The 288,358-nt window shown below is 44.1% G+C and overlaps 3 protein-coding genes across 9 annotated transcripts; 1 reads left to right on the top strand and 2 right to left on the bottom strand.

Moving 5' to 3' along the window:
• Positions 1–125,637: 125,637 nt before the first annotated feature.
• On the bottom strand, positions 125,638–229,549 carry sec23a (Sec23 homolog A, coat complex II component). Of its 7 annotated transcripts, XM_078233759.1 has the most exons (22): positions 229,413–229,528; positions 222,017–222,094; positions 213,193–213,329; positions 202,981–203,222; positions 201,820–201,877; positions 199,925–200,011; positions 193,315–193,551; positions 189,718–189,797; positions 183,010–183,154; positions 171,901–172,059; positions 162,775–162,890; positions 158,524–158,647; positions 157,440–157,520; positions 154,705–154,794; positions 141,784–141,890; positions 131,165–131,318; positions 130,967–131,044; positions 130,610–130,771; positions 128,172–128,258; positions 127,680–127,835; positions 126,410–126,475; positions 125,638–125,841 (listed from the first exon to the last, which is right to left on the bottom strand). In XM_078233759.1, the coding sequence occupies exons 4-22, from the start codon at positions 203,199–203,201 to the stop codon at positions 125,752–125,754; spliced, it is 2,298 nt and encodes a 765-aa protein (XP_078089885.1). In that variant the 5' UTR covers positions 203,202–203,222; positions 213,193–213,329; positions 222,017–222,094; positions 229,413–229,528; the 3' UTR covers positions 125,638–125,751. The 7 variants fall into 7 exon arrangements, with proteins under 7 accessions (XP_078089885.1, XP_078089884.1, XP_078089883.1 ...); XM_078233758.1 differs by lacking the exon at positions 222,017–222,094; XM_078233757.1 differs by lacking the exon at positions 213,193–213,329 and having other exon boundaries at positions 229,413–229,526.
• Positions 145,282–149,014, top strand: LOC144506875 (histamine H2 receptor). Its single transcript, XM_078233233.1, has 2 exons — positions 145,282–145,975; positions 148,845–149,014. The coding sequence occupies exons 1-2, from the start codon at positions 145,282–145,284 to the stop codon at positions 149,012–149,014; spliced, it is 864 nt and encodes a 287-aa protein (XP_078089359.1).
• An 11,691-nt stretch (positions 229,550–241,240) lies between the features above and the next one.
• On the bottom strand, positions 241,241–261,094 carry srp54 (signal recognition particle 54). The gene is made up of 17 exons (XM_078233755.1): positions 261,012–261,094; positions 260,756–260,916; positions 260,549–260,653; positions 258,666–258,757; positions 257,833–257,917; positions 257,645–257,749; positions 256,832–256,898; positions 255,012–255,069; positions 252,691–252,841; positions 252,450–252,598; positions 251,018–251,118; positions 250,853–250,939; positions 250,699–250,772; positions 250,280–250,388; positions 248,004–248,174; positions 246,606–246,701; positions 241,241–241,815 (listed from the first exon to the last, which is right to left on the bottom strand). The coding sequence occupies exons 3-17, from the start codon at positions 260,624–260,626 to the stop codon at positions 241,724–241,726; spliced, it is 1,515 nt and encodes a 504-aa protein (XP_078089881.1). The 5' UTR covers positions 260,627–260,653; positions 260,756–260,916; positions 261,012–261,094; the 3' UTR covers positions 241,241–241,723.
• Positions 261,095–288,358: the final 27,264 nt, after the last annotated feature.

The raw sequence follows: 288,358 nt of genomic DNA, 5'->3' as shown, positions 1-288,358 counted from the left end.
TGGGTCCATTGTTGTTTGTCATCTATATCAATGATCTGGATGATAATGTGGTAAATTGGATCAGCAAGTTTGCTGATGATACAAAGATTGGAGGTGTCGTGGACAGTGAGGAAGGTTTTCAAAGCTTGCAGAGGGATTTGGACCAACTAGAAAAATGGGCTCAAAAATGGCAAATGGAATTTAACGCAGACAAGTGTGAGATATTGCACTTTGGAAGGACAAACCAAAGTAGAACGTACAGGGTAAATGGTAGGACTCTGAAGAGTGCAATTGAACAGAGGGATCTGGGAATACAGGTACAGAATTCCCTAAAAGTGGCGCCACAGGTGGATAGGGTCGTAAAGAGTGCCTTTGGTACATTGGCCTTTATAAATCGGAGTATCGAGTATAAAAGTTGGAGTGTTATGGTAAGGTTATATAAGGCATTGGTGAGGCCAAATTTGGAGTATTGTGTACAGTTTTGGTCACCTAGTTACAGGAAGAATGTAAATAAGGTTGAAAGAGTGCAGAGAAGGTTCACAAGGATGTTGCCGGGACTTGAGAAGCTGAGTTACAGAGAGAGATTGAATAGGTTGGGACTTTATTCCCTGGAGCGTAGAAGATTGAGGGGAGATTTGATAGAGGTGTATAAGATTTTGATGGGTATAGATAGAGTGAATGCAAGCAGGCTTTTTCCGCTGAGGCTAGGGGAGAAAAAAACCAGAGGGCATGGGTTAAGGGTGAAAGGAGAAAAGTTTAAAGGGAATATTAGGGGGGGTTTCTTCACGCAGAGAGTGGTGGGAGTGTGGAATGAGCTGCCGGATAAAGTGGTAAAGTGGTAAATCCACTTTTAACATTTAAGAAAAACTTGGACGGGTTCATGGATGAGAGGGGTGTGGAGGGATATGGTCCAAGTGCAGGTCAGTGGGACTAGGCAAAAAATGGTTCGGCACAGACAAGAAGGGCCAAAAGGCCTGTTTCTGAGCTGTAATTTTCTATGGTTCTATGGAAGAATTTAGCATGGCCAATGCACCTAGCCAGCACATCTTTCGGATTGTGTGAGGAAACCGGAGCACCTGGAGGAAACCCATACAGGCACGGAGAGAACGTGCAGACTCCGCACAGACAGTGACCCAAGCTGGGAATCGAACCCAGGTCCCTGGCACTGGTAGGCAGTGGCGCTAACCACTGTGCCACCATGCTACTGGTCCCGAACCAGATCTCACCAACAACCTGGGATCTGGCTAAAGATCAGAACAATACGGGGAGAGCATTTTTGCTTTGAATGAAAAAGCTTCAAGGTTTGTGTTTTGTGATTTGACTCCCCAGGGTCCGAGAAATAGTGGATGCATTGGTGGTCACCTTCCAAGATTCTGTAGACAGTTCCTACAGATTGGAAGATAGCTAATTTAACCCCACTAGTTAAAAAGGGAATTAGAGAGAAAATGGAATTATAGACCAGTCAGCCTGATGCTGGTAGTAGGGAAAATTCTGGATCCATATTGAAGAAATAGCAGAGCACTTGGTAAACAATGGCAGGATTGGACAGAGTCAGGATGGAATTATGAAAGGGAAACCATGCTTAAGAAATCTACTGGAATTCTTCGGGGATGTAACTCATCGAGTTGATGAGGGGGAGCCAGTGGATGTGATTTATTTGGACTTTCAGAAGGCTTTTGACGAAGTCCCACGTAAGAGATTAGAGTGTAAACTTAAAGCACATGGAATTTGAGCAAGTGTATTGAGATGGATAGAAAATTGGTTGGCAGACAGGAAACAAAGAGTAGGAATAAATTATCTTTTTGTGAATGGCAGGCAGTGACTAGTGGGATACTGCAGGGATCGGTGCTCGGACCCCAGTTATTCACAATATAAATGATTTAGATGAGAGAACTAAATGTAATATCTCCAAATTTGCAAATGACACATAGCTGGGTGGGAGGGTGAGCTGGGAGGAGGATGCAGAGATGCCTCAGTGTGATTTGGACAAGCTGAGTAAGTGGGCAAATACATGGCAAATGCAATATAATTTGGATAAATGTGAGGTTATCCACTTTGGAGCAAAAATAGGAAGGCAGATTATCATCTGAATGGATATAAATTCAGAGAGGGAAATGGGTAACAATACCTGGGTGTCCTTGTGCACCAGTCACTGAAGGTGAGCACGCAGGTGCAGCAGACGGTAAAGAAGGTAAATGGTATGTTGGCCTTCACAGCAAGAGGATTTGAATACAGGAGTAGGGAAGTCTTGCTGCACATCTGGAATATTATGTGCAGGTTTGGTCTGCTTATCCAAGGAAGGATGTTCTTGTTATAGAGGGAATGCCATTCTGATCCCTGGGATGGCAGGACAGACATGAGATTGAGTCGGTTAGCATTATATTCGCTGGAGTTTAGAAGAATGAGGGGGATCTCATGGAAACCTATAAAATTCTAACAGGACTAGACAGGGTAGAAGCAGGAAGGAAGAGGTGGGTGGTGGAACTGGGTAAGATGCTCTTTTGGAGAGTCAGTGCAGAGTCAATGGGCTGAATGGCCTCCTTCTACACTGCAGGGATTCAGTGGATTCTATAGTAGAAAGGGAAAAGCTGTTCCCATTGATAGAAGGGTCAAAATCAAGAAGACATCAAATTAAGGTGAATAGCAAAAGAACCAAAGACAACATTAGAAAAAACTTCTTTTGACTGAAAATGGTGAGAATCGGGAATGCATTGCCTGAGAGTGTAGTGGAGGCAGATTAAACTTTTAAACTTTTTAAAGGAAATTGATTAATTAACTGAATAGAATAAAATTGCACGATTACAGGGAAAAGCAACTGAGCTGCTCCAGCAGAAATCTAGCAGTGACATGATGGGCCTAATGGCCTTCTTCATTGATGTAACCATTCTATAAGTTTCAACCAACAAAATAATAGTAAAGGGCAATACAAACACTTAGTAGAGACGTTAAGGACTCTTTGAAAGCAGGTCAGTGAAAATACATGACCCTTTCCCAGTTTTTTTTATTCGTTCATGGGACAGGATGTCGCATGCTAGCCACCATTTATTCCCCATCCCTAGTTGCCCTTGGAGGGCAGTTGAGAGCAACCACATTGCTGTGGCTCTGGAGTCACAAGTAGGCCAGACCAGTTAAGGATGGCAGATTTCCTTCCCTAAATTACATTAATGAACCAGATGGATTTTTCTGACAATCGTTTCATGGTCATCAGTAGATGCTTAATTCCAAATATTTTTTCATTGAATTCAAATTCCACCATCTGCCATTGGAATTGAACCCAGATCCCCAGAACATTGGCTGAGTTTCTGGATTAATAGTGCAGCGATAATACCACTAGGCCATCGCCTCGCCCTGAACAGATATTCAAAGGAAAGTTCCAGGTATTTGATTTCATCTAATTTACTTAATCTCAGAGTTTCAGTACAGTTGTCGATGTTGGCTGCAATATCTCCTTGAACTAGCATCAAGGATAATTTTAACTTGATTCCAGTTCATTATCCAGTATCGGTGCTGGAATGAGCATGTGTGTAGTCATCAGGCAGAAAGAGGACTGGGGTCAGCTGTGATTTATCGGCAGTCAATAACCTGCTGACATTGGTTGAGTTGGTTATGCATGAATAATATCTCACGAGAGAGAAAGCTGAATAGAAAACACAATTCAAACAATGACAAGATCATCTCGTAAAAGAACAGTAATAAATAAATCATTACTTCGTGAGGTAGTAGTGTAATACCTCACAGAAATGATAAGTTAAAACTCCAGCAAAACTTCATTAGATTTTTCTATACAAAATAAACAATATTGGAGTTTCACAGGTTACTCACGTTGTTGAATCATGGGTGTGGCCAAACTCTTTATCCTCATGGGCTACTTGGGTCTTTGAATCCTTGCTAGTCACATAAAGAATATAAGTTAATTCTGCGATAACTGCCAGCTGATAGCAATATCTTTTGGTGTGAAAATTAGGATTCATCCAAAGGGTATTCCAATGGGCTTGAAGATATATCAAACCAAAAAATGATCTGCAGAATTGTGCTTCTGTGCCCATAAGTCAGCACACAGATCACCTTGAGACAAATACAGGCCTCAACAATCCATCTGCACCCAAATGTTAATTGTGAACTAGGCATTTCAGTCTGTTAGCTAAAGATCAAGCATCAGATCAAGCCCAAGATCAGGTGCAATGTCTTTTCCTCTCAGTTTGGATTTTGTTTGTCTCTTGTGTGGGGACCATCAATTGGATTCAATTTGGTTTTTAGAGCGAGCAAAGAGATGGATTAAGGGCTTAGGGGCGTGGGAAAGTTACTCGGAGCCATGTACCCAGGGGCGTGGGAAAGTTACTCGGAGCCATGTACCCAGGGGCATGGGAAAGTTACTCGGAGCGTGTACCCAGGGGCATGGGAAAGTTACTCGGAGTGTGTACCCAGGGGCATGGGAAAGTTACACGGGGCCCTGTACTAAGGGGTGTAGGAAAGTTACTTGGAGCTGGAACCCAGGGGCATGGGAAAGTTACTCGGAGTGTGTACAGAGGGCCGTGGGAAGGTTACTCGGAGCCGTGTACACAGAGGCGTGGGAAAGTTACTTGGAGCCGTGTATACAGGGACAAGGGAAGGTTACTCAGGAGGCATATACCCAGGGGCGTGGGAAAGTTACTCAAAGAGTGTATGCAGGGGCATGGGAAAGTGACACAAGGCCCTATACCCAGGGGCATGGGAAAGTTACTCGGAGCCGTGTACCCAGGGGCGTGGGAAAGTTACATGGGGCCCTGTACTAAGGGGCGTGGGAAGGTTACTTGGAGCTGGAACCTAGGGGCATGGGAAAGTTACTCGGAGTGTGTACAGAGGGCCGTGGGAAAGTTACTCGGAGCTGTGTACATAGAGGCGTGGGAAAGTTACTCGGAGTATGTACAGAGGGCCGTGGGAAAGTTACTCGGAGCTGTGTACATAGAGGCGTGGGAAAGTTACTCGGAGTGTGTACAGAGGGCCGTGGGAAAGTTACTCGGAGTATGTACAGAGGGCCGTGGGAAAGTTACTCGGAGCTGTGTACATAGAGGCGTGGGAAAGTTACTCGGAGTGTGTACAGAGGGCCGTGGGAAAGTTACTCGGAGCTGTGTACACAGAGGCATGGGAAAGTTACTCGGAGCCGTGCATACAGGGACCTGGGAAGGTTACTCGGGAGCCATATACCCACGGGCGTGGGAAGGTTACTCAACGCGTGTACGCAGGGGCATGGGAAAGTGACACAGGACCCTATACCCAGGGGCGTGGGAAAGTTACTTGGAACCATGTACACAGGGGCATGGGAAAGTTACCCGGAGCCGTGTACCCACCTCTCTATGTTTCAGAAGCAGATGCCTGTTAAGTCACAACATATCACCCTATTTGTGGGTCGGCCCAAATCAACTGAATGAGGGAATCACACATTCTGCCATGTTTTCTGCATCTCCCGAGTTACAATGCTGGTGTGAAACATAGAAAGGGCTTTGTGTACACACTGTCAACAGGCCCCTGTCAATTAAAGGACCATTCTTCAGATAATTCTTAAAATATAAATAATGAAATAGCATGACAGCCACTCCTTATTTTTAGACTCTAACGGGTCCCAAAAGACCTGCAAACTTTTTGTTTCCATATCGGCATGTAACCAGGAAGCTTGCTTACCACATACAAATGACACGGGGTTGGATATACTGTCAAGGTCATCCGAGAACCTGTAGGATAAGTTCTGGTCCCAGCACACCAACCACATCTGTCAATCAAACTGACAGAAAATCCTGGAGCCCCTTGATGTTTAATTCAAATAGAATATCTAATACCTACTCAAACTTCTGGGAGAAAAATATCACAAAATGAAATGATTGACAAACGGGAACAAAAACTTTAGAAATAGAGATAGTTGCAAATTTCTTTCAGAGCTACAAGTAATTTTGGATTTCCTATAGCGTACTTAATGGCTATATTCTAATTTTCAGATTTTTGATGTGTGTTCCAGTGTTGTAATACTTTTCCATCTTTTATTTTGTGCATCTTATACTGTCCCATCAAGTTTGATGAAATTAGAAAGGCCATTCAGAATATTTCTAAAATACAATTGGAATGATAGCCGTGAGCCCTGACTGCCACTGGAACTTTGGTGAAACTGTGCTTAGGCATGTAATCACCCTTCAATTTATTGATTTGGCTGAAAACAAACACATTTAGAATAAAACTGTTACAGATCTCATTGTGGGCATTATGTACTTGCAAGCTAATTGGTCCTTTGAGATTGTAGAATTGATGATTGTCCTTGGTGCAAACTCCTATACACATAACACTATTATTTCAATATTTACTCTACTTATTTCAGGCTTAACTTACAGTATTTATACAACTTTCTCCTGATCTAGCTGTGCCAGTATCATTTGCCTGTGAATACTGTTCTTATAAAAAATATCTTGCCCTGTAAATTCTTATGAAGTCGATTGTCAAACTGTACGAAAATACTTTTTCTTTTCCAATTTAATGTACATTATAGTGTACATTATAGTGTGGCTGCAGATACTTCTACAATTTATAGCTTAGCAATTCCAATTAATAGCTGAATAGATATTAAAGCAGATGTTTTAAATCCTGGTAGGAAAGAGACTGCTGGTAAAATTAAGCTTTTATCACATTTTTAAAAAATATTTTGTCATTTAAACCTTTAGCAAGTCATTCTCCTTCAGTAACTTTCTCCATTCTCGCTATCTCTGTGTAACTGATTTCTAGAACAGACTCAGTAAAATCTGTGGGATTGGAAGTGAAAGTATTGTTTTTAATGGGCTAAGCTACTTTTGATGCTATCAAGCCCACATCAAACTCCTTTCTGGTGCTCCCAGTATTCTCCAGTTCTTAGGCCTGCTCTGAACCTCCCAGAGTTCTTATCTTCTCCTAGTCAATGGGCCCTGCCCTGTGTTCTCATAACTCAGCACACCTCTCCAAATACTGAGGCCCTGACAACCAAAAAGTCAGTAAGAGTTTTAACAACACCCGGTTAAAGTCCAACAGGTTTATTTGGTAGCAAATGCCATTAGCTTTCGGAGCGCTGCTCCTTCATCAGATGGAGTGGATATCTGCTCACAAACAAGGCACACATGAGGACGGCCTAAACCGGGATCTTGGGTTCATGTCACACTATCGGTAACCCCCACAGCTTGCCTCCTGGACTTGCAGAATCTCACTGGCTGTCTGGAGACAATACACATTTCTTTAACCTGTGCTCCCTCCACTCACATTGTCTGTATCTTTAAGACTTGATTGGTTGTAACGATTCGCATTCTAATCAGTATTCTGTAACTTGATTTTGTGTCTCTGTGCCCTATTTGAGAGCACATTTCCACTCCATCTGACGAAGGAGCAGGGCTCCGAAAGCTAATGGCATTTGCTACCAAATAAACCTGTTGGACTTTAACCTGGTGTTGTTAAAACTCTTACTGTATTTACCCCAGTCCAACACTGGCATCTCCACATCATAACCAAAAAGTCGTCAGAGACTACTTAAACTTGGCTGTTGCCATGAGCTGTGTGTAACAACAGTAACTTTCAGAACAAGCCATGCCACAAGGTGTCCTGGAGACATCCAAGATCAGGGCATTGGCCCCAGCCTGACTCTCTGCATTCTCAATGCATGCAGCAACCATAGCACTGACTGTGATACAGATCACTCTCTGGTGTGGATGAGGGTGAGGATGCAATTCTTGAAGGTTTTTCATTTGAAGCAGTAATGTCATCCTCTTACTGAAATCAGTCATACCGTCTATCCGAAAATAAACCAACAGTTCCTCGACTCGAATGAACATTTGCTCTCCAACATGGCTCTCAGCAGTGTTCACCAAATTCCCCCTAGGTATGTCCCAGAACTGCATTTCCCCAGACGCCCCAACTGAAAATGTAAAACTATTCCCCTGAGGCCTGTTAATGAACTTGTTAAAGAGATCAACAAGCACTAACTTGGAGGTGTGAGGGTTTCCAGGCCCCCCAATCCCACCCTCTGTTTGAAATTTCTGTTTTCAAAGTACATCGAAGGTTTACCAGGCTGATTCCTGGGATGGCAGGTCTGTCATATGAGGAGAGACTAAGTCAGTTAGGATTATATTCACTGGAGTTTAGAAGAGGGATCTCATAGAAACTTATAAAATTCTAACAGGGTTAGACAGGGTAGATTCAGAAAGAATGTTCCCAATGGTGAGGGAGTCCAGAGCTAGAGGTCATAGTTTAAGGATAAGGGGTAAATCTTTCAGAACTGAGGTGAGGAGAAATTTCTTCACCCAGAGAGTGGTGAATGTGTGGAATTCACTACCACAGAATGTAGTTGAGGCCAAAATGTTGTCTGATTTCAAGAAGAAATCAGATATAGCACTTGGGGCAAAAGGGATCAAGGGATATCGGGGGAAAGGGGAATCAGGATATTGAATTTGATGATCAGCCATGATCAAGATGAATGGCAGAGCAGACTCGAAGGGTCAAATGGCCTTCTCCTGCTTCTAGTTTCTATGTTTCTATGTGTTGTGTTTCGAAGGCATTAGAATCCAGTAATGCAATTCGGGAATATGATTTTCAAAATATACCCACACCAGTTCCTATCCCGGCCAGCATTTGAAAATCCAGCCTTTAGTGTCAGTTCATTAATTCCCTGATCGTACTACTCGGCATAAGTGTGCTGCTCTTATGGGATTGGAAGTGAGCAGCACAGTGGGACATGATCAATCAAATAATGCATATAGCCCACGTTCAGTGAACATCAGGTGATACATCAAAAATGTTCTGTTTTTTTCTAGTCTTGCTGGCTCCTCACAAAGATCAAAGTCAGAATATAGAAGCAATTGTCAATCTCCAAAGAATTCTCTCAGTAATTATCCTCCAATTGACCTCAAAAGATGGCTATTTATAACATTTTGTGTACTTCAGCTAAGGCCTTAAAGGGACAGACAGGAAACTGCAGCTACATTAAAGTGCCCGAGACGACTCATCAGCAACTTGGAAATACCAACTATAACAACCTTCGAGATCAGCAGATCCATTTCTTCTGTAATTTCATGCAGTGTAACTCATTCAAGATGCTCACAATAAACCACAGCATCTCTCTTCCCCCAAAATAAATAACAATTGTTGCCACCCAGAGATAAAAATCTGAGGTTTCAGAGCCTTGAGTTGAATGAGGCACGAGAAGCAAGAGAGACAAAGAGTTCTGTGACAATAGCTGTATTTATCCTGATAGCTGGAGTCCTATTTTTGTGAATATTGTCAGTATAAATGCAAATCTACCAAGAATGTGATTGGGAGACAAGAGCGCTGAGAAAGAGCAGAGATAAATCAAAAAACAAGACAATGGATGGGTGGCACAGTGGCTCGCACTGCTGCCTCACAGCAAGAAGTCTAACAACACCAGGTTAAAGTCCAACAGGTTTATTTGGTAGCTAACGCCACTAGCTTTTGGAGCGCTGCCCCTTCGTCAGGTGGAGTGGGAGATGTGCTCACAAACAGGGCATACAGAGACACAAACTCAATTTACAGAATAATGATTGGAATGCTAATCAAACTAATCAATGCTAATACAGCTAATCAAGTCTTAAAGTTACAAACAATGTGAGTGGAGAGAGGGTTAAGCACAGGTTAAAGAGATGTGTATTGTCTCCAGACAGGACAGCCAGTGAGATTTTGCAAGTCCAGGCAAGTTGTGGGGGTTCCAGATAGTGTGACATGAACCCAAGATCCCGGTTGAGGCCGTCCTCATGTGTGCGGAACTTGGCTATCAGTTTCTGCTCAGCGACTCTGCGTTGTCGTGTGTCGTGAAGGCCGCCTTGGAGAATGCTTGCCCGAAGATCAGAGGCCGAATGCCCGTGACCGCTGAAGTGTTCCCCAACAGGAAGAGAACAGTCTTGCCTGGTGATTGTCGAGCGGTGGTCATTCATCCATTGTCGCAGCGTCTGCATAGTTTCCCCAATGTACCATGCCTCGGGACATCCTTTCCTGCAGCGTATCAGGTAGGCAACGTTGGCCGAGTTGCAAGAGTATGTACCGTGTACCTGGTGGATGGTGTTCTCATGTGAGATGGTGGCATCCGTGTCGATGATCCGGCACGTCTTGTAGAGGTTGCTGTGGCAGGGTTGTGTGGTGTCGTGGTCATTGTTCTCCTGAAGGCTGGGTAGTTTGCTGCGGACAATGGTCTGTTTGAGGTTGTGCGGTTGTTTGAAGGCAAGAAGTGGGGGTGTGGGGATGGCCTTGGTGAGATGTTCGTCTTCATCAATGACATGTTGAAGGCTCCAGAGGGGATGTCGTAGCTTCTCTGCTCCAGGGAAGTACTGGACAACGAAGGGTACTCTGTCCACCGTGTCCCGTGTTTGTCTTCTGAGGAGGTGCACCAGAGACCTGGGTTCGATTCCCGACTTGGGTTACTGTCTGCGGAGTCTGCACGTTCTCCCTGTGTCTGCATGGGTTTCCTCCGGGTGCTCCGGTTTCCTCCCACAGTCCAAAAGACATGCTGGTTAGGTGCATTGGCCATGCTAAATTCTCCCTCAGTGTACCCGAACAGGCAGCGGAGTGTGGCGACTAGGGGATTGTCACAGTAACTTCATTGCAGTGTTGATGTAAGCCTGCTTGTGACACTCATAAATAAACTTTAAAATAAATAGCATAAAGCAAGGAGTATGAAGGAGGGAATGAGCTGAAGTGGTTGATAGCAATTAATTAAATTCTACTTTTAAATAATAAACAAGACAGTGTTTCTGTCCAAAATAAGTGTACTCCCAGAAACTATACTTCACAAAGAGTCCCTTTTCTTCATTCTCAACAGCAAAGTATTATTTGTGGAGAAAATCAAACCTTCTCCTGATATGTTTAAATGAAACTGCAAACCCCTGGAGATAGATAAAGACACACAATAATATTTATGATGGGAAGACCAATTATGGAGCATTTGCCTAGTGAATTCTCAATTTGAGTGATCGTTTGAGGAATAATTCAGTAACAAGCCCAACAAGAGAAGACGGATCTGGACTTAGTTTCAGTTATCAATTGGAGAGTACTTTAGTGGATATGATCGTAATTCAGTTAGAACTGGGGCAGTTGGGAAAAGGTCAAAGTGTTCTGACTCCCAGAGTCACAGAGTCATAGAGGTTTACAGCATGGAAACAGGCCCTTCAGCCCAACTTGTCTAGGCTGCCCTTTTTTTTAAAACCCCGAAGCTAGTCCCAATTGCCCGCATTTGGCTCATATCCCTCTATACCCATCTTACCCATGTAACTGTCTAAATGCTTTTTAAAAGACAAAATTGTACCCGCCTCTACTACTATCTCTGGCAGCTTGTTCCAGACACTCACCACCCTCTATGTGAAAAAATTGCCCCTCTGGACACTTTTGTATCTCTCCCCTCTCACGTTAAACCTATGCCCTCTAGTTTTAGATTCCCTTTTCCACAGCTGCTTGCTTATCCCCATTCTTTGAAAAGCATTTATTTCAATTCTCTGAGCTTTCATAGAAAGTTGAAAACTTTCAATTCAATTTCAGTCCATTCCTTTTAACTCACCTTTGATTGATAGTCTAATAATTTTTAGACAGCATGCAGTCAGCTTTGTTTGTTGATCTTTCCCTTCTTTGTTTAATGCATCTGAATGACCAGCCCCGCACCCCCCCCCCCCCCCCCACCCCTCTACATTGTTCCAAATCATAATATTAGGAGAGTGGAGGGCTGGAGAGTGCTTTGCTGCTTCGAAGTTGCCTGCAGCTGCTTGTAGTCACAGTCCTGAGGGGGGTTCTGAGGGGATTCTGAGGGGGGCTCATAAGGAGGATCCCAAGGATGGCTCATAAGGGGGGGGACCTGAGGGGTATCCATCTGTGAGTGTCCCTCTTGTGGGGGGGGGGGCGGGGGTGCACTTGAACATGGGCACTGCACTTACCTCCTTGCCTCCCTCGGGGTCCACCACACTGGGTGCATGATATTCATGACCCGCACCAAAGCCCCCCCGGTGCTGATCCCACTGGGGAGATGAATGAACGCAGGAGGGTTTTGAATCAGACATCAAGCCCACTAATTCCATTCAGACTAGCAGTTTTGCATCACCCTGGGCAGGCCCCTGAGCAGTGCCAGCGGAGCCGGCCGGGTGAATGGTGACGGCTTTGACACTGATCGGGGCAGGTGAAATTCCCACTCCCCTATATTCTATAAAGGGGTGAAATAAAATTCTACATTTCCTGTCCATTTAAAAGATAAATTTGCTGATCATTTATTTCTTTCATACAACACAATATTACATTTATTCCTCAGAATGGAATCTGACTTTATTCTTGTAATGACTTCAATCAGGCCATTGAGGTCGGCCTATTGGAATATGAACTCCCTCATTAAGGAGTCAATTGATGGGCCAATCAGGGAATCTTTTCCTTGTATTTAACCAGGAGTGTCAGTTCCTCTGGCACCCCCGAAGGTAGACAGCTGACTGATAGCACTCTGTGTACTGCTGCTGGAATTGTTAATAAAGGGATTTTGATGAAGAGACTTCTGCCTCCAAATACTTTTTACAATTCTGTAAATATGTAGAATATTACTGGGACATGAATTAAGGTCAGTCAATCAGGACTTTTCAGAATGGTTAGCTAGCCAATGTGAAATAAATACAGATTGTCAGAGTTTTAACTGGCTGGTAATATATGTCAGTGGTTTTACAATCAAATGTCACCAGCTAATTAAAACAATGACAATCCACTAACCAATCATAGATTATTCCCCACCTGCCACAGCTTCCTTTTGAAAGGACTTACAGGAGTGTGACGGAATACTCCACACTTGCCTGGATGGGTGCAGCTCCAACTACACTCAAGAAGCTTGACACAATCCAGGACAAAGCAGCCCGCTTGATTGGCAGCACATCTACAAATATCCACCACCGATGCTCAGTAGCAGCAGTGTACAATCTACAAGATGCATTGCAGCAATTCACCAAAGATCCTTGGACAGCACCTTCCAAACCACAACCACTTCCATCTAGAAGGACAACTGCAGCAGATATGTGGGAACACCACCACCTGCAAGTTCCCCGCCAAGCCTCACACATGGAATATATCACCATTCCTTCACATTTGATCGGTCAAAATCCTGGAATTCCTTTCTTAACGGCATTGTGGGTCAACCCACAGCACATGGACTGCAGCGATTCAAGAAGGCAGCTCATCGCCACTTTCTCAAGGGCAACTAGGGATGGGTAATAAATGCTGGCCAGCCAGCGATGCCCATGTCCCATGAATGAAAAAATAAGCTGTACTCAAGCTGTTAACATCAACGAAACACAGCACTATCAAACCATAGAATCCCTACAGTGCAGAAGGAGGCCATTCAGCCCATCGAATCTGCACCAACTCTTCGAAAAAGTATCTTAGCCAGGTCCACCCACCCCACCTTATTCCCATATCCCCATGCATTTTCCATGGCCATTCTATCTAACTGGCACGTCTTTAAACTGTGGGAGGAAACCGGAACACCCGGAGGAAACCCACACAGACATGGGGAGAACGTGCAAACTCCACACAGACAATAACCCGAGGCTGGAATCAAACCCGGGTCCCTGGAGATGTGAGGCAGCAGTGCTAACCGCATTTATAAAGTACATTTATAAATCTTTGTAACAACAGGAATAAGATTTCTTTTTAAAATAAAATCTAATAGTTTGAGTCAGTGAACAACAGACACGAGCGTAATGTGGAAGATGGAGTTCAGTTCAGAGCTATGTTCCAGTCAGACAGCAGCAGTTTAAAAATAAATCAGACATTTTCACCTTCATTCTCACCATCACTGAGTGCTAACTGTAACCATGGTAACTCCCTAACACTTCCTGCCTCATGCCATTCTGGAACATCAAGATGTGCTGGTTAGGTTGATTGGCCATGCTAAAAATTGCCCCTTAGTGTCCCGGGATGTGTAGGTTAGAGGGATTAGCGGGTAAATATGTAGGGATATGGGGGTGGGGCCTGGGTGGGATTGTGGTCGGTGCAGACTCGATGGGCCGAATGGCCTCTTTCTGCACTGTAGGGTTTCTATGATTCTATGATCAGCAGTCCGCTGTCACCAATGTTGAAATTTACAATATTCAGAACAAATGTGACATAAATAACATTTCCTTACTGGGCGAAATCCAAATAATCATTCAGACGTGGGCAGACATTCCCTCACCGCATCATGTTTCATGAAAAAAATGACAACTAAAATGATTGCACCGATCCATGCCGGATTAAACACCAGGATGAAACCCAGCTTTCCTGCCTCGCAGTAATGTCGCAGAGTAGCTCATCAGCCATTAACTTTGCATTTCAGTGGAATAGAAATCGGATGAGTTCTAATGGGCGATCTGCTTCGTCATAAAACTTTCCAAAAGCCTCCTTTGCCCATCTCTGCCATGCAGACCACTATAAATGTGTGGTGAACCATCGTTGGTTCCCACTGGATAGTACTGAGCCAGGGTCTGGCCAGTACTACAAGGATGTACATATGTTACTGTTGGGTTGTGCTACTTGTTGCTGTTGGGGTTAGGGTGGGGTTGTTACACCTTTGTATTGTAGTGTTGTGGTACATCCCAGTCGGGCTCCGCCTCCTGGGAGAGGTATAAAAGTCCCTGCTCTGGCTGGGACCCCTTCAGTCTGGGATCGTGTATATAATTATTGGCTGCTTCATTACAGTAAATAAAAGCCTTTATTTCCCGAGCATCTAGCCTCGTGTTTGAGAACGCGCATCAATTTTATTTACTGTTGTTAAACTCTCGTCGAAGAAAAAAAAGAGTATGGAGCAGATCCTGAAGCTGGAACGCCTTACACTAGATCCACATGCGGTGGGCGCCTCTAACACCTTCGACCACTGGCTGAAGTGCTTCGAAGACTACCTGGCAGCCTCCGCAGCGGTCACCACAGATGATGACAGACTCCGGGTCCTCCATCCGAGGGTAAGCGACACTGTCTACCTCGCGATCCGTGCGGCCATCGATTATACGAAGGCCCTCGAGCTTCTGAAGAAGCGTTATATCAAACCACCCAATGAAATACACGCTCGTTACCTCCTAGCCACTCGATGACGGCAGTCTGGCGAAACGATGGAGGAATATGCGAACGAGCTCCTACAGCTAGCCAGGGGCTGTAACTGCAAAGCTGTGTCGGCTGAGCAGAGCATGAACGACCTCGCCCGAGATGTGTTTGTGGCGGGAGTCGGATCGTCGTACATTCGACTTAAACTATTGGAGAAAGGTAACCTTGACCTTACCCAAGCAATTGAGCTAGCGGAGATGCTGGAGTCGGCCTCCTATCCGGAAGACCATGTGGAGACAACGTGGCAGGAGCAGTCGCCAATCCCTCCTCGTCCCTCGGGTTCGAAATGCTGCGTAATGGCGTGCTCACACTCGGGCCAGATGACGACAGCAGCTCCGGGTGGCCCGCGGTGTTACGTCTGTGGGGGAGCGAAGCATACTCGGCAATGGTGTCCCGCTAAGGCTGTGTTGTGCTCCGCCTGCGGTAAGAAAGGGCACTATTCGAAAGTGTGCCGATCTAAATCTAGGAACGGCAGTGCGGCCTGCGATTCTTCAGAGCTCGGCTCTTCGTCGTCAAAATCATCGAGGGGTTCGTCCACGTGCGAGGCCAGGATGACGCCATTACAGTCGACGGACTCGGAGGTGTGTGACCACCAGGGGTCGCTGAGTTTGGCGCCATCACCCACGTGCGACTTATGGGAGCGGCGATGTTGGTCGGCACCGACCGCGAACGACCAGCAGGGGTCCTCCTCGTCGATTTCAGCTGCCTGCAGTGGCGCTCATGAACCAACGGTGGCGTCGATCATCCTGGACCAGGCCAAGCCTCATAGACTTGACAAATCTATGATGAACATCCAAGTAAATGACCACGTGATTTATTGTCTGTTTGACAGCGGGAGCACTGAGAGCTTTATCCACCCAGACACTGTGAAGCGGTGTGAACTCCGGATTCAACCTGCCAAACAGACAATCTCTATGGCATCGAGGTCCCGGTCTGTCACCGTGCTAGGGAGTTGCGTGGTAACTTTGACGGTGCAAGGCACAGTTTACGAGCGTTTCAAGCTCCTAGTGTTGCCGTACCTTTGCGCTCCAATACTTCTCGGACTAAACTTCATGGTCCACTTGAGGAGTGTAACCCTACAGTACGGTGGGCCACTCCCTTCACTGGCAGTGGGAAAACAGCAGCAGCCCCCAAATTGCCCAACGCGCCCCGCCTGTAGCCTCCCGACGCTGAAGATCACCACACCCTCCCTGTTCCAGAATCTTGTGCCAGGCTGCAAGCCCATCGCGACTAAAATTAGGCGTTACAGCGCTGAGGATCGGAGCTTCATTAGATCTGAGGTTCAGCGGCTCCTCAAAGAAAGGATCATACAACCTAGTGCTAGTCCGTGGAGAGCGCAGGTCGTGGTGGTCAAGAGCGGGAACAAACCCCGGATGGTCATTGACTATAGTCGGACCATTAATCGATATACGCAGCTGGATGCGTATCCTCTCCTGCGCATATCTGATATGGTCAATCAGATTGCGCAGTACCGGGTGTTCTCCACCATAGACCTCAAGTCTGCCTACCACCAACTCCCCATTCGCCCAGAGGACCGACAATACACGGCTTTTGAGGCGGATGGTCGCTTGTATCACTTTCTCAGGGTTCCCTTTGGTTTCACCAATGGGGTCTCGGTCTTGCAGCGTGCTATGGACCGAATGGTGGACCAGAACGGGCTGCGGGCTACCTTCCCGTACCTGGATAATGTCACCATCTGCGGCCATGACCAGCAGGACCACGACACGAATCTCCTGAATTTCCTACGCACTGCATCTCGCCTGAACTTGACCTACAACAGGGAGAAGTGTGTGTTTCGTACGCGCCGTTTAGCCATCCTAGATTACGTGGTGGAAAACGGGGTCATTGGCCCTGATCCAGACCGTATGCGCCCCCTTTCTGAACTTCCCTTGCCTGCTAGTGCAAAATCACTGAGAAGATGCTTAGGCTTCTTCTCTTATTATGCGCAGTGGGTTCCCAATTACGCGGACAAAGCCCGTCCGCTCATTAAGTCCACGACTTTTCCCCTAACGCCAGAGGCCCGATTGGCCTTCGATAAATTAAAAGCCGACATCGCGAAAGCTACGATGCACGCTGTTGACGAGTCCATCCCCTTTCAGGTGGAGAGCGATGCATCTGATTTCGCCCTGGCCGCCACACTTAACCAGGCGCGCAGGCCCCTCGCATTTTTTTCCCGCACCCTCCAAGGCCCCAAAATCCGGCATTCAGCGGTGGAAAAGGAGGCCCAGGCCATTGTGGAGGCCGTCAGGCACTGGCGCCATTACTTGGCGGGAAAACGGTTCACCCTGATCACGGACCAGCGGTCCGTGGCGTTCATGTTTAATAACACGCAGAGGGGCAAGATCAAGAATGACAAGATCTTGCGGTGGAGAATTGAACTCTCCACCTATAACTACGACATCATGTACCGTCCAGGGAAACTCAATGAGCCCTCGGATGCCCTCTCGCGTGGAACATGCGCCAGTATACAGGAGGACTGTTTGCAGGCTCTCCATAATGACCTATGCCATCCTGGGGTCACTCGGCTCTACCACTTTATAAAAGCCCGCAACCTGCCCTACTCGGTAGAGGACGTCAGGTCCGTAACAAGAAGCTGTCGGGTTTGCGCGGAATGCAAACCGCACTTTTACCGACCTGACCGGGCACAATTAGTCAAGGCCACTCGTTCCTTCGAGAGACTGAGTGTCGATTTTAAGGGCCCCCTTCCCTCAACAGATCGGAATGTGTACTTCCTCAATATCATTGACGAGTACTCTAGGTTCCCTTTTGTTGTTCCCTGCTCTGATACATCCGCTGCCACGGTTATCAAGGCATTCCGTGATCTCTTTACCCTGTTCGGGTACCCTGGCTACATCCATAGCGACAGGGGCTCGTCGTTCATGAGCGATGACTTGAGGCAATTCCTGCTCTCATACGGGATTGCCTCTAGTAGGACCACGAGCTACAACCCTAGGGGTAACGGACAGGTGGAACGTGAGAATGCTACAGTCTGGAAGGCTGTCTTACTGGCGTTGAAGTCAAAAAGTCTTCCAGTCTCCCGTTGGCAAGAGGTGCTCCCTGATGCGCTCCATTCTATTCGCTCCCTCCTGTGTACGGCAACCAATGCTACTCCCCATGAGAGGATGTTTTCATTCCCTCGGAAGTCTTCCTCGGGGACCTCATTACCGTCTTGGTTGACGTACTCAGGACCCGTCCTCCTGCGGCGACATGTAAGGGCCCGCAAGTCTGACCCGTTGGTCGAACAGGTCCATCTCCTCCACGCCAACCCTCAGTATGCCTATGTGGCATACCCTGACGGGCGAGAGGACACGGTCTCAATCCGAGACCTGGCGCCAGCAGGGGACGTAGCAACCCCTGTCACCCCCATACTCCCTGTTACAAACCCCTTAACTCTTGTTTCTCCCCCAGATATGGCGCGGGCAGCATCGGGACCATTGCTTAACCCTTTTACTCCCGTGTACAGCTTGCCAGAGTCCAGAGGATGGTCGCCACTGCAGGGCGTGTCAGGACCCCATGGACTACCGTCACCTCAGGGTCAACCGGCCTGTGAGTCCGTGGAAGAACAGCTGGACGCCGCCTTGGGGAGAACGCCACCGCAAGTGCCTACTCCGGTGTCACCGCCGGTATTGAGGAGGTCACAATGACAGTGCGGTCCCCCTGACCGTCTGAACTTATAGACTGATGACACTTTATTCTGTTTTTGTACCCCGCCGGCCTTTGTTCTCAAAGGAGGGGTGAATGTGGTGAACCATCGTTGGTTCCCACTGGATAGTACTGAGCCAGGGTCTGGCCAGTACTACAAGGATGTACATATGTTACTGTTGGGTTGTGCTACTTGTTGCTGTTGGGGTTTGGGTGGGGTTGTTACACCTTTGTACTGTAGTGTTGTGGTACATCCCAGTTGGGCTCCGCCTCCTGGGAGAGGTATAAAAGTCCCTGCTCTGGCTGGGACCCCTTCAGTCTGGGATTGTGTATATAATTATTGGCTGCTTCATTACAGTAAATAAAAGCCTTTATTTCCCGAGCATCTAGCCTCGTGTTTGATAACGTGCATCAAAAAGCAGAAGAGAATCTCACTCAGAACATACGTATTGATATGAATATGTCAACTGAGGTTACTGATGTCCAAATTATTCTACTCGTGAAGAAGATGTTTATCTTGTATATAACTAACTTGAATGAATAGCATGATATTCTTTACTGTTGGAAACCAATGTATTCAATGGCCGGGATTTTCCAGCCTCGCTCGCCTCAAAACCAGAAAATCCCACCCAAGGTCAAACGGACCTTTCCATGGTCTGCCCCTCACCCGCTCCGATTCCCGTGGCGGGCGGGACAGTAAAATTGCAGCCAATGACTGAATATGTAAAACTCTGGTTATCATTTCTCCCATTACTTCTATCCAATTCACAGAACTCATGCTCTCAGTCCACAGAAATCCGCATCCATGGAAAATCAATAAACTTAGAAAGAAAATTAAACATCAAGAATATGCACACAACAGATTTGTATTACTGAGCAGTTGTAGTGCCGAGACTATTGCTGTTGGCAGTGTTTATAAATTAGTCAGAGATGCAGGCAACTGCAAAGCTGCCAGGTTTGTAGATGACACCATTCCGTAGTGGGATAGAGGGTTTGAACAATAAAAGATGGACAAAGCAAAAGCAAAGGGATCTGGATAGCACAGGAAAGTGGGCCAAATGGCTCTTAGTGCAGCCAAATGTAAGGACCTGCGACTAAGGAAGTGAAATAAACAACTGAAACACAAAAGAAATGATTCTAAATGACAGGACATAACACAACAAAGCACTTGGGACTGCTAATGAATAGTTCGCTGACACCATTACCATGGCAGGGAACAGCAGTAAGAGTTGCCTCAACTATTTATGATATATATAAATATCTATCTAAATATATATATATATATATATATAAAGAACTCAGATGAAGGAATCTAATGGATTGTTGCTAAGTTTGCTGATGATACAAAGATAGGTAGGAAAGTAAATCATGAGGAGGACATAGCTCAGTTAAGTGAGTGAGCAGAAAATTGGCAGACGGAGTATAATGTGGGGAAATATGAACTTGGTGGGAAGAATAAAAAAGCATATTATTTAAATGGAGAAAGACTGCAAAACTTGGTTGTACAGAGGGATCTGGGTGTTCTCGTACAAGAATGAGGAACAGCTAGTATGCAGATTCAGCAAGTGATGAGGAAGGCAAATGGAATGTTTGCGCTATTTGCAAGGGGAATGGAATATAAAAGTAGGGAACTTCTGCTACAATTTATTTTGTGTTGGTGAGACCACATCAAGAGTCCTATCTACTGTTTTGGTCTTCATACTTGGGAAAGGATATAATCTCATTAGAAGCAAAGAAGAAAAGGCTGATTCCTCGGATAAAGTGGAATATAATGTGGGAAAGTTTACATAGATTGAGCCTAAATCCATTGGAGTTAGAAGAATGAGAGATGATCTTACTGAAATAAACAGGAAACTGGAATTGACAAGATGAATGTTGAGAGATGTTTACCTTTGTGGAGGAGACTCGCACTAAAGGTCACAGTTTAAAAATAAGGGGTCACCCGTTTAAATGGAGATGAGGAGAATTTACTTTTCTCTCAGGAGGTTGTTGATCTGTGGAATTTTCTTCCCCAGAGAGCAGTGTAGGATGCGTTATTGAATATTTCTCAGGCAGAGTTAGATAATTTTTTGACAAGGGAGTCACAGGGCATAGTGGGTAGAAAGGATCGGTAAGGGAATTAAGGGTTATGGGGATCAGGCGGGTAAGTGGTACTGATCCACGTCAGATCAGCCATGATCTTATTGAATGGCGGGGCAGGCTCGAAGGGCTAGATGGCCTACTCCTGCTCCTATTTCTTATGTTCTTATGTTCTTATGTTCTTATGAAAATGAATTTAAGTCCTCAGTCAAATCAGCCATGATCTTGTCAAATGGCAGAGTGGGCTCAAGGGGCCGAATGGCCCACTTCTGGTGCTAATTAGTGTGTGAAATCTATCTACCTGAGTGCTGGATGCTGTTGGTAATTCGCTGAGGCCTTCACCAGGGATCATTGATGAATCCCTGGAAACAGGCGAGTGTGGTCAAACTGGGTGTACAGAGAGGGTGTTGCCAGTGAGGGGTCATAGGTAAAGACAAGGAGAGGCTCCCAGTCAGCAACCTCCTTCCCGATGCTGTATCCCTCAATCAGGCACCAAACTTGGAATTTTCCCATCTCATCCACCACGGGAATCATAGCGGGTGGGGGCAAAGCATGCAAAGATCTGTTGACCTCAGGCGGGATTTTCTGGCCTTCGGGTGAGCACGGCCAGAAAATCCCACCTCAAGTGTCTTTGAAAGAGGGATCACTTGGGAGGCCATTGGTAAACCTGACAGGGTTTGTTCAGCAATCTTCAGAAGGCAAAGGAGACCCGCGTGGGTTCGGGAGAATCCCTTAGCCCACTAAAGCCTAGTGGGCTCAGCGATAATTGCCTTTAAATGGCTCAATGATGGTAGCCCATTCCTGCCGCTGTCGAAATGGGGGTGGTTTTCCTGCCAGTGGGAATGGGCTGACCACCACCTAGCCCACTCTGCTGGGCTCCCTTAAATTCCAGTCATAATCAATGAGTACTAAAATGGAGATTCCCTACATTTGCAGAATTTGGACAACTCTTCACCAGAGGAGTCTACCCAACTATTAAAGTGTGATCCTGGCCCAGATCCATTTTCCAACTGTAGGGTCACCACCCTCCATCACAACTTCAGCTAAAAAGGAGTAAACATTGTTAGCAACATGTGCACTTCGAGCCAGTTCGAGTCAGCGGGAGTACCCAGGCACTGGGAGCATAGCAGAAAAGAACAACTAGATTGATGTCTAACTGTGGACTTTGGCCAGATTTTGCAGGAATCCACAAAGCGGAATGTGTTAGACATTCATTTCCACTTACACTTTTCCACAGATTTTCTATAGGGTTTTGAATTTGCTTTGATTAGAAAGTCCAAAACTTTACAGCCCTCTATATTGGTTCTGGGACTGGTGTGGACAGGGTAAGCAACTGCGTATTTCTTCAATCAACCAGAATAAACAATCATTCATGAGTAATGGAGTGTCTGATTAGGAAGTATCAGTTGAAATAATTTATACAATGTCAAATTACAGACAGAAAACCAAATAAAGGGGAAGGGGTGGGTGGGAATGACAAGGTAAAAATGAACTATAAAAAGAAAAAGAAGAAAAACTGCTTTAATATTCTTATTATTTTAAATCTCCAACAATAATTAACTTTTTAAAAAATGAGACATACTTGTAAAAGATCATTTTCAATGTCAGAGAGATTGTTGGCAGTAACTAAGACTTATTAAAAATGTAGTTACACTTGAATATACAAGCCTTAACTTTCTCAAGCATGTTTAGTAGCTATCAAGAGAGTAGAGCAACTTTGAGTAATTGCACATGTTTCAAGGATGGGTCTCTCAGTGAGGTACTCTGATGAAGGAAGTTTGTGAACGAGCAGGGGAACTCTGATAACCACTTCCTATTTAACTGTGTATGTGCAGTTGCCAGAACTTTCTGTCTGATTTATACTTTGATAACGGTGAGCATTGTCAGCCTCACCTTACAGCAAATTTTACCCAATATATCACCGTGTCTAAAACCAGGGGGCAAACATTGGTGGAAAGAAGATGCAAAAACAGTTCAGATTTAATTAATTTACACTAAGGGTACAGAGCGTGTGAATTGGACTGCCCAAAGAGGCAGAGGAATCAGATAGTCAGTTAAGGGAAAATGGGACAATTATTTCGTTATTAAACTTGGAGATCAGTTGGTCAGCTGACAGATTTGTTTCCGGCTATGTACCTTTCTCCTGCATTCCTTCACAAGATACACAAGTATTTACAAGTATAGCCTATTCCCTACAACCTTGTCATCTATATTTTTATAAATGTGGAGGGTTATGGGGATAGGGCAGTGGGGGGGTGCATCTGAGTAAGATGCTCTGCCAGGGAGTTGGTGCAGACTCGATGGGCTGAATGGCCTCCTTCTGCACTGTAGGGATCCTATGATTCTATGGTTCAATTCCATTTATTATTTTGTGAACTCAGCTATGTGTCTTGAATGGACAGGTAAATAGGAGAAAGTTATAGTCCTGTATTTGAGCCAAAGGATCATAATGGGAAAATTAATATTAATCTCGATACATTAGTGGAAATGAGATGGATGATTGAAGTCTTCTCATGGTCCACTTTGTCAAGCAGGTTCTTGAACTCGAGTCCGTAATTAATGTCATCAAAATGGAAACTGAATGCCTTACGGCCTGGTGATTTATGTGAAAGATGAAATTACTAATTATATTACAACGCCAAGCATGGAACAGCGAGGTACCTCGATAGCATTGGCCAAGATTGACAAGCTGACAGTTATCAATGTCTACAAACCCTCAAAGGAGAATGGAGTAATCTAGCTCTCCCACTCTCTCAACACCCAATTGTACACACGAGAGACTTACCAGACAGAATTGGGCAATGATTCAGACAATAACAATGGGGAAGACCTGATGGATTGGGTGTCGGCACATTAAACATGGTGTAAACTTCCAGCCAGCAAGGTGGGGAAGAACATAATCCTGACCACATCGTTGTGTCATCAGCTAGCCAAAGCGTCCCTCGGATGCCTGTCCCGAACTGTCCTCCCAACTTTCCCACACAGCAACACAGGCCAATATTCAGCCACTGGGGGTTGAGGGGTGGGGGTTCAAATCCTTGTCATGTACCAAGAACTTCCTCCTCATCTCTGTTTTAAAGGATCATCCCTTTAGTCTGAGGTTATGTCCTCTGGTTCTAATTTATCTTACTAGTGGAAACATCCTCTCCACGTCCACTATATCCAGGCCTCGCAGTATCCTCTAAGTTTCAATAAGATCCCCCCTCATCCTTCTAAACTCCAACGAGTACAGACTCAGAGTCCTCAACCGTTCCGCATATGACAGGTTCTTCATTCCAGGGGTCATTCTCGTGAACATCCTCTGGACCGTTTCCAAGGCCAGCACATTCTTCCTTAGATACGGGGCCCAAAACTGCTCACAAAAATCCAAATGGGGTCTGACCAGAGCCTTATACAGCCTCAGAAGTACATCCCTGCTCTTGTATTCTAGCCCTCTCAACATGAATGCTAACATTGCATTTGCCTTCCTAACTGCCGACTGAACCTGTACATTAACCTTAAGAGAATTTGAAACAAGGACTCCCAAGTCCCTTTGCACTTCTGACTTCCTAAGCATTTCTCATTTAGAAAATAGTATATGCCTCAATTCCTCCTTCCAATGTGCATAACCTCACACATTTCCACATTGTATTCCATCTGCCACTTCTTTGCCCACTCTCCTAACCTGTCCAAGTCCTTCTGCAGCCCCCCTGCTTCCTCAATACTACCTCTACTACATATCTTTGTATTATCTGCAAACTTAGCAACAGTGCCTTCAGTTCCTTCTTCCAAATCGTTAATGTATATTGTGAAAAGTTGTGGTCCCAGCACCGACCCCTGAGGCACACCACTAGTCACCGGGTGCCATTCTGAAAAAGACCCCTTTATCCCCACTCTCTGCCTTCTGCCAGTCAGCCAATCCCTTATCCATGCCAGGATCTTACCCTTAACACCATGGGCTCTTAACTTATTTAACAGTCTCCTATGCGGCACCTTGTCAAAGGCCTGTTGGAAATCGAAATAAATCATGTCTACTGGTTCTCCTTTATCTAATTTCCTTGTTACCTCCTCAAAGAACTCTAACAGATTTGTCAGACATGACCTCCCCTTGACGAAGCCGTGCTGACTCAGTCCTATTTTATCATGCACTTCCGAGTACTCCGTGATCTCATCTTTAAAAATGGACTCTAAAATCTTGCCAATGACCGAAGTCAGGCTAACCGGACTATAATTTCCCATCTGCTGCCTCCCTCCCTTCTTAAACAGCGGTGTTACATTAGCTACTTTCCAGTCCTCTGGTACCCTCCCTGCCTCCACTGATTCCTGAAAGATCACCACCAATGCCGCCACAATTTCCTCAGCTATCTCTTTTAGAACCCTGGGGTGCAGTTCATCCAGTCCAGGTAGTTTATCCACCTTCAGACCTTTCAACTTCCCCAGAACCTTCTCCTTAGTGATAGCCACTACACTCACCTGTGCCCCCTGATTTTCCTGGAGCTCTGGCATCCCACTGGAGTCTTCCACCATGAACACTGATGCAAAGTAACTATTCAGTTCCTCTCCCATTTCTTTGTTTCCTATTATTACTTGTCCAGCCTCATTTTCCAGTGGTCCAATGTCTATTTTTGCCTCTCTCTTACCATTTATATATTGCAAAAAAACTCTCCCTATCTTCTTTTATCTTACTAGCTAGCTTAATTCATATTTCATCTTCTCCCGCCTTATTGCTTTTTAGTTGTCCTCTGCTCGCTTATAAAGGCTTCCCAATCCTCTGGCTTCCCACTAATCCTCGCCACTTTGTATGCTTTTTCTTTTGCTTTTATGCTGTCCTTGACTTCCCTCGTCAGCCAGGGATGCCTCGAACTCCCCTTATCATGTTTCCTCCTCCTTGGGATGAATTTCTGTTGTGCCTCCCAAATAGCCCCCAAAAACTCCTGCCATTGCTGTTCCACTGTCTTCCTTGTTACCTGCTAGGTTCCCTTTCCAATCAGCTCCTCCCTCATGTCTTTGTAGTTACCTTTATTTAATTGTAATACCGTTACATCTGATTCCAGCTGCTCTCTCTCAAACTGCAGGGTAAATTCTATCATATTGTGGTCACTGCTCCCCAATGGTTCCTTCACCTTAAGTTCCCTAATCAAGTCTGTCTCGTTATACATCACCAAATCCAGAATTGTCTGTTCCGTAGAAGGCTCTGTCACAAGCTGCTCCAAAAAACCATCTCTTAGACATTCCACAAATTCCTTTTCTTGGGATCCACTACATACCTGATTTTCCCAGTCCACTCCCAGTACACTCACCCCTCCTCAATCCCCCTCTCCCTCACCCCCACCCCCTCTCCCCCACCCCCCTCCCCCACCCCCTCTCCCCCACCCCCTCTCCCCCACCCCCTCTCTGATGCGCATCAATTGAACACGAGGCACGAAGCTTCGGTAACAGAAGGCTTTTATTGTCTAACAATGGAACTAATAGAACGTAAACACACTATCCCAGACTGACGAGGTCCCGCCCGAGCAGGGGGTCTTATACCTCTCCCAGGAGGCGGAGCCCGACTGGGATGTGCCACAACAGTAACAACCACAGGTGTATTAATCCCACCCTAGCCCAACTACAACATTAGAACAATCCCACAGTGGGAACCAACGATGGTTCACCACGCTCTCCCCCACCCCCTCTCCCCTACCCCCTCTCCCCCACCAACACCTAAACAGTAAAATTGATTGACCATGCTTGCTGCTGCAGTAAAGAGGAACATCCCACAATGTTTCAGAGCAGAGTACATCCCTTGTGGGAGACCTGAGGGCAAAGCCCTCTATCAATAATACCAACAACCTGAAGATCCAGCAGCAGCCGCAGCACTACTTGAATCTTTGGACAACTACAGGCAGCAAAGCTGGCTGGATGTTACACCCCCTCCTTGTTGGGCCTGGAACCTCCTGAGGAAACTTGGGGCATCAAACCCAGCAGAGGCCATTAACTCACAAGTAAGCGCAAATACTGTTCCTGCCAAACTACCGGTCAACCCAAAGGGATTCATCAACACAAACCAGAGGTCAAGAACAAACTCAGAGGAGCAATGGCAATTTGTCCCACAGTCAGATCATTTTACTCTCCTGTGTGAGAACCCTCTGCAGTCACACACTCACAGTGCTTCCTGCTCCTCTCCTGGGAGCGGGACACTATATTGGCAGAGGCACTTACCCTGGCAATGTGCAGCAGATCATTAATCCTCCAGCAGCAGTGGAGTCAGATTCTGGTGTGGGCCCCACACCCTCTGAGCTGTGCTGCTAACTCCATCCAGACCAGGTCTGGCATGAGGGCCTCCTGCTGTCATTCCTAGGAAAGAGGACATCCCTCCTTTCCCAGGTGGCCTGGAGGGGAATCTGCTGAGAGGTGTCACTAAAACACGACACACTGTGTGGTGACAGACATCTCTCCGAGGGGTGAGAGGTAATACCATAGTGGGTGCTCAGCAATGAAGTGAGCCGCTCTTGGTCACGGACAATAAATACCTGTCTGAGTGCCTTTTAAATATGGCACCCAGACCTTCAAACCCATGAGACAACAGAGCGACCCACGGTAAAGGTGAGTGCTTCTGGGGGTGGGGGGGTTAGCAGGAAATGGGAGTTGGCAGCAAGGCAAGTGGCGTTGTCAATGGTCACCTCTCTGCCCCATGTCCATGCCCTCGATTCCTCCCAGATTAGTTCAGATTGTGGGACAAATTCCTTTTGCTGTCATACAGCCTGTAGTGTTTCACCAATCATGCAGCCTGCACAGTTGTACCAGTCATGCAGCCTACACTGTTTCATCAGTCATGGTGACGGACATGCTGGGTGCCAGGGAGAGTTGTGGAGAAGACAAGGCTGGTCTCATATCTGGTGGAGGCACAGAGCTGTCAAGTAAAGAAACATGTCGACCACTTATGCAAGTGAGTAAAGCCAGCTCCAGGAGACAAGCAAGTGGGCCCCGCATCAAGTTCATATGCAGCAGCCTCTGAATGAGAGATTTTGATGTCCATGGTGGGACCACGGCAGCCTCTGGTTTTGGTGGCTGACACAGTAAGAGTTTTAACAACACCAGGTTAAAGTCCAACAGGTTTATTTGGTAGCAAATGCCATTAGCTTTCGGAGCGCTGCTCCTTCGCCAGATGGAGTGGAAATTTGGTGGCTGAGGCAGAGGAAGGGGTCAGCAGGGGCCTCCCTCCAGAGGTGGTTAGCATGTCCGCTCCATCAGTGGATTCTGTGTCATTGGCCCCTGAAGACACCTGACAGAATTGTGGCATTCCGCAAGGGTCCCAGTGTTTCCGGACCAGCTAACGTTATGAACTATCTTTCCCTGATGTCCCTTCTGTAATATTGGTGTTTCACTGCCTATGTGTCAATTGTTTTTCTTTCTATTTTACCATAGGTGATCCAAGAAATCAGGAGGCGGGGAGTGTGGTAGCGTGGCTCCTTTAATGGGGGAGTCTTCATTGGTCACATGACCGAGCTGGAACCAATGGAGCGCAAGCACACAAACCTGAGCCAATTGGGAGCAAGGGTCCTCGGACTGGAGGCTGCAGTTGGAGTCAGGGCATTGGCTGGATTAGACCTGTACAGTTGTGCTGTTAAACCTACATAGTTCTCAGTCAATGAATCTTTTATTTTGTTACTTGCCATATCGAGTGGTTTCGAGTCACTACAATATCAATACTATTTAGACTAAATTGGTAAAAATGTTATTCGTTTGCAAAAACATTTCTTGTACATTCCAATTTAAACCAGGCCATATATACATAATAAGCTAATTCAATGCTTTGACACAGCTTCTGTTATTGGGGCTGATTGGTGTGATACAGAAAAGTAAATAAGGGACAAAAGCTGAGCTGACATCACAGGGAAACAGGAATAGGGTGTCATATTGAACTAACCCTATTCACAAGAACTCTAAACCCTCAAACAAAATAAATGTACGCAGCTAAATTGGTCCTTATTGTGTTTATTTTTCATCCTGTACCCAATCTGTGCCTCCATTAGGGCCACAGTCAAATTGGTAAAGGGGACTTTCCTTCCAGCAGCCTGAAACAAGGCCACTTGCATTTATTAATCAGGAGCCAAGCAACCGCTGAGGGCTCCAGTCAGAAATCGGTTTGCCCAGCAGAGCAGATCCTGGGCCTGCTCATCTCCAAATTATTGGTTTCTGTAGCAGTCCGTACAGAAACTGCTGAATGCGGGATCTGAATTATAGATGAGCAATCGGAAAGATCATGAGTCTCTCTGCCCAGCACTATGTCTCTATTGCAAGCCCCTGCTAGCCAGCACCAACCCAAATCTCCCCCACCAGGAGCGATATAGAGGTTTCTACCAGATAGGCACCTAAAACTGATCTGCAGTCACTGGTCAGTTGCCTCGGGGAGTGGACTAGGTGCTGACAGATCATAAAACTAATAAAATGAGATTCAAGGCTCAGTTTTGGATAAGTTTCAGACCTGCAGCTTCTGATGCGCATCAATTTCTACCACATCGTATCCAAAGGGGTGGGAAAGTGGTAGAAAATCTTCAGGAGGATGAGCCTGGCACAAAGAACAGATACAGCTCAAAGAGTAGATAGAGGGGCAGGATTTTCTGTTTGGGGTTGGGACTCCAGCATCATCAGCACTTCTGCGTCCTGAGCGGGAAGGTCAGCCCTGATTGGTTGGAGGTTGGGTTTGACAGCTAATTAGTGGTGCTGGTCGCGGGCTGGAAGCAGATCTCGTTAAACGCAGGCCTGGTGTAGAGGCGTGACAACAGCCATTACAGTGGCAGCAATCCTGCAAATGAATGGGTGGCAGAAAGCCAACAGGAGGAGAGGCGGAGGCTTGGCACTCTTGGCAGGACTGCCCCCTGTGGTGATGTTATAGGCAGTATTAAAGAGGCAGGGGTGCTGTTGTTGGAGGGTGGCATGAGAAGGTCATCCAGCCAAACTAAGCCAGCCTGCCTACATGTGGCAGAACATGTCAATGGCCTCAGTGTTATCCAGTGGACCTGGGTGCAGTGACACAAGAGGTTTAATGATCTTTGTTCCAGCAAAATCAGTGCAATGCAACATTGGGAGATGGTGGCCTAGTGTTAGTGTCATTGGATTAGCAATCCAGAAACTCAGGCTAATACCCCTGGGGACACAGGTTCAAATCCACAACAGCTCGTGGAATTTAGATTTAATTAATACATTCAGTTTATTATTTAAAAACAATCTGGAATTGAAAGCTGGTCTCATGCTGCCATGAATCTATCATAGATTGTTGTAAAAACCCATCTGGTTCACAAATATCCTTGAGGGAAGAAAATCTGCTGTCCTTACTGTGGTGAACCATCGTTGGTTCCCACTGGATAGTACTGAGCCAGGGCTGGCCAGTACTACAAGGATGTACATATGTTACTGTTGGATTGTACTACTGTTGCTGTTGGGTTAGGGTGGGGTTGTTACACCTGTGTTTGTTACTGTCGTGGCACATCCCAGTCGGGCTCCGCCTCCTGGGAGAGGTATAAGAGTCCCTGCTCTGGCCGGGACCCCTTCAGTCTGGGATAGTGTATATAAGTTCTGGTAGTTTCATTAATAGTAAATAAAAGCCTTCATTTACTGAAGCTTCGAGCCTCGTGTCTAAATTGATGTGCATCAATTTTATTTACTATTATTAAACTCTCGACGGAAGAAAAAAAAGAAAGGAGAGTATGGAGCAAATTCTCAAGCCAGAACGTCTGACGCTAGATCCACGTGCGGTGGGCGCTTCTAACACCTTCGACCACTGGCTGAAGTGTTTCGAAGATTACCTAGCAGCCTCCGCAGCGGTCACTACAGATGATGACAGACTCCGGGTCCTCCATGCGAGGGTAAGCGACACAGTCTACCTCGCGATCCGTGCGGCCACTACTTACCCTAAGGCCCTCGAGCTTCTAAAGAAGCGCTATACAAAACCACCTAACGAGATACATGCTCGTTACCTCCTCGCTACACGACGTCGGCAGTCGGGCGAAACCATGGAGGACTATGCCAATGAGCTCTTATAGCTAGCCAGGGGCTGTGACTGCAAAGCTGTGTCGGCTGAGCAGAGCATGTACGACCTCGCCCGAGATGCGTTTGTGGCCGGGGTCGGGTCATCATACATCCGTCTCAAATTGCTGGAAAAGGGTCATCTCAATCTTACCCAGGCCATCGAATTAGCTGAAATGCTCGAGTCGGCTTCAAAGAGGTTAGTCTTATATCCAGAGGACCACGTGGAGACAACGTGGCAGGAGCAGTCGCAAATCCCTCCTCACCCCTCGGGCTCGAAGTGCTGTGTTATGGCGTGCTCCCATTTGGGCCAGACGACGGCTGCAGCCCCATGCGGCCCGCGGTGCTATTTCTGCGGAGGAGCAAAACATACCCGACAAAAGTGTCCCGCTAAAGCGGTAATCTGCACCGCATGCGGTAAAAAAGGTCATTATGCAAAGGTGCGCAGATCGAAACCCAGGAACGGCAGTGCGGCCTGCGATTCTTCGGAGCTTGGATCATCACCATCATCGTCGAAGTCGTCGCGGGGTTCGTCCACGTGCGAGTCCAGGACGACGCCATTACGGTCGACGGAGTCGGAGGAGTATGACCACCAGGGGTCGCTGAGTTTGGCGCACTCACCCACGTGCGATTCATGGGGGCGGCCATGTTGGTCGACAATGACCACGAGCGACCAGCAGGGGTCCTCAGCATCGACTTCAGCTGCCTGCAGTGGCGTTCATGAACCAACGATGGCGTCGATCATCCTGGACCAGGCTAAGCCTCATAGGCTCGATCGTTCAATGATGGATATCCAGGTAAACAATCATGTGCTTTATTGTCTGTTTGACAGCGGGAGCACTGAGAGCTTTATCCACCCAGACACTGTGAAGAGGTGTGGACTCCAGATTCAACCTGCCAAACAAACAATATCTATGGCATCAAGGTCCCGGTCTGTTGCCGTGCTAGGGAGTTGCGTGGTAACCTTGAAAGTACAAGGCACAGTTTACGAGCGCTTCAAGCTCCTTGTGTTGCCGTATCTTTGCGCGCCAATACTTCTCGGACTAAACTTCATGGTCCACTTGAGGAGTGTAATCCTACAGTACGGTGGGCCACTCCCTTCGCTGGCAGTGGGAGAACAGCTGCAGTCTCCAAATTGCCCAACGCGCCCCGCCTGCAATCTCTCTACGTTAAAGATCACCACACCCTCTTTATTTCAGAATCTGGTACCAGGCTGCAAGCCCATCGCTACTAAAAGTAGACGGTACAGCACTGAGGATCGGATCTTCATCAGATCTGAGGTTCAGCGACTCCTCAAAGAAGGGATCATACAGCCCAGTGTTAGTCCGTGAAGGGCACAGGTTGTTGTGGTCAAGAGCGGGAACAAACCCCGGATGGTCATTGATTACAGTCAGACCATTAACCGATATACGCAGCTGGATGCATATCCTCTCCCACGCATATCTGATATGGTCAATCAGATTGCGCAGTACCGGGTGTTCTCCACCATAGACCTCAAGTCCGCCTACCACCAACTCCCCATTCGCCCAGAGGACCGACAATACACGGCCTTTGAGGCGGATGGTCGTCTGTATCATTTCCTTAGGGTTCCCTTTGGTGTCACCAATGGGGTCTCGGTCTTCCAGCGTGCTATGGACCGAATGGTGGACCAGAACAGGCTGCGGGCTACCTTCCCGTACCTGGATAATGTCACCATCTGCGGCCATGATCAGCAGGACCATGACACAAACCTCCAAAACTTCTTACGCACTGCATCTCGCCTGAACTTGACCTACAACAGGGAGAAGTGTGTGTTCCGTACGCGCCGTTTAGCCATCTTGGGATACGTGGTGGAAAACGGGGTCATTGGCCCTGATCCAGACCGTATGCGCCCCCTTGCTGAACTTCCCTTGCCCGCTAGCGCAAAAGCACTGAGAAGATGCCTAGGCTTCTTCTCCTATTATGTGCAGTGGGTCCCCAACTACGCGGACAAAGCCCGTCCGCTTATTAAGTCCACGACTTTTCCCCTCACGCCAGAGGCCCAATTGGCCTTCAAGAAATTGAAAGACGACATCGCGAAAGCCACGATCCACGCGGTAGACGAATCCATCCCCTTTCAGGTGGAAAGCGATGCATCTGATTTCGCCCTGGCCGCCACACTTAACCAGGCGGGCAGGCCCGTCTCATTTTTTTCCCGCACCCTCCAAGGCCCCGAAATTCGGCATTCAGCGGTGGAAAAGGAGGCCCAGGCCATTGTGGAGGCCGTCAGACACTGGCGCCATTACCTGGCGGGAAAACGGTTCACCCTGATCATGGACCAGCGGTCCGTGGCGTTCATGTTTAACAACACGCAGAGGGGCAAGATCAAGAATGACAAGATCTTGCGGTGGAGAATTGAACTCTCCACCTATAACTACGATATCATGTATCGTCCATGAAAACTCAATGAGCCCTCAGATGCCCTCTCGCGCGGAACATGCGCTAGTATTCAGGAGGATCGTTTGAACGCCCTCCATAATGATCTGTGCCATCCTGGGGTCACTCGGCTCTACCACTTTGTCAAAGCCCGCAACCTGCCTTACTCGGTGGAGGACGTCAGGTCGGTAACAAGGAGCTGTCGGATTTGCGCGGAATGCAAACCGCACTTTTACCGACCTGACCGGGCACATTTGGTCAAGGCCACTCATCCCTTCGAGAGGCTGAGTGTTGATTTTAAGGGCCCCCTTTCCTGAACAGATCGGAACGTGTACTTTCTAAACATAATCGATGAGTACTCCCGGTTCCCGTTTGTTGTCCCCTGCTTGGATACATCCGCTGCCACGGTGATCAAGGCATTCCGTGATCTTTTTATCCTGTTCGGGTACCCCAGCTATATCCATAGCGACAGGGGCTCGTCGTTCATGAGCGATGACTTGAGGCAATTCCTGCTCTCATACGGGATTGCCTCTAGTAGGACCACGAGTTACAACCCTAGGGGTAATGGACAGGTGGAACGAGAGAATGCTACAGTCTGGAAGGCTGTCCTACTGGCGTTGAAATCCAAAGGTCTTCCAGTCTCCCGTTGGCAGGAGGTCCTCCCTGATGCGCTCCACTCTATTCGCTCCCTCCTGTGTACGGCAACCAATGCTACTCCCCACGAGAGGGTGTTCTCATTCCCTCGGAAGTCTTCCTCGGGGATATCTTTACCAGCTTGGTTGATGTACCCAGGACCCGTCCTCCTGCGGCGACATGTAAGGGCCCGCAAGTCCGACCCCTTGGTCAAACAGGTCCACCTCCTCCACGCCAACCCTCAGTATGCCTATGTGGCATATCCTGATGGGCGAGAGGACACGGTCTCGATCCGATACCTGGCGCCCGCAGGGGACGTAGCAACTCCTGTCGCTCCCATACCCCCAGTAACAAATCCATTATCTCTCATTTCTTCCCCGGACACGGCGCGGGCAGCATCGGGACCATTGCTTAACAATTTTACTCCAATGCACAGCTTGCCTGAGCCCCGAAGATGGTCGCCACCGCAGAATGTGTCAGGATCCCCTGCACTACCGTCTCATCAGGGTCAACCGGCCTGTGAGTCCATGGAAGAACAGCTGGACGCCGTTTTGGGGAGAACGCCACCGCAAGTGCCTACTCCGGTGTCACCGCCGGTATTGAGGAGGTCACAACGACGGTGCGGTCCCCCTGACCGTCTGAACTTATAGACTGCTGACACCTTATTCTGTTTTTGTACTCCGCCGGCCTTTGTTCTCAAAGGAGGGGTGAATGTGGTGAACCATCGTTGGTTCCCACTGGATAGTACTGAGCCAGGGCTGGCCAGTACTACAAGGATGTACATATGTTACTGTTGGATTGTACTACTGTTGCTGTTGGGTTAGGGTGGGGTTGTTACACCTGTGTTTGTTACTGTCGTGGCACATCCCAGTCGGGCTCCGCCTCCTGGGAGAGGTATAAGAGTCCCTGCTCTGGCCGGGACCCCTTCAGTCTGGGATAGTGTATATAAGTTCTGGTAGTTTCATTAATAGTAAATAAAAGCCTTCATTTACTGAAGCTTCGAGCCTCGTGTCTAAATTGATGTGCATCAATTTTATTTACTATTATTAAACTCTCGACGGAAGAAAAAAAAGAAAGGAGAGTATGGAGCAAATTCTCAAGCCAGAACGTCTGACGCTAGATCCACGTGCGGTGGGCGCTTCTAACACCTTCGACCACTGGCTGAAGTGTTTCGAAGATTACCTAGCAGCCTCCGCAGCGGTCACTACAGATGATGACAGACTCCGGGTCCTCCATGCGAGGGTAAGCGACACAGTCTACCTCGCGATCCGTGCGGCCACTACTTACCCTAAGGCCCTCGAGCTTCTAAAGAAGCGCTATACAAAACCACCTAACGAGATACATGCTCGTTACCTCCTCGCTACACGACGTCGGCAGTCGGGCGAAACCATGGAGGACTATGCCAATGAGCTCTTATAGCTAGCCAGGGGCTGTGACTGCAAAGCTGTGTCGGCTGAGCAGAGCATGTACGACCTCGCCCGAGATGCGTTTGTGGCCGGGGTCGGGTCATCATACATCCGTCTCAAATTGCTGGAAAAGGGTCATCTCAATCTTACCCAGGCCATCGAATTAGCTGAAATGCTCGAGTCGGCTTCAAAGAGGTTAGTCTTATATCCAGAGGACCACGTGGAGACAACGTGGCAGGAGCAGTCGCAAATCCCTCCTCACCCCTCGGGCTCGAAGTGCTGTGTTATGGCGTGCTCCCATTTGGGCCAGACGACGGCTGCAGCCCCATGCGGCCCGCGGTGCTATTTCTGCGGAGGAGCAAAACATACCCGACAAAAGTGTCCCGCTAAAGCGGTAATCTGCACCGCATGCGGTAAAAAAGGTCATTATGCAAAGGTGCGCAGATCGAAACCCAGGAACGGCAGTGCGGCCTGCGATTCTTCGGAGCTTGGATCATCACCATCATCGTCGAAGTCGTCGCGGGGTTCGTCCACGTGCGAGTCCAGGACGACGCCATTACGGTCGACGGAGTCGGAGGAGTATGACCACCAGGGGTCGCTGAGTTTGGCGCACTCACCCACGTGCGATTCATGGGGGCGGCCATGTTGGTCGACAATGACCACGAGCGACCAGCAGGGGTCCTCAGCATCGACTTCAGCTGCCTGCAGTGGCGTTCATGAACCAACGATGGCGTCGATCATCCTGGACCAGGCTAAGCCTCATAGGCTCGATCGTTCAATGATGGATATCCAGGTAAACAATCATGTGCTTTATTGTCTGTTTGACAGCGGGAGCACTGAGAGCTTTATCCACCCAGACACTGTGAAGAGGTGTGGACTCCAGATTCAACTTGCCAAACAAACAATATCTATGGCATCAAGGTCCCGGTCTGTTGCCGTGCTAGGGAGTTGCGTGGTAACCTTGAAAGTACAAGGCACAGTTTACGAGCGCTTCAAGCTCCTTGTGTTGCCGTATCTTTGCGCGCCAATACTTCTCGGACTAAACTTCATGGTCCACTTGAGGAGTGTAATCCTACAGTACGGTGGGCCACTCCCTTCGCTGGCAGTGGGAGAACAGCTGCAGTCTCCAAATTGCCCAACGCGCCCCGCCTGCAATCTCTCTACGTTAAAGATCACCACACCCTCTTTATTTCAGAATCTGGTACCAGGCTGCAAGCCCATCGCTACTAAAAGTAGACGGTACAGCACTGAGGATCGGATCTTCATCAGATCTGAGGTTCAGCGACTCCTCAAAGAAGGGATCATACAGCCCAGTGTTAGTCCGTGAAGGGCACAGGTTGTTGTGGTCAAGAGCGGGAACAAACCCCGGATGGTCATTGATTACAGTCAGACCATTAACCGATATACGCAGCTGGATGCATATCCTCTCCCACGCATATCTGATATGGTCAATCAGATCGCGCAGTACCAGGTGTTCTCCACCATAGACCTCAAGTCCGCCTACCACCAACTCCCCATTCGCCCAGAGGACCGACAATACACGGCCTTTGAGGCGGATGGTCGTCTGTATCATTTCCTTAGGGTTCCCTTTGGTGTCACCAATGGGGTCTCGGTCTTCCAGCGTGCTATGGACCGAATGGTGGACCAGAACAGGCTGCGGGCTACCTTCCCGTACCTGGATAATGTCACCATCTGCGGCCATGATCAGCAGGACCATGACACAAACCTCCAAAACTTCTTACGCACTGCATCTCGCCTGAACTTGACCTACAACAGGGAGAAGTGTGTGTTCCGTACGCGCCGTTTAGCCATCTTGGGATACGTGGTGGAAAACGGGGTCATTGGCCCTGATCCAGACCGTATGCGCCCCCTTGCTGAACTTCCCTTGCCCGCTAGCGCAAAAGCACTGAGAAGATGCCTAGGCTTCTTCTCCTATTATGTGCAGTGGGTCCCCAACTACGCGGACAAAGCCCGTCCGCTTATTAAGTCCACGACTTTTCCCCTCACGCCAGAGGCCCAATTGGCCTTCAAGAAATTGAAAGACGACATCGCGAAAGCCACGATCCACGCGGTAGACGAATCCATCCCCTTTCAGGTGGAAAGCGATGCATCTGATTTCGCCCTGGCCGCCACACTTAACCAGGCGGGCAGGCCCGTCTCATTTTTTTCCCGCACCCTCCAAGGCCCCGAAATTCGGCATTCAGCGGTGGAAAAGGAGGCCCAGGCCATTGTGGAGGCCGTCAGACACTGGCGCCATTACCTGGCGGGAAAACGGTTCACCCTGATCATGGACCAGCGGTCTGTGGCGTTCATGTTTAACAACACGCAGAGGGGCAAGATCAAGAATGACAAGATCTTGCGGTGGAGAATTGAACTCTCCACCTATAACTACGATATCATGTATCGTCCATGAAAACTCAATGAGCCCTCAGATGCCCTCTCGCGCGGAACATGCGCTAGTATTCAGGAGGATCGTTTGAACGCCCTCCATAATGATCTGTGCCATCCTGGGGTCACTCGGCTCTACCACTTTGTCAAAGCCCGCAACCTGCCTTACTCGGTGGAGGACGTCAGGTCGGTAACAAGGAGCTGTCGGATTTGCGCGGAATGCAAACCGCACTTTTACCGACCTGACCGGGCACATTTGGTCAAGGCCACTCATCCCTTCGAGAGGCTGAGTGTTGATTTTAAGGGCCCCCTTTCCTGAACAGATCGGAACGTGTACTTTCTAAACATAATCGATGAGTACTCCCGGTTCCCGTTTGTTGTCCCCTGCTTGGATACATCCGCTGCCACGGTGATCAAGGCATTCCGTGATCTTTTTATCCTGTTCGGGTACCCCAGCTATATCCATAGCGACAGGGGCTCGTCGTTCATGAGCGATGACTTGAGGCAATTCCTGCTCTCATACGGGATTGCCTCTAGTAGGACCACGAGTTACAACCCTAGGGGTAATGGACAGGTGGAACGAGAGAATGCTACAGTCTGGAAGGCTGTCCTACTGGCGTTGAAATCCAAAGGTCTTCCAGTCTCCCGTTGGCAGGAGGTCCTCCCTGATGCGCTCCACTCTATTCGCTCCCTCCTGTGTACGGCAACCAATGCTACTCCCCACGAGAGGGTGTTCTCATTCCCTCGGAAGTCTTCCTCGGGGATATCTTTACCAGCTTGGTTGATGTACCCAGGACCCGTCCTCCTGCGGCGACATGTAAGGGCCCGCAAGTCCGACCCCTTGGTCAAACAGGTCCACCTCCTCCACGCCAACCCTCAGTATGCCTATGTGGCATATCCTGATGGGCGAGAGGACACGGTCTCGATCCGATACCTGGCGCCCGCAGGGGACGTAGCAACTCCTGTCGCTCCCATACCCCCAGTAACAAATCCATTATCTCTCATTTCTTCCCCGGACACGGCGCGGGCAGCATCGGGACCATTGCTTAACAATTTTACTCCAATGCACAGCTTGCCTGAGCCCCGAAGATGGTCGCCACCGCAGAATGTGTCAGGATCCCCTGCACTACCGTCTCATCAGGGTCAACCGGCCTGTGAGTCCATGGAAGAACAGCTGGACGCCGTTTTGGGGAGAACGCCACCGCAAGTGCCTACTCCGGTGTCACCGCCGGTATTGAGGAGGTCACAACGACGGTGCGGTCCCCCTGACCGTCTGAACTTATAGACTGCTGACACCTTATTCTGTTTTTGTACTCCGCCGGCCTTTGTTCTCAAAGGAGGGGTGAATGTGGTGAACCATCGTTGGTTCCCACTGGATAGTACTGAGCCAGGGCTGGCCAGTACTACAAGGATGTACATATGTTACTGTTGGATTGTACTACTGTTGCTGTTGGGTTAGGGTGGGGTTGTTACACCTGTGTTTGTTACTGTCGTGGCACATCCCAGTCGGGCTCCGCCTCCTGGGAGAGGTATAAGAGTCCCTGCTCTGGCCGGGACCCCTTCAGTCTGGGATAGTGTATATAAGTTCTGGTAGTTTCATTAATAGTAAATAAAAGCCTTCATTTACTGAAGCTTCGAGCCTCGTGTCTAAATTGATGTGCATCAATTTTATTTACTATTATTAAACTCTCGACGGAAGAAAAAAAAGAAAGGAGAGTATGGAGCAAATTCTCAAGCCAGAACGTCTGACGCTAGATCCACGTGCGGTGGGCGCTTCTAACACCTTCGACCACTGGCTGAAGTGTTTCGAAGATTACCTAGCAGCCTCCGCAGCGGTCACTACAGATGATGACAGACTCCGGGTCCTCCATGCGAGGGTAAGCGACACAGTCTACCTCGCGATCCGTGCGGCCACTACTTACCCTAAGGCCCTCGAGCTTCTAAAGAAGCGCTATACAAAACCACCTAACGAGATACATGCTCGTTACCTCCTCGCTACACGACGTCGGCAGTCGGGCGAAACCATGGAGGACTATGCCAATGAGCTCTTATAGCTAGCCAGGGGCTGTGACTGCAAAGCTGTGTCGGCTGAGCAGAGCATGTACGACCTCGCCCGAGATGCGTTTGTGGCCGGGGTCGGGTCATCATACATCCGTCTCAAATTGCTGGAAAAGGGTCATCTCAATCTTACCCAGGCCATCGAATTAGCTGAAATGCTCGAGTCGGCTTCAAAGAGGTTAGTCTTATATCCAGAGGACCACGTGGAGACAACGTGGCAGGAGCAGTCGCAAATCCCTCCTCACCCCTCGGGCTCGAAGTGCTGTGTTATGGCGTGCTCCCATTTGGGCCAGACGACGGCTGCAGCCCCATGCGGCCCGCGGTGCTATTTCTGCGGAGGAGCAAAACATACCCGACAAAAGTGTCCCGCTAAAGCGGTAATCTGCACCGCATGCGGTAAAAAAGGTCATTATGCAAAGGTGCGCAGATCGAAACCCAGGAACGGCAGTGCGGCCTGCGATTCTTCGGAGCTTGGATCATCACCATCATCGTCGAAGTCGTCGTGGGGTTCGTCCACGTGCGAGTCCAGGACGACGCCATTACGGTCGACGGAGTCGGAGGAGTATGACCACCAGGGGTCGCTGAGTTTGGCGCACTCACCCACGTGCGATTCATGGGGGCGGCCATGTTGGTCGACAATGACCACGAGCGACCAGCAGGGGTCCTCAGCATCGACTTCAGCTGCCTGCAGTGGCGTTCATGAACCAACGATGGCGTCGATCATCCTGGACCAGGCTAAGCCTCATAGGCTCGATCGTTCAATGATGGATATCCAGGTAAACAATCATGTGCTTTATTGTCTGTTTGACAGCGGGAGCACTGAGAGCTTTATCCACCCAGACACTGTGAAGAGGTGTGGACTCCAGATTCAACTTGCCAAACAAACAATATCTATGGCATCAAGGTCCCGGTCTGTTGCCGTGCTAGGGAGTTGCGTGGTAACCTTGAAAGTACAAGGCACAGTTTACGAGCGCTTCAAGCTCCTTGTGTTGCCGTATCTTTGCGCACCAATACTTCTCGGACTAAACTTCATGGTCCACTTGAGGAGTGTAATCCTACAGTACGGTGGGCCACTCCCTTCGCTGGCAGTGGGAGAACAGCTGCAGTCTCCAAATTGCCCAACGCGCCCCGCCTGCAATCTCTCTACGTTAAAGATCACCACACCCTCTTTATTTCAGAATCTGGTACCAGGCTGCAAGCCCATCGCTACTAAAAGTAGACGGTACAGCACTGAGGATCGGATCTTCATCAGATCTGAGGTTCAGCGACTCCTCAAAGAAGGGATCATACAGCCCAGTGTTAGTCCGTGAAGGGCACAGGTTGTTGTGGTCAAGAGCGGGAACAAACCCCGGATGGTCATTGATTACAGTCAGACCATTAACCGATATACGCAGCTGGATGCATATCCTCTCCCACGCATATCTGATATGGTCAATCAGATCGCGCAGTACCAGGTGTTCTCCACCATAGACCTCAAGTCCGCCTACCACCAACTCCCCATTCGCCCAGAGGACCGACAATACACGGCCTTTGAGGCGGATGGTCGTCTGTATCATTTCCTTAGGGTTCCCTTTGGTGTCACCAATGGGGTCTCGGTCTTCCAGCGTGCTATGGACCGAATGGTGGACCAGAACAGGCTGCGGGCTACCTTCCCGTACCTGGATAATGTCACCATCTGCGGCCATGATCAGCAGGACCATGACACAAACCTCCAAAACTTCTTACGCACTGCATCTCGCCTGAACTTGACCTACAACAGGGAGAAGTGTGTGTTCCGTACGCGCCGTTTAGCCATCTTGGGATACGTGGTGGAAAACGGGGTCATTGGCCCTGATCCAGACCGTATGCGCCCCCTTGCTGAACTTCCCTTGCCCGCTAGCGCAAAAGCACTGAGAAGATGCCTAGGCTTCTTCTCCTATTATGTGCAGTGGGTCCCCAACTACGCGGACAAAGCCCGTCCGCTTATTAAGTCCACGACTTTTCCCCTCACGCCAGAGGCCCAATTGGCCTTCAAGAAATTGAAAGACGACATCGCGAAAGCCACGATCCACGCGGTAGACGAATCCATCCCCTTTCAGGTGGAAAGCGATGCATCTGATTTCGCCCTGGCCGCCACACTTAACCAGGCGGGCAGGCCCGTCTCATTTTTTTCCCGCACCCTCCAAGGCCCCGAAATTCGGCATTCAGCGGTGGAAAAGGAGGCCCAGGCCATTGTGGAGGCCGTCAGACACTGGCGCCATTACCTGGCGGGAAAACGGTTCACCCTGATCATGGACCAGCGGTCCGTGGCGTTCATGTTTAACAACACGCAGAGGGGCAAGATCAAGAATGACAAGATCTTGCGGTGGAGAATTGAACTCTCCACCTATAACTACGATATCATGTATTGTCCATGAAAACTCAATGAGCCCTCAGATGCCCTCTCGCGCGGAACATGCGCTAGTATTCAGGAGGATCGTTTGAACGCCCTCCATAATGATCTGTGCCATCCTGGGGTCACTCGGCTCTACCACTTTGTCAAAGCCCGCAACCTGCCTTACTCGGTGGAGGACGTCAGGTCGGTAACAAGGAGCTGTCGGATTTGCGCGGAATGCAAACCGCACTTTTACCGACCTGACCGGGCACATTTGGTCAAGGCCACTCATCCCTTCGAGAGGCTGAGTGTTGATTTTAAGGGCCCCCTTTCCTGAACAGATCGGAACGTGTACTTTCTAAACATAATCGATGAGTACTCCCGGTTCCCGTTTGTTGTCCCCTGCTTGGATACATCCGCTGCCACGGTGATCAAGGCATTCCGTGATCTTTTTATCCTGTTCGGGTACCCCAGCTATATCCATAGCGACAGGGGCTCGTCGTTCATGAGCGATGACTTGAGGCAATTCCTGCTCTCATACGGGATTGCCTCTAGTAGGACCACGAGTTACAACCCTAGGGGTAATGGACAGGTGGAACGAGAGAATGCTACAGTCTGGAAGGCTGTCCTACTGGCGTTGAAATCCAAAGGTCTTCCAGTCTCCCGTTGGCAGGAGGTCCTCCCTGATGCGCTCCACTCTATTCGCTCCCTCCTGTGTACGGCAACCAATGCTACTCCCCACGAGAGGGTGTTCTCATTCCCTCGGAAGTCTTCCTCGGGGATATCTTTACCAGCTTGGTTGATGTACCCAGGACCCGTCCTCCTGCGGCGACATGTAAGGGCCCGCAAGTCCGACCCCTTGGTCAAACAGGTCCACCTCCTCCACGCCAACCCTCAGTATGCCTATGTGGCATATCCTGATGGGCGAGAGGACACGGTCTCGATCCGATACCTGGCGCCCGCAGGGGACGTAGCAACTCCTGTCGCTCCCATACCCCCAGTAACAAATCCATTATCTCTCATTTCTTCCCCGGACACGGCGCGGGCAGCATCGGGACCATTGCTTAACAATTTTACTCCAATGCACAGCTTGCCTGAGCCCCGAAGATGGTCGCCACCGCAGAATGTGTCAGGATCCCCTGCACTACCGTCTCATCAGGGTCAACCGGCCTGTGAGTCCATGGAAGAACAGCTGGACGCCGTTTTGGGGAGAACGCCACCGCAAGTGCCTACTCCGGTGTCACCGCCGGTATTGAGGAGGTCACAACGACGGTGCGGTCCCCCTGACCGTCTGAACTTATAGACTGCTGACACCTTATTCTGTTTTTGTACTCCGCCGGCCTTTGTTCTCAAAGGAGGGGTGAATGTGGTGAACCATCGTTGGTTCCCACTGGATAGTACTGAGCCAGGGCTGGCCAGTACTACAAGGATGTACATATGTTACTGTTGGATTGTACTACTGTTGCTGTTGGGTTAGGGTGGGGTTGTTACACCTGTGTTTGTTACTGTCGTGGCACATCCCAGTCGGGCTCCGCCTCCTGGGAGAGGTATAAGAGTCCCTGCTCTGGCCGGGACCCCTTCAGTCTGGGATAGTGTACTTAAGTTCTGATAGCTTCATTAATAGTAAATAAAAGCCTTCATTTACTGAAGCTTCGAGCCTCGTGTCTAAATTGATGTGCATCACTTACCTCCTCTGCCCTACACATGACTCCAGAGCCACAGCAATGTAGTTGACCCTTAATTGCCCTCTGAAATGGCCTAGCTAGTTACCATTGTATTAAACCACTACAGAAAAATCATTAAATGTAACCAGAAGGACCACTGGGCATCAAACATAGGCATCAGAAACAGTAATGCCATGCCCAGCCTCCTCACTAACACCTGGGGCTTTTGCCAACACCAGGAGAGTTGTCCCATAAAATAGTCAAGTAACAGTCTGATGTAGTCATATTCATTGAATCATACCTTACAGCCAGTGTCCCGGACACCACCACCATCATCCTTGGCTTTGTCCTGTCCATGAAAAGCAGGACAAATCCAACCAGTTTTTTTTAAATTCATTCGTGGGATGTCAGTGTTGCTGGCTGGCCAGCATTTATTGTCCATCCCTAGTTGCCCGAGGGCAGTTGAGAGTCAACCACATTGCTGTGGCTCTGGAGTCACATGGAGGCCAGGCCGGGTAAGGACGGCAGATTTCCTTCCCTAAAGGACATTAGTGAACCAGATGGGTTTTTCCAACAATCAACAATAGTCTCATGGTCATCAGTAGATTCTTAATTTCAGATTTTTTTTATTGAATTCAAATTCCACCAGCTGCTGTGGCAGGATTTGAACCCGGGTCCCCAGAACACTAGCTGAATTTCTGGATTAATAATCTAGCGACAATACCACTAAGCCATCGCTTCCCCTTCTACCCCATCCGGCCACTCTCAATCATCAGAATAGAGATGGAAGGATCCATCAACAGTGCCCTCAAGCTGCGGTTGCATGACTATAACCTGCTCACTGGTGCTCACTTTGAGTTCTGTTCGGGCCAATCAGCTCTTGACTTCATTTCCCAACGTGAACTAAAGAACTAAACTCAAGAGGTCAGGTAAGAGTCACTGACCTTGACGTCAAGGCAGAATTTGACTGACTGACATCTGAGATCCCTGACAAAATTGAAGTCTAAAGGAGTCGAGGGGAAAACTCTGGTTTGAGTCATACCTGGCACAAAGGAAGATGCTTGTGGTGATTGGAGGTCAATCACCTCAGTTCCAGGATATCACTGCAGGTGTTCCTCTGGATAGTGCCCTAAGCCCAACCATCTTCAGTTGCTTAATCAATGATTTTCCCTTAACCAAAAAGTCATAAATTGGGATAATTGCACAATGTCCAGGGCCATTCACAACTCCTCAGATACTAAAGCAGTTTGTGCGCATGTGCAACAAGACATGGACAATATTCAGGCCGGGACTAATAAGTAGCAAGTAACATTTGCGCCACATGAGTGCCAGGCAATGACCATCTCCAACAAGAGAGAATTCAACCATTATCCCTGAACATGCAATGGCATTACCATCGCTGAATCCCCCACTATCAACATCCCTGGGGATTATCATTGACCAGAAACTGAATTGTACCAGCCATATAAATGGCCATAAGATCAGCTCAGAGGCTAGGAATTCTGTGGTGAGTAACTCACCTCCTGACTCCCTAAAGCCTATCCACCATCTACAAGGCACAGGTCAGTACTGTGATGGAATACTTGCCTGGACAAGTGCAGTTCCAACAACACTCAAGAACCTCAACCTCATCCAGATCAAAGCTAGGATGTCCTACTAGACATTAGTAGGCCACTAGAACAGCACCTCATCCACCACCTTCAATATTCACTCCCTCTGTCACCAGTGCACAGTGACAGCAGTGTGTACCATCTACAAGATGCACTGCAATAAATCCTCTAGGGTTCTTGCAAAAGTGTGACCTCTACCACCTAGGGCATGGGCAGCAGATATATGAGAACACCACCACCTGCAAGTGCCCCTCCACTGAGCACTCTCACTGTATTTCTGATCAGTCCCTGTGAAGTTTCGAAATCAGACACAGAGATAAAGTGCCCCAATGAAAAATGTAAAGGCTCACAAGCTCCATTGGAAACTATTGCAATCAAAAACAAGGTAAGTTTTCACTTTGTGGATGGGAGTACAGATTGTTATATTGCAACCTTCTGCCACCCTGTGGTAAGATTTCATTTCAGCCTTCAGAATTTTATCCCAGTTACTCCTGAAGACAGGGGCATTTCTCTCTTAAGAAATCTAGGCATCCAGAACTCTCAAAATCTGTATTTGTATTCTCAGTTACAATTTAAAATGTATTTACCCCAGGCACAGGAATTTGTTGCTTTTGGCAATGTCATTTTGGCAAGCCGCAGAGATAATGGGTCATCATTCTTAATCTGTACACTCCATGTCCACAAGCTCCCAGACTGACTGGGTCCTTCCAGGTTCACTCCTATAGTAATGTCGAAGGTGACTCATTGTGAACGATTTATTATTAATGTAATATAAATACCAGATAAGGGTCTGACAGAACTAATACATGTCTGCTCTCTTCTTCCTGGCTCCAACTGAGGTTTCTCCCCGACCCATGACACTTGCACCCGATTGGTTCAGCTTCCCGCACAGCCCTCATCTGGCCCTCAGGGATCACCCCCTTAAAGGGGCCACACAACCACACTCGTTCCCCCCCCCTAACTCCTGAGTCCACCTACGAATGAAACAAAAAAGAACATCATTAAACATAGGCTTACATGGCACAACAACACATCAGGGACACTCAAGAGAAAAAGTTCATTCACAAAGTCAATTGGTTTGGAGACTTCCGGACTCTGGAGGAACATCTCAACTTGGTACTGGGTCGTTCGGTGAATATAGAATCCAAGCTGGCAGATGCAAAAGGGAAACCCATCAATCAGGGGTCGACATCCTCCTCAGTAGGTACTGCCTCATCGGCTTTGAATACTGTGGGTTGCCTCAACTCCACATTAACAACAGGAATCCCTGGATCAGCAACTGGCAAACAGGAGTCAACAGCAGGACACACCTGTTGATCCCCTGGATCAGCCTCAATTCTCTTCCTCAAGTAATCCACATGTTCCTTTACACAACGACCTTGTACTTCTACAAAGTAGGAAACCGGTCCCATTCTTTCCACAATTTTACCAGCCATCCGTGTGAGTCCACCTGTAAAATTCCTGTCCAGGACTAAATCATCAACCTGGAAAACTCTGTCTCTTTTTCTTGGGTCATGGGTTTTTTTCTGGGACTTGTTTACCCTCCACCCTCCCCACCAAATCTGAAAATACTAAATCTAGACAGGTCCATAGCGATGTCCCATTAGTAATTCAGCTGACGTGACCCCTGTGCTCACATTTGGTGTGGCATTGTACAACAAGAAACTTGCCAAACGTAAAGACAGTGGCCTGTGAACTTGCTTTTTCACAGATGATTTGAAAGTTTGTACAACTCATTCTGCTAAACCATTGGAAGCTGGGTGGTAAGGGGCTGACCGAACATGACAAATACCACTTGACTTAACAAATTTTCAAAGCTCCTCTGCTGTAAATGCTGTGCCATTATCTGACACTAAAACCTCTGGGATGCCATGGATGGCAAAAATCTGCCTGAACTTGTCAATGGTGACTGTGACCATTGTAGACTTCATCAATTGGACATCCAGCCATTTAGAATGAGCATTAACCAGGATGAGGAACATGTTTCCCATGAACCGTCCTGTGAAGTCTGTATGTAGTCTATGTAAAGTGGCATAGTGTCACAGTGGTTAGCACTGCTGCCTCACAACTCCAGGGACCAGGCTTCCATTTCCCGCTTGGGTCAGTGTGTGTGGAGTTTGCACGTTCTCCCCGTGTCTGCGTGGGTTTCCTCTGGGTGCTCCAGTTTCCTCTCTCAGCCCAAAGATGTGCGGGTTAGATTGATTGGCCGTGATAAATTGCCCCTTAGTGTTCCGGGATGTGTAGGTTAGAGGGATTAGTGGGATAAATATGTGGGGTTTCGAAAATAGGGCCTGGGTGGGATTGATGTCGGTGCAGACTCGATGGGCCAAATGGGTTTCTTTGATCCTATGTAATCTTGACCACAGCTGACCAGGCCACTCTCATGGTGCATATTTGTCAGTGGTGGCAATGACTGTTGGGCTTCACAACTCGGGCATTGGATGACCATTCTTTCAATTCCTTTACCGGTTCCCGGCCACCAAACGTAACTTCGGGCCAGTGCTTTCATTCTACTTTGTCTGGACTGTGTGTCATGCAATTCTTGTAATAAAAGCATTCGCCCCTGGGATGGCACTATAACACCAGCCCCCACAATAACACACCATCCTCACATGTTATCACCATCCTACACTACAGGTAAGGTCTGATTTGCCCTGACTTATCATATCGCCATCCTTGCATCACCATCCACTTAACTTCTGACAACACTCAGTCCCTTTCGGTCCCAGTTTTTATGAGCAGCTGAGACTGGCAAAGTCTCTATCAGGTGCAGCACCAACACTATTTCTTGTGGTATCAGTGGTGATGGTTCTGTCTGCGGTAGAGGAAAGAGGCTGAGTACATCCGCATTCGATATTTGCGTTCCTGGCCTATGCTGGAAAGAGTAGCTGTATGCAGTTAGCAATAAAATCCAAGTCTGTACCCTCGCAGAGGCAATTGGTGGCACTGGTTTACTCTCTCAGAATAAACCCAATATTGGCTTGTGATCTGAAATTATGGTGAAATCTCTACCATATATATATATATATATGTGTAGATTAAACTTCTTCACCACATGAATTATCGCCAGAATGTCTTTGTCTGAGAATACTTTTTCTCAGCATCTGATACTGCTCTTGACGCAGATGCAATTGGCCTTTCCACTCCGTCTGACATCTTGTGGGAAATAACTGCTCCCACTCCATAAGGTGATGCATCACAGGTAACTACCAGTGGTTTGGTTGGATCAAAGTGTACAAGCAGTGTTGACTCTGTAAGGCTTACTTTACTTTTGGAAACACCTCTTTTTGCTTTTCTCCCCATTTCCATCACGGATGTTTCTTCAAAAGCAGGTGAAGTGGAGCTAAAATGTAAACACGTTTTGTAAGAATCTGCCGTAATAATTCACCATTCCTAAGAACGATTTTAACTCCGATACATTTTTTGGCTGTGGTATTTCCTTTATGGTTTTAACTTCATCCTCCACAGGATGTAGATCTTTTGCTTCTACCCTCAAACCCAGGTATGTAACTACATCCACCTGGAAAGTGCATTTCTCTCATTTCAAACAGACGCCCGCTTTTTAAAGTCTTCTTACACCTCTTCTAAGTTGGCCCTGTACTCCTCAGGGAGCTCCCCAGTAATTAGGACGTCATCCAGGTACACCACTACTTTAGGAATGCCCTGCAATAAACTTTCCATTGTATGTTGGAAAATGGCACAGGCCTTTGAGACTCCAGAGGGAAAACGTGTGCACTGGTGTAACCCTTTGTGGGTGTTGATGGTAACTAACCGCTGGGAATCTTCATCCAACTCCAGCTGCTGATAGGTGTGACTGAGTTCTAACTAGGTGTACCTAAGGCCCCCTGTTAATTTGGCATAAAGGTCCTCAATTCTCAGAATGGGGTGTCTATCTATCTGGGCTCCTCAACTTACGGTTAATTTATGATCCCACACATTCTTACAGTGCGATCTAGCTTCAGAATAGGTACTATAGGCACAGCCCATTCAGAAAACTGTACAGGGATTTTGACACCTACGTATCCCGAAAGAAAACCTTTCGGCGTTGCCTCAGGTATAAATAAACTTTGGCTTCAGCCCCTTTTATTTATCCCAGTTCCTTTTGGAAAACCTCAGAGTATCTGCACAGCAGCTCTTGAAACCCTTCATCCCGAATATTTAATATCTCTAACCAGTCTAATTTTATCTGCTTTAACCAGTCTTGACCCACGAAACAAATTCTGTGACCCTCAATCACTAAAACTGGTAACCGTGCTGCAACAGAAACAGAAAATGCTGGAAAATCTCAGCAGGTCTGACAGCATCTCTGGAGAGAGAATAGGGCTAATGTTTCAAGTCTAGATGACCCTTCATCAGAACTTTGTTTTTCTTTCGGATTCCAGCATCCACAGTATTTTGCTTTTATCTTAGGTAACTGTGCTGTTTGGTTTCTGTAGGATACTGTAACTATAACTGACCCTACTGTCTTTGGCGTCTCTCCTATAAACATAGGAATTACTCTGAATTACTCAACCTCAAGGGTTGCGGACCTTTTTTGGAGGTATGTTTGTTCCCCCATGACTGTGGCAGCAGCTCCCGTGTTGACCTCCATTTTAAGAGATCTTCTGTTGACCATCAAGGCAATTTCTACAGGGGTACCTTACTGAGTTGGACCTGGTTTAAAGTATACGATTTAGATCCCTTGTTAGGCTCCTCAGCCAGACTCTTTAATGGTGTTAACCTGTTGTTGCTTTTTCTTGTGTGTTCTGTCCTGCCTGCTTCATTCTGCACCATCTTTGTAAATGACTTTTCCTCGTGAAATGTGAACGTAAGGAATATCTGTCAGTTTCCTGGGAGTGCTCTCCCTACACCAAAAACAAACTTCCACCCTCAGCGCTGTACTATCCCTCTCAGCCTCTGCTGCACCCTCACTCGGGCTGTTCTTTGCAGCAGCCATTTCCCATCACAAACAGTTCACCTCGCTGGGCACGCACTTCAGTCTCCTGAGCCACCCCTATGACTTTTTCCAAAGAGATTTTGGTCTCAGCCAGCAGCTTTTTCTGTATTGTCAGTCTTTTGATCCCACAGACCAAACAGTCTCTTAACATTTTCCCCAAAATCGCAGTGCCCTGCTAACCTTCTCAATCTGACCATGAACCCAGAGACAACCTCCCCCGGCTCCTTGACAGCAGAATGAAATGTATACCTCAACATGATGGTTGAAGGTTGGGGGTTAAAATTATCTTTGATCACTTCCACTCTCTGATCAAAAGGCTTTAGGCAGGATTTTACAGCCTTGCTTGAGTGAGACTGGAAAATCCCGCCTGAGGATGACAGACATTTCCATTGTCCATCCCTCACCCGCTCAAAATTCCATGGTGGGCGGGGAGGTAGAATTGCAGCGTTTGTAGCTTGAGCATCATGTGATGTTAGGCTCCTCACTAGGCTGTACGTTTGCAGGCCACAGACTGTGAATAGCTTGTTTTTCCTCCGCCATGATCTCATTAAGCAAGAAGAATTAACCCACCCCTTTTATATATTGCCCCCAACTCTCAACTCCTGGGTCAAATGGCTCAATCTTCCTGATGAAAAGGCATTTTTCAGGCATTTATACCTGTCTCTTCTTAGCTTCAGTGATTATGCTTCTCCCTCTCTAACTGCGCACTGTGATTCCCGATGACTGATGTATTTTTTCCTCGTCACCTGTGGAGTAAAGTAAAAGGTGGCTCATTGTGGCTTTAACAATAAACAATTTATTATTAATACAATATATATACAGGATAAGAGTTTAACAGAACTAATACACAAGTCTCCTCTCTTACTAATACACATCTCTTTAACCTGTGCTTAACCCTCTCTCCACTCACATTGTCTGTACCTTTGACTTGATTACCTGTAAAGACTCGCATTCCAACCATTATCTTGTAAATTGAGTTTGTGTCTGTATATGCCCTGTTTGTGAACACAGCTCCCACTCACCTGATGAAGGAACGACACTCTGAAAGCTTGTGCTACCAAATAAATCTATTGGACTTTAACCTGGTGTTGTGAGACTTCTAACTGTGCTTACCCCAGTCCAACGCCGGCATCTCCACATCATGGTTACAGCTGGCCAGAGGTTTAGCTGGGCCAACCTGTCAGAATTGTGGAGACAAGAAGAGGGCAGGAGTTAGCTACTCTGCAATGTGAGGCACTCATCTCAAAACTTCTCCAGCATTTACATGGGTTAAAGAATGTGATTGAATATTCATCACTTGTACAGATGGGTACTTCTCCAATAAGACTCTAGAACACCATTCAGAATAGTTGTCTAAATGATTTTTTTCCCTGCCACTGAAGTCAATGCCTAACCCCCTCCGCCAGCAACAACGCACTAAAGGATATTCCTCTGAAATTTACCAAGCTTATGTTGCTAGCACCTGCTTTCCCTATGACCTCAGCATGATAGAGAAGAACAGCAAGTTCATGGGAACACCATCACCTCTAAATTTCCTCATCCTGACTTGAATATATTCCAGCTCCATCATTCCTAAGTCAAAATTCTGGAGCAGGCTATTTAACAACATTGCAGAAGCACGGAAAGGGCTGCTATAGCTTCATGAGTCAGCCAGAGATAGGGAGAAGGGTGGCTGCGTCAGAATCACCCACATTCCCTGCAGAAATGAACAAGGTTTTGATTTTGAAACAAGTGCACCACGTCTAGACATGGTGCGTGTGAGGAGGTAGTCACTAACATACTGTGGTGACCCACTGTAACTGCATGTTGTATGCCTGGACACACCCCTGCTGCGCCTGACCCGAGACTCCTCCCTTTCCACCTGATCGAGGTATAAAGGTAACGGTTCCTCCCCCCTGCCTCAGTCTGGGCCAGGCCGACTACAAGGGTGCGTTCCAGTTCTTTGCGATTAAAAGCCTGTTATATTTCACTCACTCGCTGGAATCCTCGTAAATTGATAGTGCATCACATACATAACTGCATTATACAGAGCAATTACTTACAGTGCCAGATCATTCACTACCTCACCAGCTCAAACAAATTAATTCATTCAAAGCATTATTGTAATTACAAATTAAGTACAGCCAATGCAAATCTCCAGTGTGTGATGGGTGGGTGAGATGGGCAGTGGGTGGGCCTCATGAAATGTACCCTCTCAGGTTGCTGCCTATTGTTCTGCTTCACAGCACTTTGAATGCCCATGGACCAGCACTTCACAGCAATAGTTACCTCCTGCAAATGTTCTTTCATTTATTTACTTAAATCAATTTCCCTGAAAGAAATCCTTCCATGTAGCATAGCTGAATTTTCCACACTCGTGTAATCATGTAGCTGGTTAGTAACAGACCTATGTCTTTGTGACAAGTTGTCGCCTCAGCTATTCTTTAGTAGTAGACAGCAGGTAACAAGGGAGAGATCACAGATGGGGTGAGACCCCTTTCCCACCCCACTTAAGACAGCAGCTCTGATCCTATCTTAGTACAGTCTGGCACACTGATATCCAAAACCTCACACACCCCCGTCCCACCCAAGAAACATTATCCTGCTGCCACTGTTTGGAGGGATCTTAAATTAACTCAGCTTTGAACAAACAGCTGAAATACATTTCTATCATAATTAAGCTGCTCTCAATCCTCCACAGTGCTGATAGCAAATAGCCCAAAGGGAGTTACACTTCATACGAAGCAATTGCATTAATTAATGTTTACTCTTCTGCCTCAAATAAGAGGCTGATGCTTCAGTGGTAGAGGAATCTTTAGTTCTAGTGTTTAATCTCTGTCTAATTGTTGTATATTCTGTTGTCGCTTTGATGCATTTTACTTTGTTCTCCTCAGATTCTCTGCTTCCTGCAGATGATTTGTTTTTATCTTTGCAGGAAGTGACTTACAGTGTCTGTGGGGTCAAAGGCTGTTGTGAGAATAGACAGGAGAAGGAAGAGTCAGGAAAATGTAACTGTGAATAGGGAATGCCCCTCGATGGGATTGCTCATGTTCTTTCGTAAATCCTGTGTCCACAGCGGGAGAAGATTTTTTTTATAATAAAATGTCATAATCCTTGAAAGGCTTCTCAGAACTGATCTCATTACTTACTAAACTGTTTCCTGTGTACATTAATTCCCAGCACAGCATTCAGATAAGCAGCGCTGAATCAGTTTATGCAAAATATTCTACTGAAGTGCAATTTACATTTGCCATTGTTCATCAAGCCTAATTTTGGTGATGGCAAGAGAATGTGAAAACAACTCTGAACACTAATGTGCCCTCAAGGGTGTGAAATCTAACTTTGGTAGGGATGCAAAATGAGTAGAGGCGGATTGGCTATCAAGTCAACAGAAAATGCTGTAAAATCATAGAATCCCTACAGTGCAGAAAGAGACCATTCGGCCCATTGAGTCTGCACCAAATGATCCAACCCAGGCCCCATCCCCATAACCCTACGTATTTACCCTGCTAATCCCCTGACACTAAGGCAAGTTAGCAAATCCAATCCACCTAACCTGCATATCTCTGGACTGTGGGAGGAAACCCACGCAGACATGGGGAGAACTCCACACAGGCAGTCACCAGAGGCAGCAGTACCAACTACTGTGCCACCGTGCCACGCTTCGGCTGCGAGAATCTCAGCAGGTCTGACAGCATCTGTGGAGAGAGAAGAGAGCCAATGTTTCAAATCTGGGTGACCCTCCGTCAGAGTGGCAGATGCTGTGAGATCTGCTGAGATTTTCCAGCATTTTCTGTCTGTTTTTGTTGTAGGTTGCAGCATCTGCAGTATTTTGTTTTAATCAGCCACCAAATCAATGGAAAGGAAATTTAAGGGTGAGTAATGGATGACCAATTCACAATTACCCACTGCACAACCCCGCCCCCTCAATCACCCACTGTACAAACCACTCCCCTCAATCCCACACTCACCCACTGCACAAACCACCCCCCTCAATCCCTCAATCACCCACTGCACAAACCACCCCCCTCAATCCCTCAATCACCCACTGTACAAACCACCCCCCTCAATCCCACACTCACCCACTGTACAAACCCACCCCCCTCAATCCCACACTCACCCACTGTACAAACCCACCCCCCTCAATCCCACACTCACCCACTGTACAAACCCACCCCCCTCAATCCCACACTCACCCACTGCACAAACCACCCCCCTCAATCCCTCAATCACCCACTGCACAAACCACCCCCCTCAATCCCTCAATCACCCACTGTACAAACCACCCCCCTCAATCCCACACTCACCCACTGCACAAACCACTCCCCTCAATCCCTCAATCACCCACTGCACAAACCACCCCCCTCAATCCCTCACTCACCCACTGTACAAACCACTCCCCTCAATCCCACACTCACCCACTGCACAAACCACCCCCCTCAATCCCACACTCACCCACTGCACAAACCACCCCCCTCAATCCCACACTCACCCACTGCACAAACCACCCCCCTCAATCCCACACTCACCCACTGTACAAACCACCCCCCTCAATCCCACACTCACCCACTGTACAAACCACTCCCCTCAATCCCTCAATCACCCACTGCACAAACCACCCCCCTCAATCCCACATTCACCCACTGTACAAACCCACCCCCCTCAATCCCTCAATCACCCACTGCACAAACCCGTCCCCTCAATCCCTCAATCACCCACTGCACAAACCCGTCCCCTCAATCCCTCAATCACCCACTGTACAAACCACTCCCTCAATCCCACACTCACCCACTGCACAAACCACCCCCCTCAATCCCACACTCACCCACTGTACAAACCACTCCCTCAATCCCACACTCACCCACTGTACAAACCACTCCCTCAATCCCACACTCACCCACTGTACAAACCACTCCCTCAATCCCACACTCACCCACTGTACAAACCACCCCCCTCAATCCCTCAATCACCCACTGCACAAACCCACCCCTCAATCCCTCAATCACCCACTGTACAAACCACTCCCTCAATCCCACACTCACCCACTGCACAAACCACCCCCCTCAATCCCACACTCACCCACTGTACAAACCACCCCCCCCAATCCCACACTCACCCACTGTACAAACCACCCCCCTCAATCCCTCAATCACCCACTGCACAAACCCGTCCCCTCAATCCCTCAATCACCCACTGCACAAACCCGTCCCCTCAATCCCTCAATCACCCACTGCACAAACCCACCCCCCTCAATCCCACACTCACCCACTGTACAAACCACCCCCCTCAATCCCTCAATCACCCACTGCACAAACCCGTCCCCTCAATCCCTCAATCACCCACTGTACAAACCACCCCCCTCAATCCCACACTTACCCACTGTACAAACCACCCCCCTCAATCCCACACTTACCCACTGTACAAACCACCCCCCTCAATCCCACACTCACCCACTGCACAAACCACCCCCCTCAATCCCACACTCACCCACTGCACAAACCACCCCCCTCAATCCCTCAATCACCCACTGCACAAACCACCCCCCTCAATCCCTCAATCACCCACTGCACAAACCACCCCCCTCAATCGCACACTCACCCACTGCACAAACCACCCCCCTCAATCCCACACTCACCCACTGCACAAACCACCCCCCTCAATCCCACACTCACCCACTGTACAAACCCACCCCCCTCAATCCCTCAATCACCCACTGCACAAACCACCCCCCTCAATCCCACACTCACCCACTGCACAAACCACCCCCCTCAATCCCTCAATCACCCACTGCACAAACCACCCCCCTCAATCCCACACTCACCCACTGCACAAACCACCCCCCTCAATCCCTCAATCACCCACTGCACAAACCACCCCCCTCAATCCCACACTCACCCACTGTACAAACCCACCCCCCTCAATCCCACACTCACCCACTGCACAAACCACCCCCCTCAATCCCTCAATCACCCACTGCACAAACCACCCCCCTCAATCCCACACTCACCCACTGCACAAACCACCCCCCTCAATCCCTCAATCACCCACTGCACAAACCACCCCCCTCAATCCCACACTCACCCACTGTACAAACCCACCCCCCTCAATCCCACACTCACCCACTGCACAAACCACCCCCCTCAATCCCTCAATCACCCACTGCACAAACCACCCCCCTCAATCCCACACTCACCCATTGCACAAACCACCCCCCTCAATCCCTCAATCACCCACTGCACAAACCACCCCCCTCAATCCCACACTCACCCACTGCACAAACCACCCCCCTCAATCCCTCAATCACCCACTGTACAAACCACCCCCCTCAATCCCTCAATCACCCACTGCACAAACCCACCCCCCTCAATCCCACACTCACCCACTGTACAAACCACCCCCCTCAATCCCTCAATCACCCACTGCACAAATCCACCCCCCTCAATCCCACACTCACCCACTGTACAAATCACCCCCCTCAATCCCACACTCACCCACTGTACAAACCCACCCCCCTCAATCCCACACTCACCCACTGTACAAATCACCCCCCTCAATCCCACACTTACCCACTGTACAAACCACCCCCCTCAATCCCACACTCACCCACTGCACAAACCACCCCCCTCAATCCCTCAATCACCCACTGCACAAATCACCCCCCTCAATCCCTCACTCACCCACTGTACAAACCACCCCCCTCAATCCCACACTCACCCACTGTACAAAACCGTCCCCTCAATCCCACACTCACCCACTGCACAAACCCGTCCCCTCAATCCCTCACTCACCCACTGTACAAACCCGTCCCCTCAATCCCACACTCACCCACTGTACAAACCCGTCCCCTCAATCCCACACTCACCCACTGCACAAACCCGTCCCCTCAATCCCTCACTCACCCACTGTACAAACCCGTCCCCTCAATCCCACACTCACCCACTGCACAAACCCGTCCCCTCAATCCCACACTCACCCACTGCACAAACCCGTCCCCTCAATCCCACACTCACCCACTGCACAAACCCGTCCCCTCAATCCCACACTCACCCACTGCACAAACCCGTCCCCTCAATCCCACACTCACCCACTGTACAAACCCGTCCCCTCAATCCCTCACTCACCCACTGTACAAACCCGTCCCCTCAATCCCACACTCACCCACTGCACAAACCACCCCCCTCAATCCCACACTCACCCACTGCACAAATCACCCCCCTCAATCCCTCAATCACCCACTGTACAAACCACCCCCCTCAATCCCTCAATCACCCACTGTAAAAAACCCATCCCCTCAATCCAACACTCACCCACTGCACAAACCACCCCCCTCAATCCCACAATCCCCCACTGCACAAACCCGCCCCCCTCAATCCCACAATCCCCCACTGCACAAACCCGCCCCCCTCAATCCCACAATCCCCCACTGCACAAACCCGCCCCCCTCAATCCAACAATCACCCACTGCACAAACCCGCCCCCCTCAATCCCACAATCACCCACTGCACAAACCTGCCCCCCTCAATCCAACAATCACCCACTGTACAAACCAACCCCCTCAATCCAACAATCACCCACTGTACAAACCAACCTCTCTCAATCCCACAATCACCCACTGCACAAACCCGCCCCTCTCAATCCCACACTCACCCACTGTACAAACCCACCCCCCTCAATCCCTCAATCACCCACTGCACAAACCACCCCCCTCAATCCCTCAATCACCCACTGTAAAAAACCCATCCCCTCAATCCAACAATCACCCACTGTACAAACCCACCCCCCTCAATCCCACAATCCCCCACTGCACAAACCCGCCCCCCTCAATCCCACAATCACCCACTGCACAAACCTGCCCCCCTCAATCCAACAATCACCCACTGCACAAACCCGCCCCCCTCAATCCCACAATCACCCACTGCACAAACCTGCCCCCCTCAATCCCTCAATCACCCACTGTACAAACCACTCCCCTCAATCCAACAATCACCCACTGCACAAACCACTCCCCTCAATCCCACAATCACCCACTGCACAAACCTGCCCCCCTCAATCCAACAATCACCCACTGCACAAACCCGTCCCCCCTCAATCCCACAATCACCCACTGTACAAACCACCCTCTCAATCCCACAATCACCCACTGCACAAACCACCCTCTCAATCCCACAATCACCCACTGTACAAACCCATCCCCCCTCAATCCAACAATCACCCACTGCACAAACCCATCCCCCCTCAATCCAACAATCACCCACTGCACAAACCCATCCCCCTCAATCCAACAATCACCCATTGTACAAACCCACCACCCTCAATCCCACAATCACCCACTGCACAAACCCGCCCCCCTCAATCCCACAATCACCCACTGCACAAACCTGCCCCCCTCAATCCAACAATCACCCACTGTTCAAACCACCCTCTCAATCCCACACTCACCCACTGTACAAACCCGCCCCCCTCAATCCCACACTCACCCACTGTACAAACCCGCCCCCCTCAATCCAACAATCACCCACTGTACAAACCCATCCCCCCTCAATCCAACAATCACCCACTGCACAAACCACCCTCTCAATCCCACACTCACCCACTGTACAAATCACCCCACTCAATCCCACAATCACCCACTGCACAAAACTGCCCCCCTCAATCCAACAATCACCCACTGCACAAACCCATCCCCCCTCAATCCCACAATCACCCACTGCACAAACCTGCCCCCCTCAATCCAACAATCACCCACTGCACAAACCCGCCCCCCTCAATCCCACAATCACCCACTGTACAAACCCATCCCCCCTCAATCCCACAATCACACACTGTACAAACCCATCCCCCCTCAATCCAACAATCACCCACTGTACAAACCCATCCCCCCTCAATCCAACAATCACCCACTGTACAAACCACCCTCTCAATCCCACAATCACCCACTGCACAAACCTGCCCCCCTCAATCCAACAATCACCCATTGTACAAACCACCCTCTCAATCCCTCAATCACCCACTGCACAAACCTGCCCCCCTCAATCCAACAATCACCCACTGTACAAACCAACCCCCTCAATCCCAGCGAGTTGAATTTCACTCCCAATGACTCCAGATTTATAAAATACATTTTACCAAGTTTGAAATGTTTGCTTCCACTTTATATCTTAAGCCTAAACCCTGATTAAAACACAGAAATTCTTAATATCTAATATCTCAATTAATTTATTTAAAATGTAATTAAGAAAGTGTGGAGGTCTTGTGATGCACTCTCCCAAAAAGTGCTGGTGTGCCTACATCTCAGGGGTTGCAGCAGCTCAAGAAGGCAGCTCGCCACCACTTTCTGAAGGGCAACTAGAGTTGGGCAACAAATGATCGCCTCGCCATTGATGCCCACATCCCGTAAAAACTAATTAAAAAATATAAAGAATTATTTACATAGGTTTAAAAATTCCTTAATGGTAAAATGTAATTTATATTGGAGTCAATAAGCTATGACTGTACTCTAGCCATGACTATAACACTACATTCTGCACTCTCTCCTTTCCTTCTCCTCTATGTACGGTATGCTTTGTCTGTATAGCACACAAAAAACAGTACTTTTCACTGTATACTAATATATGTGACAGTAATAATAAATCAAATAAATCAAATCAAAATCAAATAATGCCTGGACCCATTGGTATTGGTTCTCTGAGGGCAATGCGTCTTCCTGTATCAGACAATTGACCTCATATTACATCAAGCCAATTCTCATTAACATATATGCATGATGACCCCGGGCAACAGGGTGAACCAGGTTTGAAAGGTAGTATACTACTGTCGCAGTTAAGGCCAAAACATCTGATTTCAAGGAGAAATTAGATATAGCTCTTGGGGCTAAAGAGATCAAGGGATCTGGGGGAAAGGGGGATCAGGATATTGAATTCAATGATCAGCCATGATCAAAATCAATGGGGGAGCAGGCCAAGGGCCGAATGGCCTGCTCCTGCTTCTAGTTTCCATGTTTCCATGTAAACCTCCCTATTACTGAATGAGGAGGAACCTGCGTAGAGCAAGAGCACAAATAGCAGTGCTCCCTTACAGTAAATCAGCTTCAGAACAATGTGGTCCATTCTTGGACTGAAGACCATCTTTCTGTGAAGGTCAGTGCTATAACAATGTGGATGGTGGTGACAGATTCGCATGCATTGAATTGGGAAGACTTTTGCTGATCTCAGAAAGGTTACCAAGGCAACTATACATAGGTAAAGCAATAACGAAAGCTGAATAAAATTTGAAGCTTTATAAATTAGGGTTGGAGTATGAACAGATACAAATGATAAATATAAATAAAATATTGGCTGGGCCCCCAGGAACAAATATATACATTCTATGCTCCCCGGTTTACAAAAGACATGAAAGTGAGAGAGTGTATTTAGTGTAGTTTCTACATATTGATGGCAGGACTGGGAGACCAGAGTTGCAAGAGACAAACATTGAGAATATTTGAAGTGGGATAGAAAGGACTAAAGAGGGAGATTTAATAGATTAATTTAAAACTGTTTCAAAATGAAATAGGGAAAGAATATTTTCTCTGGTTGGGGAGCCAACACTGTGAGCTAATCAACAAATTAGGAGAAATATCTTTACACAGAGGAGGGTTTAGCAATAAAGCTAAAATAATTGGTGTCAGAGAGCAGGAACTGTTCAGAATTAGAATTCAAAGTAAAGGAGTAATGATGCAGTGATCTGCAAGATAAATATGAAATAGCAACAAAAATATAGATTGACAGTGTTCAGACATGCTCAGGTCAATCATACTACCTAATTATATTCTAATAATGTTCAATGAATAACTTCTAAATAACCACACTCATTTATATTGAGCAATGAATTTGGGAATAATGAATTTCAGCATTTTCTGTGTTTTCTCTTTGGATATCCCAGTGTGTGCAATTGAATGTCACACTTGTAACTTTGCATTTACGATGTTAATTGATTAATTCACCAACTGAGAAAATAGAACTTCTGTGGAGTGACAATCACAGTCAGATTGCCCCCTGTTCCTTTTCACTAACCAAGTCTCCTTCCTTCTCTCGAACTGCCAACACTCTCCCTTTATGCACTGTATTCCTCATTGTTGCTTCTAGATTGCCCCCACCTACTTACCCACCTCACTCCTCACTCACCCATTCAATTTGCTCGATGGCACTGACATGTAGAGGTGCTAATCGCAAAACAGAATACATCGCAACTGAAAATATATGTGAAAAAAATGTAAATGCAGTAATCCAGCAAGGTTCGCTATAAGTGGTACTCGGAAACATGCTGGGCTGGATTCTGGTCTCAGGCCCCAGAATGAATTCCAGCTGATAGTGGGACCCTAGCAGCAATTTTGGAAGTGGTGGCCAGTTAAGTGTCAGGCCCTATGCGACCCCATGGCTATGGCAGATGCTGGAGGGGTTAGATCTTTGCACTAGCCTCTTGGTCTGCTCAGAGGAGGCTGTCTCAAACCTTCAGCAAGGGGTGCCTGAAAATCCCTAATTAGCCTGATTGACTACCCTGCAGCATGGGGACAGATAGTCATCACCCCCACCCCCCCTCCCCTTCCCTCCTCCATCCCCCCACCCCCAATCCAGCCTGCTCCAAAATGGCCTGTGAATGGGAATGTGACAGCAAACCGACACGTCAGCTAGAAGCAGGAAATTGGCAGCTCTGGCCCTGATTCTGCATGATGTGGAGATGCCGGCGTTGGACTGTGGTGAACACAGTAAGAGTTTTAACAACACCAGGTTAAAGTCCAACAGGTTTATTTGGTAGCAAATACCACATAGCAAATTTGGTAGCAAATAGCACATTTGGTATTTGCTACCAAATAAACCTGTTGGACTTTAACCTGGTGTTGTTAAAACTCTACCTGATTCTGCAGCCAATGAAAGCCCAGCCCAATGTGGCAGAGTTCAGTGGTACACTCTGTCTTCACTATAATTTTGCTAAGAAATCTTAACATGCACAAAGTATTCAGTTAATTATGAAACAAATCAAAAACATGGCCAACACTGGCATTGCACAAACAGATCAGCCATGATCTTATTAAATGGCAGAGGGAACAGACTCGAGGGGCTGAATGGCCTACTTCTGCACCTAGAATCCCCACAGTACAGAATGAGGCCATTTGGCCCATCGAGCCTGCACCAACAACAATCCCACCTGGGCCCTATCCCCGGAACTCCAAGTAGTTACCCTGCTAATCTCCTGACACTAAGGGGAAATTTACCATGGCCAATCAACCTCACCTGCACATCTTTGGGCTATGGGAAGAAACAGGAGCACCCAGGAAACCCACGCAGACATGGGGAGAATGTGCAAACTCCACACAGACAGTGACCTGAGGCTGGAATTGAACCCTGGTCCCTGATGCTGTGAGGCAGCAGGAATAACCACTGTACCATCCTAATTTGTATGTTCATCATTAAAGATTATTTTTCTCTATGATTACGGGTTTACTCAATCAGTCTTTCGTGACAATAGAATCCTCTCATTTTAATTCTGATACAGACCCAGAGGCTCATGAACCTCATGAAAAAGACAGGATTTACATCATAAACACACTTTAATTGAGATACTCTTTAATTGAGGTAATCCAGTGACCTTAAGAAGAATTGACTTTGTTTATCAAAGCATCCTAGAGATTTTCCATTCTGATTAGTCTCCATAGACACCACACAAAGACAGACTTCCACTGCGAGGACCTTCAACCTGCATTAGATTCAGACTGTTGTATGGGTGAGTCACCTTCGCTGTGGTTCCAGGAATAAAAGGCCAAATATCTTTAGAAAGTAAATTAGGAGCAGTCAACCATACACAACAAAACAACTCAGATTGCAAAACAAAAAATGTTTTAAACAAATACGTCTTGATTTGCCAAATCTGAGAAGGCTACATATTGCAGCAGAGAAAACTGTAGGGTTGATGGAAATGACTCAAAACAAGTGAAGGAAATTTTAGAGTAAGAACAGATACAGAGCACAAGATAAAACCATGTCCATTGCTGTTGCAGAAGGTACAAACATCTTGATCAGCATCCTACGAGGCAAAAATTGAATTCTTTCACACTGAGGTTCAGGGCAGATTAATTTTTTGTACTCAGTGCAATTCATCTGTCAGGCACCAAATGTCAGATCCACAGATATTTTCAGAGTTAACAAGAAAAATGTTGTTGTAGCTCTGAGAGCCTTGGGAAACTCACCGAGCTGCAATATATCAATAGAGTTCCCTCCAGTGGTACAAAACTGAGTTGCAGGATAAGTGATTTTATAACATTTGCGATTGTGCATATAATAACCAATTCATTATTCTGAATAAGTCAAATGCTACTATCATTACATGATATTCTTTCATGCATCACTTCCACAATGTTGTTGCTCTACCTTTAAGGTAGCAAGCCCAAGAATCGCCTGCAGCTCTTGGATGTCAATGCATCAACATCCTTGGTGAAACCATGCAGAATTTAGAATTTTACCAAATGACTGGATTCCCCAAAGCATTATTGATGGCATCCAAGTGTTTTATTTTCATATTTATTGCTGCGTTATGGGCGACAGTGGCAGGGCAGCATTTAGAGTCATAGAGGTTTACAGCATGGAAACAGGCCCTTTGGTCCAACTTGTTAATGCCGCCCTTTTTTTAAACCCCTAAGTTAGTCCCAATTGCCCGCATTTGGCCCATATCCCTCTATACACATCTTACCCATTTAACTGTCTAAAAACTTTTTAAAAGACAAAATTGTACAAGCCTCCACTACTACCTCTGGCAGCTTATTCCAGACACTCACCACTCTGTGTGTGAAACAATTGCCTCTCTGAACCCTTTTGTATCTCTCCCCTCTCACCTTAAACCTATGCCCCCTAGTTTTAGACTCCCCTACCTTTGGGAAAAGATATTGACTATCTAGCTGATGTATGCCCCTCATTATTTTATAGACCTCTATAAAATCACCCCTCAGCCTCCTATGCTCCAGAGAAAAAAGTCCCAGTCTATCCAGCCTCTCCTTATAACTCAAACCATCAAGTCCCAGTAGCATCCTGGTAAATCTCTTCTACATTCTTTCTAGTTTAATAATATCCTTTCTATAATAGGGTGACCAAAACTGTACACAGTATTCCAAGTGTGGCCTTACCAAAGTCTTGTATAATTTCACAAGACGTCCCAACTCCTGTATTCAATGTTCTGACCAATGAAACCAAGCATGCTGAATGCCTTCTTCACCACTCTGTCTACCCGTGACTCCACTTTCAAGGAGCTATAAACCTTTACCCGTAGATCTCTTTGTTCTATAATTCTCCCCAACGCCCTACCATTAACTGAGTAAGTCCTGCCCTGGTTCAATCTACCAAAATGCATCACCTCACATTTATCCAAATTAAACTCCATCTGCCATTCGTCAGCCACTGGCCCAATTGATCAAGATCCAATTGCAATTGGAGATAACTTTCTTCACTGTCCACAATGCCACCAATCTTAGTGTCATCTGCAAACTTACTAGCTATGCCTACTAAATTCTCATCCAAATCATTAATATAAATGACAAATAACAGTGGGCCCAGCACCAATCCCTGAGAGACACCGCTGGTCAGAGGCCTCCAGTTTGAAAAACAACCGTCTACAACCACCCCTCTGTCTTCTGTCATCAAGCCAATTTTATATCCATTTAGCAACCTCACCCTGGATCGCATGAGATTTAACCTTATGCAACAACCTACCATGGTGGCACCTTGTCAAAGGCCTTGCTAAAGTCCATGGAGACAACGTCAACTGCACTACCCTCACTTACCTTCTTGGTTACCCCTTCAAAAATCTCAATCAAATTTGTGAGACATGATTTTCCACTCACAAAGCCATGCTGACTGTCCCTAATCAGTCCTTGCGTCTCTAAATCCTATCTCTCAAAATACCTTCTAACCATTTACCCACTGCAGATGTGGGGCTCACCGGCCTGTAGTTCCCAGGTTTTTCCCTGCAACACTTCTTAAACAAAGGCATAACATTTGCCACCCTCCAATCTTCAGGTACCTCACCTGTGACCATCGATGATTCAAATATCTCTGCTAGGGGACCCGCAATTTCCTCCCTAGCCTTCCACAGTGTCCTGGGATACACTTCATCAGGTCCTGGGGATTTACCTATCTTGATGCACATGGGATTGAGGGTGATTTAGCGGTTTGGATCAGAAATTGGCTAGCTGTGAGAAGACAGAGGGTGGTGGTTGATGGGAAATGTTCATCCTGGAGTTCAGTTACTAGCGGTGTACCGCAAGGATCTGTTTTGGGGCCACTGCTGTTTGTCATTTTTATAAATGACCTGGATGAGGGCGTAGAAGGATGGGTTAGTAAATTTGCGGATGACACTAAAGTCGGTGGAGTTGTGGTCAGTGCGGAAGGATGTTGCAGGTTACAGAGGGACATAGATAACCTGCAGAGCTGGGCTGAGAGGCAGCAAATGGAGTTTAATGCGGAAAAGTGTGAGATGATTCACTTTGGAAGGAGTAACAGGAATACAGAGTACTGGGCTAATGGTAAGATACTTGATAGTGTAGATGAGCACAGAGATCTCCATGTGCATGGATCCCTGAAAGTTGGCACCCAGGTTGATAGGGTTGTTAAGAAGGCGTAGGGTGTGTTAGCTTTTATTGGTAGAGGGATTGAGTTTCGGAGCGGTACAAAACTCTGATGCGGCCGCACTTGGAGTATTGTGTCCAGTTCTGGTCGCCGCATTATAGGAAGAATGTGGAAGCATTGGAAAGGGTGCAGAGGAGATTTACCAGGATGTTGCCTGGTATGGTGGGAAGGTGTTATGAGGAAAGGCTGAGGGACTTGAGGCTGTTTTCGTTAGAGAGAAGAAGGTTGAGAGGTGAATTAATAGAGGCATACAAGATGATCAGAGGATTAGATAGGGTGGACAGTGAGAGCCTTTTTCCTCGGATGGTGATGGCTAGCACGAGGGGACATAGCTTTAAATTGAGGGGTGATAGATATAGGACAGATGTCAGAGGTAGGTTCTTTACTCAGAGAGTAGTAAGGGCGTGGAATGCCCTGCCTGCAACAGTAGTGGACTCGCCAACATTAAGGGCATTTAAATGGTCATTGGATAAACATATGGATGATATTGGAACAGTGTAGGTTAGATGGACTTTAGATTGGTTTCACAGGTCGGCGCAACATCAAGGGCCGAAGGGCCTGTACTGCGCTGTAATGTTCTATGTTCTATGTTCTATTAAGACTTCCAACACATCCTTCTCTGTTGTATGTACACTCCTCAAGACCTCATTATTTATTTCCCCAAGTTCCCTAACATCCATGCTTTTCTCAACAGTAAATACTGATGAGAAATATTCATTTAGGATCTCACCCATCTCTTGTGGATCCACACATAGATGACCTTGTTGATCCTTAAGAGGTCCTATTCTCTCCCTAGTTACTCTTTTGGCCTTTATGTATTTGTAGAAGCTCTTTGGATTCTCTTTTGCCTTATCTGCCAAAACAATCTCGTGTCCCCTTTTTGCCCTCCTAATTTCTCTCTTAACTCTACTCCTACACCCTCTATACTCTTCAAGGGATCCACTTGATCCCAGCGGCCTATGCATGTCATGTACCTTCTTCTTCTTGACCAGGGCCCCAATATCCTGAGTCATTCAGGGTTCCCTACTTCTACTCGCCTTGCCTTTCACTCTGAGGAATGTACTTACCCTGAACCTTGGTTAACACACATTTGAAAGCCTCACACTTACCAGACGTCACTTTGCCTTCCCATAGACTCCCCCAATTAACTGTTGAAAGTTCCTGCCTGATACCATCAAAATTGGCCTTGCCCCAATTTAGAATTTTAACTTTTGGGCCAGACCTATCATTCTCCATAGCTATCTTAAAACTAATGGAATTATGGTCACTAGTCCCAAAGTGATCCCTTACTAACATTTCTGTCACCTGCCCTTCCTTATTTCCCAAGAGGAGGTCAAGTTTTGCCCCTTCTCTAGTCGGGCCATCCACATACTGAATGAGAAATTCCTCCTGAATACATTCAACAAATTTCTCTCCATCCAAGCCTCTAATACTGTGGCTGTCCCAGTCGATGTTGGGAAAGTTAAAATCCCCTACTATTACCAACCTATTGTTCTTGGAGATATCTGTAACTCCTTACATATTTGCTCCTCAATTTCCTGCTATTTGGGGCCTACAGTACAACCCTATCAAAGTGATTTCCCCCTTCTTACTTCTCAGTTCAACCCATATAGACCAAGTGGCCGAACCCTCGGATATATCCCTTCTCAGTACTGCTGGGATGTTTTCCTTAATCAAAAGTGCAACTCCCACTCCTCTTTTACCTCCTGTTCTATCTTTCCTATAGCATCTGTACCCTGGAACATTGAGCTGCCAGTCCTGTCCTTTCCTTAGCCATGTTTCAGTAATTGCTATAATATCCCAGTCCCATCTACCCATCCATGCCCTGAATGCCCAACTCAAGTTTGTCTGAGGACATTAAGAATCAAACGCAGAGACGGGACTGGAGTCAGAGGGCCAGACTGCAGTGAATAAAGAAATGATCAGCTAACCAATTGTGGTGGCAATAATCAAGGGGCCAGATCAGCACAAGAACTTTCCTGCTCTTTATAATAGAACTTTTACAGGAAAAAAGAACCTTGGCTCAAGATGACACCGCTTATGTTATGTGCTCATATCCAGGAGTTTAAATGCACACAAATATCTCATTTGAGTGGCGCCAGTGAATTAACTGTGTATTCAAAGTATTGTATAGGTTATTTGGTTTTGGTGGCCAGACCTATCTACATATAAAAGGCAGATGGATCAATGGGGGTTGTGTCACTCAGTCACGTTTGTCTCCTGGGTTTATTTGCCTCTCACAGGCGATTGTGAGACTGCATAGGATGTGGTGTGATTGATAGTGTGCAGGGATCAAACCATGTCAGGATTGGACAGGCTGAGTTGACCAGCTGGTGCTTTCATCTTGGTTTTAAAGCTGGCTGGGATCTGCGCTTTGGGGAAGGGTTGGGAACAATATTGTGGTTAGTGAAGTGGGGTTGGGGTTTAGGAAGGGAAGGTGGGGTAGAAAATGTGGTGGCACAAGTAGCAACATAGCGCACATCTGTGCAGCAAAGGAGAGGCCAGAAACACCACACGGAAAGGAGGGTAAAGCCAAGAAATGGGAAGAAGGGAAGCTGGAAGTGATGGTTTAAAAGGAGGAGAGAGGGCAGAATGTCAGAACAGTTTGGGAGGGGGGAGAGAGCAGACAATAAACCCATGTCCCAAACAGAATTTTATCCTTTTTGGAAAATTCTACATTTGGGAAGAAGTTGAAAGAAAGGACAGTCCACAAGGAAACCAAAACCAGCTGTAACCAATAGGAACACGCTGTTACAATATAGCACAGTGGTTAGTACTGCTGCCACACAGCATCAGGGATCCAAGTTTGATTCCCGGCTAGGGTCACTGGCTGTGTGGAGTTTGCACATTCTCCCCGTGTCTGCGTGGGTTTCCTCCGGGTGCCCTGGTTTCCTCCCACAGTCTGAAAGGCATGTTGGTTAGGTGCATTGGCCATGCTAAATTCTCCCTCAGTGTACCCGAACAGATGCCGGAGTGTGGTGACTAGGGGATTTTCACAATAACTTCATTGCAGTGTTAATGTAAGCCTACTTGTGACACTAATAAATAAACTTAAAACAAACAAGATGTGTCAAAAAATGTCATGCCAGGAGAACACATTACCAATGTGACACTGTTGGATAGGGATAAAAGACAACTTGGCCTGCTGCTGTAAATACAGTGTTTAAATATAGAAAGAAGTTTAACAACACCAGGTTAAAGTCCAACAGGTTTATTTGGTAGCAAAAGCCACACAAGCTTTCGAGGCTCTGAGCCCCTTCTTCAGGTGAGCCATGTTTCAGTAATTGCTATAATTCTTCACTCACCTGAAGAAGGGGCTCAGAGCCTCGAAAGCTTGTGTGGCTTTTGCTACCAAATAAACCTGTTGGACTTTAACCTGGTGTTGTTAAACTTCTTACTGTGTTTACCCCAGTCCAACGCCGGCATCTCCACATCATAAATATAGAACACAGGGGTACAAATCTCAGCAAACAAGAATCAAAATCAAACCACTGAGAACACAAAATATAAAGATTTTAACATAGGATGAAGCAAATCGCACGGAAACATACTGTACAAGACCCCACAGATAATATACTGATAATATTAATATCAGGTTCCAAAAACAGTAACACACCTGTGACAGTCAACAAGAACAAGCTTCAAAAATACAATATGACATTGCTTTGGACCTGCTGTGATTGGCACAAACCACGAGGCAAAGATGATTGATTCTGATAATACTGTCATGCTTTAAATTGGGACTTTAAATTATATTCTGTGTTTATGGTATTCATGCAGTTGTCTTTGTGACATTGGGGTAACTTAGCTCATCCACTATTGTTTTATTTAAAGTAGCTCCTTCTTTCTCTGTGAACACCATGGGCAGAATTTTACACTTTCCACTGCCAGGTTTGTAGGTCCATTAAATTCCTCAGATAGTCTTCTAACCACTGTCCCCAGTTTGTGCACAGTTTTACTGTGGGATGGTTAAGGCCTGGCCAACCAGCTTGCCCTTGCCCCAGTTGAGGGTCTTTAAGTGGGAATCGAGGCTTGCAGAGGCCAGAAACTCATCATACTCAGGATTCGGTTGGGAAAGAAAAGTATGAGGGCACCTCCATTAATGATCTCCTTTCAGGATCTGGCATGCCTCCAACCCTCCCACCAAGATCTAACCACCCCCCCCCCCCACCTCGACGAGATCTGACCCCCCACCAATGTGGTCCTGGGCTCCGGGACTTGCACTGGGGGCTACTTGCAATACCAGCAATGGTCATTACTGCTCTCAGCATTACAGCTCTCTCAGAGACAGGACTTGCCCCTGAGGAGCAGAAGTCCTGCCTCCAACCAACTAACCCCATTGGAGTGTTAGAGGTGGCAGGGTGGGAAACCCCAGCAGGTGAAAAATCCAAACCCATATTTAAATACCACTGGCTCTCCCTCAATTTGAGGATGACATCTACTCAGGATCATGAGTTACTGCCACGGGTCCTCATGTGATTGAACGGGCTGATTCCCAATGCATCGATTTCTAGACACATGGAGCAGGATGTCCAATGAAGTAGTGGGATCCAGAGTGCAGGATTTGCTTCCCTTTCTTTCACTCTCTGCCGCTCCTCTGCTTCATCATTAGAGTTTTCGGACACAAAGCGTGACACACTTTAGTGGACAAGTCATCATCATTCTGAGTGATTGGTGGCATTGAGGTGAATGCCACCAAGCTTCAAGGAGAACTTCAAAGAGTCTTTGGAGCATTTGATTTGTCTACCAGCGGAACGTTGGCCATTTGAGAGTTGTGAGAACAGGACATAGGGAAGAGGACAATGAGTGTAGCGGTGACGGTTTTTAACCATCCAGATTAAGTGGCCAGTCCATGGACACTGATTTCGTTGGAGTTTTGTCTGAATGCCGTACGTGGAGCTGACTTCAAGAAATAATCTATCGTTTTTCCACAGCCCTTTCATTGAAGCTGGAGGATGTGGCAGAGGCATTATTGATGGAATTTCTCTATCTGAATGACATTATCAGGCAAGGATAAGCCTCATTATAACACTGCTGATGACAGGATTATTGAGGAATAGCTTATTGTTCACTATTTAAACAGTGGAAGGAAAGCTGGGGTTAATCTTGTAAATGGATTATATTCCTGGTGCTTTCCCCGTTCAAACAATGAAGCAGTTTTATAGAATGTACAGGCAAAAGGAACAAGGAAGATCATTTTGTGATGAACTAGAAATACAAGGTCAACAACGTTGGTGAAAACAGATTAGGGGTGATTCTGAGCCCACATCAGCCATCAGCGAGAATGACGGCAGAAAATCGTAAAATCTGAATCTTGCCAGTGGAATTGCTACTTCGACTTTCCAGCCCATCGCCAGCGATGTAACGAGAAATCTGTTTGGTAAATCTGGGAACCTGATTTTAATACATTATAGTTTTATTACCGAGTCCTTCCTCATCCATCGGGCGCCAACAAATCCTCACGTTGGTGCGATTTACAACAGCTGTATGAAAATGAGAACCTGGTGATATCGGAGCTAAGCGCTTGGGGCACTGTTACCATTCAGGGCGGGGGGCAATGGAGAGAACGCGGGGAACCCAGATACATTCAAATCAGGGGTGGGGTGGGGTGGGGGTGTGAAGGAGGAGGTTTGGTATTGGCCTCTCGGGGTGGAGTCTCTCGTATGCCTTCGCAGCCCTTGCTGGCTGTGAGCCTCCAGATTTAAAGGAGTCTGCCGACTGGTTTGCAGGCAGTGCTTCCCATGCTTCCTTGTTGAACTTGTGGTGACATCACCGCTGAGGGATTGTTTTTCCAAAGTGGCACCTGGAAAGTGGGTGTGAGAAGCTGAATTCAGAGGGTCTGCACAGGGGGTGACTGTGAGGTCCTTGAGTGGGGTCCTGTGAGATGCCAGGCTGCATGGGCAGGGTGGGGGAACTCTGACAAGCAGTGCTTTCCAGTCTTAGGAAACCTGGAGACCATCACACAGTGGGGGAGGATGACTGCAGTGAGAATGAATCCCCACACTCAGGCAGCATTGTGAGGCCAAAGGGCATGTTCAAGGCCACTGTTTATAAAGGCAAGACTAAGGGATTAGTGTCAGGGTGATTGGTTGGAATTTAATCTGCAGCCCTTGTGAGCTGGGGGAATGAGGCTGCCCTCTAAGGATGAATCTGACATGTTAATTGCAGTCTTCACATGAATCAAGTGTCCCTCAGCTGCCACACGAGGAAGCCAGCTGCCTGTTCAGCTCCCTGACCCTGCTTTAATGAGTCAATTTTGTCAAAAATTAAGCATTGCAATGCATGAGTGTGCCACTGATTGGTGCTCAATTTGTAAACCCTTGGAAAGATAGCCCCACAGGTCCAGGCAGCAGACGATCGAGGGGGTCGTCCGACCCAACTGTCTGTCCCTCTACTGTCACTAAAATAATGGCCGCATGTCACTTGAGTGAGAGCATACAGTGTCCATAGGCACCATTGAAGCCTTCCACACACATTGGGCACTGCAGGGACTGGAGTACATTATTGATCCTTTTAATTACCTTCTGGTTTAATGTTTTAAGTTTCATTTGAGATTTGTTTTTGTTTGGGGTGGTTCCCTTTAAGGGGCTGCCCTTCGTGCTTTGTCCTTCAGTTTATTTAATTTGGCTCAACTGATTCAATTCTAAAGAGTTGACAGCACAGTCCCCCATTGGGCACAGCAGGGACTGAAGCACCATATCTACCCCTTAAATCACATTTTAATTTAATGATTTAAGTTTCATTGTGATTTTGTTTTAGGCAATATCCATTTAAGGGACTGCCCTTTCACTTTGTCCCTCAGGCATCTAAATCAGCTACTTACTGGTCTGCATTAAGGTAATTAGGCAGTTAAACGTATTGGTGCCTGTGGAGGTAAAGAACCTTCTCTCCTCCATGTAGATTCCAATTCCACCTTAGCTCACTTCTTAAAGCAACCTCTGGCAATTTGACACTGGAAGCCATCATACCTGCAGGGACAACGCTACAACCTCACGATTGTCACTTCAGACAACACAGCACATTGACTTCAAACATATCAGGCCTGCACTAAACAATACAGAGACTGAACTGATCCAATTTTCACAGGGATAATTTTTACCTTCCTCTATAACTAACTTGTGTGTATGGGTTTGTAACTTTCGCTTTTCTTAAAAACTTTCAGAGCAATTTTTAATAAAAAGGTTAGTTTATTTTACTCAAGTAAAAAGGTTTTGCTATTTGGTTATTTTGAATTGAATTTTTCACTCCACAGATGAAAACACGCACACACACAGTTCATGGACAACTATTGGGAAATAGAACATAGAACATAGAACAGTACAGCACAGAACAGGCTCTTCGGCCCACGATGTTGTGCCGAGCTTTATCTGAAACCAAGATCAAGCTATCCCACTCCCTATCATCCTGGTGTGCTCCATGTGCCTATCCAATAACCGCTTAAACGTTCCTAAAGTGTCTGACTCCACTATCACTGCAGGCAGTCCATTCCACACCCCAACCACTCTCTGCGTAAAGAACCTACCTCTGATATCCTTCCTGTATCTCCCACCACGAACCCTATAGTTATGCCCCCTTGTAATAGCTCCAGCCACCCGAGGAAATAGTCTTTGAACGTTCACTCTATCTATCCCCTTCATCATTTTATAAACCTCTATTAAGTCTCCCCTCAGCCTCCTCCACTCCAGAGAGAACAGCCCTAGCTCCCTCAACCTTTCCTCATAAGACCTACCCTCCAAACCAGGCAGCATCCTGGTAAATCTCCTCTGCACTCTTTCCAGCGCTTCCACATCCTTCTTATAGTGAGGCGACCAGAACTGCACACAGTATTCCAAATGTGGTCTCACCAAGGTCCTGTACAGTTGCAGCATAACCCCACGGCTCTTAAGCTCCAACCCCCTGTTAATAAAAGCTAACACACTATAGGCCTTCTTCACAGCTCTATCCACTTGAGTGGCAACCTTTAGAGATCTGTGGATATGGACCCCAAGGTCTCGCTGTTCCTCCACAGTCTTCAGAACCCTACCTTTGACCCTGTAATCCACATTTAAATTAGTTCTACCAAAATGAATCACCTTTTGAAATGAAATACCTTTTTAAAGTGTCCATGACAGCTTGTTGATGGTGTGAGATATGGCATAATGTTGCTTCTACATGAAGCTGAATTGTAGAACCATAAGCAGGCTTTAAAGCAGGTTATAGTGTGCAAACATCAGTCTTAACACAGAAACCACCGAAGATACACAACATGGGACTGAAACAAGAAAGAACAAAGAAAGTGGCTTATCTGAACATAGCAGCAGTTAAGAAACTACCACATAGGCAAGAAATAGGAGACATAATCACATAACGTTGACAAAAGAAACATAATCACATAACATAATCAAGAGCAGGGAGGGGGAGGTACCGGGGGCTTTGGAGAAACTGTATAAAATACATGCTGTAATTATGTTAAAGTGTGCCTGCTCAGCGACACCCTTTCTTGCAAGATCGATTAAAAGACGCTTCTTCAGAATTTGACTCGTGTAAAACTATTAAAGAGTGAGCTTCGTTTCTCACAATGGTAATGATCACTGATTGCAAAACTAAAGCATAAATTGTAAATAGGGTAAATCAAATATCTCGGGAGAGTAGGATCCCATGACCAGTATCAGGCAAAACTATATGCAACTAATTAAACTATGAGGAGGAGACAACTAATGGAGGTCAGATGAAGATTCTGCAGCAGTCCAAGAATTAATCTATTCATATAAAGCAAACTAAGCACAGATTTCTTTTCAACTCATAAAGATTGTACAATATACCAACATTCTGCTGGAAGGCTTCACTGCTGAATTATTTAACAAAACAAGCAACACTGACACACTAAGGAAAACTATTGGTACCACAGTACAACATAATGGAAAGAAGTTTATAAAATGTACATTTCAACATCCAGAAGTGGGGTCGTTGAAGGCACTTTCACTTCTGAATTCTAAGGTCATGGTTCAAATTCCTATCTGGAAGTTAGCTGGATGCTTCATTGCTGCACTGTTGAAGACGCGATATTAAACAGTAGCCTGTGACACCATTCTAAGAAAAGCAGGGGATTTTTCCAGTGCCCAAACTAACAGTGCCTCAATTAATATCACCAAAACAGATTATCTGATCATTTACCTGGGACTTTGCTCTGTGTACAAATTGGTTACTGCATTACCCTTTTGATAACACTACGAAATTCATGGGGAATCACTGATTGGCCTCTGTGTGGAGCTTGTTGAGTATGAGTTCCGCTGGTAACAGGCAGTGGCCTGCCCAGCTGGAACTCTTTACCTGAGCCTTTTATAAGGTGGGCCCAGGGCTGTGCCCGCTGTTCTGTTGTCCTAGGCAGGGACTAGTGCGTGTACACCACAGTAGTTGTTTTATTTTACATTCTGTAAATAAGCTACGTTCCTTTCCAATCGGACTTAAGAACATAAGAAATAGGAGCAGGAGTAGGCCATCTGGCCCTTCGAGCCTGCCCCGCCATTCAACAAGATCATGGCTGATCTGAAGCGACTTCCTGAGTTATTACATTCCCATATTACATCAGGACTACAACTCAGAAAGTACTTCAATGATTGTGAGGCCCTTTGAGGCAATCAGCCAAATTCTTCATGCAATATAGTGGGCCATAACCTCCTAGTTCTCCAGCATCGCATTTAGGGGGTACCCTAATGATGTGCTGGGGAATATCTCTGGATATCTCCGGACTGGGCGGCACGGTAGCACAGTGGTTAGCACTGCTGCTTTACACCTCCAGGGTCCTGGGTTCGATTCCCAGCTTGGATCACTGTCTGTGTGGAGTTTGCACATTCTCCTCGTGTCTGCGTGGGTTTCCTCCGGGTGCTCCGGTTTCCTACCACAGTCCAAAGATGTGCGAGTTAGGTTGATTGACCATGCTAAAAAATTGCCCCTTGGTGTCCTGATATGCGTAGTTTCGAGGGATTAGCGGGTAAATATGTAGGGATAAGGGAGTAGGCCTGGGTGGGATTGTGGTCGGTGCAGACTCGATGGGCCAAATGGCCTCTTTCTGCACTGTAGGGTTTCTATGATTCTATGATCTCGAGTAAGTTCTCATGTAAGGGTTTACCTGACAATTGCCCAGAAGTGTAAACTTCTTCTGGACAATTGGACTGGACTGAGAGCCATCCAACAAAGCAATTTAAATCGCGAACTTTGGATAGTTCTGCCAATTTTAACCTGATAGTTACTCTAAAAGAGTTAGAAATAAAACACTTCTAACTCTGGAGCAACTATTAAAAAAACCCACTGTGGCCCCACACAGGCACACCCTCCAGGGGACACCCGCACACCCTCCGGGGGACACCCACACACCACCGGGAGACTCCCGCACCACCTCCATCCCGATTCCCAGGGAAGCTCCCACACCATCACCACCTCTGACTTCCAGGGGAACCCCCACACCAGCCCCCACCCCCCCTGCCCCCCCCCCCCCCCCCCCCCCCCGGTCCATCAGTGCAACCTCACACCATCCTAACTAACCGCACATCCCAGCCCAACACTAGACACCCCCCTTCCACCTCCAATCCCTTCCCCTCTCCTGGTATGACCCCCCTGACCCCCAACTCTCTCCTGATCCAACCCCCCGAATCCCCCCCACTCGTATGGTCGAAATCCTCCAACCTCCTCACCCAGCCTGACCACCAAACCCACCCTCACTCTCCAGCTCCGACCCTCTCCACCATCTCCCCTTCCAAACTCCCCTGTCTCCTGGTCCAGCTTCACTCCCCACCATCGGGTCTCCCTCTCCGATCCACAGGTTTTTCCCACCATTGCCACCCCATCTCCCCGATATCTGAACCACTCCTTACCTTTCAACTTTACCTTCTCCCCTTAGATTGTGCCTTTACACACCTCCTTTACGGCAGCTAGTTCTGTAACAAGGGATGTGTCTTTTTTCTCTGGGCTCCAGTTATTCTGCGCTGATGCTGCTGGGAACCGCTTTGCTGCTCCTGTCTCACCCAGCCGGAGGGAGGAAGGTTGGGTCAGATAGGGACTTTGAAAGTTCAGTGAGGACAAGTCCTTCCAGTGTGACAATCCATTGGTATTACTGCGGCGAGGAAGTTACAGGTTTATTCAATTTAATTCATGGTCCGCAGTGTGTACCCTATTTTAAAATCCATACTGACATTACTTTATGTCCTTGAAAGATCCTTCAAATATTCCCTGTTGCAATTTTCACCTTTCCAACCAGAGAATGCTAATTGTATTTTGGTGTTGCTTAGAAAATAACAAACATGTTAAGAGAGAAACCATTTCCTCTGGCAAGTGGAGCATGTGGGAGGAACCTGGAGCACCGGGAAGAAACCCACACAGACATGGGGAGAATGTGCAAACTCCACACAGACAGTCAACCAAGACCAGAATTGAACCTGGGTCCCTGGTGCTGTGAGGCAGCAGTGCTAACCACAGTGCCACCAGTTCAGTTCAAGACCAGTTCAGACCAGTCTTCTTATTTGTCCATTTTACTGTTTCTACCTTCTGGGCTTTAGTTGGTAAAAGAGAATTTGCAGGGTAATTGGGAAAAAGCTAGAGTGCGGAACTAAATTTGACAGTTGTTTAAAGAGACAGCACAGCAAAACAGGTTTAATAAATTTAATAATAAGATTCTACGAACTGAACTTTCAAATTTGCAGCATCCCAGCTTTTGGCCAAGTGTTCACAATATTTCTGCAGCTGTTGATTCGCTTAACTATTCCTTAATATTCACTTTCTGGTCTCATTCCCAATTAAATTTTTCCTTTCCCAATTGTTTCTCCAGTACGGTGAATCTTCATGTCCTTAAAGCCCAAAAGACACAGACTTAAGTATATCTAGTGTACAACTATCATAACGTTCCATCTCCAGATGTGGTTGGACCACACCAAGCCTCACTGTCATCTACAAAAAGTGCCCTATACCTAGATCTTAGCAGAGAACTAAGATAACTTCCAACTTCTTTCCAAATACCGACCTGCTTCAAAAGCCCTTCTCCTCTTCAGGAAGCGTAAAGGAGAACATGCCCCTGGCTACATCAATGGGAACAAAGTTGAAAGGGTCGAGAGCTTCAGGTTTTTAGGTGTCCAGATCACCAACAACCTGTCCTGGTCCCCCCATGTCGACACTATAGTTAAGAAAACTCACCAATGCCTCTACTTTCTCAGGAGACGAAGGAAATTTGGCATGTCGGCTACGACTCTCACCAACCTTTACAGATGCACCATAGAAAGCATTCTTTCTGGTTGTATCACAGCTTGGTATGACTCCTGCTCTGCCCAAAACCACAAAGAACTACAAAAAGTCATGAATGTAGCCCAATCCATCACACAAACCAGTCTCCCATCCATTGACTCTGTCTACACTTCCCGCTGCCTGGGCAAAGCAGCCAGCATAATTAAGGACCCCACGCACCCCGGACATTCTCTCTTCCACCTTCTTCCTTCGGGAAAAAGATACAAAAGTCTGGAGTCACGTACCAACTGACTCAAGAACAGCTTCTTCCTTGCTATTGTCAGACTTTTGAATGGACTTACCTTGCATTAATTTGATCTTTCTCTACACCCTAGCTATGACTGTAACACTACATTCTGCACTCTCTCGTTTCCTTCTCTATGAATGGTATGTTTTGTTGATATAGCACACAAGAAACAATACTTTTTAATGTATGTTAATACATGTGACAATAATAAATCAAATCAAATCAAAATCCTAACGGTATAAGGGACTCGTGTTTTTTGGTCTTTCAAGACCATCTGTTCAGAATCTTCATTGCCTCCCTCCCTACCTGTTGTCAGCAAGCCAAGCACCCTCTAACTTCCCTGACAGCTTTCTACCTCATGAAGCCACCTCACCGTTCATCTCATCCAGAGATCCACATCCATCTGTCAATTTTCCAACTACTTCCTGTTCCCATTCTGGCTGTCACTGTAATGGTGTTAGAAAAATGCCTCACTTATACATAATCAGCTTGGTACAGATGGAGGATTAGATTAATGTTTCAGTTTCATTTTACTGGAAACTGTTTAAGCTGCATTTATCTAAAAATGGAGCTAGTCGAATGATTACTTTCAGATGATGGCAGTTAGCCCATAGGGAGGTCAAAACCGGACTGATGCATGAATAAGTAACTACATTATAAAGCAGTGTTAGGATTTTCATTTAACCTTGCCAAATAAAGGTGCTTGCTGAAATGCTTACGTTGAGCAGAGAGTACAATAGGAGTTACCTTGGTGAAGAGAGTGATTCATCCTATAGTTCAATAATCTGATAAGGAATTTGAACAACGAGGCAGGATGGCTGGCCTTATGAATAGCTCTATAAAGAGATATGCAAACAACAAGGCCCCTGACTGATTATGTTTATAGGATGTTTTATTATTATGTTTTATCCCCAAAACTAAAAAGGACATGGCTGGTATGAGTGGGAGGCCAGTATACTGCATTCGATGTGGGATGTGGGAGTTCCTGGAGACAACTTGCCTCCCGGAAGTCCATATCTGTGCCAGATGTGTGGAACTGCATCTCCTGAAGGATCGTGTAAGGGAGCTGGAGCTGAGGCTCGATGAACTCAGTTTAGTTAGGGAAAATGAGAGAGTCATAGATAAAAGTTATAGTCAGGTAGTGACACCAGGGTCTCGGAAGGAAGACACGTGGGTCACGGTTAGGAGGGGTAATAGTCAGAAGGGTGATGTGCCAGAAAGCACCCCAGTGGCAGTCTCCCATAAGAGAAAGGGATGGGCAACAGATGGGAGAAGGGAAGGGAGTGAGCAGTCTGTGGAGGGATCCCCTGTGGTTGTCCCCCTCCACAATAGGTATATTGTTTTGGATTCTGTGGAGGGGGATGACCCTCCAGGGGTAAGCCACGAGGACCAGATCGCCTCCACGGGGACAGGCTCAGGGGTCCGGAAGGGAAAGAAGGGGTTTAGGAGAGCGATAGTTGTGGGGGACGCAATAGTTAGAAACACGGACAGGCGCTTCTGTGGGACTGAACGAGAATCCAGGATGGTAGTCTGCCTCCCTGGTGCCGGGGTACTGGATGTCTCCGAGAGGGTAGGAAGCATATTTAAAAAGGAAGGTAGTCAAACGGATGTGATTGTACACATTGGGGGAAATGATGTAGGTAGAAAGAGCAGGGGGGTCATACGAGAGAAATTCAGGGAGTTGGGTGCTAGGCTAAAAAGTAAGACCTCCAGTGTAGCAATCTCTGGACTGCTCCCGGTGCCTAGTGCAAGTGAGGCTCGGAACAGGGAGATTCTACAGTTGAACGCGTGGCTAAAGGACTGGTGCAAGAGGGAGGGTTTTAAATTCATAGATAACTGGGAAATCTTCAAGTCAGGATGGCAACTGTACAGAAAGGATGGGTTACACCTCAACTGGAAGGGAGCAAATATCCTGGCTGGGAGTTTTGCTCGAGTGTTTCGGCAGGATTTAAACTAGTGTGGCAGGGGGGTGGGGAACAAAACAGGAGGTCAGTAAATACTGAGGCTGGGGTCGAGCTGGGGGCCAAGGCAAGGCTAGCTAAGAAGAGGAGCACTCTGGAGGAGGAGGACCTGACTGGGCCTGGAGGTCTGGAGTGCATCTGCTTCAATGCGAGGAGTGTAACGGGTAAAACAGACGAACTTAGGGCCTTAATGCTTGTGCGGAATTTGGATGTGGTTGCGGTGACGGAAACTTGGTTAAAAGAAGGACAGGACTGGCAGCTGAATATTCCGGGGTATCAGTGTTTTAGGAGAGACAGAGGAGGGGCTAAAAAAGGTGGGGGAGTAGCGATATTAGTTAAGGAGCATATTACCGCGGTGCAGAGGGTAGACAACTTAGAGGGGTCATGTACTGAGTCGCTGTGGGTGGAACTCAGAAACAGGAAGGGTGCAGTCACTATGCTGGGGGTGTACTACAGACCACCCAACAGCCCACGGGAAGTGGAGGAAAGGATATGTCAGGAGATTCTGGATAGGTGCAGAAAACATAGGGTTGTTGTAGTGGGGGACTTTAATTTCCCTGGCACAGACTGGAAAGTGCTTAGAGCTGGGGGACCGGACGGGGAGGAATTTGTAAAATGCGTACTGGAAGGTTCTTTGGAACAGTATGTAGATAGCCCGACTAGAGAGGGGGCTATACTGGACCTAGTTCTGGGAAATGAGCCCGGTCAGGTCGTCAAAGTTTCGGTAGGGGAACATGTGGCAAATAGTGACCACAACTCTGTTAACTTTAGGATAGTAATGGACAAGGATGAGTGCTGTCCTACGGGCAGGGTGCTAAATTGGGGGAAGGCTGACTATAGCCGGATTAGGCAGGAATTGGTGGATGTTGATTGGGAGAGGATGTTCGAGGGTAAGTCCGCGTCTGGCATGTGGGAGTCTTTTAAGGAACTATTGATAAGGCTGCAGGATAGGCATGTGCCTGTAAAAAGGAAAGATAGGAAAGGTAGGATTCGAGAGCCGTGGATAACCAGGGAAATTGAGGATCTGATTAAAATGAAAAGGGAGGCGTACGTTAAGTCCAGGCAACTGAAAACAGATGGAGCTCTGGAGGAATACAGAGAGAGTAGGAAAGATCTCAAACGGGGAGTTAGAAGGGCAAAAAGAGGGCACGAGATGTTCTTGGCAGGCAGGATTAAGGAGAATCCTAAGGCATTCTATTCATACGTTAGGAACAAAAGAGTTGTCAGGGAGAAAATCGGACCTCTCAGGGACAAAGGAGGGGAATTATGCTTAGAACCCAAGGGAATAGGGGAGATCCTAAATGAATACTTTGCATCGGTATTCACGAAGGAGAGGGGCGTGTTAACCGGGAGTGTCTCGGAGGGAGGTGTTGACCCGTTAGAGAAAATCTCCATTACGAGAGAGGAAGTGTTAGGTTTTTTAGGGAACATTAAAACTGACAAAGCCCCAGGGCCTGATGGCATCTATCCTCGACTGCTCAGGGAGACGAGAGAGGAAATTGCTGGGCCTCTGACGGAAATCTTTGTCGCTTCTTTGGACACGGGTGAGGTCCCTGAGGATTGGAGGATAGCGAATGTGGTCCCGTTGTTTAAGAAGGGTAGCAGGGATAACCCAGGAAATTATAGGCCGGTGAGCTTGACGTCCGTGGTAGGGAAGTTGTTGGAGAGGATTCTTAGAGACAGGATGTATGTGCATTTAGAACGGAACGATCTCATTAGTGACAGACAGCATGGTTTTGTAAGAGGGAGGTCGTGCCTTACAAATTTGGTGGAGTTTTTTGAGGAAGTGACAAAAACGGTTGATGAAGGAAGGGCCGTGGATGTCGTCTATATGGATTTCAGTAAGGCATTTGACAAAGTCCCACATGGCAGGTTGGTTAAGAAGGTTAAGGCTCATGGGATACAAGGAGAAGTGGCTCGATGGGTGGAGAACTGGCTTGGCCATAGGAGACAGAGGGTAGTGGTCGAAGGGTCTTTTTCCGGCTGGAGGTCTGTGACCAGTGGTGTTCCGCAGGGCTCTGTACTGGGACCTCTGCTATTTGTGATATATATAAATGATTTGGAAGAAGGTGTAACTGGTGTAATCAGCAAGTTTGCGGATGACACAAAGATGGCTGGAATTGCGGATAGCGAAGAGCATTGTCGGGCAATACAGCAGGATATAGATAGGCTGGAAAATTGGGCGGAGAGGTGGCAGATGGAATTTAATCCGGATAAATGCGAAGTGATGCATTTTGGAAGAAATAATGTAGGGAGGAGTTATGCAATAAATGGCAGAGTCATCAGGAGTATAGAAACACAGAGGGACCTAGGTGTGCAAGTCCACAAATCCTTGAAGGTGGCAACACAGGTGGAGAAGGTGGTGAAGAAGGCATATGGTATGCTTGCCTTTATAGGACGGGGTATAGAGTATAAAAGCTGGAGTCTGATGATGCAGCTGTATAGAACGCTGGTTAGGCCGCATTTGGAGTACTGCGTCCAGTTCTGGTCGCCGCACTACCAGAAGGACGTGGAGGCATTGGAGAGAGTGCAGAGAAGGTTTACCAGGATGTTGCCTGGTATGGAGGGTCTTAGCTATGAGGAGAGATTGGGTAGACTGGGGTTGTTCTCCTTGGAAAGACGGAGAATGAGGGGAGATCTAATAGAGGTATACAAGATTATGAAGGGTATAGATAGGGTGAACAGTGGGAAGCTTTTTCCCAGGTCGGAGGTGACGATCACGAGGGGTCACGGGCTCAAGCTGAGAGGGGCGAAGTATAACTCAGACATCAGAGGGACGTTTTTTACACAGAGGGTGGTGGGGGCCTGGAATGCGCTGCCAAGTAGGGTGGTGGAGGCAGGCACGCTGACATCGTTTAAGACTTACCTGGATAGTCACATGAGCAGCCTGGGAATGGAGGGATACAAACGATTGGTCTAGTTGGACCAAGGAGCGGCACAGGCTTGGAGGGCCGAAGGCCTGTTTCCTGTGCTGTACTGTTCTTTGTTCTTTGTTCTTTGAAGGGGGGGAGGTTTAACACAGATATCAGAAGGACATATTTCACACAGAGGGTCGTTGGGGCCTGGAATGTGTTGCCGGGCAAGGTGGTGGAGGCGGACACACTGGGAACGTTTAAGACTTATCTAGACAGCTATATGACCGGAGTGGGAATGGAGGGATACAAAAGAGTGGTCTAGTTTGGACCAGGGAGCGGCGCGGGCTAATTGTTCCTTGTTTCTCGTTTCAAGGCTTCATTCTATGATCATCTTGCTGGTGCCAGTACAGAGCGAGACTGTGGATAGTTGGGAACCTGTCTCGGGGGCAGGGAATTCATATGGTGTTCATGGAAGTGGAAATGACTAGGGTTGGGAAGCATTTTCCGATCAGGGCCATTGTGATCTCCTGGACTCGTTTCGATCGCCTCAGGGGGTCGGAGAGGAATTTCCCAGATTTTTTTTTTTACCCATATTGGCCCTGGGGTTTTTCACTCTGGGTTTTCGCCTCTCCCTGGGGATCACATGGTCTGGAATAGGGGGGTGGGGGTGAGTTAATAGGTTGTAATGAACAAAGCATCGTAGCTGTGAGGGACAGCTCGGTGGATAGGATATTGGTATGTAGATAGGCTGGAAAATTGGGCGGGGATCCTGGATTCAGGATTCAATCCTGGACCGGGGAGCGGCGCGGGCTTGGAGGGCCGAAGGGCCTGTTCCTGTGCTGTATTGTTCTTTGTTCTTTGTTCTTTAAGACGGTCTGTCTTCAGGGAGTTGTGAAGCTAATCATGGAGATTAGCAAAGGATGAGATAAAGGGAGTAGTGTTCGTTTGTCCTTAGGATGTAATTGTTTAAAAACATAAGAAAATGTTTAGACAAAGAATGTGACCATTGGGCATCTTATTTTAAGGGGATCCAGCATAGGGCATGAAGTCTTGTCAATAATAAAGTCTACCCCTGAAAAGAGGTCTAAAAGGATTCAGTTTTGAAACGTTCCATTTGCAGCAGACTCTGAATTGGTGAGCTCCTGAGAGTGAATCCATGTTAACTTTGGTCTAACACTCTTGGGTAGTTCAACAAAAACTGCAAGAAGAACCAAGTCACTGGGTGTTTCTGCATGCCAGCCATCCTGCCAGTCCAGAACCAGTACTCACTACTGTCAATGTTGTATGCCTTCTGACACGTAGGCTGAGTTTTGCACTGATGGGTGAGGGTGGAGGCAGGGGCGATTAAGTTGGCCCAACCATCATGGTTCCTGCACAACAGGCTACACAAAATCCAGCCTGTAGATTCATGTGGTCAATTCTTAAGACTATTCTGATATTGCACTGCATCAACAAAAATAAACATTTGTTAAAAAGTAATTTATAAATGATTATTTTTCAATTTCAAAATAACATCTAAATTCTTGACTACTTCAAAGGTCCAAGTTGTAAATGGACCATTTGATTTCACAAGCATGGATTTAAAGGTTTTAAAAAGGCCTAGATTTTGCAGGAGGAATAATGGTGAGACAATGAACACAGATATTATGAAGTGAACCAGAGAGTAACATCCAGCATCTGCACACACACACAGTTAAACAGTAGTAGTTGCTGTCCAGTTTGACCTGCTCTTCCACAAGCTTTTCGGCACTAGTATCTCACCAAAAGGCTTGACATTCAAACAGTCTTAATTACTACCAAAAAGCTTCAATGGGGCGGCACACTGGCACAGTGGTTAGCACTGCTGCTTCACAGCACCAGGGGCCGGGTTCGATTCCTGGCTTGGGTCACTGTCTGTGTGGAGTTTGCATTTTCTCCCCGTGTCTGCGTGAGTTTCCTCCGGGTGCTCCGAGTTCCTCCCACAGTCTGAAAGACGTGTTGGTTAGGTGCATTGATTCGAACAGGTGCTGGAGTGTGGCGACTAGGGAAATTTCACAGTGACTTCATTGCAGTGTTAATGTAAGCCTTACTTGTGACTACTAAATAAATAAACTTTAAATAAAATAATTGAAACAGAAAATTTAGTTTCCAAGTCTGGAACGTTATTCCTTCAGATGTTAATGTTACAGATTTTTTTTTCTTTATCTCATATATATCTCTCTCTCTCACTCAAACTCATCTTTCTTTCCATCTCTATAATAGTAGGGGATTTTAACTTTTCCAACATTGACTGGGACAGCCATAATAGTAGAGGGTTGGATGGAGAGAAATTTGTTGAGTGTATTCAGGAGGAATTTCTCATTCAGTATGTGGATGGCTTGACTAGAGAGGGGGCAAACTTGACCTGCTCTTGGGAAATAAGGAAGGGCAGGTGACAGAAGTGTTAGTGAGGGATCACTTTGGGACCAGTGACCATAATTCTATTAGTTTTAAGATCGCTATGGAGAATGATAGGTCTGGCCCAAAAGTTAAAATTCTAAATTGGGGCAAGGCCAATTTTGATGGTATCAGGCAGGAACTTTCAACAGTTAATTGGGGGAGTCTGTGGGAAGGCAAAGGGTCTGGATTGGTACTTGGGACTACGATGTTGTGGCCATTACAGAGACGTGGGTAGAACAAGGACAGGAATGGTTGTTGGACGTTCCGGGGTATAGATGTTTCAGTAAGTGTAGGGAAGCTGGTAAAAGAGGTGGAGGAGTAGCATTGTTAATCAAGGATAGTTTAACGGCTGCGGAAAGGCACTTCAAGGGGGATCTGCACACTGAGGTAATATGGGCTGAGGTTAGAAATAGGAAAGGAGCGGTCACGTTGTTAGGAGTTTACTATAGGCCCCCAAATAGTAATAGAGATGTGGAGGAAGAAATTGCTAAACAGATTATGGATATGTGTGGGGGTCACAGGGTACTTGTCATGGGGGACTTTAACTTTCCAAATATTGATTGGAACCTTTGTAGGTCAAATAGTTCGGATGGGGCAGTTTTTGTGCAGTGTGTGCAGGAGGGTTTCCTGACACAATATGTGGATAGGCTGACAAGAGGTGAGGCCACATTGGATTTGGTACTGGGAAATGAACCGGGCCAAGTGTTAGATTTGGTTGTGGGAGAGCACTTTGGAGATAGTGACCACAATTCAGTGTCTTTTGTTATTGCAATGGAGAGGGATAGGGCCGTACGGCAGGGCAAGGTTTACAATTGGGGGAGAGGTAATTATGATGCGATTAGGCAAGAATTAGGGGGCATAAGTTGGGAACAGAAACTGTCAGGGAAAGGAACTAATGAAAAGTGGAACTTTTTCAAGGAACAAATACTGGGTGTCCTTGATAGGTATGTCCCTGTCAGGCAGGGAGGAAATGGCCGAGTGAGGGAACCATGGTTCACGAAAGAGGTGGAATGTCTTGTGAAAAGGAAGAGGGAAGCTTATGTAGGGATGAGGAAACAAGGTTCAGATGGCTCGATTGAGGGTTACAAGTTAGCAAGGAACGAGCTGAAAAAGGGGCTTAGGAGAGCTAGGAGGGGACATAAGAAGTCCTTGGCGGGTCGGATCAAGGAAAACCCCAAGGCTTTTTACTCTTATGTGAGGAATAAAAGAATGACCAGGGTGAGGTTAGGGCCGGTCAAGGACAGTAGTGGGAACTTGTGTATGGAGTCAGTAGAGATAGGCGAGGTGATGAATGAATACCTTTCTTCAGTGTTCACCAAGGAGAGGGGCCATGTTTTTGAGGAAGAGAAGGTGTTACAGGCTAATAGGCTGGAGGAAATAGATGTTCGGCGGGAGGATGTCCTGGCAGTTTTGAATAAACTGAAGGTCGATAAGTTGCCTGGGCCTGATGAAATATATCCTAGGATTCTTTGGGAGGCAAGGGATGAGATTGCAGAGCCTTTGGCTTTGATCTTTGGGTCCTCGCTGTCCACGGGGATGGTGCCAGAGGACTGGAGAATGGCGAATGTTGTTCCTCTGTTTAAGAAAGGGAATAGAAATAACCCTGGTAATTGTAGACTGGTTTGTCTTACTTCGGTGGTTGGTAAATTGATGGAAAAGGTCCTTAGGGATGGGATTTACGACCATTTAGAAAGATGCAGATTAATCCGGGATAGTCAGCACGGATTCGTGAAGGGCAAGTCGTGCCTCACAAATTTGATTGAATTTTTTGAGGAGGTAACTAAGTGTGTTGATGAAGATAGGGCAGTTGATGTCATATACATGGATTTTAGTAAGGCGTTTGATAAGGTCTCCCACGGTCGGCTTATGATGAAAGTGAGGAGGTGTGGGATAGAGGGAAAGTTGGCCGATTGGATAGGTAACTGGCTGTCTGATCGAAGACAGAGGGTGGTGGTGGATGGAAAATTTTCGGATTGGAGGCAGGTTGCTAGCGGAGTGCCACAGGGATCAGTGCTTGGTCCTCTGCTCTTTGTGATTTTTATTAATGACTTAGAGGAGGGGGCTGAAGGGTGGTTCAGTAAATTTGCTGATGACACCAAGATTGGTGGAGTAGTGAATGAGGTGGAGGGCTGTTGTAGGCTGCAAAGCGACATAGATAGGATGCAAAGCTGGGCTGAAAAATGGCAAATGGAGTTTAACCCTGATAAATGTGAGGTGATTCATTTTGGTAGGACTAATTTAAATGTGGATTACAGGGTCAAAGGTAGGGTTCTGAAGACTGTGGAGGAACAGAGAGATCTTGGGGTCCATATCCACAGATCTCTGAAGGTTGCCACTCAAGTGGATAGAGCTGTGAAGAAGGCCTATAGTGTGTTAGCTTTTATTAACAGGGGGTTGGAGTTTAAGAGCCGTGGGGTTATGCTGCAACTGTACAGGACCTTGGTGAGACCACATTTGGAATATTGTGTGCAGTTCTGGTCACCTCACTATAAGAAGGATGTGGAAGCGCTGGAAAGAGTGCAGAGGAGATTTACCAGGATGCTGCCTGGTTTGGAGGGTAGGTCTTATGAGGAAAGGTTGAGGGAGCTAGGGCTGTTCTCTCTGGAGCGGAGGAGGCTGAGGGGAGACTTAATAGAGGTTTATAAAATGATGAAGGGGATAGATAGAGTGAACGTTCAAAGACTATTTCCTCGGGTGGATGGAGCTATTACAAGGGGGCATAACTATAGGGTTCATGGTGGGAGATATAGGAAGGATATCAGAGGTAGGTTCTTTACGCAGAGAGTGGTTGGGGTGTGGAATGGACTGCCTGCAGTGATAGTGGAGTCAGACACTTTAGGAACATTTAAGCGGTTATTGGATAGGCACATGGAGCACACCAGGATGATAGGGAGTGGGTTAGCTTGATCTTGGTTTCAGATAAAGCTCGGCACAACATCATGGGCCGAAGGGCCTGTTCTGTGCTGTACTGTTCTATGTTCTATGTTCGGTAAGTGGGAGGCTTTCAAAAGTGTGTTAACCAGGGCTCAGGGTAAGCACATTCCTCTTAGAGTGAAAGGCAAGGCTGGTAGAAGTAGGGAACCCCGGATGACTCGGGGTATTGAGGCCCTGGTCAAGAAGAAGAAGGAGGCACGTGACATGCATAGGGAGCTGGGATCAAGTGAATCCCTTGAAGAGTATAAAGGGTGTAGGCGTAGAGTTGAGAGAGAAATCAGGAGGGCAAAAAGGGGACACAAGATTGTTTTGGCAGATAAGGCAAAGGAGAATCCAAAGAGCTTCTACAAATACATAAAGGCCAAAAGAGTAACTAGGGAAAGAGTAGGACCTCTTAAGGATCAACAAGGTCATCTGTGTGTGGATCCACAAGAGATGGGTGAGATCCTAATGAATATTTCTCATCAGTATTTACTGGTGAAGTGTATCCCAGGACATTGTGGGAGTCTAGGGAGGAAATTACGGGTCCCCTAGTAGAGATATTTGAATCATCGATAATCACAGGTGAGGTGTCTGAAGATTGGAGAGTGGCAAACGTTGTGCCTTTGTTTAAAATGGGCTGCAGGGAAAAGCCTGGGAACGACAGGCCGGTGAGCCTCACATCTGTGGTAGGTAAGTTGTTGGAAGGTATTTTGAGAGACAGGATCTACAGGCATTCAGAGCCACAAGGACTGATTAGGGACAGTCAGCATGGCTTTGTGAGTGGAAAATCATGTCTCACAAATTTGAGTTTTTTGAAGGGATAACCAAGGTAGATGAGGGCAGTGCAGTTGATGTTGTCTACATGGACTTTAGCATGGCCTTTGACAAGGTACCGCATGGTAGGTCGTTGCGTAAGGTTAAATCTCACGGGATCCAGGATGAGGTAGCTAAATGGATACAAAATTGGCTTGATGACAGAAGACAGAGGGGTGGTTGTAGAGCATTGTTTTTCAAACTGGAGGCCTGTGACCAGCGGTGTGCCTCAGGGATCGGTGCTGGGTCCACTATTATTTGTCATTTATATTAATGATTTGGATGAGAATATAGGAGGCATGGTTAGTAAGTTTGGGGATGACACCAAGATTGGTGGCATAGTGGACAATGAAGAAAGTTATCTCCGATTGCAACGGGATCTTGATCAATTGGGCCAGTGGGCTGACGAATGGCAGATGGAGTTTAATTTAGATAAATGTGAGGTGATGCATTTTGGTAGATTGAACCAGGGCAGGACTTACTCAGTTAATGGTAGGGTGTTGGGGAGAGTTACAGAACAAAGAGATCTTGGGGTACAGGTGATGCGCGACAATCAAGCACGAGGTACAAGGCTTCAGTAATTGAAGGCTTTTATTGACAAACAATGGAACTATTTAAACATGAGTACACCATTCCAGACTGGAGGGGTCCCGCCTGAGCAGAGGGTCTTATTCCTCTCCCAGGAGGCGGGGCCCGACTGGGATGTGCCATAACAGCATCCACCACAGGTATATTAATCCCACAGTGTAAACACCCTAGCCCAACAACAACATTATAACAACCCCACAGTGTCAACACCCTAACACAACAGCAACATTAGAATAACCCCACAGTGGTAACCAACGATGGTTCACCACATTCACCCCTCCTTTGAAAACAAAGGCCGGCGGGGTGCGAAAACAGACTACATATATACAAAAAAAATCTACAAGTCCAGACGGTCTGGAGGACCGCACCGTCGCTGTGACCTCCTCAACACCGGTTGTGACACCGGAGCAGGTGCTTGCGGTGGCGTTCTCTCCAAAACCGCGTCCGGCTGTCCCCTCGAGGGCTCACGGGCCGGTTGACCCTGGTGAAGCGGTGGTGCAGGGGATCCCGGTACCTTCTGTGGTGGCGCCGATCTCCGAGTCTCAGGCAAGCTGTACATGGGAGTATAACTGTTATGCACTGGTCCCGGTGCTGACCGCGCCACGTCCGGGGAAGAAATAAGCGATAGGGGATTCGTGACAGGGGGTATGGGAGTGACAGGAGTTGCTACGTCCCCTGCGGGCGCCAGGTCTCGAATCGAGACTGTGTCCTCTCGCCCGTCAGGATATGCCACATAGGCATACTGAGGGTTGGCGTGGAGGAGGTGGACCTGTTCGACCAAGGGGTCGGACTTGCGGGCCCTTACATGTTGCCGCAGAAGGACGGGTCCTGGGTACGTCAACCAGGCTGGTAAAGATATCCCCGAGGACGACTTCCGAGGGAATGAGAACATCCTCTCGTGGGGAGTAGCATTGGTTGCCGTACACAGGAGGGAGCGAATGGAGTGAAGCGCATTTGGAAGGACCTCCTGCCAATGGGAGACTGGAAGGCCTTTGGACTTCAGCGCCAATAGGACAGCCTTCCAGACTGTAGCATTCTCTCTCTCCACCTGTCCGTTGCCCCTAGGGTTGTAACTCGTGGTTCTACTAGAGGCAATCCCGTATGAGAGCAGGAATTGCCTCAAGTCGTTACTCATGAACGACGAGCCCCTGTCGCTATGTATATAGCAGGGGTACCCGAACAGGGTAAAAAGATCACGGAATGCCTTGATCACCGTGGCAGTCGACGTGTCCGCACAGGGGACAACAAACGGGAACCGGGAGTACTCAGCTATGATGTTAAGAAAGTACACGTTCCGGTCTGTTGAGGGAAGGGGGCCCTTAAAATCCACACTCAGCCTCTCGAAGGGGGGAGTGGCCTTGACCAATTGTGCCCAGTCAGGTCGGTAAAAGTGCGGTTTGCATTCCGTGCAAATCCGACAGCTTCTTGTTACTGACCTGACATCCTCCACCGAGTAGGGCAGGTTGCGGGCTTTGATGAAGTGGTAGAGCCGAATGACCCCAGGATGGCACAGATCATTATGGAGGGCGTTCAAGCGGTCCTCCTGCATGGTAGCGCATGTTCCGCGCGAGAGGGCATCCGAGGGCTCATTGAGTTTCCCTGGACGATACATAATATCGTAATTATAGGTGGAGAGCTCAATTCTCCACCGCAAGATCTTGTCATTCTTGATCTTGCCCCTCTGCGTATTATTGAACATAAACGCCACGGATCGCTGATCCGTGATCAGGGTGAACCGCTTCCCCGCCAGGTAATGGCGCCAGTGTCTGATGGCCTCCACAATAGCCTGGGCCTACTTCTCCACCGCTGAATGCCGAATTTCGGACCTTGAAGGGTGCGGGAAAAAAACGCGACGGGCCTGCCTGCCTGGTTTAGTGTGGCGGCCAGGGCGAAATCCGATGCATCACTTTCCACCTGAAAAGGGATGGATTCATCCACCGCGTGCATCGTGGCTTTCGCAATGTCGCTTTTCAAAGCCTTGAAGGCCAATTGGGCCTCTGGCGTGAGTGGGAAAGTCATGGACTTGATGAGCGGACGGGCTTTGTCCGCATAGTTGGGGACCCACTGCGCATAATACGAAAAGAAGCCGAGGCATCTCCTCAGTGCTTTTGCGCTAGTGGGCAAGGGAAGTTCAGCAAGGGGGCGCATACGGTCTGGATCAGGGCCAATGACCCCGTTTTCCACCACGTATCCCAGGATAGCTAACCTGCGCGTACGGAATACACACTTCTCCCTGTTGTAGGTCAGGTTCAGGCGAGACGCAGTGCGCAAAAAGTTCTGGAGGTTTGTGTCATAGTCCTGCTGGTCATGGCCGCAGATGGTGACATTATCCAGGTACGGGAAGGTAGCCCGCAGCCCGTTCTGGTCCACCATTCGGTCCATAGCACGCTGGAAGACCGAGACCCCATTGGTGACACCAAATGGAACCCTAAGGAACTGATACAGACGACCATCCGCCTCAAAAGCCGTGTATTGTCGGTCCTCTGGGCGGATGGGGAGTTGGTGGTAGGCGGACTTAAGGTCTATGGTGGAGAACACCCGGTACTGCGCAATCTGATTGACCATATCAGATATGCGCGGGAGAGGATATGCATCCAGCTGCGTATAACGATTAATGGTCTGACTGTAGTCGATGACCATCCGGGGTTTGTTCCCGCTTTTAACCACCACGACCTGTGCTCTCCACGGACTAACGCTGGACTGTATGATCCCTTCTTTGAGGAGCCGCTGAACCTCAGATCTGATGAAGATCCGGTCTTCAGCGCTGTAACGCCTACTTTTAGTAGCGATGGGCTTGCAGCCTGGTACCAGATTCTTAAATAAAGAGGGTGTGGTGATCTTTAGTGTGGAAAGATTGCATGCGGGGCGCTTTGGACGATTTGGAGGCTGCGGCTGATTCCCTACTGCCAGCGAAGGGAGTGGCCCACCGTACTGTAGGATCACACTCTTCATGTGGACCATAAAGTTTAGTCCGAGGAGAATTGGCGCGCAAAGATGCGGCAACACAAGGAGCCTGTATCGCTCGTAAATTGTGCCCTGCACCTCCAGAGTTACCACACAACGTCCTTGGATCGGTACAGACCGGGACCGTGATGCCATAGAAATTGTCTGTTTGGCAGGTAGAACCCGGAGTCCACACCTCTTTGCAGTGTCAGGGTGAATAAAACTCTCAGTGCTCCCGCTGTCAAACAGACAATACACAGTACGACCATTTACCTTAATGTTCATCATTGAACAGTCAAGCCTGTGATGCTTAGCCTGGTCCAGAGTGATCAACGCCACCGTTGGCCCTTGGACGTCACTGCAGGCAGCCGAGGTTGATGCTGAGGACCCCTGCTGGTCGCTCCTGGTCGTCGTCGACCAAGATGGCCGCCCCCATGAATCGCACATGGGTGAGGGCGCCAAGCGTAGCGACTCCTGGTGGTCATCCTCCTCCTCCGCCAGCCACAATGGCGTCGTCCTGGGCTCGCACGTGGTCGGACCTCGTGGGTACTGCGACACCGATGGAGATGATCTCCGTTCTGGAGGGTCACAGGCTGCACTGCCGTTCTTGGGCTTCGATCTGCAGACTTTCGCGTAGTGCCCCTTTTTACCGCACTGATTGCAGATCACCGTTTTAGCTGGACACTGTTGCCGTGGATGCTTGGCTCCTCCGCAAAAATAGCACCGTGGGCCGCCTGGAGCTGCCGCCGTCGTCGGGTCGATATGGGAGCGCGAGCCCGTGGGGCGAGGAGGGATTTGTGACTGCTCCTGCCACGTTGTCTCCACGTGGTCCTCTGGATACAGGGCCAAGCTTTTCGACGCCGCCTCCAGCATTTCAGCCATCTCCATCGCTTGGGTCAGGTTGAGATTCCCTTTCTCCAAGAGCTTGAGCCGGATGAACGAAGACCCTACCCCTGCCACAAACGCATCTCGGGCGAGGTCGTATATGTACTGCTCAGCCGACACAGCTTTGCAGTCGCAGCCCCTGGCAAGCTGCAAGAGCTCATTGGCGTAGTCCTCCATGGTTTCGCCCGACTGCCGACGTCGTGTAGCGAGGAGGTAACGAGCGTGGATCTCGTTGGGTGGTCTCGTGTATCGCTTTTTCAAGAGCTCGAGGGCCCTCGGGTAAGTGGTGGCCGCACGAATCGCGAGGTAGACAGTGTCGCTTACCCTCGCATGGAGGACCTGGAGTCTGTCGTTATCCGTAGTAACTGCTGCAGAGGCTGCCAGGTAGTCCTCGAAACACTTCAGCCAGTGGTCGAAGGTGTTAGAGGCGCCGACCACACGTGGATCCAGCGTCAGACGCTCTGGCTTTAGCATTTGCTCCATACTCTCAGTTCTGTCGCGAGTTTCGTGTTTATCAATAAAATTGATGCGCGACAATCAAGCACGAGGTACAAGGCTTCAGTAATTGAAGGCTGTTATTGACAAACAATGGAACTATTTAAACACGAGTACACCATTCCAGACTGGAGGGGTCCCGCCTGAGCAGAGGGTCTTATACCTCTCCCAGGAAGCGGGGCCCGACTGGGATGTGCCATAACAGCATCCACCACAGGTATATTAATCCCACAGTGTAAACACCCTAGCCCAACAACAACATTATAACAACCCCACAGTGTCAACACCCTAACCCAACAGCAACATTAGAATAACCCCACAGTGGTAACCAACGATGGTTCACCACAACAGGTTAATAGCTCCTTGAAAGTGGAGTCACAGGTGGACAGAGTGATGAAGAAGGTATTCGGCATGTTTGGTTTCATTGGTCAGAACACTGAAAACAGGAGTTGGGATGTCTTGTGAAGTTATACAAGACATTGGTAAGGCCACATTTGGAATACTGTGTACAGTTCTGGTCACCCTATTATAGAAAGGATATTATTAAACTAGAAAGAGTGTAGAAGAGATTTACCAGGATGCTACTGGGACTTGATGGTTTGAGTTATAGGGGAGGCTGGATAGACTGGGACTTTTTTCTCTGGAGCGTCGGAGGCTGAGGGGTGATCTTATAGAGGTCTATAAAATAATGAGGGGCATAGATCAGCTAGATCGTCAATATCTTTTCTCAAAGGTAGGGGAGTCTAAAACTAGAGGGCATAGGTCTAAGGTGAGAGGGGAGATACAAAAGGGTCCAGAGGGGCAATTTTTTCACACAGAGGGTGGTGAGTCTGGAACAAGCTGCCAGAGGTAGTAGTAGAGGCGGATACAATTTTGTCTTCTGAAAAGCATTTGGACAGTTACTTGGGTAAGATGGGTATAGAGGGATATGGGCCAAATGCAGGCAGTTGGGACTAGCTTAAGGATTTAAAAAACAAGTTGGGCCGAAGGACCTGTTTGCAAGCTGTAAAACTCTATGACTCTATGACATGATTTCACATTGCATTACATTTTCCAACTTGCATTTCTGGGTTTAGACTCTGAATGATTCAGTAAGGATTCTTCAATCTAATTGCCTGAAGAGATACACTGTTGCAGGCTTTTTCCACAGTCGTGATGTTGCACGATATCAGACTCCCAATTACAATAAAAGGTCTGTTGCAATATGAGTGTAACAATGGTGAGCACTATTTGCTCATTGCTCGGTGCAAAGTCTAGGCCAGTGTCAATATTTTTAAATTATGCTTAGCGAGGTCTACTGTTCATACCTTACCTCAGCAAGTTCTAAAACTATCAGGTGAATTTCCCACTTAATCCTAATTGACCATCCTTCTCAGCCAAGTTGGAAATTGTGGAGAATTATGAGAACTTAAAGAAATACATTGAACCACTTGCATTCTCCATTTAGCAGTTTGTTATTGGGCCAGTGGAGCTTTCCCTGGATTGTTAAATCTATGTACTTTATACCAAAACAATTGCTTTTCATTCCTTCCCACATTTACAATCGAGTAAAATGGGACTCTCAATTAATGTTCTAACTGATGAATCCCAATATTGCCCAGGTTTTATTCCCATCAATGATCGTATCCAGCCATACCTGCCAGAAAGCTGTATCCTAAAAAACATTCAATGAGTAATAATCAGAGATATGGAAATTTTGAACTCAACAATAGTGTTACAACACAATTTACAGCTAGAGATTGTTCCCAAGTTGAGATAATGGTTTGGCTTTGTGGTGAACCATCGTTGGTTCCCACTGTGGGGTTGTTCTAATGTTGTTGTTGGGCTAGGGTGTTCACACTGTGGGATTGTTCTAATGTTGTTGTTGGGCTAGGGTGTTCACACTGTGGGATTAATACACCTGTGGTTGTTGCTGTTGTGGCACATCCCAGTCGGGCCCCGCCTCCTGGGAGAGGTATAAGACCCCCTGCTCGGGCGGGACCTCGTCAGTCTGGAGTGGTGTACTTGTGTTCTAATAGTTCCATTGTTAGGCAATAAAAGCCTTCAGTTACCGAAGCCTTGTGTCTTGTGCTCGATTGACGTGCATCAGGCTTGGAACAGGAAAACCATTATAAAAAAAGAATAGCTGCCCTTGATAAAGTGTGATTTAAATACAGTTGAAGTAAATGCAGGGTAAATCATATTTGACTAATTTGCTTGAGTTTTTTGAAGATGTAACAAGCATGGATCATGAAGTAGTAAACCAGCCTCCCATCCATTGACTGCCTACACTTCCCGCTGCCTCGGCAAAGCAGCCAGCATAATTAAGGACCGCACACACCCCGGACATTCTCTCTTCCACCTTCTTCCGTCAGGAAGTCTGAGGTCACGTACCAACTGACTCAAGAACAGCTTCTTCCCTGCTGCTGTCAGACTTCTAAATGGACTTACCTTGCATTAAGTTGATCTTTCTCTACACCCTAGCTATGACTGTAACACTACATTCTGCATTCTCTTGTTTCCTTCTCTATGAACGGTATGCTTTGTCTGTAGACCACGCAAGAAACAATTATTTTCACTATGTTAATATATGTGACAATATTAAATCAAATCAAATCAAAGTATCTGGACTTCGAGAAGGCATTTGCTAAAGTACCATACAAAAGGTTAATACGCAAGGTTAATTCACATGAGATTATGGGAAATTTAATAGCTTAGATAGAGGATTGGCTAACCAAAATAAAGAAGAGTCTGGATAAATTAATATTTTTCTGGTTGGCAAGATGTAACTAGTGAGGTGCCACAGGGTTCGGTCCTCAGGCCCCCACTATTTACAATCTACCTTAATGACTTGGATGCAGGGATAGTAGGTACCCTAGCCAAATTTGCAGATGACACTAAAATAGGTGGGATAGTATGTTGCAATAATGAAATAAGAAATTTACAAATGGATATGGATAGGTTAAGTGAATGGGCCAAAATCTGGCAAATGGAGTTTAATGTGGTTAAGTGTGACGTTATCCATTTTGGTAGGAAAAATAGAACATAGAACATAGAACATTACAGCACAGAACAGGCCCTTCGGCCCACGTTGTTGTGCCGAGCTTTGTCTGAAACCCAGATCAAGCTATTTCCTCCCTATCATCCCGAAGTACTCCATGTGCCTATCCAATAGCTTCTTAAATGTTCCTAAAGTTTCTGACTCCACTATCACTGCAGGCAGTCCATTCCACACCCCAACCACTCTCTGAGTAAAAAACCTACCTCGGACATCCTTCCTAAATCTCCCACCATGAACCCTATAGTTATGCCCCCTAGTTACCACTCCATTCACCCGAGGAAATAGTCTTTGAACGTTCACACTATCTATCCCCCTCATCATCTTATAAACCTCTATCAAGTCTCCTCTCAACCTCCTCCGCTCCAAAGAGAAAAGCCCAAGTTCCCTCAACCTTTCCTCATAAGACCTACCCTCCAAACCAGGCAGCATCCTGGTAAATCTCCTTTGCACTCTTTCCAGTGTCTCCACATCCTTCTTATAGCGAGGTGACCAGAACTGCACACAATATTCCAAATGTGGTCTCACAAATTACCTAAATGGAGATAAACTTCCGAGTGCAGAGCGATCTGGGCGTCCTCTTGCATGAATCACTGTAAACTAGTATGCAGTTACAGCAGGTAATAAGGAAAGCAAATGGAATCCTGGCATTTATTACTGAAGAAAATATAAAAGCAATGAAGTGTTGCTGCTACTGTACAAAGCAGGGAGACCACACTTAGACTATTGTGTTCAGTTTTTGTCCTCTTACTTGAGGAGGGATGTAGTTGCATTGGAAGCGGTTCAGAGTTAAAAATGAGAGGAGACCTAATTGAGATGAGGTACAAGATGATGAGGGGGGGATAGATAAAGTCGATGTGGAGAGGATATTTCCTCTTTTAGGGCAATCTAGAATAAGAGGTCATAGTTTTAGAATAAGGGGTGGCAAATTTAAAATAGAGATGAGAAATTACTTCTCTCAAAGGGTGGCGAATCTGTGGAATTCACTACCCCAGAGTGTGGTGGATGCTGGGACTTTGACTAAATTTAAGGAAGAGGTGGACAGGTTTTTAATTAGTGAGGGTTTGTAGGGCTATAGTGAACAGGCAGGAAAGTGGAGTTGGGGCAGAGACGAAATCAGCCATGATCATATGAAATGGCAGAGCAGGCGAGGAAATAAATTGCCTACTCCTGCTCCTAGTTCTTACGTTCTGTTCTTATGAGGTGCCTTTGTTAGATGTTCAGTTTGGTAATTGAATCTTTTCAAAAGCCCTTCACAATGGCTGAGCAAGTAAAGTACACCAGAAGTAGATGGAGATTGCAACTTAAGGGTTTTACGAGTCTGTGATGTACAGATATAGATGATCAAATGAATTATTCATTGACATTTCAATAGCCCCAGTTCTGGAATGACACCATAGAGTGAATTACTTGTTGACATTGGCCCTCTGTCTTGGAAATGCATAGCATTTCATTTTACGCAGTAAAATAACCTGGAACTTAAGGAGACACATTATACAGGAGCATCTTTCTTAGTTGCCTAACTGATTTTAATAACTGACAAAAGAGATGCGAAATGTTCTTTTATGTCATTGAATCCCAAGAACAATTTTATTTTTCTGCATTTTTCATTTTACATCACACCATGAGTCCCTTGAAGCACAAGTCATTATAACACACCCAATCATTCTGCATATTAACATTTAGGTCACAAGACAGACTGGGGAAAATTATGTTACTATTATATACCATAACATTCGTGTTCTGATGATATCGATGATAGTCTTCAGCATACTAGTCATCCTTCTGACAAGACCTTTTTTAAAAAACTTTAATTTAAACAGCAGTTTCACAGCCTCAAGTTGTCCCAAAGTGTCAAGTACTTTTTAAAGTGTGTTGTTGTAATGCAGGAGGATCTGGTAGCCAATGTCTGCACCCCAAGCTCCCACAAACAACAATGTGATTATCATTAGATAATCTGTTATAGATTTGCTGGCTGAAGGATAAATATATTGGCCAGGACACAGAGGAGAACACAAGAACACAACACAACAAACAGAAGCAGGATTCGGCCACCAGGCCCTTCAAGCCTGCCTCACTATTCAATACGATTGTGGCTGATCTATGCTGGCCTCAACTCCTTATCTGTGCTATTTTCCCATAGCACTTGATTCCTCAATCTATCAGAAATGTATCCACCTCCTCTTTGGATACTTCTAATGATCCAGCCTCCACCACCATTTGGGGCACGGAATTCCAGAGATTCACCACCCTCTGTGAGAAGAAATTTTGATGTACCTCAGTTAGGACAGTGGCACATTGGTTAGCATTGCTGCCTCACAGTGCCAGGGATCCGGGTTCAATTCCCGGCTTAGGTCACTGTCTGTGTGGAGCCTGCACGTTCTCCCTGTGCCTGCATGGGTTTCCTTTGGGTGCTCCGGTTTCCTCCCACAGTCCGAAAGACGTGTTGGTTAGATGCATTGGCCATGCTAAATTCTCCCTCAGTGTACCCAAACAGGCACTGGAGTGTGGCAACTAGAGGATTTTCATGATAACCCCATTGCAATGTGAATGTAAGCCAACTTGTGACACTAATAAATAAACTTTACTTTTCAATGACCGGTCCTTTATTCTGTAGCTGTGTCCCCTTTTTCGAGACTCTCCCATTAATGAAAACATCTCACCATCTACCCTGTCAAAACCCCTCAGGATCTTATCTTATGTTTGAATAAGGTCATCCCTCACTCTTCTAAATACCAAGGAATACAGAGCCAGACTACTTAGTCCCTCTTGATAGGACAACCCTCTCATCCCAGGAATTAGTCTGGTGAATTTCCAAGGACTGCCTCCAATGTTACTATATCCATTTTTAGGGGATATAAGGGGACCAAAACTGTACGCAGTGTTCCAGGTGAGGTCTCGCCAACGCCCTGTACAATTGCAACAAAACCTCCCTATTTCGAAACTCCAACCCTTTTGCAATAAAGGCCAAAATTCAGTTTGCCGCTTTAACTACTTGTTGGAGCTGCCTGTTAGCTTTTTGTGATTCATGCACTCAAACACCTAGATCCCTCTGTATTTCACTCACCAGCAGACTCTCTCCATTTAGATAATAATCTGCTTTTTGATTCTTCCTACTGAAGTGCATGACCTCACGGAACTCTCATTCGCTTCTTCAAAATAGCGTCAGAATCTTTTCTCTCTATCTTGAAGTTTAACTTCTCATATGAATGATGGCATTTCCAACAGTATAGCATTCCTCCAGTACTGCACTGGAGTGACAGCCTCGCCCAAAATGAAGCTCCAGTAAAACCTGGACCCAGTTGATTCAGTTCTGAAATGGGGAAAGGAATGCCCGGTCTGAACCAGCAGCCCATTAGGAAGTGCCAGTAAATATTATCAGAACTGGTTACTTTCCCAGTCTATCCAGTGGTATTACTAGCTCCAATTGTTTGTTGCATTTATTGTATTTAAATATTGCAGACTCAAATGAGGATCAACCTATGCAGGTTTAGGGTCATCCAGATTAGCCAATGCTGTGAAGCCTGATCCAAACAAGACAATGGCTATATGACAGATGGCCATTCCCATGGACAAGCACTTTGCTGCACTCATAACTTACTTTAAAAAGTCTCTTCACCCTGTGTCTGCACAGCTGCAACAGATGATGTTAAAGCTACAACGTTGCATCCTAAGTGTCATCTATAAATGTTGTAAGGAGTTGTACCTGGCTGATGTCCTTTCCAGAGCCTTCCTACCCAAGACAGACCAGGTACATCATGAGGAAGAGTTATCCAACTCTGACAAAGGATCGTCCAGAATCAAAATATTGGCTCTATTCCCTCTCCATAGATGCTGTCAGACCTGCTGAGATTTTCCAGCATTTTCTGTTTTAGGTCATGAGGAAGACAAAGGTATTATCAAGATCTTTAAATAAAATGGAGATTTAAGAATTGAATAAAATGAAGATTAAATAGGTTTTGGATAAAATAAAGAATTGGATAAAAGGGGAACTGATAAAAATGCAGCTGTCTGGAGAGTTTTTGATATGCAAATTAGCTTAGCAGCACATAAACAAGTGTTTACTTAAAAGTGACAGGAAGAACAATGGAATATAGAATTTTAGGTGTTGAAACTGTAGAAGAGATGAGTTCAAAGTGGAGATAAAAGAATACAATTCACACTGATATGCTAAAAGCCTGGCCCAAGGTGAGTTATTTAGTTAGATACAAGGAGATCAATAGGGAAATATGGTACATCAGTTGCCAGTTAGTTTCTCAGAGTTCAGGAGAAGACAACAGTAGGTGAATCATCACAACTACAGCCACATTCAGCTGGAAAGCGGAACTATCCAGAGCTCAGGAATCCAGGCTCTAAGCGGCTGTTTTGAAAATCTCAGAGAAACACTATGCTGAACCGAAGGACTTCCTAACAAAGAAATCTTCTGGGTGATAACTACTTGCTGGATTTAGCTCATTGACTTATGCTGTGTGGGATGTTTATTTGGCAAAGGAATTTTTCTCAAGAGTTCAGATGGATGGGAACGGGGTTAATTTCATAAGATACTGAGTGTGTGTAGCCATTATTTTAGTTAAGTGTACATTTGCTTTATATTGTGACCTTTCTTTTTGTGCCTTTCTTTGAAGATAACATTCTTTTATTTGAATGCTAATATTAAGACTTTGCCTTTCCTCACTGCTTTGCATTTCTTTCTTCACATTACACCAAATCAAAAAATGCACATTTAAGAACCAGTGTTCCCATTTACCCTTCAGGGTTTTGGGATACCCTCGTATCTAACATCAGTGGGGTTCTTGACAGTAGAGGTACTTCCCTCTCACTGAATCCAGGAACTCAAGGATGTCCTACAGACGGGCGTCACATGTAGACAGCTTCATAATGTCATCATGAGGGGCTGGCCCGAGTCCTCAAGAGAGCTTCCCCATCACAGATGAATTAACTGTACAGCATGGACTGATTCTGTATGGCCAGCGATTCGTCACCCCTACATTTCTTCAGTGGTACTACACGTAATAACTTGACCAAGGGTACCCAGGGTGGAAGCAACAAGATACACGTCAAAGGAATCACCATGTATGCTGGCATTGGAGAGGGAAGAATCCAGATGTGCACCATGTAATGCACACAAACCGCATCAGGCCAAATAGCTACTGCATCTCCATGAGGTCAGTTACAGCAGCTGACATTTCAATGGAATGGCTAACAGCACTTGGTCCCAGTCAACTTGTATTCCGGGTGGTTTGAATTCGACCACCTGCCAGACATGAAGAGCGACATAGTCATAATCAAGCTCAAGAGACACTTTGCCACACACAGCAACTCTCAGAGAATAATGATGGACATCTCTACTGAGTTTAGGAACTTTGGACACACACATGGGATTTGGAGCACCTCATCAGTACCTCCTATACCCACAATCTAATGGCTTGGCAGAATGGACAGTATGCTCAGTTAAACATCTTGTAGAGAAACACAGATTTCTGTGCTCCACTCCTCCTCAACGTCAACAAAATGAAGGAGATAGTCATTGACTTCAGGAAGCATAATGGAGAACATATCCCTGTCTACATCAATAGGGATGAAGTAAAAAGGGTTGACAGCTTCAGGTCTTTACATGTCCAGATCACCAACAACATCCCCATGCCAACACTATAGTTGAGAAAGCCCACCAATGCCTCTACTTTCTCAGAAGACGAAGGAAATTTGGCATGTCAGCTACGACTCTCACCAACTTTTACAGATGCACCATGGAAAGCATTCTTTCTGGTTGTATCACAGCTTGGTATGGCTCCTGCTCTACCCAAGACCGCAAGACACTACAAAGGATTGTGGATGAAGCCCTGTCCATCACTCAAACCAGCCTCCCATCCATTGACTCTGTCTACACTTCCTACTGCCTCGGAAATGCAGCCAGCATAATTAAGGACGCCACCCACCCCGGATATACTCTCTTCCACCTTCTTCTGTTGAGAAAAAGATAAAAAAGATCTGGGGACATGTATCAATCGACTCAAGAACAGTTTCTTCCCTGCTGCCATCAGACTTTTGAGTGGACGGACCTCGTATTAAGTTGATCTTTCTCTACACTCTAGCTACGGCTGTAACACTACATTCTGCACCCTCTCTTTTCCTTCTCAATGAGCAGTGAGGAAAGACAAAGTCTTAATATTAGCATTCAAATAAAAGAAAGGTATGCTTTATCTGTGTAGCATGCAAGAAATAATATTTTTCACTGTATACTAATACATGTGACAATAATAAATCAAATCAAATCAGCCTGCAATATGTGCCGAGACAGAGTCTGCCCTCGTCAGCATCGTGACTGTTCTCCAAGCTCACCAGGACCACAATTCCTACCGCCAAGTCCCTCTTGCAGCTGAATATCAAAACCAATGTGAGTGATGCTCTCATGGTGCATTGATTAAGAGGTAAAGATACTCTGCTCTTTCACACCTGGTCTCACAGTCAGGATCCAGATCACATGGCAGCCCTTACAAATTGATGGTGGTACACAGCCTTGCCCCGCAGCCAAACAGCTACGTGGGTGGCTTGGTGGCATAGTGGTTAGATTTGCTGTCTCACAGCACCAGATACCCGGGTTCAATTCCGGCCTCAGGTCACTGTCTGTGTGGAGTTTGCACATTCTTCCCGTGTCTGTGTGGGTTTTTTCCGGGTGCTCCGGTTTCCTCCCACAATCCAAAGATGTGTGAATTAGGTTGATTGGCCGTGATAAATTGCCCTTTAGTGTCAGGGGGATTATGAGGGTAAATACGTGAGGCTACGGGGATGGGACCCAGGTGGGATTGTTGTTGGTGCAGGCTCGATGGGCCAAATGGTCTCCTTCTGCATTGTAAATTCTATGATTCGTGGTAGCCTCGGCTGTGCCCTTTGCATATGAAATCAGTGTCACCTACTACAGGTATCAGAACCAGCACCATCAACTGCCGTACCCCAGCCATCCAGCCTACAATCCAGGCACTTTACACCAGTGGAGAAGGAGGATTCTTCAGAGGCCTACTCAGCAAGGACTGCAGCCAGTGGGTGCATCAAAAGGACATCTGATGCCATCCACACTGAGGACACCAACCCGAGAACATTTCCAGCACAGCCCACTGGGACAACCACATGCTCAGAATGAATGACTAAACCAAACACAAGATTCCAGGACATTGTCATGGACTAGTCTACAATTGACTTTTTTTTAAAAAGGGGAAAGATGTGATGAGCTATGCATCAGCTGCAGCAGCCTAATGTGTATTTTACACAATGGAAATAGTTATGTGTTGTTATCCTGTTCAATTTGTATGTTGTAAAGTTGTTTGCATTCAGTGATAAATGATAAAAAGCAAATTACTGCGGATGCTGAAATCTGAAACAAAATCAGAAAATTTTGGAAAATCTCAGCAGGTCTGGAGGCATCTGAGAGAGAATGGAGCCAACGTTTCGAGTCTGGATGACCCTTCGTCAGAGCATTCAGTGACTGTTCTTGCACAAGGTTACATCTCAATACTACTGGTTTTCCCAACTGAAATGGGGGAGATTTAGTTTGGGTGGTCATGTGGGTGCTGTGCTCATGCAGCTGCTAAAGTGGTCAGTGTCGGTAGTGCGAGAGTTGGCCCTGGAGCGCGGGCAGACATACAGCATGTAAGAGCTGCTCAGAGTGCTTAATAAACTGTTATTGTTCTAAGTCCTTAGTCGACAGTCGTTGGGACCCAGCACTTTTACATACACATCATTAAAATAGAGACATTATCTAGAATGCTTGGAATTGACTCCAGGGTAAAGACTTAGAATAAGAAGCTTATTCAGAGCTATGCAAATTTAATTGAGAGAATCAATACAGTTGCTCTACATACACACTTTTCTCCCTAACCATGACAATCACCAATCACTGCATGGTTGCACTCTGCTTGTGTCTGGGTAACACAGACGTGTGGACCTGTTTAAGTTTATTAATTTATATCAGGGGTTGAGGTTGGGGGATGGGGGCTGCATTTGCACAACTTCAACAAATCAATTATCTTTGTGTAACCGGAGGGATGTTGCAATAATCAACACTGAAAGCGATATGGCAGATACATTTAATTATATAACTTTAATTTAAAGTTATTACCCTGCCCGAAGGCTGTAAGAATTTCTTCTTGGGGGTAGTAATTAAGCCTGGAAACATCCTCCACCATTTTCTGGAAGGCTGTCTTCTCTACTTCCAATCTTACCCAGCAACTATTGGGTGGCTTCCATCACCAGTCTTTGGGAAGGAAAGTTGGGTGGGACTGGACTGGGGCCGGATCTAGAACCAACCACAGCATTAATGCATCCGGTATGCTGCTGAACTGAATCTGGCCACATGGGGAGATTCTGGGGAAAGAGACGGGGATGAGACATCCATTCTGCCTCTCTCCTCTGCTGCCTCAGCCGCTGCCTCCTCCACCACTGTTGTATAGGAGAATTGACACGAAGAAGCACAGAGGGTTAAAAATAATGGAGCTGTATTTACAGGGTGGTGTTCACTATAGGTTGCTCTTCACTCGTTTCACAGTTTCCCCATGCTAGTGACCTGTGGCGTCACTTCTGGTGAATACATAAATATATTAATAAACACTGCTTAGTGCAGCTACCAAGAATCAATATTAATGCAGAACATTTCCTCCCCCTTTAAACTGAACGTCCCCAACAAACTCAAACAAGTATAACATGAACAATAATCAAAAGGATCTCAGAACGATTGACTGCGAACATCTGGCGTCTTCTTCTTTGCATTAGTTATAACCTCTGGCGCTTGCATCTTTACATGAATGTCAGCAGTGGTTGATTTGACCGACGTTGATTGATGTTGTAACTAGAGATTGAATCTGTGTTTGGTCTGAAGGTGAGGTGTTGCTTTCCTCAACAGTGTCTGTTGGTGTCAGGTCAGGACTTTGAACCTGGATTTTCAGCAGATTCTCCAGATGACATCATCTCTGGTTTGGACGATATATGAGACAGGTCCAGTCTGTGCAAGGTTTGTGGCAGGAACCCATTTTTCTCCTGTGGAGTGATTCCTAGCCAACACTCCTTGTCCTTGGTGGAAGACACGGGGGGCGATCTTACCAAAAACATTCTAAGTGCCGAACGAGAGTGAAAACGGGAGAGTTTCAGATCTGTTTTTTTCGGTGAGGCCACAAATGAAATCTTACGCCATTTAGTGCAAACAATGATGCATGACCTGATTCCCGCCAGCTAAAAAGCCAGCTGCTCACACCAGAGGGTGCTATTGCACATGCACAGATCACTCTGTGCAACAGAGCAGAGAGATCTGTCAGACACCCTTCCCCCTGAATATCGCCCAATCACCCCCCTCTTCATTGGCCGATCACTCCACCCACGCTCCTGGATATCTCCCTGATCTCCTCCCAACTCCAGCCGGCCGTCCCCTCCAGCCTCCCACCTGGCCAATCGACTATCACAGTAGCCAATCTTTAGTTGGAGAGCACACACCTATCTCGCCTTCCCTTAGGCCCTGCCCCCCTCATGGCACTGCCCTCTTGCCTTGGCCCCTGTCCCATCATGGCCTCCCCACCCCTTGGCACTACCTGGTGCCCAGAGAACACTGCCAGGTCACCAGGCTGGCAGTGCCAGTGTGTCAGGCTGGCACTGTCAGGGTCCCAGATGAGGCCGTTAAGGCAAGTGAGCCCAGGTGATTCTGTCCCAGGCTCACTAATTATATTTAAATTCAAATTTTAATATTAAAATCAGCCTCTCTATGCCAGAAATCATGAGGCAAGAAACCGGACGTGAACCCAATTTTTCACCTGGCTCGCGATCTTACCGGCTCGCTCTGCCCATCTACCAGTGGGACGAACCGCTAAGACTGCCCCCACAATGTTTTGACTTTACTTTCCCACTGTTCTATCTGTCCTTACTATTTCTGTTGAATGATTTCTTTTGTTTTTGGAGGCTATAACAAGTCAAATGCCAAACATAGTTATTTCTTCATCATTGATAATACAGGAGAGGTTTTGGTCGTAGAATGAGCAGTATTCCTACACATTAGTAGGAATTGGTTAAGACGTTTGATCAGCGAAGCTTGTTCCCTGATTGCTCTCAATGCATGTTTCATGGTTTGGACAAAACGTTCTAGTCCACAGGCTGGTACGGTGCAGTCCTAATATCTTGTGTATTATTCTCTTTCAAGAAACTTTTAAATTCTTGGAGACATATTAATGTCCATTGTCACTTATGAATTGTTCAAGGAATCCAAACCTGCTGAAGGCTTCTCCTTGCCTCAATTGTCTTTTCCAACAAAGTAGATTTCATTATAGGAACTTCTGGCCACTTTGAACGAACATTGATTGTTACTAAGAACCTATGTCCGTCAAAAGGTCCCACAAAGTCTACGTATGTTCGTTGCCAAGTATTTTCTGGCCATTCCAAAGGATGTATTGGTGCTAAGGGTGGCAGGTTCCTTACCTTCACACATGAAGAACATGTTCCAGCTTTCTCTTCAATACAGGCCACCAGAAATAATTCCTCACTATTTTCTTCATGCATACAATTCAATGGCCTTTGTGTAACTTCTCTAACACTCATCTTCTCAATGGTGGCGGAATGATCATTCTGAGCCCCAAAGGAGACATCTTGACTGTACAGACAGCTCCAATGTTCTGGAGGAGTACGATTTCAAGTCAGGTGTTAGCTCTGAGGTCTTCCCTCGTAATACCATGTCCGTCACTTCTGAGAGTAGTGGATCGCTCCGAGTGTACTTCCTCACTTGTCCAGAAGTGACTGGTGTACTGTCATCCTGTTCAAATTAGAAGATACTTCCATTTAAGTAGTTTGACAAACTACTATCTGACAAACTACTTGGCAGTGGTAATCTTGGCAGTCCATCCACATTACAATGTAGACTTGATAATTCATACTTGACGGTATGAGTATGTGCAGACAATGCAAAATGCCCATCTCTGCATTCCATTCGCTGCCAGTGACAAAATTCCCGTCTGTGGTTCAAAAATGGTAGTTAATGGTCAACTTTCTTCCCTACAGGAATTGTTGGAATATTTTTTCTCCAAAGATAATCCCTCAGGCTTTCCTTTCAATTTATGCATAATTACTTTCAGCCTTGCTCAAGATTTGGGAAGCAAAAGCAATGGGTCTTTGTTCACCTGACGGCATGATGTGTGATATCACAGCTCCAAAACCATAAGGAGATGTGTCATACGCCAACAGTAGGTGTAGGGTAGGATCAAAATGTGTAAGAATTTCAGATTTGAGCAATGTTTCTTTGGCTTACTCAAAAGCGTTATTGTTTTGATCCAACCAGTTCCACTTCTTGTTCTGGCATAAGAGATTATGTAATGATTTTAAAATGGTTGCCAAATTTGGAACAAATCTTCCATAGTAGTTCAACAATCCTTGGAAGGATTGAAACTGGTTAATATTCTAAGACGCAGGTGCCTCTGAGGTAACCTTGACCTTTGAAGGAGATTTGTGAAGGCCTGTGGCATCAATCACGTGTCCCAAATACTCAACAGAGAACTGGAAGAACTCACACTTGTCCTTGTGGACTCTCAGTTCATAGTCTTCCAATGTTTGAAGAGTGGCATCCAAATTCCGAAGATGTTTCTGTTCCTCTCTTCCAGAGATGAGGATGTCATCCAAATGGCACTGGACTTCATTTAGTCCACTCAAGATCGGACCCATTGTTCTTTGAAACAACGTAGGAGCAGATGTGATACCAAACAGCAATCTTTGTGTGTCACGACTGTCGTCAGAAGTTTCTGTGCTTTCTGGTCTACATAAGCAAGCCTGGCTCAGGTCCATTTTGCTAAAATGTTGGCCTCCTGCTAATTGTGCAAACAGGTCATCAATGTTAAGTGATGGGTACTGTTCCTCACATAACACAATTTAGGGTGACTCTGAATCCTTACAGATCCATCTTTCTTGATGACTGGTACCATTGGTGTAGCCCATTCGCTATTGCTGACAGGTTCCAAGACTTCCGTCTTCACAAGTCATTTCGCGTCCACCTCCACTTTTGCTTCATAGCACAGCGTACCAAGATAAAAGCAAAATATTGCAGATGCTGGAATATAATTCTGCAATAATTTATCCCTCTAACCACAAATTTATTTTTGTTCTTACAACCCCTTTATTATTGTAACCTTTAGCTATTGTCATCCATTCCATGACCGTGCCTAAACACTCTTGAAGTCTATTATCTTCCCCACACTTTCAAGCATCATATCAATTTCAAATGTCCAAATGGCATCCTGTCTAAATTATTAGTTAATCTAAGTTATCCTAACAAGTCTAAGATATTAATGTATATTTAAAAACAGCACTGAACTTAATACTGAACCTTGGGATTCTCCACTGTATACCTCTCCTCAGTCCAAAACGTAGCTGTTCACCATAACTCTTGTTTTCTATCCCTTAGTCAATTTTGTATCCATACTGCTCCTGGCCCTTTTATCCCACAAGTGTCAATTTTACCAACAAGCCTATTATGTAGTATTTCCATTTTTAAGCAATCTACATAAAACTACCAAAAATTCCACAGTGCTGGTAGAATCCAAAAATTCTCATGTGATCATTTCAAAATCTTGTGGAATTTGAGGATTTTGGCATTGGACAAAATCATTTTCCCTGTTCCTGCAAACTCTTGCATTAATAACCATGTGACTATAAATAATCATCATCTTTGATTAACCAACTATCAAAGAACTTCACAACATATAACATATCAAAGTACTGCTGTCCAATAGAAATTGCTGACTTCACATAGTGCGACTATGGTGACAACATTTTAGAAATCTGCACAAATTCTAGTACAAATTGCACACTGGGTGGGATTTTACGGCCTTGGTCTGGCAAGACTGGAAATTCCCACCTGAGGTGAATGGAGATTTCCGATGTCGGATCCTCGCCCATGCCGATTCCATGGCGGGCAAGGTGGTAGAGTTTCGGCCACTTTCTCCATACAGCTAAATATATTTCAATTGTGCATATTTACTGAATAAACATCTATCACTGCTCGGTAACCAAGGAAGTAAAGCACTCACTCTGGTTGAACTGCTGGTCCCCAATTCAAAGTGCCTGCAGCACCTGTTTGAATGAGTAAAGCAAAAAAAAACAGTTGCGTGCTCTGCTTTTCATCTGAACATTTCATCAACAAATGCAGCAAAAAGTTAATGTACACCTGCAAACACCACGCAAACGTGAGTATTTAGATCAAATGTCCAGTGATGTTATTTATTACTCATTTTTTTTTTTATTGATCAGAAGTGCAATCAGACACATTTGGATTCTCAATTAGACAGACATGGCTAGTGGATAACATATTGCTCAATACACTATCAAAAAGGTAATCGACTTCCACTTGGAAAACATAACAGCTAAAGTTTTAAAGTTACACCTTGCTACTCTAGTTTGAAGAGCATGTGAAACAATACAAAATCTAAGAATTCGCCTTAATTATACATTAATTAATAAAATGTTTATTGTGGGTTCATTGGCTTCAGCTGAAATAGCCATGTAGAGGTAATGGCTAAAAACATTGATTATTGCTGGGAACCAACACAACGTCAGCACTATTTCTACAGTGCTGTCCGATGACAGAGACCACAGGCTCTCTCCATTTTGGACCACAGACATCAATTCCATATCAGCTGAACTGATAAGTCCAGAGGAGGGATGGAAAGGGAGGCTGTAATGCATTGCTCTTCTTGGCCTACTCATTAAGGCAAGTCAGAAAAGAAAGCTACCTCGTTAACAGTCTCCAGTGGCCTGAAATACAGAGAGTGTATGATGCCATTAAAAAGCATGTTTTGGAACTCCCTACTGGTGAAGGCGGTGCTGTTGTCTGACACCAAGGCCTCTAGTGTGCCATGTATACAGAAGCTCTGTCTTAGCTTCTCGATTGTGGCATTGACTCAAGTAGTGGAGCTCATGCAGTGTGCCTCTAACCATTTTGAATGTGCATCTACCAGAATCAAAAACATGAAGCCCATTAAAGGCCCTGCAAATTACACGTGCACACTTACTGATGAATTCTTTTTTACACCAAAGATGACTGCCATAATCTCTTTTTAATTTCACAGATACCACCGCTCGCCATCTGTGATGGTCCTGGATGCATAACCTACTGTCCTTTCTGTCCATCTTTCCAACAATATGAAAGCGCAGTGCCGATCCTATCACATAGGATGAGTTCTTTCTTTGGATCAAAATGAGCTAACAGGTTTGATGACAAGATCTGTTGTTTTACCTTGTTAAAGGCCTCAACCTGAGATACCTTCCATGACCATATTTGATGCTCCCGCAGCAGGACATACAAGGGGGCCAGTAAGGTAGTGAAGTCCAGAATGAATTTCCCGTAGTAGTTCACTAATCTCAAGGAGGATTGTAACTCAGTGGCATTTTTTTCAAGGCCGGTGCCTCCATGATGGCCCTTACTTCCTCTGCTACAATTGTGAACCTTTTGCATCCACCTGATTACCCAAATAGATTACTTACTTGGCCCAAAAGGCACATTTTTCTCTCTTTAGGAGTACCCCAGCTGTCTCAAATATTTTTAGTACCTCTTCCAGGTTCACCAAGTGCTCTTGTTCTGAGGTGTCCATGACCAAGATGTCATCAAGGTATACTTTCACTTAAGATAACCCCTGAAGTATGTTTTCCATTGTCCGTTGGAATATAGTGCAGGCTGACGAGACGCCAGAGGGTGAGCGAATATATCCATGTAAGCCCTTGTGTGTACTGATCGTAACGTACTTTCAAGATGCCTCATATAGTTCAAGTTGAAGATAAGCATGGCTCATATCCAGGTTAGTGAACGCCTGGCCACCAACTAACTTGGCATACAAGTCCTCAATGCTGGGCATTGGGTACCTGACTAATTTATAGATTGTTGTTGACCGTTAACTTATAATTCCCACAAATGCGGATTGACTTATTCGGCTCGAGGATGAAGATGATTGGTGCAGCCCACTCCGAAAATTTTACGGGTTCTATAATGCCTAGGTTTTCAAGGCTCCTGAGTTTGACCTCTATTTTCTCTAATAGGGAGTAAGACACAAGTATCAGTCTGTGATATTTGGGCGTGGGCATTGGGGTCCACGTGGATTTTGGCTTGGGCCCCTCTTATCATCCCAAGTACTTAGTGAAAAACTTCAGGATGTCTTCTACAAACTCTGATGTCTTACTTGCATAGGCACCTTCAGTTGAAGAATGGTCACTACTGCTCATGGCTGCTCTTCCTATCCGGAGTATATCGTTTTCAGACATTCCTTGCAGTTTGAGCCCCTTTTTGCTGCACTTTGCAGTGACAAGGCTGTTTTAAAAGCTCTGTTTAATTCTAGGTCAGGTTCTGCCAATAATTTTTTTGGATTATCAAATTGTTTATTTCAAACACCAATCTGTCTCTCATCATTTCATTCAGAGATGACCCGAAGTCACAATGTTGCATCAATTTCCACAATCTGTTATGGGATCCGCGGCAGTTCTCCATGTTGTATTAAAGTGATATCTCTAGAGTATGGCACAGGGCTTTGGATCGTAAGTTAATTGAAAGACTTTGAATCAGGAGATCCTGGGTAAGTCAGGCTTTTTATTATGCCGAGCGTTGGATCCCACAAGATTATTTACTGTCTTTCACCTCGGCCAATATCATTTGCCCAAAAGATGTAGCACAGATGCTCTACGTATTGAGCCCAGTCTTTTTCATTCGCTTCATAAGGTTCGAGTTTAACGAAGAAAGGCATTTTTGTTCTTTCTTGCTTATCAGAGAAGTGCTGCTTTCTGCCCGATGGTAAAGTTAACCAGGAGTAGAAATAGAAAAAAAATCTTGTTCACCTTCGTCGCCAATGTAATAACCTCATCAAGGCTGGTCCTCTGGTACAACACCACTTTATTAAAACAAGGGAAAGGCTGAGTCTGAGGCTTACAATAGACCAAGCTGTGTGTTTTGGACCTACATAACCCCGCTCCAGGCTGAGTGTGGGTTTAAATTCCAGCCACCCTTCTTTCATTGGGCCAGCTCCCACTCGTTCAATAGGGAAACTCGTGTTCCATGAAGCCCAAGGTGAAATCTATTAATGACATCCTGTGACTTTCGTACCCACTATAAAGGTCATCAAACTGACTTTGCATATCAGGTGGTGGAATGCTTCATTTAAACAGGTGCTGCAGGCACTCAATTGGACACCAGAGATCATGCCCACAGATTAATTCTGCCTTCAGTACATCTCCCTCCCTGAAACAAGGGTGACCGGGAACATTTTCTTCTGCCACAGATCTCTAGCAAAGATTGAGTTCTACTTTGGGATCAAGTTGCAATCTTCAGGCTAAAAAAATGTTCATGTCAGTTACAGGCATTTTTCTTGAAACCAAGGATTTTTTAGTTAAATACAAATATTGTTGTCAAGCAAGTCTGCTTCTCCTTAATCAAGAAAGAAGTTTAACAACACCAGGTTAAAGTCCGACAGGTTTATTTGGTAGCAAAAGCCACAAGCTTTCAGAGCCTTAAGCTCCTTCTTCAGGTGAGTGGGAATTCTGAGAGTGGGAACCTGTTGGACTTTAACCTGGTGTTGTTAAACTCCTTACTGTGTTTACCCCAGTCCAATGCCGGCATCTGCACATCTTCTTAATCAAGACAGACCCCGTTTTAAGTGAATTCATAGTAAGCACAAGATATTAGTTCGACCATAATTCAAGTATAAACATAAAAGTAATTCATAAAATCATAATGGGCCGAAGGACCTCTTCTGCACTGAGTCCACACCGACACATTAGAAGCACTTGAACTCCCACTTAATCCCATCTGCCAGCCCTTGGCCCATAGCCCTGAATGTTATGACATGCCAACTGTTCATCCAGATACTTTTTAAAGGATGTGAGGCAACTTTACCACCCTCCTAGGCAGCGCATTCCGGACCTTTACCACCCCCTGGATAAAAACGTTTTTTCTTTCATCCCCCCTAAACTTCCTGCCTTCACCTAGAACCTGGGTCTCTTTGTGACTGACCCTTCAACAGAGGGAACAGCTACTCCCTATCCATCCTGTCCATGCCCCTCATAATCTTGTACACCTCGATCAGATTGCCCCTCAGTCTTCTCTGCTCTGAGAAATGGAAAATAAGATTTAACATTTGCAACAAGTAGTGCTGCAAATGTTGGATAATGAGCCTAGAGCTTGAAAGAGATACTCTGGGTGGCGAAGCAATGGAGGGTTGACATTGTTGATTGTTCGAGGTGCCAGCCTCAAAATACATCAGGCAGGGTTGTTGGAGGCTGTGGAGCTGGACGTTATTGTTTCAGCTGTTAACAGCTTATCTGCTCAGAGGAAGAACAGATTTACAGAATAAAATAGAATTCCTACAGGACAGGAGGCGGCCATTTGGCCCATCGAGTCTGTACCAACCACAATCCCATCTAGGCCCTATTCCCATAATCCCACATATTTACCCTGCTAATACCCCTGACACTAGGGCCAATTTAGCATGGCCAATCAACCTAACCTGCACATCTTTGGACTGTGGGAGGAAACCAGAGCACCCGGAGAACACCCACACAGATACGGGGAAAATGTGCAAACCCCAGACAGACAGTGACCTAAGGTCGGAATTGAACTGTGAGGCAGCAGTGCTAACCACTGTGCCGGCCTGCCGGCCCTATTTATATTTAATATATTAATATTAAATATTCCATATTTCGTATTAAATATTTCATATTTAACAAATGTTTAAGTTGATTTGATTTGTTATTGTCACATGTATTAATATACAGTGAAAAGTATTGTTTCTTGCACACTATACAGACAAAACATACTGTTCAGAGAAGGAAACGAGACAGTGCAGAATGTAATGTTACAGTCATAGCTAGGGTGTAGAGAATGATCAACTTAATGCAAGGTAAGTCCATTCAAAAGTCTGACAGCAGCAGGGAAGGAGCTGTTCTTGAGTCAGTTGGTAGGTGACCTCAGACTTTTGTATCTTTTTCCCGAAGGAAGAAAGTGGAAGAGGGGGTGCGTGGGATCCTTAATTATGCTGGCTGCTTTGCCGAAGCAGCGGGAAGTGTAGACAGAGTCAACGGATGGGAGGCTGGTTTGCGTGATGGATTGGGCTACATTCATGACCTTTTGCAGTTGCTTGAGGTCTTGGGCAGAGCAGGAGCCATACCAAGCTGTGATGCAACCAGAAAGAATGCTTTCTGTGGTGCATCTGTAAAAGTTGGAGTCATAGCTGACATGCCAAATTTCCTTAGCCGTCTGAGAAAGTAGAGGCGTTGGTGGGCTTTAACTATAGTGTCAGCATGGGGAGACCAGGACAGGTTGTTGGTGATCTGGACACCTAAAATCTTGAAGCTCTCGACCCTTTCTATTTCATCCCCGTTGATGTAGACAGGGGCATGTTCTCCTTTACGCTTCCTGAAATCGATGACAATCTCCTTCGTTTTGTTGACATTGAGGGAGAGATTATTGTTGCCGCACCAGTTCACCAGATTCTCTATTTCATTTCTGTGCTCTGTCTCGTCATTGTTTGAGATCCGACCCACTACGGTGGTGTCGTCAGCAAACTTGAAAATCGAATAGGAGGGGAATTTGGCCACACAGTCAAAGGTGTATAAGGAGTATCATAGGGGGCTGAGAACACAGCCTTGTGGGGCACCGATGTTGAGGATTATCGTGGAGGAGGTGTTGTTGTCTATCCTTACAGATTGTGGTCTGTGAGTTAGGAAGTTCAGGATCTAGTCGCAGAGGGAGGTGCCGAGGCCCAGGCCACAGAGTTTGGAGATGAGTTTTGTGAGAATAATAGTGTTGAAGGCTGAGCTGTAGTCAATAAATAGGAGTCTGACATAGGTATCCTTGTTATCTAGGTGTTCCTGGTTTGAGTGCAGGGCCAGAGAAATGGCACCCGCTGTGGACCTGTTGCGGCGGTAGGCAAACTGTAGTGGATCCAGGTAGTCCGGGAGGCTGGAATTGATTCGTGCCAACCTTTCGATGGATGTTAGAGCCACCAGCCATTAGTCATTAAGGCACGCTGCTTGATTTTTCTTGGGTACCAGGATGATGGTTGTCTTCTTGAAGCAGATCGGCACCTCATTGTTGTAAAGAGAGGTTGAAGATGTCTGTGAATACCCCCGCCAGCTGATCCATACAGGATCCGAGTGCACATCCGGGTACCTCACCCAGGCCAGTTGCTTTCCATGGGTTGACTTTCAAGAAAGCTGCTCTGACATCTGCAATGGTGACCTCAGATATAGGTTGATCCAGGGCTTCCAGGGTGGAGGGTATGCTCTCGCTGACCGCTTGCTCAAAATGGGCGTAGAATGCATTGAACGCATCAGGGAGCCGGCAATTTTACATGCTTTCATCTTGTAGCCCTTGCCATAGTCAGCGAGGGTCGGTGTGGCTAGCCTGGGACTCTAGCTTGGTCCGGTATTGTCTTTTGGCATCTTTGATGGATCTCCTTAGATCGTATCTGGCTTTCTTGTATAGGTCAGTGTCGCCTGACTTGAATGTATTCAAGTTCTTGGAGGCTGTTACAAGAAAGGTGGATAAAGGCGAACCTGTAGTTGATTTCCAAAATGCATTTGATAAGGTGTCACATTAAAGGTAACTGCACAAGAGCTCGTAGTGTCGGAGGTGATATATTAGCCTGGATAAAGTTAAAGTTTATTTATTAGTCACAAGTAGGCTTACATTAACGCTGCAATGAAGTTTTTGTGAAAAATCGCCTAGTCGCCACACTTCAGCGCCTGTTCAGATACACTGAGGGGGAATTTAGCATGGCCAATGCACCTAATCAGCACATCTTTCGGATTATGGGAGAAAACTGGCGCACCCGGAGGAAATCCATGCAAACACAGGGAGAACTTGCAGACTCCATACCGATGGAGACCCAAGCTGGGAATCAAACCCGGGTCTCTGGAGCTGCGAGGCAGCAGTGCTAACCACTGTGCCACCATGCTGCCCCAGATAGAAGACTGACTAACTGAGCGTATTTCTGCCAAATTTGCCAACAATACAAAGATTGGCAGGGAAGCAAGCTGTAGGGAGGATACAAAGAACCTGCAAAAGGGATAAGACCATAAGACATAGGAGCGGAAGTAAGGCCATTCGGCCCATCGAGTCCGATAGCAGATATGGATAGGTTAAGTGACTGGGCAAGAAAAGTAAATATTTGAAGGAGTAAATTCTGAGAGGATGTTTCCCCTTGTGAGGAATCAGAAGATAGGAGGCATTTCAGAATAAAGGGTTCTCCAATGAATGGAGATAAGAAGGAACTTCTCTCAGAAGTTTCTGGATCTCTGGAATTCTCAATCCCAGGGAGCTGTGGAGGCTGCATCATTGAATATATTCAAGACTGCTATAGAGGGATTTGTGAACTGTAAGGGGGGGGGGGGGGGGGGGCAAGAGTTATGGGAACAGCCAGGAAAGTCAAGTTGAGGCCAATAGCAGATCAGTCAATATCATATTGAATGGTGAAGCAGGCTCGAGGGGCTATATGTCCTACCCCTTTCCATTCCTTATGTTCTTAAGTTCAATAACCTTGATGGTTGACAAGTTAAAGTCTTATGTTATCTCTGTGTATTCTAGGCTGGCATAGCATGCACATTCATCACAACCAGCCATTTACAGAGTAAATGCCTCTTCATCTTTGAACTCTATTCATGTAAGGCATACCTTTTACAGTCTTAGGAAATTAATGACTGATGTGGGTAGGGTCATTAGAGATTCCTACAATCCTTGCAGTTTCATATTGCAATGCAATCTTTGTTTTTGGAAGCACTCTGGCTAATTGCAGAATTCCACCAAATACTCACCAAACTAGGTCACACTTAGAAAGGTGCCCAAAGTTATAGTTACATTGTGAGTCCTCTTCTGGGAGTAAATTTGCCCAACATACAATTTAGACACCATTTTTGTTTATGAAGAATAGCAACCCACCCCAACTGACATATGCAATGGCACAATCATTGTACCAGTGTTTTTACTGTATACTTGATTTGTGATCTTGTAGATGTTTGTGCCCCATTTTCTTTCCATTGCACTTTGTGGATTCCACACAGGTGTCATTGACCAGGGATCAAGAGGGTATTTTCGCCCTGTTTGCCCAAGATTTAATCACCTAGGGATAAGCTGTCTTAAAATAATGCTGGGCCGAAAGACCGATCCACTGTATAATAATTACATTATGGCAAAACTAGGCATCTAATCACACAATAATCACGTACAACATGTGTATTAATAGAAAGGTTTCTCTTTCTGTACATTAATGCACTGTACAATGTTAATGCACTGTACAATGTTAATGCACTGTACAATGTTAATGCACTGTACAATGTTAATGCACTGTACAATGTTAATGCACTGCTGCAAGAGGCCAATATAGTCTCATGGGTTCTAGTAAGGATGCCTTGTGCTTTTGGGAAACAAGTCACTTTGAAAAAGTGAAGAGCCTTTGTTGATGGGCATGATCTTTCTGAAATGCGTTGCAGTTCTTGGTTTTAGCAGCAATATTTCATTAACTTGATTTATGTTACCAGTGGCACAAAGTTCCAAGGCAGATGTGACTTTCACCTCCATGGGGAGAACTGCTTCAGTCATGGAGGAAGTTTGGTGACAGGAGAAAACAAAGGTTTAGCTCATAGTTCCCCGAGCTAAATTTCCAAAAGAAACTGACAAAACTATAGTGCCAGCCATCCCTCAAGGATAGTTTTGAGGATGCTTACTCCTTACCTGTCTGGTTTCACCAGATTTCCTGAAGCAGTCAGGGAAGCATTCCTCTCTGCTTTGAAGAAGTTTTAGAAATCTTCTCAACTATGTTTGCATCAGTAGTCTCATATAGACTGGGAATGAGAAAAAGCTAAGGATTCTGGTCGGTTTCAGATTGTTGTTCAGTATTGCTTTATTTTGTACAAAGCAGGTTTTGAGAGAGAAATTGATAGGATATCTTTCCTCGAAAATAGAACATCCCATAAAAACTAAATATGAAGAAAAATATTGCATTGTAAAGATAAAATAAGTCTTAATTTTAATAAATAAGCCTCCATTCATCCATTCCTTAATCAGTGCTGGGTTAAAACTCTTCAACTCTCTACCGAACAGTCTTGTAGGAGCCTCATCACATGGGTTGCAGTGTTTCCAGAGGGTGATCGCCACCATCATCTTCTCAAAGGCAACTATGGAACAGCAATATATGCCATTCCTCTTATAAATGCCCATATAACCAAAATTTATAAAAATAACTACTGCTGAGATTTACAAGCTATGTTTTCACATTGTTGATTATGTTCCTTCCATTTCAAACCAATAAGTTGAAATAGGCAGAAAAATGTGGCACAGATCCTTTACATTCCCCACTGACTAATGATAAAGTAAGCCGCACAAAGTGATTTTCTAAGTTTAACCCAAAACCAAAATGTTTTATAATGCATAAGAGGCGACTGTGAATAAGCAATGCAATTTATACATTAAATGGAAGTACAAATGTTCTCATCTTGGTAACTGAACCATGTTCACAATATTGCTATTTATTTTGCATTTAAGTTCCATAAACACAAGGGTAGTAAATCATGACTTGTACAGAATGTCTACTTACTGCAGTATGTTGATTAGCAGTGTGCCATTCGCAACTTCAAACACTAGCATCTGGTAGTTATTTCTAATCTGGTCACTGCCTAGTAACATGATGAAAGCTCTTTATACAGGATGCATTTCAACACTAGCTACCCAACCAAGGGCCTAATTTCAAAAAAGATATAATCATTGCTATTTAATAATCAACATTGCACATCATTGTTTAAGATCACCATTAGATCAAACTTACCATGTCATTTTAACTCGAACCTTTTTGAAAGAGACAAGCTTTGGCTCACAATTGTAGCCTCATTCAGTATTTAAAACTGTCAAACTGGATTACATGGATATTCAATGCTCAGTCGGAACTACTTCTAGGCAGTTCTCTCATTACCCAAAAGTAAGGCACCCACATCAATCTCTCACAACCTTCTTTGCAGTCAGCTCAAAGACTGCAAAAACTGAATCCTGCAGGCAGCTTCACCTTCTCATCCTCAGACAATCCAACAAGCCGCAGGAGGAACTTAAAGTTCAGAAAAAAGATAGCCAAGACTGCTTGAAATAGATTAAAATATACAAATCAATCACTATTCCAAAGTCAGCATTATAGCTAACTGGACATCTATGATTCTATGAACAATTAAAAGAATACAAAACTAATCATTTGCTTTTAACTTCACAACCTCAGTAATGGTTTCATGTCTTTGTTTCTCTAACTACTCTATCAACAGACTTTGCAATGGAGAGGACAAGAAATCCTAGCATGCATTTTGAAGACAATTCTGCAGCATTAAACACCCATTTGTATCTCCTGATTGCTTTTCGATAAAGAGAAGCAAACCAAAGCTGTATTGGGAATGCTGTAATGCACAGATATCTTGCAGAGGACTACACTGGAATATCCTAGGAATGTGTGTCCAGAATGCTTGTGCAGAGGCAATGGTTTATTCTAGGTGTAGGCTGCTACAAATTTGAGTTGCTTCATTCAAGAGAGACACGCTTAATTTTCAATTTTGCCAAACCGGCGGTGGTTCCGCCAGAGGGTTGGGTGATGGCTGGGGGTGCTCCCTGGGCACTGGTACCTTGGCAGTGCCAGGCTGGGCCCCTGGCACTGCCCAAGGGCCAAAGTGCCAATGCCCAGAGGGCACCTTAGCACTGGCCATCGGGCAGTGCCAAAAGACAGGGCGGGGCCTGGGGGCGATCAGTGATGCTGGGGGGGTGGGGGTCCCGCTGCCACTCCGCAGTGGGGGAAGGAGGGAGGCCAGCAATTGGGACGGGCTGGGAGGGGGTCGTCACTGCGGGGGTGTGGGGCTAACTGTTGGGGGTGGGGAGAGAGACACAGCCAGGAGATCGGGGCATGTCAGGAGGGGGGGGGGGGGGGATTCGGAGCTGGGCCCAGGAATGGTGGGAGGTGCAGAGAGCCGTCATTGCGGGGTTGGCCAGCAATTGGGTTAGTGTGTGGCCATTGCGCATGCGCTGATCTCGGCACTGATAGATCGGCTCATGCACAGTAGCCCCCACAGCGTGCTGATTTCAGCCTCTCCAGTGGGAATAGGCCACGCTTCCTGAAATCTAATGATATTCACGCTGGTAGCCTCTGCAGTGCACAGAGAGTGGGGGCGGCACGGTAGCACAGCGGTTAGCACTGCTGCTTCACAGCTCCAGGGACCTGAATTCAATTCCCGGCTTGGGTCACTGTCTGTGTGGAGTTTGCACATTCTCCTCGTATCTGCGTGGGTTTCCTTCGGGTGCTCCGGTTTCCTCCCACAGTCCAAAGATGTGCGGGTTAGTTTGATTGGCCAGGTTAAAAATTGCCCCTTAGAGTCCTGAGATGCGTAGGTTAGAGGGATTAGCGGGTAAATATGTGGGGGTAGGGCCTGGGTGGGATTGTGGTCGGTGCAGACTCGATGGGCCGAATGGCCTCCTTCTCCACTGTAGGGTTTCTAGGATTCTAGTCTGAACTGCCACTGAAAAAAAAACAGCGTGAACTATTCCAGTTTTCAAGGAAATTCGACAGTTGGAGCTAATTCCACCCTACATCACCATTTCTGAAGCTGCCTCCGAAAAGCAGCGTTTCCCTTTAATGTTAGACATTCTCCCTCAACAAGCTTAACTTTCTAAGAAGCCATGATCTCTAAAACATCCATATCCATTGAATCTTGCCACCATAGCCGTTTTCCATTCATCAAAAATTCTAATGTTTGTTCCCTTTTGCTCTGCTCAAGAGGCAAATACACTCTCCTACAACTATTTTGTCTCATACCTCAAGTGTATATATTCCCTGAAGACGGTAAAACTCTGGAATTCACCAACTCGCTCAGCATTTGCTTCATTCTACACTCTTTCTCCTACAATCCCTTTATAAAAACACCTATGCACCTAACCCTATTTTCCTGAGCCAACTTAACTTCGATTTTGCCATTTTCAATCTTGTTTATGTCCTGTCCTTCGGGTTTTCCACCAAAGTTTCTGAATAGTAAATGGCAATGGCTACGTGGATGGGTAGAAATGTCTTAAAGGAGTAACTGAGCTTGTGCTTTATTGCAGTGGTCACATATAACCCGCACATTGATGGAAGGGAATCTTTTCTTGTGCATTAAAGTTAATGCACAAGTATGTTCACAAGGGTAGCACCAATGCAGCCTGTTCTTTGGGAAGCCAATCACTCTGTTTACCACTGACAGTACCACAAAACATTCTGTCAACTATACAAACATTTAAATATGTGTTAATTGAGGGGTCAGAGAGGAACTGTCAGAATTACTTTTTCACCCAAATTGACCTAAGGTTTTCTTTAAATCACAATTTTCTTTCACATCTGCAAGGAGCTGGTGTATGGGGAGTACTGGGAGTGGTCTTGTTGCCCAGTTGCATTACTATTTCTTAGTCAGATGACCCAGCAAGTTTTTTTACTGCACTATTTTGTTCCTCTGTTCATACGTTAGTCCTGGGTAGAGTAAACACAATAAAGATGAAAAAAAACCTTGCTCTTCTAACGTTTTCAAATATTACTCAAAGATGGGAAGCTATAAATTCCATGACACTGACAGTCATGCCTCTCAGTTCTTCTTGGCAGCAAAAAACTATCAAAAGGTCTCAAAGACAAGGATGGTAAATAGCCTCCTAAACCTCAGACATTTTTAATGGGAAGACATCTGATCGAAGTTCCTAGCGTCCTGACAAAGACCTATGCCCGAAATGGATAGCTGGAAGATTTCCCCCACCCTCACTGTACAGCTGACCTTCCAGAAGCCCTCAGAAGAGATGGAGAGAAACAGAAATACAGTTGCCGCAACTTTCTCAGGTTGTAAACAGGTCTTTAGCCTATTGAAAATTCCGGTGCAGCAATCAGTCCTCTCCCCAATCTGGCACAACTGGGCACTCCAAGAAGATTCACCTCAGGATCCTGCAGACTGTCCTTCCGACACAGTCAATAAATTTCATATCTCCAGCATGACTGGTACCAGTATTTTCAGACAAAGCACAGCACTCTCAGACTTCAACCTAAACTCGTCCATTGGAATATAAATGCAAAATACTGCAGATGCCGGAAATTGGAAACAAAACAGGAAATGCTGGAAATACCTGGGAGTTCAAGCAACATGTGTGGAGAAAGAAAGAGATAATGTTTCAGGTCAGTGACCTTCTATCAGACCTTAACAAAGTTAGAGATGCAACAGGTTTTAAGGAGGGTCAGAGACAAGACAAAGAGTGAAGGGGGATAGAGAACAAAAAGGGGCATTCATGGTAAGGTGGAAGACTGATGAGATCATGTGAATAAGATGCTTTTGCAAGGCAAAAGACAATGGCAAGTGGACAGGTAAAAAGAAAGAAGGGCTGGTCAGCTCAATTTAAGAGTCCATGTTTAATAACACCAAAGGTATGTGTTCAATCCCTGTACCAATTCAGGTAAGTCTTGGGGTCTGCCTCTTTCACTTGCCCCATTGTGATATCATGGCAACATGGAAAACCAAGGATGCTGCATGAAGAGAGACAGAAAAAGAAACAGAAAGGTGATTGTAGAGGAGTAACTGGAAATAGCAGAATCATTTTCAACAAGCTGTTTGAAAAAATGGCAGCAGTAGTAATGATCTGAAATTGAATTCAATGTTGAGCTCAGAAGGTTGTAAAGCGCTGAATCAGAAAATGAGGTGCAGTTCCTGGAATCCAGTGAGTTTCATTCAAAAGGTGCAAGAGGCCTTGGAAAGACACACCAGAAAAGGAATGGAGCAGAGAATTAAAAGTGACAGGTGACTGGAAAGACTTGCATTTATGTAGTGCCTTTCACAACCAGCAGCTATCCCAAAACATTGCACAGTCAATCATGCCACAAAGTGAATAACCCTTTTGGAATGTTGAGGGAAGAGGGAAAAAAGTGTTTGGTTGGGACATAAATGGTGCAAAAATGGCAGAAGATGATCTGTTAAATGTGGAGGTGGAAACTGAAGTACAACAGAGGGAGTGATTGTGATTCTAAAAGAGAGAGAAGAGTGAGGGTTGAAAATAACAAATACAGTCCAGGAGCCTTGTCAACCATGGTGGAGGGGTATCATTGGCTGAGGAAAAAAGGAAGACATACTGGAAGCATGGAAGAAGAAATCATAATAGATGGAACAGAGGTAGAGAAACTGCGAGAATGCAATAGCAACCCTAGGGAAAGGTGAGTAGAAGCAATTGTGGTTGAGCTGTCTCTGATGATCAGTGGGCTTATGGTGGATATTGGTTAAAGATAAAATAGATCATTTTGCGGCTATTTACAAAATTCAGCAAGCTATTAGAGAGTTTTTCTTTAAACCCTTATGTATCATCAAGCTTGAGTTTTGAGGAACACCATAGTTGCATACACAAGCTCAAAACCATCAGCAAACCCCAGACACACACAATATTCAAAACTCCAGACACACATGATATTCAAAACTCCATCTGTTAATATATATATAATTTCTCTTCATTCCCTCATAAAAAATTGAATTGGGACAACAATGAGGTGCTGGAAAGGTGATATGCAACGTCACAACTAATGTTGAGGTTCAGAACAGTATAAAATTAAATTTGAATCCTGATAGATTATAGCGAGTTCTTAGCATCCAGTAAAATGATGCTGTTTAAAAAATGTTTACAAATTATATGCTAAGTTTTAAAATTAACATTCCTCCTGTTTTACACCATTAAATATTTAATATCCATTTAACATTCAACCACTTTTGATGCATTACAATGAGGACAGGTAGAAGTTTCATTCTATGTCTGTGCCATAATGAAAGCTGAATAAATTTAAGCACAATAGTGACATGTCTCACAAAGTGAGTCTCAAAGTCTACTTAAGGTAAAATAGAGTGGGTGAGAATGCCTTAAAATGTTACATTTTATTAGAAATACTGTATTTCTAATGTTATATGACACAATGCAAAGCTGTTTAAAGCGACAGCCAAAAAAAAAATTGTGGAAATTGGGATGAATTGTACATAATGACAAAAATACACTGCAATCTTTGTAAAGTCTAAATATGTCACAGGTCAGGTCTCTCCACAAAACTCTAATTTTATTTGATTGTTGATAAGAGTTCTACATGAGGTTACACTTATCAATTAGAAAAAAGAAATAGGAACAAATGAGACATTAAAAATAACAATACTGATGTGGATATTTGTTCATCAAGGCAGAAATTGGAACTCTAAATCAGTGATTTTCACTGTAGTGTATATGGAAGCACTAATTGTAGAACATGCCTATATACTAGATAGGACAAAAGCAATAATATATCAAATGAAGATAAGCAATTCATTAAGTCCTCCTTTGGTGGATTACCAACTCGGTGCAAATCTGCTCTGTCGAAAAAGGCAAGTAATACAGATGTAGATGCTTTATATAATCTGCACAAATAGGTTGCTGACTCTTTGTCCTGCTCCTCACAAGGGCCACATGTTACTTCACCACCATTCTACACTCAGGTGGCACTGGAGACTGCTAGCTTTTTCAGATGATCCATGAACACTTGTAGGCTGACATCATCAGTCAGGATTGGTGCTCCAGCCTCCTATGGAAAAGATTCATATATGGGCTTCAATAGGACGAGCAACATTGTAACTTGCTACAATAAATCAGCTAGATTTTAGGGCATAGGTCACTTGAGAGAGGGCACTGTTCTTCAGAAGTTTAATAGCTGTAAGTAGCCTGATATATGCCGTACACCATAGCACTATGAACTAAGATTGCCTCAAAAAACAAAACTATTATTCTAAAACAGTGCAATGTTGAGTGATTCAGTGCTCCTTACAAATATGAGCCATCAAAACTCTTAATGATTCACTGACAAGAATGAGTTTAGATATTGCATCCTCTGCTAACAACTCATTGTGCTTCTCATGAATAAGTATTTGAGATAATATCTTCATCTGACCAATAAGTATAGACACCAACACAGTGAAACAAAAACAATTTCTAACTTTTATCATTTAAATATCTCACAAAGTCTACAGATCAGAGTATGCCATAAATAATGGAAATAAATCATTACATCCTACATGAATTTTTCAGCAAATAAAAGTTAAATCTATCAGTTCATGTTTCAAATTAGAATGTGTTTTAAAAAGAAGTTGGTTTACCTGTCCCCATGCATACATGTTGTTATGGGTCTGTGAAGGATTTACTTTGGACAACAAGAAACGAGCCTGTTTATGAAATATTCATAAATATTAATGAAAGAAAACAGACATTTATATAGCACATTTCATAATCTTAGGACATCCCAAAGTGCTTTGCAACCAAGAACATACAATCAAGAAGTGTATTCACTGGTGCAATGTAGAACATATAAAGCAATTATTGATATAACGGAGGCCATTTGGCCCACTGAATCCATGCCATTGCTTCTGCCACCTTCATGGACAATGAGCTCCAAGTCATCACCACCCACTGCGTAAAAAGTCCCTCCTCACATTGCCCCTGTATTTCCCACCCAAAACCTTAAATCTGTATCCCCTAGTCTATATACTATGAGCTAATGGGAACAGCTCTTCCCTGTTCACTTTATTTAAACCTGCCACAATTCTATTGAATCTCTTTCAATCTTCATTATTCTTCAATCCCAGCTTTTCCAATTTAATCTTGTAGCTAAAATCCCAGAGTGCTGCATGTCAGGGTCCTTCAGATCCTTTTGTGTTGGGTAATGGATTGAACAATTAAGACCCATTATAACAGGAAAAGAATTAAAACATCTTTTGTTCCTTTACCAAATTGTTTGGTTTGGCCTAAATTACAGGGGCATTAATCTAAGCCACTGCCTTTGACTCAATAAAAACTGACTCAATGAAGCTACTGTGAGGATCCCCTCTTTCACGTCCTGTTGATGTTACAATGTAAAATCAATTCTTCTAATAATCATGGTCCCTTCACCCCTAATCAGTAACTCGCAGCATAAAGCTCCTTCATATTGGTCTGATATAGCTTTGAGGTATCCTAAAATAATAAATATACCATCAAAATTAAGCAGTTATTCAAATTTTATCTGGAGTAACAGATAAACCTGAGAAACAAAATTCTGAGATTAAGCTTTGGAGACAAAGGTAACACTGAAATAAACAAACTTGAATGTTATCGGCAATGTGTCAAGATGGAATGGGAACAGACACATTTCATAAGGCATGCACAACCCAAAGGAAAAAGAATTCACGCATCTTCTGTATTTGTACAAGGAAGCTAACACGAAATGTAGAATGTCCACTATAGTGACTGATTTGCAACCCAAGAATTCCAGAAAAAACTGAGGTAATTCTTGAGCACACTTCCTCCACCCCTCCAAATGCTTGCAATGTAAAACAAAATACAAAAAAGGTAAATTGCTAAAAGTTAATGTCAAACTGTAAAATAAGGTACCTGGCTTCCTCCATGCTCTGTGTCAACATAACGTGGCATTGGGAATCTGCTGTGCAGAATCTCTTGGGCATCATCTACAGGTGCTTGTAATAAATGTCGGAAATTTTCATATTCAGGCATGTCATGATAGCCAGCTTTGCGCCATTGAGCAATGGTCTAGGAAGAATAGTTGTGTTACTAAGTTCCATTTTTATTTATTGCCATAAAAAGGTCAATTAAATTATTTATTAGCTACATGAAATGAGCAGTTATCATCCACTAAAGAATCTTAATCTGTAAAACTAAGGTAACTTTAGTAGTTCATGGCTGTAATGAATTATGATACTTCGTTAATATTTCACCAAATACCAAGCAAGTTAATTAAATGTTGGAGGTCTGCTTTGAAGGTATTATGGATTCTTCAATGGTTAGTTTTAATGAGATAATTCAAATGATCCTAATGCTTACCGACAGTGAGAATTGCTCAGTATGTTTCAAGTGATATGTTCCTACCTCTCCATGATAGATAAGTATCTGGAAGAAGGTGTCCATAAGAAGAATTCGATCAGGGAGTATACTGCTGCTGTCTAGGAGAACAGGCTACACAAAAACAGAGGAATCACAACTTTGCTTGAGATTACAGAAAACCTCACATTCCAAAAGGAATTAAGCTACCTTATCTCCCCCAACCCCCAAAAATTAGCAAAATATGCTTTTTAATAACTGTTTGTGGGACTTATGCCCAGAATTGTACAAGCGCATTGGTTTTCAGGACCTAATAGACTCAATTTAGCCTCATTTCTATGTGTTTAGATCCAATTTGTGCCATAGTCCTCTTGATTGCCATAGCTTCCTCTATTCTACGACCACTAAATCCCTTTTTCTCTAACTCTGGCCTCTTGCACACCCCACATCACAGATAAACACTGGGTCCCACTCTCAGCAATTGCCCCTTGAAAAATCTCTGTCATCTCATCCCCCATTATCCTACAAGAGCTTCCTTAAAATCTATTTGACCAAACTTTGAGGTAAGCCTTCCAATCTCTCCTTCTTTGGCTTAGTGTCATTTTTTGGGCCATGTTTCGTACCCTGGGACTTGTTAAAGGTACTGCATAAACACACTATGCTGTTTAGAGCTGCTAAAAATTGATTCAAAATACAATAAATTCTAACATGTTGGGATCAGAACTGATGATCATAGAAGAATCATAGAATCCCTACAGTGCAAAAAGAGGCCCACCAAGCCTACACTGACAACAATCCCACCCAGGTCCTATCCCCATAACCCCATGTACTTACCCAACTAATCTCCCTGACACTAAAGAACAATTTGGCATGCCAATCCACCTAACCCGCAGATCTTTGGACTGTGGGGGGAAACCCACACAGACACAGGAGAACATGCAAACTGCACACACAGTCACCTGAAACCGGAATTGAACCTGGGTCCCTGGTGCTGTGAGGCAGCAGTGCTAACCACTGTGCCACCATGCTACCCAATAATTTGAGGAGTACTTATAAAAAAAAGAGTATGCAAGTAAGGTTGCTTCCTTAAATAATATAGTTTCCAATAACATCTTTTGTCAGGTTTGGTGAAAATCAGAATATCATACTGCTACTTAAAACACATATCTACTATATTCTTTCCCAAAAGCATAACTTGAGAATTTAAGATAGAGTTACCCTGTTTTAAAAGAATAAGTTAGCCTTCTGCCCTGCTCTTTGCCAACATTTTTCATAGCAGCCATTGTTTTCTTGAATGAAACTGCCAAATATGCTAACATTTACAGAATAGTGGCCAGTCTTGTATTGCGGACTCTTGGGATACCATTATACCATGGCTCTGCATTTTTCAAAAATCTGTAATGGTTAGATTAGGATGGGTGCTGCATCCACCCATTCCACTTTGAATAGATCTGGGTGCTGCCCAAACCACTAAAGATGCAACTGGAGCACCTGTGTTTGACAATTCACAATGGGATCTGAGCATAGTATTAGCATGCCAACTCAAAGAAATTGCTCCATCCCTCCAACCAAACAAAATCCCATTTTAATTTGGACAGGTCAGTTTCCATTCTGTAAGCAAACCTAACAGAGAGATACAGGCACCCCCAGAGACATTTGTTGTTAAAGGAATAAATGTGAGAATGCTGTTTTGTGCCTTATTACATTTACATGCATCTGTCCATATGTAGGCGACTCTCTGCTGTACCTTCTCTATGCAAAGCACAAATTAGCCAGGAAAAGGAGCAAGGAATTGGAGCAAATTGGGTTGTATTCCAGTTTCAGCACATTACATTCGCACCAAAAATGGAGCACAGTTCCACTCTTTCCTACATGTTTAGCGTCTGTGAAAGAGTTTCTACGTTGCAAGAATGCTTCCTTGTTAAGACTCAATATGACTTCATGGTAAAGCAAGGTTCAGGTGTAAACCGCATATACCCTATGACTATAACCTTAGAGCCAACTGAAAGCTGCTTTCAACAGACTCAACAGGTACACAGTAAAGCAACCCTGTACAGCACACGTCACGCTGAACTGTCCAAACGGACTTCACATAGGATCCTCACAATTTGTAGAGGAAAGGCTGTTAAAGATCAGTTTGGGCTGGATATCAATCAGTACCTCACACTGGATTGTGCATTCAGCTCCTTGAGCTTGTCATTCCACTCAACCAGATCATAGTTAATCTGTGTCTCAACTCCATCTACCTGCCTGGATTCCATAGCCCCACCTTTCCCAACAAAAATAAGTACCCCATTTAATTCTTACTTGACTATAATTTTAGTGCAGAGTTCTGAATATAATGAGAGAATTTATCAACACTTTAGTCTTGTTGAATTCTCTCATTATATTCAGAACTTACAATTTAAGCCGTTGTAATGGCTGCTCACTGTTTATTCAATCTGACATCAATGGATGCAAAAAACATTTGGAACCAGATTTCTCACCTCGGGAGGGCCATTGAAAGAATAGGCATAAAGGATGGGTTGAATCATGATGAGAGATTGTGTAAGATCCTGGCGCATGAAATGGTGACGGTAATAAGAACTCTCATCAGGGCTGTTGTTAAAAACTTGCAAAAATGGAGATCTTCTCAGATGAAACATAAACTAAAAAGGGAAACAAAAGTTCTGCATATTCATATAGTTAACTGAAAGTTTTTTTAATGATTGCAATGAAAGAACATATATTTAAGCCCCAATTGCACACTATTTATAAATTCAAATTAATTTAATAGTTAAAAAATTATGAACTAAATTCTATGAGAAAATGCGTACATGAAAAATAAAATTTTCACTTCATACCTGTGGGTACAAAGAAAATGTTTCAGAAAATTTGAAAGAGGTTGGATCATCTTTATGATAATCTCCAAATTTCTGACACTGCAAAAAGAGATAAGATTTATTGCATATTATTTTTCAAAAGTATAACAACTTAGATCAAAATAAACATTTAAAATTCTTCCCGTTTCTTTCCCTTTCCCCCACAGAAGTGTATTGTACCAGTCGTATAAGCTGTCTGTCTAGCCATCGGAGAACATCAGGACCCTCCTCAGTTTCTGCTCTGTAAACTGCCAGTCTCGCCATGAGAACAGCTGCAGCTTCCTGGTCAAAGGATGCAGCAATATTCTGGATCTGTGTTTGTGCATCTGCCCAGCTTTATAAAAAGGGGAAAATACAAGAACATTTATATAAACTAGAAGCATAAACCCTATGAAACGAAGATAATTCACACAAATGAAAATTAGTAATGAAACGTATTGTCTATAATGGCCTTCATGTTTTGGATTTAAGTTGAAATATTTCTTAAATATATTGTATACATAGCAAAGAACACAACACAAACAGGCTGGAAACATATTTGAATCTGTTTATAAATAAATATATATGCTTTCATGGTCAAGACAACGGAGTGAAACTTCAGAACAAAATAGAGAAAGCTTTAAAACAATGGTCCCCATGAGAAAGGAATATTCTCCTCTACCAACTGAAAGAGCGGAGTACAAAAAAGACACACAATGGGAAGTTTATAACATAATTTGCCACATGAATGCTGGAACATTGTTCATGCACAGCACAGAGATTTTGTAAAACTGCAAGCAACAATCTGGTTAAATTGCATGACCAAGTTAGATCAATAAATATTAGCAGCTTCGTGAGGGATTAGAATGCAAAACTGTAAATTAGATAAAATTGGATTTGTACAAAATGGTCATAAGGCAGTAAGCTTACATTTACATTGGATATTAGGGGTTCACAGTGCCATAACTTGCAACAGGAAAGATTAACTGTTCATAAATAGTCATGTAAAGCAGATATATACTGGATATAAAATCATTTGTTGGTTATATAATTCAGGTATGTACAGAAGTTTCATGTTTTCTGTAAGATCAACATTGACAGCAACAACCTCATGCAGTAGAATAGTTTACCTATTGAGGTAGCATTCCCTCAAATGGTACCATTGTCCACAAGGACAGTGGTCCCATTTGGCCAACATCTCCTTTGGCTACCGACTGAAGTAGATCTGATGAAATCATTCACTGCACATTTCTCAGTTTCACCACCATTCTCTTGTATGGGGCAGAATCATGGATTCTATACTGAAAACAAATGCGACTGCTGCAGTGTTTCCATCATGGACATCAGATGGCCAAGGCTACATTATAAACAATGAAGTTCTCAATAGAGCCAATCTGTCCAGCAATGAATTAATTCTCTTCCAAGGCCAATTTGTATTCGCAGTACATGTGTCACACATAGAGGGTTGCGGAATACTGAAAGGAGTGTTTTATGGTGAACTATGCTCCGGTAAGCAAGACTGAGATGCAGTCTGAGACTTGCATCTGCTTCAAAGGACAGCTCTCCCAGCTAACACTGACCAACAGTTGGGGGAGCAAGAGGTTGCCAACAGAGACAGCTGCTGCGCAATAACCAGAAAGGAAGCTACAAGTTTTAAACAAACAGAACCAAGGCTGAAGAAACGTGCAGACAAAAGCAGGAGTCTACTTATTATACCAGAACTCCTCCAAACCAGGAGATTCTATGCTCCAATTGTTTGAGGGCTGTAGATCAAGTCTTGGCCTAATCAATCATCAGCGATCAAGCCAACTACCAGAGATTAGTCTTCCCATGATCTTTGTCTGCAAAGTACCTGCCATCATCATCTGTTTCAGTCTTCGACAGCAGTTGCTCAAAGTGATCGACTATCCAAGAACTCCCCTCTTTGAGGGCATCCATACAAAAGATGCAAAAGTCATATAATTACTGCAGATTTCTGGAGCAATAGTTCAGTTAATGACCAGAAAATGCACGATATACAATATAATAAATTGTTTGAATTCAGCTTCCTACTTCAGGTAATATTACTGGTCTTAGTGGAAAATTTTTAAAATTACAACTTGCATACCTTCCAGAAGTAAATAGCAAATATCCAACATTGTAATGATTCAACTGCATTATTAGTTAATACATTTGAATTACATTCCTATGTGGCACATTAATCAGACACTAAGACCTCAGGAATGCCATGAATGAAGAAGAGTCATCCAGATGCGAAACGTTAGCTCTGTTCTCTCTCCACTGATGCTGTCAGATCTGCTAAGATTTTTCAGTATTTTCTGTTTTTGTTTCAGAATACAGCATCCTCAGTAATGAGAGTTTATCCTGTTAACTGTGCTGCCTGGTTCCTATAGGATACCGTTACTGCAACTGACCCTACTGTCTTCAACATCTCTCCCATATAGGTAGATATAATGGCTTCTGAACGACTCAATCTCAAGGGTTGCAAGCCTTTCTGGAGATATCTGAATACTCGTTCACTTATGACTATGGCTGCGGCTCCAGTGTCGACCTCCATTTTAAGAGATTTGCCGTTGACCAACAGAACTATTGCGATAGGTGGCATTGCGTTAAGTTGGACCTGGTTTAAAGTATAAGTTTTGGATCCCTTGTTGGGTTCCTCAGCCAGTTTGATTTGATTTGATTTATTATTGTCACATGCATTAACATATAGTGAAAAGTATTGTTTCTTGCATGCGATACAAAGGAAACGAGAGAGTGCAGAATGTAGTGTTACAGTCATAGCTTGGTGTAGAGAAAGATCAACTTAATGCAAGATAAGCCCAATCAAAAGTCTGACAGCAGCAGGGAAGAAGTTGTTCTCGAGTCGGTTGGTACGTGACTCAGACTTTTGTATCTTTTTCCCAATGGAAGAAGGTAGAAGAGAGAATGTCTGGGGTGCGTGGGGTCCTTAATTATGCTGGCTGCTTTGCCGAGGCAGCGGGAAGTGTAGACAGAGTCAATGGATGGAAGGGTGGTTTGCGTGATAGATTGGGCTACATTCATGACCTTTTGTAGTTCCTTGCGGTCTTGGGCAGAGCAGGAGTCATACCAAGCTGTGATACAACCAGAAAGAATGCTTTCTATGGTGCATCTGTAAAGGTTGGTGAGAGTCGTAGCTGACATGCCAAATTTCCTTAGTCTTCTGAGAAAGAAGAGGCGTTGGTGGGCTTTCTTAACTATAGTGTCGGCATGGGGGGACCAGGACAGGTTGTTGGTGATCTGGACACCTAAAACTTGAAGCTCTCGACCTTTTCTACTTCATCCCTGTTGATGTAGCCAGGGCCATGTTCTCCTTTACGCTTCCTGAAGTCGATGACAATCTCCTTTGTTTTGTTGACATTGAGGGAGAGATTATTGTTGCCGCACCAGTTCACCAGATTCTCTATTTCATTCCTGTACTCTGTCTCATCATTGTTTGAAATCCGACCCACTACGGTGGTGTCGTCAGCAAACTTGAAAATCGAATTGGAGGGGAATTTGTCCGCACAGTCATAGGTGTATAAAGGAGTATCATAGGAGGCTGAGAACACAGCCTTGTGGGGCACCGATGTTGAGGACCATCGTGGAGGAGGTGTTATTGCCTATCCTTACTGATTGTAGTCTGTGAGTTAGGGAGTTCAGGATCCAGTCGCAGAGGGAGGTGTCTCGACCCAGACCCAGGTCTAGACAGAGTTTGGAGAGGAGTTTCGTGGGAATAGTAGTGTTGAAGGCTGAGCTATAGTCAATAAATAGGAGTCTGACATAGGTGTCCTTGTTATCTAGGTGTTCCAGGTTTGAGTGCAGGGTCAGGGAAATGGCGTCTGCTGTGGACCTGTTGCGGAGGTAGGCAAACTGTAGTGGATCCAGGTAGTCTGGGAGACTGGAATTGATTCGTGCCAACCTTTCGAAGCACTTCATAATGATGGATGTCAGAGCCACCAGCCGTTAGTCATTCAGGTACGCTGCTTGGTTTTTCTTGGATACTGGGATGATGGTCGTCTTCTTGAAGCAGATCGGGACCTCGGATTGTTGTAAAGAGAGGTTGAAGATGTCTGTGAATATCCACGCAGGATCTGAGTGCTTGTCCGGGTACCCCATCCGGACTTTCTGTGGGTTGACCTTCAAGATAGCTGCTCTGACATCTGCAACGGTGACCCCAGTTACAGGTTCATCCACAGCTTCCAGGGTAGAGGGCATGTCTCGCTGACCTCTTGTTCAGCGTTGCCTTAACAGTCAATTTTTTTGTGTTCTGTCCAGCCTACTTTACTCTGCACTAAGCCTGCAAATGACCCATCTTCTTGCAGCAAAAACATGTATGATTTTTACGATGGCACATTTCATGAGTGTGCTCTCCCCCGCACTGAAAACATGCTTTCATCCTTGCTGCTATATTACGCCTCTGGGGCTCTGCGTGCTTTCATTTGACTGTGCCCCGGCACAAACGGTTCACCTCGTTGGGCACGCCTTGTAATTCACAAACATCCTCAGCACATTCAGTCACTTGAGCCATCTCTACAGCTTTCCCAAAGAGATTTTAGTCTTAGCCAGCAACTCTTTTTGTATCTTGAGGCTGTTAATCCTACAGATTAAACAGTCTCTTAACATCTCTCCCAAAGTTGCGCTGAATTCTGCTAAATATCATAGCCTGGCCACAAACCCAGAGACGGTCTCATCTAGTTCCCTCACAGCAGAATGAAACTTATACCTCAACATGATGATTGAAGGGCAGGGGTTAAAATGATCTTTGACCAGTCTCACTATTTAATCAAAAGACTGTGTCCGGGACATCAGGTGAGGTTAGGCTCCTCACGAGGCTGTAAGTTTGTGGGCCACAGACTGTGAGTAGTACACCTTTTGTTTCTCTTTTGCAGTGACCTCATTAGCTATGAAGAAACAATGCACCCTTTCGATATATTGTCCCCAGCTCTCAGCCTCTGGGTGAAACAACTATCTTCCTGATTGAAGGCATTTTCAGGGCATCTGTACTTGTTTTCTTCTCAGCTTCGATGATCACCTTCTCCCCCTCTAGCTGCGCACTACGATGTCTCGGTATAGTTTTTCCTATTTGCCAGTGTAGTAACCGAAGGTGACTCAATGTGGCTCCAACAACGAAGGGTTACTTAACTAATGATAATATACATATACACACAAGTTAAGGGCCTGACAGAAAACTCTCGTACAGATCTACTCTCTTCTCTCTGGCTCCAACTAAAGGCCCTCCCTCCTCCCAGGATGTGCCCATGCTCCTGGTTGGCTCGGCTTCCCGTGCAGCCTACCCTGAAGTCCAGCCCAATCACATGGCCCTCAAAGGAAAAGGGCCAAGCTACCATATAATTCAATATATACTATCACCACCTAACTGGATAACAGGAAGCTATCAAAATCATTGAACTGTATCTCAGAGTAATACACACTGGCGATCAGAGCTAAACAAGGGACAGCAATCATTAAGCAAACTTTAATTATAAATCAGAAATTATGGCAATTCCATTCAAAATTAATTCTACTTCTGTAGATACTGCTAAGCAACTGCAAATACAGTTTGTGTATTCTATGCTCTATGTTTGTGTATTCTATTTTACATTCTATGCTCGTTTTTGAAAAATTTTTAAGCAATTTAATATAGTAGATTTTGAGATACAAGCTGGGGATACAGCGTAAAATATGAAGAGGTATAAAAATCTAGGTAACTCTGGAATGCAGTAGCTATTAAAAATATTGTAACCAAGTTTGCAACATAAAGCGATTTTTGAATTGGCAAAACGTTTATTTTAGGCAATATATCTTTTAAAGAACATTCTTTGATGCTCATGCAAAAATATTTATGTTGAGAAACTATAAATACTATCTAATACAAGATGCTAAAACCTTTAGCAAAATATTTCAGGATTAAAAGCCTTTCTTAACCTTTGGATACATTACTGCATTTGTAAGCTTTATTATATTTTATCTGCAGGGTATTAATTTAACAGTACATTGCATAATACAACGATTTTCATTGAAACAATATTTCTTATCTTTTGGATTTATTCTGAAGTTATGAGATATCATAAACATAATGGAAAAAAGATGGGGCAAATAAAATCTCCCTGGGCAACTCAACACAAATACAGCTTAATGATAAGCATGAAATTGCTTGCAGTTGGTGAACATTTGCTGATCATGAACATCCACATATATGATGTAGGAGGTTATTGATTTTAGGCGACTAATTCTAGCACCATTAACATTAATTCACTTGATTCCCAAGGCCAAATCATCATCATCAGCAGAATGTTCTGTGGTGGAACACTTTTCTCTCCAAAATAACATTTCGCCATTTATATTGAAATACATTTGCTTGGTACTGAGCTTTATCACAAGTTTCAAACTAAATGTTATCCACATAATTAGAGATTTCACATCTTGCAGCAGTGCATAACCAAAGTATGCTGACTGTTGTTAATGTGAAATTCAAGACAACCATTTCACTATCTTTCAAAAATTGCACACACAAAAATAAGCAATCACAACCCACAAAAAATTTTTGAACACTCATATTTGCTTCCCAGATAACCACAGAAACATAATTTCTAATACAAAAAATTCAAAATAATCTTGAAAATGATCAATAAGCTCATTTATCTCAATTTGCAATGATTAAAGAATCATCACATCCCCTAATGTCCAATTTGATTCTTGAAGTCACCTGCATTCTTTGTATATATCTACCAATATATTCCACATCATGGCAACTTCCTTCCACAGCTCAGACATCACATTTTTCTCCTGATTGCCCTGGCCACTACTGTATTCTGTCACTCTTAAAATGCTCTCAGCCAAACACAACTCCCCCAATATTCAGCCCAGGCGGTAACAGCAGCACATCCTTGTCTCTCCCCTTTCCTCTTCAAGTTGTCATAGGTTCTATCTCCTGCATTGAGGACTCTCATGTCCAAAGTATACCAGCCCCTGACCAGCCTTATCTCTTTCTTCAAACATTTTTCAGCAATTCCAAAGCACCTTTACACAAATTGCTTAATTGGCATTATTTTAGTGCAGAGTTAACCATTTAAAATAAATGGTTACAAGAACATCTGTTACACTCCAGAAAGAAGTCTCACAACACCAGGTTAAAGTCCAACAGGTTTATTTGGTAGCAAAAGCCACTAAGCTTTCGGAGCGCTGCTCCTTCATCAGGTGAGAACTCCCACTGTGTTTACCCCAGTCCAACGCTCCACATCACACTCCAGAAAACCAGGTGAAGGATAGAAATGGAACAAGTCTTGACACACATTTAGAAGCATTTATTTATGGACACACATTGTAAAGATACACCTCTTAACCCAACCACCAGCTTCAGTCTGTTCACTTTCACAGGAGCACAAATGAATTCCCAGCTAATAACCACCATCTGCATAATGTCCTTTAGGGGCGGAAATCTGCCATCCTACCTCTGACTCCAGAGCCACAGCAAATGTGGTTGACTCTCAATTACTCTCTGAACAAGAAATTAGGGATGGGCAATAAATACTGGCCAGCCAGCAATGCCCAGATCCCATAAATGAATTTAAAAATACAATTAATATATCATGAAGGCGCCACCTTATCCACCTTGCCCCTCGCCCGAGGTGTGGTGATCCTCAGATTAAATCACCACCAGTCAGCTCTCCTACTCAAAAGGGAGAGCAGCCTATGGTCATCTGGGACTCTGGCAACTTTACTGTTACCTTTCAATATACAATTAATGTCAATTGTATATTGAAAGGTAAGCAATCAAGTCTTGTGTTGTTTTTCCAGAACTGGAGTATCAAGCATGAAAACAATGGATTCAAAATAAATTGTGCTATTAAATGATGACTGAAGGTGTTAAAGCAATCCATAAGCCATTGAAATATGGCCTTACATTTAATTAAACTGCAGCTAATTCAACAAATAAACCTCATTGAGCAATGAGTTAAGTTTAAACATCTAGAAATAGCATATTATATTCCATTTCAAGTTGTTTCTTTGGTTAAAGGAAGAATGGATATCGTATTTGTCACTTCATTTGTACCTGGGTAAGGCAAGTGATTTAGCATAGCAAAAGTGTCCAAAGATCATCAGCCAGTGGAGTCCCACTCTCCATGATAGCTCAATTTCAAACAGCAGCATGATTAACTTGAAATTTTCTGTTTCTCAAGTTTCTAGCTTATTGTGTCTACAGCTGTACACAGTTTGCTCAATGACTTGCAATGCTTAAAAGCAGAGCTGAAAAGTGCCAGTGAACAAACGTACATTTGTATTTCTGACATTAATTGATTTACTTGTGCAATTTCACCAAATACTTACATCTGCTACGTGACTGTACTAGCAGCTAATAACCAGCTAGAAACTCCCTTCATTCTTCAGGCTAACAGAGGAACGTAGTCCTTTTAATTTGGTGCAGATTAAAATTAAATTAAGAAAGAAAAAGTAACAGGAAAAATTGTGCTGTTGGGCAAAAAGCGAACCAAAGAATTAGTCACAGGACGAAGAGTATTTAGTAACCAGACCTGGCCAACAGACACCTTTGCTTAACTGTAATCTTTCCTTTCCAAAACACACACAATTTTCCAACAATGGATCTTGACCATAACCTTGTTGCAGGAGAAAAACATGATCATTTTATACCCTATTAATGTACATTTTTACGAACAATTTACAAAAGAAGCCCATTTTAAAGAGAAATACACGCTGCATTAGAAACATTGAGCAAATTTCTCCCATCCAGGACTACGTCCTGTAGTGGGGGTGGGAACAGGGCATGTTTCCCGCTGCATGGACTGACAGGAAAACATGCCATACCTTCTGTCCCCAGTGTAATTAACTATGCATCCAGGGATTTTGCACCATTTTCCTTGCTGGGATTGGCTTCACAACATGCACCCTTCCCCATGGCATCATACCTCGGTGCTATATTGAAAAGGCGCCTGACCTCCAGAGCTTGCACATTTTCCCAGTGTCTCTTTAGGTTTCCTCTGGGTGCTCCAGTTTCCTCCCACATTCCAAAGATCTGCTGCTTAGGTGGATTGACCATCCACAGGCGGCACGGTAGCACAGTGGTTAGCACTGCTGCTTCACAGCTCCAGGGACCTGGGTTCGATTCCCGGCTTGGGTCACTGTCTGTGTGGAGCTTGCGCATTCTCATGTCTGCGTGGGTTTCCTCCGGGTGCTCCGGTTTCCTCCCACCGTCCAAAGATGTGCGGGTTAGGTTGATTGGCTGTGCTAAAATTGCCCCTTAGTGTCCTGAGATGTGTAGGTTAGAGGGATTAGTGGTCTGGGTGGGATTGTGGTCGGTGCAGACTCGATGGGCCGAATGGCCTCTTTCTGTACTGCAGGGATTCTATTCTATGCTAAATTGCCCCTTTGTGTCCAGGGATGTGTAGTTTAGGTGGTTTAGCCATTGTAAATGCACGGGGTTACAGGGGTAAGATGGAGGGTGGGACTCGGTAAGATGCTCTTTCGGAGAGTTAGTGCAGACTTGATAGGTTAAAGGGCTCCCTTCTTGAACTGTAGGGATTCTATGGATTACTGACCCACCACTGAAGAAAGACGACAGACTTTCACGAAGAACTGAATCTGGAAGATCCACCTGATAGATGCTCCCCCACCCACTTTCGTGGTGTTCCAGGGCTCTGGGGCACTGGCGGCCTCCATCATGAACTCTGAAGGCAGCCCCGGGCTTTCTTTAGCTCAATCCTGAGTTTTGCACACCATGTTGGCCAATCGACCTAACCCGCACATCTTTAGACTGTGGGAGGAAACCGGAGCACCCGGAGGAAACCCACGCAGACACGGGGAGAATGTGCAAACTCCACACAGACACTGACCCCGGAATTGAACCCAGGTCCCTGGCACTGTGAGGCAGCAGTGCTAATCACTGTGTCACCATGCTGCCCCAATACAAATACAAAGGAAGACTTGAAAAAATGGGTCCGATTTATGAAAACAACACAGATAGCAAGGTGGGGGGAGATATGGCGAAGTGGTATTGTTACTAATAATCCAGAGAGCTGGGTTCAAATCCTACCACGGTAATTGGTGAATTTTGAATTTCATAAAAATCTGGAATTAAAAGTCTAATGATGATCATCAAAACCATTGCTGATTGTCATAAAAATCCATCTGATCCATAATGTTCTTCAAGGGAGGAAATCTGCCATCCTTACCTGGTCTGGCTTGCATGTGACTCCAGATGCATGGCAATGTGGTTGACTCTGAAATGGCCACTCAGTACAAGGGCAATTGGGGGTGGGCAATAAATGCTGGCCAAGCCAGTGACACCTTCATCACACGAATGAATTAATTGAAAAAATGATTAAAATGCTAAAATTATGAAAGGGTGCAACAGAGTAAATAGAAGTAGGCTGTTTCCAGTAGCTAAGGGACCATGAATTCAAGATTAAAAAGAAACATCTAGAATAAGAGACTTGGTCAGCGTTGTGAAGCTGAGGAAACAGGGCTAGTAGTGGTGGAGCCACAATGGGAGATACACAAAAAAAAAATCTCACACATGATGTACACAATTAGAAATTTAAATTATATGTGGTGCATCAGTGAATGAAAGTTAGAATAAAATCAAGAGCAAAAGGGAAACATAGCTGGAGACTTATAAAGTTGAAATGAAATTTTTAAAAATGAGAATACGCAGATTTAAATGAACTACCAGATCTGTAATAGCACAAACTTTCTTTGTAATTTATGAAATTCTCTCAGTAATGTGCACCTAATTCTCCAATAAAAATACAAATGAAATTTCAAAAATAACCGATATAGGCATTTATGTTTTACGCACTTACTTTCTGGCAATTGTGGCAACTCTGATGCGCCTTTGTCCACTAGAATGCTGATACTGTGTCACAAACTGAATTGCACCACGACCACCTTGAGGAATTGGAGCATTGTGCTGAGGATAACAGACAAAAATATTTGGTGTTAGAAAATTTGCCATACAAAAACACATCATGAAGAAATCAATGGAGTAACTGAGTGCATAACACTGCATCCAGTTAAAATTGAATGCTCGTGCTTGTTAGTTCACCACCCACTTATCCAGTTCATAAACAGACTCACTCGGCTGCCTGGTGAAAACGAGACATAACAGATGCAACTAGTCTTATGGTCGTTGACTCAAAGCATGTTTCATTCTAACTTTGCAGAACTCACTGTTACATGAAATAGGTGTGTTTCTCAAAGCAATGGAATTATTTTACAAAGCATCCATTGAAAATTTCACCAGGGCTTGGATCTGCTTTTGTACGTTCTTCAGACCGAGTTAAAGCCACCATCAGAGGCAGACAAAATTGGATCTACAACATCTGTACAATCATTATTTATCCAGGTAAATCATCAATTCTAAGTTACTTTAGATCAGAATTGATGCATCAGAGATGTAGGATGCACAAGAATTAGGAATCAGAATACCAATGGAGTTTCATTTTAGATTTTCAAGTCACGTTCTAAAAAAGGAGCAATTCAGTATGGTAATCCGCTTAGAAAGTAAATGAAACTATCATGTGTCATATAATGTGTAACATGTATGGAAAGTAGTAAGAGTGATGTACACAGTAGAAAATTTAAAAGACGGTAAATCACTACAGGAGTACTCAAACACATCCAAACACTGAGAATTTTAGTTTTGGCTTTGCGCTACTAAAGATGTTCTGCATGATCAGCACTTTTATTTGGGAAAAACAGGTCTCTAGCAGTAGTTAACAGAATTTTAAAAAACAACTTTTTTTTATTTTTTAAAAAGTCTTTTGGAAATTAAATATTAGCTCATTTAAGTAATGAAAATATAAGTACAAATCAGATTCATACTAGGGGCTGTTGTTCTACTGCTTTGGCAGCATTTATATTCTCCCACAAAACTCTCGCTATTCCTTTACTTAGTTTTGATTCATTTAAAAAGACAATGCACCTAAAATATTAAACAACCAAAACAGTTTTATAAAAGTTTTAAAATTTGTAAGTAGCATGCATGCTGTAATAAGTTCATGATTCTATCTTAAAGATTTTACAAAGACTTGCAAGGACTCAAGTTAAAATGCAGAAGAATCAATTAGCTTCTTGATTATTAAAATAAAAACATAACCAAGCTGTTTATATATCATCTTGTGCACTTAACTGCAAAACTGTCCATATTCATTCAGGATACAATTTTATCTCTTCTCAGTATTTACATTGTTAAGTATTGAACTGGAGAACAAGAGTAAACAGTGCCCCCGCATGCAAGTAATGCTATAAAGCATTCAAAACCAACTACAAGATTTGAATCCGAGTGCCAAGGGATTTTAGAATTCTTGTTTCCTTCCATCCAACATTTCAATAATTTTGTTCCTCTACATCCCAATCTCAATGTCTTGCTGCTTTTAGCTTGCAACGATGATGAGCAGATATCGTCCAACCTGCCGTTAAGGTTGCAATTGGATTGATGACTAAGTTAAGAGGAGTGCACTGTAATTTTGTAGCCTTGTTTCTGTGCTCTATGCTTCATTCGGTCTCCTAACTGCATAAAAGATGACTAACTTGCCGGAACAATGTTACATTGTATTGCCGAGTCATTATCTTTCTGATACCCTACACAATTTTAGTAAACAATAAAATTGTGATGTCTTTATTTTTAACTTCAAGCTTTGAACATAAACAGAATGGAAAGTGCAACAATTGTCACATTAGTTTCAGTATATGCCAAACTAAATAAAAAGTATATGTTAGGTACTTTAATTAAAAATAGAAAATGTTGTTAACACACAGAGAGTCTGCCAGCAACAGCTAAGAAAAGATAGTTTAACACCTTAGCGTATATTTTTCAATCTACACCAAACATTTGGTCAAATATGAAGAATATTAGAACATAGAACATAGAACATAGAACATTACAGCGCAGAACAGGCCCTTCGGCCCACGATGTTGCACCGACCAGTTAAAAAAAAACTGTGACCCTCCAACCTAAACCAATTTCTTTTCGTCCATGAACCTATCTACGGATCTCTTAAACGCCCCCAAACTAGGCGCATTTACTACTGATGCTGGCAGGGCATTCCAATCCCTCACCACCCTCTGGGTAAAGAACCTACCCCTGACATCGGTTCTATAACTACCCCCCCTCAATTTAAAGCCATGCCCCCTCGTGCTGGATTTCTCCATCAGAGGAAAAAGGCTATCACTATCCACCCTATCTAAACCTCTAATCATCTTATATGTTTCAATAAGATCCCCTCTTAGCCGCCGCCTTTCCAGCGAAAACAATCCCAAATCCCTCAGCCTCTCCTCATAGGATCTCTTCAATGGCTTAATATTACAAATGCTGGAAATCTGAAATAAAAACAGAAAGTGCTGGGAACACTCAACAGGTTTAACAGCGTTATTTGTTTCTCTCTAGATTCCTAACTTTTTTCAGTTCTGATGGCTGGAGGTGTAATATATTTTAAGTAGGTGCAGGGGATGAAAAACCAAAAGAGATGAAGTTTAATGGAGTGGAAAGCGAAAAAACCTAATTGACAAAATGGGCGATGTTGCAAGGCGAAAGAGGGGAGTTATAAGGTAAAAGGGGAGATTTAAGTGGTCAACCAAAAAAAATAGACTAATCTGCAGGAGGTATAAATGGTATTAGCAGAAATATCAACAGCTTCTCTCTGGACAAATGGGAGCAATGGCTACGATCTGAAATTATTCTATTCAGCAGGGTCCAAAAGACAGTGAAATGCGTAATTGAAAGATGAGATGCTGTTCCTCAAGCTTCCAATGAACTTCATTAGTACAGTGTTAGAGGCCAAGAATAGAGGGGTCAGAGTGGGGTGGGTGGAGAATTAAATGACAATCAAAATCTCAGTCATACTTTCAGTCTGAGCAGAGGTGTTCTGCAAAGCAATCACTCAATACGCATTTGATCTCTCGAATGCAGAGACAACATCATGAGCAACAAATACAGCAAATTAAACTGAAAGAGCACAAGTTGCTTTTTCACATGGAAGGATCTGAAGAATATTGGGTGAGGTTTTAAAAGGTTCTTGGTGCCTACGGAACTGAATCGGAGAAATCTTTCTCTATTTTCCTGAATGTAGCATGAGCTCTACATGAAAATATGCTATTATTTCTGATTAGAGAAGCTCTGTTTTATTTCAGAGTCTACTTTGTTAAATATAACCAAGGAATATTGAATGATGCCCAGTGACAGACTGCAATAATTTCTAGCTGCTTAATTATATCCCACAGTTTCTGACTTGAATATCTTCCTCTGTGCAAACCAGGATTGACAAAACAACAATTTCTTCGGACCACCATCTTTAACGAAGATGCTCTCCATCACTGTTCTGTATGCCTGTCTGATGATTCTTACTTGTGTAGGATCCATTACGGCAAATATTCTATTGTTGTTAATACTTGGATTCAACCAAAAGCTGCAGAAGGACACATCAGTACTTATATTTAACCTTGGTATCTGTGATTTGATTTTGGGACTGACAGTGATTCCTGTAGCAGTGCACAATACTCTGTTTGATGGAGGTTGCTACAGCAGACTGGATGCACGGTGCCAATTCTTTGCTTTTCTCTATGTATTGCTGCAACTTGCCTCTGTTCATTCAATGACCTGTGTGACAATCGATAAATTTGCTGAAATCTGTTTGCCTCTCCATTACGTACAGCTGTTTACAAGACGGCGGGCTTGGGTAACCATTTTATCTGTCTGGATCTACTGTTTTCTAAATGCAAGTTTACCCTTTGTAGGATTAGGACAATACACATATGAAGAACACAGATATATCTGTGCACCAAGTTTCAATTCCTCGTTAAAAGCCTATTGTGTGGTCACTGTAGCCATAGGATTATTTCTTCCAATAATGATAATCTGTTGCTTGGCCATTTACGTTGTACAAATTGCAAGACATCAAGCAATACGAGGAACGTTTGAATGCAACGATCAACACTGTTATTCTGTGCCAGCAAAATGTTATCTGAGAAACACAATCATCCTGGTTTCAGCAGCATGTAAGTTGCCTTTTAAAAATCTGTTCTCTTTTGCATGATAGTATAAAACCTTTTTTACATTTTGAGCTGCATGACCTATGCAAAATAATATTCTTTTGTAGACAGCACTGGGAAAATAAATCTTTTGCCTTGGTGGAATTGTAATTTTCTGGAATGAAATCTTAATTCGCTTTGATTAAAGGTTTGGTTGATGTGTATGTTTTTAAAAATGAAATTAAACTTTAAAATGTGTTCAACTATCAGCATTCAGCTGCAAAATCTTGACATTAAATCTCAAGGCTACATGGAGGATTGTTAGCAGAAAGCAATGTTGCTTCATTTCATGGCGAATCAAAATTGGAAGCTCGGCATTTTGGGATTTCAAGAAAGAAGTTGGTTAGTTCAGTCATTCAAAATAGGCATTACATACTAGGTTTTTACTTTACAATGCTAATGTGTTTCACAATTAACTCTTCAATGTAACTATTATTTGATTCATGATGTTTGAAAGTCAAACACCATCTAAATCACAGATTCAGTAATTTGAAAGTACAATATTAGTTTGTAGCTAAGTCAGGTAATAAACTATGATAAAGAATATTGCATCATATAACATATGAAGTACTCTCTTGTGCTATGTGGATCTGTGTTTAAAGCTAGCCCATCCTTTTAGTGCCCCCAAGTCTAATTTTGTCAGAGTTTTCAGTTCACAAGGTCCTTTTAAATGAAGGGGCTCGGATAATCCATTATTATTAGTTTAATGGTGACTACAAAACCATTGTCAATCATCATAAAATGTCATTTGGTTTACTAATGTCTTTTAGGGTAAGGATAGCAAATTTCCTTCCCTACACGTGACTCCAAACCCGCAGCAACGTGTTTGACTCTTAAATATGCTCTGATGTGGCCTGGCAAGCCACTCAGTGTAAAATATGTCCTTCTGATATCTGTGTTAAACCTCCCCCACTTCACCTTGAACCTATGACCCCCCGTGAACGTCACCACCGACCTGGGGAAAAGCTTCCCACCGTTCACCCTATCTATGCCTTTCATAATTTTATACACCTCTATTAAGTCTCCCCTCAACCTCCGTCTTTCCAGGGAGAACAACCCCAGTTTACCCAATCTCTCCTCATAACTAAGCCCCTCCATACCAGGCAACATCCTGGTAAACCTTCTCTGCACTCTCTCTAAAGCCTCCACGTCCTTCTGGTAGTGTGGCGACCAGAACTGGACGCAGTATTCCAAATGCGGCCGAACGAACGTTCTATACATCTGCAACATCAGACCCCAACTTTTATACTCTATGCCCCGTTCTATAAAGGCAAGCATGCCATATGCCTTCTTCACCACCTTCTCCACCTGTGACGTCACCTTCAAGGATCTGTGGACTTGCACACCCAGGTCCCTCTGCGTATCTACACCCTTTATGGTTCTGCCATTTATCGTATAGCTCCTCCCTACATTATTTCTACCAAAATGCATCACTTTGCATTTATCAGGATTGAACTCCATCTGCCATTTCTTTGCCCAAATTTCCAGCCTATCTATATCCTTCTGTAGCTTCTGACAATGCTCCTCACTATCTGCAAGTCCTGCCAATTTTGTGTCGACCGCAAACTTACTGATCACCCCAGTTACACCTTCTTCCAGATCGTTTATATAAATCACAAACAGCAGAGGTCCCAATACAGAGCCCTGCGGAACACCACTAGTCACAGGCATCCAGCCAGAAAAAGACTCTTCCACTACCACCCTCTGTCTTCTGTGACCAAGCCAGTTCTCCACCCATCTAGCCACCTCCCCCTTTATCCCATGAGATCCAACCTTTTTCACCAGCCTACCATGAGGGACTTTGTCAAACGCTTTACTAAAGTCCATATAGACGACATCCACGGCCCTTCCCTCGTCAACCATTCTGGTCACTTCTTCAAAAAACTCCACCAGGTTAGTGAGGCATGTCCTCCCTCTCACAAAACCATGCTGACTATCGTTAATGAGTTTATTCCTTTCTAAATGCGCATACATCCTATCTCTAAGAATCTTCTCCAACAACTTCCCCACCACGGACGTCAAGCTCACCGGCCTATAATTACCCGGGTTATCCTTCCTACCCTTCTTAAATAACGGGACCACATTAGCTATCCTCCAATCCTCTGGGACCTCACCTGCGTCCAGTGACGAGACAAAGATTTGCGTCAGGGGCCCAGCGATTTCATCTCTCGTCTCCCTGAGCAGCCTTGGATAGATTCCACCAGGCCCTGGAGATTTGTCAGTCTTTATATTCTCTAACAAACCTAACACTTCCTCCCTTGTAATGGAGATTTTCTAGAGAATTCTCCAACAATAAGAGAAATCTTCAGCCTGGGACTGCTATCCTAGACACTTAGTGCACCAGGTCACGTTTCAGCAGCAAGTACATGGCTGCCTAAAGATGGCGAAGTTCACATTGAGAATGAGCATGAAGTATGGAGAGGGTTGAAACCATAAGACTTCTCTTCCCTGTCGAGTGAAGAAAGATTCAACCAGTAATAACTATATTGCAAAAACAGCTAGATAAACAGAAATAAAATAAGACAGTGATGGCTTAGCAGTTCTCTTATGTTTCAAGCTCAGCTTGCTAAATGCCGTGATTGTTGTTATTCGGGAATTTTTCTGTTAAGATGTGATTAATGAAAGAAAGCACTAAGAAAATTACATGCACTGCACTGAAGATATTACTGGCACATGGACACAAAATGTTAACTGGATAGATGGCCAGAATATAGGGGTATGCTGCCCTAACCATCGTTGGCATTTGAATCTGCATTTATGAGTCTGTGCATACAAAAAATATTCACAAAGGCATGCATTTTTGTCTTGAAATTGATTCATTCTGTTTTATTTCTAGTTTTCCTTCTAATATGCTGGACACCATATATGATCATCAGTGTCTATGAAACCTTTGGAGGCAAAGCTCCTCCATTTGCAGAAATGCTCTCCACATGGCTTGCACTTCTCACCTCTGCACTGAATCCATGGACTAATTCTGTGACACAGAAGTACGTACTATTATCTTAATGTAATTAGACAACAGGGGAAGGGAAATGGTTGTCACATTTACTTCGTTATCTTTTTAAAACTTTAGGTTGAGGGCAGAAACAAAGGGTGGAATTCTCCCAAAAAAATGATAGGTGCCAAATTCGGATAATAACTGGAGTACATCCCATTGCTTTTTTTTAAAAGCGGGATTTTCGAAATGAATCTCCCACACACTGTTCATCACAGAGTGCCCTAGTGTGAATCACGCTTAAAATCTGTGGGTGGAGCCTATTCCCACTGGAGAGGCCGACAGCATAGCACTGAGTGGGCCACTGTGTGTGCGCCGATCTGTCTGCGCCGCGATCGGCGCATGCGCAGTAGCCCCGGACTGCCGGCCTCCCAATTGCTGGCCAGCACAACAACACCCCACCGCTGGCCGTGCGTTACACCCACACCCCCGATCCCTGGCCTTCTGGACATCTCCGGGCCAGCCCCAACCACCACCCCTATCCCCCCCAGGGCAGTCCCAATCTCCCGAACCCCCCTCACCGGCATGTCCCAATGCCTGGTGGGCAGTGCCAGGGGGTCAGGCTGGTAATGCCCAGAGGGCACCCACCCTAACCCCTGATCTCCTGGGGAGCCTTCATGGCCTCCCTTCACTCCAGCAGGGCCGGCCCACCAGTTCCCCATTAATGGGGAACTTTTTGTTGTAAACTCTGCTGGTTTGAAACACTCCTGGTGGGGGCGGAGATGCTAGCGGGCCTGGCGTCTTCAGTCTCAGGCTCACAAATCAGATGGAAATGGCCATTTACATAATTTTAGCTCCGCGCCGATTTCTGGTGTGGAACTGACGACGTTGGAAATCTGGCAGCCAGAGATGCGCGGTGGCTACGCTGCTAGAGCAGTGCAGCAGGCATGAACAATCGTCCCCAAAATCTTCTTTTTTATTATATCACAGTTTTGCTTTTAGAGCAAAACTTTCCACATACCTGTAACATTCAAGAAATGTATTTTGTTAAGCCAGTTCTCAATTTCAAGACTGAAATTAAGTAGCTTGACAAAATACATTTCTTGATTGTATATCCGGTTTACAATTAGACTGATTTCAATCGCTGATATTGAACAAGTTTTCGACATTATCATTCTCATAAATGCAGCAAGCCACAATGATCGGTTCAAATAACTTGGGGATAGGTTTTATGAATAATTATACAAGTAAATCACTTGATTGAAAACAGCATTTTTTCCAGAATTTCATAATGCAATTAATGTTTACTCAGGAAGTACAGAAATGCAATGTGTGAAGGTTGGAGAAAACTCAAAAGGAGAGTGCTACGCAAGGAGGAACGCTCCCTTTCTTCAGTTAAAGGAGCGCGTGAGCCTCCACATTCAAGCAGATGAAAGCACTGGTGAATGAATGTAATTAAACAAGTATAATCTGAGGGAAAAATTAATTTAGGTAGTGCCACGACACAGATTTACATTGATCCCCAAGAGGCAGGTGGTATTGTAGGCTACGATCTGCAGGGCATTCCTCATTGGCATCACTGAAGTCTGCTGCGCTGGGCATACAGGCCCTGGAAATTGACACACATCTGCTGACAGAACTATGCAAAACACACTTCTATCATATTATTATTAATTTTTAATTAGTAACAGTTTAAAATACTTAGAAGTTTGATGTGCATCATTAGAGTAATGTGATAACATTGTTGAGGAACCAAAGCTCCCCACCTCACAGAAAAGGAAAGATTCATTCCTAAATTTCCATGATCTTTCATTTTATTGATGCTGACTGACACACTGTATTCCCAGTATTTTCTGTTATTATTTTCTCTGCCCAAAGTTTAATTAGCCGAATTTCATTAAAGTTTGGTTGAACTGCAAGACAGACAATTTGAGCACAAAATTGTTTTGCCATATTGAGTTTCACAGTATGTGATAGCAGGGTGCTAGATCTATTGAGGACATTGAACGCCTCCCAGGCACTAATTAAAATTTAATTGAGAACTCATGTTTGATTATTGATGCTCACATCAACCTGGTTAAACTGTTAGCACTGACAAATGTTTACTTCCGACATAAAAACACTCTTCTGGAGTGGCTTTTGATGGTTGCCTTTTTCGAGGTTAACTCATATCTGCTTTGTGATGTGATCAATATTACATCATTCGGACCAACCAAAAAGACTCTAAAAAGCAACATTCAGACCCACAGAATGTTGTCACACACTCTTATGGTAATGATTTATTACACACAAAGTAATTCAAACCTATACAAATTATGCCACTTGCCACTGATTGGTTCCAGTGCTAATTCACCCAGTTTCATTGCTCAAATGACTGTTATGTTTATCACAAACAGCGAGAATGGATGTTATTTTTAAAAAATATTTGGAGGTAATATATTATTCTGTGAAGGAGGCTGCATCTGTGTGTATAAATTATTTAATTAAGCTGGGGAAAAGTTACTAGAGAGATGTTCTCTGAAGAAATGAGACATGAAAAGGAGTGAAGGTGCTAAATGTATGCATAATGAAAATATGGTCAAATGGTTTCAAAGTAAATAGACTAGATTTAGAAAGTTGCATTAGGATTTGCATTTCAGTGGCACGGTGGCACAGTGGTTAGCACTGCTGCCTCAAAGTGCCAGGGACCCGGGCTCAATTCTGGCTTTGGGTCACTGTCGGTGTGGAGTTTGCATATTCTCCCCGTGTCTGTGTGAGTTCCTCCGGGTGCTTCGGTTTCCTCCCACGTCCCAAAGATGTGCGGGTTAGGCTGATTGACCATGATAAATTGTCCTTTAGTATCAGAGGGTTAACAGGGTAAATAAGTGAAGTTTTGGGGATAGGGCCTGGATGGGATTGTGGTTGGTGTGGACTTGATGGCCAAAATGGCCTCCTTCTGCACTGTAGGGATTCTATGATTCGATGAGATACATAGGAACCCGTTTGATTTTAGCTGGTAAATTTCAAAGGAAAGTAAAAAGCTTTCACAATTTGCAAAGGTTTCATAAGCGAACAGGGAAGTTTGTGAAATTTTATATGACCAGAATATGGGGGCTAAAGGAAAACATAACAGAGTTTTATATTTCGAAAGGTTAAGTTCAAGTTTAAGTGTGGAGGACAATGGAATTGTGGATGAAAGGGAAAAATGATATTTAAGGAAAGATGTTTCGTTGATTAGGTGTTGGCTGTGTGAGGAAGATTGCTGCGAAACATCTCTCGGCTGGGAGAAGGTGCAGTTTGAATCAGCCATTCTATCAAGCCAGGAAAGTCTTAGGTTGTAAAAAGCAGTCTTGTTCTGAAATCCTGGATTTCCACAGCAGAGTGGAAGCGAGTTTGAGAAGTTGTGTGGTAAGCCTTTATTAAAGCTACAGCAGTTTGCCTAGAATAATACTAGATTTTCTTTGTTTAAGCATCTATAAGGGATTACTGCCTAGAACATGTTTACTTGTGGGTCTGACCAAGTAGAGAATCTTTTGTGTGTGGGGGGGGGGGGGGGGGGAAGAATTGTTTTTTTAAAATTAATTTTAACTGTGTAACTTAAATCTTTTGTGCTTACGTTTTCTTTCCTTCTTATTAATAAACATTTTACTAACCATTTTCAAAGTCGCAAAAGTGTTATTGGACTCCTTTCTGCTGGGATCAGTACTTGTCTTCTCATTTTCAGAATATTGAACAATGGTACTCCCTCTGAGATTTGACTTGTTCAGAATTAACATCTCCTGAGATCATGACCTCTTTAAAATTCAAGTCACTGAACTTGAAACATAGCTAATATTTTCTCTCTTTTAAAATTATTTATTTTCTATAAATAGTTATTTCCACATTTTCTTTCTCGACATGATCAGAGCAATAGCCTTCTCCTCCTGACAGCTAGTCTACAATTGTAGACAAGAGTAACCCAACATAATGAGATTGCAGAACTCGGAACCAGCATACAACAGGCTGGATTTTACAGTCAACAGTGAAGCATTGGCTATTGACTTTGAAGATTCTGCTCACAATATTCTAGCAATCTCTGTGGTGTGAATTGCCCTTTCTTGACAAGTTTAAATCTGGCAGCAACTCAAGGAGATTGCCAGGCACCAGCAGCAGTGGTGTCAGCAAGCAGGGTAGACAATTCTCACAGGCAATAAACCTGGAAGTTAAAAACAATGATTACCCTTCACTTAAAATTGAACTTTTCAGATAGTGGAATAAAGGATGACTGAATTCAGATCAAAGATAGAATATCATAAAGTATAAAAATGTACTGTGGCCAGGTGGCTAACAGCCTGAATCGGAAGCCCAACGGACAATTGGACACTCTAAATTAAACAGCTGCAGCAAAAACAATGATCCTACATCAAGGATCATTGGGAGCCCAGACAGGCCAAGGTCAAAAACAATATAGGTCAGGAACAAGCAGGGCAAGCCCCAGGAACAGAGATCAGAAGGACTTCACTCTGACCATGTTTGGCAGATGGTTTGTGTATTCCCTGGTTTCAGCTCGACTCTCTAGCACCTCAGGTTCCTGCCACAACCTTACTTGGCCCACGTGGCAAATGCATTCCTGGCTACGGTCACCCAGGGTGCATCTAGCGTCCTAAAGGGATTTCAGTCTCATTGCGTGCCGTGACCTCCAACTGGTGACCCCATTGGCTGGAAGTCTGGGAAGCTTCCAGGAGGATGCAGAGGATGGAGATAAGAGGAGACACCTGGAGGCCACTAGCAGCAAAGACCCAGCATGACCCGCAGCGAATGAGACAACAGACAAGACTTGGAGGCAACTCAGAGACGATGGAAGAGGGCATGCGAGAATCGCCTTCGAAGACTAGGACCCTGAGATGGCAGAGGCTCAGAAAATTGGATTCACAGCTCAGTCAAGTTCACTGACACGGGTAGTATTAGAATTTTAGGCAAATAGGATTAAGATAATTTGGGAATAGTAACTGTGTGTTAATAGTTATTGAACTTGTTAATAAAACTGGGTTGAACTGCAAATCGTCTTGTCCTTTAGTTCATCTCATGAATAAGGGCACCTAGGCCAAGTGTTTGATATATATCAGCTGGTCGAAATCTCTGTCCACGTTACACAGACAAGAGTACAAATATGCGGACTCAATTAAAATGATATTTGACATTGTACAAGTATAAAATTAGCCTTTCATACTAAGCCAGTGGGAATGTTTAGCAGTAATTATGAAGTTAGTATGCCAATAAAAACCCAGTTACGCTTCATTCAACAAAGATGCAACTTTTTCAGGGACTACTGCAGCAAGACCAACAGTGCAAAAGTGAAGTCAATTACTGGGGGCCAAAGGTTTAAGGTGCGAGGGGCAAGGTTTAAAGGAGATGTACGAGGCGTGTTGTTTTACACAGGGGATGGTGGGTGCCTGGAACTCGCTGCCGGAGGAGGCAGTGAGTGACTTTTAAGGTGCATCTCGACAAACACATGAATAAGATGGGAATAGAGGGATATGGTCCCCAGAAGGGTAGGGGGTTTCAGTTCGGTCAGGCAGCACGGTCGGTGCAGGCTTGAAGGGCCAAAGGACCTGTTCCTGTAATGTAATTCTCTTTGGTCTGTATATTGGAATGAGGTGTAGTGGAGAGGGAATCCCAGGTTGTAACAATGTTGAGCAAATGATCAGGGAGCTTTCTTCAGACTGATAATAGAGGCCTGAGAGGACGAGGAGTAACAATCATGGGAAGGAGGTTTCCACAATTTCATCTATTTTCCACATACCTGATTCACAACTTCAAAGTATATACCAAGAGTTGTATTGTGGTCCAGACCACAGATCTTCCACTGGCAGGTACCACCTGTTCCAATTTCCTATGAAGAAAGTCATCAAAAACTGTTAGCTGCAAATTTGTTAACCTGTACATTATATTAAAATTCAGCACTCAAGATTGAGAAGTTTGCCCAATATGATTTTTATATGGATTTACTAGAATCATTCTTGCGAGGTGTGAAGGCTGCTCGGGAAACGCAGCTCCAGGTAAATCAGGTGAATAGTTTCAGTAGAAATGACAAACTGCTCACTCCACTCCACCCCACCTGACCCTGAACTCTGCCACCCCCACCCCCCACGACACTGCTCAACCCCCCCCAACCCCTCCCCCACCGACACTGCTCAACCCCCCCCAACCCCCCACACTGCTCAACCCCCCCAACCCCCCCCACACTGCTCAACCCCCCCCGCCCCCACCGACACTGCTCAACCCCCCCCCCCCACCGACACTGCTCAACACCCCCCCCCGACACTGCTCAACCCCCCCCGCCCCCACCGACACTGCTCAACCCCCCCCCACCGACACTGCTCAACCCCCCCGCCTGACACTGCACTGCTCAACCCCCCCCCGACACTGCTCAACCCCCCCCGACACTGCTCAACCCCCCCCCCCTCCTCCACCCCCAACACTGCTCACCCCCCCCACCACTGCTCAAACCCCCCCTCCCCCCCACGACACTGCTCAAACTCCCCCCCCCGACACTGCTCAAACCCCCCACCCCGACACTGCTCAAACCCCCCACCCCGACACTGCTCAACCCCCCCCCGACACTGCTCAACCCCCCCCCCCCCGACACTGCTCAACCCCCCCCCGACACTGCTCAAACCCCCCACCCCGACACTGCTCAACCCCCCCCCCGACACTGCTCAACCCCCCCCGACACTGCTCAAACCCCCCACCCCGACACTGCTCAACCCCCCCCCCGACACTGCTCAACCCCCCCCGACACTGCTCAACCCCCCCCCGACACTGCTCAACCCCCCCCTCCCCCACCCCCAACACTGCTCACCCCCCCCACCACTGCTCAAACCCCCCCTCCCCCCCGACACTGCTCAACCCCCCCTGCCCCCCACGACACTGCTCAAACCCCCCACCCCGACACTGCTCAACCACCCCACCCGACACTGCTCAACCCCCCCCGACACTGCTCAAACCCCCCACCCCGACACTGCTCAACCCCCCCCTCCCCCACCCCCCCAACACTGCTCACCCCCCCCCACCTCTGCTCAAACCCCCCCTCCCCCCGACACTGCTCAACCCCCCCCCCACCACTGCTCAAACCCCCTCCTCCCCCCCACGACACTGCTCACCCCCCCCCCCGACACTGCTCAAACCCCCCTCCCGACACTGCTCAAACCCCCCCGACACTGCTCAAACCCCCCCCCCCCGACACTGCTCAAACACCCCCCCCGACACTGCTCAAACCCCCCCCCCGACACTGCTCAACCCCCCCCCCCGACACTGCTCAACCCCCCCGACACTGCTCAACCACCCCCCCCGACACTGTTCAACCTCCCCCCGACACTGCTCAAACCCCCCCCCCCCCGACACTGCTCAAACCCCCCCCCGACACTGCTCAACCCCCCCCCCGACACTGCTCAACCCCCCCCCGACACTGCTCAAACCCCCCCCGACACTGCTCAACCCCCCCCTCCCCCACCCCCCCAACACTGCTCACCCCCCCTCCCCCCCGACACTGCTCAACCCCCCCTCCCCCCCCGACACTGCACAACCCCCCCCCCCCCCACCGACACTGCTCAACCCCCCCCTCACCGACACTGCACAACCCCCCCCCCCCCACCGACACTGCTCAACCCCCCCCCCCCCGACACTGCACAACCCCCCCCGACACTGCTCAACCCCCCCCGACACTGCTCAACCCCCCCTCCCCCACCCCCCCAACACTGCTCACCCCCCCCGACACTGCTCAACCCCCCCCAACCCGACACTGCTCAACCCCCCCCACCACTGCTCAAACCCCCCCCTCCGCCCCCCCCCGACACTGCTCAACCCTCCTCCCCGACACTGCTCAACCCCCCCCTCCCCCACCCCCCAACACTGCTCAGCCCCCCCCACCCCACCACTGCTCAACCCCCCCCGACACTGCTCAAACCCCCCCCCCGACACTGCTCAACCCCCCCCCCGACACTGCTCAACCCCCCCCGACACTGCTCAACCCCCCCTCCTGACACTGCTCAACCCCCCCCCCCGACACTGCTCAACCCCCCCCCCCCCGACACTGCTCAACCCCCCCCACCCCCGACACTGCTCAACCCCCCCCACCCCCGACACTGCTCAACGCCCCCCCCCCCCACCCCGACACTGCTCAACCTCTGGAAAGGGTTTCCTCATCGCGCACCTCCAGAGAGGACTCATCCAAACCCTGCACCCCTCCTTCCCACTCTGACACCATTCCCTCCACTGCAGCCCTCCCACCTCCGCTGGCACTGACAAACCCCTCCCCCCGCCTCCCAACAGCCCAGTGCAGTTCATCCCACCCATCCAAAACTGCTTGTGCCAACTCCCTTCACAGCCCACTGCCCTCCTGTCTGGCAAACTGCCCATCTAACTACAGATGATGCCTTGCTGAAATCTTTCCAGCACAAGCAGAGCTGCACGATTGATCCTACTCTTCTGTTTACATCATCCTTAATTAAGAATTGATAGAAACATAATTCCACTCACATTTTCGGATACACAAGGTCCTTTCGCACAGAGTGATATACAGGGTCCAATGGCTCCAGAAATCTTTATTTCCCTTGATGTCTTTAGAAAAAAAATTTTAAAAAATTTACACCTTTAATGCTTTTTATTTAGAAATAATTTAGTTCTATGTCTATGAATGTTAAGAATATAAAGGAATCCAATTATTCTCACTGCGAAATATTGAAACATTAAAACTAAACTGTCCAAATCCAATTTCAAAATGAGAAGATCAAGTTTTATTTCTGCTTAGATGTACACAATTGCATGCAGAATTGAGGAAGGTATGGCAATTATTGTAAGTGAGCAATATTATATGTTTTGGGCTCAGACTTTTGATTCAAAAGTTAGCCATGACTCTTACTCAAAAAAGTAGAGTCAATCGTCATGGGAATACAGTGAAAATATTCCTACTTACTCAATTATAAATAAGCTAGCTGCCACAGGAAAAGAACAAACTAGGAAAATGGGTGTCAGCTACTTCCTGCTAGATTTCTTTTTCAGGACATTTTAAATTCTCAAAGCTATTTGGATGTTAATACTTGTTCCTGGCTTCATCAAATCGAAGATGGGAATGACCATTTGAAAGGCAGGAGTTTACAGTCTAATCTGCAACATTCTGAACTAAAAAAGACACTCCCTCCTTGTTGGTGAATGATGCAAAAACAAAAATAATTCCTGTTACAAGAACTTAGAACTGAAGGATATTCATAGAATATACAAATGTGTTCTTTCTGATTTACACACATCATAATTGAAGGATACAATTATATTACTTTAAAAGAAACTGTAGGTCAAAATCCAGTTCCATTTTGTTGCAACATTCCTAGCAATTTACTTTCTGTAGAAATTCTTATCCAAACGTAATATTTCTTGCTAATGTCATATTGTGTTTCAACTAAACTAATGAACTAAAAGAGTTCATTTTGCATTCCGATAGGAACATTTAAGTGGATCTCATATTTTTTTAATGCGATTTCTGGAAATCTTTTGTATTCAGGAAGGCAGCTTCCAATCACAGTTTGTAATAATAAAACAGATTATGGCAAGAAACTGCTGCTATTACCTTAATTTCTAGTGTACCACCAAATGCCATTTTAAATTGTCCCTGAATATCCTTTGTAAACACTCGCTGAAAGGTTTGCTTAAATAAAGATGTGTTGAAGGAGTCTCCCATCACCATGTAACCCCTGAAGAAATGATAAGCAAAAAAGTTACGATACACACCAGCATTTCCCTCAAGTGTGATGCAAGATGACATGAAAAATAAATAGATTTTAAAAATAAAAAACGTAGGATCAGGTGAAATTTGATTGCTAACTACAACACGAGCAGACTGTCAACCGGAAGGTCAGAGTTCAAATCCCACACCCGCAGCATCAATGTTCAAGTCTGATGAAGAAGACATGTTGGGACATTCAAGCTTTAGCATGTTAAGGGAGCATACGTGATAGGTGGGAGTTATTATAGTGGAAAGAAGCAAAGAAATTAGATGGAGAATGATTTGTTCTTCCATTGCTTGAAACTATCTTTTGGGATAATCAGGAAGCTGTATCCATAATAGTTATTTGCTGAATTAGTGAATGATCACAGAGGTTTACAGTAGAACTGGCTGGTAAGGAAAGCAATGAAATTTAAAAGAACATTTTAAACAAATCTGAACAAATGAGGACATCCACATAAATTTATGAATTTTAATCATAGAATCCTACAGTGTGGAAGGAGGCCATTCGGCCCATCAAGTCTGCACTGACCACAATCCCACCCAGGCCTTATCCCCATAACCCCATACATTTACCCTAGCTAATCCCCCTAGCACTAAAGGGCAATTTAGCATGGCCAATCCACCCAACCAGCACATCCCTTGACTGTGGAAGGAAACCGGAGCACCTGGTGGAAACCCAAGCAGACACAGGGAGAATGTGCAAACTCCACACAGACAGCGACCCAATCCGGGAACTGAACCTGGGTCCCTGGCACAGCGAGGTAGCAGTGCTGACCACTGTGCCAGCATGCCACCCCCACTGTGCCACCAAGCCGTCCAATTTAAGAACGAAACAATAGTTAAAAGGTGGGAAAGAAGAATACCGGTCCAAACTGATTTTATTCTCTATTGGCACTCCGGGTTTTCCAACTTTCTAGAATGTAATCAATCCCTTTAAAATGCAAAATTCCTCCCCATTCACCATACTTTAAACATGGCGGATGCCAGGAACGTATAGCTGATTAACTTTTCACACTGAAAAACCTGATATCTTGATCAGAATAACTCCGCTGCAAAACAAATCTATTTCATGCATTCTAAATATTCAACACCTCAAGTCAACAAATAGTCCCCCAATGGGTAAAATCTGCAATTTATAATCTCTGCCATTTTTTATTCCCCATTTATACAACATGGCTTTATTTTCTACAAAGCATTAAATATTCAAACAAGTTGAAACAAATTCTAGCACAGTAACATGCAAGACAGAAAATGTTTTAAGATTAGTGCTGCATATGGAGAAATATAAAGTCCTAATGGATGCACAAACCACAATGAGGGAAACACAAAGAGGCTAGGCACTTCTGTGACTGATAAAAGAGGAGAAAAAAGTAATCCGAAGTAAACTTTGAAATGGTGAAATCAAAAATATCACTGGATATGAGCAAACTTGACCTCTAAAAAACAATTGAGATATTTTCCTTTTCCAATCAAAATTCAAAAGTTAGAAGGATGCATATTTACCATTCAAATAAAAAATGATCCAGCACTTCAAAGAACAAATTGCAATACTTCATTTGAAATTAATGCTCAATAATGATGGTATGGCAACAGCCAATTACAGGTTATAAGCTCAATAATAATCCAATGTTCAAATTTAAAAGATCCTATAAAAAGTCTTAAAAGATGCACATTAACCTATACAATTTACATTGAGACAGAAAGAAATATTCATATTTATTTAGACATAAACATGTCATAAAATATAAATCTTTAAAAGAACATCGTGTCAAGAAAATAAGGTAGTTGTACATGATTTATATCTGCATTGTTAAATATTAGAAATAAGGTAAAGTGGGTTTAATTTCGTGTTTCTGTGCAAGGACGAGTAAAACTCTAGTTAGATTCATGCTAGAAAAAGGTGTTTGCATCTGGGGATTGTTAGTTTCAGACAAGCCACATACATGAAGCAAACATGAGGTTTGGTGTCCTTTTTTCCAGTGTTTGAAGCAATGGTATTTTGTTGGAGGCAGAGTATTTGGGTGTATGTAAAAGCATTTAGGACAAAGGAAACCTGAAAGGGGGTGGAAAACCTGGTGCTGGATTTCATGTTAAAAAGTGGAGTGGAAGCTTTGTTTAAAAGGATAGTTGGAAAGCTGAAGTGGATTTTTAATGCAAACAGCTGATGGAAAGCATAGTTTGAAGGAAGATTTTAAAGCGTTTCTTTCTGGGAGTGGAGTTTGTAAACACTCATGACAATCACATGGGGGAATTTGGGAAGAAATCCATGAAAGATTGGTTGAGTGGTCATTGGGTTTCAGAGTAGGTTTCACACTATCTTGTATACATTTGCGAAGTGAGGGAGAAGTAAAGGAGTAATTATATCATAATCAAACATTTCATGTTTTAAAAATTTTTTTTTTCTTGCTAAAACTAATTAGCAGTCCTATGACTCTCCACATTTCCTGAGAAAATACCAGTTACAATCTTTTGAGCCCGGGTTCCACTCTGGAATCTGCCTGCCCAGTAGCAACATTAACTTGTAACAGAACCTTTACATAAAGTCTGAAAACCGTGAGATTGCATCAGATATGCTCTACACTCAGTGAAGTCATAAAACTGAGAACAGCTGCAAACCTAATATATCATAAGAGTTTTAACAACACCAGGTTAAAGTCCAGCAGGTTTATTTGGTAGCAAACGCCATTAGCTTTCGGAGCGCTGCTCCTTCGTCAGATGGAGTGGAAATCTGCTCTCAAACAGGGCACAGAGACACAAAATCAAGTTACAGAATACTGATTAGAATGTGAATCTCTACAGTCACACTATCAGTATGTCTATATCACTATGTCTCTATGTCACCATAATCTCTATGTCACACTATCAGTAACCCCACAGCTTGCCTCCTGGACTTGCAGAATCTCACTGGCTGTCCTGTCTGGAGACAATACACATCTCTCTAACCTGTGCTTAATGCTCCCTCCACTCACATTGTCTGTATCTTTAAGACCTGGTTGGCTGTAGAGATTCGCATTCCAATCAGTATTCTGTAACTTGATTTTGTGTCTCTGTGCCCTGTTTGAGAGCAGATTTCCACTCCATCTGACGAAGGAGTAGCGCTCCGAAAGCTAATGGCATTTGCTACCAAATAAACCTGTTGGACTTTAACCTGGTGTTGTTAAAACTCTTACTGTGTTTACCCCAGTCCAACGCCGGCATCTCCACATCAACCTAATATATAACAGAACAATCAGGTGCACTGATTGGCAACTTTCCATCTCATGAGATGATGGTTTGTTTCTTGGTAGTTAAGGAATCTCACTTTGGCATGGCGGTCTCTGCCATGTGCTGCGGAGGATGACAGTGGCCCAAAAAGATGCAGGATTTGCTGGCCTCTATTTTCTCTGGGCCTCTTGTCAGTTGGGCTTTCCATTTCTCCTCGACTCTTCCAAACAGTCAGTCTCCAGAGGCCACAACAATTAGTGACTGTGTCCCAGTTGCCTATTCCAATGTCTGCCACCATATCTTACTTGCAGACGTGCTTGTATCTGATTATCGTGATATGGCAACATCCTGGACAATGACATTTGTCTTTCTGATGCTGATGGCCAAATCAAATTCTTTACAAAGTGAGGGATCTATTCATTTGTTGCTGTAGGTGTTCCTCAGTATAGAATACTAGTGCTGCATCATCAGCATACAGCATCATGCACTACTAAAGCATTAAACCTTTGTAAAACTCTAGAAACAGAGATTTCACTGGATTGTGCTAGAAGAGTTCATTTAAACTTATGACAATGAGAGGAAAAATGTCTTTACAGGAATTTAATCCTTTTCCTAAGAATCTTAACTAATTTCTTTTCCGTTTTCATACACAATGTCAAAAAGGAAAAATAGAATAGCGACTTGAGAGAAGATAGATTTTGCTTGATGAATTGTAATGGATAAAATTTACATGGACTAACCAAGTCCAAACATATTCAAGACAAAAATAACAGAATTTATTCACAGTACTTGCATCTGTATCGTTTTCACATTTAGGTGATTATGATTTGACTTTGGCTCTGTAGGATTAGTAACTTGATTTGAATACCTCAAATAGCTTGTACTCACCCAGTATGATTTGGGCAGCATTTCATTTCATTCAGACCAGTCTGATCCAATGCACAGGCATAGATATCTATTACATGGCCATTTGCTGCTGCTCGATTTGACAAGGCTTCATAGTGCTACAGTAAGAATAAAGGATACAATGCTGAAATAGTAAACCAACTCAAAGACTCCTGCACACAATAAGCATGCTGCAAAAAAATAAATTCTCAACTCGTATCATTTTCTATTAAAACAATTCTACCAAATCTATTGTCAACAGTTACTATATTAATGAACTATTTATAAAACATATTCATTTGAAAAATATGTACTTCAGACTTACCTTGTGTCATAATATTTACAATATAAAATAAAAATTGGTTGGGATTACATTAGTGTGTGGTGGAGGTTCAACTTTGCTTCCAAAAAAAAACATTTTGCAGGGAAAGGGCCAGGCATTGGGACTATCCGAGTTGCCCTTGCAGAGTGCCAACACAGATGTGACAGGGTGAATTACCTCCTTCTGTGCCGTAACCATTCTATGATTCTAAAGCTTAGAAGATTAAGAAGCAGAATTAGTATAGATGGAGATTAGGAATAACAAGAGTCAGTAAAATATTGGTAGTTTATTGACCTCCTAATGGTAGTTACACTGTTGGATTTAAGCAAATAATTGAAACTTATAACAAAGACAATTACAAAATAATTGTGAACTGGACCACTCAAATTGGCAAAGTTGACTGGAAGATGAGCTTGTAGAATGGTTTTGTGACAGCTTCCTGGAGCAATTGGTTGTGGAACCAACTAGGGAAAAATCTATTCCAAATCTAGTATTGTGTGATGAGCTAGGGTTAATTAGTAATCTCGTTGTAAAAGACTCTCTGGGAAAGAGTGATCATAATATAACTGAATTTCATATCGAGTTGGAAAGCAATATACTCCAGGCCTAAACAAGGAGGTTAAACTTAAATAAAAATAATTATATAGGAGGGGGCAGAGCTGGGTTGATTGGATGCAAACACTAAAAGGTCTGACCATGAATACACAATGGCAAACAGTTAAAGAAACAATTAAAAATGTTCAAAAAAATACATTCCACTGAAAAACAAAAGCATAGTATTGCATTTAAATAAGAGGCTAATATTGCAATCAATTGCAATAAGTCTGAGATTGGGTGTGTTTTAGAAACCAGCAGAGGCCCACCAAAAAGTTGATAAAAAGGGAAAATATAGGAGGGTAAACTAGCCAGGAATACAAAAATAAATGCAAGAGTTTTTGCAAGTATAGGAAGATACCAGCTAAGGTGAATGTTGATTCCTTAGAGGCAGAGCAGGAGAAATTATGGAAATGGCAGAGATATTGAGCAAATATTGTGTCAATCTTCACAGTAGAAGACACAAATTCTATATCAGTAATAGAGGGTAACCATTGGACGAAGAGAGTGAGAAACTTAAAGTAATTAGCATAAGCAGAGAAAAAGTATTCGCTAAACGTAAGGCACTAAAAATCCAACAAGTCCCCAACATCCACATCCACATGATCCACATCCTAGGATTCTAAAAGGGATGGCTGCAGAGATAGTGGATTGATGTTTATCATTTTCCAAGTCTTTATTCCCCAGATTGGAAATTAGCAAATGCAATTCCACTATTCAAGGGAAGAGGAAGAGAGAAAACTGGGAACGAGAGGCCAGTTAGCCTGACACCAGTTCTCTGGACAATGCTGCAGTATATTAAGGAAGTCTTAATATAAAAGCAAAACACTGCAGATGCTGGAATCTGAAACATAAACAGAAAACGTTGGAAAATCTCAGCAGGTCTGATAGCATTTGTGGACAGAGAATAGAGCCAATGTTTCGAGTCAGGATGACCTTCGTCACAGCTCTGAGAAAAGGTCACCCTGACTCGAAACATTGGATCTATTCTCGCTCCACAGATGCTGTCAGACCGACTGAGATTTTCCAGCATTTTCAGTTGAAAGAAGTCTTAATACTGCACTTAGAAAACCATAGTGTGATCCTGGACTGCAGTGATTCAAGAGGCAGCTCACTACAACCTTCTCAAGGGCAATTACGGATTGGCATTAAATGCTGGTCTATTCAGCAATGATGTGGAGATGCTGGCGTTGGACTGGGGTAAGCATAGTAAGAAGTCTCACAACACCAGGTTAAAGTCCAACAGGTTTATTTGGCAGCACTAGCTTTCGGAGCCTCAAGCTCCTTTTTCAGGTGAGTGAGGACTTGTGTTCACAAACAGGGCATATAAAGACACAAACTCAATTTACAAGATAATGGTCGGAATGCGAGTCTTTACAGGTAATCAAGTCTTAAAGGTACAGACAAGGTGTGTGGAGAGAGGGTTAAGCACAGGTTAAAGAGATGTGTATTGTCTCCAGCCAGGACAGTTAGTGAGATTTTGCACATCCAGGCAAGTCGTGGGGTTTACAGATAGTGTGACATGAACCCAAGATCCCAGTTGAGGCCGTCCTCGTGTGTGGAACTTGGCTATCAGTTTCTGCTCAATGATTCTGCGTTGTCGAGTGTTGTGAAGGCCGCCTTGGAGAATGCTAACCCGAAAATCAGAGCCTGAATGCCCGTGACTGCTGAAGTGCTCCCCAACAGGAAGAGAACACTCCTGCCTGGTGATTGTTGAGCGGTGTTCATTCATCCGTTGTCGTAGCGTCCGCATGGTCTCCCCAATGTACCATGCCTCAGGACATCCATTCCTGCAGTGTATCAGGTAGACAACGTTGGCCGAGTCGCAAGAGTATGTACTGTGTACCTGGTGGATGGTGTTCTCACGTGAGATGATGGCATCCGTGTCGATGATCCGGCACGTCTTGCAGAGGTTGCTGTGGCAGGGTTGTGTGGTGTCGTGGTCACTGTTCTCCTGAAGGCTGGGTAGTTTGCTGCGGACAATGGTCTGTTTGAGGTTGTGCGGTTGTTTGAAGGCAAGAAGTGGGGGTGTGGGGATGCGAATTTGGTCCTTACCTCAATATGCCAACTCGCACCTCAATATGCACAGGTTCGAACAAGTCTCTGATCACGTCCCAGATATCCTGAGGTGGGAAGGAGAGGAGCAAGAGGTCGTGGTACATATTGGTACCGCGGACATAGGTAGGAAGAGGGAAGGGGTCACGAAAAGAGAATATAGGGAGTTAGGTAGACAGTTGGGAAGGAGGAACGCAAAGGTAGTAATCTCAGGATTGCTGCCTGTGCCACGGGAAAGTAAGAGCAGGAATGGAGTGGGGTGGAGGATGAATGCGTGGCTGAGGGACTGGAGCAGGGGGCAGGGATTCAGGTTCCTGGATCATTGGGACCTCTTTAGGGGCAGGTGTGACCTGTACAAAAAAGACGGGTGGCACTTGAATCCCAGGGGGACCAATATCCTGGCAGGAAGGTTGGCTAAGGCTACTGGGGAGACTTTAAACTAGAAAGGTTGGGGGGAGGGAATTGTGATGAGGTGACTGAGAGTGAGGAGGCTAGCCCGCAAATAGAGAAGGATTGTAGACAGTGTAAGAGGGAGAATAGACGGGTGATGGAGAAGGGGAGACCAAAGGTTTGAGATGTGTCTATCTTAACGCCAGGAGTGTAGTGAATAAAATGGATGAGCTTAGAGTGTGGATCGATGCTTGGAAGTGTGATGTGGTGGCCATTACGGAGACTTGGGGACAGGGACAGGACTGGATACTTCAGGTGCCGGGTTTCAGATGTTTCAGAAAGGACAGAGAGGGAGGCAAAAGAAGGGGGGGGGGGGGGTGGCATGCTGATCAGGGATAGTGTCACAGCTGTAGAGAAGGTGGAAGCCGTGGAGGGATTGTCTATGGAGTCTCTGTGGGTGGAAGTTCGGAGCGGGAAGGGGTCGATAACTTTGCTGGATGTTTTCTACAGGCCACCCAATAGTAACAGGGATGTTGAGGAGCAAATAGGGAAACAGATCTTGGAGAGATGTAGTAATAACAGGGTTATTGTGATGGGAGACTTTAATTTCCCAAACATTGATTGGAATATCCCTAGGGTAAGGGGTTTGGATGGGGAGGAGTTTGTTAGGTGTGTTCAGGAGGGTTTCCTGACACAGCATGTGGATAAGCCTACAAGAGGAGAGGCTGTACTCGATCTGGTACTGGCTAATGAGCCTGGACAGGTATCGGATCTCTCAGTGGGGGAGCATCTTGGGGATAGTGATCATAACTCTATCTCCTTTACGCTAGCATTGGAAAGAGATAGGATCAGGCAAGCTAGGAAAGTGTTTATCTGGAGTAAGGGGAAATATGAAGCCATCGGGCAGGAGATTAGAGGCGTAAATTGGAAGGAGGCATTCTCGAGGAAAAGTACCGAAGTAAGGTGGCAGATTTTCAAGGAATGTTTGTCTGGAGTTCTGCATGACAACGTTCCGATGAGACAGGGAGGTGTTGGTAGGTTACGGGAACCGTGGTGCACAAAAGCTGCGCTGAACCTAGTCAAAAAGAAAAGGAAAGCGTACAAAAGGTTCAGAGAGCTAGGCGATGATAGGGATCTAGATGAGTATACGGCTTGTAGGAAGGGACTTCAGAAAGAAATTAGGAGAGCCAGAAGGGGTCACGAGAAGGCCTTGGCAGGTAAGATTAAGGAGAACACTAAGGCGTTCTATAAATATGTGAAGAGTAAAAGGATGAGATGTGAAGGAATAGGACCTATAAAAGGTGAAGGTGAGAAAGTCTGTACAGAACTGGAAGAAATAGCAGAGGTGCTTAATGAATATTTTACCTCGGTATTCACGGTGGAAAAAGACCTGGGTGGATGTACTACAGGATTGAGGCAGACTGGAAAGATTGAGTATGTGGACATTAAGAAAGAGGATGTGTTGGAAATTTTGAATAGCATCAAGATAGATAAGTCGCCGGGTCCGGATGGGATGTACCCCAGGTCACTGTGGGAGGCGAGGGAAAAGATTGCAGAGCCTCTGGCGATGATCTTTGCTTCATCGATGGAGATGGGAGAGGTGCCGGAGGATTGGAGGATTGCGGATGTGGTTCCTATTTTCAAGAAGGGGAATAGGGATAGCCCAGGAAATTACCGACCGGTGAGTCTAACCTCAGTGGTTGGTAAGCTGATGGAGAAGATCCTGAGGGACAGGATATATGAGCATTTAGAGAGGTTTAGTATGCTCAAGAATACTCAGCACGGCTTTGTCAAAGGCAGATCGTGCCTTACGAGCCTGGTGGAGTTCTTTGAAAATGTGACTAAACACATTGACGAAGGGAAAGCGGTAGATGTGGTTTATATGGATTTTAGCAAGGCGTTCGATAAGGTCCCCCATGCAAGGCTTCTAGAAAAAGTGAGGGGGCATGGGATCCAAGGGGCTGTTGCCTTGTGGATTCAGAACTGGCTTGCCTGCAGAAGGCAGAGAGTGGTTGTAGGTGGGTCTTTTTCGGAATGGAGGTCGGTCACCAGTGGAGTGCCCCAGGGATCTGTTGTGGGACCCTTGCTGTTTGTCATTTTCATAAATGACCTGAATGAGGAAGTGGAGGGATGGGTTGGTAAGTTTGCCGACGACACGAAGGTTGGTGGTGTTGTGGGTAGTTTGGAGGGATGTCAGAAGCTGCAGCGTGACATAGATAGGATGCAAGACGGGGCGGAGAAGCGGCAGATGGACTTCAACCCGGATAAATGTGTAGTGGTACATTTTGGCAGGTCAAATGGGATGAAGGAGTATAATATCAAGGGTAAGACTCTGAGCAGTATAGAGGATCAGAAGGACCTTGTGGTCCAGGTCCATAGGACTCTAAAATCGGCCTCGCAGGTAGAGGAGGTAGTTAAGAAGGCGTATGGTGTGCTGGCCTTCATCAATCGAGGGATTGAGTTTAGGAGTCAGGAGATAATGATGCAGCTTTATAGGACCCTCGTCAGGCCCCACTTGGAGTACTGTGCTCAGTTCTGGTCGCCTCATGTAGAAATGATTGAAAGGGTGCAGAGAAGATTTACAAGGATGTTGCCTGGATTGGTTGGCATGCCTTATGAGGATAGGTCGAGGGAGCTCGGTCTTTTCTCCTTGGAGAGACGAAGGATGAGAGGTGACCTGATAGAGGTGTACAAGATGTTGAGAGGTATAGATCGTGTGGATTCTCGGAGGCTTTTTCCCAGGGCTGAAATGGCTGCTACGAGAGGACACAGGTTTAAGGCGCTGGGGAGTAGGTACAGAGGAGGTGTCAAGGATAAGTTTTTCACTCAGAGGGTGGTGGGTGAGTGGAATCGGCTGCCGTCAGTGGTGGTGGAGGCAAACTCGATAGGGTCTTTTAAGAGACTCTGGATGAGTACATGGGACTTAATAGGATTGAGGGTTATAGGTAAGCCTATATATAAGCCCAGGTAGGTAGGGACATGACCGGCGCAACTTGTGGGCCGAAGGGCCTGTTTGTGCTGTATTTCTTTCTATGTTCTAAGACCTCTTCACAGCACAGGACCTTCAACTGATGCTATACACTAGATACATCAATGACATTTTCTTCCTTTGGACTCATGGCGAACAATCATTGAAACAACTATATGGTGAAATCAACAAGTTCCATGCCACCATCAGACTCACCATGAACTACTCTCCGGAATCGGTTGCATTCTTGGACACACGCACCTCCATCAAGGACAGTCACCTCAGCACTTCACTTTACCGCAAGCCCACGGATAACCTCACGATGCTCCACTTCTCCAGCTTCCACCCTAAACACGTTAAAGAAGCCATCCCCTACGGACAAGCCCTCCATATACACAGGATCTGCTCAGATGAGGATTGCAACAGACGCCTACAGACGCTGAAAGATGCCCTCATAAGAACGGGATATGGCGTTCGACTCATCGATCGACAGTGCCACAGCGAAAAACCGCTCCGACCTCCTCAGAAGACAACACGGGACACGGCGGACAGAGTACCCTTCGTCGTCCAGTACTTCCCTGGAACGGAGAAGCTGCGACATCTTTTCCGGAGCTTCAACATGTCATCGGTGAAGACGATCATCTCATCAAGGCCATCTCCACATCCCCACTTCTTGCCTTCAAACAACTGCACAACCTCAAACAGACCATTGTCCGCAGCAAACTACCCAGCCTTCAGGAGAACAGTGACCATGACATCACACAGCCCTGCCACAGCAACCTCTGCAAGACGTGCCGGATCATCGACATGGATGCCATCATCTCACGTGAGAACACCATCCATCAGGCACATGGTACATACTCTTGCGGCTTGGCCAACGTTGTCTACCTGATACGCTGCAGGAAAGAATGTCCCGAGGCATGGTACATTGGGGAAACCATACAGACGCTACAACAACGAATGAATGAACACCGCTCAACAATCACCAGGCAGGAGTGTTCCCTTCCAGTCTGGGAACACTTCAGCAGTCACGGGCATTCAACCTCTGATCTTCGGGTAAGCGTTCTCCAAGGTGGCCTTCACGACATATGACAATGCAGGATCATTGAGCAGAAACTGATAGCCATGTTCCGCACACGAGGACAGCCTCAACTGGGATCTTGGGTTCATGTCACACTATCTGTAACCCGCCACGACTTGCCTGGATGTGCAAAATCTCACTAACTGTCCTGGCTGGAGACAATACACATCTCTTTAACCTGTGCTTAACCCTCTCTCCACTCACCTTGTCTGTACCTTTAAGACTTGATTACCTGTAAAGACTCGCATTCCAACCATTATCTTGCATATTGAGTTTGTGTCTTTATATGCCCTGTTTGTGAACACAACTCCTCACTCACCTGAAAAAGGAGCTTGAGGCTCCGAAAGCTAGTGCTGCCAAATAAACCTGTTGGACTTTAACCTGGTGTTGTGAGACTTCTTACTATTCAGCAATGCCCATATCCCACGATTGAATAAAAAGGCAAAGTTAATATGGTTTTCATACAAGAGAAAGTATGTTTGCCAAATTGATTACATTTTGAGGATGTAACCAGTAGGATAGAGAAGGAAAACCAGTAGATATGGTATAGCTGGATTTTCAAAGGCATTTGAAGTATTACACGAAAGGTCAATAGGCAAGATAGGGCTCATGAAGTTGGGGGTAATATATTAGCATGGTTGGATGATTGGTTAATGGACAAGCAGCACAGAGCACACATAAACTGGGCATTTTCAAGCTTGCAGGCTTTGTGTGACTAGTGGAGTACTACAAGGATCAGTAGTGGAGTGTCAGCTATTTACAATCTATATCAATGACTTCGATGAAGAAACAAAGTAACATATCTAAGTTTGTTGACAATACAAAGCTAGGTAGGAATGTCAGTTACGAGGGGAACACAAGAAAATTGCAAAGAATATAGACAGTGGGCAACATGGTGGCGGATGGAGGAAGTGAGGGGTTATCCACTGTGATTGTAAGAACAGGATGTTCTTTAAACAGCATTAAACTTGTAGATATATGTATATCCAAGCGCCTCTGAACTTTTACAACCAACACAAAATTAGCGTGCAGGTACAGCAAGCAATTAAGGCGGCAAATGGCATGCTCGTCTTTGTTGCAAAGGGATGAATATGTCAAAATAAGGAGCACTTGCTACAGCTGTGCAGGGCATTGTCGAGATTACACATTGAATACTGTGATTTTGGGCTCTATATTTTAGGAAGGATATACTTGTATCAGATAGAGTACAGCAAAGGTTCATTAAATTGGCTCTTTGGATAGGAAGGTCATCCTAATTTGAAGGGTTGGGTAATTTAAGTCCATATTCTTTGGAATTTAGGAGAATGAGGAATGATCTCATTGAAGCATACAAGATTCTGAAGGGGTTTGATAAGTTAGATACTGAGATTGTTTCCCCTAGCTGTGAAATAAAGAACACAGGCTCAGCCTTAGGCTAAGGGGTTGATCATTTAGGATGAAGATCAGCAGAAATGTCTCAACTCAAAACGTTTCGAGTCCTTCAGCTTTTCTACTCGAGAGGTGGAAAAGTTTAGAATGCTATTCTACAAACAGTAGTTAACTTGTTAATTTTGAGTCTGAGATAAGAGATTTTGTTATCCAAGGTATTAAAGTAGGGGACATTGCTATATGTAGTTAGGTCACAGATGAGCCATGATCTCACTGGATGGCAGAACAGACTTGAAGGGTCAACTCCTGTCCCAATGTTCCTACTTAGGAAAAGGGATGCATAATATTTACCTTCATTGCTTTCTTCATATATTTAATGTTGTCTTTCTCAATGTCATGCCAAGATCTGATAGGTGTCTTTAGATCATCACCCACAACCATTCCAGGTCCTTGTGTGGCTGGGCCCCCAATGAACATCATCACCCGACCTCCAGTATTGGGGAAAGTGCACTGTTTTAAAAGAAAAATCAGATAAAAACACGAGAAAATATAAGCAGCTCAGAAATTAACCAAAAACACCACATTGCAACATAGCACTATATTACCTCTTTTGTATTAAGATACAACAATAGAATCATAGAATCTATAGTGTAGAAGAAGCCATTTGACCCATCAAGCCTGCACCAACAACAATCCTATCCAGGTCCTATTCCTGCAACCTTTCAATGTTATAGAAATTTTGACCAATCCATAGAACCATAGAAAATTACAGCTCAGAAACAGGCCTTTTGGCCCTTCTTGTCTGTGCCGAACCATTTTTTGTCTAGTCCCACTGACCTGCACTTGGAACATATCCCTCCACACCCCTCTCATCCATGAACCCATCCAAGCATTTACCACTTTATCCGGTAGCTCATTCCACACTCCCACCATTCTCTGCGTGAAGAAGCCCCCCTAATATTCCCTTTAAATTTTTCTCCTTTCACCCTTAACCCATGCCCTCTGGTTTTTTTCTCCCCTGGCCCAGGTAATATTTTTCTAAATCTTCTACAATTTATATATTTCATATAATCATGTATTATTTGAAACCAATACAATGTTAGATTTCAATAGATTTCTCTGAATAAGTTGCAATTTTGCCCTCGAAGGTAGAAGTACAGCAAAGTAAATGTTAACAAATCTGGCCACTGATAGCATTAGGATTATTTTTTTTCAAGTATAAAATGTTTACTTTATTTTTCATAATGCTTAAGACACTGAGTTGTGAATAAGCAAAAAGATTTAAGTACAAAAATCACTAAAGGCTGGTGCATCGGTTCCAAAAGCAATCAGAAATGCTAATAGAACATTAGCCTTTATCCTAGAATTATAAAATCCCTACAGTGCAGAAGGAGGCCGTTCGGCCCATCTAGTCTGCACCGACCGCAATCCCACCCAGGCCCTATTCCCGTAACCCTACATATTTACTCTGCTAATCCCCTAACACTAAGGGGCAATTTAGCATGGCCAATCCACCTAACCTGCACACCTTTAGACTGTGGGAGGAAACCCACGCAGACATGGGGAGAACGTGCAGACTCCGCACAGACAGTGATCCGAGGTCGAATTGGACTCGGGTCCCTGGCACTGAGAGGCAGCAGTGCTAACCACGGTGCTGCAAAGAAGTTGGAATTTAAAAGTGAATAAGTAATGTCTCAGTTCACCTCATTGGAGTGTATACATTTCTTCGATGGTTTAATAGGGTAGAATACTTTGTTCCCCCTGGCTGGAGCGTAGAACTAGAGAACATTGACATAAGGGGATTTAGACATTTAGGGACATTTAGGACTGAGGGGGGGGGGGATTTCTTCACTTATCTTTGTGAATCTTTGGAATTCTCGACACCAAAGGGCTGATAATCACCTTAACATTCAATATCAGAATTCTGGGGATTATCATTGACCAGAAACTCAACTGGGCATGCCGTATAAATACTGTGTTTGGAAATGGCAGAGTGTGTAAGCAAGGCAGAATTCAGAGAACAGAAGCCAAGAAGATATTTGACAATTCTTTTCCCTCCCCCAATCTCTGAACATATCAATTCTGATAAAATAGAGATAGTTTACTCTTTAAGGTTAAAAAGAAATAAATTGGAGCACAGTCAGAAATAGAACATTTCAGTTAGTTCCACTCCTGCTCTTTCCCCAGTAATTCTGTGAATTTGTTCCCTTTCAACTATTTATCTATTTCTCTTTTAACTGTTATGATTGAATCTGCTCCCACCACCCTATTAGGCAACGTGCATACCAGATCATCATAACTAGTTTTAAAAAGTGACTCTAGTTCTTTTGCTAATCATCTTGTATCTGTGCTCTCTCATTAGTGATCCTACCAGCACGAGAAGCAGTTTCTCCTGACGTACTCTATAAAAACATCCATGATTTTGAGCATCTCTATCAAATCTCCTCTGGTCGAGAACAACCACCCCAGTTTCTCCAGTGACTGCACATAACTGATGTTCTTGTACCGTCCTAATAAATCTCTTCGACACCCTCTTTAACTCTTGCTACCCTTCCCAAAATGGAATGCCCCGAATTGAACGTAGTACTTCAGTTGAGGCCTAACCAGCATGTCTTATAAAATTTTAGCAAGGAATTTTGCATTTTTTACTCTATTTCTGTTAATAAAGCCAAGGATTCAATATGCTTTTATTAGTAGTGTAGCAATTGAGCTGAACTCCAGTTCCGTGTCATTAAACGCTCTTTACTGTGTACCAAAGAGAAGGGCCGCACAAGTGGCATACAGCTAGACAGTCTACACCTTGGGACCGACAACGCCGGTCCAGTTTGAACAGCAGGTTTAAAAACCCCTTCTTATCACTTTTCATTGGGCAACCCTCTGCTTGCTCAATAAGGAAGCTCGTACTCCATGAAGCCCACAGGGAGATCTATCAATGGCGTAAACTGAACAGGGGACCTTCGTTTCTGGAGGGAGCGATGCAGGGTTACCGATGATTTGATTTGATTTATTGTCACATGTATTAATATACAGTGAAAAGTATTGTTTCCTGTGCGCTATACAGACAAAACATACCATTCATAGAGAAGGAAACGAGAGAGTGCAGAATGTAGTGTTACAGTCATAGCGATGGTGTAAAGAAAGATCAAATTAATGCGAGGTAAGTCCATTCAAAAGTCTGACAGCAGTCGGGAAGAAGCTGTTCTTGAGTTGGTTGGTACGTGACCTCAGACTTTTGTATCTTTTTTCCGAAGGAAGAAGGTGGAAGAGAGAATGCCCAGGGTGCGTGGGGTCCTTAATTATGCTGGCTACTTTGCCGAGGCAGAGGGAAGTGGAGACAGAGTCAATGGATGGGGGGCTGGTTTGCGTGATGGTTTGGGTTACATTCATGACCTTTTGTAGTTTCTGGCAGTCTTGGGCAGAGCCGGAGCCATACCAAGCTGTGATACAACCAGAAAGAATGCTTTCTATGGTGCATCTGTAAAAGTTGCTGAGAGTCATAGCTGACATGCCAAATTTCCTCAGTCTTCTGAGAAAGAAGAGGCATTGATGGACTTTCTTGACTATAGTGTCAGCATGGGGGGACCAGGGCAGGTTGTCGGTGATCTGGACACCTAAAAACTTGAAGCTCTCGACCCTTTCTACTTCGTCCCCATTGATGTAGGGAGGAGCATGTTCTTCTTTACGCTTCCTGAAGTCGATGACAATCTCCTTTGTTTTGCTGACATTGAGGGAGAGATTATTGTTGCCACACCTGTTCACCAGATTCTCTATTTCATTCCTGTACTCTGTCTCGTCATTATTTGAGATCCGACCCACTGCGGTGGTGTCGTCAGCAAACTTGAAAATCGAATTGGAGGGGAATTTGGCCGCACAGTCATAGGTGTATAAGGAGTATAGTAGGGGGCTGCGAACACAGCCTTGTGGGGCACCAGTGTTGAGAATTATCATGGAGAAGGTGTTGTTGCCTATCCTTACTGATTGTGGTCTCTAATCAGTGGAAGTTCAGAATCCAGTCGCAGAGGGAGGCGCCGAGGCCCAGGCCACGGAGTTTGGAGATGAGTTTTGTGGGAATAATAGTGTTGAAGGCTGAGCTGTAGTCAATAAATAGGAGTCTGACATAGGTGTCCTTGTTATCTAGGTATTCCAGGGTTGAGTGCAGGGCCAGGGAAATGGTGTCCGCTGTGGACCTGTTGTGGCAGTAGGCAAACTGTAGTGGATCCAAGTAGCCCGGGTAGTCCGATGCAGGTTCCTCCTCAGGTTCCAATTTGGCCTGAAGGCCCGCTTATTCCGCCTCCATCGCGGAGACCATACCTTCACTATCCGGAGGGGTTAACGCAGAGTAAGCCTTGAGCGGAGGGCTGGCACTGGCAGCTGCCATCTTCCTGGTCAGTGGTGGGGCATGCTCAGGAATGGACTCCCTGGCTCTGAGATGGTCTAAGTGCTTCTTTAACCTCGACTTTGACGTTGTAAGAGGCTGGTTCAGTTTTCTCCATAATGATCCCAGGGACCCAACTGGAACCATCCCTAAAGTTTCTCATATGAACCTTGCTAAAGTTCTTTCTGTCCTTGCAAAGTTTTTTCGTTTTCTTGTTGGGACTCCATCCGCCCCGCCAAGTTTGGGAATAGCAGACTTAATCTAGGACAAAGCCATCGTCCCATGAACAGCTCCACTGGGGCAACACCTGCTGTTGTGTGGGGTGTGGTCCTAGAATCGAACATAAGTTGTGACAGTTTAGTCTCCATCAATGCCACCAGTTGTTTCTTCATGCCATTTTTTAAGATTTGAACTGCCTGTTTTGCCAGTCCATTTGATGATGGATGATAAGGTGCAGTTTGGACATGTCACATAGCATTGGAGAACACAAAGTTCTGGAAATCACCGCTAGTAAAGGCCATGGGCGGCATGGTGGCACAGTGGTTAGCACTGTTGCCTCACAGCACCAGGGACCAGAGTTCAATTCCCAGCTTTGGACACGATCTGTGCGGAGTCTGCACGTTCTCCCCGTCTGTGTGTGGATTTCCTCCGGGTGTTCCAGTTTCCTCCCACAGTCTGAAAGGCGTGCTGGTCAGGTGCATTGACTCGAACAGGCGCCAGAGTGTGGCGACTGGGGGAATTTCACAGAAACTTTATTACAGTATTAATGCAAGCCTTACTTGTGACTAATGAATCAACTTTTTTTAAAAATGTTATCCGAAATCAGGACATCAAGTATTCTGTGTGTATTGAAGCTTTACCATTATTTCTCAATCATAGCCTGAGACAATGTGGAACCCATGCTGTGTACCTCCAGCCACTTGGAGTGTGCGTCTACCATGATTAAAAACATGGAACCCATAAAGGGCCCAGCAAAGTCCACGTGTACACACACCCATGGCCTGCCAGGCTACTCCCATTGGTGGAGGTAGATACTCTTGATTCTTTTTAATAAGTACCTGGATTTGCACCTTGAGTACTGGAAGCTACAGGGCTATAGGCCAGGTGCATGAAGGTGGGATTAGAAAGGGCACACGAGTGTCCTCAGGCTGGCATGGACAAGATGGGCTGAATGGCTTCCTTCTGTATTACAACTTTTCTATGGTTCTGTACACAGTCCAAACAGTGAGTGATCTAACCTGGCAGAGACATGTTGACCAACTGCTGCCAAGTCAAGCTCCATCCCAGGATACACCTATTATGGAAGACCCTGATTTCACCACTTCCAGTGAGCCATCTTCAAATCAAAGGATGTCAACTCCAGTCTCACCTCCTCAGTCTAGCTCAACCAAAGTTGAAGTCACCTCACCTTCACCAGCATTAGATTAAAATTCATGTTTGGCTTAGAAGTCCTACATCGTCATCAGTCTCCAATGAACATTACTCTGTCAAGGCATCAGAAGTCCACCGTAACCCACATGGGCAGAGAAGTCATCCGAGCGTTTGAATTATGGCTAAGGTGAACCTAGGTACTTTTTGAGGCAGTCCAACCTCTTTCCCTAATTTAGAAGATGTTTTGTTAAACCAACATTTCCAATAAGGGGGGTAGGAATATGTTATGTACTGTATATTTTGTCTGGTGTGCAATACTTTGCAAGCCAGCGCATTGTGGGACCACAGGTTCCACGTTTCTGTAGTAGTTTGACTGTGACAGCAGTAAAGAGCAGTTGCGGTGTTAATTACCTCCTGTTTTTACTTATGTACTGATTGATGTTAAAAGGTACCAGGAGCAAAAACATAACCCCATTTTGATGAAAGGGTGTAGACCTCAAATGTTAACCCTGTTCTCCTCAGAATATTGCCAGAATTTTCAGTTTTTAGTTCATATTTCCATCAGCAGTAATGCACTTTTGCCCCATATTACAAATTCTAAATCATTAATACATACCAAAAAGAGTAATGGTCTTTATGTCAACCTCCTGGAGAACACCACTATTTACCTCCCTCCAGTTCAAAAAACAACTCTTCACCACTACTCTCTGCTTTCTGTCACTTGTCCAATGTTATATCCATTCTGCCACTGTTCCTTTAATTCCCTGAGCTTCAATTAATGCACGATCAAAATTACAAGCAAATAATGCAATTCTTCACATTCAAAATGAAACAGTATGCCGAGAAAATTAGTAAACATTCACCGGGATTGTCAATTTTAAAAGCCTCACAAAAGTAATAGAAGTAAAATGACTGAATGTAAGAAAGTATGACAAATGTAAAGAAAAACAGAACCACCAAACATTTACCAATCTAGCCTACACGTCTTGCGACACTAAGGAACAATTTAGTATGGCCAATCCACCTAACCTGCACATCTTTAGGCTGTGGGAGGAAACTAGAGCACCTGGAGGAAACCCCCACAGACACGGGGAGATTGTGCAGACTCCACACAGTCACCCAAGGCCAGAATTGAACCCGGGTCCCCAGAGCTGAGAGGCAGCAGGGCTAACCACTGTGCCACCGTGCCTCCCCTATTTATGCAATAACAGTCCTTAGGCAGAATGTCTGGTGCTGGAATGGTATAAACCTGCAGTTAATCCTATCAGACCTTGTACAGCTAGGGAGAAGACCATTAGTAAGCTGACTGCTTTATCACAAGTGCTCTTGATGCACAAACTATCCAATTTAAACTGAAATTAGATAAACGTTTGAAAATGAAGAATGTACAAAATTTACAGTGAAAGGGCAAGGAAATGAGATTAGAATAATTAGCTGCAATTGAAGAGGAAGCTACTGGCATAAGCATGATATAAAGCAATGACCTACTACTGTGCTGTATTTCATCAATCAGGGATATAATATTCTGCTACTCTACCCCTTGAGCCTGTTCAATTTGATTATGGCTAACTTGTGTTATAAAACTGACTTACCTTTTTCACAGTGAGAGGGGTGGGGAGGTATACCTGGGTAGAGGCTGAGGACCACAATCCGCACCGTGAATTTTGGCACGGGTTGTGTGCAATAGCATTTCTGGATGTGCATGCTTCTTTCTGGGTTTCTTCTCCTGCAGATAAAGCGTTCAGCCACCCTGACAGCAATGCACCAGTATGGAACAAAGGCACAAGAAGTCAATCTCGGGATCCAGTCAATGCCACAAAAGGTGCAAGTCTCGAGACAATGGAGAGGAACCATCATGATGTGGAGATGCCGGCGTTGGACTGGGGTAAACACAGTAAGAAGTTTAACAACACCAGGTTAAAGTCCAACAGGTTTATTTGGTAGCAAAAGCCACACAAGCTTTCGAGGCTCTGAGCCCCTTCTTCAGGTGAGTGGGAATTCTGTTCACAAACAGAACTTATAAGACACAGACTCAATTTACATGAATAATGGTTGGAATGCGAATACTTACAACTAATCCAGTCTTTAAGAAACAAAACAATGGGAGTGGAGAGAGCATCAAGACAGGTTAAAAAGATGTGTATTGTCTCCAGACAAAACAGCCAGTGAAACTCTGCAGGTCCACGCAACTGTGGGAGTTACAAATAGTGTGACATAAATTCTGATTCTAGGATCGCATGATAAAGACTCAGGAGGAAAAAAGCAGAAATATTTATGTGAAATAGTGTGACATAAACCCAATATCCCGGTTGAGGCCGTCCTTGTGTGTGCGGAACCTGGCTATCAGTTTCTGCTCCGCGACTCTGCGCTGTCGTGTGTCGCGAAGGCCGCCTTGGAGAACGCTTACCCGAATATCAGAGGCCGAATGCCCGTGACCGCTGAAGTGCTCCCCAACAGGAAGAGAACAGTCTTGCCTGGTGATTGTCGAGCGGTGTTCATTCATCCGTTGTCGCAGCGATCCTAGAATCAGAATTTATGTCACACTATTTGTAACTCCCACAGTTGCGTGGACCTGCAGAGTTTCACTGGCTGTCTTGTCTGGAGACAATACACATCTTTTTAACCTGTCTTGATGCTCTCTCCACTCCCATTGTTTTGTTTCTTAAAGACTGGATTAGTTGTAAGTATTCGCATTCCAACCATTATTCATGTAAATTGAGTCTGTGTCTTATAAGTTCTGTTTGTGAACAGAATTCCCACTCACCTGAAGAAGGGGCTCAGAGCCTCGAAAGCTTGTGTGGCTTTTGCTACCAAATAAACCTGTTGGACTTTAACCTGGTGTTGTTAAACTTCTTACTGAGGAACCATCAGACAGGGAAGGTTCCTAAAAGAGGAGCCACAGACTGGGGACATGGATAGGTCCCAGTTAAGAGAGAGCAGTAGAGAAAGAGGCTCCAAGCAACAAAAAAGGCTGCAGTTGGCAGAATTTAAGTAATGAGGGCTTGGGAAAAGCCCCAGAGATTGGAAAAGGCAGCAGAAGGTTGATGACTCTGTGTGGCGGGGCGAAGGTAATCCTTTGGAGGAGTTCTGTTCTGCACAGTGTGGTCAAAGAGCCACGGTTGTGTTTGAGAGTTGGTGCTGGAATGCAGATTCGGAAATCCAGGAGAATAGAGTCTCTGGAGTTGAGCTTGAAGTGCTACGAGGTGGGCCAATGTTGAGGCAGTCTAAGGGGGAGCAATGTTGGAGAGAAATTCCAAGGTGAGAAGGAAGGTGAAGACTGGAATTCCTCATGAGACAGAGTGTTTCAACAAGATTGGTTGACTCAGTGTTTACTTCCGTCTGGATGGGTTGTTGAAAAATTCATGGAAACGGTCTTGGTTGTACCTGCCATTCGTTGTGCAGTGTGGTGTGTGTGACCACAATTTGCCTGTTAATTCACACGCACCTCATATTAACCTTAAATGTTAGAGTGCGAGATAGATAATGTAATTTGTTTCATCTTACTGACCTTGTATAATAAAGTTTGTATTTGCTTGTTCAAAACCTGTGGAATCTTGTGGCTTCATTCTCTTAGCAAGTCTTGAATCACAATCTTTGTCTACTTTAACCAAAAGGTTACTGCTCTCTAAAAGGATCGCATCAAACATTTTAAGGTGTCGTGCAGGGTCACAATATCAGCATCTTAACTTCATCTATTCGCCTTAGTTTTGTAATTATTAAAACCCTTGCCGAACAAAAATCGATCAATCTCAGATTTGAATATTTTCTGTTGACCTCCAACCTCAGCAGATTTTTGGGGGTTGGAGTTTCAGATTTCCAACACCCTTTATGTGAAGAAGTGCTTTCCTGGCATCACCCCTAGCTCTAACATTAAGGTTATCATGGAATACCCACCATAGGGCAGTTTCCTCTATGGATTCCATCAATTCCATTATCTCAAACATTTCAATTACGTGTGACTCTATACTATGCTGAGATCACCCCTTAATCTTCTACACAAAAGGAAACATGGTCTATGCTGCTCAGCCTCATAATTGATTACTTCCATTGTAAAAATGTTGCGTTGGAAAAATAACTGTTGGGCAATTATTTTTTTAAAGCTCAGGCTCTCCCTCTGCAGGTCTTACAAGACAACATCACTTCTTTCAGCACAGAAACAAAATAATAAAACTATTAAAATTCAAAATCAAGCTACATTTTATAGCAACAACAACGTGCATTTATATAGCATCATTCATGCAGCAAAATGCCTGATGTATTGTCAGGTAAAATTTGCAAGGAGGAGATGACTAAAAACTTGGCTGAAGAGGTAGGATTTAAGAATGATCTAAAAGGATGGGAGAGGTAAAGAGGCTGAGGGAGAAAGAATCTTCTTCCCACAAACAAAATAATACCACTTTCATTAAGGATCAACACTTGAGATTTTTCTAACCTACTATTCTGATATTGGGTCAGAAGTTGTTGTTAATTGTATAAACGATAAGTGTGGACAGATAATACTTGTGCACTCAGAGAGACACTTATGAACATAGGGTTAGGATTTGTTATGTCTCTTTGCAAATAAATCTAAAACTGTTATCTTCTGGTCTCCTTCATTGACTGTAAGAGGTTTAACAATTCTATTATAAAGAATATGGAAAAATCGACTTGCACCACTTCAGTGAAGGCAATCCTCTGTCCTAGCATGGAAAGAGATAAAACACTTCACTGTCGTTACACCAATGATTCTCAGCACCTTCTTCAATTTGGCAAACCTGGCACTGCCCCAAAACACTGGTAGAAAATTGATATGCAGGTGACATTAAAAAGGCCACAATTTGTCAATGAAGAGGCACTTGGGACAAAGATAGCCTTACACAGAAATTGAAAAAATAGCGAAACAGATCATCACCTATACAAAGGACAAGAGCCAGGTTAAAGCATACATTAAGTGGCTAACAACCCACACACAGCCATCGATTTTACTCTACCCTGATGGATAAATACTGGAGGGACTGTGGCTGAGAATACTTGCCACACATTCTGGTCCATTGCTGGAATCACAAAGGCCAAAATAGGCCTCTTCTACACTGGACATAACAGGATACAACAGCCCAATGCATAATTTTGACCAGCAAGACAAAAAATAGAGAATACGTCCATCTAAACAGCTGAATTAGCAGTCGGCCCCGGTCTGGAGTACGTCAGACTATCTTGACATTCCTACAATTCAATCCATCCTATTTCACAGTAAGATTCCTACCTAAACTTTAGCCTAAAGAGCAATTAAAGTCAAAACTGACAGTCAACTAATTCAGGTAAGATACAATACAGCACTGAAGAAGTGAAATGAGCGCTTGTTATTTGCAGATCTCCAAGGGGCCATAGGTAGTCCTTCCTCACCATTGAATTAAATATTTCATTTGGAAGTGGAGGACAGACGTTTGAAGACAATTGAGATGATGCACAATTTCTTGCAAACCAAAAATATTCAATCTAAAGATGGTTTGGATGTGTGTGTGGGGCAGTGGCACGTGTAATCTGGCATGTTAACATACAGACAAATCACCAGCTAACAATATAAAATAGTTACACTTCTAGCAGGGTACATCACATAGGCAAAATAATAGTTGTGATAAATTCAACTAGGCACTACTCTTAATTTATGTGGTGGCACATCTCTCTTGATTGTTTAATGCACATAAAATAGAATTGCTGAGAGAAAGGTTCCATACCTCCAACAGACCAACAGCAATGGATAGAGCAACTCCAGTGGATCTCAATGGTCTCTTCCCCTGTGGTACGGGCCAAGGGTCACGTTGCAACTCTCCCAAAAGATCAGTCAAGTTCATGTCAATTTTTTGAACTGGTTGTAAAAATCTGTAAAATTATTATTAAAAAAAAAAATTATTTCAGGCACTTCAGGACAAACCATACTCCTTGAAGTGGATGTCCAATTCAGCTCCCCAAAAAGGTGAATCAATAGGTCAACACCAAAGTAAAAAAATTAACAAACTTAAAAATATGATAATTCTCGGACTAAAAGAATCTCCAAGCTCAAAATAATGTTTAATGCACAAAACAGCTCTAAGCTCTATCAATATATTCCATTATTTCATTTAAGATGTGGATGACAATTCTTCATTTACTTATCAGTCTGAGCTTTGGAAAGATTGACTGACAGTAGTTTGTTTCCAACATTTGGAGGTTATCTGCTATTTATTTATAAATGTACAGGAATTGCTGTTGATTATATACTATTTAAAACGGTAACATGATTTAACAAAAAATTACATTTTCTGTCCAAGTGGCAGGAAAACAAAAGCTCCTAACTTAGCTTCAAAATGTTCAGCTAATATATTCTAGTGGTGACAGAAGAAAGCCAGGAAGCTCTTCAGAGTAGGCAAATAATTGTCAGTAGGAAAGTTACCTATTTTGAAGCTTTGCACTTGAAGTCCAAATTCTGTTACATTTTCAAGGCTATTATGGTTGATAACAGCTTGAATCCAAGCTTTCCTTCAAAAATATATGCTTCTGCACCTAGACTTTTAGAATGCTGGTTATGAGGGTTACAGAGGAGCAATTTTCTACAGGTTCCCTCAGCTCCAAACATCTGACCAAAGTATCTCCCTCTTTCCCTCTCCTGCACTAAACAACTCTCATCATTACCGATTCCCATCTCCAACTCATCTCATTTTGCATGCTCTGCTTTTGCTTTCCTCCTGTTCCCTCCAACCTTCTCCATCCATGTTATGGTTCCCCAACAATATATTCATCCTTTCAACCATGGTATGTCACATGGCCTCTTTACTCCAGTGACATCAATCACAGACAAACCTATCTCCAATCACAGTCTTGTATCTCTTAACACACATTGGCACAGTGGTTAACACTGCTGCCTCAATGCCAGGGGCCCGGATTCAATTCCCTGCTTGGGTCACTGCCTGTGCGGAGTCTGCATGTTCTCACTGTGTCTGCTTAGGGTTTCTTCCAGGTGTTCTGGTTTCCTCCCATAGTCTGGAAGACGTGCTGGTTAGGTGCATTGACCATGCTAAATTCTCCCTCAATGCACCTGTGCAGGCACTCGAGTATGGCAACTAGGGGATTTTCACACTAACTTCATTACAGCGTTAATGTAAGCCTACTTGTGACACTAATAAATAAACTTTAAAAATTTGTCTCTCAGCACCTTCCAACCACTCTCCTTTGTGTATTTTCTTGCTAAACAAAACTCCACCATGTCAATTACAGTTGCACTTTAAAACTTCTCTAATTGCTTATTTTTAAATTTCCATTTGCTGCAGTATTTTATTGCAATCTCCTCGATCCTTACCTGCACCTTTGAAACCTTTGTCACAAATAAAATGTTTATTTTCACCCATCCTGATGATTCCCTCTAATATTAGGAACAGAGGAGTATATAACCTCAATAGCCTGATTCACCATTCAATGGCTTAACTCCATTTACCTGCCCTGTTTCCACATACCTCAATATCATAGAATCTTTGCAGTGCAGAAAGAGGCCATTTGCACCGACTCAGCATCTTACCCAGCCCAGGTCCAGGTCCCTGGTGCTGAGAGGCAGCAATACGAACCATTGTGTCACCGTGCCACCCATATACATCCCTGCTTACAAAAATCCATTAACCTCGGTTTTGAAACTTTAAATTGGTCTAGCCTCAGGTTTTTTTTTAGCAGAACAATTATCAGCAGAATGATGAGTAACCAAAGGATATGGATTTAAGGTGATTTTCAAAAGAACCAGAGGCAACATGAGGAAACTTCTTAAAAAAAACAATTTGCTGTTGTGACTTGGAATGCACTGCCTGAACGGTGAAGGAGACAGATTCAATATTAACACTTGAAAGGGAGAACATTTACAGGACCATGGGACTTGGAATGCACTGCCTGAACGGTGAAGGAGGCAGGGGTGTCAGACTAATTCAACTGGGATACTAAAGAAATTGTACAGGTACGATGAGCTATGTTGCTTTGTGATTCAAACACCATGTTTACACCTCTCCAATCAAGTTTCTGCCTCTGCTACAATGCTGGAGCCACCCTCATTAGGCATCAGTAAAATTCTCTGTTACTGCGATTCATTTTCTCTCATCGTTTGCCTCTACCTCTCTGCTGTCTTTAAAGTGATTGACTAGACTATATTTTCTTCCATTTTCCAGTTCAGTTAGATTACCTTTTTCTTGACATTTAAATTTCTTTCACTGCCTCTTTTTTGTGCTCGATTCTTCTTAATCAATTCTTCATCTTTTCTCTGTGCCTGATCTTCACCCCTTAGATTTCCATTTATGTTTCTTTTCATCAGCTCTCTTTGATGTCATCCATTCATTGCTATTCAGTCTTCCTGAAGGACCACTTTTAATGCCCAACACACGGAAGTTTGCATTTTAAATAATGCAGAATTTAAGGGAACTGTACATGCATTAAGAAGGAAATGCCACTAAATATACTGACCAATGAATTCAAAAGATTCCTGTTTTTATTTATCTGGGTATTCCTGACTGCTCACATTCTTCCTGCAGTCAGTAGATGGGGGCTTGGAGCTCCGAAAGCTTGTGTGGCTTTTGCTACCAAATAAACCTGTTGGACTTTAACCTGGTGTTGTTAAACTTCTTACTGTGTCAGTAGATGCAGCAGTGAGACACTTCCCGTTGGTGACACCACAATGGCCAATGTACTTTGTGCAAGTACATTGGCCATGCTGTCAGATATTCTGTTCAGCTATGATAAATAGGCCCTATAGTGCAGCTAGTTTTACAGAAAGACTGACTGACACATTTATCTTGTGACAATATGTACAAACAAATCACTCTCAAGATCCAGGCTTTAAAGAATCATGTACCAAACATTAACTCAGTAGCAACAGCAGAGATTGTATGTGAAAACAAAGCAAATAAAAAAGGGCATAAAACTGACGTGTGCAAAGCGAGAGAAAACAGCAAACTTAATACAATAATGAAGCAAATTGCTTTCTCCATACTTTCCTTGGTGTGTTCACATTGCAAGAGTTAAGTGTGTGATGTACAGGTAAGCACAATCATAGGGCAGACTAATACTTCCATCCCATTTTCTTTCTTTAGAAATAGGCATGGCTGTATAAGATATTTTGCATGAAAATATTAATAAAAATAGCCATGCCCTCAATGGATTTGGTTTTCTGTAGCAAACACGATCCTAGAACATACCTCAATATCCATAAGAGAACTTACTGCAAGGAAAAGAATTGAAAATTTCAGAAAGGCTAGGCCAGTAGTTAGATTTGATCCAAAAGAGGGCATGTTCTTCAAATTAAAACATCTGACAGTTTTAAGGCAGCAAACTTATTTGCAATGGAACAGAAAATTAAGTTGTGATCTCCATGAAAAAATGATAATATTGTACTGCATACTTCTGTAATAATTAAGATTTCAGAGCATGAACGTAAAAAACAGCTTTGTCCAAGGAATCAAGGGTCTAGTGAGAAGGAGAAATTTAAGGAAATTATGATTACTAAAAAAAAAATGTTGAAAAAATTAATGGGACTGAAAGCGGATAAATCCCAGAGCCTGATAATTTACATGACAGGATACTAAAAGGGGTGGTTATGGAAATAGCGGATGCATGGTTGTCATCTTCCAAATGTCTGTAGATTCTCAAACAGTCCCGGCAGATTGGACAATGGCAAAGGTAACAGGGAATTACAAGCTGGTTAGCCTAACACTAATAGTAGGGAAAATGCTAGAATCTATTATAAAGGATGTGATAACAGGACACTTCAAAAATATCAACAGGATTAGACAAAGTCAACATGGATTTAAAAAAGGAACTCGTCTGACAAACCTACTGGTGTTTTTTTAGGATTCAACCAGCAGAATAGATATGGGCGAACTAGTGGACGTGGTGTATTGGGATTTTCAGAAAGCTTTTGATAAAGTTCCACATAAGAGGTTAAAGTTTATTTATTAGTGTCACAAGTAAGCCGACATTAACGCTGCAATGAAGTTATTGTGAAAATCCCCTAGTGACCACTATCCAGCACCTGTCGAGGGAGAATTTAGCATGGCCAATGCATCTAACCAGCACGTCTTTCAAACTGTGGGAGGAAACTGGAGCACCCGGAGGAAATCCACGCAGACATGGGAAGAATGTGCAAATTCTGCACATACAGTGACCCAAGCTGGGAATCAAACTCGGGTCCCTGGCGCTGTGAGACAGCAGTGCTAATTACTGTGCCACCGAGCCGCAAAATTCAAGTATATGGGATTGGGGATATATTAACCTGGATTAAGAAATTCAGCAGACAGGAAACAGAGAATAGAAATAAATGGGTCATTTTCAAAGTGGCAGATGGTAACTAGTGGGGTCCTGCAGCTTGGACCCCAGCTATTCACAATATACATTAATGATTTGGACAACGGAACCAAAAATAATATTTCTAAGTTTGCTGATGACACAAAACTTGGAAAGGCGAGTGGTGAGGAGGATGTTAAGAGGTCCCAAGGTGATTTTGTACAAGTTCAGTGAGTGGGCAAATATGTGATAGATGCAGTATAACGTGGATAAATGTCAAGTTATCCACTTTGGATGGAGAAACAGAATGGCAGAATATTATTTAAATGGTAATAAATTGGGAAATGTCATACAAATGGACCTGGGTGTTCTACCTAGTACAGAGGACCAGCCATGATCATGTTGAACGGCTGAGCAGGCTCAAAGGGCTGGATGGCCTACGCCTGATCTTTTTTTCTATGCTTTTAGGTCTGTGGCCACCCACAGAACAATAGTGGTCAGTTGTATTGCTGAAGCCACTACTATTCATGTATTTTCAAGGTTGAAACGAGCAGCTCAAAAAATTGAATTTACCACAACATTTTCAGTGATATGCGCAAGAGTTTTCTAAATTTTCCAAGCTTAGTGACCAAATTAAAAGCTGCCATATTTGGATCTGCTAACTTTTTCATCTAAATCCTGGTGGCAGTGAAATGCTACTGTAGAGAACACTGCAAACCTGACAAAAAAAACCTATCCACTTAGAATAGTGTCCAGTGGCAGAAGTGCGTGGTGGATTGGACAGACACTTCATTGTCCATTGAAATCCAATCTGAGGGATGAAAGAATCTTCTGTCTGTAAGGGTCATGTGTAAAACAAGCATAGGTGGTCTCAATCCAAATCCTGGAAGTGAGACCATAGCACAAAACAATCTTGTCTCTCAAAGGACATAGGAAATCCTAATGTGGAAAATAGAAAAATCAAAATCAGCGTTGTCCAGGAATGTGGGTCAATTCATCTAAGGTTGGAGTCAGGGCAGAATAGAGGGAGTTCTACAATACTTGGTAGTGGCATTAGGTGCTCAAAACTGAAATTGTTACTATTTTAAAAAAAACATCCTTAGTAATTTGGAAGGTACAGATCAAAAAAAATGGTACAGGCTCTGTAATCTATGTGTTTTTTAAAAATGCTTGAACTAATTGTCCACTTCCCCAAATATTATCACTGTATTGGTCTTTTTGGGCATCTTTACTAACACTGGCAGGAGGAAAAACTCAAAAACGAATGGTTTATAATTTAACAGCACTCAAAATATAGTTTTGAAATTTATATTCCAATCAAATCACTTTCTAACTCATTTGTTAAAAATAACATTTGACTTACAATCTGAATAGCTTAAAAGGAAAAATTCTCATATTAAAAAATTATATGTCGAATTTAGCATCCACTAATTCTGCAGTAATGTATGCATTCTCTAAAACTTAATGTTCAACTCCCACCTGATGTTATTAAAATCACATTAAGTTATTAAATAACTTTTTAAAAAACCAAGAACAGGAAATAACCAAAGGAATCTTAGCCAGTATGTCAGTCATTCTCCACATGACCAGTGCTTATGGTCTAACCAAGTTATGCATGGCTATGTCCAGTGAACCCACGCTCACTCAAAGCTGCACGGCGAATATCCAAATTCACATCATACAAAATCCTACCTGCCTTAGCTGGATTCAAATCCAATATTAGAGGTGCATTAGTTTGCTGTTCCAATGATTTCCCATCAACAAATCAAAAATACAGTAAAATAACTATAAATATTTATCCTTCTTGGATCATACAGGACATCATATCTTTGGTTTGAAATTAAACTTGTATTTTTTTGAAATAGATCAGTTATTCTGATCATGCAAAATAGGAAACTGTCACATCCTGACAAATAATTCCTAATTTTCCTGATCCAAATAACGGTCCTTTTACTTTGAAGTTGCGTCTTCACTAAAATACTATTTCAGTCATCATGAAAAGTGTTAATACTTGTATTAACGGTGTCTGTGCGAACACCTGAAGTTGCTGCCAGTTTTACAGGGTTATGGCAGTGAACTCAGTCAGTTCCACTGCCATCACAACTGTAAAATCTAGGCCATTACCTTTAGGGTAGTGATATCAAGGTGAGGTTTACCTGTTGGATGGAGGTGGCTGCTGAACCTGAGGTCCACGGCTTGCTTGAGTGGCTAATGGTTTTGTTAAGCCCAACATGTCCTATTAACAGAATTAACAGTATAAATTAAAGCCATCAATCATGCACGTTGTCTATTCTTCCACTGAACTAATGCTATTACCTATATTAGCACATAAGAACATAAGAAATAGGAGCAGGAGTAGGCCATCTAGCCCCTCGAGCCTGCCCCGCCATTCAATAAGATCATGGCTGATCTGATAGTGGTTTACCCGCCTGCTCCCCATAACCCATAATTCCCTTATTGATCAGAAATCAATCTACCTGCGACTTAAACATATTTAACGAGGTAGCCTCCACTGCTTCAATGGGCAGAGAATTCCAGAGATTCACTACCCTCTGAGAGAAGTAGTTCCGCCTCAACTCTGTTCTAAACTGACTCCCCCTTATTTTGAGGCTGTGTCCTCTAGTTCTTGTTTCCTTTCTAAGTGGAAAGAATCTCTCTGCCTCTACCCTGTCTCGCCCCTTCATTATCTTATATGTCTCTATAAGATCTCCCCTCAGCCTTCTAAACTCCAACGAGTACAGGCCAATCTACTCAATCTCTCCTCATAAGCTAACCCCCTCATCTCCGGTATCAACCTGGTGAACCTTCTCTGTACTCCCTTCAATGCCAATATATCCTTCCGCAAATAAGGGGACCAAAATTGCACACAGTACTCTCGTTGCGGCCTCACCAGTACCTTGTACAATTGCAGCAAGACCTCCCTGCTTTTATACTCCATCCCCTTCGCGATAAAGGCCAACATTCCATTTGCTTTCTTGATCACGTGCTGCACCTGCAAACTGAGTTTTTGCGATTCATGCACAAGGACCCCCAGGTCCCTCTGCACAGTAGCATGTTGTAATTTTTCACCATTTAAATAATAGTCCCTATAATAATAGCACAAAAGTCATGAAGTAGATTTCAATGATATCAGTTTGCAGGTAATTCTGGAACATTATTCTGATGCAAATAAGGTGATCAAAAAGTACACAAGAGGTTCTTCAATCAGTTTAAACTAAAGAACCTGGATAAAGTTCAGAAAAGCACAAATTTAACTTTTTCAACTAGAGAAGGCAGCATCTATTTTCTCTATTCTGGCTTTAGCTTCAAAAAGCGTGTTGCTCTTTTTGTACTTATTCTACTGCAGGTGCAGCAAAGGTGGTTCAGAAGGCTCTATAATGGCTGGATGAAAACTCATCCATTTGAACTTCATGTTACTGTAACTCACTTGCATATGTAAATGGGCAAAGTCACCTATCAGATGATAAAAGCCTTGGATGTAGAATTTGCAAACAAGTCACATCATATTGTTTTCGATTGCCATCTTAACATTTACTTAAATAACTTTGCAATGATACAACCACATTATTGCAAACCAATACTCTATTCCAAAATCAGAGTAGCGAGTTCCATCCAACAAATATTTAGTAGCATTGCATAGATTGCAATGGAATTTTACATTTGCTGCACCTTGATTTGCCATAATGCTTATTGTGGATTATTTGAATTAGGTCCTCAGGAAATGTGGGTGCAAGTTTGCAATGGTGAGATTTGTGCATAAAAGAACATGACTTCGGGAGAATGGCAAGCTCAACAACATTGCAGGAAATCTTGGACATATGTCTTTGAAATACATTCCACATATCGGACAGCAATTTGCGTTCACTGACCTCACAGAACCGCTCTATCATGCCTGCACCGGCTCTCCAAACGAGCATTATGACTTGGTGCTATTCCCCTGCCTTTTCCCCCATATCCTGCACACTGATTACTTGAAAAGAAACATCAAATGTCCTCTTGAATGCCTCGATCGGACCTGGGTCCACCACACTTCCAGGTAGTACATTCCAGACCCAAAACACTAGTGTGCAAAAGTTTCTCGTATTTGCTTCTTTTGCAAATCACTTTAAATCTATGCCCTCTTTCTTGATCCTTTTACAAGCAGGACAGTTTCTCCCTACGTACTCTGCCAGTCCCATGATTTTCAGCATCTCAATCAAATCCCCTCTTAGCTTTCTTCTCCTCAAGAACAGTCCCAACCTCTCCAATCTATCCTCATAACTGGAGTTTTCCACCCTGGAATCATTCTTGTAAACCTCTTCTGCACTCTCCCCAATACGTTCACATCCTTCCTATAGTATGGCACCCAGAACTGTACATAATATTTCAGTTGAGATCTAATTAGTGTCCTTGTTGTTGTACTCTATTCCCCTTTTAATAAAGCCCAGAATATTATATGCTTTAATCACTGCACTCTCCACCTGTCCTGCCACCTTCAATGATCCGTGCACATATACACCCAGGTACCTCCGTTCCTGTACCCCATCAAGAATTTTACCCCTATTTTATATTGTCTTTCCATGTTCTTCCTACTAAAATGCCTCACCTCACACTTGTCCACATTGAACTTCATCAGCCACCCACCTGTCCACTTCACCAGCTTGTCTATGTCCTTTTGAAGTTCTACACTGTCCTCTGCAGTTTACAATGCTTCCAAGTTTTGTGTCATCAGCAAAGTTTAAAACTGTCCCTGCACACCAAAATCTAGATCATTAATATGAGTCAGGAAAAGCAAGGGTCCCAACACTGACCTCTGGGGAACACCACAACAAACCTTCCTCCAGCCTGAAAAATATCCATTAATCATTACTCTCTGCTTCTATTATTCAGCCAATTTTCTAACCATGTTGCTACTGTCACTTTTATCCCATTAGCTATATTTTTTCTCTCAATTCTGTTGTATGGTATTGTATCAAATGCCTTCTGAATGTCCATCAACATCAACTGCATTATCCTCATCGATCCTCAAAAAAACCCCAAGTTAGATTTCCTCTTTAGAAATCCAGTCTGGTTGTTCCGAACCAACCCACATTCTTCCATGGGACTGCTAATTCTCTTCCGAATATTATTTCTGGAAGGTTGCCCACCACTGATGTTAAACTGACTAGCTTGTATTGGTGGGACTATCCTTGTAGCTTTTCTTTGAACAAGAGCATAACATTTGGAGTTCTCCAGTCCTCTAGACCTCCCGAGTGTAGAGAAAACTGGAAGATTATGGCCAGTGCCCCTGCAATTTCGATTCTCATTTTCGTCAATATGCTTGGATGCATCTCATCCAGTCCCGGTACCTCATCAACTTTGAGCACTGACAGTCTAATCAACACTTCATCAATTTTGAATCCTTCTGCCAAAAAATAAAATTACATGGGCACAGCAACAAAAAGATTCTTTCGCAGCATGTAGTAATCAAACTTGAAATGTAAAAATAATAAAATATACAGACTTTAAAATTTAAATTACAACAGAACCTTTTACAGTTAAGTGAACAATTGTTATTTTTTGTGTTAGATATAAACCATGTCTCCTTTCCTCCAGTTGCACAAATACCAATTAGGTACTTACACATGCTCTGCCATTAGTGTGTTCTTTCAACAAACATAACCTATGCCTACTTTTAATTTTCAAATAAATCATGAAGTTAAATTTTGAAAGTTAGTTTTTAAACACACATGCTTTCTTCTTTGTATGTTTTCCACATCGACACAACTGCCTACCTGAAGCTGCTTTGCTGTTAGGTCTTTTGTGCCTCTGAAGACATAGCTCTTCGAAATACCCTCACAACCAAGCTCATGAACTTGCACCATTCTGCCAAATGTAATAAGACCAACCAAAGCTGTAGGTGGCAAAAGACTCAAGGACATTTGCATAGATTCTTTCAAGGCCTGCAGATCTTCATCTTCCATGCAAGTATCCACAACATAAAGAAAGATTAAAGGCATTTGAGGACCACGCTGTGGAAGAGAAAAAAATAAGCTTTGATCAATACAGATTTAAATCATCAATTGTACACATTTTCTGAAATACCTGAAAGTTCTAGGGACATTATGACATTAACTTTCAGATTCCAGTTTACTAACAAATTTAATTAATTTCACTTTTGGCACTCCAAGCACAGCAGAAAGCAGAACAACAGTCAGGTAAAAGTTATACAATCTGTTCCTTAGCTTTAAAAAATAAGCAGCCAATTCAAGTAAATCAATTTCAGCATTCTGCTGACATTCATGGACACACTAACTTTTGTTTCCAGTTTAGGAAATCAGTAAAGCTCAAAAACTGTAGTCTTGCAATTCCATGTAACCTACATCATCAGTGTTCTGCAACCCTACAACTCTCCAAGAACTCTGCGTCCCCCCAATTCTAAAGTGAGATGGAAATAATCTATTTTGTAATACTTGATACTCATTATCAAGTATGTTAGTGCACAGCTACCAAATAACGCAGGGCCAGTTATGTTAAAAATGCAAAATCACAAACAAGGGGAAAAACAATTTATATGAACTTTATACACAATTGTTGGTTAAATAATTAGGGATTTTCTTCCTTTTGCACTGCCTAGAAAAGTATTTAACAATGGTTTGGAGGCGAGGGCATGGGGACAAATTAGCTTTACAAAGCTTTGAAATTCAAACTGACTGGACCAACTTGATTTACACAAAGGTCACCATTGCAATTAATTCTGCAATTGGTCTTGTCATTTCTACACTATGAATTGTCAAAACTCTAGAAAACTCAAAGAATCCGCATCACATTTTCTCTGTTTATTTACACTAATCCAAATTACCTTCCTCTAATTTCCTTGGCCTTTGCTTGAGACCAGCATCTGAAATTAATGATGCACACTCACAGACTTCATCAGAAACACAAAGGGTATTTATTAATTAGGAAAAACTATAGAGGATCGCAGTCTCACGGCTGCGCTAGAGCAGCCCATTGACTATCCCCTATCCATGTCTTCGAGATGCCTTACGCCCGGGAAAGGACTCCAACTCTTGGGGTGATTATCCACTCTCAGTCCCAATTGGTTTCCCAAGACATATGACCCTCTTCTGCTGTGTTGCCCTTAAAGGGACCACCACCACCACATCGGTCCTCCTTTAACTTCTTCATACAATCTTCAATAGCTGTTACTCAGTCCTAAACTCTAACTAAATATTATACACAAGTTGTGCAATTATAAATTGAGTCTCGACATCAACAGGAACTGCAAATAACAAGCAACTCTTTTGGCACAGGCAGCTCATTATTGTTTGCTTACGCAACCTGTCAATAGCAGGTTGATCAGGTACATTGGTGCCTACAGGTTCAAAAACATTTCTTGATTAGCAACACTGACTGCTGAAGCACCTCTCTACTCCTCCAGTTATCCACATATTTATACACAATTTGTCCCTCCAGGTCTACTGGGTACAACAGGAGTTTGGTAACAGAGACAATTCCAGAGATTTAACTTGACACACTACCGTTATGACATCATGTCATATTATTTACTTAACATTGGGTTTTTTTTGCAGTAGTGATGGCACATTGATAAAATCTTGAGGCTTGTGTGCTATGTACAGTTCCAAATATGGTCTTGCATGGAACTCTTTCATACAGGTTTGCTGTGCTTCCATTCGTGTGACCAATTCAGCAGTCTTATTCTGGCACGTAATCTCAGTCTCTTTCGCTATCCGAATTGCTGATTCTGCTGTCAATTTCAACGTTTTTTTACCTCTTCAGTTAATTTGTGATTGCAAAACTTTCTTCTTCAAGTTCTTAATCTCCTGATTCAATTCTTCACTGGAGTTGTTCTCATTTTCTGGTTGCGTTTCATGGAGTTCAGCTTATTCTACATTGCCTCATTAAGTTCTCCTTATTCTTAACTTCATTTTGCCAATTTTTGCAACTGTCCTCCCCCAAAAGGTTGCTGTCAGTCATTTCATATTGTTGTTTTGTCTTCTCTAGAGCTTTAATTTTTTTGCTGATTCCTATTTATGGTCAATAATTTTTAATTTCTGCATTTTTCTGAGTGGAATCCATCATATTCTTACAGGACATATACATTTCATAAATGGAATCTTCATTTTTACTTGCCTTAACTTCAGCTAAACCCTTCAATGTTGGTTGGGTCTGTCTCCAACAAAGTGTTCTCCAATTCTTTCATTGCTCTTAATTTGGTCTTTTGGGGTCTTGCGTCGTCACCCTCCTTCCGGGGTCTTGTGTCATCACCCTCCTTCTTCTGGGGCCTTTCAGTGCCCATCACTGGAGTCTTTCAGGGCATTTTACTGCTTCCTGAGGTCTTCCTGTGCCTCTTCCTGGAGATCTTCATTGCCTATGGACATTTTCTGAGAACTGCCCTCTATCCAAGGTCTTTTCCACTTTCCCTGTCCATTGCCCTCTGTTTCATCTTATGGTTGCAGCTTTAAATGTATTGCCACATTAAACGCATCACCATTTTAAATGCATTACCTCTTTGAAATACATTACATCTTCAAGACTGTCATTTATTTTTAATGCTGTCAGCAGTGTGTTCTCCCATGTTTTTGAAGTTTTGGCACATACCTGCTACTTATCCTCTGAACCTTTTGCAAACTTTCAAAACATCACTTCTTTTTTTAATGTAAAGCTCTCTCAGCAATCTCTGCAGCTTTTGTTATCTGGCCACTTGAGAGAGTCCATTCTTTTGTCTTTTGATGTGCTTTTTTTCATGAATTTCACTGGAGACACAGCACTTTCGATTTGATTTGATTTATTATTGTCACGTATTAACAGTGAAAACTTTTGTTTCTTGCACGTTATACAGACAAAGCATACTGTTCAGAGAGAAGGAAACGAGAGAGTGCAGAATGCAGTGTTGCAGTCATAGCTGGGGTGTAGCAAAAGATCACCCTAATGCAAGGTAAGTCCATTCAAATGTCTGACAGCAGCAGGGAAGAAGCTGTTCTTGAGTTGGTTGGTACGTGACCTCAGACTTTTGGATCTTTTTCCCAAAGGAAGGTGGTGGAAGAGAGAACGTCCTGGCTGCTTTGCCGAGGTAGTGAGAAGTGTAGACAGAGTCAATGGATGGAGGCTGGTTTGCGTGATGGATTGGGCTACATTCGCAACCTTTTGTAGTTCCTTGCAGTCTTGGGCAGAGCAGGAGCCATACCAAGCTGTGATACAACCAGAAAGAATGCTTTCTATGATGCATCTGTAAAAATTGGTGAGTGTCGTAGTTGACATGCCAAATTTCCTTAGTCTTCTGAGAAAGTAGAGACGTTGGTGGGCTTTCTTAACTATAGTGTCGGCATGGAGGGACCAGGGCAGGTTGTTGGTGATCTGGACACCTAAAAACTTGATGCTCTCGACCCTTTCTACTTCGCCCCTGTTGATGTAGACAGGGGCATGTTCTGCTTCCTGAAGTCGATGACTTTGTTTTGTTGACATAGAGGAAGAGATTGTTACCGCACCAGATCACCAGATTCTCTATCTCATTCCTGTACTCTGTCTCATCATTGTTTGAGATCCGACCCACTACGGTGGTGTCGTCAGCAAACTTGAAAATTGAATTGGAGGGGAATTTGGCCACACAGTCAAAGGTATATAAGGAATATAGTAGGGAGCTGAGAACACACCCTTGTGGGCACCGGGGTTGAGGATGATCATAGAGAAGATGTTGCTGCCTATCCTTACAGATTGTGGTCTGAGTTAGGAAGTTCAGGATCCAGTCGAGAGGGAGGTGCCGAGGCCCAGGCCACGGAGTTTGGATACAAATTTCGTGGGTATAACGGTGTTGAAGGTTGAGCTGTGGTCAATAAATGGGAGTCTGACAACGGTGTCCTTGTTATCTAGGGTTGGGTGCAGGGATAGGGAGATGGCGTCTACTGTGGACCTGTTGCAGTGGTAGGCAAACTGTAGTGGATCCAGGTCATCCGGAAGGCTGGAATTGATTCGTGCCATGACTAGCCTTTTGAAGCACTTCACAATGATGGATGTCAGAGCCATCAGCCGATAGTCATTCAGGCATGCTGCTTGGTTTTTCTTAGGTACCAGGATGATGGTCATCTTCTTGAAGCAGATAGGGACCTCAGATTGTTGTAAAGAGAAGTTGAAGATGTCTGTGAATACCTCCACCAGCTGATCCCCACAGGATCTGAGTGCACGTCTGGGTACCCCATCCGGACCAGTCGCTTTCCATGGGTTGACCTTCGAGAAAGCTGCTCTGACATCTGCAATGACGACCCCAGATACAGGTTCATCCAGGGCTTCCAGGGTGGACGGCATTCTCTCACTGACCTGTTGCTCAAACGGGTGTAGAATGCATTGAACACATCAGGGATGGGTGTGTTGGAGCCAGTGATTTTACATGCTTTCATCTTGAAGCCTGTTATGTCTTGCAGACCTTGCCATGGTCGGCGGGGGTCGGTGTGGCTAGCCTGAGACTCTGGCTTGGTCCGGTACTGTCTTTTGGCATCTTGGTGGATCTCCTTAGCTCGTATCTGGCTTTCTTGCATGGGTCAGTGTCACCTGACTTGAACACCTCAGACCTGGACTTCAGCAAGCAGTGGATATCCCTGTTCATCCATGGTTTCTTGTTGGAGAACACACGGATTTGCTTCTTTGGCACACAATCTTCTACACACTTACTAATGAAGTCAGTTACTGTAGTGGCGTACTTGTTCAGGCTGGTCGCAGAGTTTTTAAAATACTGACCAGTCCACTGATTCCAAGCAGCCCTGTAGAAGTCCCGGTGAGTCTAACCTCAGTGGTTGGTAAGCTGATGGAGAAGATCCTGGAGACCTAATAGAGGTATATAAGATGTTGAGAGGCATAGATCGGGTGGACTCTGAGGCTTTTTCCCAGGGTGGAAATGGCTGCTACGAGAGGACACAGGTTTAAGGTGCTGGGGGGTAGGCACAGGGGAAATGTTAGGGGGAAGTTTTTCACAGAGGGTGGTGGGCGAGTGGAATCGGCTGCCGTCAGTGGTGGTGGAGGCAAACTCAATAGGGTCTTTTGAGAGACTCCTGGATGAGTACATGGGACTTGATAGGATGGACGGTTATAGGTAGGCCTAAAAGGTAGGGATAGGTTCGGCACAACTTGTGGGGCCAAAGGGCCTGTTTTGTGCTGTAGTTTTTCTATGTCTCTAAGATCATCCACCCCCTCAGATCGACATTGCACGACTCTCTTTGATGGATTCTCCCGCTTCGGTTTTTGCTTGTAAGCCGGGAACAGGAGCACAGCCTTGTAGTCTGATTTGCCAAAGTGTGGGCGTGCGATAGAGTGGTAGGCATGTTTGATATTTGTGTAGCGATGGTTTAGGATTTTTGGGCCTCTGGTGGAACAGGAGACGTGTTGGTGGACCAAGGTGCCGTTATTTTCAAAGCTTTCTAACATTTAAAAAACAAGTTGGGGACTTCACCCTGACCCCCCACTTCAAGACACCCGAACTTTGCTGCTTGCAGTTCCTCAGTGCAGGGACCACAACACAGAACCTCCACAAGCTCAGTTGTTATCAGAAGCCTGGCAATCTCAGCCTCGTCATTTTTCCATGGTTCTGGGACATGTCTTGCAGTTCCTTGGGGCATGTTTTTTTCCCACTCAAAACACTGTGCCCTCTTCTGTTTTTAAATTTTTGCAGCATTTTTTTGTTTTTTAAAAACTTGATTTCCACTTTTCCTTGAACAGAAAATCACAGCTCTTGCCTCTGAATGTTAGTTTCCTCTTAATTTTTTTTCTAGATGCATTTCTCAACTTCTGACTGTACTGGTCAACCCAGGCTCGTTCCGAGTCCGTCCCACAGGGTCTGGCAATATCTCAACATCAGAAATGTAAGACAGGCACCCAGATGAGTAATTTTTCTTCTGGATTTGAATTGAAACAAGTGTCGCGCCAGAGGCTGTGTCCTCATAATCCATTTCATCCTCGTCGCCAAATGTAATGATGCACGCTCCCCAACTAACCTGGCCACTCACATTGCTATTTAGAAGACCAAATCAAGCACCAAGGTGTAAAATTATGCGGCAAATTGATCAGAACAGGGTTACCAGAGACTACTAGTATCATACTGGCATTATAAAGTTCAATTACATTAAAGGAAAATAAGACCTTTTAAATAGTTCTGGTTAAGTAATTCCAAAATAACAAATGTATTGCATAACCTCTGAAGATTGGGCAAATAAAATGGAACCATTAGCCAAATATATTAAATCAAACAAGAAGTTGAGGCACAGTACCACAAGTTATCTTAACGGTTTTGGAGTGGAAACATCAGTTTTCCTTTCAATGGTTTTTAATTCAGTAATTTGCTAACAGTACAATCACCCAAAGTCCCACCAAGTATAAATTGTGATTCAACAGTCCTACCTGGACTACATATTCAATTGTGGAAAACTGTGGTAAAAGTTCCGCTGGTTGATTCATCTCAGATATCCCGGAATAGGAAGGGGGAAACTGTTTTTAAATTAAAAAAATTGCATCAAAATAGGTATTTTGAAAGCTACAGATAACTCTTCTCTTCCATGCAAAACACCTCTTTCATTCACTTTTTGAGTATTTGACCCAGTTGGATATGCTATATTCTGTACTGTAAACTGGAGTAAGGATAAGCTGATTAGGGATAGGTTCCATTCGGACTAGGGAAGGATAAACAGAACATCCACAAAGACTTTAAACTAGCAAGGGAGTTTGGGGACAGTGGGGGGAGGAAGGTGGAGGCTTAAGTTATCTGGGTCAAGTTAGCTTGATCTGGGTTTCAGACAAAGCTCGGCACAACATTGTGGGCTGAAGGGCCTGTTCTGTGCTGTACTGTTCTATGTTCCAAGTGGAAAATGCAGTATAAATAATATTTCAAATACAAACAAAAGGGTAAAAGATTAGAGTAACAGTTAAAATGGTGCTGTAGGCACTACAGGCAGAGAGAAAATTGAACCAGGAAAGAAAAATTAAAACCACGTGCATGAAACATTAGAGAAGGACAGGATGCATGGCAGCTTCTACAAATGCACCGAGGATAAAGAACACATTGAATGAATTGTTTATAGTTATGCCTGACATATAATCTTATAAAGTTCTCTCGATTGCAGGACTGTTTCTTTAAATTGGAAAATTGCTCATATCACATCTTTACCAAGAAAGGTGGGAGTGGAAAACCAGGGAATTATAGAATTACAGAACCGGGGAATTAGCCTAATATCTGTTGTTGGTAAATTAATGGAGTCTATAATTAAGGTTTGGATGACTGAAGACCTTCAAATTTTTCAGCTAAACAGAGAACAGCCAGCAGGGATTTGTAAATCCTGTGTATGTCACGCCTGATTGAATTTTATAAAAGTGTTACATAGGGAATGATTATGGATATTAAATGGACTGCCTTTTGTCCAAATTTATAATGACACAAAATAATTAGCATTGTAAGTGGTGTAGTTTGAAATGCAAAATAATAAGATATCAACAGATGTCAGAACAAATGGAAAAAATCGTGGCAAATTGATTTAAATGTAGAAGAGTGTGAGGTCATTCACTTTGAACCAAAAGGGGATAGAAGAAAATACTTTCTAAATAAAGAAGAATGTCATAAATTTCTAATTCTGGCTATACAAAGCCCAGATCATATCTGGACTACTCTGAGCAGCAGTTCTCAGTACGATACCTTAGGAAGGATATGTTGATTTTGGAGGGAGTGCAGTATAGATATACCAAAATGATATCTAGACTCCCAAATTAAGAGGAGAGGTGACACAAACTAGGGCTGTAGTCCCCGGAATTTAAATAGTTGAGGGATGATTTGATCAACATTTTCAAGACATTACAGGGAATTGATGGAGGGAAATTATTGCCACCGATTTCAAAGTCTGAGACTAAATGGGGCACGGTTAAAAATCATAGCAAGATCTCCCAGGAGTGAAATTAGAAAACACTTCTACACACAAAGGACAGTAGAAGTGATGCTAGATCAATTGTTACTCTTAAATTTGAACTTAATGATATATTTGATAAACAAAATCTAAGGAAAATGAGGCAAAGGCAGGTATATGGAGTTTGGTTCCAGATCAGTAATGTGGTGATTGAACAATAATAAAACAGAATCAAGGGGCCAAATGGCCTACATTCCTATTCTCCAATACAAAGGTTGAAGTAACACATGGATCTAAAACAATATTTTGTCAATAATTAAAGACATTATTATAGATTCATGTCATAAACACTTCCCATACAATGTATTCATGTTACAATGTAACAAATAACCAAGTGCATCTTACCTGATTTCTCTGATAGCAGAAATTACAAGCCCACAATTTTGCTTTGTAATCTACTTGGCTGGAAACAAACAAAAACCAGTTAGGGAAAATAATAAGTAAAGCTTATTCTACCAGTGTAGAAATCTGTGCCTTACTCAATTTATAAATAATTACTATGGAGTCAATTTTACCCAGTTTTTTTAAAACACATATCAGCAGTCATCTTCAAATTTCTCTTCTTAACAGTTATAAGATGATCACACCATAACTTGACCTCAATGCCAATTCTGCTGGTGTGAGCTAATAATGTGGAGATGCCCCTTCATCAGGTGAGACACCTTATGAAGGAGCAGCGCTCCGAAAGCTAGTGGCTTTTGCTACCAAATAAACCTGTAGGACTTTAACCTGGTGTGAGCTAACACAGGGATGTCACAAAACCAATTTACCACAAGGATCATCATGAAAAATCCACAGAAGCAAACCTCCAACCCGTGTACTATGTGGGAATACCATTTTTTCACCTCCCTGGTAGGAGAACACTAGCAAAGATTAGGGGGTCAAACATGGGGCCTTTCTGGTCATGTACGGCTCAGTGCCTCACCACGTTTTCCATTTATCCTACAAGTCATCAGGAGTTCAGCCTAACAGGCATTGTGGAGGTGCACAACTGTATTAAAGCAAGACTGAATGACTGGATTAAGCACTTTGTGCTCAGAAGGTAAATGCTCAAAATGTTAACTTGTCTTTTCTCTTCATTTTTATTTGTTCACTGGAAGTGGGCGTCACTGACTAGGCCAGTATTTATTACCCATCCCTAATTGAGACAGCGATGGTGAGCTGCCTTCTTAAACCACTGCAGTCCTTTCATTGTAGGAACATGGTGCTGTTAGGAAGGGAGCTCCGGGATTTGGATCCAGCGACAGGAACAGTTTCAAATCAGAAGAGATTCTATAAGAGCAGCATTTCCAGTATTTCCAATTTCTTCCTATTGATCTTTATTTATACGAATTGCAAGAATCTTTAAGAACTGCTAAGATGTGAATTCCAATCCTTTGTACCGAAACAAAATTTGTAAAGTCCTTATCGAAAAAATATAATACTAGATAAAGAGCTGTTACTTATGCTGCAGTATGAGATATTTATTGGTCAATTATTTTGTTTGAATCTGTATGCCTGGCTTACCATAACGGATTCAAAACTGCACGGCAGGTTGCTCTACTGCAAAGCACAGGTTCATATTGAATTGGAGGCAAGTCAGGTCGCTCTTTTAAAGGTGTAAACAAGGTACCCAAAGGAACAACCATTCGGGTTGCTTCTAAACGACTCGACGGCCAAACATTCCAGCTTAACCGGACTCCATCCCGATCTTCATTCTGCTGGATGAACTCTATAAAAGTTGCCATTGTGACTGCACAATCTTAAATCTGAAAGAAAATAATCCACTGTTTAAAAATGTACTAAAACGAAGTTCCAAGCTTATGTTTTAATGTTAATGAAGGTGCAAGTTACAAATTACAACATTCAATTATAGATTTGTGTCTGTGATACTTGAACTCATGTAATTTAAAATGCTATAAATTTGAGCTGAGTAGCAAGGGCTGAACTGTGAGCTGTAAGAAAGCAATGGAAAATGTGCTTGGCCAGAAGTGTGTTCAGTCTTGAAGCGCCGTTGGACAAGACTTTATCCCCGAAAATACATACTTGTGCTGAGTAAAAGTATTTGTTGAAATCTTGGGAAAGTTTGGTGCTAGCGGGAGTTCAGGTTCACACCTACATTTAACTTGACACGGATGCAAGAACCTTGTTGACAAAAGTGGAATGTGAGGTGTGGATGGCCATCGATCCTCGGTGTATTCAGGAACAGAACATTCATTTTAAACTGGAAATTAACCGTAGTAACGTAAAATGTGAGACGGCAAGTCAACAGCCCATTGATCGAATTGGAGAGAAAACGAATTGGGAGATGCAAAACAGGCTGTCCACTCGTTATCACCAATCACACAAAGATCAACCTCTGAAGGTCTGAAAATTGAGCCTCTGGAGAACTGGATGTCTGTTTGAGCAGCAACTAGCCACATTGCACAGCATCAGATGAGGGCTTTCTGACGTCACACTCCAGAATGCAGTCACCCAGTTGCCAGCATCAGATGGTTCACAACACAGAGATAATATAAAGAAAGCTGCATGTGACCATCCACAGGGCAGGGACCCAAGTTCCTTGAACTGTTCAACAGTTACACAGGTTCAGATTTTCTCCACTACACAGAGGCTCATAATGAAAATCGTGGAAATGGCCGAGTTCCCCAAGTCCTGCCCCCAAACCGAGCATTCTCCACCTCTGCAGGGCTGGCACTGAAGTCCTGCCGGGGGTTCAGCATGTGCAATCGTGGAGACAGCCGGCCATTTAAATCACCACTTACCTCCACTGACTCGACATATTTTAACCTTAGCTGCGTGAATCCCAGAGTGCACAGGGCAGACCAGGTAAGAGGAGATCTGAACTTGGTGGATTCTTTGGATAGTCAGGGTCCCTTATGAAGGGGTAAGGTATAATTTTAGATAGGGTCCCAAGATACCTCTGGGACAGGTCAGGGCTACTTAGAATTAAACATGATTATGCACTTTTTACACACAAACTGTCCAGCTGCCTAAGAACTGGTCAGCTGTCCAGATAATGTTCAAGGATACTAGGTGGGGTGGCATGGAAGGGGCAAGGGCAGTGTGTGGGAGGCATGAGTTCATACTAAGTTGGCATGGGGTATGAGGGGCCATGGAATGGTTAGAGGAGTATAGGTGGCCATGAGTGGGGCATAAGGAGTGTGTTGTGTGTCGGGGGGAGGGGGCAGTGTTTTCTGCTTTAGTGCCAAGGCACAAAGGCAGGTCTTGGGTGCACCCTGAATTCTGTTCCAGCCACCCCTCTCCACCCGCCTAATTTAATTAGATTAAACAGTGGACATTAACTAAGGATTCATTTGGGCGACTATGAATAGGAACAATCTGGAACCGGGGTTTGTAACATATACTTCTGAATAAATGCTTATGAAAGTGTGCAGTGATCGGCTGTTGTTTAATCCTTCACCATCAGCTTTCTGAAGAGCAACAGTGACACTGGCTCAGGAGAGGGTCACCCAGGACAAGGGGCTAACCAGAGGTGAGAGAGAGACAGGCGAATTACAAGAATAGGAGAGTGCTAGTAGTTTACATTTCTACAGTCATGGGAGAGATGCCCTTTGTTGCAATCATGACCTGCCATCTAGAAGTGATAAATCGCCTTCCTGATACCAGGGTACGTCATGGGTAGGAGGAAATAAATTACTGACCTGAAGTGGCACCAAGTCCTTGAGGGTCGAGGAACATATCAATAAAACAATGGAGAAAAATTTAAACTAATGAGGCTGGGAAATGGGGAAAGTCTAGGTTTGCGATCAATATTAATGAAGTTATTGGGATAGAAGTAAAAGGCTCAACTGAGGCATAGTGAGACAATACTAACAAAGCAAATCTGGTCCAATAAATCTGTATGACTAGAACACTTCAATTTTACAGTTTGCTACACTAATGTTCACATAACAGAGTTAAAGCTGGATTGGCAGGGGAATGAGAACCTGAGGGCAAATTCAGAGCAGGTGATAGAAAATTAAGTGAGTGACTCAGAGACAGAAGGAGGATGGGTTAAGAAGTGTACAGGAATTTGGCAATGTTAAATGGTACAAGTATACAAATGCAAAGTATAGCACAAAGTTGATCAGCTGAGGGCATGGATAGAAACAAAGAAGCATGATATCACCGCTATAATGGAAACTTGGCTTAAAGAGGTGCAAAAATGGCAGCTCAACGTTCCTGGATGGAGAGTTTTTATGATGTGGAGATGCCGGCGTTGGACTGGGGTAAACACAGTAAGAAGTTTAACAACACCAGGTTAAAGTCCAATAGATTTATTTGGTAGCAAAAGCCACAAGCTTTCGGAACCTTAAGCCCCTTCCTCAGGTGAGTGGGAATTCTGTTCACAAACAGGGCATATAAAGACACAAATTCAATTTACAAAATAATGGTTGGAATGCGAATACTTACAGCTAATCAAGTCTTTAAGATACAAACAATGTGAGTGGAGAGAGCATCAAGACAGGCTAAAGAGATGTGTATTGTCTCCAGACAGGACAGCCAGTGAGACTCTGCAGGTCCAGGCAAGCTGTGGGGATTACAGATAGTGTGACATGAACCCAATATCCCAGTTGAGGCCGTCCTCATGCGTGCGGAACTTGGCTATCAGTTTCTGCTCAGCGACTCTGCGCCGTCGTGTGTCGTGAAGGCCGCCTTGGAGAACGCTTACCCGAATATCAGAGGCCGAATGCCCGTGACCGCTGAAGTGCTCCCCAACAGGAAGAGAACAGTCTTGCCTGGTGATTGTCGAGCGGTGTTCATTCATCCGTTGTTGCAGCGTCTGCATGGTTTCCCCAATGTACCATGCCTCGGGACATCCTTTCCTGCAGCGTATCGGGTAGACAACGTTGGCCGAGTTGCAAGAGTATGTACCGTGTACCTGGTGGATGGTGTTCTCACGTGAGATGATGGCATGTGTCGATGATCCTCCACTCACATTGTTTGTATCTTAAAGACTTGATTAGCTGTAAGTATTCGCATTCCAACCATTATTCTGTAAATTGAGTTTGTGTCTTTATATGCCCTGTTTGTGAACAGAATTCCCACTCACCTGAGGAAGGGGCTTAAGGCTCCGAAAGCTTGTGGCTTTTGCTACCAAATAAACCTGTTGGACTTTAACCTGGTGTTGTTAAACTTCTTACTATCCAGAAACATACAGGGCAAGGTAAGGCAGAAAAAGAAAGCTAATGACATTATCAAAAAGCTTAATACTGTAGAAAGCCTAGAGGAGTATACAAAGTCCAGGGGTGAAGTAAAAATGGAAATTAGGAAGGCAAAGAGAGGGTATGAAAAAAATTGACAGATAAAAACACCAAAAAAAACCCACAGATTCTTTGCTCGTACATTAAGAGCAAGAGAATAAGGAGGAAAGGATAGGGTCTATCACAGATGTACATGATTAACCTATGCATCGATGCAGAAGATGTGGACAGAGTTCACAAGGAGTACTTTGTCTCTGTCTTCACCAAGGAGAAGAATGGTGCAGACATTCTAATTAATGAGTGTGAAATATTAGATCCAATAAGCATTGAGAGATTAAGTACTGGAGGGACCGACATCGTTGAAGGCAAATATATCACCAGGGCCAGATGGATTGCATCCCTGGCTTTAAAAGGAAGCAGGGGAGGAAATAGTGGATGCTCGGAGGATCATTTTCCTATCCTCACTAGATATCAGAGGATTGAAGCTCTGCGAACGCTGTACCATTATTTTAAAAGGGTGCGAGCGATGGGCCAGAAAATTATAGTCCAGTCAGTCTGACTTCGGTAGTGGGCAAATTCTAAGAGACAGACAGGATCACTTCGAAAGGCACGGATTGATCAGGATAATCAGCATGATTTGCTTAGGGGAACATCTTGTTTCTTCCTCAAAATGTTTGATGCAGTTAGTAAGACATGAAGGACTGATGACGGCAGAGCAGTGGATGTTGTCTACATGGATTTGAGCAAAGCATTTGATATGGTCCCATATGGCAGACTAGTCAGAAAAGTGAAATCCTATGGTATACAGAGGAAAGTGGTGGAGTTGGATCCAAAATTGACTCAAACAGGAAAAAAAGGCTAATAGTCGATGGCTTTTTTTGCACATGGAAGCGGTTTACAATGATGTTCCACAGGGCTCAGTGTTAGACCCTTGCTGTTTGTTGTACATGTTAATGATTTTGATTTAAAATTGTGGGAGACCTGATTGAGAAATTTGCAGGTGACACAAAAGTCAGCCATCTAGTGATGGTGTTGTCTCTAAAATTATATCAATGGTTTGGCTCAGTGCGCAGAAAAGTGGCAAATGGAACTCAATCTGAGAAGTATGAGGTAATGTTTTTGGAGTAGGCAAACAAAGCTAGAGAATACACACTAAATGGGAGTATTTTGAGTACTTTAACCCAAAGGCAGTGAGAGATCTTGGGCTGTATGCTTACAGGATCCTGAAGAGGTGGATAAGGTGGCAAAGAAAGCGGAGGAATGATTTCCTTTATTGGACAAGGTATTGAATACAAAAGCATAGATGTAATGCTGGAACTTATAAAATGTTAGGCCACAGCTGGAAATTTGTGTACAGTCTGGTCACTCACTACCTTACAGGAAGGACATAATTGCTTTGGAGAGAGCACAGCGGAGATTTACAAGAATGTTGCCAGGGTTTGAAAATTGCAGTAATGAGGAAACACTGGAAAGGTTAGGGCTGCTTTCCTTGGAACAGAAGAGGCTAAGGGGTGACCTAATTGAGGTGTACAAAATTATGAGGGTTGTAGATAGGTCTTTCCTTGCTGCCCCGTTTCCCTCGCTGCAGGATCAATTATCAAGGGTCAGAGATTTAAGGTCATTCGGAGAAGGATTAGAGGCAACATCAGGAAAAACCTTTTCACCCAGAGGGTAGTGGGCATCTGGAGTTCACTGCCCGGATGGTGGTTGAGGTAGAAATGCTCAACTTATTTATAAGGTACCTGGATCAGTTGAAGTGCTCTAACTTGCAAGGCTACAGACCAGGTGCTGGAAAGTTGGATATTTTCTTTCTTTTTTGGCCAACGTAGACACAATGGGCTGAATGGCCTCTTTCTGTGCAGTAATTTTTCTATGGTTCTATACTAAACAGTTCAAACAATGAAGGGGTGAGAGGAAAGAAGCAATTGAGCATTCTACTTATCAGAGGTGGCACAGTAGTTAGCACTGCTGCCTCACAACGCCAGGGACCCAGGCTCAATTCCGGCGTCGGGTCACTGTCTGTGTGGAGTCTGCATGTTTTCTCCGTGTCTGCGTGGATTTCCTCTGGGTGCTCCAGTTTCCTCCCACAGTCTGAAAGATGTGCTGATTACGTGCATTGGTCATGCTAAATTCTCCCTCAGTGTACCCAAACAGGCACCAGTATGTGGTGACCAGGGGATTTTCACAGTAACTTCATTGCAGTGTTAATGTAAGCCTACTTGTGACCCTAATAAACTTTTAAAACTTTAATGAATCCACTTGTGTATCATGCAAGGACAAATACCTAAGGTCTACCCCTAGTCAAGATTTGATATTGGGTTTTCCAAAGAAAAATAATCTAATAGGGATAAAATTGTAATAAAACAGACTGAGTATTTAAATATTCAAAACTGTCTAAATTACAAATATACATACATCAGGTCCTGAAAGTACCAGGCATTTTTTGTTAAATATCAATAAAATTGTGAACTTATATTTTAATATTTCTGGCAACACATTCTTTCCATCGACACTTGTAGATTAAAAGATAGCATTGTGCCCATCCTAAGAACTGCGTAACAATCTCCTATCATATAACGTGATACATTGAGCTGAGTGTACATGAACTCAGACTTTGTTCTTACAGATCACCAAGTATTAAGACATCAGATAAGTTCTTTGAGCTTTATTCATGAGGTGAACTAGGCGATTAGATACTGTGCCAAATTACTGTTGGACTCTCTTTAGACTGCATAAAATTAGCAATCAATTCACCCTAAACAGATGAATCAAAACTATGGCTATAGGCAGCAATCTCAATCTACTGACACAGTCAACCTTGCTGACATTCAATTATTTCTTCTGTCAAACAAAATATCTATGATACTTAGAACACTAAACTGATGCCCCATAACTCAGATTGATCACAAAATCAAAATGGAAACATCACATAATCTGTCTCATTAGGGGTGGTGGTGGTTGTGGGAGGGGGTGCAAGGGATAGAACAAGGGAAACAATTCTTGCCACTACACTGTCGAACAAACAGGTGGAAGCTCTTCCTGCAGTTGCCAAGAAAAATATAGATCTAGAAAGCAATCTTGGATACCAGAGTTTGGTTGCGAATATCGCCATGACAAATACGTCAATCTTATTTATAGAATGAAAGAACTTTATCATGCCACTTTTAAATGTAGGACAGAAGAGCAGAAGTAGGCCATTCAGCTCATTGAATCTGGTCTGTTATTCAGTGAGATCATGACTGATTTGGCAATCCACAACTCCACTTTCCCACCATATCTCCATCGCCCTAGATTAAATTTCTGCCTATCTCAGCCTTGAAGAAACTTAACAACCCTATTTCTATCGCTGTCTACAGTAAAGAATTCCATAAATTCATTACTCTCAGAGAAGAAATTCCTCCTCATCTTGGTCTTAAATGGGCCAGCCTTATTCTGCAATGCAATAGGGCGGCACGGTGGTTAGCACTGCTGCCTCACAGCGCCAGGGACCCAGGTCCGATTCTCGCCTTGGGTCACTGTCTGTGTGGAGTTTGCACGTTCTCCCCGTGTCTGCATGGGTTTCCTCCGGGTGCTCCGGTTTCCTCCCACAGTCCAAAGATGTGCAGGTTAGGTTGATTGGTGATGATAAATTGACCCTAGTGTCAGGGGGATTAGCAGGGTAAATATGTGGGGTTACGGGAATAGGGTCTGGGTGGGATTGTTGTCGGTGCAGACTGGATGGGCCGAATGGCCTCCTTCTGCACTGTAGGGATTCTATTCTATGAATTATGCCCTCTGGTCCGAGATTGAGCCATAAGGGGAAACAACCTTTCAGCATCTCCCCTGTGAAGCCTAATACATTTGTGAGGCATGATTTCCCCTTCATGAAGCCATGCTGACTCTGCTTGAATTTATTATATATTCATCCTTTATAATGGACTGATTGTTTTACTATTTTTGGAATATTGGTATCTTGCACCATGGAAGATATGGTGGAAGTGACACAAAATATTTAACTCCTCTGCCATATCCTGGATCATGATGTGGAGATGCCAGCATTGGACTGAGGTAAACACAGTAAGAAGTCTAACAACACCAGGTTAAAATCCAACAGGTTTATTTGGTAGCAAAAGCCACTAGCTTTCGGAACAGCCTGTTCCGAAAGCTAGTGGCGTTTGCTACCAAATAAACCTGTTGGACTTTAACCTGGTGTTGTTAGACTTCTTACTGTGTATATCATGGATCCCCATTATTATTTCCCCAGTCTCATTCTCAGTCTCATTCTCTATGTTCACTTTGGGGTCCTCGTGCATTTATTTTGTGCTGAATACTATGTGCATTTAAGTGAAGAACCATTAATCTTGCCTTTTGACCATTATTTGGCCCTTTGATCTCTTTTTTTAAAAATGTTTGTCCTTTCCGGTGTCCATGAACCAATACCCACTTCTCCCACACTGGTTTATAAGCCACATATTCATCTCTCTAATTTTATGTATCCTATGCCAATATGCACGCAGTTCAAGTAATAATCCAGAGATTATAACCTTGGAAGTTCTGTTGTTTAATTTAGTGCCTGGCTCCTCAAACTCTTTGTGCAGAACCTCTTTCCTCATTCTACCTATATTATTGATATCTACATGGACCATGACGACGGGATCCCCCGCTTACATAACTGATCAAAAAGATTTGGATATATATTGATGTCATTACATTTCCATGAACTGCCCCAAAGCAGTTCACGTAAAACCAATTAATCTGAAGTGCAGTGACCTAAATAGCAGTATTCAGCAGTGATTCCTTGTACATCAAGTTCCCTTACACAACTATGAATTTCCAGTTAACTTTCAAACCATAAGCTCTTTAATATTCACCCAAACTACTGGAGCAAGAAAATGGGCCTTGGTTTAAGAGGAGTAACAAAGGGACTTTATACAAATAAATGTTTAAAATAATATGCAAGTTAAATTTTTGCACACCCTGTTCACTTATGTTTCAGCGTGTGCAATAATGTTGCATAATCTTGGTCACACTTTGGCACTTGCAATTTGGTTATGAACGACTCTGAAATATTGCTTCCTAACTTCCATTTCTGTGCACAATAATGAAGAGCTGCCCAAAAAGAATGCCATGTAACAATCTTTCCAGTCAAACTCCTATTACTCTTACTCATGGCTTTGTGCCAGATAATCAGCACTCTAGCCATGTATCTACATTTCCCTTAATTATGGATAGTTTTATCTTTGCCATGTCATGCAACAACCCATTACATTACTAGTGAACTTTGTTCTCCATGATTCTGAAGGAACATGAAGCTGTTTGGTTACATACAGGGTTTCAGATAAAATACAGGGGCATTCATCCGTGTGCTGCAAAAATGTTCACCTTATTTGTACAAGCTGCATACTTGAGGTCATATTACTGAACCCCCTTCCAATTTGAAAGTTAAATTTCACTGCATATTGAGTGTTGAAAAATTAGAATCACTTGACAGCTGTTTAACTCATGCTGGTTAGGTGCATTGGCCATGCTAAATTCTCCCTTAGTGTACCCAAACAGGTACTGGAGTGTGGTGACTAGTGGATTTTCATGGTAACTTCATTGCAGTGTTAATGTAAGCCTACTTGTGACACTAATAAGTAAGTTTAAACTTAGTCAATCTCAGTTAGTGTATCATTTCTCAGGCAAAAAGGCCACAACTGTATGCAAGACTCCTGATGTAGTCTCGATAGTGCCTTTATCATTTCAGCTGGGCTCTTATACCCCAAATCTCTGCAACAAAGGCCAACATGACAATTCCCGTTGTGATTCAAGTAAAAGGAACCAAAAATCTCTCAACACCAATATATTACTAGTTTCACATCTTTGAAAAAATGTTCTGCGTTTCCATTCTTCACTAGAGTGAATAATTCCACACTTTCCCACATTACTCCCCATCTGCTATCTTCTTAACCAATCACTTAAACTAAAGACTATACAATGATTACGAATACTTGTTTTTGTAATAAACACATTTTAGCTACATTAGTAAAACTGCAAGTTACCACTCAAATATATCAAGGATTTTTTTTTAAAAAGAGGTTTTAAAATTCTGTCAATTGAACTGGTGCATAGGACATTTGTATTTGGTGATATATAAATGAGGTAGAGCAAGAAAAAAACCTTGTTAAAATTAGTGCAATTGTGCCTGCAATTTGCACCCGAATTACAACACGAAGTGGGAACTCTTGACCAAAATTAAATTTGTATCACTTGGCGAGATCACGTGGAGCTGAACAGTGGTGGGAAATCCATGTTGGGATCAATGCTCCCTTGAATTTCTCTCTAAGCTCCCTGTATGACCGGCCCATTTATTCAACCAAGCAGTCCTTTAAGATGGTCACATATCACAGAATCCTTATTGTGCAGGAGGCCATTTGGCTTGAGTCTGCACTGGCTCTCTGAAAGAGCATTCTACTTAGTCCCACTCCCCTGCCTTATCCCCATAACCTTGCACATTCTCTCTTTTCAGATAGCAATCCAATTCCATTTTGAATACCCCACTGAACTTCAATACCTCTATGAGGTCTCCTCTCAACCTTCTTTTCTTCAAAGAAAACTGTTCGAACCGCTCCAATCTACCCTCTTTATCCTGGAGTCATTCCTGTAAATCCGCTCTTCAATGCCTTCACATCATTCCTCAAGCAGCCAAAACTAGAGGCAGTACTCCAGATGAGAGAAACCTAATTAGTGACTTATACAACATGACCCCCTCACATGCATACATGTTAAAGAGAATGTTGCTTGCGTACATTCTTGCATGGCACATTACTGACTGCAGTGTGATTGTTTACCCATAAACTTAGAGAATGTTAGTTGGGACTAATAACACTGGAAGAAGAAAATTTGGCACACTGCAAAGAGTTTTGCAATTAGGAGATAGATCAAAGAGCAAGGCCTCAAAGGGTAATAATCTCAAGTTAAATCCGTGCCATGCACTGGTCTGGATAGGATTAGTAATCATGATGTGGAGATGCCGGCGTTGGACTGGGGTAAACACAGTAAGAAGTTTAACAACACCAGGTTAAAGTCCAACAGGTTTATTTGGTAGCAAAAGCCACACAAGCTTTCGAGGCTCTGAGCCCCTTCTTCAGGTGAGTGGGAATTCTGTTCACAAACAGAACTTATAAGACACAGACTCAATTTACATGAATAATGGTTGGAATGCGAATACTTACAACTAATCCAGTCTTTAAGAAACAAAACAATGGGAGTGGAGAGAGCATCAAGACAGGCTAAAAAGATGTGTATTGTGAGACAATACACATCTTTTTAGCCTGTCTTGATGCTCTCTCCACTCCCATTGTTTTGTTTCTTAAAGACTGGATTAGTTGTAAGTATTCGCATTCCAACCATTATTCATGTAAATTGAGTCTGTGTCTTATAAGTTCTGTTTGTGAACAGAATTCCCACTCACCTGAAGAAGGGGCTCAGAGCCTCGAAAGCTTGTGTGGCTTTTGCTACCAAATAAACCTGTTGGACTTTAACCTGGTGTTGTTAAACTTCTTACTAGGATTAGTAACAGGAGGGAGTTAAAGTGGTTAGAAAGAAAGGTGAGAAAGACGGAAAAGTTTTGGCTTCGGGAAGCCTGAGACCAATTAGCCAGGAAAAGAGGGAAGGGTTTCACCAGAACAAAATGATTGGTCGAAGAGAAAATAGTGTGGTGGAGGAATTATTCAAACTAATACAACAGAGGGGATAAAAAACAGATTAAGGAAGGAAAGCAAGAAGAACAATGAATGCAGAAAAGGTAACAGTGTAAAACAGGAAAGTTGCACAGAACAGATCAACCAATATTAGCAAACACCAGCAATCTTGAGCTGCAAATGGACAAAGAACGTGAACTAGAGGTAAAATTTGCTATGGGGAATAATATAAAAGCATTGAAAGAGAAATGATTTAACAGATAAGTTGTTCGAGGTAAAGCAGGGCAAGCTGTTAAGCATTCTTAGTGACAAAATTATGATAGACTATGAAAAAAGGGAAATGTGATGACAAGATTAATCAAATATTTAATCACAAGTCATTAAAAGGAATGATACAATAGTTGAATTTATTTGCTTAGAATTATGAAATAAAAAGGGAATCATGACTCTATTGGGAACATGTACATCAAACGATGGAAAGGAGATAGCGGAAAGTTACATAGCAAAAACATAATATAGAATGATTTTAATTATTCAAAGATAGAGTAAAAGTAATGAAAGTGGGAGCGGCAATTAAACTTTAAAACGGGGGATACTAAACCAAGTTTTATTACAGCTTTCACAGAAGAGTATGAAATTTACAAGAACACGTTGATCAAATAAAACAGCACGACAGGACGGCAACTGCACAACAGGACGTGTTCAAAATCATGCCTTTGCATGTTAGCAAATTTTTAAATGTCTTGGTCAGTTGCAGAAAGTTACATCCCATTGTTTACTGAATAATAATTGTTTTAACAAAAGTCCCCAGAGATGGTTTGAGGTATTTCAGCAAAAACATGTTTGTTAGTAATTGAAACGTCTATTTCTCCTAGGATTTCAAATGGAAATAGTTTATTCAACATATGTTGCCTTTTGGGAATTTATTTATTCTAAATGTGCTCCAGCCCAGGTATGTTTTCTTTGTAACACCTGCTCCTCACAATCTAAGGCCCTAAAAACTCCTGCCAGGTGAAACAAGTATCTCTGTGCACTTCTTTCCATTCAGCATGCAATATTTGGTGCTCACGAAGCCTTCTGACCTGCCTGGGGAGAGTACATACAGATTATATGACTATTATGCAGGACACCTCCATTCAGCCTTCAAGTGTGACCTCGAGTTTCCAGACACTTGCATTTTAATTCTCTACCTTGCTTGCATGCTGACCTCTCTGAAACACTTCATAGGGGCCAAGGGACAATAAAGCTCAACACAAGTTTAAGAAATGGAACCGCATCTTCCAATTAGAGACTTCTATAGCTCCAGGGCTCAATATATCGAGTCCAACAATTGCAGACTGTAACCTGTGCATACATTTTATTTCCTTTACTATTGCAATTTTTGGTTTTATGGTGATTTTCTCTCTTTTTTTTGCTTTCAGTTGGCAGACTGCTGATTATTTGTCATTCAAACCTTTTTCTCTGACATTTTTTTCTTTGTCTCATTAACATAAGAACATAAGAAATAGGAGCAGGAGTAGGCCATCTGGCCCTTCGAGCCTGCCCCGCCATTCAACAAGATCATGGCTGATCTGAAGCGAATCAGTTCCACTTACCCACCTGCTCCCCATAACCCCTAATTCCCTTATCGATCAGAAAACTATCTACCCGTGATTTAAACATATTCAACGAGGAAGCCTCCACCACTTCAATGGGCAGAGAATTCCAGAGATTCACTACCCTCTGAGAGAAGAAGTTCCCCCTCAACTCTGTTCTGAACCGGCCCCCCCTTATTTTGAGGCTGTGCCCTCTAGTTCTGGGTTCCCTTCTAAGTGGAAAGAATCTCTCCACCTCTACCCTATCCAGCCCCTTCATTATCTTATATGTCTCTATAAGATCACCCCTCATCCTTCTAAACTCCAACGAGTACAGACCCAATCTGTTTAATCTCTCCTCATAAGCTACACCCCTCATCTCCGGTATCAACCTGGTGAACCTTCTCTGCACTCCCTCCAAGGCCAATATATCCTTTCGCAAATAAGGGGACCAAAACTGCACACAGTACTCCAGTTGCGGCCTCACCAGTGCCTTGTACAGTTGCAGCAAGACCTCCCTGCTTTTATATTCTATCCCCCTCGCAATAAAGGCCAACATTCCATTCGCCTTCTTGATCACCTGCTGCACCTGCAGACTGAGTTTTTGCGATTCGTGCACAAGGACCCCCAGGTCCCTCTGCACAGTCGCATGATGTAATTTTTCTCCATTTAAATAATATTCCAATTTACTATTATTTCTTCCAAAGTGTCCCTTTGACATTTAATCCCCACCCAACTTTTACACATTTTTCCCGCATATCCCTTTCACTTGCTTTTCCCAGTTCTGAAACAAAACATCCACTCAATTTCATTCTCCCCAGATATCAAATATTTCCATCCTTTTCTTTTACAGATTCCCAGCATCTGAAACATTTTGCCTTTATGATTTTTTTCATACCTGGGTTAACTTAACACATAAAGGTGCATACACACATACAATCATGAGTTAGAAAATTCCAAAACATTATTTCGATAGGAATTTGTGTTTATTTATTGCATACTATTTAAAATAGCCATGACTAACATTTTCATACCTGACAAAACTCATCAATTTTGATTTCAAAGTTTCACTCTCGCCCCACACACACACACTCGCCCTCCTGCCACACACACACACACACTCGCCCGCGACACACACACCCAGCAATACTGGTGTTGGTTGGTTCTAAATCATTAGTTTCGGTGGGATTATCATTTTGCAGCTTGAATTAATATGTTCATGGCTGAAACTGATGGAAGCAATTTTAATAAAACTAAACCAGCCTTCTGGGAAGCCAGCCAGATTCAGTTTAAATGATGGCCTGAATTGAGAGACAATTGAACAAGTAGTAATTCATTAAGAGATATGTTAGAAGGGCTGGAAATGTAATTTGGAACACAAATGTTTACGACTTTGCAATTAAGCATATTATTAACATTTGATTATTTTGAAGTGCTGTGAGGGAAAGGGATTAATGTGGGTTTCTCAGGCCACCAAGCAAAGAGATAACATGAATGTTAACTTTGACTGAGGAAAAGACTGAATGAGCTCTTCTTCAGGGGACCTCAACTCCAGACAATAGACGGCCATGTTGACCAATTATCAGTCGTGACCCAAGCCTACTTCAAGATAATAGACATAGCTTGAGAAGATGCATTGTCATAAGATGTGCGGGTTAGGTTGATTGGCCATGCTAAAAATTGCCCGTTAGTGTCCTGAGATGCGTAGGTTAGAGGGATTAGTGGGTAAATATATAGGGATATGGGGGTAGGGCCTGGGTGGGATTGTGGTCAGTGCAGACTCGATGGGCCGAATGGCCTCTTTCTGTACTGTAGGGTTTCTATGATTCATCATTTCTATGATAAACTAAGGCAATCTGTGTATTGCAGTTCTGAAAGGGCGGCCAGAGGCAAATAGTCAGAGAAAGTCAAGGGAGTGATCTGCTGAGAGCTGTCTTCGAGGTTCTTCAGATTTATTACTTTACAACCTGGTCTGAGAAGGGTGATGAAATGTCTGTTCAATTGTTTATGTTAAGCTTTTCTTTTTTTTTTACATTTTTACATTCTTGAAGTTACAAAGCCAATGCACAGAGTGGACCAGACGAGCCCAATTTCATCTCCTTGTTTGCTCCAAAAACCAAATTTAAATTGAATCCAATTCATGGTCCCCACAAGTGAGACAAACAAGATCCAAGCAGACAACATGAGACATTGCACCCCATCTTGGGCTTGATCTCAGCCAAAGACTGAGAAGCCTGGGAGATCAACCTGATCATTGATTCTCCCCGTCAGGTAAATATCTAAATTAAACTCTCTCCTCCTACTGTTAGTTACTGCTATTTGCTGTTAATTGGCACTTTGCCTGACTAGTTGGATTATTATCCATTAAAAAGGTTTCTGAATTCATCATTTAAAAAGTGTTCTTTCTTGCAATATGGTTATATCACTGGAGCCTTATGTGATTTACAATTGGAGGCGCTATTGCAAACAAGTGAACCCCATATAAAAAAACTTATAAACTTACAATTGATGACCTAAGCAGGACATGACTACGATTGAGCACTTTAGAGATGACACTTGATAACGCTGCATGTTTGGAAACATTTAACTAACAAAAATGGCATTTAAGATGAAGCACAACCTATTTTGTCTCCATACTAAATGAAGCTAGAGAGCTTATTGGAGAAATTTCTGAGCTGCTATGTTCTGAATATTTATTTGTATCAGATGATCGATTGGAAGATGTGATTGATTTTATTCAATCTAAGGTTAACAGTAAAATATGGAAGTTAACAAAATATATGGATCTTTTCGCCTATGGTGCTTATTGCTGAACTGTCAGGAGTGATATTATTATCTGCGACAAACAACAGAGATAATTTGGGCTTGAGGAAGAATTGGAATAGGAGAAACATCTCCATTCAAAACATGCAGAAATACATTTAGAACTGCTTGAATTGACTGTACAGCTGAGTTTCTTATCATGGTGGAACAGTGTTTAGCACTGCTGCCTCACAGCGCCAGGGACCGGGGTTCAATTCCAGCCTCGGGTCACTGACTGTGGAGTTTGCACATTCTCCCTATGTCTGCGTGGGTTTCCTCCGGGTGCTCTGGTTTCCCACGGTCCACAGATGTGCAAGTTAGGTTGATTGACCATTGTAAATTGACCCGAGTGTCGGGGATTAGCAGGGTAAATGTATGGGATTTCTGGGAATAGGGCCTGGGTGGGATTCTGGTCGGTGCAGACTCGATGGGCTGAATTGGCCTCCTTCTGCACTGCAGGGATTCTATGATTCTATGAAAAAGAGAAGTCCATTCAAAGCGGCTAGAACACGAGAGAGAACTCCATTTGAATCGGATAGCAGAGCATTTAAAGCAAATAGAACATGTGAGAGAACTCCATTTAAAACAATCCATGTTAGAACAGCAGATCCATGAGACATTTGTGAAAGGAGAAGATTATAAGCAGAGACTTTTATAAAATGAGGAATAGATCCGTGAGTTAAACTGGAATTATGTGACACACAGGCTGCTTTGAAGGAAGCAAGAGCAGAGATGGACCATTTTCATTGTGAATCAACAATATATGAGTTGGCAGAGTTGAAGAGATGGGATAATTTAATCACTGCAATTAGTCAGGGGAATCCCAATCCAGTATCAGACCTTAAAGTTTGTGCACAATGTGATCAGCCTAACCCACTCTCACCAACTGAGTTTGATCGTTCACATTCAGTATTTACCCCTTCACCCCCTTTAAGATTGAAAATCAAGACAAAAAACAGATTGCAATAATCAGCAAGACAACAGCTGCAGATCCTGATGGACAGACCATAAGACAGGGAAGAGGGGTCAACACCTCTTTTGCATACCAAGATACAGGCTGGTATTCAGGATCTGGGAAAGATTGATGATGGGGGATAATGCCCTAGTTGTGAATAAGTGATGGTGGCGACACGGTGGCACAGTGGTTAGCACTGCTGCCTCACAGCGCCTGGGATCCGGGTTCGATTCCTGGCTTAGGTCATTGTGCAGAGATGGACGTTCTCCCCATGTCCGGGTTTCCTCCAGGTACTCCGGTTTCCTCCCATAGTCCGAAAGAGTGCTGGCCAGGTGCATTGGCCAGACTAAATTCTCCCTCAGTGTACCCAAACAGATGTCAGAGATGTCAGATGACTATCCCTTATCAAGCTTTGCCTCTCCAAGTGGAAATAGATGCTCTCCTTCAGAAGTTTCTCCAATAGTTTCCCTAACACTTGGGTGAGACTCACTGGTCTGTAGCTCCCTGATTTATCTCTACAACCCTTCTTAAATACTGGAACCACATTCGCTGTTCTCCAGTCATCTGGCACCTTCTCCGTAGACAGAGAGGAATTGAAAATTTTGGTCAGAGCATCTGCAATCTCCTCCCTTGCCTCCCACAGCAGCCTAGGGCACAATTCATCAGGACCTGGAGATTTATCCACTATTAAGGCTGCCAACACTTACAATACCCTGTCGTTCTCTATGTCAATTTGCTCAAGAACCTCACAATCTCTCTCCCCGAATTCCATACTCCCCTTTGAGAAAACATCAGTTTCTGAGTCAGGACTATCTGGGGATGTCTGTGAAATGATTAGTGAGAATGGGCTGCTGAAGGGCAAACTTATATTGGAGAAATTAGAAACAGTCAAAGTCATTCACTCTGAAGTAAATACAAAATGGAGATACATCAGGCAGGGTGAATTTGGATTGCAAGATATTGCTTTCGAAGGGACTTGGAGAGATACTGGATAATCTGCAAAAGAACCTGTTTGTATTTGTGTTTGAATGTGATTGTTGAATCGGTTAAAGTCAAAACGCATCAAAGGAGTTTCTTTTCTTTTTGAGTTAAGACCTATTAAAAGTTTTTTGTGTTTCATTCTCTGGGAAAAAGTTGATTTGCTTTTTTAAATTTCCACACAGCTTTTGCATTTTTGAATCTAACTTCTGACAAATTAAGTTGCAGGACATTTTTGATAGGTATGATTTTACATGTGTTAACTCATTGGGCTCCTGACCAGAGTCATAATGAATTTTAGTGTTTTTAACAGATGCCGATAGATCCTTACTTGAGAAAGGATATACTGGCACTGGAGGGGGTGTAGAGGAGATTCACTAGATTGATTCCAGACTTGAGAGGGTTGGCTTATGAGGAGAGACTGAGTAGACTGGGGCTATACTCATTGGAATTCAGAAGAATGAGGTGAGATCTTATAGAAACATAAGTTTATGAAGGGAATCGATGAGATAGAAGCAGGGAAGTTGTTTCCACTGGTGAGTGAAACTAGAACTAGGGGGCATAACCTCAAAATAAGGGGAGGCAGATTTAGGACTGAGTTAAAGAGGAACTTCTTCGCACAAAGGGTTGTGAATCTGTGGAATTCCCTGCCCAATGAAGCAGTTGAGGCTACCTCATTGAATGTTTTTAAGGCAAGGATAAATTTTTGAACAGTAAAGGAATTAAGGGTTATGGTGAGCGGGCGGGCAAGTGGAGCTGAGTCCACAAAAAGATCAGCCATGATCTTATTGAATGGCAGAGCAGGCTCGAGGGGCCAGATGGCCTACTCCTGCTCCTAGTTCTTATACAGTTCAACGTAACAAAGAAAAAATATTCCAGTTCTTTTTAAGTTAAGCAAAGCATACAAAAATATGCACCTGAGTCTCAAGAATGTATTGGCATAATATTGAGATACTGCATAAGCGTGCAGGTATGTCACGTGTGAGGTAACCAACAGAACGTGGGGAAAATCAGCTCAAAAATGGACTGGTTCAAAGGTCTCAGTCATGTGCAACTACTTGACAAATGGCATGACATGGTCAATGTGGTCAGTAGAGTGAGACGACATCTATAATCAAGGCACTGCACATACTCCATAGAGAAACTGTCTTTAAAACAATTAGAATACTATTATGTTCCATGATACTTGGCAAGGGAGTCAAAATAAAATGAATTTAGGATTGGGACAAATGAAGGTTCAAAAGTAATAATACGAAATAAGAAGTATCCACAAATTGAATTCAGTTTTAAAGAAAGAGAGAGCTGGAGAATCTTTAAGTTAACTGCATTTGATTTGGTAGTTAAGACATGAATGCTGAGATGTAAATAACTTAAAATTAGCAATACCTTTGTACGGGATGTTATTGATTGAGATAATCTGTAGGTGGGGATAATCACTGCAGATCAATCACCATCCAGAGTCTTCTAGATTGGTGGAGAAAGGGAAAATTGAAAAGTTGTGTACAGATTGTCCCATTCAATGGGCTAATATGTCACCAACGTGGAAGGCAAAAGTAAAGGCAGAGAAAATAAATGGTACCACATTAATCAGTTAGAAACTGTGAAAGAGTAAATACTACACTTTGCTTTGTTACAGGTTTGCAACTTGATATAAACGGCCTGCTTGGACTTTTCATCAAAGATCAAATTTTTACAAACAGGAAGATTGATCCAGAACCCATGCCACTTCCCAAGCCTGTTCTGTGTTGCAAACCTTGCCATTGTCGGTGGGAGTCTGTGTGGCCAGCGTGGGATTCTAGCTTGGTCCAGTACTGTCTATTGGCATCTTTGATGGATCTCCGTGAATCATATCTGGCTTTCTTGTATAGGTCAGGGTTGCCTGACTTGAACGCCTCCGACCTGGACTTCAGCAGGCAGTGGATTTCCCTGTTCATCCATGATCTCCATTTGGGAAACACGCAGATTTGCTTCTTTGGCACACAGTCTTCTACACACTTACTAATGAAGTCAGTTACTATAGTGGCGTACATGTTCAGGCTGGTCACAGCCTTTTTAAATACTGACCAGTTTACTGACTCTAAGCAGAATGGATCTACCTCGCATTAAGTTGATCTTTCTCTGCACCCTAGCTATGAGTGTAACACTTCATTCAGCACTCTCTCCTTTCCTTCCTTATGTAGTTATGCTTTGTATAGCGTGTAAGAAACAATACTTTTCACTGTATACCAATACATGTGACAATAATAAATCAAATAGATGATGTGACTGGACCAATATTGCCAATTTCATTGGATGCTAATGTAACTATTGTGACAAGACTGTAGATTGTAAAAACTGTGGTTAGACCATAGGTGAAGTTTCCACGTGTCATTTTGATGTTAGGAACCCAGAGAAACTGGCTTGTGGATTCAGTTTAGATCAGTCATCAACTTGCAAAATGTGTTTGCAGAATTGGAAGTATGAGGTCAAAGATCAACATGAGTACATAGGCCAAAGAGTCTATTGCATCACCACAAAGGGTTTATGGATGAAGTATGACAAAAACTACTTTTTGTTTCAAACCACCCTACACACCCTTTGTCCCTGAATTTGAAAGACATTGTCAAAAGAACTGAAGTTTCCCAACAGATGTAGTTAAGATGCAACAAGATAGGAGAGGAAAGAGAAAGGAATTAAGAAACTCGAAGATGAGAAAATGCATTGGTGGGAAACTGTTGTCAATGCAAGCAAATATCCCAGGTTAAGAACTATTTCTACTGTCTTTGTGTTCATAAAAATGATAACCACAATTGTCATCTGTTCATCCATTGTTACCCGAGAGTCCTCACCAAAAAGCTACAAGTTCATAGTTGATTTGGGCAAGAAGTCACTTCTGATCTCCAAGAGAAACCCATGAGATAAATTGAATAGTGAGGAATCAATATATATTATACTCACACCCCATGGACTGCTCGTAGTTTCAAAATCACGAGTTTATCATTTTGTGGTTTGAATTAAAATGTTCTTTGAAATAATTTTAATAAAAATTAAAGCAGCCTTGGAAGCCAGCCAGATTTAGTTCAATTGATGGCCTGAATTGTGAGACAATTAAAGAATAAGTAATGTATTAATAGATATGTTAGAAAAGCTGGAGATGTAATTTGGAACACCAAAGTTTATAACTTTGTAACATTATTAACACTTGATTATTAATACAAACTTTTAAAGTGCTGCAAGAGAAAGGGATTAATGTGTGTTTCTCAGTCCACCATGTAGAGAAAAAACATGTATGTTAACTTTGACTAGGGAAAGACTGAATGAGCCCTTGGCCAAGGGACCTGAGCTCCAGACAACAGACAGTCATGTTGATTACTTATTGGTCAAGACCCAAGCTAATGGGATACAAGGCTCATGGGATACAAGGAGAAGTGGCTAGATGGGTGGAGAACTGGCTTGGCCATGGGAGACAGAGGGTAGTGGTCGAAGGGTCTTTTTCCAGCTGGAGGTCTGTGACCAGTGATGTTCCGCAGGGCTCTGTACTGGGACCTCTGCTATTTGTGATATATATAAATGATTTGGAAGAAGGTGTAACTGGTGTAATCAGCAAGTTTGCGGATGACACGAAGATGGCTGGAATTGCGGATAGTGAAGAGCATTGTCGGGCAATACAGCAGGATATAGATAGGCTGGAAAATTGGGCGGAGAGGTGGCAGATGGAGTTTAATCTGGATAAATGCGAAGTGATGCATTTTGGAAGAAATAATGTAGGGAGGAGTTATACAATAAATGGCAGAGTCATCAGGAGTATAGAAACACAGAGGGACCTAGGTGTGCAAGTCCACAAATCCTTGAAGGTGGCAACACAGGTGGAGAAGGTGGTGAAGAAGGCATATGGTATGCTTGCCTTTATAGGACGGGGTATAGAGTATAAAAGCTGGAGTCTGATGATGCAGCTGTATAGAACGCTGGTTAGGCCACATTTGGAGTACTGCATCCAGTTCTGGTCGCCGCACTACCAGAAGGACGTGGAGGCGTTAGAGAGAGTGTAGAGAAGGTTTACCAGGATGTTGCCTGGTATGGAGGGTCTTAGCTATGAGGAGAGATTGGGTAAACTGGGCTTGTTCTCCCTGGAAAGACGGAGAATGAGGGGAGATCTAATAGAGGTGTACAAGATTATGAAGGGTATAGATAGGGTGAACAGTGGGAAGCTTTTTCCCAGGTCGGAGGTGACGATCACGAGGGGTCACGGGCTCAAGGTGAGAGGGACGAAGTATAACTCAGATATCAGAGGGATGTTTTTTACACAGAGGGTGGTGGGGGCCTGGAATGCGCTGCCAAGTAGTGTGGTGGAGGCAGGCACGCTGACATCATTTATGACTTACCTGGATAGTCACATGAGCAGCCTGGGAATGGAGGGATACAAACAATTGGTCTAGTTGGACCAAGGAGCGGCACAGCTTGGAAGGCCGAAGGGCCTGTTTCCTGTGCTGTACTGTTCTTTGTTCTAAGAAACAGCTTGAGAAGAAGAATCGTCTTAAAACTAAGGCAATATGTGTATATAGCTAAATACAAATGGGCTAATTCTTATTTCATTACTGACTAGTTATAGAACAATTAGCTATTTTCCAACAATTGACTAAGTTGGGCTTTGAATATTTTAAGGTATGCAGGAAGGGTCCCGAGAAACCATTTAGAGTGAGGACAAGCAGTTCTGAAAGGGCGGGCAGAGGCAGAAATTCAGAGAAATGCAAGGAAGTGATCTGCTGAGAGCTGTCTTCGAGGTTCTTTGATTTTATTACTTTATGACCTGGTCTGAGAAGGGTGAGAGATGTCTGTTCATTAGTCAAGTTAAGCTCTCCCCTTTTACTGTTAATACAGCTAATTGCTTTTAATTTGCACTTAAGCTTATCTGACTTGTTACTTTTCTTAATTGTTGATAACATTTCTGAATTCACCATTTGAAAGTGTTCGTTCTTGCCATATGGGCAAGTCACTAGAACGTTATACGATTTACGATTGGAGGGGTTATTGCAAACAAGTGAAACCCATCTAAATAGAAAAAATATTCTGATAACATAAAGAGCCCAGTGAAACTGGGCACCACACACACACACAGAACCAAGTGTTACCAGGCAAAACACACACACACAGAACCAAGTGATACCGGGCAACACACACAAACACCCCAGTGATACCGGGCACCACACACACGCCCACCAGTGATACCGGACACCTCACACACGCCCACCAGTGATACCGGACACCTCACACACGCCCACCAGTGATACCGGACACCTCACACACGCCCACCAGTGATACCGGGCACCACACACACACCCCAGTGATACCGGGCACCACACACACACCCCAGTGATACCGGGCACCACACACACACCCCAGTGATACCGGGCACCACACACACTCGCCAGTGATACCGGGCACCACACACACACCCCAGTGATACCGGGCACCACACACACACACCCCAGTGATACCGGGCACCACACACACACACCCCAGTGATACCGGGCACCACACACACACACCCCAGTGATACCGGGCACCACACACACACACCCCAGTGATACCGGGCACCACACACACACACCCCAGTGATACCGGGCACCACACACACACACCCCAGTGATACCGGGCACCACACACACACACCCCAGTGATACCGGGCACCACACACACACACCCCAGTGATACCGGGCACCACACACACACACCCCAGTGATACCGGGCACCACACACACACACCCCAGTGATACCGGGCACCACACACACACACCCCAGTGATACCGGGCACCACACACACACACCCCAGTGATACCGGGCACCACACACACCCCAGTGATACCGGGCACCACACACACCCCAGTGATACCGGGCACCACACACACACACACCCCAGTGATACCGGGCACCACACACACCCCAGTGATACCGGGCACCACACACACACACCCCAGTGATACCGGGCACCACACACACACCCCAGTGATACCGGGCACCACACACACACCCCAGTGATACCGGGCACCACACACACACCCCAGTGATACCGGGCACCACACACACACCCCAGTGATACCGGGCACCACACACACACCCCAGTGATACCGGGCACCACACACACACCCCAGTGATACCGGGCACCACACACACACCCCTGTGATACCGGGCACCTCACACCCACCCCAGTGATACCGGGCACCTCACACCCACCCCAGTGATACCGGGCACCACACACACACCCCTGTGATACCGGGCACCTCACACCCACCCCAGTAATACCGGGCACCACACACACACCCCAGTGATACCGGGCACCTCACACACACCCCAGTGATACCGGCCACCACACACACACCCCAGTGATACCGGGCACCACACACACACCCCAGTGATACCGGGCACCACACACACACCCCTGTGATACCGGGCACCTCACACCCACCCCAGTGATACCGGGCACCTCACACCCACCCCAGTGATACCGGGCACCACACACACACCCCTGTGATACCGGGCACCTCACACCCACCCCAGTAATACCGGGCACCACACACACACCCCAGTGATACCGGGCACCACACACACACCCCAGTGATACCGGGCACCACACACACACCCCTGTGATACCGGGCACCTCACACCCACCCCAGTGATACCGGGCACCACACACACACACCCCAGTGATACCGGGCACCACACACACACCCCAGTGATACCGGGCACCACACACACACCCCAGTGATACCGGGCACCTCACACCCACCCCAGTAATACCGGGCACCACACACACACCCCAGTGATACCGGGCACCACACACACACCCCAGTGATACCGGGCACCACACACACACCCCTGTGATACCGGGCACCTCACACCCACCCCAGTGATACCGGGCACCACACACACACACCCCAGTGATACCGGGCACCACACACACACCCCAGTGATACCGGGCACCACACACACACCCCAGTGATACCGGGCACCACACACACACCCCAGTGATACCGGGCACCACACACACACCCCTGTGATACCGGGCACCTCACACCCACCCCAGTGATACCGGGCACCTCACACCCACCCCAGTGATACCGGGCACCACACACACACCCCTGTGATACCGGGCACCTCACACCCACCCCAGTGATACCGGGCACCACACACACACCCCAGTGATACCGGGCACCTCACACACACCCCAGTGATACCGGGCACCACACACACACCCCAGTGATACCGGCCACCACACACACACCCCAGTGATACCGGCCACCACACACCCACCCCAGTGATACCGGGCACCACACACACACCCCTGTGATACCGGGCACCACACACACACCCCTGTGATACCGGGCACCTCACACCCACCCCAGTGATATCGGGCACCACACACACACCCCAGTGATACCGGGCACCTCACACACACCCCAGTGATACCGGGCACCACACACACACCCCAGTGATACCGGGCACCTCACACACACCCCAGTGATACCGGGCACCACACACACACCCCAGTGATACCGGGCACCACACACCCACCCCAGTGATACCGGGCACCACACACACACCCCAGTGATACCGGGCACCACACACACACCCCTGTGATACCGGGCACCTCACACCCACCCCAGTGATACCGGGCACCACACACACACCCCAGTGATACCGGGCACCACACACACACCCCAGTGATACCGGGCACCTCACACACACCCCAGTGATACCGGGCACCACACACACACCCCAGTGATACCGGGCACCACACACCCACCCCAGTGATACCGGGCACCACACACCCACCCCAGTGATACCGGGCACCACACACACACCCCTGTGATACCGGGCACCTCACACCCACCCCAGTGATACCGGGCACCACACACACACCCCAGTGATACCGGGCACCTCACACACACCCCAGTAATACCGGGCACCACACACACACCCCAGTGATACCGGCCACCACACACACACCCCAGTGATACCGGGCACCACACACCCACCCCAGTGATACCGGGCACCACACACACACCCCAGTGATACCGGGCACCACACACACACCCCTGTGATACCGGGCACCTCACACCCACCCCAGTGATACCGGGCACCACACACACACCCCAGTGATACCGGGCACCTCACACACACCCCAGTGATACCGGGCACCACACACACACCCCAGTGATACCGGCCACCACACACACACCCCAGTGATACCGGGCACCACACACACACCCCAGTGATACCGGGCACCACACACACACCCCAGTGATACCGGGCACCACACACCCACCCCTGTGATACCGGGCACCTCACACCCACCCCAGTGATACCGGGCACCTCACACCCACCCCAGTGATACCGGGCACCTCACACCCACCCCAGTGATACCGGGCACCACACACACACCCCTGTGATACCGGGCACCTCACACCCACCCCAGTGATACCGGGCACCACACACACATCCCAGTGATACCGGGCACCTCACACCCACCCCAGTGATACCGGGCACCTCACACCCACCCCAGTGATACCAGGCACCACACACACACCCCAGTGATACCGGGCACCACACACACACCCCAGTGATACCGGGCACCACACACACACCCCAGTGATACCGGGCACCTCACACACACCCAGATACACACTCACTCCTGAAGTTCGGGGTGCTAACGGTTGCCGCGAGATTTCTCCGGGACAGGCCCAGGCCACGTTACTGACTGATTTCGATGCCCCTGTTGGTGACGAGTGTAAAAGCAGTCACTTACCGAACCACAGCCGTTGAGCTAATAGCCGAGGCCCCCCGATCCGCCGCGGCCTGAGTTACTGCAGCAACCGGCTCGGCGCCCAGCTGACGCGGTCAATATGGCAGATTCTGCCACGTAGCGGCGCGGGCGGGGCATGAAGCGGAGGGCGGGGTATGAGGCGGAGGGCGGGTCTAGGCCCGATGAGGGGCGGGGCCTGAGTGGGGCGGGGCCATGGGAGCGAGGGGCGCGGCCAGGACCGGAACGCGCTTAGAGGGCGGGGCCTATGCAGTGGGCGGGGCCTATGCAGTGGACGGGCGAGGGGCGTGGTTTGTAATGAGGACGTTACCTGAGGTGGCACCGTGCCGGGGAGCGGGCCACTGGAGAAAGTGTTTGCACACCGGACACCTCAGCCTGAGCAGCTTCTCCCGCCCCTCCCGGGCCAAGGGCAACGCTCCACAGCTGGACCGCTTCTCTACAACCATGTCACATCTGGAGCTTCCCTAATGAATCATTGGACACGTTGACAGGTACTTGATGGGCCGAAGGGCCTCTTTCTGTGCTGTAAAACTGACTCTCTCAGTGAATGTGCCACCAAGTGTCCTTTACCGGGCACTATACATTGAGAAAAGGAACAAAGAACCCACTTCACTTAATGCAGCTCCAATTCTAAACAAGTCAGATAATTCTAAAAAAACAAACTAAATCATAAATAAAAGCAGAAACTGCTGGAAATTGTCAGTTGGCCTGGTAGCAGCTGTGAAGAGAAAAACAGAGTTTCTGCTCGAGGTCAGTGGTTCCCAACATGTGGTCGGGTCCACGAGGGAACTGCAGGTGGTCCATGAGAGAAAGAAATTACGTGACACTTGTATGGATGAACTCTTTTTTGAAGGTAAAGTGAAGTGAAAAGAAATTGCAAAAGCATTCAGCATACTTGGTGCTGTGTTCCAAGGAATCTCAAAGATTGTCACTAAAGTTAAGGCCATATACTGCAGACTTAAGAAAAACAATATGATGCAAGATACCAGAATGAGCTCAGCCTTGACAACTGCGACATTGCCATCGTGCCCAGAACTCATGACATTGCTTATCCGTACACCTCACCTGGTACTGCAGGAAGAGTTACAAAGCCCCGCTCCTGTGTTCTCTCTCACACATGGTTCCTCTGGCTACAGCACTTTAGCTGTGAAGCGCCCGTTTTCCTGCTGGCTGTCCCTCAGAGCCAAAGGGGCATAATCAAACTAAAACCCCACTAGCTGATTCAAAAGGGATGAATGATAAATTAGTGGTAAGTGTGCAGAGCTTTGTGCTGCCAGTGGGATCTTGCATAGTACAAAGAATGTAACCACAAAGAGATTTGACCGAATTTAAGAAACTGTTTATGAAATTGGCAATACAGTTGGAGAATAGAAACGAGAGCTGCAAAGCTCTCCTGATAATAAAGAAATGAGCATGGTTGAAGATACATTAGTGGCCAAGTCCCAAAGGCAGATAAGACTTCCTGTCTATTACTTCCAATGAGTACATACAGGTAAGCAACAAGTCAACACAGCTCATCTTCCTCAACACTGTTGAGCACTCATTGGATCAAAATGTGAGATTGCATAAAGGCACAATGGCGATCGCCATGGGGAACAGCAATGTTGGGTCAAATTATAGATTGTTTTCCAGCTAGAGGAAGTCACCTGAAATAAATATACAGATGAAGCTCATGACAAACCACCCAACGTGTTCGATTTCTTCGCTGCACAGATTGCCTTATAAAATCTGTTTGATACGTCAAAACAGAATGAGCTGAAAGCCGGTCCAGAACAGGCCACAGCAGCCACAATTCCCAAGAACTTCAGTCAACAAATTCCACCTCCAACAGAAACTAAATCTGGCCAATTGACTTGTCATTGTTCAGAATTTGCAGATGGTGATGAAAGGGCCCAACAGCATCAATCTGTGCAAGATGATCAAGGCAGTCAAACAGAGATTCCCAATTTGCAAATAACCTTAAGCAATGATTTTACTGCAGAATCAGTGTCAGTTTTTCACATGCAGGACAAAATAGAAGTGGTGATCAAGAAGAGAGATGTGGGCCAAATAACTTGATAAATCAAATTATGACTTATTTCTGAATCTGTCAGATGTTTTTTGACTACGGCAAAAATGCAGCTTCCAAACAGTGGGAAGCACGGTGTCAGAGGGGGAGTTAGGAGGAAAAGAAGGGGTCATGAAATGTCCTTGGCAGACAGGATTAAGGAGAATTCCAAGGTATTTTCTACATGTTAGGAACAAGAGGGTGGTTAGAGAAAGAGTTGGTCCACTTAAGGACAAAGGAGGGAAATTATGTGTAGAACCAAAGGAAGTGGGTGAGATCCTTAATGAGTCTTTGCATCTGTATTCACAAAGGAGAGGGACCTGTTGATTGATGGTGTCTTGGGGGGCGGGGGGGGGGGGGTGGTGTAAACTCTTTAGAACAAGTCATCATTATGAGGGAGGAAGTGTTGGGTGAATTAAAAAGCATTAAGGTAGACAAATCCCCAGGGCCAGATGGCATCTATCCCAGATTACTGAGGGAGACAAGAGATGAAATTGCTGGGCCTCTAACAGAAATCTTTGTTTCTTCATTGGCCACTGGTGAGGTACCAGAGGATTGGAGGATAGCCAATGTTGTCCCGTTGTTCAAGAAGGGTAGCAAGGATAACCCGGGTAATAGGCCAGTGAGCTTGACGTCAGCGACAGTGAAACTGTTGGAGAAGATTCTTAGGAATTGGATCTATACTCATTTGGAATTGAATGGTTTTAACAGACAGCATGGTTTTGTACATGGGAGGTCATGTCTCACTAATTTAATTGAGTTTTTTGAGGAGATGACAAAGATTGACTGACTTGGAAAGGGTTGTGCATGTTGTCTACATGGGCTTTAAAGACATTTGACAAGGCTGGTGCAAAAGATCAGCGGTGAACGAGCTAGATGGATTCAGAACTGACTTGATGATCGAAGCAGTCACGGGCATTCAGCCTTGGATCTTCAGGTAAGCGTTCTCCAAGGCGGCCTTAACGACACACGACAGCGCAGAGTCGCTGAGCAGAAACTGATAGCCAAGTTCCGCACACATGAGGACGGCCTAAACCGGGATGTTGGATTTATGTCACATTATCAGTAACCCCCACAGCTTGCCTCCTGGACTTGTAGAATCTCACTAGCTGTTCTGTCTGGAGACAATACACATTTCTTTAACCTGTGTTTAATGTTCCCTCCACCCACATTGTCTGTACCTTTAAGACCTGGCTGGCTGTAGGATTCGCATTCTAATCAGTATTCTGCAACTTGATTTTGTCTGTTTGCACTGTTTGAGAGCACATTTCCACTCCATCTGACGAAGGAGCAGTGCTCCGAAAGCTTATGGTATTTGCTACCAAATAAACCTGTTGGACTTTAACCTGGTGTTGTGAGACTTCTTACCGTGTTCACCCCAGTCCAACCCGGCATCTCCACACCACTTGATGATAGAAGACAGAGGTGGAAGGGTGTTTTTCTGAATGGAGGTCTGTAACTCGTGGTGTTCCACAGAGATCAGTGCTGGGATTTCAGCTATTTGTAATATATATATACAAATGACTTGGAAGAAAACGTAGCTGGTCTGATTAGCAAGTTTGCAGTTGATACTAAGATTGGCAGAGTTGCAGATAGTGATGAAGATTGTCAGAGAGTACAGCAGGATATAGATAGACTGGAAAATTGGGCGGAGAAATGGCACATGGAATTTAATTCGGACAAATGCGAAGTAATGCATTTTGGTAGGCCCATTTCAGGTGGGAGCTATAAAATAAATGCTAGAACAATCTGGAGTATAGATACACACAGATCTGGGAGTACAGGTCCACAGATCCTTAAAAGTGGCAGCACAGGTAGAAAAGGTGGTGAAGAAAGCATATGGCATGCTTGCCTTCATCAGATGAGGCATCAAGTATAAAAGTTGGCAAATTATGTTACAGTTGTATAATACGTTGGTTCGGCCACATTTGGAATACTGTGTCCAATTCTGGTCACCACACAACCAGAAGGATGTGAAGGCTTTGAAGGCTTTGAAGGGAGTGCAGAAAAGGTTTACCAGGATCTTGACTGGTATGGAGGATATTAGCTATGAGGAGAGATTGAATAAACTGGGATTGTTCTCCTGGAAAGACGGAGGCTGAGGGGGCGACCTGATAGAAGTTTATAAAATTATGAGGGATAAAAATAGGGTGAACAGTTGGAAGCTTTTTCCCAGGGTAGAAATGACAATTACAAGGGGGCACAAGTTCAAGAAAAGGGGGGAAAGGTTCAGTGGAGATGTCCGTGGAAAGTTTTTTTTAAAAAGAGGGTGGTGGGGCCCTGGAATGCACTGCCAAGTGAGGTGGTTAAGGCAGCTATGTTAGCCACATTAAAGATTCATCTTGATAGGCATTTGAACAAACGCAGAATAGGGGGATACAAGCAGTTGGATTAGATACGTAAAGGTAATCGGCACAGGCTTGGAGGGCCGAAGGGCCTGTTCCTATGCTGTACTGTTCTTTGTTCTGTTTATGGGAAAAGAATGGGATGATGATGATGATGAAATATGCCCAAGTCTCCATTTTTCAGTGGGCAACATTGGAAAATGCATGGGCAGTATATGATAGCAAGATGAAGAACAAAGAAAAATATAATAAAGTCAGCATGGATATCAAGGAAAATTCTGCTTGACCAACCTTAATTAATTTGAGTTGGTAATAGAGAGGGTAGGTTATGCAACTGCTGTAACAGCCTAACTTTGAGCCACAATTCTCGGGTTCAAATCTCACATCAACACTTGGGCACGGGAGATGTGTTTAGGTTAACCTGCAAATCCTCCTGATACACCTTTGGCAGGTGGTAAGAGCTGGAGAGTTACCTGCGCTTGATACTGAGCAGCACCCCTTTGGCTCTAGGCTAATAACCTTGTCCCAGAAAATCAGGCATCAATGGACAAGTGACAGAATGGATTTCTAGCTGGTTTCAAGACAAAGCAGAGTTGGATGACACCAATAAGTGGGGGTGGGGGGGAAAATTGGAGAGAGGTAGTCAATATGGAGGATGGCTACATCAAATTAAAGGAAAACAGTAATAAATTTGCAGAATGGGCAAATTAGAAAATTGAAATTGAGCAAAAACCTATAGTAGTACATTTTGGTAGGCAGAATTGAGAGGTTATCATATGGAATATACACATTTTGATAGGGTAGAGGAACAAAGGGAGCTCGGAGCACAAAAACATCCATCACTAGAACCTGTGTCACTGACTAGCGAGATCATCAAAACAGATCAAGCATGTGGCTTTATTTCGTAGAGTGAAAAGTAGGGAAGTCATTCTAACGTTGTATCAAACTTTGGTTAGGCCACACATTACTGCACGCAGTTCTGGTTGCCCATATAATTATATATATATAAATAAATGATTTGGAGGAAAATGTAGGTGGCCTGATTGGTACATTTGCAGATGATACAAAAATTGGGGGAGTAGCAGATAGTGAGGAAGATTGTCAGAAGATAACAAGATACAAATCAGCTGGAGACCTGGGCCAAAAGATGGCAGATGAAATTTAATCTGGACAAATGTGAGGTGATGAGATTTGGAAGGTCTACTGCAGAAGGCAAGTATACAATAAATTGTAAAGCCCTTAGAAATATTAGTATACAGGAGGGATCTAGCGTGCAGATCCACAGTTCTCTGAAAGTGGCAACTCAGGTGGACAAGGTGGTCAAGAAGGCATATGGCATGCTGGCCTTCATTGCTCGGGGCATCGAGTATAGAAATTGGAAAATCATGTTGCAGCTGTATAAGACTTTGGTTAGGCTGCATTTGGAGTATTGTGTACAATTCTGGTTGCCACACTACCGGAAGGATGTTGATGCATTGGAAAGGGTGCAGAAGAGATTTACCAGGATGTTGCCTGGTTTAGAGGATATGAACCATGAAGAAAGGTTGAACAAACTTGGATTGTTTTCATTGGAGCGTTGGAGGATGAGGGGGGGTGGGGGGGAACCTGATAGAGGTTTACAAGATTATGAAAGGCTTGGAAAGAGTGGTGAGACCTTTTCCCAGGGTTGAAGGGTCAATTACTTGGGGGCATAGGTTGAAAGTGAGGGGGAGAAAGTTTGAAAGAGATGCAAGTGGCAAGTCTTTTCACAGAGGGTGATGAATGCCTGGAACATGCTGCCAGTGGTGGTGGTGGAAGCAGATTCTATAACGTTCAAGAGGCATCTGGATAGATAGATGAATAGGCAAGGAATAGAGGGATATGAACCATATAGAGGCAAGAAAATATTAGAGAGGCATCCGTCAGCACAGACTTGGTGAGCCATAGGGCCTATTCCTGTGCTGTACTGTTCTTTATTATAAAAATAATATAGACACACCAATGAGGGTGCAAAGATGATTTACATGGATGATACCAGTAATGCACATACATACCAGGAAAGGATTGACAAGCTGGGTCTTTTCTTTCTTGAAAAGGACTGAAGGTCCTCAGAACAAAGTACGGTTTTGATAGACTGGATACAGAGACAATGTTTCCTCTTCTGGGAAAGAGCAAAACTAGAGGCCATCAACCTAAGAAAGCTACCAAGAAACTGGCAAAGAAATTCAGAAGAAACCTTTTCACATAAATCATAGTTGGGCAAAGAAGATAGAATCATAGAATCCCTACAGTGCAGAAAGGCCATTCAGCCCATCGAGTCTGCACCGACTCTTCAAAAGAGCATCCCACCCTCTGCCCAATCTCTATAACCCCATGCATTTACTGTGGCTAATCCACCTAATCTACAGATGCGTCCAAGTCCCTTGACCTCATGGCCTACATGGTAGGGACTGAAAATAAGTGGCTGCAATGATAGTAGATGCTTTCAAAGTGGTTTATGGAAGATTCTTCAACTGATTCCCAAGATGAAGAGATTAGCATGAAGGAAGCTTGAGCAGGTTGGACCTATACACACTGGAGTTTAGAAGAATGGGAGGAGACTTTATTAAAACATACAAGATCCTGAGGGGACTTGACAGGGTGAATGCTGAGAGGACATTTCCCCATGTAGGAGAATCTGGAACTAGGGGACAGTTTAAAAGGTAGGGGGTATCCCATTTAAGACAGATGAAGACTTTTTTCCTCTTAGAGGGTGTGTGTTTGGGATTTTTTTTCTGAAAGCAATCGACGGGATCATTTAGTATCTTGTAAAGCAGTTATACTGATTTTTGATCAACAAGGGAGTCAAATGTTATGGGTGACAGGCAAGAAAGTGGAGTTGAGGCCACAATCAGGTCAGCCATTGGATCGTATTGAATGACAGAGCAGGCTTTTGGTTGACTCCGACTCCTAATTTAGATGAGGAAGTATGGGAAGAGGCTGGAGTAAAGTATAAACAGCATGGAGTGGCTGGGCTGCAAGGATATATGGCATAGAAACAAACCAGAGTAATCCAAAAGCAGGGAAGATGCTGGAAATTGAACAAAAACACAAAAGGTTAGAATTATATAGCAGCACTGTTGGCATATGTGAATCCACAAGTTGACATTTTAGATGCAGACTCAAAAAAATGGAAGAGGCAGACAGGTTTACTAACACAAAATCCTCACGTTTGATTGTAAAGAACAAATGTAGAGAAAGCTCAAATGAAATGACATAGCACTTTATCTCAACTAAGCAATGAGACATTATAGGAAACAAAGGATGCGTGCACAAGCAAGGAAATAGGCTGCGGGAATGGAGAGAAAATGGAACAGATGGAAAACTTGGGTAGAGGTCAGCGTGCTGCATTACAGAAAATACACAAAAATTGCTGTTAACACAAGAGTATGACAACTGTGGGAGAGAAAGTGAATGGCCACTTGCATCTCTTAATTGGACATAAAAAGGCAACTGAAAGTACTGATGGGGTAAGAGCGAACAAGCTTGTTCACTCACCACCTCCAAGTTCATGCAAGGATATCCCTCACACAAATGATCCCTCGACAACCGCTCACCAACTAAAGTATAACTTCGAGCAGAACGTTTGCTTCAATTTGATGGCCAGACACAATGACTCAGCGAAAACTTGTACTTATCTAGTGCCTTTAATGCAATAAAACATCCCAAGGTGCTTCACTAGAGTATTAAAAAAAAATTAGACACTGAGCCACATAAGAAAATATTAGTGAGAAGACCAAAAGCCAAAGCAAAGAGGTAGTTTTTAAAGGGTGTCTTAAGGAGGAAAGAGGAAGAGACAGAGATTCAAGGAGGAAATTCCAGAGCCGAGAGCCTTGGCAGCCAAAAGGTATGGCTGTCAACAATGGAGCGATTAAAATCGGGGATTCTCAAAAGACCAGAATTGGTCCCTAATCAAAATCTCAAAAGTGACCTCCTCCGCACTCATATTAGCCTGGTCTCCATGTAGAAATGTTAATTTGCCTCGACTTGAGGACCTCGACTTTCTTTCTTTTAAGAATTAAATGAACATTCTATAGCACAAGTCAGGCAGACTGTCAATCAGGTCACATAACCCCCACCCATTAATTTACCTTAAACTTGGAGATAGAGTCCCAAAACATCATAATCTTACAAACCTTAAATGTAACAAGGCAGCCTCAGATGGCATGGATATGTGATCATTAAACTTAATGGATTCCAATTTCTCGATTTGAAATTAACACATGTTCTTGTGGCTTTTTAAAAGTATACATCCTTTCCATTTAGAGTCAAGCATATTTACCAGTGGTGCACTATTTTCCCACAATTATCTTTGATTTGATTTATTATCATCGCATGTATTAAGTGAAAAATATTGTTTCTTGCGTGCTGTACATTCACAACATATCAATCATAGAGAAGGAAATGAGAGAATGCAGAATGTGTTACAGTCATAGCTAGGGTGTAGGAGAAAGATCAACTTAATGCAAGGCAAGTCCATTCAAAAGTCTGACAGCAGCAGGGAAGAAGCTGTTCTCGAGTCGGTTGATACATGACCTCAGACTTTTGTATCTTTTTCCTTAAGGTGGTGGAAGAGAGAATGTCCGGGGTGCGTGGGGTCCTTAATTATGCTGGCTGCTTTGCTGAAGCAGCGGGAAGCGTAGACAGAGTCAATGGATCGGAGGCTGGTTTGCGTAATGGATTGGGCAACATTCACGACCTTTTATAGTTCCTTGTGGTCTTGGGCAGAGCAGGAGCCATATCAAGCTGTGATACAACCAGAAAGAATGCTTTCTATGGTGCATCTGTAAAAGTTGGTGAGAGTCGTAGCTGACATGCCAAATTTCCTTAGTCTTCTGAGAAAGTAGAGGCATTGGTGGGCTTTCTTAACTATAGTGTCGACTGGGGGTGGGGGGGGGGGGAAGAGACCAGGACAGGTTGTTGGTGATCTGGACACCTAAAAATGTGAAGCTCTCGATCCTTTCTACTTCGTCCCTGTTGATGTAGACAGGGGCATGTTCTCCTTTACGCTTCCCGAAGTCAATGACAATCTCCTTTGTTTTGTTGACATTGAGGGAGAGATCATTTTTGCTGCACCAGATTTTCTATGTCATTCCTGTACTCTGTCTCATTGTTTGAGATCCGAGCCACAATGGTGGTGTCATCAGCAAACTTGAAAATCAAATTGGAGAGGAATTTGGCCACACATAGGGAGTATAGTAGGGGGCTGAGAACACAGCTTTGTGAGGCACCAGTGTTGAGGATGATCGTGGAGGTGTTGTTGTTGCCTATCCTTCCTGATTGTGGTCTGTGAGTTAGGAAGTCCAGGATCCAGTTGCAGAGGGAGGTATCGAGACCCAGGCCGCAGAGTTTTGAGAGGAGTTTCATGGGAATAATAGTGTTAAAGGCTGAGCTGTAGTCAATAAATAGGAGTCTGACATAGGTATGCATGTTATCCAGGTGTTCCAGGGTTGAGTGCAGGGCCAGGGACATGGCATCTGCTGTGGACCTGTGCGGCAGTAAGCAAACTGGTGGATCCAGGTAGTCCGGGAGGCTGGAATTAATTCGTGCCATGACTAGCCTTTCGAAGCACTTCATAAATGATTTGCAGAAAACACAACATGTCAACAGGAATGTTTTTTAAACTGGAGTACACTTTGGGCCCCAGTCAAAACAGCGTATTATTCCAGTATATAGTTACTTGATTAAACTAGGTTAGCAAAGATTCTTTAATAAGACTCAGTACCTGCTCAATCAAGGGAGCGGAGGACCAATCTTTAAAAGTTTAATAGCCATTTCAGAACCACAATTGAAATACAGCCATACAGGCAAGATCGGAATTGACAGAGAGAATCCCATAGTTAAACAGTCTTCCTATTGAGCCTAGTACATAGAATGGCAACTTGGTCAAAGTACTCAAGGACAACTAGTTCACCTAGGAAGCAAATGTGAACCACTGTATGTGTACTGGGTGAGAAAACTGGTGTAGCATTAAAACAAAATCCAAACAAAAAGAAAAAATGTACAGGTCAGTCAGCAAGAGTATTTTGTGGTATAACTTTTCAAGTCTAACCCCCTGATAATTAACTTGGTTTGCATTTTCTACATAATGCTATTTTTTTTAGAAGCTGCCTCCATTTACATAATAAAAGATTGAGAAATTTAGAAATTAAAAACATTCACCAAGAAGAAAGAGTATTGTAAATATGACAACAATAATTTATCATGGGAATAACAGGAGAGTAAAGATAATTTCCTCTGGTAGTGAAGAAAATAGCAAATTTCACAGATTTCTCAATCCAAAAGGAGGCCCTCACATTTCCGAAGTCAGTAGGCACCTTCAGCTCCATTTTCTAAACCTAAAGCATTATATCGAGGTATGCTTATTTTAGTTTGAATTGATCCTATGAATTTGTTCAGCCTTCCTATAGAAAGGATTCATGTAGAATGTGATAAATTTAAAATATTATACTTGATGCATGTAGTACCCTCATTCACTGTAAATGGGAAGGGCACTTGCAAATAAAAGTGCATTTATTTGGTGATATTTGGAATGTTTCAATGTCCTCCTATTCGTCTGTTTCAAACAAAAGCATCTCTTACACCAGAAAACAGATGTCTTCTCCTCTCCCCATCTCCATTCTCCTTCACAGCCCAGTCTTCTTCCAATACTGGCCTCCTAAGCAACCCCGTGCTCCAATCCCATTTCTTTCATCTCAAGGCAGACATCGAGATAGACCCAAAACCCTGGCGATCTCTTCCCTAAACACAAAGGTCTACCTCTTCACCATGTTCTCCTTTTAAGACAGTAAGAGTTTTAACAACACCAGGTTAAAGTCCAACAGGTTTATTTGGTAGCAAATACCATTAGCTTTCGGACCACTGCTCCTTCAGTCCAACGCCGGCATCTCCACATCATGACTCCTTTTAAGACACAGGCTCAAACTACCACTTTCATCAAGTTATTAATAATTTATCTTATTTTTTATTATGCTTCTGCAAAACATATTGGAATGTTCCAATATGTTAAATGGGTGCAATACAAGTGAAACTTGTCATTTTGTGGTGATGTGCTCTCTATGTTTAGAGAGAAACATGAAAAAATAGGCTATTTCCTATTACTTTTCTGCCACAAAACGTGGAACAGTTTGAATCACCTCTTTACCTACGTGAGTACAACCACTTCTTAAACCAACAGGAGCACAAAATGGCTTTGCAGTTAAAGGGACAAAAATACCCTGAAACTTTTCTCTCAGCTACGAGAACGCCAACCATCTACTACTTCCCCTAGATGCTCAGCCAAGCACTTTTACATGTGAGGAATTGTGACTTTGGAAGAGTCAGCATTTCATCGCACAGGACACCAATCCTTAACATGCTGAGGCATGAAAATTCTGTAAAGGCACAAAAAAATTCACACGATAGATTTTGTAAGAAGCAAATTCATTTATGAAAAACTTCATTGTTTTTGAACAAAGCATTTACAAATTATACATTGTTTGCTTCCTTGTGCAAACAATTTTCTTTCAGAAGTAAATTAATGTAATCCTACTTTTACATGATTAATTTAATTAAATGTTTTATATTTGTATTTTACAGCATAAAGAGAAACATACTTGAAAAATATTGGCTAAAGGAATATTTTATTTCGCCCAGTACTAAGTGAGCACTCCACTCAATGAAACTTTAGCCATTACAGAACCAAATCTCCATTTTCTTTTCTGCTCAACAAATCCAAATGGAATACAAGGAAAGCAATTGTGTACCAATGTTATTCAATAATGTCGAAAGGTTAAAAATTCTCAACCACTTGCTCCCTACCCCATATCCTCTCCCCAATCCCCCAACAAAAGAAAAATTGTTATAGTCCCAGCTTTAGACTTGCCAGTTTATTTAAGGCATTTGTTTCAAAGGTTGTTGAATCCCATCATGCCTTTCATGTTGCCAGTAGCACCTTGCTGAAACTGTCTCATCATTGTCTGTAGACCAGCCATGCCACCTAGGATGGAAGGAAAGAACCATTAGTACAAGTCCTACAAATGAAAGCAATCATAACATTTTAAATTGCACTCACAGATCCTCCGATACAGCTTCACATGCCCAATGACTTGACAGCAGTGGAGAAAATCCGTGCAGGGGTCTCTGGATCTAACAACAGTCTGAGGGGGAACTCGATATGGTTACCGGAACCAGAAAGATTTTATGAATGCCAAGGTTAATTTCGAAATCCAAAAATAATGGGGAGCAAGTCTCTGCCCTCAACTCAGGTATTGCCGAAATCCTCATCCATGATTTTAAGTCAAGACTTGGGACTATTCTATTGCTTTCTTGGCTGTCTCTCACTTTGCATCTTTGGCTAAACTGAGCTCATTCAAAAATCTGCTATCCATAACCTAACTCAAACCAAGATCCCTTCATCTATGACCGTCATGCTCAGTGACCTGCATGGGACATAATTTCCAATGTAGTGGCAATTGAATCAGATTACACCTCCACTCAAAAGTTCTTAACTTGAACTCTGGCAATCCTATCCTGACTGACATTTCAACTCAGGGCAGGCAAAATCTGGCGAGTGCAGCGTGTCCTGCAGCCTAGTGTAGAGGGCTGTAGAGTCACGGGTAAGGAATCTACACCCCTTTTTTTACAGCACTAGCTGCTGCTGATCATCTACTTTGCAACAACTTTCCTACACTATCCCTGTATCCCATGTTTTATATTTAATCTGCAAAAATCTATTTGAGTCTTTAACATACTCGATGACGGAGTCTCCAGAGCCTTCAGGCAGGGAATTCCCAAGAATCACCATCCTTCTAAATGAAGAAATTCCTCCTCATTCTCAGTCCTAAATAACTTGCCCCTTATGCTGAGACAGTGTTCGCTGATTCCAGACACCCAACCAGGAGAAACATCCTTCCTGCATCTATCCTCTCAAGTCCTGGAAAAATGTTGCATCTCTCATTGTTCTAAACTCCAGGAAATAAAGTTTATTTAATCTTTCCTCAGGAGGACAATCCCCCCAACCCAGGAGTTAAATCAGTGAACCCTCCATGGCAAGTATATATTTCCTTCAGTAATGAACGTAAACTGAAGTCTCACCAAGGCTGTACATAATTGCAACAAGAATTCTTTACCCTTGATCTCAAATGCTCTTGCAATGGAAGTCACCCTACCATTTGCCCAAATTGCTTGCTGCATCTGCATGTTAGCTTTCAGTGATTCATGGACAAGGACACCCAAATCCCTTTGAAATTTAATGCTTCTCGGCCTCTTACAATTTATGAAATACTCCGTGTTTCTGTTTTTCCTAACAAAACGATAAACTTATATTTCTCCACATTATATTCCATTTGCCAAATGTTTTACCCATTCGCTTAGCCTCTCCAAATACCCTTGAAACATCCTTGCATCATCTTAACAACTTGCACAGTTTTGTGTCATCTGAAAACTTGGAAATATTACATTTAATCCTCATCCAAATCATTGATATAGTTTATGAATAGCTGGGGCCCAAGCACCAGCCAACCTGAAAATAACCCATTTATTCCTTTTTTCCTGTCTGTTAACTAGTTCTCAATCCATGCCAGTATATTACTCCCAATCCAATATGCTCATTTTGTTTACTAATCTCTTGTATGGGACCTTATCCAAAGCTTTCTGAAAATCTAAATATACCACACTCACTGGTTTTCCCTTTAGTTACATTCTCAAAAAACTCAGATTTGTTGAACATTATTTCCTTTTTATAAAACCATGTTAACACCACCTAGTCCTACCATTATTTACTAAGTGACCTGAAATCAGATCCTTTATCAGATCTTGCAATTCCCCTACAACTGATGTCAGGCTAACAGGTCTGTTCTCAGTTTTCTCTCTCCCTGGTCTCTCAAATAGTGGGGTTACATTTGTCACTATCCAATCTCCAGGAACCAGAGTATAGAATTTTGAAAGTTGACCACCAATGCATCTACTACCTTTATGACCATCTCTTTCAACACTCCAGGATGTAGTTCATCAGGTCCAGGGGACTTATCTACTTCAAGTCCTATTAATTTCTCTCGTACCTGTTTTCTTACTTAATATTAATATCTTGTAGTTCCTCATTCCCACTAGTCCCTTGACTCTCCATTATTTCTGGAGGTTATTAAGTATTTTCCTCCGTGAAGGCACACTACTACCGTCTACTCTAAGATGCTCATTAAAACCTTACCACACTGATCAAGCTTTGGCTAAATTGCCTTAATATATCCTTGTAAAGTTTTGTTTGATAACACTTGGTAAAACATTCCAAGCATCTTCACATGATACTATATAAATGTTGTTTTCTATTTTAGAGCATTGCCATTAACCAAGCCAAGCTATTCCAGTACAACAACACTGGAATCTAGTCAGTAATGTTGAAATTTGTCCAGATCCATCAGCATCCATTCCATCTACTCTTGATCATCAGCAAAGTGATGGAAGTTGCCATCAACACTGCTATCACATAGCACTTATTCAACAATAACCAGCTCATTGGCGCTCAGTTTGGGTTCCACGAGGACCACTCAGCTCCTGACCTTACATCCTCAGTCCAAAACATGGACAGAAGAGGTCAACTCAAGACTGAAGTGAAAGTGACTACCCTTCACATTAAGGCAGCATTTGACCAAATGTATCGAAGAGATCCAGAAACCTGGAGTCAATGAAAATCAGAGGGAAAACTCTACACTGGTTGGAGTCAAACCTGGCACAAAGGAAAATGGTTGTGGTTTTTAGAGATCAATCATCAGCAATATCCTGGGAGTGAAGAGTTCCTGAGGTTAGTGCCAACCCAACCATCTTCAACTGCTTCATCAATGACCTTCCTTCCATAATGTCAGAAGTGGGGATGTTCGCTGATGACTGTACAAGGTTCAGTACCATGAGTGACTCGGATATTGAAACAGTCCATATCTAAATGGATTAAGACCTGGATAACATTCAGGCTTGAGCTGACAAGTAGTATGTAACATTCACATTGTGCAGGTGCCAAGAAATGACCATCTCCAACAACAGAGAATCTAACCAACTCCCCTGTCAATGGTATTACCATCACCGAAACCCCCACTATCCACATACAAGGGGGGGGGGGGGGGAACCATTTACCAGAAATTTAACTGGATGAGCCACATATATTTTGTGACTGCAAGAGAAAGTCAGAGGCTGGGAATTCTACTGCAAGTAACTCATTTCCCAACTCAAAGCCAGGACACCCTGGTTGGGTGGCACCCCATCCACCACCAGCACAGTGGCAGCAGTGTGTACCATCTACAAGATACAATGCAGCAACTCACCAACACTCCTTAGACAACACCTCTCAAACTCATGGCCACTACCACATTGAAGGACAAAGAGTAGTAAATGCAAACACCAGTACCTGCAAGTTTCCTTTCCAAGCCACATACTATTCTGGACTTTGAACTACATCACCGTTTCTTCACTGTTACTGGGTCAAAATCCTGGAACTTCCTTCCCATCAGCAAGTAGGTGTATCTATATCATATGAACTGCAGTGGTACAAGGTGGCTGACCAGCTCCTTCTTAAGGCAGAGATAAATGCTGGCCTGGCCAGTGGTATTACACAGTAAGAGTTTTAACAACACCAGGTTAAAGTCCAACAGGTTTCATATCCACGAAAGGATAAGTTAAAAAAAATTGAAGCTCAAGTTCGAGAACCTGATAGCCAGTTTGGACAATTTCCATAATCAAAATACATTATAAATCAGGGTGCAGGTATTTCTAAATAGGAAAAAAAAATTCAAAAGGTGTGCCAGAATTTTTGCAAGTTGTGTAGATAGGAAGGAAAATTTTAATTACATTAGAATCATAGTCAGAGGTTAACAGCATGGAAATAAGCCCTTCGGCCCAACTTGTCCATGCCACCCTTAAACCCCTCCACTAGTCCCAATTGCCCGCATGTGGCCCATATCCCTCTATACCCATCTTACCCATGTAGCTGTCTAAATGCTTTTTAAAAGACAAAATTGTACCCGCCTCTACTACTACCTCTGACAGCTTGTTCCAGACATTCACCACCCTCTGTGTGAAAGAATTGCCCCTCTGGACACTTTTGTATCTCTCTCCTCTCACCTTAAACCTATGCCTTCTAGTTTTAGACTCCCCTACCTTTGGGAAAAGATATTGACTATCTAGCCGATTTATGTCCCTTATTATTTTATAGACCTCTAAGATCACTCCTCAGCCTTCTATGCTCCAGAGAAAAAAGTCCCAGTCTAGCCAGCCTCTCCTTATAACTCAAACCATCAAGTCCCGGTAGCATCCGAGTAAATCTCTTCTGCACTCTTTCTAGTTTAATGATATCCTTTCTATAATAATGTGACCAGAACTGTACACAGTAATCCAAGTGTGGCTACCAATATCTTGTACAACTTCAACAAGATGTCCCAACTCCTGTATTAAATGTTCTGACCAATGAAACCAAGCATGCTGAATGCCTTCTTCACCACTCTGTCCACCTGTGACTCCACTTTCAAGGAGCTATGAACCTGTACCCCAAGAAGTCTTTGTTCTGGAACTCTCCCCACCGCCCTCCCATTAACTGAACAAGTCCTGCCCTGGTTCAATCTACCAAAATGCATCATCTCACATTTATCTAAATTAAACTCCATCTACCATTAGTCAGCCCACTGGCCCAATTGATCAAAATTCCATGCAATCTGAGATAACCTTCTTCACTGTCCACTCTGTCACCAATCTTGGTGTCATCTGCAAACTTACTAACCATGCCTCCTATATTACTGAGATACTTACCCATATGATGAAGAACTCTTGGATCCATCATTTTAGCCATCTGCTGGTTGAGTTTGGCCATTTGAGATGGGTTGACATTTTTGGACATATCACCACCTACAAGCAAACAACAGATATTTTTGTATAATACAAGAGAGTTACTTTGAATTATCAAATTTAATAAGCATAAGTAATTTACAAGAATCAGTATTTTTAAAAAGTCTGAATTCATTGGCTACAATCTTGCATGATATTTAGTGTACAATACTTAGTTTAGAATACGTTTGATTACACTTTTGAGGCTTCAATGGCTTTTTAAGAATTCTTTCATGGGATGTGGGTGTCGCTGGAAAGGCCAGAAAGTTTGCCATACCTGCCCTTCAGAAAGTGATGAGCCACCTTCTTGAAACACTATGGTCCATTTGGTTCGGATACACCCATTGTACCATTAAGGAAGGGAGTTCCAGGATTTTGAGTCAGTGACAGAAGGAATGGCAATATAATTCCAAGTCAGGGTGTTTTGGAATTTTCCACCCAGTGGGTTGTGGAAACTATCATTGAGCACGTTCAAGACAGAAATAGATACATTTCTGGATACTAATGACATCAAGGGATATGGGAATGGTGGAAAAGGCAGTCAGCTGTCCAAATAGCCAATTCCTGCGCTTGTGCGCACATCTTGGAGGGGAACTTGGCAGGTAGTGATGTTCCCACACATTTGCTGCCTATGTCCTTCCAGGTGGTATAAATCACAGGTCTGGAAAGTGCTGTCAAAGGAGCTTTGATGAATTGCTGCAGTGCATCTTGTAGATGATACACTGCTGCCACTGTGTGCAGGAGGTGAGCGAGTACATGTTTAAGGTGATGGGTGAGATGTGAGGTGCCATTCAGATGGGCTGCTTTGTCCTGGGTGGTGTCAAGCTTCTTGAGCATTGTTGGAGCTGCGCTCATGCAGGCAAGAAGACAGCATTCCATCACAGTCCTGACATGTGCCTTGTAGATGGTGGACAGGCTTTGGGGAATCAGGAAGTGAGTTACTCGCCACAGGATTCCTCATCTCTGACCTGCTCTTGTATCCACAGTATTTCTTTGATAGACCAGTTCAGTTTCTGGTCAATGCTAACCTCCAGTATGCGTATGGGTGATTCAACGATGGTAATGCCATTGAATGTCAAAGGGAAATGGTTGGATTCTGTCCTGTTGGAGATGGTCATTGCCTGGCACTTGTGCAGTATGAATGTTACTTGCCACTTATTAGCCCAAGACCTGACCAGGTCTTGCTGCATATGGACATGGACTGCTTCGGTGTCTGATAAGTCACAAATGAGACTGAACATAGGCTTGCTTATGAAGCCATAATACAGTAAACATGATCATGATTACTCTGGACTTCTACAGTGCTATGAAGCCTTTACAAACCTTTGAAAAGGCCTTTGATTCCTCCCATTTTTTTGACCATTTGAGCAAACTTTGTATATTGTGTCAGAAGTTCCTGGACATCTCGGGTTGTAACACCAGCTCCTCGGGCAACTCTTTGGATCCTTCCTGGCTGTTTACTGAAGAGTTTAGCACCATCTTTATTGTCGAGTTCTGTGTGGGGTAGGGGGAGGGAGATGGTAGTTTAAGTATAGTGATTAATCTACCTTAATGCACAATTCTTAAAATTCTAATCGCATGTCAATGTGCTAATGGGCAGATACAAAAATAAAAGGTTAACATTGGCCTTTATCTCAAAGGGATTGGAATGTCAAAGGGAGGAAGTTGTGCTTCCTTTAAAAGAGAGATGCAGGTCAGACACCATCTGGTATACTACTTTGAGTTCCGGCAAGGATTAGCATATGGAGTTAGGTTGCAGATCAGCCATGATCTCACTGAATGGCAGAACTGGTACAAGGGTTGAGATGACCTGCTGCTTTTCCTATGTACCCCACCGGACATGCTATCATTGGTGGGTGTACTGCAGTTTCATTAGAATAATGCCAGGACTGGAAGGGTTAAATTGTCAAGGACAATAGTCATAGTCTTGACTCATTTCCCTTCAGTACATAAGATTGAGGAGTGATTTCAAAGTGATGTTTAAAGTAATAAATAGGTTAAGTTGGTTGGAGATTTCCTCTTGTCAACATCCAGAATAAGAGAGCATAATCTTAAAATCAAGGCCAGGTGATTCATGAATGTAATCAGAGTACTTCTCCTCACAAACTCTCCCAAATGGCTCTGGATATGAACAGTAAAGTCATTCACCCCCTCTCGCCAGAAGCAGGATTAAATTGGATCATAGTTGATCTGCAACTTAACTCCATCTACTACTCATCTTAGTTCTGTCAGCCTTAATATCCTTGCCTAACTTAAAAAAAAATTAACTGACCTGCTGTCCAGAGCAATTTCAGAAGTTGGGGCGGGGAGGGCGTTGAGATTTCCACATTGCATCTGGCTTTTTTCACATCACCCCTGAATAGCCTAATTTTAAATTCATTATGCTCCTTGGTTCTATCTAGACATCTCTAAGAATTTCCCATCCTTCAGTCACCTTATGCAACTTAACTGAATCACCTCTTTCTAGCAGCTCAACACTAACTTGCAACCTTTTGCATTTCATCCTCCTTCAGATAATGGCCAACTAATAATTAGCAGGTTAAATTACATTTTGTACCAGTCCACTAGCTTTAATTACTTCTCACTGAGACCTCTAAGTCGCTCTATTCTTCCACAATTTCTAACTTGCCATTTAAATTATACTTCGATCCATCTTTTCCTGCAGAATATCAACTGACACCACAGAATTAGCCAATGAGTTGCAGGCAGCGAGCGATTTATAGCAATCCATGGCCCATAATTTCTGATCTCCAGGGCGGTACCCCAAAGATGCGCTGGGGTAAATCGCAGCTTTGAATGATTCTAGGGGTCTTTCAGGAATTGTTACCCATGCAAGGCAGTGGTGAGGATAAGGGCCCTGACCCTCGCTGCCACCCACGCCCCCCCCCACCCTCCTGCCGCCCTGACACCTGTGCGCACCCCACTGCCCCGACCCTCACTTGCACCCCCCCACCACCCCAAGAACCACTACCACCCCTGCCGCCTGCCCCCCCATTACCACCCTGATCTCTCACACCACCACCCTGATGGCCCCTCTTAACCCCAATCACCCGTCCTTGCCACCGCCATCCTGACCCTCGAGCGCCCCACCACCCTCACACGCCACTCCCTCCACCGCCGCCTAGACTTTTGAGCACCCTCAAACCATGTATCCCAGCACCACCTTGACCTCACACAACTTCACCATCCCAATAGCCCCCTAACCCCAACCACAACCCCTCACCACCACTCTCCCCTTCTCCCCCCCCCAACCCCGCCATGAAGAGGACCATGGGAACACAGCTGAGGATGTGTCATTTGTAACTTGGGCTGTTTTGTGCTACAAGAATGGAAATTGGACTTGAAGGAACCAATAGTGGGAGACAGAAGCAGAGAAAGGAGATCCTAATTTTTTAAAATTAATTTGTAGGACACAGGCATCACCCATTGGAGATGGGGGCAATAGTTTGCAGGGTCAAGGATGACTGAGACAGAAGGAGTTCAAAATAAATAAATAGGAAACCAAAAGATGTTCAGCCATTGTAAACATTTACAGTTACCATCATATGTCTATTTTGATCCATAAATCCAGCACAGCACACAAAGTGATACCAAAATACCTTGGTCATTCATACTGTCCATTATGGTCATCAATTTCTTTAGCCTCGACCTTGATTCTTGTTCATTGCCTTTACTCATGAAATCAGTTCCAAAGCCAGGGATCATACCCTAAAACAGAGGCATAGCTGGCATTAAACATGGAAACAACTTGATTATGGGGAAAATAATGTACTTTACTGCTTCAAAAAATTAGATGGGGACATTAAGATTTACAACTGAACCAAACAATAGAAGTAACGACAAGAGGCATGCAATTACACAAGGAAATGCCTTTTCAGTACAAAGCATAATCATAATTCTTATAAATGCTAATATGCAAGCATAGTTTATCCCAGCTTAAAATAAGAATGCTTGTTGAACAAGTTACACCAGATTTTACTTCACCTAGTTGTAGGATAGAAAACATTTTAAAACGTACCATTATCTGACCGAAAGGTCCCATCTTCATAATGTTTTGAAACTGTTCATACATATCTCGGAGCGTAAACTGGCCTATGAAACAAATAGCCAGCTATTAAAATATTTTGTTTCACATTCTCCTCTGTCTCCTCCCATTTTAAGGTTATGCTTACCATGTTTAAGCTTGTCTATTAACTCTTCATTGTCATCCAATTTCAGCTCATTTACCTTGTCAATTAAACCTTCAATATCACCCATACCTGGAATACAGAAAACAGAAGTTTTAGTGAATGATATCATTTACAAATATGTACACATAAAATGACTGGGAAACATACCAAGAAGTTTGCTAATGAAGGGCTGTGTTTTGAATGGTTCAAAATCATCTATGTGTTCTCCAGTACCAATAAAAATTATTGGGCTTTTGGTGGCAGCGACCCTGCAAGAAAATATGAAACTTTAGCACATGTCGCTGTTAACTGTCTCAGGTGTCAGGACAGCTTAAATTTTGTCAACAAAATATAAAGCAAAATAATTAGAAAACTTTCATTTGCTTCAAAATTCAACTAGTGTTTCTGCCTGAAATCAACTAAATTCAAATAAGGATAACAGTGCTTTGCTGACAAAAGAAAAAACTATAAGTTCAATCAGCTTTTCTAAAAAAATAATACATCTTAGGCATTTGTCCTCTAACATCTCTTCATTTTTTCGAACAACAGAATTGTTGAAAGTTGAAGAAATATATTTCAGCACTTGAGCTGAGCTAACAGTCCCAGAGTAATTAATGCACATTCCCAACCTATACAATTCAAGTTAAGCTCACACACAAGTGGGACTACATTATCAAGTTGAAACCGAGGGACGGTCGGGGATCTTCAATAAAACTTTACCGAAGGAAGGAGTCAAAAGATACAAGGCAATTCAATGGCACTGTGAAGGCCAAGTTCTTGAATATATTCAAGGTTGCGATAGACAGATCTTTGAACTATTGGCATGTCGAGGGTGATGAGAAACAGGTGGACAAATGGAATAGTGACCAAGATCAGATCGGCTATGATCTTATTGAATAACGGAGGAAGCTATCAGGACTGTAAGACTTACCCCTATGCCAGTGTATTTCCTTGAAATAATAAATAAAGGAATTTTGGTAACAATTTGGCCATGTTAAACTTTTGCCAAAAATGGCAAAAGTAAATCATCTGTGCTTCGCCACTTTGAATTTTGTTGCCCGTTTTAAGAGATGAACCAAAGACAATAAAAGCAACTACTGATTAAATACGTTTATTCTTGAATTAAGCAGTTCAAAGGTTTGTATTGAACAGACCAAACTCTAACATCCTGGAAGACCATGCCATAAGCAAATGTCAGCCACAGGTTAAGGGCAAGTAATAGATTGTGGTAAAATGAGCTTCAAAATAAGCCAGTGTTTTAAAAAATGGAAAGCATGAAAGATACAACACTGAAATGACAAGTGTGTGAAAGTCATGACACAAGAAAATGCACCTACTTCATTCGTTCTAAAAACGAGCGTCTTCCTTAATCAAACCTAGCCCTCACATCTTTAAAACATGACACAAACGTACTTAGTTTTAAGCTGAAAATCCATTGTATGCTCACCATATTTATAAAATGACATTTCATCTACTAATTTGGATTCTATAATAGCAAATTTAAAGAGGACTGTTGTACCCTTCATGATTGGACCATTTATGAAATTGTTATGCACAAAAATGAAACAATTTTTAATGGAAAGGAAACTGGATCACTTACGCACTGAGAGCACCTCCTCCTTTTGCATGACCATCGAGCTTAGTTACAATTACTGATGCAATGTCCACTTTATCTTTGAAAGCCTTTGCCTGTGCTTCACAAGCTTGACCGACTGAGGCATCCATTACATAAACAATGTTATCTGGTTGCTGAAATAGATTTCAAACAGTTAGATATCCATTTTCCACAACAACTACTTCATAAGTCAAAGTATGTTTTCATGGTCACATTTAAAACTTACTATGGCATTTGAAACTTGCAACATTTCCTCAAATAAAGAATCTTCTTGTTTGTGCCGACCACTGGTATCAACAATTATTATCTCAAAGTTTTCTTTTTTAAACTTCTCCACACCTTCTGCAGCTATGATCACTGGATCCATTTCTGTATAGCTAATTAAAAGAAAACAGGATTTATTTCTGATTTGCGCTTTCACATACATTTCCATCAATTGTCGTTTTGCTAAAGACGACACATGCTCAGCAATAAACCTACATTTTTGACTGGAATGTGCTCGCAGAAAACCCACTTCCAATTTCTCCCTCCCACGCCCCCTGCCAAAAATCAACCCGACATGCTACCACTACTCCAGTCACTCCTTCCCACTGCAACTTAAAATAAAAACAGAAAATGCCAAAAATCTGCCTAAATAACTTCTGGGATTACAAATACCAGAAATATACTTGGATGTTGTTGCTCAGTTACTAAAAAATACATTTCAATTCAGTAATGCTACATTTTCAAATTTTACTTCAAGTTGAAATAAAATAAAACGACTCAACATTAAAATATTTCAAATTGAGCATTTCGATTATTAGGATGAAGCAATGATTCCATGCTAAACTATTGAAGCTAACATGACCTAGGTATTACTTTGCATTTATGGAACCGAAGAGGGGTAACAGATTTAAAAGTATACCGCCAAGCTCAAATTATAGGTGCTAGCTCTGATGAAAAGCAAAACTACTGTTTCTCTCTCTACTGATGCTGTCAGACATGCCCATTACCGTCAACATTTTCTGTTTTTATTTTAAATTATAGTAGATTAGTTTTTCTAGTTTTATGGCATTTATTAAATACTACATCAGGGAACATACTATTTGCCCAGCAACAGCACACTTACTATTTTGTGGCTTTTATTGAAGTGAGTAGGAAGCTGAAAATTAAGTCTAAAAGAACAGATCATTGAAAACAAGAGGTTCTGGCACTATTTGATCTTAAAGTTTGATGGCCTTCCTGATATCCCAAAACTTCATAGAGTTCTCTATATTTGCAATTTTCCGGTACATCTTACCAGCAGCTTCAAAAACAAAATCTGACAAATCAAACATAAAAACAGAGGATAAGAGCAGGTGGCGGCCATTTGGCCCTTCAAGCCTGCTCCGCCATTCATTAAGATCATGGCTGATCATCCAACTCAATAGTCTAATCCTGCTTTCCCCCCCATAACCTTTGAACCCATTTGCCCCAAGTGCTATATCCAGCCGCCTCTTGAATACATTCAATGTTTTGGCATCAACTACTTCCTGTGGTAATGAATTCCGTAGGCTCACCACTCTTTGGGTGAAGAAATGTCTCCTCACCTCCGTCCTAAATGGTCTACCCTGAATCCTCAGACTGTGACCCCTCGCTCTGGACTCCCCCACCATCAGGAACATCCTCCCTGCATCTATCCTGTCTAGTTCTGTTAGAATTTTATACGTCTCTATGAGATCCCCCCCACATTCGTCTGAACTGCAGCGAAAACAACCCTAACCTAGTCAATCTCTCCTCATACAGTCCTGCCATCTCCGTAATCAGCCTGGTAAACGTTCGCTACACTCCCTCGAGAACAAGAACATCCTTACTCAGAAAAGGAGACCAAAACTGCACACAATACTCTAGGTGTGGCCTCACCAAGGCCCTGTATAATTGCAACAACACATCCCTGCTCCTGTACTCAAAACCTCTAGCAATGAAGGCAGACATACCATTTTCCTTCTTCACTGTCTGCTGCACTTGCATGCTTACCTTCAGTGACTGGTGCACAAGGACGCCCAGGTCCCGCAGTACATTCCCTTCTCCCAATTTACAGCCATTCAGGTAGGAATCGGTCTTGTTTTTGCTTCCAAAGTGAATAACCTCACACTTATCCAAATTATACTGCATCTTCCATTGATTTGCCCACTCACCCAACCTGTCCAGATCATTCTGAAGGATCTCTGCATCCTCGTCACAGTTCACCCTCCCAACCAATTTGGTATCTGCAAACTTTGAGATGCTCCATTTTGTTCCCTCATCCAAATCATTAATATATAGTGAATAGCTGGGGTCCCAGCACAGATCCCTGTGGCACCCCAGTAGTTACTGCCTGCCAATTTGAAAAGCACCCATTAATTTCTACTGTTTCCTCTCTGCCAACCAGTTTTCTATCCATCTCAATAAACTTCCTCCAATCCCATGCACGATAATCTCTTGTAACCTATTTACAAGTGCCATAAATTACAATCAATAGCAGTCATACATAAAACTTAGTTTACTTACTATTCAATTAACACAATGTTAAATGGTTAGAAATACTACCTTCCATAGAATGGAATTCTTGCTTTAGTTGCATTTTGCTTCAGTTGGTCAAATGCACCTGCAGGCCAGAAATATAAAAACATGCCTTGATCTAAGCTCCATCATCCTTTAAACTCAAAAGTACTATTTTCATTGTTTCATAACAGGTTAATTGAAATGTTGCAAAACAGGAGTCAAATTCAGTATAGTTGCGGACACGGTGTATTGTCAGCACTGAGTCTTCAAGAAAATAAACATTTTATTACGTAACAAAAAAACTTTCAAAGTTACTGCAAGAATCCAACCTTTAAATGTACCTACAGCTTTACTGACCCAAACAAGAATTCAATAGATCACTACAAGATAGTTTTCCCCACAAAATTCTGCACAGGAAGAACCACTCAACTAGAAGAGACTTCTTTCCCAAAATTTAGACCACTGACTTTTTAAAACCAATTCTAATTTAAATTAATTCTCATACATTAAGCAATTTGACAATAGATATTTTACTGCAGTTTAAGTGTACCAGATTCGTAAATTTTTAATTTATTTGTTCATGGGATGGGGGCTTCGCTGGCTTTGCCAGCATCTATTGCCTATCCCCCATTTATCCTCGAGAAGGCTGTCTTCTTGAACTGTTGCAGTCCATATCTGCAACTGTTATTAGGGAGGGAGTTCCAGGACTTGATGCAGATCACGACAAGATGAAGGAACCACAATATATTTCCAAGTCAGCATGGTCAGTGGCTTGGAGAGAAACTTCCAGGTAGTGGTGTTACCATGCATCTGCTGCCCTTGTCCTTCGAGATGGTAGGTGCTGTCAAAGGAGCTACATATTGCTGTTATGTGCATCAGTGGTTGAGGGAGTGAATGTTTGTGGTGGAGGAGCCAATCAAGCAAGCGGCTTTGTCCTTGATGGTTCAAATTTCTAGTGTTGTTGGAGCTGCACTCATCCAGGCAAGTGGAGAGCATTCCGTCACACTCCTGATTGTGCATTGTAGATGGCAGTCTTTGGGGAGCCAGGAGGGGAGTTAATCGTCACAGGATTCCAAGCCATTGACCTGCCCTCGTAACTACAGTATTTATAGGGCTAGTGCACTTCAGTTTCTGTCAATGATAACCCCCCAGGATATTGATAGTGGGAGATTCAACAATGGTACTGTCATTGAATGTCACAGGGAGATGGTTAGATTCTCTCTTGTTGGAGATGGTCATTGCTTGGCACTTGTGTGACATGAGTGTACTTGCCATTTGTTAGCCTAAGCCTTGGTAGCCAGCCCTTGCTGCATTAGGACATGGGACTGCTGAACATTGTGTAATCATCAACAAACATCCTCACTTGTGATTTTATGATGGAAGGTCATTGATAAAGGTCAGGCCTAGGACACTAATATATTTGTATGATAAACCAAGTCCCATCAGAATGACTACACAATGAATCACAACCAGCTGATCTCTGCAATGTCTCACCATTTGGTGCGCTTTTTTATTCTTCCTGCCAACATGGAGAATTCCACATTTTCCAACATTATACTCCTAGAATGCTATAAAATGGGCATCTTCAACAAGACTAAAAATACTCCAGTCATTGATATCAGGGTAAAATTATTTTGTGACAATCAGCAGTCTTGGCAGTCACTGCTTGTGCCATGTTGGTTATGTCTGGCACATAAGTCACATTAGAAATTAATTATTTCGTATTAAACTAAGAAAATCCTGTTTGCTGAAGATACTAAAGATTTAAAAAAATTCTATATTACCTTAATTTTAACTAATTAATTAAAATGTTAAGCCTGAATCATATTAGATCAAGCATGTGTAATGCACAATAATATACCCACCTGCTCGAAATGTGTCTGCACATATTAAACAAGTCTTCCAACCTTTCCTTTGGAAGTAGTACGCTAGCTATAATAGAAGAATTATTAATTGGTTGTGTGACAGAAATTGAAAGACACATGACTAGTAAAGGCAGCCTCCATTTTTTAAAAAATTGTGTTTTCAATTCTAAATGGTCATTTTCCATGTAAACTTTTATTGAAATAAACATGATGCAAGTTGTTCAGTTTAAATCATTACAACTTTAAGGTGTATTCTTCAAAATTAATACACTTATGTAGAATTCTACAAATTGTAGAGTTACACTTGCAGAAATTATTTCACACAAAAATGAATGGAAAATGTGTTTTGGGAATCATCGGTATAAAATCTACCATCTCGCTCAAAAAATGTTTAAACTTATTTACTCGCCATAAACTTAATTTGTCTTTGATTTGGAAAACATTATGAATTGAGAGGATCCTTTCTTGTCTTTCAGATATTTAATATGCAACTATCCTGCATATTTAGTACAATAATCACTGCTTTTGTTCAATACCTGGCTCCAAGCTCATCACCAAAATAGCTACTCTATAATTCTCAAATTTAAGACTTTACCCCAGCTCAATTTCAAAGTTTATGCCAACACCGGCTTGAATTGATCTGTTTGCTACAAGTGTACAAATAGAGAATGCAAATTTTCTTTTATTAGGGAAGTATTCTTCCTACCTGTCACCTACCAGTTGATAAGCAAAATTAGGAATTAAATTTAAACCTAAACAAATTAAATAAGACTTCAAAAAGAGACTCTCCCAAAAGTTAATAAAATAGAATACCTTTGTACATGTTGTAGTTTTACCACTACCTTGAAGGCCAACAAACATGATGACATTTTGCTTTCCTTTTGTGGGGGTCCATGCTTTAACTCCTGGATCTACAAGCTAAACAATAGATAAATGGTAAGAGACCGAATTCATACAAGAAATATACAAAAAAATTGCAGTTTCCGTTTTGGCTCAGATACCTTGACAAGTTCCTTAAATACAGCATGTTGGATCATTCGTCTTTTGTTGAGGCCAGAGGCCATCTCTTCCAAGTCTATAGCTGCTCTAAAATAAAGTTTAGCAAAACAACACAAACTTTTAAAATAATTGACACATAACTTTCAACTATTTATCTATGTGGAAAGTTATGAACAGCATTTTAAGCATGGTAAACACTTCTTGCAAAATGGAAATTTTAAGCAAATCTCAAATTGAAGTTACAATAAAATACAGCTGCAGCTAGGCCACACTTGATGGAATTTCAGTATTTTGGATGACAAATAGCTGATTTGGCTCCTGTTTTTTCCTAAGAGCAATGTCCTCAACATACCAGAGAAAAATGACAGGTGTTAAACTTAATACTGGACCATGATCCATGAGATTGTTTTGACCTTCTGTGATATTACGTACATATTATGATGTGAGATTACATATACATTATGATTGTTTGCATGTAATGGATAAGATCAAACTTTTCTATTTTTATGAACATAGAAGCTTACAACTGATGTGTACTGAGCACAGCCAAAACCGCACATTAACAGAAACTGCATTAACTAATGTATATACTTTAGGGAATCAGTAATTTTTTGGCAAATAAATATTGTTCATTTACTACAAAACTGTAAACTCCATTTCTACAGAGCTGAAATTGTACATTTCCTCCTCCCCTCTCACTTCTCTCAGCTATAAAGAATTGAACTGCACAATGATTGGTCCATAAAGAAGGCTGCATTTGCCAGCCTACCAATTCAGCTGAAGTAATTTACTTGGCAATCAAGGAGAAACACGGTGGAAAATTAAGTTTACTTACTTGACATTTTCTCTAAGCTGTTTCACCAGTTTTATATTGACATCTGCTTCGAGTAAAGCTGTACATACTTCCTTTAACATAGCATTCAAGACCTAAGAAAAATATTGATAATTTTTAATTACTAACTTTAAGAACATGCAGCACTTCAGCTTAGATTTTAAAAATATTTCCACTATTCTCTGAAATGTGGTTTAGCATCAGTGCAGTTTGTTGACCTGTTAGTGGAGATGTACTTCAGCAGTGCGAGAATCAATTGCAACTCTGGGACAGTAATCAGTCATGTGGTTCCTAAGCAGTAATCCACACATTCCAAGCCTGTTTCCACTCTGTAGCCAGGCAGTTCGAGATTCTCACTCACACCAAAAGCAGCAGAGTTTTTTTTTTTAATGAAATCTTCCTCATTCAATGCCATGAACTTTCACTCTGCACACACTTTAAAACAGAAGTTTTGTTCAACTTCAACCCGAGTACCCCTCTCGGCTGGACAGCATAACATTAAAACATGCACTGCTTTCTGACAGGCTCAAGACTGAAGACTGATTGCTGCTGCACATTTGGGCCGATTTTATAAATAACCAGAGACTTGGCTATCATATTGCCTGTTACTATCATACTGACCAGCCAAATATCCAGACAAGATTGTAATGACTACATCTCAATAATATCTTATCAAATAGCTATTCACCAATACTGAATGAAAGTCCATCTTTGACAATAGCAAATGTGACAACAACTGATGAAAATATGCCAGAGCTACTACATGCAAAGCTAACATCTCAACCTGTTGGAATTGGCTGCAGAAACTTGTGGATTCCTGGTTAGCGAATCTGTCTGTATTGAACCGATTACTTTTCTACACAAACCATTTCAACAATGCAAATTACAAATTCAACTGAAGCAAAATCTATTTTGTTAGGCTACTTGGGAGGTGACAGCAAAAGGATAGGCACAGGAAGGAAGTGCAAAACATATAGGAAAGAAATGACAGGGTAAAACTTAGACAGGGCTGAGGTGGTAACAGATAGGAATAAGACAAACGTCCTTCGAAATGACCAAGGTGCCATACTTATGTAACATATCCAGTTCTCTACTTTTTCTTCTGACATTATAGAACCAGTGCATTATGGAATTCAGTGCAATGTGATAATGTTGTTATGGAATTCACTTCTGTATCAACAAAAATATTTCAAAGATGGGCCAAATGCTTATTTTCAGCTATTAATGCAACTTTTATTTAAATTATGTATGAGGGGAAAAAGGATTCAAAGGAAGCAAAGAATTACAGCAAAGGGTTTATTCTAATTTTCTGTGCTAAATTAACATTCATGCCACAATTCTGTTTCAGACAACACATGCAGAATTACTTATCCATTTGGTTAAATGATTCGCTGAGAATATTTCATTAAAACATTTTAAAAGTCACATTCAATATTGTTGGGTGCCAACTTTGAAAAATGAGAGATTTCTCTCGTGATAAATTCATTTTAGACAAAGCAAGATTAAATTCCATCAAACTTACCCCACACAACACAATGGAAATAGACACAGTAGGTCAAATTGCACCATGATCTTCAATGCTCTTAAGAGTTTCCAACATTGAGGAATCATAATTTAAAAATTTAGTTTACAGCTAATTATGACGTTTATTTTAAAAAGTACATGTGAAAGCATTGCAGGGGTGTAGGGACAGTTGTTTCAGATTGGCAATAACGTGGAACTTTTGAAGCCCATTATATCGAAGTCTTGAAATGCCCAAAAACCTGACATCTACAGGTGAGAGGGGGAAGAATTGGTTGACTTAGACTAATACGACACATTTAACTTTAAGGTACCAGCAGCTACCATGTAAGCCTAAATCACCATGTCTCACAGAGAATAAATACCTCCTCATTGATGATGGTGGCGTTGCTCAAGGACCGCAACGCGGAGGTAATTTTCCTCCCCAAATCCGCTAACACCATTTTCGCTGTTTTTTAGGTTTAATTTTTCTGTCGGAACAAATAAGAGAAACTGAAACCAGTTGATTGATGCCATATGTGGTTACATCAAAATAAACATCAATCCGAGTCCAGCTGCCCCAAGCGCCTTACCAGAGAAACACGGGCCGGGCCAGGCCAGGGATGGACGGCCTGCGGTTCAAACAATCTGGGGAACGGGTTCAAGCGGCAGCCTTTACTCCATCCAAGCAGAGAGGCAGGGAGCGGCCCCGGCAGCCAAGGCAGTCCTTCGGCAGGCGGCACACAAGCTCGGTCTGAAACACAGAAACAACACACACAGCAGAGTTAACGCCACCGGCCCAAGAGTCCTGGCCGACCCCGCTACTCCCAGTCCCAACACCGTCCTCACCCACAGAGTCCAGGGCCGCTATCGCACCGACTAACAAACGTCACCATTAACCGTGACCTCTCTCACACCTCACTTCCACTTCCGGGGTCATAGAGCCCTGCCCACATTCCTCACGTGCTCAGAGTGTCCTGGGAGGTAAGTGAAGCCCCTGATAAACAGCAGGTTGGAATAAAGCTTCTCTCTATTCGATAGAATCAAAGAATTATTCACAATTCCCATATATGTTTCATATCTGGGGGTGGGCCTCAGTGAAATACCCCTGGACACTGGGATCAGTGAAAGACCCTCAATCCCGTGGACACTGGGATCAGTGAAAGACCCTCAATCCCCTGGACACTGGGATCAGTGAAAGACCCTCAATCCCCTGGACACTGGGATCAGTGAAAGACCCTCAATCCCCTGGACACTGGGATCAGTGAAAGACCCTCAATCCCCTGGACACTGGGATCAGTGAAAGACCCTCAATCCCCTGGACACTGGGATCAGTGAAAGACCCTCAATCCCCTGGACACTGGGATCAGTGAAAGACCCTCAATCCCCTGGACACTGGGATCAGTGAAAGACCCCTCAATCCCGTGGAGACTGGAGTCAGTAAAATACTCTGCAATCCCTGGACGCTGGGGTCAATGAAAGGCTCCCTCAATCCTCTGGACACTGGGGTCAGTGAACACCCTTCAATCCTCTGGACACTGGGGTCAGTGAAAGACCCCTCAATCCCCTGGAGTCAGTAAAATACCCTGCAATCCCTGGACGCTGGGGTCAATGAAAAGCTCCCTCAATCCTCTGGACACTGGGGTCAGTGAAACACCCTTTAATCCTCTGTACACTGGGTCAATGAATGACCCCTCAATACACTGGGGTCAGCTAAAATTTCTTCAATCTTCTGGACATTGGCGTCAGTGAAACGCCTTGCAATCCACTGGGCACTGGGATCAGTGAAAGCTCCTTCAATCCCTGGAGACTAGGGTCTTTGAAAGACCCCTCAATACACTGAAGTAAGTAAAAAACCCTTCAATCCCTGGACACGTGGCAGTGAACGACCCCTCAATACACTGGACACTGGGGTCAGTGAAAGACCCTTCAATCCCTGGACACTAAGCTCAGTGGGAGGACGATCAATCCCATGTTCTATGGTTAGAAAAGAGTCAATCCCCTGGTCATTGGGGTCAGTGAAAAGACCCTGCTAACTGAGGTCAATGAAAGGCTATCAATCACCTGGTTATTGGGGTCAATGAAAGGCCATTCAATCCCCTGACATTGTGCTCACTTAAAGCAATCAATCTTCTGGACACTGGGCCTGGTGAAAGACTGCAATACCCTGGAGACTGGGGTCAGTGGAATGCCCCTCAATCATAACTGGGGCTTACGAAAGGCTGGACACAAGTAACATTCGTACCACACAAATGCCAGTCTATCACTATCTCTAACAATAGAGAATCTAACCATTGCATCTTGACATTCAAGGGCATAACCATCACTGAATCCTCCAATACCCACATCCTGGGAGTTACCAGTGACCAGAAACTGGACTGGACTAGTCATATACAAGAGTCGGTCAGAGGCTAGGAATCCTGTGGCAAGTAATTCACCTCCTGACTCCCCAAAGCTTATCCACTACAAGGCACAAGTCAGGAGTGTAATGGAATATTCTCCCCTTGCCTGGATAAGTTCATCTCCAACAACACTCAGGAAGGTTGACACCACGAAGTACCAAATAGTCCGCTTGATGGTATGGCAGGTCTACAAACTTGAACCACATCTTTCTGGAAGTGGGACTAGTAAAACTGCTAGCTTAGTTGGTCCCAGGTCTTTCAGATACTCATGTACCCAACCATTGAGATTTCAGTCCTCAAGATTTCCCTATAATATCTGAGAAGCACTAGAAATTGGTGAATAATTGTTCACTCCTCCTCTGCAGAGGAGGTCTCTGCTTTCTCATCACTATACAATTTTAAATTAATCTCATTCAAGAACCCCTTCTGCTCCTGCCTTGGAAAAAGCAATCTGTGCTATTCTTTTTAAGTCTCGGTCTGTCTGGCAAGAATCAATCAAGGTCATTTGTTCAGCGCCTATAGGACATTTAAATTTCCTCATTTAAATTTCCAAAAATGTTCTGGACAGCCATGCCTCTAGGACAGCCATGCCTCTAGGACAGCCATCCAAACTTCTCTTTTGTGGAGCTTGCTTTGCCATTCAATTGATTACAACAGAGTCGTGGAATATTCCAGGGACTTCCCCTCCCAACCTCATTTGCCTTGTCTAAGACTACCAGGGAGGCTGCCACTCTACCATTAGCCAAATCATTACCACCAGCAAATCTACTCCAACCGAAGGGAAAATCTCGACCATAGCTGGTCTAGAAACCAGGTCACAATTTAGGTGGGCCCGATAGAGGGAAATGGACTTGTACCCACCTTCACTATCTTTTACAAGCATCTTAGCATTCTCTGAACTCTGTAGTGGAAAGGTTATTACTTTATCTAGCACTAATGATTGGGTGGCCCCTGTATCCCTGAGAAGGACAGTGGGCTTGCTTGTTTCGCTAAAAGGGTAAGAAGTTTAACAACACCAGGTTAAAGTCCAACAGGTTTATTTGGTAGCAAAAGCCACACAAGCTTTCGAGGCTCTAAGCCCCTTCTTCAGGTGAGTGGGAATTCTGTTCACAAACAGAACTTATAAAGACACAGACTCAATTTACATGAATAATGGTTGGAATGCGAATACTTACAACTAATCAAGTCTTTAAGAAACAAAACAATGGGAGTGGAGAGAGCATCAAGACAGGCTAAAAAGATGTGTATTGTCTCCAGACAAGACAGCCAGTGAAACTCTGCAGGTCCACGCAACTGTGGGAGTTACAAATAGTGTGACATGAACCCAATATCCCGGTTGAGGCCGTCCTTGTGTGTGCGGAACTTGGCTATCAGTTTCTGCTCAGCGACTCTGTGCTGTCGTGTGTCGCGAAGGCCGCCTTGGAGAACGCTTACCCGAATATCAGAGGCCGAATGCCCGTGACCGCTGAAGTGCTCCTCAACAGGAAGAGAACAGTCTTGCCTGGTGATTGTCGAGCGGTGTTCATTCATCCGTTGTCGCAGCGTCTGCATAGTTTCCCCAATGTACCATGCCTCGGGACATCCTTTCTTGCAGCGTATCAGGTAGACAACGTTGGCCGAGTTGCAAGAGTATGTACCGTGTACCTGGTGGATGGTGTTCTCACGTGAGATGATGGCATCTGTGTCGATGATCCGGCACGTCTTGCAGAGGTTGCTGTGGCAGGGTTGTGTGGTGTCTTGGTCACTGTTCTCCTGAAGGCTGGGTAGTTTGCTGCGGACAATGGTCTGTTTGAGGTTGTGCGGTTGTTTGAAGGCAAGAAGTGGGGGTGTGGGGATGGCCTTGGCGAGATGTTCGTCTTCATCAATGACATGTTGAAGGCTCCGGAGGAGATGCCGTAGCTTCTCCGCTCCGGGGAAGTACTGGACAATGAAGTACTGGACAATCTCATTGATCAACAGTTCCAACGCGCCACAGCGAAAAACCTCCTCAGAAGACAAACACGGGACACAGTGGACAGAGTACCCTTCGTTGTCCACCTGATACGCTGCAAGAAAGGATGTCCCGAGGCATGGTACATTGGGGAAACTATGCAGACGCTGCGACAACGGATGAATGAACACCGCTCGACAATCACCAGGCAAGACTGTTCTCTTCCTGTTGGGGAGCACTTCAGCGGTCACGGGCATTCGGCCTCCGCACACACAAGGACGGCCTCAACCGGGATATTGGGTTCATGTCACACTATTTGTAACTCCCACAGTTGCGTGGACCTGCAGAGTTTCACTGGCTGTCTTGTCTGGAGACAATACACATCTTTTTAGCCTGTCTTGATGCTCTCTCCACTCCCATTGTTTTGTTTCTTAAAGACTGGATTAGTTGTAAGTATTCGCATTCCAACCATTATTCATGTAAATTGAGTCTGTGTCTTTATAAGTTCTGTTTGTGAACAGAATTCCCACTCACCTGAAGAAGGGGCTTAGAGCCTCGAAAGCTTGTGTGGCTTTTGCTACCAAATAAACCTGTTGGACTTTAACCTGGTGTTGTTAAACTTCTTACTGTGTTTACCCCAGTCCAACGCCGGCATCTCCACATCATCGCTAAAAGGGTACAGAGATGCCTTTCACTTAACAACAATACCCTGGTAACCCTCAGGGACTTTTCACTTTCTACTGCATACATGGTGGTCTGCCTGAGAGAGCCAATCACTATGATTAGGGCCACAGGCCTATTCGTCGTGAGATGTGTTAGGGCGCCCTTTCCGGGACTGCCAATCTGAACCCCAACAAAACCCACTATTCTTTCCTTCAACTTCAAGCAGTTAGTTAACATGTGCCTTACTTTATGACAGTGTGGTCTTTGGGAATCATTACTACCCTCTGCAGCTTCCTTCTTGACCTGCAAGAGGCACCTGTTACTCTTATTGTTATCCTCCATTTTGCTGCTACTCCATTTCTCATCCCCCACCTCTGCGCACACTTTCTGTCATTTATGGTCCTCTGGAATATATTAGGGATGAGTTTTCCTTGATTAGAGGGCTTGAGTTCATAATTGTCTGCCATTACAGCAGCATCCCTCTCCTTTGAGACCCTTTGTACCTCAATATGGGACCTAATACTAATTGGAATTCTGTTTTTAAATTCCTTAAATTAATTACTCCTCTGGAAGTTCTCATCAGAGGGTTCTAGCTTCAAAGATCTCATCCAACAGTCAAACGCCATGTGTTTAATTCCCTCAAATTCAGCATAAGTTTGGGCAGGTCTTTTTTGAGTAATCCTGAAAGGGGTGATGTAGGACTCTCATTTGCTGCCCAGCCGCTGGTCAAGATAGCAAGATTCACAAGAGACATGGAGAGGGTGACAGAAAAAAATGCTGCTCTGTAAAGCAGAGGAAAATACTATTTTGGTGTTAGTTACAAAGCAGGAAGTTGGTGGGAACCTGTTCTCTGTTTAAAGAGATGGGACATGTGGAGATTTACTGGTCAATGATGGGGAAGCTGGGGATTTCCTTGAACACATCCTCATCTAAGATTGTATCACTATTTAGGAGTTCTTTGAAGTGTTCTCTCCATCAAAGGCTAATGTTTCCTCTTTCTCAAGAGAATTCCATCCTTACTTCAAACTGGTTTGAGGCCTAGGGTGTTGGGTCCAGATATTGCCTTGGTGGCACTGAAGAAGGCCCAGGTGTCGGGCTTGTCAGTGAGGAGTTGCAGCTCCTTTGATTTCTCATTCCACCATTGGGTTCTTGATTTCCCTAGTTCTTCTTTGGACCTCCATCTTTGCTGTTTGATGAGTTCTCCTCTTTGCTTTAAGAACATAAGAACACAAGAAATAGGAGCAGGAGTAGGCCATCTAGCCCCTCGAGCCTGCCCCGCCATTCAATAAGATCATGGCTAATCTGAAGTGGATCAGTTCCACTTACCCGCCTGATCCCCATAACCCCTAATTCCCTTACCGATCAGGAATCCATCGATCCGTGATTTAAACATATTCAACGAGGTAGCCTCCACCACTTCAGTGGGCAGAGAATTCCAGAGATTCACCACCCTCTGAGAGAAGAAGTTCCTCAACTCTGTCCTAAACTGACCCCCCTTTATTTTGAGGCTGTGCCCTCTAGTTCTAGCTTCCTTTCTAAGTGGAAAGAATCTCTCCACCTCTACCCTATCCAGCCCCTTCATTATCTTATAGGTCTCTATAAGATCCCCCCTCAGCCTTCTAAATTCCAACGAGTACAAACCCTATCTGCTCAGTCTCTCCTCATAATCAACACCCCTCATCTCTGGTATCAACCTGGTGAACCTTCTGTGCACTCCCTCCAAGGCCAATATATCCTTCCGCAAATAAGGGGACCAATACTGCACACAGTATTCCAGCTGCGGCCTCACCAATGCCCTGTACAGATGCAGCAAGACATCTCTGCTTTTATATTCTATCCCCCTTGCGATATAGGCCAACATCCCATTTGCCTTCTTGATCACCTGTTGCACCTGCAGACTGGGTTTTTGCGTCTCATGCACAAGGACCCCCAGATCCCTTTGCACAGTAGCATGTTGTAATTTCTTTCCATTTAGATAATAATCCAATTTGCTATTATTTCCTTCAAAGTGAATAACCTCACATTTGTCAACGTTATACTCCATCTGCCAGATCCTCGCCCACTCACTCAGCCTGTTCAAATCTCTCTGCAGACCTTCTACGCCCTCCACACGATTCACTTTTCCACTTATCTTTGTGTCGTCTGCGAACTTTGTTACCCTACACTCAGTCCCCTCCTCCAGATCGTCTATATAAATGGTAAATAGTTGAGGCCCCAGTACCGATCCCTGCGGCACGCCACTAGTTACCATCTGCCAACCAGAAAAGCACCTTTGGTTGATGTCATTGTTGGTGATGTCATTTTGCCAGGTGCAGAGAGCTTTTCTCTTCTTGTTGATGAGGTCTTGGAAGGTGTGATCGTTCTCGTTGAAGCAGTCTTGGTGTTTCCTGGTCTTGTAGTCGATGGTTTCTTCACAGCTTGAGATGATGGCTGTCTTCAGCTCCTTCCAGTTTTCCTCCACTCCTTTAGAATGAATGCATCAGAGATTTTGGTGACAACTTTGGACGTTCACTTGCATGTTTGGCTCTTAAAGCCATTCAACATTATATCTTTTTTCTGAGTTGTTTCTTCACCATACACTGTTTTTGATCCAATTCTCAGGAGCTATTTGTTGTTTCATCTGAATGGAGGATCTAGAACAAGGGGTCACAGTCTCAGGATATGAGATAGGTCACTTAGTACTGAAATGAGGAGAAAGTTCTATACTCAGAGGGTGGGGAACCTATGGAATTCTCCACGCAGAAGGCTGGTGAGGCCGAATCACTCAATATAACTAAGGAGGAAGTAGATAGATTTCTGGACTCCAAAGGTGTCAAGGGGTATGGGGAGAGTGCTGGAGTATGGCAGAAAGATAGAGGATCAGCCTTGATCATGTTGAATGGCGGAGCAGGCTCGAAGGGCAGAATAGCCTTCTCCTATTTTCCATGTTTCTAAGTACAATTCCAAAATGTGTTACCTGCCAAATGCCTAGCCTCAGCTCATTCTGAGTCTGTAATGTTGAAGTATTAAAGTGTTACATTATAATGCTGCTTTTAGAAGATTTCTTTTGACATATCCTTTAATGGAAACAGACATTTTTAATTTTAACTGCATCCTGAAGTTTGTAAAACTAGAAATTTAATGTTGTACATCTTACATTCTCTTAATCCCCACAATGGATTCATTATTTTGTTATTAAATGTAACGTAACTATTAATACAAACCTTTTCTTATAGAAAACAATTTTACTGGCTCCTGCAAAGGTTAGAATATGGAATACTCTCCAAGACACATCACTGTGACTTAGACGTACATTGCCATCCTTTCATAGTTGCTGGATCAAAATTTGGAACTGACTGTCTCCCAACACTGTGAGAGTAATTTACCATTGCAATGGTTCAGTCGGCAGCTCAGAACCTCATTCAAGGGAAATTAGAGAGTTTTGAGTTCATTAACAAAATTACAAATAAGGCGAGAAAGGAAATGAATATTTTTTTCTTATTGCATTTTGTTTACAGCTATTCTGAAATGAAAATATGCAGATTCAGCATTCTAAAACTTATGGAAAATGGGAAAATGGCCAGAAGATTATTGGAATTCATAGAATCCCTGCAATACAGAAGGAGGCCATTTGGCCCACCAAAGTCTGCACCAATCACAATCCCACCCAGGCCCTATCCTCTTTTATCCCTGCTAGTCCCCCTGACAATAAGGATCAATTTACCATGGCCAATCAACCTAACCCACACATCTTTGGAATGTGGGAGGAAACCGGAGCACCCGGAAGAAACCCACACAGACACAGGGAGAAACTCCACACAGACAGTGACCTGAGGCCAGAATTGAATCCGGGTCCCTGGTGCTGTGAGACAGCAGTGCTAACCATGCTGCCCAATTGTTAAGTATAAAGGAAAGAGCATGAAAAAAGGCTTCTACAGCAGATAGACTGTGGCAGGAGAAGAGACTGATGATGTTAGAGAGATGGAAATAGATTGTCTTCATGATAGAACATCTATCGGTCAGCAGCTCAGCTCAGGGGAAAATAGGCATTGAAGTTGTGAATAGTCTAGTATATTCTGGGCCAATGTCCACGGAGGGGGATAAAATTGATGGTGAGGGAGCAGAGTTTGTGTGTGGGCCAAAGCCAGTGGTGGAATTTAGTTCCTGTGATGAGGTCTCTCCCATTGGTTACTTCCCCCTGGATGGCCCAACGTTATTCGGGTGGCAGTGACACAGAGGTCAGCACAGATGCCTCATAGAGGCAGGGACCTGGATTCAATTCCTGCTTTGGGTAATTGTGTGGAGTTTGTACATTCTCCCTGTGCCTGCGTGTGTTTCCTCCTTGTGCTCTGGTTTCCTTCCACAGTCCAAAGATGTGCGGGGGTTAGGTGGATTGGCCATGGTAAATTGTCCCTTAGTGTCCCAAGATGTGTAGATTAGGGGAATTAGTGGGATAAATATGTGGGGTTGCAGGGATAAGGCCTGGGGTAAGATGCTCTGTTGGAGAGCTGGTGCAGACTCGAATGGCCACTTTCTGCATTGTAGGGATTCTATGATTATTTGATTGAAATGATGGTTCTAACTGGCCAGTATTAGGTCTTCCACTGAATTAACGCCCAGTAGGGGTGAAAATCCTATCCCCAAAAGCTGCCTGCCTCTTGGAGGACAGCTCTCTCAGACAAGGCCAGAATTTGTTGCCCATCCCTAATTGCCCTTCAGAAGGTGGTGGTGAGCCACCTTCTTGAAACACTGCAGTCTATGTGGTGTAGGGACAGCTAAAGTGAGGGGATGGGGGATGGATTCCAGGATTTTGATCTGGCAACAGTGAAGGAGCAGTGATATAGTTCTCAGTCAGGATGGTGTGTGACTTTTGAGGGGAACCTGCAGGTGGTGGTGTTTCCATGCAGCTGCTGCCCTTTCTTCCAGGTCTTAGAAGTTACAGGTTTGGAAGGCGGTGTCGAAGGATGATGTGTAACTCTGTAAATAAATGCTTGTTCAATTGTGTAAAAAATTGATGATAGTCTATCTTTCATCAGCTAGCTTCCTGAAGTATTAATATGGTAGCACAGAATGTTTGCCAAAAGGTGAAGGATAGGAACTAAGATATTTTTCAGACAGAAAACTAAAACCCTAGTGACCATTTGGAAACTGGCAGAAAGCAAATGTGAATTGTCACTTATGATTATCCTCTGATGTTTTTGAAGTCTGAACCATATGTGAAAGGGAAGAATGAAGTGGATTTGTGGACATGGGTTATGTCCTTGCCAAGGAGAAAATGAGATTTAGCCTTGGCCCTGTCACTTCCAACAAAAAATAAAATTTAAAGTATTTTGTGAGATTAATGCCTGTCAGTTGGATAAAAATGAAGGTTTGGGACTTGTTTTTGTGATCTTGGATGAAATCTAGAAGAAAGATTATCTCTCAGGCATGATCAAGCTGTGATAGATTTCAGAAAACAGATGGGTATTCCATGGAAGAACATATCATGCACCTTAATAGATTGCAGAAAAGATTATTGAAATTCAATTTTGGGATCAGTGCTAGCGTTTAAATTGCATAAGTGTGCCCAAATGTTTCATGTGGACTTGTAGCTAACTGATGTTTTTTCTTGGAGAAAGCTATGGGATGAGTTGTCTGCTGCCTCAAACAAATGCTGGGGAAACAATCACCTCCCTCAGTCTTCTTCACACTCTGGATATTCCAGTGACACAAAGAATAGAGGACTTGATTGCCAGATTTTAATTTTTAAGATACTGGTCACTGGCTTTAATATAATGGAAGGATTAAAGATAGGCAGAATGAGGATAAAAAGAAATTTAGCAGATCTGGCTATCACAGCAGGAGATCAAATTGGAACAATAACGGACGAATGAACCCAAGGAACACCACAGAGTAGTTAATAGGTGCTTCAGGTGTGACCCGAAGCATCATTATGTGGGGAACTACCCAAAGCCGAGAGGTAGGGGAGATCATTGACAAATAGAATTCTGAGAAAGAAAGTGAAAATAATGATGAATCTGAAAAAAAGTTAGTGGATCTCAGGAAATTTAGTGCTGTGATGAATATGCTATTCATAGGCTCTCTTAACTGTGCTGTTCTGGATAGTTCTTGGAGTAAAGTCAGAAGTCACCACCACGTCCTATGGTAAGTTTTCCATTGGCACATGACTATAATAAGATAGTTGTCATGGATCTGAAAGCACAGGACAAAAACAAATATTTCCTTTCTACCTTCACAGGTGATTGCACAATGTTCTGTGTCATCTGCAACTCCTCAGAAACAGAAGCAGTCGATGTCCAAATGGAGCAAGACTTGGACAATTTCCAGGCTTGGACTGACAAGTGGCATGTAACATTTGTGTCACACAACTCCAACAAAAGAGAATCCAATCACCACTTGACATTCAATGGTATTAATATCGCTAAATCCCCCACTATCAGCATCCTGGGAGTTACCGTTGACCAGAAAATGAACTGGCCCAATCATATAAATACTGTAGCTGCCAGAGAAAGTCAGAGGCTAGGAATCCTGCAGTGAGTAACTCATCTCCTGACTCCCCAAAGCCTGTCCACCATCAACAAGGCACAAGTCAGGAGCACAAATACTACCATCTGGAAGGATAAGGGCTGCAGATGCAAGGGAACACCACCATCTGGAAGTTCCCCTCTAAACCACTCACCACCCTGACTTGGAAATATATCTCTATTCCTTCACTGTCGCTGGGTCAAAACCTGGAACTGCCTCCCTGACAGCACTGTGGCATCAAAGAATCAAATCACCACTCGCTTCTCAAGGACAATTCGGGACTGGCAGTAAATGCCCCCACATTCCATGAATGAATTATAAAACAGCCTATCCCACAGTGTTTGATTGGTATCATTAAAGGAAATCTTTCAGGTTTCTTCATGATGAATGTTACAGTCCAATGAGGAGGTGTCAGATGGCTTCCCACTTTTCTCATTCCTAGTTTGACCAAAGAGGTTCTTTTTAAAAAGAGGATAGCTTTTATTGTATTTATTCTAGATTAATAGTCTAGCGATAATACCACTAGGCCATCGCCTCCCCGAAACTCAACTAATGTTCTAGGGACCCAGGTTCGAATCCCACCATGGCAAATGATGGAATTTTAATTCAATAAAAAATATCTGGAATTAAGAATCTACTGATGACCATGAAACCATTGTCAATTGTCAGAAAATCCCATCTGGTTCATGAATCTCCTTTAGGGAAGGAAATCTGCCATCCTTACCTGGTCTGGCCTACCTGTGACACCAGAGCCACAGCAACGTGGTTGACTCTCAACTGCCCTTGGACAACTAGGGATGAGCAATAAATGCTGGCCGTCCAGCAACACCCATGTCCCACGAATGAATTTTTTAAAAATCCAGTCTCAGTAATACACACTCACACACACAGTGCGTAAAGTAGAATAAGCAAGTTGGAGTCTGATAAAAAATTAAAGGGGTATACAGTCTATGAACAGTTTTGTAACTTAGCTATTTTAAGGTTGAATTTGGTGGTCCTGCTCCTTTTCCTCTGTGGTGCTGAGCTGCTTCTGGCGTCATAGCAACGTAAGGATGTCAATGAACAATCTACCTGTCCTTCTGGAGACAATAGTACTGGATTGAATTCTTTGAAGAATAGGGCAAGCCTCTTGTAGGAGGTGTGGAAGAGGTCAGGAGTCCTTTGTATGTCCTGTACAGATTGAGCCATCACAGATTCACCTGCAAACTGAAGGTCATGGATGTCCATGGTGGTCAATTTTGCTTTTGCCCGGAAGCAACCAAGGTTGACAAGCTTCCCATCCAGATGATACTGGATGCTGACATCAGGTGGTAGGTCATCTTGGATGCAGTGGATAATGACAGTAAGGTAAATAGTGAACAAGGTGGAGGCGATCACACAACTTTTTTTAACCCCCGTCCAGATGTGAAAGGAGTCAGTTTCAGATCCTCCACTTAGTTTGTTGATGATCATATTGTCATGCAGAAGTCTCAGGTCATCAAAGCATTGAGTACAGCTACTACAACACTCAAGAAGCTTGAAACCATCAAGGACAATGGAGCCCATGTGATTGGCACCCCTCCATTACCTGAAACATTCAGTCCCTCCATCACCAATGCACAGTGGCAGCCGTGTGTACCATCTACAAGGTTCATTGCAGGAACTCACCAAGACTCCTTCAACAGCACATTCCAAACCAATGACCTCTTCTACCTAGAAGAACGAGAGCAACAGATGCCTTGGAACACCACGACCTGCAAGTTCGCCTCCAAGCCACACACCATTCTGATTTGGAACTATTTTGCTGTTCCTTCCTAACAGCACTGTGGGTGTAACTGCACCACACGAACTGCAGCAGTTCAAGAAGGCAGCTCACCTCCACCTTCTCAATCAGGGATGGGCAATAAATGCTGGCCTGGCTAGTGACATTCACATTGTGTGAAAGAAGGGTGAATGAAAAGGTAGTTGTCTGTCTCTGTGTTCAGTGCCTTCCCAAATAAGTCGGGCGGCACGGTAGCACAGTGGTTAGCACTGCAGCTTCACAGCTCCAGGGTCCCGGGTTCGATTCCCGGCTCGGGTCACTGTCTGTGTGGAGTTTGCACATTCTCCTCGTGTCTGCGTGGGTTTCCTCCGGGTGCTCCGGTTTCCTCCCACAGTCCAAAGATGTGCGGGTTAGGTTGATTGACCAGGTTAAAAATTGCCCCTTAGAGTCCTGAGATGCGTAGGTTAGAGGGATTAGCAGGTAAAATATGTGGGGGTAGGGCCTGGGTGGGATTGTGGTCGGTGCAGACTCGATGGGCCGAATGGCCTCCTTCTGCACTGTAGGGATTCTATGAAGTCTTCTCCATTTTGGTTGGTCCGACGAATCGAGTTATTTTTTACCTCTTCAGGAATAGTTTGAGGACACCTCTAAAGTATTTCCATTGTCCTCCTGAGAGTCTCCTGCCCTGACTAAGTTTTGAGTAGAGCAGTTGTTCTGGGAGTCTAGTATCAGGCAAATAAACGTTACATCTTGCCCAGTGGAGCTGGTTTTGAGTGATCAGCATTTCAGTGTTGGACCCATTAGCTTCGGAGAAGCTGCTGCTGTTGGACCACCTTTCTTCCCATCAGATTTGGATGATCTTGTGAAGGCACAGGTGGTGGTAGCACTTGTGCTTTGAGGTGCCTGTTGTAGCTGATCCAACTGTCCAATATATATAGGACTCACTCACTTACCTAGCCACTCACTCACCTACCCATTCCCTCACACACTTATTTACCCACCTACTCATTCACCCACCCACAAAGACACCCACTAACCATAGAATCCTTACAGTGCAGAAGGAGGTCATTCAGCCCATCGAGACTGCACCAACATTTCTCCTTACCCAGGCTCACCATAACCCTCCCACCCTGCTCTATCCCCATAACCCCCAACCCATTTACCCTACTAATCCCCTCACATGCACATCTTTGGACACCAATAGGCAATTGATCATGCCCAATCCATCTACCTGCACATCATTGGGAGGAAACGGGACCACCCGGAGGAAACCCACACAGACAAAGGGAGAACGTGGAAACGCCACACAGTCACCCAAGGCTGGAATTGAACCTGGGTTCCTGGCGCTGTGAAGCAGCTGTGCTAACCACTTACTCATTCATTCACTTCCACACCCACCCACTCACACGCTCATTCACCCAGTCAACTACCTACTTATCCACCCCCTGACTCACTCACCCGCTCACTCAGCTCACCAGCCACTCATCTATTTATTTACTCACTCTCCAACTCTCATTCACAATTCACCTATTCACCCACCCACTCACTCAGACTCATTCACTCACCCACCAACTGATACACCTCACACTTTTTTAACCACCCAATCACTCGTTCACTCATTTCCTCATCCAGCAATTCACTCAGTAACTCACCAACCTATTCACCACCGACTTACACTCATCCACTTATTCACTTACCCACCAACACACTCACCTATTCTCTCACCTACTCCCTCACCTGCTCATGTACCCACTGCTTCACTTATTCCCTCATCCACTCATTCACCTACTCACCCACTCAGTCATCCACCCACTCATTCAACCATTCACACATCCACCCACCCATAAACTCTTACACCCTCCCATTCACCAACACATTCACCCACGTGTTTACTGACCCACTAACTCATCCACTCATTCACCTACTCAACCACAATGCTTTCACTCACTCAATTAAAAACTCCCACTCACCAACCACCCACCCACCCATTCATTTACCCTTCCCTCCGTCATGAGGTCAGATGTGGGGATGTTCGCCGATGATTGCACAATGTGCAGCTCCATTTGCGACTCCTCAGATACTGAAGCAATTCATGTTCAAATGCAACAAGATCTGGACAATATCCAGGGTTGGGCTGACAAGTGGCAGATAACATTCTTGCCTCACAGATGCCAGGCAATGACCATCACCAATGAGAGACACTCTAACCACCGCCCCTTCACATTCAATGGTGTTACCATCACTGAATCCCCAACTGTCAACATCCTTGGGGTTATCATTGACCAGAAACTCAACTGGACTCACCACATAAACACAGTGGCTCCAAGAGCAGGTTAGAGGCTAGGAATACCATGGCGAGTAACTCACCTCCTGACTCCCCAAAGCCTATCCGCCATCTACAAGGCACAAGTCAGGAGTGTGATGGAATACTCCTCATTTGCCTGGATGGGTGCAGCTCCAACAACACTTAAGAAGCTTGACACCATCCAGGACAAAGCAGCCCGCTTGATTGGCACCACATCTACAATCTCTCCACCAACGACGCTCAGTAGCAGCAGTCTACAAAATGCACTGCAGCAATTCACCAAAGATTCTTGGTACCTTCCAAACCCATGACCACTTCCATCTAGAAGTACAAAGGCAGCAGATACATGGGAACACCAGCACCTGCAAGTTCCCCTCCAAGCCACTCACCATCCTGACTTGGAAATATATCGCCGTTCCTTTGCAGTTGCTGGGTCAAAATCCTGGAATTCCCTCCTTCACGACATTGTGAATCAACCCACAGCACATAGACTGCCGCAGTTCAAGAAGGCAGCTCACCACAACCTTCTCATGGGCAACTAGGGATGAGCAATAAATGCTGGCCAGCCAGCGGTGCCCTTGTCCCACAAATGAATAAAAAAAACCTCACTCACTTACCCATTCTCCCATTCATTCAGACAACTGCTCAGTCACCCACTCACTCACCCACCCACTCATGTATTCACTCAGCCATTCACTCAACCAGAAAATGACCCATCTCTTCACCTACTCACCCACCTATGCACTCACTCACCTAGTCCTCCACTCACTCGCCCAGTTACTCACCTATTTACTTATTCATAAACTCACCCACCTACACACTGACCAACTCACCAATCTACCCATTCAGCCACTCACTCACCCACCCACCAACTTGCCTAAGTGTTTACTCAACCAATCACTCACTTACTCACCCATCCACCTCCTCAACCACAACATTCTCACTCACTCACCCACTCACCTATTCATTCAGCCACTCAACCCATTCTCTGAATTACAAACTCATTCACTTACTCACCTCATAGAAATCATAGAAACCCTACAGTGCAGAAGGAGGCCATTCGGCCCATCGAGTCTGCACCGACCACAATCCCACCCAGGCCCTACGCCCACATATTTACCCGCTAACCTACACATCCCAGGACTCTAAGGGGCAATTTTTAACCTGGCCAATCAACCTAACCCGCACATCTTTGGACTGTGGGAGGAAACCGCAGCACCCGGAGGAAACCCACGCAGACACGAGGAGAATGTGCAAACTCCACACAGCCTCCTCACTACCCACCTACTCACACCCACTCACGAACCCATCTACTCATTCATTTACCCACTTATCCACCCACTCATTCAACCACTCACCCACCCAACCACAAAGTCACCCACTCACCCAGCCACTCACGAACCCACCCACCTTCTTCCTCTTCCACCCACTCATTAACCAACAGAAATTTTTGCGATTTTAAACACTTACACAAATACAACAGCTAATGTTTAAAAAAGGCATTTTAATGCCTCACACTGCTCCTCTTTGGCATTGCTCTCCTGAGCAGAGTCCTCGGGACAAGGTGGTCCAGCTGGAAGGACACAAACATATCAGGGTGCAGTGATTTTCATCAGCATTGGCCTGACAAGAAGATATGGGCCATTAAAAATATTAAATCTGTAGAAATAAGTACTTAAGTTCCCATACTGAAGTGACCATATTAACACAAAGTTGTGCATTTTTAGTGATGCTTCACTTGCTAATCTTCTTGATGGCAATTATAATGCAGTTGTTTTCATAGTATTTCTGATGAGTGGGAATAGCAAGTGTTTCCTTCAACTTGAGAAGCTAAGAAACTAAAAAGGGTTTCTAAAACCACTGTTTTCATTAATTCCTCCGGGGGATGTGGGTATCACTGGCTGGGCCAGCAGCCAGATTTTTGTTGAATTCAAATTTAACCACCTGCCATGGTGGGATTTGAACCCAGATCCCCAGAGAATTGCCCTGGGTCTCTAGATTAGTAGTCCAGTGACAATTCCACTGGGCCGCCACCACTGTCGTGAAACTCTTGCAAGGACAGTGGATATGGGATTCTATTTATCAAATAGTTTAAATTAAATTCTGTGCGCTGGACATATTGAAGATAGCGTACACATTTACTGATATGTAGATAATTGTTCATTGTACACTCTACAACAAGTGTGAATATGAAAAAGCTACTGATTAACATTGTTGGTTTGAAACAAATGCTAAAGAGAAAGGAAATATCTAAAAGTAAATGGGTGGCTGCAAATCATCAACTGTCAGACTTTTTTACAAAAAGAAATGCTTGTAAGAGGAAATTGTTGGTTGTCAGAGGAGACAGATGACCCGCAATCTAACAGCTTTGTTCAGATAGCCATGATTGATTTGAATTTTTTTGGAAATCTTGGTTGTACACATAAACTGTAATTTCATTTAACTAGAGAGAAAAATATCTGTTAATTGTATATTAATTGTAGTTAGTTGTTGGTGGTAGGCATTAACTGGGATTCATTTGTGTCCCTATAAACAGACACAGAATAAAAACTGGTTAGGAGGTGTATGTTCATGATTTATAACTCTGTGAATAAACGCTTATGGAAGTGTGTAAAGATTGGCTTCAGTTCTATCCTTCAGCAACCAGCTTTCTAGAACCTTAACACCTGACATGCTCTCGTATATTATGAACTTTCAGACAATACTTTTAAATTTTGAACAAAAACAGACTGTTAAAATAGCCGGTGCCAATCATGTGACCTTTGGCAATATCAGCTCCAGGTAGTCCTGACTCTAAACCAAATCATTAATTACATTTGAACCTTCATATCCTTTCAGGAAATTCATTTATTTCTTTGTTTAAGGACGGACAATGTAAACAAAAGGAATATAGGAATTTAGTTGACTTGTCTATCTGGTTCACAATGGATGAAAGACAGATTACAATGCAACATATCATAGAATCTTGCAGTGCAGTAGGAGGCCATTCAGCCCATCGAGTCTGCACTGACCACAATCCCACCCAGGTCCTATCTCGATAACCCTACCTATTTACCCTGCTAGTCCCCCGACACTAAGGGGCAATTTAGCATGGCCAATCCACCTAACCCACACATCTTTGGACTGTGGGAGGAAACCGGAGCACCCGGAGGAAACCCGCGCAGACACGGGGAGAATGTGCAGACTCCACACAGACAGTGACCCAAGCTGGGAATCGAACCCGGGTCCCTGGCGCTATGAAACAGCAGTGCTAACCACTGCGCTACCCAATATATTAGAAGGATATTAACAGGTCCCCATTAATACATTAACTTAGTGATCTGCATTCCAAAATCCAGTTCACATTTTCCAAAATACCCATTTGCTCCACTTTTAACAGCAAATCTGTGCCAGGATTTTGGATTAACCATTTCAGGTTTTCACTATTACACCAATTCTGATATCCAATCCATACTCTATAATTTATTTATAGACAATAATAATACATTTCAAACTTTAGGATTACTTTTAGAAAACCTTTCTCCACAATCCTCACCAATTGATCTATTTTCAGCTTTGTCTGCTGTCCCTGAACAGAATCCTGTTCTATTTTCCAGTTTTTTCTTTGTTCCATTTAACTCCACGCCTTCTGGAAACTTTTCTTAATTTCTCTAGAAATTTCTCTAGATTTTTAACTAATAGCTCCCGAGATCTATGGCACTGGCTGTCTGAACCATTACTCCATTGTATGGTTGCTCTTAAAGCAAAGCTGAAAGAATTGGTTTCTCTTTAGCTTCCCCCAGCAGAGTTGAGAGAGAGATGTTTGCTGCTTTATTATCTGTCTTCAACTGCCCCGAGCTTTCATCTAAAACTAAAGAACAAAGAGAACTTCTGCTTGCTACAGAGCCCCGCTAGTTGATAAGCAACTATCTTTCTTCACATCACTGCTCTCTAAACATGATTATCTAAGCTAGAACTGAAACTAACCCCCACACAGAGGAGACTGGGAAACAAAAGGAACCCAGAAAAAGAATTGAAAGCAAACCAGAAAAATCAAAAGGAAACCATAAAACTGCTGTTCAGCTGCAGGGAGTTGAAGAAGACCCACACATCCTACAGGCAGTGGAGGTTGGAGGTGGGGGCGGGGGTGGAGGGATGCGATATAGTCAATAAGGATGATGGAAATAAAAGGAAATCCAGAGGGCTTTTTAGAAGCCAGCAGAGGGCCTACCAAGATAAAAGGTTCAGGATGTAACTCTCAGAAGGTAAAAGGGCCAAAACCAAACCAATAGGTTTCAAAGATGCCAAAGAAGGGCCCTGTGGAACCGGACGGGTCTAGTTAGCAGGCACTGTGGGCTCGATTTTACCATCATGTTGCGCCCATTTTCGAGCATGAAAAATTGGTAAAGTCGAGTGTGAGGTGCTGGTTCCCCCTTTATCAAGGCCCGAAAATGGCTGCATTTAAATTGACTTAATGGGCTGCACACCCAATATTACCGGCACTTCCCCCTTTACCACCGCATTCACCCATCCATATTCGGCGCGAAACAGACATGCTCTACAAAAGTCCGATTCAGGAGCTCCAGCTAGTGAGGAGGTAAGTGCCGAGCATCCGATGGCTCTCTGCTTGAGATCGGTCGGCGGGGGGGGGGGGGGGGGGGGGGGGGAAGATGGGTCCGACAGCTCTGTGCTTGAGATCAGTGGGGGGGGAGGGGGGGTTCGCTGCCACTCTGCCTGTGATCAGTGAGGGGGAAGAGGGGGTCTGCTGCCACTCTGCCTGAGATCGTTTGGGGGGTGGCTCCACTGCCCCTTTGCCTGAGATCGGTGGGGGAAGGGTGGGAAGGGGGCTGTGATCAGTCTGGGTGGTGGGTGGTTTGGGGGATAAAGGTAATGTTGTGCCAGTGGGGCAATGTCCGGGGGCTAGGGGGAGGCATTATCCAGCCCGGGAGCGATGTGGCAGGGGAACCATATTCTCATAGAAATCATCATAGAAACCCTACAGTGCAGAAGGAGGCCATTCGGCCCATCGAGTCTGCACCGACCGCAATCCCACCCAGGCCCTACCCCCACATATTTACCCGCTAATCCCTCTAACCTACGCATCTCAGGGGCAATTTTAACCTGGCCAATCAACCTAACCCGCACATCTTTGGACTGTGGGAGGAAACCGGAGCACCCGGAGGAAACCCACGCAAACACGAGGAGAATGTGCAAACTCCACACAGACAGTGACCCAAGCCGGGAATCGAACTCGGGACCCTGGAGCTGTGAAGCAGCAGTGCTAACCACTGTGCTACCGTGCCGCCCTATCTTTTTTCTATCTTTTTTTTCTGCGCATGCGCAGTTGGAGGCGCCGATCAGAGCTGCAGGATTTTGGGCGCGTTAAGCCCCGCCCACAGGCTTCGACAGCACGATTCAGAATTGCTGATATTTTTTCAGGTAAAATGCGTATGGGGGTGCCTGAGAACGGGTCTAAAAGTCAAATCTGAAACACTCCCAGTTTGAAGACCGCCCAGCGCTTAGAATCAGAATGGTAAAATAGGGCCCTTTCTTTCAGGATTTAAATAGGGGCAGTGGAAACTCCCAAAGCAGCAGACAGACAGTGAGGCACATACCTCACCCAGTCAAAGAGCCCCAGTACAGTGCAGCACAAGTTGGCCAGCCACTTATGGACAGTCAAGGACATGGAGCAGACTGGGGAGAAACCCATCCTGAAAGTAACAAAAAAGGGGGAGTAATATCTCTAATGCAAGCCACACTTGTGAAAGGCACAACACTCAATTCTCCACAAAGCAACCATGGCATCAGGTTCAAAACTTAAATCCAACTGAAGCAACAGTTCAATTTCCACAGCTGATGATAAGATGCAGGGGGAGGACCTTGGCACTTCACAGGTGTCGAAAAACAATTCACCTCATACCATTACTCTAGAAATACAAATCGCCACTGGGCCAGATTCTAAACTCTCAGGCTGCCGGGCTGTGGAAGCAGCTATGAAAGGGTTAAGAGTTTTGCAGATATCCAATTTACATATTACAAGCTTCCAAACAAAATCCAGCCTTGTGAAACCTGACCCCCTCCCTAGAAACTGGCATGGATCCTCCAACTGCTAGCTGCATTCAGACTCAAACATCTGGTAGAGTCCCAAATTCTTCTGTACTGATAGTAATAAAAATGCGCCAGGTCAAACATAACTGAGATTTGTAAAAGAGAATGCAATAACAGAAACTGTAGCAGTACCAGATTACTGTGATTGAATGTCCAAATGTGTATGAAGAAATGAATGTATACATTCCATTACTTTCCCTGTACAGTGGAGGTGTGTCATGCTCCTGTATATTATGAGATATTAGGCAATACTTCAAAATTTTGAACATAGACTGATAAAATGGCCACTGCCAATCACTGTCATTGGTATAAATGCAAATTACTGTGGATGCTGGAATCTGAAACCGAAAGAGAAAACGCTGGAAAATCTCAGCAGGCCTGGCAGCATCTGTAAGGAGAGAAAAGAGTCCAAGCTAAACTGTCATTGGTATTATCAGCTCCAGACAGTCCTCAAGTAAACATCTAATTACATATGGACAATCACAGCCATCTAGGAAATTCACACATACCTTTGTTTAAGAATGGAACATCAGCAAAAGGACTATAGCAAACTTTCTGGTTCACCAAGGATAAAAGACACGTCAAAGCTGAATGAGTGAGAGACGAATGAGAAGGTGTCACCATTGAACTCGCATTGTGTTATGATGGTCCCTCATCTGGGTAAATTTCAAAGTGTCAAATGACAAACATGGGGATGGGGGGAGCGATCTTACTGGCCGGTCGATGGGGGGGCAAGCCGGTAAGATGGCGCAAAACGCAAAACATTGGGTTCATGCCCAGTTTCTCGCCTCTCACAATCTTACCGGCCCTGGATTTCCAGCATTATCAGCCTCGGGAAAGGCACGAGGCTGATTTAATATTTAAATTTGAATTTCCACGTGTTTAGTGAGCCTGGGACGGAATCGTCCAGGATCACATACGGTCCTCATCACTTGACATGGTGGCCTTGTCGGTAGGCATGATGTCGGTAGGACCAGAGACCATTGAGACCATTGAGACCATTGAGACCATTGAGACTTGTCGGTAGGACCAGAGACCATTGAGACCCCCTGTGGTTGGTGGTAAGGGGGGCAGTGCCAGCCTGGGACCCTGGCACTGCCAGCCTGGCACGGCTCACTGGGCACCCTGGTTCTGTCCCTCCCAGGCACCAGGCAGTGCCAAGGGGCAGGACCACAATGGGTTGGGATGTAAGGGGAGGGGTGGGGCCATGATGAGGGCAGGACCTAAGGGGAGGCAAAATACACTGATCACAGACAGTGAGAAAACACAAATTCTGTTTATGACACACCATTTTCAACATTCCTTTTTCTCATTCTTCCTGCTTCTGCTCAGCTTTGCTTCCATTTTCCTCTGCAAACACCATCCCTTGCCTTGTTCCAAACTCTGTCACTAAATCAAAAAAAAAAGTAGTTCAAATACTTTAAATCTGAAATAAAAACAGAAAATTCTGGAAATATTTAGCAGATCAGGCAGCATGTGTGGAGTGAAAAACAGAGTTAACACTTCAGATCGATGTCCTTTCATCAAAACTGGGAAAGTTTAGAAATGTAATGGTCTTCGCAAGTGAAACAGGCAGGGTGAAAAAAGAACAAAAGGGAAGACCTCCGATGTCTGGTGGTGTAAGGCCAAAGGAAGTGGTAATAGGACGGCTAAAGAAATTAAAGATGTGTTGAGAGATGATATGAATGGCAGGATCGTGAATGGCTCCCAATCCAAAATCAAAAACAAGGAAAACTAGTTAAAACCCAAGAAACAACATTGGGACGGTTGCTATGGTCTGAAATTGTTGAATCGAATGATCACTCCTGAAGGTTGTAAAATACCAAATTGAAAGCTGATGTGCTATTTCTTGAGCTCACATTGATTTTATTGGAACACTGCAAGAGACTGAGGACAGGGAAGCCAGCGTGAGTAAAGGTGAAGAAATAAAATGACAGGCAGCTGGAAGCTTTGCAGACTGAATGGAGGCATTTTTCATAGCAGAAATCCAGACTACATTTAGTCTCCCCAGTGTAGAGCAGACCATATTGTGAGCAGTCAAAACAGTATCCTAAATTAAAAGAACAACATGCAGTTCCAGCCAGAAGGAAATTTTGCTGCGTCTGATAGTGAGAAGAGAGAAGGTAAAAGGTGAGGTGATGTAATTCCTGTACTTACATGGCAAGGAACAGTCAGAAAGGGAGGAGGTGTTGGGGTGATTGATAAGTGGACCAGGGTGTCACAGATGGAATGCTCCCTTTTTTATTAGAGACTATGGAACAGTGCAAGAACGGCGGACCAGGAGTGCATGTGACAGTTTCGCATTTTCCAGTTTATTAGCAGCGACTAAAATCTCTTGGTGATGAGGACTTCTACTTCTACTGAAAGTTCTACCTTGCTCTCTCTAGGCCTCATTCTTGTTAAACTACAGCCCCTACTTAGATTCCTGTCCCTTTCTGGACTACTACTATATGACCTTTCTCCCGTACATCTGGACCTCACTGCCTGAAAGGGTGACAGAGGCAGAGACCCTCATAACATTTAAGAAATATTTAGGTGTGCAATTGTGATGCCAAGGAATACAAGGCTATGGGTCATGTGCTGGAAATGGGATTAAAATAGTTGGGCGTTTTTTCTTTGACCAGTGCTGTCTCGATGGACCAAAGGGCCTTTTTCTGTGCTGTATACCTCTATGACTCAAGCTGTGTGTGAGCTGTATTTTTATCAATTAATGTCACAGAATGTGGGTATTGCTGGCAAGACCAGCATTTTTATTGCCAATCCCTAACTGTCCATGAGAAGGAGGTGGTGAGATGCCTTTTTGAACTGTTGTAGTCCCTGAGGTGTAGGTACACTCACAGTGCTATTAGGGAGGGAATTCCAGAATTTTCACCCAGTGACAGTGAAAGAACGGTGATATATTTCCAAGTCAGGATAGCGAGTGGCTTGGAGGGGAACTTCCAGGTGGTGGTGTTCCCGTGTGCCTGCTGCCCTTATCCTTCCAGATGGAGCAGTCATGGGTTTAGGAAGTGCTGCCTAAGGAGCCATGGTGAGTTCCTGCAGTGCATCATGTAGATAGTTCGTTGATGGTGGAGGAAGTGAATGTTTGTAGAAGAGTTGCCAATAAAGCAGGCTGTTTTGTCCTGGATGGTGTTGAGCTTCTTGAGTTTTGTTGGTGCTGCACTTATCCAGGCAAGTGAAAAATATTTGATCACACTCCTGACTTGTGCCTAGAAGACTGACAGGTGAACAGGCTTTGGGGAGTCAGAAGGTGAGTTACCCATCACAGGATTCCTAGCTTCTGACCTTCTTTTGTAGCCACAGTATTTATATGGTTGGTCCAGTTCAATTTCTGGTCAATTGTAACACTGATGTGGAGATGCCGGCGTTGGACTTTTGTAACACCCCAGTGTGTTGATAGTGAAACATACAAGTTCCTGAGAGAACTTAATAGGATGGATACCAGGAGGATGTTTCCTCTCGTAAGCGAGTCTAGATGAGGGGACATAGTTTAAGAATGAGGTCTCAATTTTAAGGCAGAGATGTGGAGAAATCTTTTCTCTCCGAGGGTCATTAGTGTGTGAAATTGTCTTCTGTCAGTGGAGGCTGGATCATTGAATATATTCAAGGCTGAATTGGATTTTTGATAGACAAGGGAGCTGAGAGTTTTGACAGAAAAGTGGAGTTGAGACCATAACCATAAGTCAGTCATCATCTTATTAAATGGTGAAGCAGGCGTAAAGCGGCTGAATGGCCTACTCCTGCTCCTTAGTCCTATGTGCCTTTGACTGCTGTAAGGGGAGAGGGGAGGGGAAGTTCTGTTTGGTAGTGATCCACTGAATATTCAGATACATTCACTATAAGCCCACTGACTCCCATGGCTACCTTGTCTGCACTTCCTCATAGCCCGCTGCCCATAAGGAATCCATTTAATTATCCCAGTTTCTCTGTTCTTCTAATATGTCACTTTTTTCCTCAATCGAGGATTCTCCCCCACCTTGTTTGGCATGTTAATCATGTCCATCCCACTTCCCACACTTCTGGTCTCACCTCTTCCCCTTCCTCCTGGAACTTTTTCCTTGTTCTCTTCTTCCACGCGCAATCTCCTACCTCCCCCAGCCTCCAAATTCAATGGATCCTCTGCCGCCAGTCATTCATTGTCAGCTGTGTCTTGACCAGAAAATGTACAATCAGACCCTAATCTCCTCTGCCAAAACTGCTCACTATTCCAGAATTATCCTGGAATTCAAAAATGCCCCTGACTTCTTTCCATTACTGGAACCATCATCTTTTAGAGCTCCTTTTCCTGCATCCTCCACCCTTACCTCCAAGCTCATGAACTTCTTTGTCACTTAGACTGAGGCCATTCAGCCTCTGCCAATTCTTTTCCTTCCCCTTGCTCACCAGGCCAAACTTCCTCTCAGGTTCCCCTCTGACCGGGCAATGAACTCGCATCTTTCTCTAGTTTCTCTCCTTTCTCCTCTTACGGCAAAATCATAATGAGACTCAATTCCTGTTCCTTTGACCCTATTTTCATTAAAAGTGACCACCTGGTTTTCCTTTCTGGCATTCAACCTAGCTGATATTGTTAACGGTTCTTTTCTCAGGTACTGGTTCCCACCCGACTTCAGATCTGCAATTATCATTCCAAGAAAACAATCTTTGACCCCGTTCCTCCATGCAAACCATCTCTCTTTCCTCAAATATTCCTCGAGGATGTTTTCAAAACAGAAAATTCTGCAAATACCGAACAGGTTTGGCAGCATCAATGGAGAGAGAAGCTGAATTAATATATGTGGCCTTTCATCTGAACTGGTATCAGTTGGTAGTCTAAAGTAATTCTTCTGAAAGTTACCATTGAATCCGCTTTCAGCCAATGCATAATAATCACTGCTTAAAAATTCCCCTCAATTCCCTTAGTTCTTTTCGCCAATTACCTTAAATGTGTAGCCTCTGGCCAATTGAAACTGTTTTTCCCTATCTACATGATCAAAACACTTCATGATTTTGAAAAATAGTATATCAAAATTATACTTGATGTTCAGGATCACAGCACAGATTTAGCAGGTTCAATTTTACACCTTTGATTCAACCGTACAGCAGTAGAGTTCAAATGTTAAAGCTGTTCCTTTGTAATCTGAGCATAAAATCATGCAATCTATTTTGTACCTCGGGATTATCTCCCTTTAACATCGGGGATTTTTGCATTCGTCTGACAATTTCTGGCAAAGTTGGCATCTTGCTGGTGTCCATTATCCATCTTCCTCTCTTTCAACCTTAAATCTCTGTTGATATTACGATATTGCCTCTCCATGGCTAGAATTCAAGCCTTTGAATTAAATTTGATGTAGTGTTTAATCTAAACACGTAACTTTTCTTAAACTTCACCTTGTAGTTTCAAGGACTGTCTCATCTCTGAAGATCAGTTAGAATTTTTGAACCTCTTTCAAAAGCCCAGCATTACCATCTGATATAATTGAACAATGTTTGATCTTAAATTCCTTCAAAGTATCACAAATAAATCCCTCTTTGACACAACCTGACTCATCTACATTGATTTCAACAGTCATTCAACTAAATAGAAGTGTCAGAAACTATATTTTAATGAACAATCTTTCAATAATCATTTTATCTTTTTACCTTCCAGTGCCTAAGTCCCTCGGAGACAACATTCTGTTAACGGCTGTTTGTTTAAGCCTCCATTAATGGTTATCTATTCAAAAACTATGACGTCAGTCGCTGTCATCTTTTAGATTTGACCAGCCCCTAACTCAAGCTGGTACCAGGGTGTGAATTCATTAGAAAATGCTGGAAAAACTCAACAAGTCTGACAGCATCTGTGAGAAAGAATAGAGCCAACATTTCGATTCAGGATGCCTGACTCGAAACGTTGGCTCTATTCTCATTCCACAGATGTTGTCAGACCTACTAGGGTTTTCCAGTATTTTCTGTTTTGTTTCAGATTCCAGCATCCGCAGTATTTTGCCTTTATCTTATGCAAATTAACTAGCCTGGCTGTGCCAGTAAATACAAGAATTAACAAGTTAATTTGAACAACTCACACAAGAGATACCTATTCAAACCAAGCTCTATTTGATGGAGGTAAGGAAAATTCAGCCATTGTTTCAGGATAATTTTAGCTCTGTCTTGCACCCATCTACACTATGTTATAAGGAGAGGACTGAACACCTAGCACTGCATTTTCTCCTCCATCAATCCCAGATTGCTACTATTCCCTCCAGCAGCTTGTCTCCCGGGTAAATGTCAGCAAAACCAAAGCCACTTCCTTTGTCTCCTGTAAGAAATAACCTGATACAATCTTAAGAAATTGATTGAATGTTATAGAGATATCTCTCTTTCCTTTAGTCCTTTTTAAAGAAAGAAACCGGCCAGGCTGACACACACATAGTACAGCACAGGTTTGTTATCTACAAAGGACATGACCAGCACATGCCCAAGTACAACACAGTCCTAAGCCTGAAAGGTTGGGATCTAAACCAGCTGTTTGAGTACATTAATAAAATGATTGCATGGGCTGGCAGACAGTAAAAGAAGACATCCACCTATCTGTTCCTTGGCAATTGG

The sequence above is a fragment of the Mustelus asterias genome, chromosome 18 (assembly GCF_964213995.1).
Source record: "Mustelus asterias chromosome 18, sMusAst1.hap1.1, whole genome shotgun sequence".
In the NCBI taxonomy this organism is placed as follows: Eukaryota; Metazoa; Chordata; class Chondrichthyes; order Carcharhiniformes; family Triakidae; genus Mustelus; species Mustelus asterias.
Note: the sequence above shows the minus strand (reverse complement) of the source record. Positions and strands in the feature narration are given on the sequence as shown.

Bases quoted from the DNA above. Each gene is read 5' to 3' on its own strand.
- LOC144506875 (XM_078233233.1), top strand. From the start codon at position 145,282: ATGCTCTCCATCACTGTTCTGTATGCCTGTCTGATGATTCTTACTTGT. The intron at 145,976-148,844 runs GTAAGTTGCCTT...TTTTATTTCTAG, and splicing joins CATCCTGGTTTCAGCAGCAT to TTTTCCTTCTAATATGCTGG.
- sec23a (XM_078233760.1), bottom strand. From the start codon at position 203,201: ATGGCAACTTTTATAGAGTTCATCCAGCAGAATGAAGATCGGGATGGA. The intron at 141,891-154,704 runs GTATGTGGAAAA...TGTTATCCTCAG, and splicing joins ACTTTGAAGTTGTGAATCAG to CACAATGCTCCAATTCCTCA. The intron at 126,476-127,679 runs GTACCTTATTTT...TTTCATAAACAG, and splicing joins CAGAGCATGGAGGAAGCCAG to GCTCGTTTCTTGTTGTCCAA.
- srp54 (XM_078233755.1), bottom strand. From the start codon at position 260,626: ATGGTGTTAGCGGATTTGGGGAGGAAAATTACCTCCGCGTTGCGGTCC. The intron at 257,918-258,665 runs GTAAGTAAACTT...ACTTTATTTTAG, and splicing joins CAGCTTAGAGAAAATGTCAA to AGCAGCTATAGACTTGGAAG. The intron at 248,175-250,279 runs GTATTTTGGTAT...TACCCCACACAG, and splicing joins GGACAGTATGAATGACCAAG to AACTCGACAATAAAGATGGT.